This window comes from Capra hircus, chromosome 11 (assembly GCF_001704415.2).
Source record: "Capra hircus breed San Clemente chromosome 11, ASM170441v1, whole genome shotgun sequence".
In the NCBI taxonomy this organism is placed as follows: Eukaryota; Metazoa; Chordata; class Mammalia; order Artiodactyla; family Bovidae; genus Capra; species Capra hircus.
The window spans coordinates 40,291,389-40,579,746 of NC_030818.1; the positions used below are offsets into that span (position 1 = coordinate 40,291,389).

Consider the following 288,358-nt stretch of genomic DNA (forward strand, 5'->3'; position numbering starts at 1 on the left):
ACAGAAGACACTCCATCACTCAGGAAATTCCAAGGTTTTTTAGGAGCTCTGTGACAGGAACCATGAATAAAAACCAATTTTTTTATACAAGCCTGGGTAAATCATGTTTACTGACAGATACTTGCATGTTATATCTAAATAATACTATTTTTGTTACTATTCTGTAGCCAGATACTTTGAACTTTTTAATGAAAAAAATGAAATTTAAATCTTCCAGTGTGTTTTAATGTGGCAAAAACTTTGTTAAACATTCCAGTATTTAAAAAAATTCAAATTATGCAGGGTTTCAAATCATCCCTAGGAGAAAGTAGGTTTATGGAGAATAATAATATTTCAAAAAAAGTGAAATTTTAACTTTAGATGTATTCTATTTTTAAAAATAAATTATTTTAATTCCAAGTTTTACTTATTTATTTATTTGGCTATGCTGTCTTAGTTGCAGCTTTCATGAGCTTCAGTCTTTGCTGCGGCATGGGGAATGTTTAGTTGCAACATGTGGGATCTAATTCCCTGACCACAGATCAAACCCAGGTCCCCTGCATTAGGAGTGAAATCTTAGCCACTGGACCACCAGGGAAGTCCCTTTATTTCTGTTTTAGGTGAACAAAATTAAACAAAAAATAATCAAGAAGAAAAATAATTAGGGTCTCTGTTTTTTAAATGCCAACACATTTTAATGGTGAAATATGAAAATAGAAATAGAAAGAAGTAAAGTGAAGTAGCTCAGTCGTGCCCGACTCTTTGTGACCCCATGGACAGTAGCCTGCACCAAGTTCCTCCATCCATGGGATTTTCTAGGCAAGAGTACTGGAGTGGGTTGCCGATTCCTTCTCCAGGGAATCTTCCTGACCCAGGGATCAAACCCAGGTCTCCCGCATTGTAGACAGATGCTTTACCGTCTGAACCACCAGGGAAGTTCCAGAAATATAAAAAGATCTATAAATACTATAACCCTTTTACCATGAGAGTTGGACTGTGAAGAAGGCTGAGTGCCGAAGAATTGATGCTTTTGAACTGTGGTGTTGGAGAAGACTCTTGAGAGTCCCTTGGACTGCAAGGAGATTCAACCAGTCCATTCTAAAGGAGATCAGCCTTGGGTGTTCTTTGGAAGGAATGATGCTAAAGCTGAAACTCCAGTACTTTGGCCACCTCATGCGAAGAGCTGACTCACTGGAAAAGACTCTGATGCTGGGAGGGATTCGGGGCAGGAGGAGAAAGGGACGACAGAGGATGAGATGGCTGGATGGCATCACCAACTCGATGCACGAGTTTGGGTGAACTCCGGGAGTTGGTGATGGACAGGGAGGCCTGGCGTGCTGCGATTCATGGGATCGCAAAGAGTCAGACAAGACTGAGCGACTGAACTGAACTGAAACTGAACTGAAACTGTATAAGTGGACTTACAAAAGGCATTTTTGTAACTTCCAGCTACATTTATTTGTATCTGTTCTTTGCACATTTACTAAGGCCATCAAAAATGCATGAGAGAGCAGTGGCAGAATACTTGATCTAGATAATATATTTACATATTCTGATTGCTAATATCCTATGTGATGTTGAAAAAAATAAGTAAATTAAAATGTCTTCCAGTGCTAGCCTTGTAAAGAATTTAATTTCAATTATCTAAAAATTTTTTTGAATATGTAGTTCCCTTCCTATATTTTTAAATAAGTAATACTTGCTAAAGAGTTTTGTAAAAAGAGACAGATATAGTAACTTGTTCAATACAAACTGATTAAATTTTCCATGTTATTTTTATATTGAACTGCAATATGTTCTCAATTTACTCAAATTTTGCACATGTTATAGGTTAATCCTTTAATAATACTTTCAGAAGAAATATCACTTAGACAATAACGATATTGCAGTGTTTCTACTTTCTTACAGCAAGGATTTAATAGCAGCTATTCTTAGCTGAGATAATTCTTTGCTAATTAGTTCATATTATCAGTTTTTAAAAATTGATACATGTACTAAAAAGTCATGCACAAACTTGGGAACATACTATGTTGTAATTTGCTCTATCTGGTGCCCTTTTCTATCTTCCTAAAGAGATAAACCACTGAATCTATACAATGTACATTGGACAATAGCAGTGTAAATTATCACTACTATATGAGCAAGCATAATTTCAATTAATACAATGTCCTTTGTTATATTTAAATACCTATCTTAATTTGTATTATGAGGTTTTCTTTGATTATTAATTTTCGGTTCACTCCTTTTTCTTTTTCTAGAATTAAGTCTCTGGGCTCTTGAATTATACTGCCTAACTTTACCACTTACAAATCTTCAATCTTTGAACAAGTTATTTAACTGTTCTGTGCCTTGGTTTCCTCATCTGTAAAATGGAGAACATATTAGCATTCACCTAATAATGCCATTGTGTGGATAAAAAAAGCACATAATAAAAGGTTAACAAACACGAATTATTATTGATAGTCATCACCATATTCCTATAGAACTTCTAATTTATAGACTCTTTATTGTGTTTCAATTTTGAATAGGGTTTGCATTTAAATCCAATCTTTTAAAATTTCTTAATTGCTACATTTGCATGGATGCCATGTTTTCTAGACTCCTGTGGGGAACATGAACTAGAGAGTTTTGAAAATTTGCTCCTGTTTCTTGAAATAAATCTGTTTTGTTACCTCCAAAGGATATTTGCTTTATCTCCTCACAATGGTTTCCTTCCCCAGAATTACTAAATATTTCCATTGGCCTGATGATTTTTCTGTTGGTTCAACTTTACAGAGTGAGACTCTTGTTCAGTTGGGGAAGTTGATGTTAGGTAGGTTTCATTTCTGTTTTAGCTACAGTCAAAGGGGAAAAGAAAACATCTTCATTTTTTGAGGCTTTATTTTGCTGGATCTGAGAGTCCCAAGTGCCTTCAGGAGCTGTCTGGGAGAAGGACCCATATGACAAACATTTCTGCTGTGGAAAGAGGGTTTCTTTTCCACAGTTGTTGAATCCCAAATTATAGGTGAGCACCTGGCCCTGCCTTTTCCACCTAATGGTGCTAATCTCACTGGTGGTCTGTTGTGACACCAGCCACTCAGCCAGTTTTTCTATTGGTACCCTGTATTATTTGCCCTCCATTCACTCCCTACTGGAAAGGACTAAATCATCAGGTTCTGTTCAGAGATTGGATTTTGTCAGCGATGTTAGGCAATCTTGTTTTCTTATTTCCCACATACTTTTTTTATTGTAAGTGCCTTATCACAAACTAGTTTTTTATGACATTCCATCTACTCCCATCTGCAATAGATTTTGTAGGGACGGTCCTCTAACACGGGCCTCTAAATGGACTTCTTTCCTGTTATGCAGCATGTTCATGATTTTTTAAAAATTTCTCCCATTATTTATGTTTCTTTGATCAATTTCTTAGAACAATGTTAAAAATATGTGCTCACATTACTATCCTAAAATGCAAACCTCCTGTTTTCTTTTCTTTTTTTTAAAATGGGAGATCCTTACTTTTCCAAAGCACTGACATTAGTGTATTATGGACCAAAATTTGAAATACGTGATTGAATATGTAATACATCTCCTTGAAAAAGTAAGTTACCTTATTTCTTGTTAATTATAGTAAGGCCATTCTTTTGGATTTGTTGTTGAATTTCTGTTAAACAAATAAATAAGCAAGATTCCATGAATTTTTAAGCTGCTACCTGATAATTATATGAAAATATTCATTGAATATGTTGCAGTGTAATAGAGACAACAAATGGGTAGAAAATAATCTCTCTTGAATATTAGAAAACACTATATTAAGTCCAGTTCTCCAATGAGAGAAAAGTTTTACTTGGTTCATCCTACCTTGTTAATTCTAAAAGATCTTATTTTATAACTCATGTACGTGAGTGTTTTTCTCCTTTCTAAAATTCATGTTCATTTGCAGCAAATATTTGTTAAGGTCTTATGTTCCTAAAATTTGTGTTTCAAAAGCTATTTCTTCATTTATAAATGTAGCATGATATTGCAATGTTGAAGTATACTTTTTTTCAAATTATAACACTTCTGCAGAAATTCTGATATGCCCTGCAGGCTACTTAAGTATACATCTGACTTCTCCCTAATTCCTCTGAATAAAAATGCAGTCTAAAAGAAAAACATTGGTTTATATGAATAAAGTACATAAAAATCTTTGTTTTGCTTATTTATTTTTATAGTAGAGATATTGTCTGGCTAAAACCAAACTCTGATTTTTCCTTTTAAGTGAGTGAAGTAGCTCAGTCGTGTCTGACTGTTTGTGACCCCATGGACTGTAGCCTACCAGGCTCCTCCGTCATGGGATTTTCCAAGCAAGAATACTGGAGTGGATTGCCATTTCCTTCTCCAGGAGATCTTCCTGACCCAGGGATTGAACCCAGGTCTCCCGCATTGTAGGCAGACACTTTACTGTCTGAGCCACCAGGGAAGTCCTTTCCTTTTTAATGCTTCTCTATGTGGTCAAGGCAGAGCTGACCGCTTCCAGGTCTGAGGGTGCAAATAACAGGTTCTGTCCATTCTGCAGGTTTTATTCCATTCACTTAAAATGCCGCTCTAGTCCCAGGCATTCAGAGTTACCTACAGTACATCCTAATCTCATCCAAATGACCTCCACATAACTGTAATTATGGGTTATGTGCCCCCTTCTCTAGGAGTTTTCCTGAACCAAGTTTGGCTTATACTACCTACATACGCTCATCACTAATACAGTTCTTCTCACACAGTATTGAAAAATACCTCTTTAAATGCCTTTCCTACCTAATGAAAAGCTCAGCAGGCAAGAACTATTCCTTCCTCAAATTTCTATTTAAAGTACCAAGCATAATATCTGCTATCAGAAATATTTGTGAGTTAATTACTAAATGATGATACCATACTAAACGTTCAAATGATAAAAAGAAAATTTGAACACCCTATCACAGAGCTGGCAACCCTAAGAACATTAGTAACTACTCGTACTTTAAGTGTGGGGGTAATCTATGCTTTACGACTAACGAATAAATATCTCTTAGTTATTTTGTAAAAATTTTGCAGTCATCATGTAAATGACAGCATTATGTAATGTTGACAGGAGTTAAAATTTAGCCATGGCTCATATTCATTTCAGGTTTTCACGGCAAATGTGACGGAGAAATAAGACAATTATCCAGGAAATCAGGGTGTGTGGTGGGAATAGAAAGCCTTGACCTAAAGACAGTGAGTTTAGAATTTAATTCAGCTTTGATTTTCAATTATGACAGGAAAAAAGAGTAGCACTCCACTTATTTCAGGATCCTTCAGGCTTCCTAACCTCCTGGTTCTGGTACAGACTTTCTTTCTAAACAAATGCTTTTCATCAACATAACCTGTGGGATTCTGTTCATAAAGCTATACTTCTGAGGAGAACCATGGCATCTAACAACTACTCAGAAGTATACTAATTCTCTTAATGCTTAAAGAGTAAATAGATATTATTCCAAGAAAGAAGAAATTGAGTATTTATACAAAATTACAGTTACAGAGGGCTTTCCTGGTGGCTTATACAGTAAAGAATCTGCCTGCAGCGTGGGACACCTGGCTTCTATCCCTGGGTCGGGAAGATCCCTTGGAGAAGGGAATGACTATCCACTCCAGTATTCTTGCCTGGAGAATCCCGTGGTCAGAGGAGCCCAGTGGGCTACAGTCCAGTGGGTCGCATAGAGTCAGACACGGCTGAGCAACTAACACAGACATAGTTACAGAGAAATGACTAGAGAAACAGGAAAAACTTTGCACTTTCAACTTTTCAAACAATTTGAACTTTGAGAGGGAAAATATAAATCTACTTGCAAAACAAAGACACACAGGCAATTGGGGATGGATTAAAAAGAAGCGTTAAAAACAAACCAAAAAAAAAGCAGAAGGCAAGGGGACATACCAAGAGTAAACACATCAAAACATGCAGAATATCTATACGCAGAAAATATTAATCAGTACTTAGGGATATTGTTTGAAATAGTGAAATACTGAATGCAATCAAAAAAGATCAGATAAAGTAGGGATACTTCATATAATCAAATACAACTTAGCCACTAAAACTTAAAAATGAACTGTTTTCTCTATACTGACATGGAGTAATTGTCAAGGTACACTGTAAAGTGACAAAGCTAAGGTATAGATTATTGTGTAAAACAGAAAAAATTAATGTCCTATATAAATATAGGTATATATAATAGAATATAAAATATATTACATATATGCTTAGGTTTGAAGCAAAAGGCTCATAGAAAATAATTGTTGCTTCTGGTGAGTAGCATTTGGGGTAAGAAAGGAACTTGCTTTTCATTATGTAATTTGTCGTGTTATATAACTGAATATGTTTTAATGTGCATGAATTATCTTTTGTTTTTTTACATAATAAGATAAAATCTCTGAAGTAATTCTGATACTCAAACTTAAAAGCCACTGGTCTAGTATGATCATTTAGACCTTAATAAAGTCACTGTGTAGCAGAGGTTCTTAACATGGTTCTGTGCCATGGATCCCTTGCCAGACCAGGGAGCTCTTGGACTCATTTCTCTTAAAGTTTTGACTTTTTTAACTGGATAAAATAAAATAATAGACATAGGATCATAAAAGAAATAAAATTGTGAAATTAGTTATAAAATTTTTTAAATACCTAGATCTGACGTTGTGTCAGATTTTTGTAATAGTGATGAACATAAATGATACTTTGAGATATGCAAAACAGCTCTGTTATGATATGAAAATATCTTTGATTTCTTTTGGTGGAAAAATCATAAGTAATGCTAATGCTACATTGTTTGCTACATAGGTTAAATCTCTGTTAAAATTAGTGAAAATAAATATTATATATATATATTTTTCCCCCTCACTTTTATATTCACATTCACAGACTTTTCTGTCTTACAGGAATTTACTGAGTGTCTATGGACTCCAAATCAAGAATTTTTTCTTTATAAGAATTCTCTGGTAGTAAATTCTTTCAGATTCAAAAAAAAAGTACATGTCTTTGTCATAAGGGTTTCAGATGAGTAGCTAATGTGTTAACTATAGAATTTTTCTTAATTCCCACTTATAAATATGTTTGAATATGTTTGGGATATTAACTTTTTCTAGATACCACAGTCAACAAGTCAGTCAGAGATATTGTGACAATTTTGAGTTTATACTAATCTATGAAATGAAAAATACATCAATCAGTTACCCAGTGGATCGTTTCCATGCAGACATCTGTTATTATTGATTCTAGGTTTGTGTGGGGTTTTTTTTTTTTTTTTTTTTTTGGTAATTAAACTTCATCTTTTTTCTCTAGCCCACCCTAAAATCAGTGAATTACAGCTTTTTTCATTTTCTTTAGTTTTTACACAGGGTTCAGCTAGTAACAGCTCCCATACGTCTCCATACCAGGACAGGTGGCTACTAAAACCTACATCTTCATTTGGTTTTATATAGCAGTGCATTTTTTTTAGCCTGGAATATATGATTGAACAAATTTGCTCAAATTCCAGTGCGCTTGCCTTTTAAACAATCATTGCTTCTTCATTTTGTCTCAACCATCAATGCTGTTAATACTTTGAACCCTCCTTAAGCTGCAAAATGTCCACTTGAAAACCTTAATCAGTCAGAAAGTTGGTAAATTATACCTTCATGCTATCCATATTGAGTACCCATTACTCCTGGACATAGCACATTAACTGATTCATTAGCTATTTCAAACCATATGGACTTGGGTTTGGGCGGGTCATTTTGATAATATCCTGAGGTGAGTTTCCTAATTATTGCAATTATGTGATCTCAATCATGAGGCCAGGCTCACAAAATAGTGTCAGTGCCTTTAGAATGAGTGTCAACGCACCCAGACAATGACTGAGATGAGCAACATGCTCTTTGGTTGTTATAAGTCCCTTGATACCCAGAAAGTAATTACTTGAAAAGTTCTGAGAAAATGCCAGAAACAGCCTTGAGAATCAAGTAAGCATGGAATGTTGCAGTGCTTGACAGCCATGAATAGATGGGCCAGAGCTGAAAGTGGGAAAACTTGAATATTTAATATTGATGCTGTTTAGACATTATGTTTCTAATATAAACCTCAAATAGTATTTTAAGCAACAAGCAGATTTTTTTAAAAAGGGAATGAGAAAAGAGTAAATGTAAAACATATCAAGTCTGCGAGAAATTCTGTAAAGATATTACAGAAAAAAAAAGTGGGAGATTAGAAGTTCACATACTAGAGGTGATGGAGGGGAGCGAGAGTTGTTTTATTTTTTTAAATAACTAGGTTTTTTACTGTAAAGTATACACGAAAGTTATCATTTAAAGTGTACAGTTTGTGGCATTAAGTGCATTCTCATTGTTCTGCAACCATCACAACTATCTTCAAAATTTTTCATCCTTCAAAACTGAAATTCTACCCTAATGCAGTAAGTCTTCAGTCTCTCCTCCTCCTGGCCCCTGGTAATGACCAATCTGCTTTCTGTCTCTGAATGTCTACTCTGGGTACCTCATGTAAGTGTCATCATACAATATTTGTTCTTTTGTGACTGTCCCTATGTCACTTAGTATATCTTTAACATTCATCTGTGTTATAGCTCATGTCAGAATTTTTCCTCCTTTTGTAAGGATGAATAATATTTCTGAATGTATATATGTATTTGTATACATATCACATTGTTTATCCATTCATCTGTTGGTGGACACTTGAGCTACTTCCACCTTCTAGCTACTGAAAATGAAACAGAGGAAATTGCCAAAACTTAACACTCCCTTCTATTTTTCTGGCTTCTTTATCTAACAGCCAAATATAAACATCCAGTTCAGTTCAGTTCGGTTGCTCAGTCATGTCCGACTCTTTGTGACCCCATGAATCGCAGCACACCAGGCCTCCCTGTCCATCACCAACTCCCGGAGTTTACTCAAACTCATGTTTATCGAGTTGGTGATGCCATCCAGCCATCTCATCCTCTGTGGTCCCCTTCTTTTCCTGCCCCCAATCCCTCCCAGCATCAGGGTCTTTTCCAATGAGTCAACTCTTCGTATGAGATGGCATCATTCCTTCCGAAGAACACCCAGGGCTGATCTCCTTCAGAATGGACTGGTTGGATCTCCTTGCAGTCCAAAGGACTCTCAAGAGTCTTCTCAAACACCACAGTTCAAAAGCATCAATTCTTTGGTGCTCAGCTTTCTTCATAGTCCGACTCTCATATCCATACATGACCACTGGAAAAACCATAGCCTTGACTAGATGGACTTTTGTTGGCAAAGTAATGTCTCTGCTTTTGAATATGCTATCTAGGTTGGGCATAGCTTTCCTTCCAAGGAGTAAGAGTCTTTTAATTTCATGGCTGCAGTCATCATCTGCAGTGATTTTGGAGCCCCCAAAAATAAAGTCTGTCACTGTTTCCACTCTTTCCCATCTATTTGCTGTGAAGTGATGGGACCAGATGCCATGATCTTCGTTTTCTGAATGTTGAGCTTAAGCCAACTTTTTCATTCTCCTCTTTCACTTTCATCAAGAGGCTTTTTAGTTCCTCTTCACTTTCTGCCATAAGGGTGGTGTCATCTACATATCTGAAGTTATTGATATTTCTCCTGGCAATCATGATTCCAGCTTGTGCTTCTTCCAGCCCAGCATTTCTCATGATGTACTCTGCATATAAGTTACATAAGCAGGGTGACAATATACAGCCCTGACGTACTCCTTTTCCTGTTTGGAACCAGTCTGTTGTTCCATGTCCAGTTCTAACTGTTTCATCCTGATGTGCATATAGGTTTCTCAAGAGGCAGATCAGGTGGTCTGGTATTCCCATCTCTTTTAGAATTTTCCACAGTTTATTGTGATCCACACAGTCAAAGGCTTTGGCATAGTCAACAAAGCAGAAATAGATGTTTTTCTGGAACTCTCTTGCTTTTTCGATGATCCAGCAGATGTTGGCAATTTGATCTCTGGTTCCTCTGCCTTTTCTAAAACCAGCTTGAACATCTGGAACTTCACGGTTCACGTATTGCTGAAGCCTAGCTTGGAGAATTTTGAGCATTACTTTACTAGCATGTGAGATGAGTGCAATTGTGCGGTAGTTTGAGCATTCTTTGACATTGCCTTTCTTTGGGATTGGAATGAAAACTTGATCTTTTCCAGTCCTGTGATCACTGCTGAGTTTTCCAAATTTGCTGGCAATTGAATGCATCACTTTCACAGCATCATCTTTCAGGATTTGAAATAGCTCAACTGGAATTCTATCACCTCCCCTAGCTTTGTTCATAGTGATGCTTTCTAAGGCCTACTTCACTTCATATTCCAAGATAACCATTAGCAATCAAAAATTTCTGTTCCTATGGCTCTAAGATACATGTGAAAGGATTAGCACAATCAGAGCTGCTGAAGTGAGTCATCTGGAGACAACACCTAAGCACAAAATCAATATGGAAGCTTTGGAGGGGAGCAGTCATGCTTAGGCTGACGTAAACAACAGAACTGCTGAATTCAGAGTTTTTCTGGGAAAGGTGGGGTTTCCCTGGTGACTAAGTAGTAAAGAATCTTCCTGCAATGCAGTAGCCACAGGAGATGTGGGTTTGATCCCTGGGTCAGGAAGATCCTCTGGAGGAGGGCATGGCAACCTACTCCAGCATTCTTGCCTGGAGAACTTCATGGACAGAGGAGCTTGGCGAGCTACAGTCCATAGGGTTGCAAAGAGTCGGACACGACTGAAGCAACTTAGCATGCTTGCACGCACTGGGAAAAGGAAAGAAGTCTGTAATTCCACAGCTGAGTGATGAGCAGATAGCTACCTAGGGAGAAACATTTTAAATATTTAAAATCTAGAGATAGGGAGACACAAGAACAGATTCTGAGATAAATATACATTTAGGCTGGAAATGTGGTCAGTGTGAGTAGGTCTCAGCTTGACAAGCACTACTCACACTTGTGAATAGCTTGAGAGTTCTGGACAGATATTTCCAATTTAGAGGTTGAAATAATAGGCTTAGAAATCAGAATAAATCAGGAATAAGTAGTAGTTTGTGTGTGTTGTTTCATTCTGTTAGAAGTATTAAAGCACTTGATAGAGTGACATCATTTGTTACTGGGAATCTAAACTCAGTGGATATATGATGTTCAACCCATGGAGAAGACACGCTCATTGATTTTAACAATTCTAATTTATTTTTGGTCAGAAAGAGAATCATGGCTTTCTTGATGTTTTATTTTGGAAGTGTTTGTTCTAAAATTGAACCTGTCCAAATTTATTCCTAGATAGCCTATGCCCTGACCCATTGAAGCAAATCTGTTACCTAAGTAAGGGCTGAATACCTTAAAAGACATTTTATTTCAAGGTTTTGATACTCTCATAAAGACCTGACTCATAAAATACTAAGCTCTTAAAGTATAACATAATTTTTTATGTGACAGCAACTTTGTGGAAGCTACATGTATATATAAACTTCATTTTTTTCTTTTTTTGACTATTAAATGAATTAATATCTAGAAAGCAATTAGAACAGGGCCTGGAACATATTAATAGCTCAATATGTGGTAAACCATTACTGTTGCTCTCATTGTGGTTTCCTCCTTTCATTTGATTTTCTAAGAAGCGTTCAAAAACCATTTCTACAATGTATTAACACATATGTAAGAAATTTAGAAACATGGTAACGACGACCCTATATGCAAGACAGCAAAAGAGACAAAGATGTACAGAACAGACTTTTTGGACTCTGTAGGAGAAGGTGAGGGTGGGATAATTTGAGAGAATACATTGAAATACGTGTATTACTGTATGTGAAACAGATGACCAGTCCAAGTTCAATGCATGAAATAGGGCACTAAAAGCCGGTGCACTGGGACAACCCAGAGGGATAGGATGGGGAAGGAGATGAGACAGGTTCAGGACAGGGGAACACATGTACACCCATGGCTGATTCATGTCAATGTATGGCAAAAACCACCAAAATATTGTAAAGTAATTGGCCTCCAATTAAAATAAAACATTCATTAAAAATAAAATAAAATTATATGTATGGCTATTCTTCGGAAGTCGCTCAGTCGTCTCTGACTCTGCCACCCCATGGATAGTAGCCAACCAGGCTCCTCCGTCCATGGGATTCTCCAGGCAAGAACACTGGACTGGGTTGCCATTTCCTTCTCCAGGGGATCTTCCCGACCCAGGGACCGAACCCGGGTCTCCCACATTGTAGGTAGATGCTTTACCATCTGAGCCACCAGGGAAGTGAATTTATATGTATAAAATGTATAAAAAGGCCAATTCTAGAGAAAGCCCAAACTGAAGAATCACACAAAAAGAGAAAATCATAGGCCAATTTTTTTAATTAAAATATTTGCTATATCTTAATTATTTCCAAGTCTTTTATCTGCCTTTATGTTCATTGCTTAGGGCTTTTAGGTCAATTATGCTCATGCATTTATCTTCTTACCTGTCTCAGAGCTGAGGACAGCTGGGAACAGTGGCATGAACTTTTTTCAGGGACAGAATGAATCCCCTAGCTGGATTAAAGATGCTCTGATATCTTGGAAGCCTTTTTCCTAGTGTTTTTCAAGGTTGGTTCAGCTTACCAGAGAAGGGATGACAGTTGAGTGGCTTTTATGGAAAGGTAAGCTTCTGCTTAGAGACACTCAAAAACATTTTGCCTGACCTTTGCAGATCACTGGTTCCTCTATTAGCCTTTCCAAGTAGTGCCTCCTTTACCTAACATTTATTCCCATACTTCTAGGCACTTTTCATCTAATTTATAATGTGTAGTAAACATTCATCAGTTTGCAATGCTCTCTGTGATTTCAGCATAGATGAGTACCCTTCATGTATTACTGTTCTATAAAACTAGTGTAAATGAAATAAAACGCGACTCTTCTATGACTTCAACTACTGCAAGTCTTCCCTCGTTCAGCTTTCTCTGTTTCACTTCTATTATGTCATAGAGATGTACCTAGCACATTTTTCTTTCTGAGAGAATAACAGAAAATCTTTCCATTGCTGAGATTATTGAAATGTCAATGTGTTGCCAATGAGACCAAAAACAAGTGTGTGAAAGAGAAAAAGATAAAGAGGGAGGGGGACAGTTTAACATGAAATTTATATAATTAATTTCTGTAACATGAAAACATTTTATATATTTGGCTAAAGAACATTGATATGACTCCTGAAGACAACAGATCCACAGCACTCTTCCTATAAAATATGAAAGAGTGAAAAATAGGTTTTCAGGTAAAAAATAATTTACAGGTCATGAATTAAGCCTGTCAGTATGGAGTGTGCAGTGTTTTGGAGAGTAAATATACTTCCATTTAATTTGTAAACTATATTGACGTTAATGGAATGAAAGAACCATTTAATTTTTCTTATAAGCTAACAGCTAAAGAGAAATCTTTGTTAACTGCTGAAGACGTATGAATCTGCAAATGTTAGTGAGTTTTAGCTACCCTATGGCTATATACTTTTAAATTTCTATATTAAAAAAGTGATAATAAGTTAAACTATAGTACCATCTAACTTATTATTACTTTTTTATAAAGAAATTTAAAACCATGTAGCCGTAGGGTAGGTAAAGCTCACTAACATTTGCAGATTCATACCAATAACCCTGAAGAAGCTGAAGTTGAACGGTTCTATGAAGACCTACAAGACCTTTTAGAACTAACACCCAAAAAAGATGTCCTTTTCATTATAGGGGACTGGAATGCAAGAGTAGGAAGTCAAGAAACACCTGGAGTAACAGGCAAATTTGACCTTGGAGTACGGAGTGAAGCAGAGCAAAGGCTAATAGAGTTTTGCCAAGAAACACTGGTGATAACAAACACCCTCTTCCAATAACACAAGAGAAGACTCTACACATTGACATCACCAGATGGCCAACACCAAAATCAGATTGATTATATTCTTTGCAGCCAAAGATGGAGAAGCTCTATACGGTCAGCAAAAATAAGACTAGGAGCTGACTATGGCTCAGATCATGAACTCCTTATTGCCAAATTCAGACTCAAATTGAAGAAAGTGGGGGAAACCACTAGACCATTCAGGTATGATCTAAATCAAATCCCTTATGATTATACAGTGGAAGTGAGAAATAGATTTAAAGGACTAGATCTGATAGATAGAGTGCCTGATGAACTATGGACTAAGGTTCATGACATTGTATAAGAGACAAGGATCAAGACCATCCCTATGGAAAAGAAATACAAAAGAGCAAAATGGCTGTCTGGGGAGGCCTTACAAATAGCTGTGAAAAGAAGAGAAGCAAAAAGCAAAGGAGAAAAGGAAAGATATAAGCATCTGAATAGAGTTCCAAAGTACAGCAAGGAGAGATAAGAAAGCCTTCCTCAGGGATCAATGCAAAGAAATCGAGGAAAACAACAGAATGGGAAAGACTAGAGATCTCTTCAAGAAAATTAGAGATACCAAGGGAATATTTTATGCAAAGATGGGCTGGATAAAGGACAGAAATTGTATGGACCTAACAGAAGCAGAAGATATTAAGAGGTGGCTAGAATACACAGAAGAACTGTACAAAATAGAGCTTCACAACCAAGATAATCATGATGCTGTGATCACTCACCTAGAGCCAGACACCCTGGAATGTGAAGTCAAGTGGGCCTTAGAAAGTATCACTATGAACAAAGCTAGTGGAGGTGATGGCATTCGAGTTGAGCTATTTCAAATCCTGAAAGATGATGCTGTGAAAGTGCTGCACTCAATATGTCAGCAAATTTGGGAAACTCAGCAGTGGCCACAGGACTGGAAAATGTCAGTTTTCATTCCAATCCCAAAGAAAGGCAATGCCAAAGAATGCTCAAACTACTGCACAATTGCACTCATCTCACACGCTAGTAAAGTAATGCTCCAAATAATCCTAGCCAGGCTTCAGCAATACATGAACCGTGAACTTCCAGACGTTCAAGCTGGTTTTAGGAAAGGCAGAGGAACCAGAGATCAAACTGCCAACATCCGCTGGATCATGGAAAAAGCAAGAGAGTTCCAGAAAAAACATCCATTTCTGCTTTATTGACTATGCCAAAGCCTTTGACTGTGTGGATCACAATAAACTGTGGAAAATTCTTTAAGAGATGGGAATACCAGACCACCTGACCTGCCTCTTGGGAAACCTATATGCAGGTCAGGAAGCAACTGTTACAGCTAGACATGGAACAACAGACTGGTTCCAAATAAGAAAAGGAGTACGTCAAGACTGTATATTGTCACCCTGCTTATTTAACTTATATGCAGAGTACATCATGAGAAATGCTGGGCTGGAGGAAGCACAAACTGGAATCAAGATTGCCGGGAGAAATATCAATGACCTCAGATATGCAGATGACACCACCCTTATGGCAGAAAGTGAAGAGGAACTAAAAAGCCTCTTGATGAAAGTGAAAGAGGAGAGTGAAAAAGTTGGCTTAAAGTTCAACATTCAGAAAACTAAGATCATGGCATCCGGTCCCATCACTTCATGGCAAATAGATGGGAAACAATTGAAACAGCATCAGACTTTATTTTTTGGGGCTCCAAAATCACTGCAGATGGTGATTGCAGCCATGAAATTAAAAGACGCTTACTACTGAAAGGAAAGTTATGACCAACCTAGATAGTATATTGAAAAGCAGAGATATTACTTTCCCAACATGATACGTCTAGTCAAGGCTACGGTTTTTCCACTGGTCATGTATGGATGTGAGAGTTGGACTGTGAAGAAAGCTGAGCACTGAAGAATTGATGCTTTTGAACTGTGGTGTTGGAGAAGACTCTTGAGAGTCCCTAGGACTGCAAGATCCAACCAGTCCATCCTAAAGGAGATCAGCCCTGAGATTTCTTTGGAAGGAATGATACTGAAGCTGAAACTCCAATACTTTGGCCACCTCATGCAAAGAATTGACTCATTGGAAAAGACCCTGATGCTGGGAGGGATTGGGGGCAGGAGGAGAAGGGAATGACAGAGGATGAGATGGCTGGATGGCATCACCGACTTGATGGACATGAGTCTGAGTGAACTCCGGGAGTTGGTGATGGACAGGGAGGCCTGGAGTCCTGACATTCATGGGGTCGCAAAGAGTTGGACACAACGAGCAACTGAACTGAATTGACAGTACCATCTAATGCAAATTAAGGGTGTCCTTCCCTTTTAAATATTTTCCCTTAATAATTGTCTAGAGACTCCATCCCATTATGTTCCAGATCTAAGGACACCCAATTCAGGATGCCCAGTAAGCCAGCAGAATGAGAAAAATGTCAGTGGAGGCCAGTGAGAATTCAGGGTTATATGTGAAGACAAAACACCTCTCATATGAACTCTATGAACACAAAATCCCACAGTATTCAAATTACAACTAGGTCTTGCAACAGGAATGAGCAGTGATGAGACAATTTCTATAGCATGAGAGCGACAGCTATGATGGATAACATAGCATCTAAGATGACAGAATATACATCATAAGGAGTCTTTTAAACAACAAGAGACATGGTTTCCCCTACTTATTAATAACAAAATAATGATTTCTGTTTGGGTCACATGTTAGAGAGAGTGATGGAGGGAGTGTTGGAAAGAGTATAAAAGAGATTGCTGGATTTGGAAGCTAATGTGGAAATCGGAGCTGAGAGATAAAGAGAAGAGTCAATTATAGTTTGTCAACTGTATAAATAAAAATTACTTTTTGTACATCTGAATCAAGGTATATAAATAAATATTGATTCTAATACTGATAAAATTATTGATAAAGTATTCTCATAAGCTTTTCAGACTAAGAAAACAATACTGGCTCCATCTACAAAATATATAGAAGTATAAGTATCCAACATGGGATATGACAGAGGATAATAGGAATGGCTACATAAGTAAAGAGAAATAAAACGGTGAACAGATGTGCTTGTATTTCCATGAATGTGGCCAGTATTTTATTTTATTTTTTATTTTACCATTGAAACAACAAGTTTTTATAATAAGTGTTTGAGATAAGCTGTTTTCACAAATAGTCTGGATTTGTCTCCTGTAAATTTCATAAAATTTTCAAATCAGATTTCAACTGGACCTTTGTCATGCTTTCATTAAGTACAGCTGTATGGTTGTGAAATCGCATAGCATTTGGTGCTTTCGGGGGTGTGGAAAATGGGCATGTTGGCAGCACAGCATCACTGGAGATGGTTGATGCACAGGAAGTGCATGAAGGAAGTGAACCTAACACACGTGGGGAGTACACCAAGTGGCCAGCTGTGACTGGTGTCACCACTGATGCCACCAACAGCTCGTGGGGATAGAAGCTTCCCTTAAGTTAGAGAAGAAAAATAAACCACAGCCTATATCTTTTTCAAGAATTAGGCATTAAAACTCTTTATCATTTCCAAATGTCCAAATGGGCAAACAAATGATCTAGTGAATTTTGGTCAAAGATAATCAAAGCAAAGGGACAAAATTCTCCAGGTGAATAAAACTGTTAGTAGGAAAAATATGTTAAGCTTTTTATTAAAATTAGAAAAAATAATAATAATCTTGTTGATCTAGTGATACTTGGTTCAGTTTTCCAGTCTACTTTTATTTTTAAAAAACTGAAAAAGGCAAATTTTTTAAAACAGAAGTCTTAAGAATAATTTGATGTAGCTGAATAACAGAGTTCTAATAAAATGAGGTAAGGCTACAGTATATGTCTATCTAGTGGAGGAGTGAAATACCATGGCTGGGGCTAGATTCAAAGGAAGAATGGCCTGGTAAGAGAGACAGTGACTGCTGTTAAAAAGAGCTCAAACAATCTCATAATCTAGGTCTTTAATGTAATGGGAACTATCACACTGCTACCTCTGGGTTTACAGCTACTCTTAGAATTCATTACAGAGGAAATTTTTACCTTGGGATATCTACGAATCCCAATCAAGTGCTTCATACTCCAGCGTTCCTAGAGACAGCTATTAACATCATTTCCTGGTCTTGGCTATAGATCCTGTTTACTAACACTCTATAACAAAGATTCAGTTCAGTTCATTCGCTTAGTTGTGTCCGACTCTTTGTGACCCCATGGACCATACAGTCCATGGAATTCTCCAGGCCAGAATACTGGAGTGGGTAGCCTATCCCTTCTCCAAGGGGTCTTTCCGATCCAGGAATTGAACTGGGGTCTCCTGCATTGCAGGCAGATTATTTATCAACTGAGCTATCAGGGAAGCCCCCAGTTTAGTCAACCAATAACTCCAAAAAAGCTAGCTGAGAAGTCTATTCAGTATTTGTTGTTGTTGTCACTCAGTCATATCTGACTCCTTGTGACCCCATGGATTGCCGCATTCCAGGCTTCCTTGTTCTTCACCATCTCCTGGAATTTGCTCAAACTCATGTCCATTGAGTCAGTGATGCCATACAGCCATCCTGTCCTCTGTTATCCCCTTCTCTTCCTGCCCTCAATCTTTCCCAGCATCAAGGTCTTTTCTAATGAGTCTCATCAGGTGGCCAAAGTATTGGAGCTTCAGCTTCAGCATCAGTCCTTCCAATGAACACTCAGGACTGATCTCCTTTAGGATGGACTAGTTGGATCTCCTTGTAGTCCAAGGGACTCTCAAGAGTCTTCTCCAACACCACAGTTCAAAAGCATCAATTCTTCAGCACTCAGCTTTCCTTATAGTCCAAGTCATCCATACATGACTACTGGAAAAACCATAGCCTTGACTAGATGGACCTTTGTTCACAAAGTAATATCTCTGCTTTTTAATATGCTGTCTAGGTTGGTCATAGCTTCTCTTCCAAGGAGAAAATGTCTTAGTTTCATGGCTGCATCTGCAGTGATTTTGACGCCCAAAAAAGAAAGTCTGTCACGGTTTCCACTGTTTCCCCATCTAGTTACCATGAAGTGATGGGACCGGATGCCATGATCTTAGTTTTCTGAATGTTGAGTTTTAAGCCAGCTTTTTCACTCTCCTCTTTCACTTTCTTCAAGAGGCTCTTTAGTTCTCCTTCACCTTCTGCCATAAGGGTGGTGTCATCTGCATATCTGAGGTGATTGATATTTCTCCCGGCAATCTTGATTCCAGCTTGTGCTTCATCCAGTCTGGCATTTCTCATGATGTACTCTGCATATAAGTCATCTCCATATCTGAAGGAGTTCCTTTAAAAGTCTAAGAAGCTCTATGGAAGCTGATGGACTGCTTTCTATTTCTATTACAAAGCAGGTAGAGGGGAAAAAAATAAAATGGAAACCTCTGGGCATGAAGTGATCTATATAACTTCATCTCCAGTTTTTCTCCACCTTCCATATCCTTCACCTATATGGCCAGCATCTACCATTATTTTGTTTTTAGACTGGTTTCCTCACAGGCAGTTTGGACTTCAACTCTCAAAGTCTTGATTTCCCTTTTTAACGTTGTTCAGATGGGAGCTTTGTGCTTTGCATCAATTGAAATAGAAACGGATGTTACGAAAGAAACTTTTACTAACATTTAGGAAGAAAGTTAAGTAATTCTATACTAACCAAATGCAGACTTAACCAGGAGCTAGCAGTATGGCTGGTTTGAGAGATCTTCCCCTATATTCTTTTCTTAGCCACTGTCTTTTCTCATGACTTGATTGTTCAATTTGCTAAGCTTAGGCAGACACAGGCTGCTTTCCTTGTCATATTGAGGTCCTTAGGAGTTTTCACTTTTGATTTTGTGTCAGAATGGACACTTTGGCTCTGAGATGTGTTTAGCTCCTGGTCTACAGTTATCTTTGGCTATTGATTGTTACCTTTTACAGTCATCCAACTTTCCTTGAGTATCTGGAAGAAGAAGGCACATTCTTCTGGCTGCTAACAATGCTTTCTGATGTTCCAAGACAAACGTCTCACAAGACACTTAATCGTTGTATTTGTCCTTGTAGAATATTATTTGAGCTCTAGAGTCATCAGTCGGGTCTTCTAGTCCAAACACCTGAGTGATCAGACCTTCAGATGGTGCTAGCCCTCAGGCTGTGAGTCACCCCTAGCCTGCAAATCACCCAACAAGGGCATGCCATCCTCTCTAAGTCTCTGACACACAGAATATGTGAGCTTAGTAAGATAACACTTGTTTTATGCCACTAAGTTTGGATTGTTTATCACTCCAAATGGTAACTGAAACAGCTGAGGATATAAATTTTGAAGTCTACAACATATACATTGCATTTAAAGCTTTGGTACTAGATAGAATAAAAGATGATCAGTGTCTGAGCCCTGAATAAAGGCTGAGTTGAGACAGATTAAGCAAAGTACATTTAGAATGAATAGCCAGTAGACTAGAAGAAGCGCCAGGAAATTATTGATATTATGGAAGCCCAAGGAAGAGACCTGAGATGGGAAAGAATGCATTTTTTTGGTGAGGTGATGACACCAAAGGTATGATTGCCAATTTCCTACCTCCCTTCAGAGTAACTGACTTCAGTTGACTTGACTTCAGTAGGAGTGGAGGAAAAAATTGCTAAAGTTGAGAGGTCAAATAAAGAAATCTTTTAAATACATTTAAAATGATATTTAAACTACTTATTCGGAGTTCAAATCATCAATGGCTACTACCATTATATTCCAACTGTAATTTTTATAATTTACATGCAATTGAAATGATAACCAGGTGCTTTCCAGTCTTTCCAGATCCACCCTTTAAAATTTCTATGGATTTTTAGGGGCTTGCATTCTCATGGCTACTTCTGGTATGTTACTTCTTCATGTTTCATTTCTGATTTGAGTCACATTTGCTCAGATGTAGACATGAATTCTTCAATTTACACCCTCGCACAAACTGGGAAACAAATGGGAGGAAGGTAAAAGAGAAGTTGAAATCACAGCAACTCAAACAACTTTAAGTGAAACAGTAGACATTATCATTCTTGAACGATCTTTGGTTTCTCCTATAGCCAACGTCTCCATAACGATCTCTTATTTCATTCAATATCCAGCTTCATACCATCTCTCTGGTTTTCATGTTCTTTCTTTCTCCTATCTTACTCCTGTATATCTTCAAGAACTTCATATTTTTCTTAATTCTAGAGAGCAGTTTTCCCTTCAAGTTGTCCAGCCAATGAAATTTTCTTCCATTGGTGGTACAGTTATGAATAGATAGAAAAAAACCTTTGTTCTTACTTTTGACTTATTTTAGTATTTTTTTCCTCCATGTCCATAGACACTTTATTCAAGTCGATTTGCTAGTATATATTCTGACTTTTACTTATTTGATGATATCTCCATTTGCATCATCATGCATAAGAATATCTTGACTGGGTTTAGCAATCTTAAGTCAAAATCATTTTATTTTTAGCTCTGTGGTCGATTCTTTTTCTTCCTTTATTTAAAGTCTTAGAGAGTAATCTTTGAGGTTCATTTAATCGCTGGTAAGTAGATTTTTGTCCTGCCATATTGTGGATATTTTCCCTTATCTCTGAAGCTTGTTATCCTTTCTTTTGAATTCTAAAATATTTTTGTAAGTTTATCTTCTATATTACTAATATTGCCTTTTCAGATGTAACAACTTGGGTTACTTACAGCTTTGCTTTGTAATTTAGAATTATGTTATGTGTTTTTAATTTTTTTTTAATCTTTGATCCATGAGAATTTTTTTCTAGAATGCTTTGTGGTAGTTAGAATAATGACACACCACCGCTGCACACCCACTAAAGATGTCCATGTTCTGATCCCTGGAAACTGTGAATGTTACTTTACATGGCAAAAGAACTTGTAAACGTGATTATGTTAAGGATCTTGAGAAGGAAACATCATTCTGGATTATCTGGGTTGGTGCAATGTATTATCAAAGGTCCATATAAGAGAGATCAGGAAAATCAGAACCAGAGAGGAATACTGGAAGATGCTACACTGCTAGGCTCTAAAAGCAAAACATGGAACCACAGGCCAAAGAGTGTAGGCAGCCTATGGAAGCTAGAAAACTCAAGGAAACTGACCCTCCCCTACAGTGTCCAGAGGAACACAACCTACTCTCATCTTGATTTTAAGATTTCTAACCTCCAGCTCCATAAGAGGATAAATTTGTGTTACTTAAGTCATAACTTTGTGTTAATTTATTAAACAGTAATAAGAATTTAACACATACTACTTACTCCTTGGAAGAAAAGTTATGACCAACCTAGATAGCATATTCAAAAGCAGAGACATTACTTTGCCAACTAAGGTCTATCTAGTCAAGGCTATGGTTTTTCCAGTGGTCATGTATGGATGTAAGAGTTGGACTGTGAAGAAGGCTGAGCACCAAAGAATTGATGCTTTTGAACTGTGGTGTTGGAGAAGACTCTTGAGAGTCCCTTGGTCTGCAAGGAGATCAGCCCTGGGTGTTCTTTGGAAGGAATGAAGCTAAAGCTGAAACTCCAGTACTTTGGCCACCTCATGCAAAGAGTTGTCTCATTGGAAAAGACTCTGATGCTGGGAGGAATTGGGGGCAGGAGGAGAAGGGGACAACAGAGGATGAGATGGCTGGATGGCATCACTGACTCGATAGACACGACTTTGAGTGAACTCCAGGAGTTGGTGATGGACAGGGAGGCCTGGTGTGCTGTGATTCATTGGGTCGCAAAGAGTCAGACACGACTAAGTGACTGAACTGACTGACTGACTATTAGTTTCATAGTAAAAATGGCTTCTTTTACTTTGCACATGACTCAAGAAAATTTTAGAGTGGTTTTCTGTTTTTTGTAGGAATTTTATTATTTGAAATAGGTAGTTTTAATTTTTCAAAAAAAGAATATAGTGTAAATAAGAGCTTCTTTCCTTGAGTGTGGTAATTTTTCTATGTTTGGTCATCCACAGAGGACTGTCTATACTTTCTTAGTCTTAGGCTAAATCAAAATAGATATGGTTTTCTCACTAATATCTCCTGTATAGATCAAGTAATAAATGGAAAAAGTTACAATATAATAGTGTAACTCTGATATCTTCCCAAACCTCAAGGGTTTTGAAATAACTCCTCTGTCATAGGAATGAAGTAATTTAGGCTCCCATTCAATGCATGTGAAGATAGTGTAGTTGTTTCCCAAATAATTTCTGAGGTCTCAGTAAGTGCTTACAAATTTTAATAACTGTTTGCCATTCCCCACTATGAATTATTGAGACAATGATTACTCAGAGTAATCCTAAAATGTAGATAGCATCATGTCACTCCCTTGTTTAAATTCTTCAGTGGCTATTCATTTTACTTTGGAAAAAAAAAACAACTTTAAACTCACAGAACTCAACATTATCTGTCCTGCGCCTACCTCTCCAGGATCAGCTGTCTCTGTCATCTCTCACTGTCGTCCTTTTGGGGCCTTAAATACATCAAGTTTCTTCCTAGCTCAGGACTTTGCATAAATCCTTTCCTCCATGAAATGTGTTTTCTCCCCACCTGTCTGCCTCCTAACAACTCTTCATCCTTCAGGTCTCATTTTAAGTGTCAGTCTCTCAAAGGTTTCCCATGACCTTGCCTGCCAGTTAAAATTAGCTCCTCCTGTTATAGCTGCTAATAGAATCCTATAAATTCTCTCAGTGATTATTTAATGCCTGTCCCCTCTAAAAGGCTATAAGTTTTAAGAAGGCAAAGACTATGTCTTTTGTTACAGTCTACCTCCAGAGCCAAGTACAAGTAATATTTGAGTGACTGAATCTGAATTGCTGTTTCTGGCCTCTCCTTGGTGATTTCTGGCCATTGCATTTCATCCTCTGCTCTATTTTGTTAATCTTTCTTAGCCGCAGAGCATGAACATCACCTCTCATCTTTGTTTTTCAGTCCCCAAGTCAGTGCCAGGTTGCAGGTTTGTTTCTATTTTTAAATTTCATGTGTTCATTCAAACTATTTGCACTGGGCACTATTCTAAATGTTTTTCTTTCTTGGTGTAGGGAACAAGATGCAGTGTTGGCTGCTCATAGTTCTATAATTTGTTTTGCCCTTGATATGGTCCAAATATTTTGGTCCATATACATGAGGTTATGCTCCTAATGATACAATGCCTGGACTTCAAGTTTAACCCTAATATTTCTGAATTTCAGAGGATGGTGTTAGTAATTTATCACTGTTTTCTTTACTGTATTATGAATACATTGCTCTTTAAAAGAGGATATTTGACATTGGCACTCCATGACTTCCTTTAATACCATTCTATCTGTATTACTTTTAACAGAAATGTTTCAAAAAATATCTTACATATGGCCAGTATGCATCTTTACTTTTTATTGCTAATGTGGAATTTTTTCCTCTTTCCCATTTAAAACAAATATGGTATTGGGCATCACAATCAGAATTTGAAAGCTGGAAGATAAAAGTCTGCCCTTGTCATTATCTTGCCCAGAAGCTGGCAATGATTTCTTTACCAAACTCTGGTTTCCTTACCCTCTATCTTTTGGTTGTCTATTTATCAGTTTATTTTTGTTATGGGTAGGTACTGCATTCTAGGAAATTACTATGTATATTAAAAACTCAAGAGTATCCATATAGCGTGAAATATCCTGTAATAGATTGTCCCGATTGCTTCAGAGGAAAAATTCATGACTCTAGTAACATTTACATTTCATAGTTGATTGAGTACCTTGTGAAATGAATGAGCACTGTCAAGAATACTTCACTCTGTTGATTCACTCTAATATACTTGCATTTCAATGTTCATCACCCCTATCAAATCAATTCAGCATTACTAACTTCACTACTAGGGAATGGATTTTTGTAGCCTTCTTCTCCATAACCTGGTAGAAGAGAAAAGAGAAAGCTCCATGAGGTATGAAAGAGTGCTAGAATTCCTCCATTTTAGAAGTGAATTCAAGTGGCATCAGTTGAAACTCAATCACATATGTGTGAGGATATGAAACACTAAGGTGTGGATAACATTCAGACAGAAAATGAAATTACTATCCTCAAATAAAGTTGTTCTTTTGAACAGCATTATTGGAAAATAATCTTGGAAAGAAGAACTTCTAACGCTAGTTATGGCTGTAATCCATTAGAATTATTTCCTAAGAATGGCTTATAAATATCCTCTTAAATATACTTGAATAAGAAGAATTTTACTCTCGTGTGCTTGAAGTGGCTAAATAAAGCATGGGCCTTCCAGAACTGAGACCAACACAATAGATCATTAATTTTATCCAATTGTTTCCTGAAGTGACCCCAATTATCTGATTTTTTTTTCATCTAATATAGTTCATTCACAGAAAGTGGAATATAAGCAACATTGTATTTCATTGTCCTCTAAGAAAGGGAGTTTGATATAATATTATTTTGGACCCTCTATATAGAAAAAAAGAATATACATCCCTTTAAACTATAAAATATCTACATTCAACTGGGTACCTAATTATCTTCCCTGAGAACTTTTTTAAAAGAACAAATGTGGTGAGGCAATGAGTATATCATTTATTTCATTTTATAGAAATAACACTCATGTGTTTTTCTTTGTCACAGTAAGTAAAACATTTCAGAGATCTAAAATAAAATATTAATTAAATCCCAGCTTTCCTGTTCCACGTGCTAACAGAACCCAAAGTAATCAGTATCAGAATAATGTCTAACTTCCACAGTATTTTCTATGTTTATAAAAATAGAATATGTACACATAATATGAAAATATCCAAGACAATATAAAAGGAAATTAAATCTATTCTAAAATTACTGTAATCAAAATAACATGATACTGGCTGAGAAACAGACCCGTCACATACACACCACTCTATATGCTGTGGGGCTATCACACATGAGCAGTTAGCATCAGCCTTCTGCTCAAGTTTCCATTGATTCTCCATTGTAGTTCTGTCCAACAAAACTTTCTATGATCACAGAAATAGTCCATAACCTGTTCCATCCCATGAGGTAGCTACAAGCTACACGTGGCCATTGAGCATTTGAGACACGGCTTGTGAAACTAAGGTACTGAACTTTAAATTGTGCTGAGTTTCAATTAATTGAAATGTAAATGGTCATAAGTGTTTTATAACTAGTGTACTGGACAGCACAGATCTGTAATGTCAAACCCAGATTTCTTATCAAGCATTAAAGATCCTCCATCATTTTATCTCAGACAACCTTAGATCAAGACCTATAAGACCTTAGAATTAAAAACAGAAAGACAGTGGTGCTGCAAATATGGGAAAAGAAAGTCTAAAACTGTGGACTGCAGGACACCTCTACTTTGAATATATCATCAGCTTAATTCTTATTGAAAGCACAGCTTCCACTTAAAAATCATTCAGCAAGTTTCCCTTCCTCCTTTTCCAGTTCATGTTTTGCTTGTTGCAGGCATATTGGTGGGGAGAAAGAGGATGTAAAGGGTGAAAGCAGTTTTATGATTAATTAGCCTTTTATGGTTCTTCCCTTGTAGCTCAATCGGTAAAGAATATGCCTGCAGTGCAGGAGACCTGGGTTCGATCCCTGGGTCACGAAGATCCCTTGGAGAAGGAAATGGCAACCCACTCCAGTATCCTTGCCTGGAAAATCTTGTGGACAGAAGAGCCAGGTGGGCTACAGTCTATGGGGTCACAAGGAGTTGGGCATGACTGGGCGACTAACACTTGCTTACTTAACCTTTTATGATGCTTGTATTGGGGAATGGATACCATAGGACTAAGAAGCACACTTTTGACTAGCCAATATTAGGTTTTACTACATTTAGTTTGAGATATAATTCAATACATACTTCCTTCCAGTTGTTTAGCAACAGAGCTCTACTGATTAATATCTCTGGAAACTATTTTATGGAGTCATTGACATACTAGCAAAGTAATGCTCAAAATTCTCCAAGCCAGGCTTCAACAGTACATGAACTGTGAACTTCCAGATGTTCAGGCTGGATTTAGAAAAGACAGAGAAACCAGAGATCAAATTGCCAACATCCATTGAATCATAGAAAAAGCAAGAGAGTTTGAGAAAAACACCTATTTCTGCTTAATTGAACCAAAGCCTTTGACTGTGTGGATCACAACAAACTGGAAAATTCTGAAATAGATGGAAATACCTGACCTGCCTCCTGAGAAATCTGTATGCAGTTCAAGAAGCAACAGTTAGAACTAGACATGGAACAACACACTGATTCCAAATAGGGAAAGGAGTATTTCAAGGTTGTATATTGTCACCCTGCTTATTTAACTTATATGCAGAGTATATGCAAAATGCTGGGCTGGATGAAGCACAGGCTGGAATCAAGATTGCTGGGAGAAATATGAAGAACTTCAGATATGCAGATGACACCACCCTTATGGCAGAGTGAAGAACTAAAGAGCCTCTTGATGAAAGTGAAAGAGGAGAGTGAAAAAGTTGGCTTAAGCTCAGCATTCAGAAAACTAAGATCATGGCATCCAGTCCCATCACTTCATGGCAACTAGATGGGGAGACAACGGAAACACTGACAGACTTTATTTTCTTGGGCTCCAAAATCACTGCAGATGGTGACTGCAGCCATGAAACTAAAAGATGCTTTCTCCTCGGAAGAAAAGCTATGACCAATCTAGACAACATATTAAAAAACAGAGACATTACTTTGCCGACAAAGGCCCATCTAGTCAAAGCTATGGCTTTTCCAGTAGTCAAGTATGGATGGATGTAAGAGTTGGACTATAAAGAAAGCTGAGTGGTGAAGAGTTGATACTTTTGAACTGTGGTGTTGGAGAAGACTCCTAAGAGTCCCTTAGACTACAAAGAGATCAAACCAGTCCATCCTAACGGGAATCAGTCCTGAATATTCATTGGAAGGACTGATGCTGAAGCTGAAACTCAAATACTTTGGCCACCGATGTGAAGAAATGACTCATTAGAAAAGATCCTGATGCTGGGAAAGATTGAAGGCAGGAGGAGAAGGGGATGACAGAGGATGAGATGGTTCTATGGCATCACCGACTCAATGGACATGAGTTTGAGCAAGCTCTGAGAGTTGGTGATGGACAGGGAAGCCTGGCGTGCTGCAGTCCATAGGGTCACAAAGAGTCGGACACAACTGAGTGACTGAACTGAACTGAACTGAACTGACACACTGACAAATGACATAAAGACATTTTATTGTGTCCTTGTCTTTCATTTATATGGACAATCAAGATTATGTCTTTTGGACAAACAAGTTCGTACTTTGTTATGGTCTTGTACGTGAAGAATGTTAAGGGCATAGCATTTGGTCCAATTGTTTATCTGATAGCTTTGAGATTCCATTTATCTGAATACTATTACTTTCAAAATTTCTGTGTCAGTAACTGCTTAGTGCTCCAGGGATTGTGCATTTGTGAGTGCAAATGGCCTCCTGATTTTTATAAAACAGAACTAGCTTGTTTGGCAGGCAAAATGTTTCCAGTGAAGTGATCTCTTTTTCTCACATTAAATAACAAAGATTGGATTTTTGTGAATGTCTTGTCTATGCAACATCTTTAACACTTTAATTGATTTGAAATGATCTTGGCATTGTAAAGTATGCTAGCTAAATGCTGAGGGTTTTCTTTTTTCTTTGAACCAATGCGAGTATTTCTATAGCACCTGGTTCTTTGAAAAGCAGAACCCATGCCATACCTACAGGCTGGCATACCGCCAAGAAAGTCCTTTTGTTTGTGTGTGTTTGTGGTAAATCATTCATACTCTATGAGATCTATCAAAATAGTGTTGTTTGAAAACCTTGTTTTTCCCTACATTTTTTCTTCTGATGATTCATACTTCACTGCTTTCACGTCTAAATCCTCTTTTCTTTCTTGTTTCTCATCATGTTCATTCAGAAGATGTTCTTTCACTAGTTTCAAAATTTGTATTTCTATATTCTGTCAGTTTTCATCTTGAAGCATACACATAGCAATATGCTCTGAATTATAAAATTCTGCATTAAATACTAACACTTAAAAACATCCCACATATTCTCAACACAAGTTTACCTGCACTTCTGTTCTCATTTTTATTTAGTACAAGTTTATTAGCATTTTAATTTCATTAGCGCTTGAAACTTTATCTGTTAAGAAGATTTTGACTGCGAGAAACATAGAACAAATGCCAAGTGGCTTTAACAGTAAGGATACTTCTGTTGATACTTCATGCATGAATATGAAAAGTATGGTGGCCTCAAGGTTAGGTGAGTGAGTGTCAGGCGAGTGTACACTCCTCAGTTTTTGTCTCATCACAACAAAGATTTGGAGTGACGGACATTAAAGCCCCCTCGGAGTGTCACAGCTCTCAGGTCTTGAACCGACTGTGTTATAGCTCTTAGACAAATCAGTGTTACACTCAGTGTTACAGCTCTATTTAGAAGACAGCAGGAAAATCCATCTTTGAGGCATGAGGGCACATCAATCCAAAGATGCAAAGAGAAGAGCGCCCCAGTGAGAGAGAGAGAGACAGAGAGAGAGAGAGAAAGAGAGAGAGAGAGAAAAAAAGAGAAAGCCCTTTGGCTCCTCTTTTTATGTTTTTTTCTTCCCCCTGGGCCTGTCCTATGCAAATCGGGCTTAGCCAGGAGTGCCATTCTACCTGAAGTCCTCACTCCGGTCCTCGGACCTTTGACCTTCCTCTGTTCTATTTTTGCGGGTTTTTTCCTTTCTTGTCTTTTAGCCACTGCCATTTTGGACTGCTTTTCCCTATTCTAACTACCTAACATTCCCCCCTCAAGAGATGGGAGGCCCAATTCTTTGAGAATAGGGGCGTCAAGGTCTTTCTGGCTACTTCCTGCTGAATTGAGATGGCGAGGGGTATTGGGCCTCCCCCTCTTGCTAGTCTCAAGCCTCAGAGTCCTTATAGCGGTGTCCATCTAAGGGTGTGTGATATTTTTGCGGTTGGCTGTAGTTTTATATCTTTGTTGAACTGCACTGCATGTTGTAGACCTGGTCAGAGACAAAACAGGTTAGACAATTGATAATACATGGAGCAATTTAAAGCAGTATCAATATAGCATAACAAGGACTAGTAGGGGCATTAGCCAATTATAAATTCACATCACCAGGATGGCTCAAGTCCCTCCTTGTTCAGGGATCAGAAGATCTATCTCCTGTCTGTTTTGGAGTACAACCTCTGTCAAGCTGTGTTAGCTCTTTAGAGCTATCCTGAGAAATCTTATCCCCAGAAACTTAATGTTGGGGTGTTCATTAGAATGGCACTCATTTGTAATCCTGAATAGGTATCTGAGATCTCCCAGGGGCTCACAGGTGTATTGAGTGTCCTGTTCTGTTTTCTTCCATGGCTTGACTCGTGAGTAGTGAATCCAGGAGTCATGTCCTGGCACCTTGACTGCTGTGGGGGTAGAAAGTATTACAGGGTAGGGGCTCTTCCATGTGGGCTGGAGTTGAGCCTTTGGGGACCCATCTTTCCAGACTTTAATTAGGACTTGAGTCCCTGGAACAGATAGTGGTGACTCCTTAGAATCTTTTGGGTCCTGGTTCATACCCCACAAGCTTATATCCTGTTGGAATTGTCCAATGGCCATGGTATAACACCCCCAAGGCTATTCCCTCTCTTTCATGGACATAAATTTGGAATGCTTTTTCTGGGTCTGGCAAACTCAATACAGGTGCCTGAGTTAAGGCCTGTTTTAGTGTAGCCTCTGCCTTCTTTTGAGGAGTTCTCCACATCAGTGGGATTGAATCATCTCATCCCTTTAAGCTTTCATATAAGGGCTGGGCAATTAGACCATTGTTGGGTATCCAGATTCCACAATACCCAGTTAGCCCCAGGAAAACTCGCAATTGTTTTCGAGTCGTGGGGGAGGGCAACTGGAGGATTCCTTGTACCCGGTCAGAGGACAGCCTCCTAGACCGATGTGTAATCTGAACTCCCAGGTAAGTGACTTTTGTCTCAACCATCTGTGCCTTAGCACGGGAGACATTCTGCCAAAAAGTTTAGAACCTGAATTGCATGTTGTTGGGTATTTTCCCATCTGGAGAGCAGATTAGTAGGTCATCTACATATTGTAATATTTTCCCATTAGGTCCCAGGTTCAGATCTAGGAGATCCCAGCTAAGGGCCTGTTCAAACAAGTGGGGGCTATCTCTGAACCCCTGAGGTAATACTGTCAAAGTCATCTGTTGGTATTTTTCTCCTGGGGCCTCCCACTCAAAAGCAAAAAGATATTGGGATTCTTTAGCCAATGGTATGCAAAAAAAATGCATCTTTGAGATCCAAGACTGTAAACCACTTGGCACTGGGTGGGATTTCTCCCAAGATTACATAAGGACTGGGTAATGTAGGATGGAGGGAGACTACAGCTTCATTTATGATCCAGAGATCTTGAACCATTCACCAGGTTCCGTCCTTTTTCTTTACTGAAAGGACTGGGGTGTTACATGGTGAATTGGTGGGACTGATGGCATCTAGTCCCATCACTTCATGGGAAATAGATGGGGAAACAGTGGAAACAGTGTCAGACTTTATTTTGGGGGGCTCCAAAATCACTGCAGATGGTGGCTGCAAACATGAAATTAAAAGACACTTACTCCTTGGAAGAAAAGTTATGACCGACCTAGATAGCATATTCAAAAGCAGAGATATTACTTTACCAACTAAGGTCTGTCTAGTCAAGGCTATGGTTTTTCCAGTAGTCATGTATGGATGTGAGAGTTGGACTGTAAAGAAGGCTGAGCGCCGAAGAATTGATGAGTTTGAATTGTGGTGTTGGAGGAGACTCTTGAGAGTCCCTTGGACTGCAAGGAGATCCAACCAGTTCATTCTGAAGGAGATCAACCCTGGGATTTCTTTGGAGGGAAAAATGCTACAGCTGAAACTCCAGTACTTTGGCCACCTCATGCAAAAAGTTGACTCATTGGAAAAGACCCTGATGCTGGGAGGGATTGGGGGCAGGAGGAGAAGGGGACGACAGAAGATGAGATGGCTGGATGGCATCACTGACTCGATGGACATGAGTCTGAGTTGAACTCCAGGAGTTGGTGATGGACAGGGAGCCTGGTGTGCTGCGATTCATGGGGTTGCAAAGAGTCGGACACGACTGAGCGACTGAACTGGACTGAACTGATAGCCCACAAGCAAGGAATTTATTTATTAAAGGTTATAGTCCCTCCTGAGCCTCTCTTTTGAGGAGATATTGTTTCTGGTTAGGAAACCGAGTGAAATCTCGGAGGACAGTGATGACCGGTTCAACTTGGTGGGCTCGTCCAGGAATTCCCTGGTCCCACACCTGGGGGTTAACTTTGTCTTTCCATAGTTTTTGGTCCCTCTCTATTGAAGAAGGTGTAATGGGTTCTTCAGTAGTAACCAGGAGCTGTAGAGCTCTAGGGGCTGAAAAGCTTCCCATCATAAGGGTGGTCCCCAATTTAGTGAGTATATCTCTTTCCAATAAGGGAGTAGGACACTCAGGGACCACCAGAATCTGGTGGGAAAATACTTGTTCATCCCAGCAACAAAGAAGTGCTCAGGTGAATCTTTTAGTAGTTGTTTTTCCTGTAGCACCCAAAATGGTACAGATTTGGGAGGAGAAGTCTCCGGAGTAGGAGATCAAGACAGAGTAGGTAGCTCCTGTGTCAACCAAGAAATTCTCAGACCTACCTGCCACATCCAGTTGCTCCCTTGGCTCCATCCCCGTGATGGTTATCTGTGACAGGCAGGCTGGCTGGAGTGGGCTGCTTCAGTCCTCTTGAACCATCATGAGGGTAGGCTTGGCACTTGACCTTGAGGCTCTTGGGTCCCAAGGGCAGAGCGCCACCCAGTGTCCCAGTTGATGGCATTTATGGCAAGCCATTCTAGGAGACTTGTCACAGTTTGAACACTCTTTGGCCCAATGCCCCATTTGCCTACAGATTAGGCATTTGCCTCGTGCCTTGTCCTTCAAGGAATCAGGGTGTGCCATAGGGCTTCTCTGGAGGGTGGCCAGCATCTGGGCATGCCTTGTCTCTTTCCTTCTCTCCCTCTCCTGGGTCTTGGCCTTCTTCTCCTATTCTCTGTTATAAAAGGTATTGGTGGCAGTCTGGATCATCTCATCTAAAGAGGCAGCAGCGTCCTGCTGCTGTAGCTGTTGTAACTTAATTCTGATATCTGATGCACACTGGGACAGGAATTTGTCCTTTAAAATCACCTGTCCCTCATAAGAGTCTAAGTCCAGATTGGTAAACTTTTGGAGGGCCATTTTTAGCCTTTCCAGAAAGGCAATGGGGTTGTTGTTGGGCTCCTGAGTTATTCCTAAGACCCGGGCATAGCTGATTACTTTTTGTTGGGCTGCTTTTAGTCCTGCCTTCACACAGATTAGAAAATGATCTCTTTCCCAGATGTGCTCAGGGTCATTAGAATTCCAATTAGGATCAGAGAAGGGGACTGCAGTTTTCCCTACTAGGTATCTATCACTTGACATGTGAAGCCCCGTTGCATACCTTTGGGCTTCCTTTAAGACCCTAGTAATTTCAGGGTCAGATAAAGTTTGACTAAATATGACCATGATGTCCTTCCACGTCAAGTCAAAGGCCAAGGTAATATGTTGGAATGTATCTATATATTTGCCTGGGTCATCTCTATAGCTTCCCAGGTCTTGTTTGATCTGTCTTAGTTCTATTAGGGAGAAGGGCTTATGGACCCAGGTTGATCTGAATTCTCCTCCATTTTCAACTAAGGGACATACTCAAGCTGGCTTTTGTGGAGGGGGTGCTCCTGGATATGGGGGCATATTTGGATACAAGGAAGAAGCACCAGACAGTTCAGGAGCTATGGGAGGCTCCAGTCTTTTGGGGGGCATGGGAGGTGAGCCTTTTGGAGGGGGGGGTTCCTTCTCTTGGTTGCCTGTGCCTAACATCATCTGCCTAGTAGGCTCACTTTTAGGGCTACAACAATCCCATCCTTAAGACAGAGTTCCTTCATATCTCTTAGTCAGAAGAAAATTTGGACATAGGGGATCTCTGTCCATTTTCCTTGTTTCTTGCAGAATAATTCTAGCTGCAGGATGATATTGTAATTTAAACTCCCATCCTCAGGCCAGTGTTCTTCGTCCTCCAGTGGATATTGTGGCCATGCAGTGGCACAAAAGAATTTTAAGCGACTCCTCTTCAGAGTTAGAGGATCGAACAGCTTCCAGTTATCAAGGAGGTATCTCAGGGATGTCTGCCGGGAAGTGGATTGGTTATTTCCCATCTTAACCAGAGGTTTTCTGGAAACTGAGGCTGAACCGCGTGAGCTTTCTGCTGAGTTCATTTTTTGCTGTCTTGGTTTCCAGCATGATGGGCCTTCCCCTGCGCTGGCTTTTCTTCCTGTTCGCTTCTACTGTGGGAGTGTCACTGAGTTGGGCTCCTGCTGTGCTTGGCCTCTTCTGCGCAGAGGTTGTTTCAGCCAGGTTAAACCTGAGTCAGGGCACCAGAGATGTGAGGTGAGTGTATGCCTTCGGTTTTTGTCTAGCCACAACAAAGATTTGGAGTGATGGACACTAAAGACCCCTCAGTGTGTCACAGCTCTTGGGTCTTGGACAGACCATGTTATAGCTCTCAGGTCTCAAATGGACCGTGTTATAGCTCTTAGACAAATCAGTGTTACAGATCAGTGTTACAGCTCTATTTTATTTAGAAGATAGCAGGAAAATCCATCTGTGAGTCATGAGGGCATGTTGATCCAAAGATGCAAAGAGAAGAGCGCCCCAGAGAGAGAGAGGGAGAGAGAGAGAAAGCCCTTTGGCTCCTCTTTTTATGTTTTTTTTCTTTCCGCTGGGCCTGTCCTATGCAAATTGGGCTTAGCCAGGAGTGCCATTCCACCTGAAGTCCTCACTCCAGTCCTCGGAGCTTTCTTTGACCTTCCTCTGTTCTATTTTTGTGGGCTTTTTCCTTTCTTGTCTTTTAGCCACCACCATTTTGGACTCCTTTTCCCTATTCTAGCCACCTAACATGAGAAATAATGGTCTCAAGGATTCAGGTTCCTCCCATCTTTCTCTTCAGTCATTCTTTCCTTTTTAACAGTTTTGTTGAAGCATAACTTACAAACAATACAATTCTTGAATTTTAAGTGTACAATTAAAAGAATTTTGACAAATGTATAATCATGTAATCACTGCCACAATCAAGAATTCCAAAAAGTTCCACTAGCCCCTTTGTAATCAGGTAATACAAGTCACTGTGTAGATATAGGTTCATATTTCTCTTGGGTAAATATTTAGGAACATGAATACTGACTGGGTCATATGCTAATTATATGTTTAACATTATGAAAAACTGACAAACTGTTTTCCAAAGTAGCTGTGCTATTTTGGATCCCTACCAGGAGTTTAAGAGAGTTCCAGTTATTCCACATGCACACTAAAACTTGGTGTCTTAGTGCTTTCTGAAGAGCAAAAGTTTTCAATAATTATGAAGTTAATTTATGAATATCTTTATTTAGGTTTTCAGCTTTCCCCCTGCCCCCAGGTATATTCTCATTACACAAATTCAAAGATTACAAAGATTTACCTGTTCCAAGATAAAATCTTTTTCCCAGGTTTTCTTCCAAAAGTTTTATAGCTTTAACTCTTGTATTTAGATTTAGGTTTATGATCAATTTCAAGTTAATTTTTCTGTGGCATGTAAGTTAGGTGTTGAGTTTCTTTTCTTTGTTAACAAGGAGTTGTCTGGCCCAAGTGTCAATAGCACCAAGGTTGAAAAACACTGTTTTAGGTCATAATGAGGACTGGCTAACAATGACTGAATTAGAATGGCACTGAAATGTTTTCAGCAGAGGAGTGATCTAAGCTTTTCAAAAAAGACCATGTGGCTGTTTGTTGTGAAGAGACAGAAGGAGTGGAAGGGTGATAAATAGGATTGCTTTTAGGATGGTACTATCAGTCTCCAGCAAAGACATGTGGTTTCAACCAGAAAGACAGAAGTAGGGGCAGCAGTAAGTGATGGATTATGGGTATATTTTGAAAGTTGAGCTTGCAGGATTTACTAACTGTCATGGGCTAAGTGTTTGCGCCCTCCTAAAATTTGCATGTTGAAATGTAATTCCCAACGTGACGGTATTTGGGGATGGAGGCTGTTAGCACTATTTAGCAAGTACTCTCTTTACCCCCTGATATTTCCTCCTAGTAAATATCATGGCATCCGGCCCCATTACTGCATGGCAAATAGAAGGGGAAAAGGTGGAAGTAGTGACGGATTCCCTCTTCTTGGTCTCCAAAATACTGTGGACAGTGACTGCAGCCATGAAATCAGATGATTGCTTCTTGGCAGGAAAGCGATGACAAACAGACAGCGTGTTGTAAAGCAGAGACATTACTCTGCAGACAAAGGTCCATATAGTCAAGGCTGTGGTCCTCCCAGTGGTCACGTATGGTTGTGAGAGCTGGACACCATAAAGAGGATAGAATTCCAAAGAACTGATGCCTTTCAACTGTGATACTGGAGAAGACTCCTGAAAATCCCTTGGACGGCAAGGAGATCAAACTAGTCAGTCTTAAGGGAGATTAACCCTGAATATTCACTGGAAGGACTGACACTGAAGCTGAAGCTCCAGTATTTTGGTCATCTGATGCGAACAGACTTATTGGAAAAGTCCCTGATGCTAAGAAAGATTGAGGGCAGAAGGAGAAAAGGGCGACAGAGGAGGAGATGGATGGAAGGTATCATCAATGCAATGAACATGAACTTGGGCAAACTCCAGGAGATGGTGAGGGACAATGAGGCCTGGCATGCTGCAGTTCATGGGGTCGCAAAGAGTGGTACTGAGCTGGGCGACTGAACAACTCTTTGCCCTGATATTTCCTCTTAGTAATTTTCTATCCACTGACCCCAACCTGTTCCTTGGCCATAAATTCCCACTTTTGTTTTCTGTCCATAATTGGAATTGAGCATAGCTCTTTCTCCTATTTCAAGAGTTCTTTTTTCAAACTTTGAAACTTTTTATTTTGTATGGGGGTATAGCCAATTAGCAAAGTTGTGGTAGTTTCAGGTGAACACCGAAAGGACTCAGCAATATACACACACATGTATCCATGCTCAATGTTACAAAGCTCTGTGCCGGCCTGGGGGCGGGGAGGTAGAATGGTTACATTCTATTGCAAGAGTTTTGAATAAAGTCTTCCTTATCATTTTAAGAAATACCAGAATAATTTTTTTAATTTAACAAATTTTATTGACCTAAATAGGCTTATTTCCACTTCACAGACCAAAAAAATTAGAAAATGTTTTTATAGTTTTAAAGTAATTACGGTTGCCCCCGGGCAACCCCGGGACGGCGTCTCCGCCCTGGGTGAGTGATGCGGCACCAGGCGCAGAAAGTTAGCTTGGCCCCTACCGAGGGCCGCGCCGGCTCCGGGCCCGCCTCCCCGCGGGATTGGAGGCCCGCCGCCCCGCCCGGCCTCGCGAGGCCCAAGGGAGGCGCCGGGCACGCCGAGCGCCTGACAAGCCTTCCCTCGTCCCCGGGTCCTGGGAGTCGCGGCGAGACCCCACACTTCCGCGTCCCGCTTGCCCCGCCCGCGCGGCGCCCCAGGCCGGGAAGAAACTGCCGTCAGAGTGAGACGCCGGGCCCGGGCGGGTTCCCTGCTTCCGCGGTGGGTTCTGACTTTTTAAAACTCAGCGCGAAATCCTGGCTCCCCTTCCCCACGCGTTTGCGCAAAACGCGGGGCGGGGGAGTTAGGCGGGAAAGGGGATTGGGTTTCTCTTTCCCCCGGCCTAGAGGGGCTCGAGGTAGGAAGTGAAGAGTCCGGACGCCGGCGGGCTTCCGGTGGCTCGGGCCGGCCATGGGCGTGGCAAGGAGTGGGGAGTTGGGTGGGTGGGAAGGTAAAGGGGCTGTCTTGGACGGCCGAGGGGTCAGGCGGGCGGTGGGCCGCCCCTGGCCCCGCCGTCACGGTCTGTCTCCGAGGTCTCCCCAAGCCCAGTCCCGGCTCGGGTTCAGGCTTCTGGGTACCGGTTTGTCTCCGGAAACTCGTGTTAAGCACTTGTCATCCTAGCGGGGAGGGCCTTGAGACAGCAGGGACTAGCTTGTCTGGAACTTGCCTTGAGAGGAGGTTGGCGCTTCCTCCTGTGCTTTGAACCCTGGATCCGTGTCGCGGGTGTTCATTGTATAGACACCTTTCAGGCCTCAAGTTCTGGTGTCGCGGACTTGCCCCTAACGGTTTTTATCTTCTGTATACTGATGGAGAATGTTGTTAATGCTGAAAAGTTGTTATCTGAAGACTTAAGGTTTTAAATCAGCAAATAAGTGTTGGATACCAGTATTTAAAGTCAAGATACTGGTCAGTATATATAAAGTGAAAACGTCAGTCAATTGTGTGACTCTTTGCAACTCCATGGTCTGTAGCCCATGAGGCTACCCTGTCCGGGGGGCAAGAATATTGGAGTGGGTTTCCATTCCCTTCTCCGGGGGATCTGCCTGACCCTGGGATCCAACCCAGGTCTCCTGCATTGGAGGCAGATTCTTTATTGTCTGAGCCCCCAGAGAAGCCCTCAGTATAAAGTACTGGTCAGAACTTTTCCTTCTTTTGGGCACTGTTCATATGAATTCCCAGCTTCCTTTGTGTTCGAGTTAGGAGGACAAGTGAATATTGCTCTACCCGGGTGTTGCTGCTGAGTAAGATAGGGCATTGGGTTAATATAAGTGAAGCAGGGAAAGCCTACTGGAAGGAACAGAAACCTCGTTCAGAAGATGGATAGATTATACAGTGAAGACTACTTTCATTTCGAAGGCATTCACCAGGTTTAAAAAAAATTCTTTGAAACTACTTAGAGGATTGCGGTTACCTTCACACTTGGTTTCAGGCCTACATGCTCTGTGTTCTGTTTTCCCTAAGAAATTTTCTAGTCCTACTCAAAAATCTCTAGTAAGATTCACTAACCTATGTACAATTATAGTTAATTGGTTAAAGTTGTGTGGCTATTCTATGGCGTTTCTACACTGTTTTTGGTAGTGCTGCATAAATTTCTAAGGCAGGGCAGCTTTCACTTCGGTGATAATGGGGAAGGGACAGGGTAGAGAGAAGCAGAAAGAAGTTGAAACAGTAGTGTGGTAGCCTTAAAACTAACTGCACAGTGGCCTAGTGCTCTGCTTAGTTACGCATCCATGAAAATCCTGGGCTTATTTAACCAATATTTATTGATTTGTGTCAGTTGCTGGGTTTGATAATGACGTATGTTGCCATTGCCCATGTTATCTCAGCCAAGAGCTGTATTTTTTTTTTTCTAGTGACTGAAGAGCTTTTCCTCTTTGACATTTAGCATTCTCAATGAAAGGAGTATTTTCATATATATGAAATTTGTTTTCTCTTTGTAGGTGGAAATTAACTCATTTAAGGTATATTCTGAATGATTAATAGGTATTTTGACCCCCTAACTGAATTTTGGAAATGTTAAGTGAGGTTCAACATGCTTTGGTTTTTTTTAGTATCAGTGTCTCTTCGATTTCAGTATTGTAATGTTGGTGAATCTCCAGTTTGAATATAATATGTGGGCTTTTCCAATCCCAGTTGACTTCAGAATCCTAATTTCTGGGAAGGTGCATAGAAGACATTTTGAGAAACGTATTTAAGTGGAGTCTTTTTGTTTGTTTGTTTTTATATTTAATCACAGCCTCACTCCTTCTGTCAACAGAAGTGATGCCACCAAGAAGAAAAGAGAAATATAAGCTTCCTATTCCACTTCCGGAAGGCACAATCCTGGATGACATGGAAGGAAAACAATGGGTGCTGGGCAAGCTGATTGGCTCTGGAGGATTTGGTTTGATATATTTAGGTAAAGTATAAGTCACCAGATACTCTTACGTATGTGGCTGTGACTTCTTAATATTTTGAAAATTGGGATAAAATAGACTTCATAAATGTAAGTTATATGAAGATAGTGTTTAGTAGAATGTCTGTGCTAGGTTCAAGATATTACTGACCCTAGTCCCTTCTTGTCATGTCTTTCTAAATGACTCTTAGAAAGTCTTTTCAGAGCACAGTTACACAGTCTGCCAGACAGATGGTTAATGTTCTGTTTTGAGAGTGTGTTTTCTTGGATACATCGGTTTTTGACTCAAGAGAACACAACTCTATGATTATGAACATTTCCCATGTGAATCATAATCATTAATGTTGAAGTGTAGTATAAGGTTTTGGTCATTTCTTCACTACGTCTCACTAGAGAACTGGGCCTTAGTACTCCAAGGCCATCTATTGCGTGGAATGAATTAACTTCTCTCTTGTACATCTAGATTGGTACTAGTTATGTGCTATCTTTAGGATAATTAACAGACACTTAAATATAGTTTCTGTATTTTTTGGTGCAAGTAAGGAACCTAAGTTGAGTGTGTTTTTACACTACATTAAAAAAATTTTAAATCACATTGAATTAAAAGGATTGTTCAGGGCTACCTTTTATCTATAGTTTTAAGGATCAAGGGATATCCATTACAAGATGAGATTTAATTAATAAGATAAATATTAGTGATTAAAAAAATCCTCTCGAGAAATTCTAAATATATTGACTTATTACATCTATGTCTGGAGGCATTTAAGAAGTTGATAAAAAAGCCTTCATTGGAAGAATCTTGGGTTCCTTATTAAATATTTTAGAGTGCAGGGGAGGAAAGACATTCCCTTTGCTCTCCTAAGTTTAATAGCTGGGTTTATGAAATAAACTGATAGAAGGAAGATTAACAGGAGAAAAGGTATAGAAATATATTAATTTTTTGATGTTATGTGCACAGTAATATTCAGTTCAGTTCAGTCGCTCAGTTGTGTCCGACTCTGCGACCCGACTCTTTGTGAATCGTAGCACACCAGGCCTCCCTGTCCATCACCAACTCCCAGAGTTCACTCAGACTCACGTCCATTGAGTCAGTGATGCCCTCCAGGCATCTCATCCTCTGTCGTCCCCTTCTCCTCCTGCCCCCAATCCCTCCCAGCATCAGAGTCTTTTCCAATGAGTCAACTCTTCACATGAGGTGGCCAAAGTACTGGAGTTTCAGCTTTAGCATCATTCCTTCCAAAGAAATCCCAGGGCTGATCTCCTTCAGAATGGATCATGGAAAAAGCAAGAGAGTTCCAGAAAAACATCTATTTCTGCTTTATTGACTATGCCAAAGCCTTTGACTGTGTGGATCACATTAAACTGTGGAAAATTCTGAAAGAGATAGGAATACCAGACCACCTAACCTGCCTCTTGAGAAATCTGTATGCAGGTCAGGAAGCAACAGTTAGAACTGGACATGGAACAACAGACTGGTTTCAAATAGGAAAAGGAGTACGTCAAGGCTGTATATTGTCACCCTGTTTATTTAACTTATATGCAGAGTATATCATGAAAAATGCTGGACTGGAAGAAACACAAGCTGGAATCAAGATTGCCAGGAAAAATATCAATAACCTCAGATATACACAGTAATATTACAGGGGGAAAAATAGTTGAATAAATATCCTAAAGCATGATAAGATTTGAGAGCTTACATGCCATCTTAATAAGGAGCAGTACATGATTTTTAAGAGACATTACTAGGCGTGTAGAAGAGTAGATGGGGGCTGTGTTAATCTGTAACAAAGTTTGGGAGTGATGTCAATTTCTAATCTCTTCTGTGATGAGTCAGTCTTTCCTGGTTAATGAAGTAATTTAAAACAGTTGAGTTGTGTTTTTTGGTTTTGTGTTTTGGGGTGGGGGGGGGGGGAGGTGGGGGGGGGGCGGTGCAGGGTTCTCTCTTTAGCCAAATAAAAGGAGTTCAGAGAAAGCCTTTCCTTGCATTTGCTAGTTTTCAAGTGCCTTCAGTTCAAAATAATCCTTTTGCCAAACAGGCATATTTTAGGGTGACCTTTTTGAACTGTGGTGTTGGAGAAGACTCTTGAGAGTCCCTTGGACTGCAAGGAGATCCAACCAGTCCATTCTAAAGGAGATCAGTTCTGGGTGTTCTTTGGAAGGACTGTGTTAAAGCTGAAACTCTAATACTTTGGCCACCTCATGCAAAGAGTTGACTCATTGGAAAAGACTCTGGAAAAGACTCTGATGCTGGGAGGGATTGGGGGCAGGAGGAGAAGGGGACGATAGAGGATGAGATGGCTGGATGGCATCACTGACTCGATGGACGTGAGTTTGAGTGAACTCTGGGAGTTGGTGATGGAACAGGGAGGCCTGGTGTGCTGCAGTTCATGGGGTCACAAAGAGTCGGACACGACTGAGCGACTGAACTGAACTGATTATGCCACCCTTCTCATGCAAATGTGTTTCATGGATCTTGAATGATTAAGCTCCTCTTCTAATGAAGTTGAGTTTTTAGTATCGAATAAATGGGTGAAATACAGTGAATAAGTAACTTCCTATTAATCACCTGAGTGTCTAATCTAGTTGGGAAGATAAGACCAACGCAAAAGTATAGTGTGGGTTGGATAAAGAACAACTTCCCTATTTAAAGGGTTTGAACTTGCTTAAAAAATGTTAAGTACTAGATTTAGTGACACAAGAAGCACTTTTTAACAGAATTATAATGCAAGCCACATATGGAATGTAAAATTGTCTAGGAACCAGATTTAAAAAAAAGCAGCTGAAATTTATTTAAATAATATGTATTATTTAATGTGATATATCTAAAGTATAATTCCAACACATCATTAATATTAAAAAAGGGAAATATTTCACTTCTTTAGTTAAATGAGACTAGACCAGTATATGTCTAGTCCCATTTTAGGGACTCAATAACTACCTATAGGTAGTGGCTGCCATGTGGAATGTTGCAGATAAAGACCCTGAGAGGACTTAGAGTCTACAGAATATATTCTTTGAAGAATTAATTGTTGGTTGAAACTCTGAATTGATGAATTCTCTTATATAGATGAGTGTTAAGATCTCTGGTATATTGTCTTGACTCAAGGTCAGAGAAATGGAGTTGAGTAAGTTATTTCTGATGTGGCTGAACTATAGCCTTGGATTGCACAGCTTATCAGTTATTCTAATATTTGAATTATTTTGAGTAATTTCAAGGAACTACAGAAAAGTATTGATTATGCTAGTCTTATTTCTTTTCTCTTTTTAAATGTAAATATTATATGTGTTAATATGTATTTAAATTTAAGAGCATGTTTAACATGTGTGTATGCATACATATATGTGTACACATGTTACTTGTGTGGTTCCTGTTGTGAAAAAGGAATTTAGGCATGTGGAATTAGGAAGTTAGGCTTAGTCATGTGATTTATTTGCCCCTATTCAAATATAGAAAAAACCTTGCGTCTTTCAGTCTAAATACTGCACTATTTTTTCCTTAATTTTTCTCAATAATATTTAGTTTGCAATAATTTTCAAGATTTCATAGTTATGAAGTACCCACTACTATCTGAATTTTAGAACCTGGATCCTGGATATATGAGCAAATGCATGCGACTGGGGTAAGAGTTTAAAGAAATGTTTAGCTATTTTGAGGAAAAGTTGTGTGTTGCAAATGTTGTTACTGTTCTATCAAAAGTGGCACTCATAAATTATAATCTCAGCTCTTCAGTGAGATGCTGTCAGCAATAACTTTGTTAAAATTAGTTTTTACGTATTATTTTCAAGCTGAGATAATCCATATGAAATTATATCACGTTTTGCATTTTAGCATGGTTCTCATCATTTCCTGTATAGATGAAGTAGCCGGCCAGTTCAGGTTTCCCTAATACCTTTGTGTCCAGCTACGTTGTTAAACACTGTATTTTCCAGATACACTTTGAGCAGACGCTTCACCAGCATTTGTCACCTAAGGCTGAGAAGAGACTAACCGCCCTGACTGACTCATACGTGCACGTGCAGCTGTCCTGTAGTTTTTAGATCAATAACGAAAGCCTTTCAGTAGTCAGCAGGAAGTAAAGGGGAAGGGGCAGAAATGTTTTGTATTTACTCTAAACTTGGAGAAATAATGTTCCTGTAGCAGTAACAGAAGTAGTAATAAGAGGGAAAAGAAAGTCTGAACATAAAACAAAGTTCTGTCTTTGCATTTGAAAAGAGAGGAGGGGAAAAGGAAGAAAGGAAACTTTCAGGGAATGGGAAAGCTTGCAGTAACCTCAGGATCAAATAAGTGAAAAAAAAATTCTAAAACTTCAGGAGACAGAACTAAGAGTTTGAATTTTACTTTAGTGCTAGGTATAACACAGAACCAAGCAAATTGGGGAATTTCATAGATCACAGCTTAAGATTTTGACCTGAGTCTTTTGCGAACTGAGTGACTTTGATCTATTCAGGAATCTTTGTTTCTATCCTCTAGGATTGAGGTAATAATACTTGCAGTGATTAAGGTAATATTTTTAAAGAGCTTGGAACTTCATAAGCAGTTCACTGGAATTGATTTATTTATTTAGAACGTCCCATTCTCAGTGATAGCTGAACTCTAAATTCGTGTCTGGTGCTCGGATTAGCACGGTGACTCAGACATGTATGGGAGGGTTTTTCCATTTGTCCTCCCATGGACTGTGATGAGCTTAGCTACTAAATGTGGTAAAACTGAGAAACAGAGAATGTCAGTGGAACTCTATGACATTTTACTTGCCAAAGTGTATGTTTTTCCCATTTCAATTTACAGTAGTACTCATGATGACATAGTGAAAATTTCTCACCTAAGCTGTATCTTATGTTTCAGATATTAAAGGTATTATGTTTCAGAATTAGTCAAAAATCTAGAAAAACAGAACTATAGCTAATAAACTTTAGCCAAATTCCTATAAAGTCTTCTTATATGGCTTTCCCAGGTGGCTCAGTGGTAAAGAATCTGCCTACCAATGCAGGAGAGGTGGGTTTGACCCCTGGGTTGGGAAGATCCCCTGGAGGAGGAAGTAACAAATGATAGAATGATTTATCTGTAGAAGTTTTATTTTTTAGAATTTGAGCAGAGCCATGACCATTTAGCATCTTTGGAATATTAAGCACAGGCTATATGTTTACCAGTAAATTGCCTCAGAGATTGAGACTGAAGTCGGACCACTAAACCCACCCAGGCCAGCTTGCTTTTTTTCCCCATAATTATAGATGTCACCCTTAACTCCAGCCTGTAATCTTAAATATAACACTTAGTCATAAAAACTTGAGACAAATTAACTATAAAATCTACATATGCTTTATTGACAGTAACTCAAGAGCATTATATTTTATAAATAATGTTATTATAACTAAAGTTAATTCTTAAAGCAGTAAGATCAATCATTTATTCATGGATAAATGTTTAGATCAAGTGACTACCATACATTTCTTGGGTAATCCTCTCAGATTAGCTCAATTTTGTTCTTTAAAAACAGAAGAAATCTTTGTGGGGTGGGGCAGAGAGAAAATAGAGTAACTGAGAGTTGTAGATATTGTCAAAGTTTAACTCACTTATCGATGAAGAAATAGGCTTCTGTCTAAATGGAAAAAAATTTTTATGTGTGGTTTTTATTTATTTTATTTTATTTATTTTCTTGTTTGGTGGCTCAGTGGTAAAGAATCTGCCTTCCAGTGTGGGAGATGCTGGTTTGATCCCTGGGTCGGGAAGATTGCCTGGAGAGGGAAATGGCAGCCCAGTCCAGTATTCTTGCCTAGGAAATCCCATGGACAGAGGAGCCTAGTGGGCCACAGTCCATAGGGTCACAAAGAGTCAGACACGACTTAGTGACTAAACGATAACAATTTTCTAGTCAGCTAGAATGGATTGATTTTTAAGGTATGCAGAGTAATGAATGTTCTGAAGAGCCTAATGATATTGCTGGCAACAAAATAAAGTTACTAAAACATGCATTACTTCATAATATATTGCGTTAAACGTTATTTTGGCAGTGTTTTATAAAGAAGACTTTGAGATAAGCAGTTAATCTGACCTAACACAGTGCAACATTGTGGTCCCACCACAATGCTGCTGCTGCTAAGTCACTTCAGTCGTGTCTGACTCTGTGCTACCCCATAGACAGCAGCCCACCAGGCTCCCCCATCCCTGGGATTCTCCAGGCAAGAATACTGGAGTGGGTTGCCATTTCCTTCTCCAATGCATGAAAGTGAAAAGTGAAAATGAAGTTGCTTAGTCGTGTCCGACTCTTCAAGACTCCATGGACTGCAGCCTACCAGGCTCCTCTGTCCCTGAGATTTTCTAGGCAAGAGTACTGGAGTGGGGTGCCATTGCCTTCTCCGGATTATACCAACTATACCATTCTTAAACCTTTAGCTGGGAACTAATTTATCTTATATATGACAGCTTCTAGTACAAGTTATCCTTATTTCACATTTATTTCCTTCTTCTCACCTCCAGGGATCATCCACAAAATTTCCTAGTAACAATTTTGGTGGGAGGGGAAGGCAATGGCAACCCACTCCAGTATTCTTGCCTGGAGAATCCCAGGGATGGGGGAGCCTGGTAGGCTGCAACTGAAGCGACTTACCAGAAGCAACAGCAGTTGGTATAATCTCAACAGATGAAGAGATTGCTTGGGATTTTGTGAATTTAATAAATGTCTTGTACCTTTCATAAGAATTTAAATTTCCTAGAAGTTGTATTTTAATTTTGTATGTGCTGACCATTGGCTGTTAATTTTGAGTTTTAAAAGCACAGTGTTCATTTACTTACCAGCTAAGAAATCTGCTGCTGCTGCTGCTGCTAAGTCACTTCAGTTGTGTCTGACTTTGTGCGACCCCATGGACTGCAGCCACCAGGCTCCTCCGTTCATGGGATTTTCCAGGCAAGAGTACTGGAGTGGGGTGCCATTGCCTTCTCTGGCTAAGAAATCTAAATACCTGCAAAAGTTTGGATTCTTTGTATAAAAAGGAAGCATTCTCCTAAGGTTTACTTAGTCTTTGCTTGTCTTTTTCATTTTTGTAAGTGTCCGATCTTTTTAACATATTTTATATTATGGGCTTTCATTTTCAGCATTCTACTGTCAAATTCTTTTGCCTTAAGGGAAGATTTACAAACTGCTCTGTTCTTCAATAATTTATGCAGTATGTCTCTCCCACTGCACCTGTTACTATCTTACAATGGTTTCAGTGGTCAAGGTTTTTAAATTTGAAGCCTATTGCTATAGGGAAGTTTCTTCTTCATGAAATGAGTTCACCTCTATTGTCACACAATTAAAAAAAAAAAAAACTCAACTTTCAGGAGGTTCTGGCTTCCTTATGAAATATGAATGGAGTTTAGCTTCTGAAGTGTTTTAGGCTTTTTTCTTTAGGCATGTAAGAAGAGTAGGAAGTAGTCCTTTTTTAAGAAACAGGAATATCTATGTTTATAAAATAAATGAGAAGAAAATTAAGAAACTCTAAAGCTCTAAATAGGAGTATTCACTAGAAATTAGCTATTTGGATGATGAAAATTTGTTCACCCTCCTCACTTAATGATTCAAAAATGTTCACGGATCTTATACTGCTTACATACTTGGTTTTGCAATTCGTGCATCTTCAGAATGTTTGTCCCTTGTAACTCCATTACATGAACTGAGTACATTATGCAATTTTCTACATGAAAGCACATTTTAAGGCAATTATTTCAAGAAAATTTTTGAAGGTTTCCACTGTTTCTTTTAAAAGGGAAAAAGAAAGTTGTCCTGACTTCATTTAGTCAGGAAGACTTTCCTTTAACATCTCCAATCAAGTAATACTTGAGGGAAAAGATTCCATAGAAAGATATCCACTAAAGGCCAGAAACATCTACAGATGCAGTGTGATCCTAGGCAATGAGGCATGTGGCCCTTCATTGGCATTGTATGATAACAGGAGGATCTTCTGGCAGAAGAGCTGACTTTTGCTGCGTTCTGCATGCTGCCCCTCCAAGCCCATCTTTGATTGGCACCTATGCCCTATTGAAACTGGCATCACACCTTCTGAATGGGCACAGTGCCAGCCAAGCAGATGGGTATGGGCAAAAGCATGCCAGAAACCCAGTATGTGCATCAAGTTTAAGTATCAGGGGCCCAAACTCCCATCCAGGGATATAAAAACTGCAGTCTGTTGAGAGCTTTTTGTGCTTAAGGTTAAAGGACATGCCATTTCTACTCCAGCTTAGAGGTTGATTAATTTTGAAAGTCAAACAGGAGCTCCTGTGGCAGTGTCAAGCAAAATTCTATCTTTGGTGAATGAGAATTACTACTTCATGTAGGGAAGAGAAAAGTATTGTAATGAAGTTTCCGATGAGAGTTACTCTCCTGCAAGTGCCTCCAGCACTTAAGCAGCATGCATTCAGTGGAGATGAATATTTCTGTTCTCCAGCAGAGCCAGGTGCATTCAAAGCCAGATCTTCAACCTGCTGCAGTAAAGAACCCTAAATTTAGAAAGGGCAGGTAAAGTTTGGAAGAACTCCTTGGTGGCAGCTCTCACCATGAGCTGATGAGGCTTCACAAAAGTGTATAAAGGAGATGAAGGAAAAACTCCAAATTAAAAACCTTCCGATTACTTCAGTCTGAAACAGAAAGATCTTTAATAAAGGGAAAAGTTTAGTCCTTTCTCTAAATGCAGAAATTTTTTTGAATTTTATATCAATAAAAAGTTAGTTTACCAAAACGTTAGAAACGACTTAATGCATAAGTAACAAAGCTTCCTATTCTAACATTTATTTCATTGCATGTCTATCATGTATATAAACTTCACTTCTTGAATAATGGATTTTGCATAAAATTGAGTTCTAAATATCATATTCCTTATGATCGTCTCACACCAGCTACAGAACTGGGCAAAAAAAAAAAAAAAAAAGGGCATCATTCCTTGTGATCACTTTAATCGTATTCTCTAAATGCTCTTAAATTTACAAGAATGCCTGTAAGACCAGCTGTGGCCAAGAGAAGCTTTTTGTAATCGCCTTATAGCCATTGCTTTTTCTTTTCCACTGTATAAACTTTATCTATGGAGCAGATTCCATGAGACCATTGTGAATACTTCAACGTATTCAAAACATATAACTGCCACAAATTAAACTACTAAAACTAAAGCTGGTGCATTGTAACTGCCAAGTAAAGCTGGCACGTCCCTCCGTCAGACTGCGGGAGAGTATGCCATACAGTCCTCAGAAAACACAATTCATCCAGAAGCACTCTTGTCACTTGCTCTGATATTAAACCAGAGAAAGTGACATTAATTAAAGAAGTGACATGAGCCAACAAAAGCAATGAAATTCTAAGCTTTGGCTCATGTGCAGACCTTACTCCAACTTGCTCTGCTTAGGTATCATGGCCATTTAAGAGGAGTATGGCTACTTCCCTTCTCCTCCTCCTCTCATCTTTCCATTCGGAAACATCGCTTTCAGGGAACTAAAATTTCATGCCCAGGGTTGCCCTAGCCAGTTGGTACACTGCAGGGTTTCCTAAAATAGTCATGTGGTGGCATGTGATGCATTTACTGCAGTTGGTAACTGCATGAGATGAACAACTAGGGACAGAGGCGAGTTGGTCCTACAAAAAGGCGAACAGCAGCCGAATTTGAGCAGAGTCCATAGATTCAGTAGACTGAGAGCTAGGGGAGTCTGTTGCTAGGATCACTGGTGGGAACAAATGGTGGCTGGTAGGCCTTATGAAAATTCTAACATGCTAACGAGGCAAGCAGGGGAGTAGCCACAACTTGCCTTGCTTGCTCTTTGTTCCTTCCTGTAATGTGTTCTTTCCCAGTGCTTATCTTGTTTCCTATGATTACCATTTGTATACTGTTTACCCTCCACCAATACTAGAATATAAACTCCTTGTAGGCCTTCTCTCAGAGTGCTTCAACAAGGCCCAATATATAACAGCTTAAAAAATGATCGGTTAAATTAAAACTAGTCTGTTGGGAAAAAATAATTTTCCCAACAGTCATCTTATCTGAGATGAAATTTTGTGCTGTTGGTACTATAACATGTGGCATGTGTGTAAGGGTCTGCCGTTTTAGAGTTAGAGGCCTTATTTTATTTATCTTGAGGAGCTTGAGGGGATGTAAGTTTCTATTCATTCTCTTTCCAAGTATGTTTTTTAAATATAAGAAGCTATATACTTAATCCATAGATTATAGGTTTATTGAGGGAGTCTACTTTGCTAATGCACAGTGCAGAGAGAGTTAAAAAAAATGGACATTATATTAAGATTAAACAGTTTTGTGTTTAGAATGAAATAATTCTACAGAGTAGCATTTAATTGAAGTAAACTTAACAGCAAGTATAAACTTTTGTGGAGAAAATAGATGGGGTTTGATGTTAAATGGATTGACTTATAGGCATGTAAATATATTTTAAAAATCTACTTTTCAAAGAATATAAACACAACTTTAATGGAAAATAAATTGTTGGTATTTCTATTAATCCAAGTGAATGAAAGATTTGATTAAGAGTTTTGTACATAGTCAGAAGCTTTTGTTATAGTTTCTGGGCATGGGTGTTTTATATTTGAGATCAGGAATTTTCTGTGTAATTAGTCTTGAGATTCAATGTACATTTTTAATATCAGACAGACAATGGCTTCAAAGAGACAGCAGTGCTGCAAAGGAGCAAGAAAAGAAGGCCAAAGTTGACACACACAGAGGCAAAACAGTGTAGGAAAAATCAACACGTTTTGCAAAATCAATCATTGAAAATGTGTCAGTGTTCAGGAGACTGTCTTTAATTTGCAATCCAAGTGAAAAAGAGTATTTAAATATGAGAGGCAGTATTATTGAGCCCAGCATGCCTGCTACCACTTGTTTGACTAGCTCAGAATAGAACACTGAGAGGCAAGGGCTCAAAGTTAAATGAACATTTATACATTTTAAAATCAAATGAAAGATTCAGAGTATATTCATGAATTAATTTTTTTTTTCAGAACCCTAAATTTAATCAGCTGGAATTACTTTTAAAGTGCCATTCTATTTAACTTTTGGGAATGATGAATTTGCCTTTTAATAGGAGTGCTGTATTTTATCATGAAGATGAAACAAACTGTCTTTTGTTAATTATTCCCCAGAGACACTGGCCATTTTTCTCTCCTATGCTTAGTGTGGAGTAAAGGCAGCTTCCTGCAAATTTATATCAAGCAAGAGCAATCGGAAGCTACAACATGTGTGAAAGAGGCTCATGGAAGGCTTAGCATCCATTGTAGCTATTCTGAAGGCCACCTAATGAAATTCACAGAGGTGATGTTAACCAAAGCCTCACTGTGGAGCCGTGAGCACAAGACACAGAGCAATGAAAAGGAATGAAAGCAAGAATCCCTGGTAAAGACTAGCAGATGAGTCATATGTGTCTGGGGCATGCTGCCAGGCATAGTTTCTGAAACCTTTTTTAGGAAATCTTCATCCTCATCCACTACTAATAGAATCTTTTACTCAGTGTGTGCCAAGCTCTGTGTTAAATGCTTCATATGGATTATTTCATTTAGTTCTCCCAGCAGCTTGACAAGGCAGTTTTGAGGCCTAGGAATGTTAAGTAATTTGTCTAATTGTCTTCCATCTCCATTTGAACTCGGGTCTCTCTGCTCTCCTGGTTGGTGTCTTTTGTCAAAGAACACTCTGAATTTATTACTAGCCAGCGAAAGTAGTGACAAATGACATGCCTGTGACATGCTCATTTCTAAAATAACTGAAATATTTAATTGATAGTATTGGCAGCTAATTTAAGAAATATGTTAGCACTGATGCTGATAATAGTGTCATTTTCATTCAGATTGACAACTTGAGGTGTAGAGCATTCATGATATGTTTTTAATATTTTCACAAAATCTGTGAAAGTACATCTGATATTTATAGTAAATCTAATGTTAAGAACTGGAAAAAATACATATACTAAAAATGTACCTAGAACAAACTATTTTTGTGAAAAAAAAAAAGTGAGAATAATCAGTCAGTAGTGCATGCAAACTGATGGGAAAGATTAGATTTTTCTGCTTTAAAAAAATAAGTATGTCGAGTTTATGGGGATATTATGCATTTATTTTGAGGGTAATAAGCAACAAGGAGATCAAAAGAAGCCTCTTTAAATCCCTATGACAGACTTTAATAAGCATCATGTGAAAATAGATATTTTTACAAATATTGAATTGTTTTTGGCATGTCTTTTTTCCATTGGGTAAAATAATTTAAAGATATACTATTTAGAAAACTAAGTCTTTTAAGAAAATTAAAAAAAAAAACAAATACTTGGATAAGTGAAATGTTGATAAAGAATATGTTTCTTTATAGAATTTGTTCATATACCAAAATATTTATAAGTATAGTTTAAAAAAATTATTCAGTCAACATATTATTATACAATAATATTTACCATGTACCCATAGATGACTTTATGAAAAAACTATAACATTTCATGTATAGGCACATCTTTGTTTTTAATGGAGAAGTGATATTTATTAGATATTGTAATGCTAGTTTCATGCTTTGATACTTTTTTCTTGCCAGTATATACATAGCAATGAAAAGAATGAATGAAGTATAATATTACATTAGAGTGCATGTTATTGAGCACTTTTGGTGATAGTTATTAATTTCAGTTTCTGGAGGATGTGAAGAAAAATGCTCTTCATTACACTTCATCATGTTTCTATTAAAAGGTTATGTGTTACACTTCTGACATAGATTTCCAGTATCAAATGTGAGTACTGTATTACAGTTGAGGATGGAGTATTAGTTATATAAACCTTCTGTCTTACAAAGTGTTAGGATGGTAGAAGGAAAAGTAGTAAAACCCACTGAACAATCTCCACGCAATACACTTCCAGACAAATGAAAAGAAAGCCATAGACTAGCCAGGACATGGAAGCAACCTAGATGTCCATCAGCAGATGAATGGATAAGAAAGCTGTGGTACATATACACAATGGAGTATTACTCAGCCATTAAAAAGAATACATCTGAATCAGTTCTAATGAGGTGGATGAAACTGGAGCCTATTATACAGAGTGAAGTAAGCCAGAAAGAAAAAACCAATACAGTATACTAATGCATATATATGGAATTTAGAAAGATGGTAACGATAACCCTGTATGTGAGACAGCAAAAGAGACACAGATGTATAGAACAGTCCTTTGGACTCTGTGAGAGAGGGTGAGGGCGGGATGATATGGGAGAGGGGCATTGCAACATGTAAATTATCACATGTGAAATGAATCGCCAGTCCAGGTTCAACGCATAGTACAGGGTACTCGGGCCTGGTGCGCTGGGATGACCCAGAGGGATGGGAGGGAGTGGGGGTGGAGTTCAGGATGGGGAACACATGTACACCCATGGGGGATTCATGTCAATGTATGGCAAAAACCACCACAATATTATGTTACTTTTTACTTTACAATATTGTAAAGTAAAATAAATAAAACTGAAAAAAAATAAAAGGTTCAAGAAAAAAAAATGAAAGCAAAACAGAGTTGCATATCTAACAGACAGTTGTTGTGTGATGAAAAGGGGAAGAAGAAAAGCTGTAAGACTTCCATGAGACCAGAATTTTCATTCTAGTAGAAAACATTTGAGCAAGCACAGATGTTCTGAAATTAACTAGTTTAATATAAATTGAATGCATTATGGAATCTATGTTAAAAATAAGAGGTTTTTGGTTGGGGAATGACGTTTAAGTTCCTTCTGACCCTGAGAATCTGTGAGATCCTGAAAGATGGTGAGAGATACTAAAACGTGGATAAAGGCTTTAAGGAAAGAATTGACCCAGCTGAACAAAGAGTTAGTTCTGCTATCAATAAGCAAGCAAAATAAATCTAAGCCACAGAAAAATGATGTAAAGGGATCATAATGGTTCTATTATCTGTTTATTTAGTATGATTTTAGAGAATAAGAATATTATATGAAAATGTAAAGACTTGCAAAGTAGAGGCCATGTGGAATGATATAAGGAAGATTTCCCTTATTTGAAACCTAATTTCATCATGAATATTAGTAAGTGTTTCAAAAAGTGAGAGTGGGGCCAAAACTCTTACATAGTAGCTTTTTAAACGTAAAATATATGATTTCAGGAAGGGAGTTCAATAACTACTTCAGCCCTTAATTCATAGACTGACAGTATAAAGAGAGCTAAGAGAAATATGGCTATCATTCCAGTATACTATTTGGCCAAACTGAATTCCTCTTAAGAGAGAAGGAAACAATTGAGGATTTAGGAAATCTGAAATGATTTGATAACAGATTACCACAAAGATAAAGTAGACTTGAAAGTATGTAAGTGAATAAGACTTCCAAGAGATAAGTGAATTATAATATTGAGAAAAGATTGATGATACAAAGTAAAAGTTGAGTGAAAACTGGAGTTATGGACATAATTTTATAATACATTTTGCATTTCTAAAATAGAGTCAAGAACTGTGGTTAGGACTTACAGGATTAAGAGTTAAACAGAAAAGTTATGTATCAACTCGTCAGGCAAGTTCAAAATGTATTTAGTTAATACTAATGAAAACATCTGAATTAGAGTATATCAGTGTGGAGTGAAAATAAATGGATTGAAAGATAGTCTATTATAAGATAAAATAAAATGTGTAATATATACCACAACCAGTAAATAATTAGTGAAGGGGAGCAAAAAAGAATAACAATAATATAAATTTGCAGAGTGGTGTATTATAACTTGTTGTTTGTTGTTCAGTCGTGTCCGACTCTTTGCAGACTCCAGGGACTGCAGCATGCCAGGCTTCCCTGTCCTTTCCCATCTTCCAGAGGTTGCTTAAACTCAAGTCCATTGAGTTGGTGATGCTGTCCAACCATCTTGTCCTCATATCATAATTGTATTATAATCAGTTCAGTACAGTTCAGTTCAGTCGCTCAGTTGTGTCCAACTCTTTGTGACTCCATGGACTGCAGCACAATTGCCAGTTACCACACTGGACAAAAAACTGTCTGAAATCTATTAAAGAATGTCATTGACCAAAACCCCATAACTACTTGCCAAAAGAGAAATACCTGAAAACAATAAAATATTAAGATATTAAAAAATCAAGTTTTTTCATACATGTATAAGCAAAGAGTAAGATGAGCATTTTAAAAAATTATCTTATGTTCTACAGTAAAATACCATTACGAGAACTAGACAAGGACATTGTATAATGGCAAAAGGTTAATAAAACCAAGTGAAAATAAAACGATAGAATTTGATATGGCCAGATTGCTAGTGTTGTATCTTTTTTCCTTAGAGAAAAGAGAAAAAAAAAAAGAAAATCTAGCAGATATTCAAGAAGAACATGTTACAAATATAACTAAAGGTATCATAAACAAAGTCAGGAAATGACTAATCAGTCACCTGTTAGGTCTTCATACTGGTCTCTATGGAACCCAAATATACAGGGAAAAGGAGTAGGGGCTCTGGTCCCTCCACCCATGTTTCAACCTGAGAATTCTGCTTTGTTCTAATCTTTTTATCAGGCTGAAAAGAAATATTTCATTACTAAAAGAGTTTGAAGATAATTGATTATGCTATAATAATTAGTAAGCTCTGACGGTAAAGTGTCTGTCTACAATGCGGGAGACCTGAGTTTGATCCCTGGGTTGGGAAGATTCCATGGAGAAGGAAATGGCAACCCACTCCAGTACTCTTGCCTAGAAAATCCCATGGACAGAGGAGTCTGGTGTCCATGGGGTCGCAAAGAGTCAGACATGACTGAGCGACTTCACTTTCAAAGTTGAATAGTAAAGCTCCCAAAGAAAGGCAATGCCAAAGAATGCTCAACTACTGCACAATTGCACTCATCTCACACGCTAGTAAAGTAATGCTCAAAATTCTCCAAGCCAGGCTTCAGCAATAAGTGAACCGTGAACTTCCAGATGTTCAAGCTGGTTTTAGGAAAGGCAGAGGAACCAGAGATCAAATTGCCAACATCTGCTGAATCATCAAAAAAGCAAGAGAGTTCCAGAAAAACATCTATTTCTGCTTTATTGACTATGCCAAAGCCTTTGACTGTGTGGATCATAATAAACTGGAAAATTCTGAAAGAGATGGGAATACCAGACCACCTGACCTGCCTCTTAAGACACCTGTATGCAGCTCAGGAAGCAACAGTTAGAATTGGACATGGAAAAACAAACTGGTTCCATATAGGAAAAGGAGTATGTCAAGGCTGTATATTGTCATCCTGCTTATTTAACTTATATGCAGAGTACATTATGAGAAATGCTGGGGTGGAAGAAGCACAAGCTGGAATCAAGATTGCCGGTAGAAATATCGATAACCTCATATAGGCAGGTGACACGACCCTTATGGCAGAAAGCGAAGAAGAACTAGAGAGTTTCTTGATGAAAGTGAAAGAGGAGAGTGAAAAAGTTGGCTTAAGCTCAACATTCAGAAAACTAAGATCATGGTATCCAGTCCCATCACTTCATGGCAAATAGATGGGGAAACAGTGGCTGACTTAATTTTTCTGGGCTTGAAAATCACTGCAGATGGTGATTACAACCATGAAATTAAAAGACGCTTACTCCTTGGAAGGAAAATTATGACCAACCTAGATAGCATATTGAAAAGCAGAGACATTACTTTGTCAACAAAGGTCTTTCTAGTCAAGGTTATGGTTTTTCCAATGGTCATGTGTGGATGTTAGAGTTGGACTATAGAGAAAGCTGAGTGCCGAAGAATTGATGCTTTTGAACTGTGGTGTTGGAGAAGACTCTTGAAAGTCCCTTGGACTGCAAGGAGATCTAACCAGTCCATCCTAAAGGAGATCAGTCCTGGGTGTTCATTGGTAGGACTGATGCTGAAGCTGAAACCCCAATATTTTGGGCACCTGATGCAAAGAACTGACTCATTTGTAAAGACCCTGATGCTGGGAAAGATTGAGGGCAGGAGGAGAAGGGGACAATAGAGGATGAGATGGTTGGATGGCATCACCGACTCAATGGACATGGATTTGGGTGTACTCAGGGAGTTGGTGATGGACAGGGAGGCCTGGCATGCTGCAGTTCATGGAGTCGCAGAGTCGGATACAACTGAGCAAGGGAACTGAACTGAAATTTGAATATGCAATTAATAAGAATTTATATTTGGAAGGGATTTAACAGCAGTATCCAGAATAAGTTTTTTTCAACAATTGTATGAGAACTCATTTTGTGTGTGGTGATTTAGTAAATTTTAAAAAATCAGAAGTTTTATATGGTATAGTCTTGGACACAGTGGTGAAAATATGTACCAATATCATATTGCTAGCTTTGTTATTCTCGTATAACCTGCATTCTGTCTCCACAGTTTCTGTGTATTCAAATTGTGTTTATTTGAAGTTCACTTCCCCCTTGAAGTCTATTGTTTTCCTTTTTTACATTTTCTGCCAGAGTTGTATATTGTGTATTTGTTTTCAATAATATTTTTGCCTCTCTTTTGTCAGAGACAAAATTTTGGAGAGTTGACATTGAAGACATGTTGAGTCTCAATTCACAAATATAGTATCTTTCTCCACTTCTGTAGGTCTTTGATTCCTTTCATCACCGTTTTGGCTTCTAGCATATCAATCCTGTACATGGAATGTTAGGTATATATGTTTTTCTTTCTTTTGAAATGTTTAATGCTATTGAAAATGATACTGCTTTTGTAATTTTGTTTTCCAATTGTGCATTATTAGTGTATAAAAATACAATTGATTTTTCTTTTTGACCTCATCTTGGTAAACTTGCTTATTATTTCTAGAATGTTTTTTTTCAGATTCTTTGGAATTTTCTATATAGTTAATCATATGATCTAGAAGTAAGGACCACTTTATTTCTTCCTTTCCAGTCTGTGTACTTTTTGTTTCCTGATGTTTTGCACTAGCTAGCACTTCCAGCACTTTATTGAGTAGGAATGGTGAGAGTGGACATCCTTGACTGTTCCCAGTTTAAGGGAGAAAACATTCAGCCTCTCATCATTCATAATAATACTGCCTATATGTTGTTTCTAGATATTCTTTTTCAAGTTGAGGAAGCTGTCCTTTACTGTCCGAGAGTTTTTATCTTGAATGGATATCAGATTTTGTCAGACACTTTTCCTGCATCACTTGATGTGATCATTTGGGGTTTTTTACATTCTTAATATGGTAGGTGACATTAATTTCTTATTTATTTTATTTTTTATTTTGCATCAACATGAGAAGAGGCTATTGGTCTGAGTAGTTTTCTTTTTCTTTCTTTATGGTTTTTTTCCCCCTCTTCTATCTCTTTCTGGTTTTGGTTTTATGGGTAATGCTGGCTTCATAACATGAGTTGTGAATTATTCTCTCCATTTTTGCTTTTTGGAAAAGAGTATACAGAATTGATGTTACTTCTTTTCCATGTGTTATGTAGAATTTCACAGTGAAGCCATCTGGGGTTAGAGATACCTTTTTTCCTGAACAATGTTTGTTTGTTTTAAAGCTTGATTTCATCTGGTACTTGTTCGGTTATTTGTTTCATTTCAGGTAGCTTTCACTAGTTTGTGTTTTTAAGCAGTTGTTTCATTTCATCTAAGTTGTCAAATTTCTGTCTATAGAGTTGTTCATAATACTTGTTTATTATACTTTTAATACTAGTTTCTGTAGTGACATTCCGTTTTCATTCCTAGTATAAGATCACTTTTCTCTCTTTGTTTTCTCTTTTGTTAGTCTTGATATCTTTTTATTGGTCATTTCAAAGACACAGCTCTTGGTTTTGTGACTTTACTGTATTTTTGGTTTTCAGTTTCACTGATTTCTGTTTTTATCTCCTTTCTTCCATTTGCCTTGGGTTTGGTTTGTTCTTTCCTTGGTTCCGTCAGATGGAAACTTACTTATTTGAATCTTTCTTTTGTAGTAAAAGTATTCAGTGCTAAATTTGATTCTAAGTCCTTCTTTGGCAGAACCACACACATTTTGATATGTTGTAGTTGTCTTATATATTACATCTAGACTAATTTAAATTCCTCCGGACCATATTATAATTTTTGCTTCAACTATGAAATACATTTTAACTGAAGAAAGGAATAATCCATTGCATTTTCCCAATATTTACTATTTTTTCTCTTTTATTCCTGGTAGTCCACATTTCCTTGTATGATTTTCTTTTCTTTTTTGAATATCTTTGTTTAGCAATTCTTATATAGCAGATCTGCTGGCTATGGCTACTCTTAGTATTCCTCACTTGAGAATGTCTTTATTTAATTCCGGAAAGATATTTTTGCTGGATATTGGATTGACTGTTATTTTCAGCACTTCATATAGTTTGTGACTCTTCCCTCTGGTCTTCAGGGTTTGTGGTGAGAAATCTACAGTAATATGAGTCATTTTACCCTGTAACTAACTGTTTTACTCTAGCTCCTTTCAAGGTTTTTCTTTTAGTTTTCAGCAGTTTGTGTGTATGTGTCTGGGCATCGATTTATTTGGGTTTATTCCAGTGGAGAATTCACTGAACTGTAGGTTTAGGTATCTATAAAATTTGGGACATTTCAGCCATTATTTATCAAATATTTTTCTGCACCACACTCTTTACTTTTCTTCTTCAGGAACTGCAGTATCATGAAGATTTGTTAAATGTTCTGTTATTGCCTGAGATTTTCTTCAATTTTTTCATGTTCTATTTTGCTGTTTTTCAGGTTAGTATATTTTTATTGATCCATCATCAAGTTCAGTGACTCACATGTCATCTCCGTGATCATATTGAACCCAATCATGAGTTGAAAAATTTTTGTTTTGGTCATTGTATTTTTCAGTTCTAAAAGTGTTATTTAATTTTTTCTTTGTATATTCTATGTCTTTGCTGCACTAATCTGACTTTTCCATTTATTCCAAAAGTGTTTGCTGTTACTTTCTGGAACATTTTTATTATAGTTTCTTTGAAGTCTTTATCAGATAGGTCCCAGTTTTGTGTAATTTTGGCATTGATGTCTTGAATTAGTGTGGTGGTTTTGTTACAATTTATTAACTAAAGTCCATCATTTACATTAGTGTTCACTTATATAGTACAGTTTTATGGGTTTTGACAAATGCATGATGTCATGTATCGACCATTATAGTATCATGCAGAGTAGTTTCTCTGCCTGAAGTTTCTCCTGTGTTCTACTTATTTATCCCTCTGCCCTCTGTTTCAGAATGGCATATAGTTGAAATCATACATTATATAACTGTTTCAAACCAGCTTTTGTTTCCTTTGAATATATCCAGAAGTGGAATTGCTAGATCACATGATAGTTCTATTTTTAATTTTCTGAAGAACCTCCGCACTGTTTTCCATAGTGGTTATACAAGTTTATATTCCTTCAAAGGGTTTCGTTTTCTCTACATCCTTACCAGCGTTTGTTACTACTTGTCTTTTTGATAATAGCCATGCTAACAGGTATGAGGTAATATCTCATGGTTTAATTTGCATTTCCCTGGTAATCAGTTATGTTGAGCACTATTTCATGCACCTATTGCCATTTGAATGTTTTCTTTGGAAAAAATCTATTAAAAATAGCCTTTATCCATTTAAAAATTGGGTTATTTATCTTTTCTTGCTATTGAGTTGTATCATTTTTGTATGTTTTGATATTGGATATGTGATTTGCAAATCTTTTATTATTCCATAGGCTGTGTTCTAATTTTGTTGATGGTTTCCTTTGCTATGCAGAAGTTTTTAGTTTTTTAGTTAGTCCCACCTGTGTAAATATTTTTGCTTTTATTGCCTTTGTTTTTGGTGTTAGATCCAAAAGAGTCATTACCAAGACAAATATGAAGGAACCTACCCCCTATGTTTTCTTCTAGATCTTTTATGATTTTAGGTCTTACTCACAAGTCTTTAAATCCATTCTGAGTTGATTTTTGTATACAAGATAACATAGGGGTCCAGTTTAATTGTTTTGCATGTGGCTGTCTAGTGTTCCTAGCACCATTTACTGAAGAGCCTGTCCTTTCCCCACTGTGTATTCCTGACTTCATTGTCAATTAATTGACCATGAATTTATAGGTTTATTTCTGGGCTGTCTGTTCTATACCCTTGATTCATGTCTGCTTTTATACCAGTACCATCCTGTTTTGATTATTACAGCTTTGTAATCTGGTTTGAAATCAGGGGATGTGATGCTTCCAGCTTTGTTTTCCTTGCTGTGTGTACTTTGGCTATTCAGGATGTTTTGTGGTTCCATGTAGATTTTAAAACAATTTCTATGAAAAATACCACTAGAATTTTGGTAGAGATTACATTGAATCTGTATATTGTTTGACTAGTTTGCATATTTTAACACTATTAATTCTTTTGATCCATGAGCACATGATATCGTTCCATTCATTGTGTTTTCTTTCGTCAGTGTTTTAAAGTCCTCTGTGTACACAGTTTTCATATACTTGGTTAAATATATTCATAAGTAATGGATTCTTTTTGACTCTATTGTTTGTATGCTGGAGTCATAAGGATTTTATCCATAGGTGTCATCTACAAACAGATAATTTTACTTTCTTTCTTCCCAATTTGGATGTCTTTTATTTCTTTTTATTGCCTGACTTCACTGGCTAGGACTTTCAGTACTATGTTGAATAAAAGTTGCAAGAGTTCCTTGTCTTGTTCCTGATCTTAAGAGAAAAGCTTTCAGCTTTTTACTTGGGTATGATGTTGGATGTGGGTTTCTCATAATTAGCCTTTGTTAGGTTTGGGTATGATCTTTCATTACTCAGTTTTTGAGAATTTTTGATCGTGAAAGGATTTTGAATTTGTCAAGTGTTTTTTCTGCATCTATTAAAATGATCTTGAGGTTTCTATCCTTCATTTTGTTAATGTAGCTTATCATGTTAATTGATTTGCATATTGAACCATCCTTGGATCCCCAAAATAAATCCCAGTTGATCATGGTATATGATTCTTTAATGTACTGTTGTATTCAATTTGCTAATGATTTGTTGAGTATTTTTGCATGTATGTTCATTAGAGATACTGGTCTGTAATTTTCATGTAGTCTTTGTCTGAACTGATCTTTTCCATTGTCTTTCTAGTTCTGTTTCATTTATTTCCATTCTGGTCTTTATTTCCTTTTTCTACTAATGTTGAGCTTCCTTTTTCTAGTTCTTTGATATGTAAAGTTAGGGTTTTTCATTTTTCATAGTATGAAACTTTATTGTTACAAAATTCCTTCTTAGAACTGTAACCCACAAGTACCGATATGTTTTGTTTCCATTTTCATTTGTCTCAAGTTATTTCTTGATTTTTGAAAAGTTCTTCTTTGAGCCAGTGATTGTTCAAGAGTATATTGTTCCAGTTTCCATATATTTGTGAATTTGCTAGTTTTCTCTTGTAATTGATATCTAGTTTTGTATCATTGTGGTCCAAAAAGGCACTTGATAATACTTTATATGATTTCATTTTTCTTAATTTTGTTACAACTTGCTTCATCACCTAACATGATCTAGCCTGAAAATACCTTTCCTGTGTACTTAAGAAGAATGTATTCTGCTGCTGTTGTTGGACTCTTCTGTGTATGTCTATTAGATTTCTCTTATATAATGTTTAGTTTACATCCATTATTTCCCCATTGATTTCCTATCTGGGTGATCTATCCATTGTTGAAAGTACGGTATTAAAGCCCTATACTATTTTATTGCTATTCCCCCTTTTAGATCTGTTAATATTTGCTTTACATATTTAGGTTCACCTATCTTGGGTACATAGATATTTACAATTGTGATATCCTTTTGATGAAGTGATCCCTTTATCATTATATAATGATCTTACTTGTTTCTTGTTACAGTTTTTCGTTTAAAATACATTTTGTTTGACATAAGTGTAGTTTCCTTTGCTTTCTTTGGTTTCCATTTACATAGAACATCTTTTTCCACCCCTTCACTTTCAATCTTGTGTGTCTTTGAACCAGAAACAAATCTCTTGTAGATGTCATATAGTTGGGTCCTTTTTATTTTTTTATCCATTCAATCACCCTGTCTTTTGATTGGTGATGAAGCCTGCTTTCTTGGTAAAAGTATGGGCAGTTAAAAAATGTTTTATGTCAGGTTGAAAAGAAAATATATTCTTTTTTTTTTAATGTGGACTTTAGATAAAAACTGTTAATTGTATTGTTTCAATTTATTCTTGTTGGTTGCCTATACATTATGAAATTGTATTAAAATCTTCCATGATTTTTCCAGCTTTCTTTCAGCTAATTTCAGCTAATTTGTTTCTTATCTTTTTATTTTATTTCTCTGCATCACTAGGTTTTAGTTGTCTTATAAATAGTATACATTTGTTTATTTTTTGACAACCTTAAAGTTTCTTTCTTTAGCTGGTGAGCTTAATCTACTCAAATTTATTATTATTATTGACATTTTAAAAAAATCAAAGATGTTATTGATTATAATGTACATCATAATTTTATATATGTATATTAAGTCTCCACTGTGTGTGCTGCTAAGTAGCTTCAGTCATGTTCGATGCTTTGCAGCCCTATATACTGTGGCCCACCAGGCTCCTCTGTCCATGGAATTCTCCAGGCAAGAATACTGGAGAGAGTGGCCATGCCTGCCTCCAGGGAATCTTTCTGACCCAGGGATTGAACTCGTGTCTCTTATGTCTCCTGCATTGGCAAGCAGCTTTTTTACCATTAGCGCCACCTGGGAAACCCTAAGTCTCTATTAGATGCTTGAAAGTTCATAATTATCTTCCTCATGAATTGTTATTTTTGTTTATGTAAGATCTACTCTATGGATGAAAGTTTGAGTGACCTCTGGGAGTTGGTGATGGACAGGGAGGCCTGGCATGCTGCAATTCATGGGGTCGCAAAGAGTCGGATATGACTGAGTGACTGAACTGAACTGAAGATCTGCTTTATATGTAATGCCTGACACTGCCCATTAAACTATGACACAGTACCTTTAAAATAATCTTACGTATGGAACACTCAATTGTTGCAGTCTGTGTAAGTCTTTCGTTGCCCATTTCAGAATCTCAAATGAATTTAGTCAAAAGGGAGATTTATTAACTGTGAGTGAGAAGTACAGGACGTTTTTGGCTTTTAGGTATAAGTACTCCAGGGCTTATGCAGTGTCACTAAGGCTCTTTTCTCTCTCTCTGCCTTAACCCTACTTTTCTCAGTTCTGAATTTTATTTTCAGGCTTTATTTTCCATTTACCGGAGAAAAGCGATCACTGATATTTCTAAGATTTTGGTATCCTAAAAGTTTATCATCTGTCTTGTGTTACTTAGTTACATCAACTGCTAGGGAAGACTTTTCTACCTAGTTGAGCACTTTGCTCTTTCTGAACTAGTTATGGTGGCCAGTGGGCTTGTACATTGCAGATCGCCAGGCTTGGTCATGTGCCCAGCTCTGGAATGTAAGGGAGGATACACTATGATCACAGCCCTTCTAGGTCTACATAGATAGTTTGAGGTTGGGTTCCTCAAAGGAAAAATCAGAGAAAGTTTCCAATGGCTAGAAAAGAGATGCTAGGAAGGCAAATACCATGTATGTGTACAATGCATGCCTTTTCAGGTCATCAGACACCCCTTCAGAAATTTAAATGAAGATGTGAAACTACTTTTTTTTTTATTAAATTTTATTTATTTTTAAATGAAACAGATGAATATTTTTAATGATACAAGTTACAATTCACAGAGGATAGATAAAAGATTAATATAAATTAATATAAATAGAAATCTATATTTAAATTATTAATGACATCATTCAACATGCTCCTATTCTTATAGTTTCAGCACTTGATAAAATTTTCTCAGAGAAACATTAATATGTCTCACTATGATTATATTTTTAAGAATTTTCCCTTGTATTTATTCTGATTTTTGCTTTATTTATCTTTGTTTCTTTGTTGTTAGGTGACTACTTTCAATACTGTCACTGTCCATGCTTGATCATTCTTTTCAACTTCCAATAGATCTGTCAGCTGTAACCTACCAAACTGTATACCTTTCCCTCCATGATTAAGTCCTATCAGTTTCACCTTGTGGAATCTCTGGAATCTACTTACTTTTCTTTATCTGCCATTGATACTTGAATCTAATCTACAGTCCTCCCTTTTCTAATCTATCAAAATTAAATCCTTACTGATCTGTGTGTATCTACTCTGGTTCCCCTTCAGCCTGCTTTCCACACTATAGTGTATTGATCTGTTCAGGATGCAAATCTAATTATGTGTTTCCTGGGCTTCCCTGGTGGCTCAGAGGTGAAAGCATCTGCCTGCAATGTGGGAGACCCAGGTTCAATCCCTAAGTCAGGAAGATCCCCTGGAGAAGGAAATGGCAACCCACTCCAGTATTCTTGCCTGGAGAATCCCATGGATGAGGAGCCTGGTAGACTACAGTCCATGGGGTTGCAAAGAGTCGGACACGACTAAGCAACTTCACTTCACTTCTGTCCTAAACGATACCTTAAGCTTTTAAAACTTTTTATGGACAGAAATTCTTAGCTAGATTTTCATCTAGCCCTTTACTATCTCTCCAACTATGCTTGTTCAAGTGTTCCCTTTTATATAAGTTAAATTACACCATCTACCTCATTGTGCCATCTTCCTCTCCCTGTAACACTTATATAATTGGTTTTACACTTTTCTGTGAGTATTTGATGAATGTCTGATTTCTCCATTAGACTATGAAAGCAGATACTTTGTCTGTTTTCTGTCATTATTTAATTTCACTACCTAGAATGTGTTTTGGTTAACAGTAGAATTGTTTAATTAATTAACTGATTATTGTAATGAGACCTCCTTGATCACTAGGACAATTTATTTGTTCACTGTCCATCTCCATGAGCCTTCTGGTCAATTGATTTTGAATTTAGGCCCTCCAGTATAATCTGACTTGAAAGTTTATAGAGAATATTGTATAGCTATCAAATGACAAGTGTGGGGATGATTCAAGTGTTGTGTCAACACATGATTATGTTCATGTGAAATCATATGAAGAGAAGATTCAGATTATAAAGTGGTAAACGTATATGGATTGAAATCAGCAAAGAGTAAGACATTGGACTAGTTGGATATTTTTTCCCCCACTTTCAATGTAATAAGTTACATATCGAATCGAATTAAAACTCTCGGTTTCCTTTTGGGCTTTTATGTTTCTTATGTTTTGCTGTTCTGGCAACTTGCTTTCAGAATAGAAGCAGGAAGTCTCTACCAGCTTCTACCTCAGGAAGCAAAGACCATTCAGTTCAGTTCACTCGCTCAGTCGTCTCTGACTCTTTGCGACCCCATGAATGCAGCACGCCAGGCCTCCCTGTCCATCACCAACTCCCGGAGTTCACTCAAACTCAAGTCCGTTGAGTTGGTGATGCCATCCAGCCATCTCATCCTCTGTTGTCCCCTTCTCCTCCTGCCCCCAATCCCTCCCAGCATCAAGGTCTTTTCCAGTGAGTCAACTCTTCACATGAGGTGGCCAGAGTATTGAAGTTTCAACTTTAGCATCAGTCCCTCCAAAGAACACCCAGGACTGATCTCCTTTAGAATGGACTGGTTGGATCTCCTTGCAGTCCAAGGGACTCTCAAGAGTCTTCTCCAACACCACAATTCAGTAACATATCTAAAGAAAAAAAAAAAACAAAAACATCAATTCTTCGGCGCTCAGCTTTCTTCACAGTCTAACTCTCACATCCATACATGACTACGGGAAAAACCATAGCCTTAACTAGACGGACCTTTGTTGGCAAAGTAATGTCTCTGCTTTTGAATATGCTATCTAGGTTGGTCATAACTTTCATTCCAAGGAGTAAGCGTCTTTTAATTTCATAGTTGCAGTCAACTTGTTTTTACTTTATTCTCTTTCAAACTGGATTTACTTTAGAATTTTGCCAAGTAAAAGTTGTTTTGAAGTTTCTACTTAAGATGAATCAGTTTTCACTTTGAATTATCATAGATTTTAATTTAGCAAAATGGAGTGAATAGATTATACTGTATATCATTTTGGGGTTTAATGCTATATGTCTAGAAAATAGTTTCCCCTGCATTTGGATCTATGTGATCAATATAATCTACTGGTTTCCATGTTTGCATATTTGAATATGGTTTATGGTAAAGAGTGTAGGCTATGGTGTCAGATTTGAATTTCAGTCCCCAGTCTGCTACTTAGTGAGCAGATTATTCAACTTGTTAAACCTTAAGAAGGATCTTGTATAAAACAGAGGTGGTACCATAAGAGGTTCTTAGCACAGTGTCTGGGACGTAGTAAACAATCAGGAATTGGAAACAACCATTTTTTTTCCCCTCACTGTCTTTGTTTTGCAGCTTTCCCCACAAATAAACCAGATAAAGATGCAAGACATGTAATAAAAGTGGTAAGTATTGCTCTTAAATTGATGTTTCACATACATTTGACTTTTTTATTTTCTGCTTTATTTCATTTTTGTAAAAATGTTTTTCATCTTAGTCTTCATGATTTTATGATCAATACAACAAACATTATTGTATAATTTTACATTATAAAAATTTAAAGAGTAGGGAATTTTGTTCTTCTTCATTGACATTTATCATCCTTGTGTCTTATCTAGATATCTACCTTCTCCTCTTTTCCTCTCTGTTCTAGATGGTGAAGTCCATATGGCAGGAATGAGGTTTTATTTGTGATTGCATCCCCTGTGCCTAGTATAATTAATGAAATATAGGAGAAACTCAGTAAAGTATCATGTATGAATGAACCACCAAGGTAGTTTGCAGTGTATCCACCCTGTTTTGCATGTTAGTACACATGAGTGTCTGTGTATGTGTACAATTTTGTGTTTTTAGTAAGTTCTTTCCATAAGAAGACTGCTTTCATGTGTAAGACTGTATAGTGATAGCATTACAAAATGTTAAAAATTAGATTCTTTATTTAGTGAGAAAATCTTGAGATTTTTATGATTCAGGTACTATTATTTATTATATATGTATACTTGTATTTCCACATTTGAAGTACCAATTCCATCTTTAAAATTTTTTTTCTAATAAAATCAATTGTTCTTTTCTTTTATAGGAATATCAAGAAAATGGCCCATTATTTTCAGAACTTAAATTTTATCAAAGAGCAGCAAAAAAAGACTGTAGTAAGTAAAATAAGTAAAGTAAGCTACTTCCATATGTATGTTTGCTAAGGGGGAGTCAATATTTTTGTCTTTTTCTGGCCTTATGGAAAATTTTTTTCAATTGGAAATTTTTATTGTAAAATGATCAGTTAATTGTTATGTAAAAATGACAGAGGTATATAAATAGTGATATTATGTACATAATGGGTTATATATTTCAAATCGAAGTTATTTGTTACCTTACATAAAATGTTGGATTGTTGATCGAAGCCACCGAGAGTTCTTCAGGTGTAAAAGATAGGATGAAATTATTTCTTTTGCAAAAAACCATTTGGCAAGAAAGGATATAAAGAAAAGACATTAAAATGGGCAGTAGATTATAAATTAAAGGAATGACCATACAATAGATTAGGCCAAACCGTATGAAAATGATAATAAACATTAAGATGATTTAGAAAATAAGTTAAAAATGTTGAAAATTTGTATGTTGGGAAATTAATTGGAGCTGAATATCAGATGTAAGAACTACCAGTTAGAGGATTAGACTATGAAATAAATATGAGAAAGGCTAAGAAGAATAAAAGTGTTTTGTAAAAACAATATGATACAGATGGATTTGTAAAGCTTGAAGGAAATTGATATGAGTAATGCCTATATAATCAAGGTCATTTACATTATGTTTAGGAAAAAGAATGATGAGTCTCACCTCAATAATTAACTTTGTTTTCTTTAATAAAACCTTCTGAACATCAAGACTGTAGTCTTTACTAACTGCTTAAACTATGTCAGAGTGACAAATAGAATCCATTAAACTTCATTGTTTATCAGTAGAGCTGTCTTAAACATTAAGCATATTTGGTAGAAAAGTGAAAAATTAAATAAGCTGCCTGATTATTTAAGTGAATTTGTTGTGTTTTTTTTTTTTAACAAAATTTAATCAAAATAGTTTCTGTACAATATAGTCTCAGAGTAAGATGATTCTCCTGACCAATTTCTGTTTTCAAAAAACATCTTACTTTGGCTCTGCCAGGTCTTTGTTGCTACTTGGGCTTTTCTCTAATTGTAGGAGTGGGGGCTATCTCTATTTGCTGTGCACATTATGGTGGTTTCTCTTGTTGCTGAACATAAGCTCTGGGGTGCATGGGCTCAGTAGTTGTGAGGCAGGGGCTCAGTTGCTCTGCGATAATGTGCAATCTTCCTGGACCAGGGATTGAACCTGTGTCTGCTGCATTGGCAAGTGGATTCTTTCCCACTGAGTGACCAGTGAAGCCCCCCCCTTTTTTTTTTTTTTTTTTTTTGCTACTCTGGTTTTAGGTTTTTAGTAATAAGAAAGAAAAAGCTGTCTTTCTACTGCTCCTTTGGTAGTTGTCATATTTTTTTTTTAATTTAAAAATTTAACAAGCCTATAAGGGAATGAATTTTGTTAATGGATAGAAACATTTGGATAAATAGTGTGTCCTCAGCTGCTCAGTCGTGTCCGACTGAGAACCCCATGGACTAGCCCACCAAGCTCCTTTGTCCATGGAATTTTTCAGGCATGAATACTGTAGTGGGTTGCCATTTTCTGCTCCAGGGGATCTTCCTGACTCAGGGATCGAACCTGTGTCTCTTGTGTCTCCTGCATTGCAGACAGATTCTTTACTACTGTCCCACCTGAGAAGCCCCCATGCTACACTTGATCTTAGCTAATAGGGTGAGAAGCAATAAATGATATCAGTGAATTTTATGACTGACTATTTTTGTTTTTGTTGCATATTCTATTTATTTATTTATTTATTTTTGGAATATAGTTATTATACAATATTGTATTAGTTTCTTCTGTACTTTCTTTAGATTCTTTTTCCATATAGATTATTAGAGTATTGAGTATAGTGATTATGACTTTTTAAATGTTAGAAATCTGTATTATGTATTTAATATTGTCTGTTAATTATTGCAATAAATAAAATTTGAAACTATTAGCTAGATATATTTGATTTAAAAAAATATTTTTAGGAAGGTCTAATGTCTATTTGTTAGCTAAATAAGTTTAAGCATCAACACAAATGTAAGAAATACCTTTCTAAAAATATATATATTTTTTCCTGTTAAATTTGTCTTTACAGTCAAAAAATGGATAGAACTCAAAAAGCTTGATTATTTGGGAATTCCTCTGTTTTATGGATCTGGCATTACTGAATTCCAGGGAAAAAGGTAAAATGGAATTACTATCATCAGATATTGTCCTGTAACTATTTCTTATGTGGTCTGTTAGTTATTTGTAGCTATATAGCTAGTTACCTCAAATGTAGTGGCTTATAATGACAAACTAATATTATCTTAGTTTCTGTGGGTCAGTTATCTATGTAAAAATGGCTTTCCTAGATAGTTCTGGCTCAGGACTTCTCATGAGGATGTAGTCAGATGTCTTCTGGCTATAGTCATCTTGACTGAGGAAGCTCACTCATGTGGCTATTGGCAGGCCTAAGAAGATCTGATTCTAAATTCACTCATGATTGTTGGCAGGCCTCACTTCCTCACTATGTAGGTCTCTCTGTTGGCTGCTTGAGTGTCAAAAAGACATAGCAGCCAGCTTCCAGTAATTGAAAGAGAGGACAAAGAGCACACATCAAGAAGGTAGTAGAATCAAAATAAATTAAGTTCAAGACTAATTTAGAAAGACTCCTCTTTTCATGATCTAAGACCATGTAAGTGGCTCGGCACAGCTTGCTCTTCTACTCAGAAACTATCTGCAAAGTAAATACTGCAAAAGGCCAAGATTATTAATATACATTCATTCTCAGTTAGTTCAGATTGGATCATTCTTCACTGTTAGGTTGGGGGCATTTTTCTGTTGTTTCAAATTCATAAATGGACAGTTTCTGCATTGCCGTTTTAACATCTCCTTTTGACTTCTCCTTCTTATAGTTACAGATTTATGGTAATGGAAAGACTGGGAATAGATTTGCAGAAGATCTCAGACCAGAATGGTACTTTTAAAAAGTCAACTGTCTTGCAGCTAGGTATCCGAATGGTAAGAAAGAATGACTTATTTCCCATGCTCCATTTTCAGATTATTTACTTGTTACGACATACAAGTTGTTGCCCTTTGTGGAATTATCAGAGAATGAAGGATTATTGCCCTAGAAATGTCAGTTATTGAGAGTAGATGCTATTTTGGTGAAATTGATAACAGTGGGCTCTGTAAGTGACAGAATGTGCTGTGTTTGGCACTACAAACTCAATTAGGCTTTGGTTCTACTGATTTTTTTTTTTCCCCCTCACAGCTTTGTTTTACATACCAGGACAAGCTTGCATTGCTATAAGAATAACCTCTCTTTTGTCAGTTATTTTTATGAAAATCACACATGTGATAAGGGGGTGCTATAAAGTTTTTATTATGAGTTTGAGATGGTGGCAGTCATTAATGTGGCAGTGAATAATATCAGTATATACTTTGCCAAATAGGAAGCAATGAAATCTTACCAGCACCCATGCACACATTTTGTTTGTACCACATATTTGTCTTATTGGTGTTTGGTTTGCCTAAGCTTCATTTTATTTTTTCCATTTTAGATAGAATGTGACGACTACTGCCAGGTTGGGATGTGGCAAATAGAATTCATTAATTTTCCCACTCATCCTCTAGCCAGCCAGCAGATGTTTTTTGAGCACTAGGTGTAGGTAACATGCAAGTCTCAAGGGCTTCAGAGAGGAAGCATAGATGTTTTCTGTTGCTCTACAGAGGGAGAATGGCTTTCTCTGTGGTAATGGACATGGTGTTTTGTTCTGGGGGCCTCAAAATTTACTTAATAATTATTGCTTGAGTGAGGAGTTGCTGAGTGGGCGTCATGATTATTTCACTTCAGTTCTCCGATTTTGCTATGTTTCTTCTCTTTGGACAGAAGATTTGGGCATCAGACTGTTGGGAGTGTAGCATAGGTATTGCTGAATCTTGGCTTCTTTTCTATCACAGGTGCCCTTAAAACATTAAAACATTTGGTGTTCAAGAATCCTTTTATGCAACTTTTCCTCAGGATGCGTGACCAGAACATGTGATAATTTTAGAATAGATAAATGCAGTTGGGAAATACATCACTTTGTAATTGTTAACATGAAAAAAAAAAGTGTTATTTTCTATTCAAAATGTTCAGATTGATCATGAGTTCTAAATTGACATCAATATAACTGTATATATTTCTTTTCACAGTTGGATGTACTAGAATATATACATGAAAATGAATATGTTCACGGTGATATAAAAGCGGCAAATCTACTCTTGGGCTACAGAAATCCAGATCGGGTAAATACAGTATTAAGCTGTTGCCTTCAGTAAGGATCCTCAAAGTACCATACTGACACAGACATTCAGAAAACAAACTCCTAACTGGGAAGAGTTTGCAAATGAGGACTTAACATGATGAGTGTTATAATTTATCTTATCTTGCTTATCTAATTTAATGCATTAAATTAATAAGTAGGGCTTCCCTGGTGGCCCAAATGGTAAAGAATCTGCCTGCAGCGCAAAAGATTTCAGCTTCAATCCCTGGGTTGGGAAGATCCCCTGGAGAAGGAAATGGCAACCCACTCCAGTATTCTTGCCTGGAGAAGTCCATTGACAGAGGAGCCTGGCAGGCTAGTCAGTGGGGTTGCAGAGTCAGACACAACTGAACAACTTTCACTTTTTGAAATAATATGAGGAAACTGAGATTTGGTTCAGTTCAGTTCAGTCACTCAGTCGTCTCCAACTCTATGTGACCTGATGGACTGCAGCACGCCAGGCTTCCCTGTACATCACCAATTCCCAGAGCTTACTCAAGCTCATGTCCATCAAGTCGGTGATGCCATGCAACCATCTCATCCTCTGTCGTCCCCTTCTCCTGCCCTCAGTCCCTCCCAGTATCAGGATCTTTTCCAGTGAGTCAGTCTTTGCATCAGGTGGCCAAAGGATTGGAGTTTCAGCTTCAGCATCAGTCCTTCCAATGAATATTCAGGACTAATTTCCTTTAGGATTGACTGGTTTGATCTTTTTGCAGTCCAAGAGATTCTCAAGTGTCTTCTCCAACACCACAGTTCAAAAGTATCAGTTCTTCAGTGCTCAGCTTTCTTATAGTCCAGCTCTCACATCTGTACATGACTACTGGAAAAACCATATCTTTGACTAGATGGACCTTTGTTCACAAAGTAATGTCTTTGCTTTTTAATATGCCAACTAGGCTGATAGCTTTTCTTCCAAGGAGAAAGCGTCTTTTAGTTTCATGGCTGCAGTCACCATCGTCAGTGATTTTGGAGCCCAAGAAAATAAAGTTTGTCAGTGTTTCCATTGTTTCCCCATCTATTTGCTATGAAGTGATGGGACCAGATGCCATGATCTTAGTTTTCTGAATGTTGAGCTTTAAGCCAACTTTTTCACTCTCCTCTTTCACTTTCATCAAGAGGCTCTTTAGTTCTTCTTCACTTTCTGCCATAAGTGTGGTATCATCTGCATATCTGAGGTTATTGATATTTCTTCCAGCAATCTTGATTCGAGCTTGTGCTTCATCTACTTGGTGGGGGGTATTAAATAATTTGTTAATGGTCACATAGTAGCTGGGTAAGGATTTGAACTTCTGAGCAAGTATAAACAAAGAACTAACAAAATTAAATGAGAGAAGGGATGGGTTTATACAGAGAAAAATAAAAGCTGTCACCTTGGTTCCTCTTCCACTGTATAAACAATTAAGTTTTTAATAGAGCTACTTTCCCAATATAACTTTCTGTGAAGATGGAAATATCCTATATGTTACTGTTCAGTGTGGTAGCCATTAGCCACATGGGCTATTAAGCACTTGAAATGTGGCTAGTACAATGTCAGTGCTGATGAGGACGTGGGGCAGGAGGAACTCTAATTCACTGCTGGTGGGATGGCCACTGTGGAAGACAACTGGGCAGTGTCTTACAAAACTGAACATGTTATAACATATGATCTGGCAGTTGAATTCATTGGTATTTACACAAAGAAGTTGAAAACTTATATCCACACAAATACCTACATGAGATGTTTATAGCAGCTTTAGTCAAAGTTGCCAAAACTTGAAGCAACCAAGATGTCCTTTAATAGATAAATAAACTAGTTCATCTAGACAATTCAGTATTACTTAGCGTTAAAAAGAAATGAGCAGTTAAGGCATGAAAAGACATGAAGGAAGCTTACATGTGTATTACTAACTGAAAATCTCTGTAATTCAAATTATTTAACTTTTGGAAAAGGCAAATCTATGAAGACACCAAAAAGGTCAGTGATTGCCAAGAGTTAGAGGGAAGGGAGGGATGAACAGGTGGAGTACAGAGGACTTCAGGGAAGCAAAACAATCATGGATAGATGTCATTTTACATTTGTCAAAACTCATAGCATATTCCCACCAAAAGTGAACCCTACTGTAAATTGTAGACTTTTAGTGATAATGTTGCATCATTGTAGATTCTTCCATTGTAATGGATGTGATACTGTGGTGTGGGATGTTGATAGTGAGGAAGGCTGTATTTGGGAGGAGGGAAGAATGCTTTGTGAGAACTTACTGTAACTTGCTGCTCAGTTTTACCTACCTTGCTATAAATTTAGTAAAATTGAATTTGAAACTGCTCTAAAAATATTCTGAAATAGTGTAACTAGTGTGACTGAAGAACTGAATTTAAAATTTAACTTAATTCTAATTAGTGATATTTTTCATCTTACTTTGTTCCCCAGCTTTCAGTCAGTTCAGTTCAGTTCAGTCACTCAGTTGTGTCTGATTCTGCGACCCCATGAATTGCAGCGCGCCAGGCCTCCCTGTCCATCACCAACTCCCAGAGTTTATTCAAACTCATGTCCATCGAGTCGGTGATACCATCCTGCCATCTCATCCTCGGTCGTCCCCTTCTCCTCCTGTCTCCAATCCCTCCCAGCATCAGGGTCTTTTCCAGCATCAGTCCTTCCAGTGAACACCCAGGACTGATCTTCTTTAGAATGGACTCGTTGGATCTCCTTGCAGTCCAAGGGACTCTCAAGAGTCTTCTCCACAACCACAGTTCAGAAGTACCAATTCTTCGGCACTCAGCTTTCTTCACAGTCCAACTCTCACATCCATACATGACCACTGGAAAAACCATAGCCTTGACTAGATGGACCTTGTTGGCAAAGTAATGTCTCTGCTTTTTAATATGCTATCTAGGTTGATCATAACTTTCGTTCCAAGGAGTAAGTGTCTTTTAATTTCATGGTTGCAATCACCATCTGCAGCGATTTTGGAGCCCCCCCAAATAAAGTCTGAAACCGTTTCCACTGTTTCCCATCTATTTGCCGTGAAGTGATGAGACATGATGCCATGATCTTCGTTTTCTGAATGTTGAGCTTTAAGCCAACTTTTTCACTCTCCTCTTTTACTTTCATCAAGAGACTTTTTAGTTCCTCTTCACTTTCTGCCATAAGGGTGGTGTCGTCTGCATATCTGAGGTCATTGATATTTCTCCCGGCAATCTTAATTCCAGCTTGTGCTTCCTCCAACCCAGCATTTCTCATGATGTACTCTGCATATAAGTTAATAGGGTGACAATATACAGCCTTGATGTACTCCATTTCCTATTTGGAACCAGTCTGTTGTTCCATGTCCAGTTCTAACTGTTGCTTCCTGACCTGCATATTGGTTTCTCAAGAAGCAGGTCAGGTGGTCCGGTATTCCCCAGCTTTATTGAGGTTTAATTGACAAAAATTGCATATGTTTAAGTTGCACAACATGAATTTTTTAAGGTATGCAAAGTGATGATTTATTATATGTATGTACTGTGAAATGATTAATCAAATTAACACACTGATCACTTCACATAGTTGCTTTTTGTTTTGTTTTATGGTGAGAACACATAAGATGTACTCTTTTAGCAGATTTGAAGTAGTCACCATGTTGGGCATTAGATCCCCAGAACCTAACTCATCTTCTAACTAAAAGTTTATACTCTTTGACCAATATCTCTCCATTTCTTCCAGCTCCCTCCCCCACCAGCCCCTGGCACTACTGTTCTACACTCTGGTTCTATAAGTTACTTTTTGTATATTTCACATGTTAGTGAGATCATGCAGTATTGTCTTTCAGTGTGTCTTGCCTTGTTTCACTTAGCATTATGTCCTCTGGGTTCATCCATGTTGTTGCAAGTGGTGTATTTCTATCCTTTTTATGACTGATTGTGCATATATTTAGCACATTTTCTTTATCTATTTATCCATCAGTAGACACTAAGGTTATTTATATGTCTTGGCTACTTTTAATAATGCTGCAATAACAGGGGAATACAGGTATTTCTTCAAGACAATGATTTCATTTCCTTTGGCTATATATCCAGAAGTAGTTTGCTGGATCATATAGTAATTCGGTTTTTAATGTTTGGGTTTTTTTTTCTGAAGACGCTCCATACTGTTTTCTGTGCTTCCCAGGTGGCACTGTGGGTAAAGAATGCACCTGCTAGTGCAGGAGACTCAAGAGATGCAGGTTTGATCCTGGGTCAGGAAGATCTCTTGGAGTAGGAAATGGCAATCCACTCCGATATTCTTTCCTGGGAAATTCCATGGACAAAGGAGCCTGGTGGGCTGCAGCCCATGGGGTTGCAAGGATCAGAGATGACTGAGCACACACGCATGCACACACGTACTGTTTTCCGTAGTGACTGTACCAGTTTACATTCCCACCCACAGTTGTACAGGGGCTCCCTTTTCTCCAAACCCTCACTAACATTTGCTGTCTCTAATAGCCTTCTAACAGGTATGAGGTGATGTCTCATTATGGTTTTGATTTTTCGTTTCCCTGATAATTAATAATGTTGAGCATTTTTTCATACACTTATTGGCCATTTGTATGTCTTCTTTGGAAAAACTGTCTCTCTAGGTTCCCTTGTCTGTGTTTTAATTGAGTTATTTTGCCTTGCAAGTGAGTTTTATGGGTTCTTGTATATTTTGGATGTTAACCCTTAGCAGATATGTGGCTTGCAGGTATTCTCTCCCATCCCATCGGTTGCCTTTTCCTTTTGTTGATGATTTCCTTGGCTCTGAGGGATCAGTTTCATTTGATGTAGTCCTACTTGTATATTTTTGGTTTTGTTACCTATGCCTTTGGTTTCAGTTGCGAAAAATCATTGCTAAAACCAGTGCTCATGGATTGGAAGAATTAACATTGTTAAAATGTCTGTACTACCCAAAGCATGCACATGAGTTTGGGTGAACTCCGGGAGTTGGTGATGGACATGGAGGCCTGGCGTGCTGCAGTTCATGGGGTTGCAAAGAGTTTGACACAACTGAGCAACTGAACTGAACTGAACTGAACCCAAAGCAGTCTACAGATTCAGTGCAGTCCTTCCCAAAGGTCCAGTGATATTTTTCACAGAAATAAAAACCAAGTCCTCAAATGTATATGGAAGCAAAAAAGACCCTGAAAAGCCAAAGCACTCTGGAGAAAGAACAAATCTGGAGGCATTATACTTCATGATTCAAACTATATTGCTGTGCTCTAGTAATCAAAGCAGTATACTATTGGGATAAAAGCAGACCCAGTGCAATGGAACAGAACTGAGAGTAATGCATATATGATCAGTTAATCTTTGGCAAGGGTGCCAGGAATATTCAATGGGGCAACGAGAGTTTCATCAATAAATGGTGGTGGGAAAATGGGATATATACATGCAAAAGAGTAGACTTGGATTCTTATACCATATATAAGAATAAGCTCAAAATTGTTCAAAGACTTAAATGGAAGACCTGACACTGTACATCTAGAAGAAACCTAGGGAGGAAGCTTAATTTTAATTGATTTAAATTTATAAGCCACATGTCGCTAACAGCCAGTGCATCAGCAGAGATTTAAAAAGTTAAAAAATGGAGCATATTAAAAAAATAGCATTTAGCTGGGTGTTTAACTGAACTGTACGTGAAGAGAGAAATTTCTTAATAAAAATACCCCTAAAATCTTAGAAAATATGGAGAAATTTCAAATTTTAAGGTGTCTGTATATTTTAAAAAGTTGGAAAAGGAAAGGCAAATGAAAAGCTGAGAAGTATTTATGACAGATAAACTTTAGGATATATAGCAAGTTCTTGAAAAATTAATAAAATAAAAAACAACAAATAGTTTCTTAAAACAATGATTAAAAAGAATGAACAACATAGAAGAAATAGAACTGTTTGAGAAATAGATGAAAAAAAGTTCCCCATCACTAACAACTGAGAGATGTACAAATCAAAACAATGAGGCAACATTTCAAAAGAACTTAGCAAATAGGAAAAGTCTAAAATAATGATCTGATGACATTCAGGCTGATGAGGGTACAGGCACTTGTAGAATGCCAGTGGGAATGTAAATTAAACGAGAGTAGGAGTTGAAATCAAGTTAATGGAAGTGCAATTTGGAAATATATATTAAAAGCCTTTAAAAGTGTGCCTGCTTTTTTAAGGTTAGATTTATTGAAATATAATTTACAAACAATAAAATCATCTTCTTAAATGTATAGTGTGATGTGTATTTACACATGTAAATTGTATAACCAGCACCACAAGACATAGAGCATTTCTATCATCCTCAGTCAGTCCCCTTCTCTCACCGAGGCAATGATTTCTGCCTTTTTTTTTTTTTACATTTTTAGCGATGCCATATAAATGGACTTACAGGTTTTTACTCTTTGTGTCTGGTTTCCTTTACTTAGCATATTTCTGAGGTTGATCCATGCTGTAGTTCGTTAGTAGTTCATTACTCTTTAATGATAGGTAGTAGTCCACTGAAAACTATTGCAGTTTCTTTCCTGTTTACTTCTAGATAGATATTTGTATTGTTTCCAGTTTTTGACAATTATGAATGAGGGTGTAGAAACACTTACGTACAGGTTTTTGTATATATTTTAACTTCTGGGTAAATAACTAGGCATGGAATTCTCAGGTTATGTGAACGTGTATGTGTGCTAAATTGCTTCAGTGGTATCCAACTCTTTGTGACCCTATGGAACATAGCCCAGCAGGCTCTTCTGTTCATGGGATTCTCTAGGCAAGGATACTGGAGTGGATTGCCACGCCCTCCTCCAGGGGATCTTCCCAACCCAGGGATCAAACCTGTGCCTCTTGAGTCTCCTGCATTGGCAGTTGGGTTCTTTACCACCAGTGTCACCTGGGAAGCCCCATATGAATGTGTATGGATGACTTTAAAAGAAGTAGCCGCATTGTTTTCCAGAGTGATTATACCATAATATATTCCCAAAGGCAACGTAGATAATTCCAGCTGTTCTATTACATGCCACCATTTGGGCTTCATTAGTTGTAAAATTTTTTTTAAGCCATTATAGTAGACGTGTGGTTATATTGAAGTTTATTTAGGTTATAGTAGGTTATTTATTTATTTTTGGTGACGCTGGGTCTTTGCTGCCGCCTATCAGTTCAGTTCAGTTCAGTCGCTCAGTCAAGTCCGACTCTGCTACCCCATGAACCGCAGCACACCAGGCCTCCATGTCCATCACCAACTCCCAGAGTCCACCCAAACCCATGTCCATTGAGTCGGTGATGCTATCCAACCATCTCATCTTCTGTTGTCCCCTTCTCCTGCCCTCAATCTTTCCCAGCATCAGGGTCTTTTCATATGAGTCAGCTCTTTGCATCAGGTGGTCAAAATATTGGAGTTTCAGCTTCAACATCAGTCCTTCCAATGAATACCCAGGACTGATCTCCTTTAGGATGGACTAGTTGGATCTCCTTGCAGTCCAAGGGACTCTCAAGAGTCTTCTCCACAACCACAGTTCAAAAGCATCAATTCTTGAGCACTCGACTTTCTTCACAGTCCAACTTTCACATCCATATATGACCACTGGAGAAACCATAGCCTTGACCAGATGGACCTTTGTTGACCAAGTAATGTCTCTGCTTTTGAATATGCTATCTAGGTTGGTCATAACTTTCCTTTTAAGGAGTGAGCGTCTTTTAATTTTATGGCTGCAATCACCATCTGCAGTGATTTTGGAGCCCAGAGAAATAAAGGCAGCCACTGTTTCCACTGTTTCCCCATCTATTTCCCATGAAGTGATGGGACCAGATGCCATGATCTTAGTTTTCTGAATGGTGAGCTTTAAGCCAACTTTTTCACTCTCCTCTTTCACTTTCATCAAGAGGCCCTTTAGTTCTTCATTTTCTGCCATAAGTGTGTGGTAGATCTGCATATCTGAGGTTATTGATATTCATACTAATTTGGAGAAAGTGGGGAAAACCACTAGACCATTCAAGTATGACCTAAATCAAATCCCTTATGACTATACAGTGGAAGTGAGAAATAGATTTAAGTGACTAGATCTGATAGAGTGCCTGATGAACTATGGATGGAGGTTCATGATATTGTACAGGAGACAGGAATCATGACCATCCCCAAGAAAAAGAAATGCAAAAAAGCAAAATGGCTGTCTGAGGAAGCCTTACAAATAGCGGTGAAAAGAAGAGAAGCGAAAAGCAAAGAAGAAAAGGAAAGATATACCCATTTGAATGCAGAATTCCAAAGAATAGCAAAGAGAGAGAAGAAAGCCTTCCTCAGCGATCAATGAAAAGAAATAGAGGAAAACAACAGAATGGGAAAGACCCTAGATCTCTTCAAGAAAATTAGAGCTACCAAGGGAACATTTCATGCAAAGATGGGTTCAATAAAGGGCAGAAATGGTAGGGACCTAACAGAAGCAGAAGCTGCTGCCTATAGGCTACTCTTTAGTTGTGGTGTGTGGGTTTTTCACTGCAGTAGCTTCTCTTGTGGAGCACAGGTTCTAGGTTGCACAGGTTTCAGTAGTTGTGACATGGGGGCTCAGCTGCCCTCCAGCATGTGGAATCTTAGTTTCCAGACCATGGATCAAACACATATCATGCATAGGGAGGTGGATTCTCGACCACTGGACCATGAGAGAGGTCCTCTAGTAGCAGGTTTGTTTTTAAGTTGTTACTTTATTTATCCTGCCTACACTGGGAGTGTAAATCCAGCCATTTTATTCCCACTTTGCCATAAGTGGGCTTCTCTTGTGGCTTAGCTGGTAAAGAATCCACCTGCAATGTGGAAGACTTAGGTTCAATCCCTGGGTTGGAAAGATCCTCTGGAGAAGGGAAAGGCTACCCTCTCCAGTATCCATGCCTGGAAAATCCCATGGACTGAGGAGCCTGGTCGGCTACAGTCCATGGGGTCCCAAAGAGTCAGACATGACTGAGCAACTTCGCTTTCACTTTCTGATGCTGGGAAAGATTGAGGGCAGGAGAAGAAGGGGAATGACAGAGGATGAGATTGTTGGATGGCATCACCAACACAATGGACATGGGTTTGGGTGGACTCCAGGAGTTGGTGATAGACAGGGAGGCCTGGCATGCTGCAGTCCATGGGGTCACAAAGTGTTGGACACGACTGAGCGACTGAACTGAATTAAATCATTTTACCAAGATATGTTTTAGAGTAGATCTCTGTGTATTGGTTTTCCCAGTTACTTTATGGGCCCTTTTGATACATTAATTAAGCTTTTTGTTTCCAGAAACTTTTCTTGGTTTATAGTTTTAAATATTAGTTCTCTGTGTGTTTATGTTTTTAATTAAAACAATGGAGAAAGGAACTTAAGTAGTAAGCTATTGGGAAAAAAAATAAGTGAGAAAAAATTCAAAATTAGAGAGGGAAGATGTTGAATGATTTGACATGAAGAAAAGGCAAGAAAAGTTGACATTTATACAGCCTTTGTCAAAGCAAAAGGGTTATAAGGATTGAGGTAAAACTGGAAAGTAGAGTCAAAGAAATTTTGCATAAAAATAGCAGCCTTCTTAGTTAAGGTGAAATGGTAAGATTCTGACAAGGATAATAATCAAAAGTCATGTCCCAGATAGCTAGTTGGGGGCACAACTGATGTTCTGGGATGTTTTTATTTTGTTTGGTTTCTTGGGGAAAGTTTCCCAAAAATATTCACAGTGGGATTAAATAATGTTTTTCTTTAAAAATAGTCCCATTGAAAGTCTAAATGCCTATTGTAAATTATTTTGATTCTTCTCATTACTTTCCCTGCATTTTAATAGCATCTATTGACACTGTCAAGATTTTTGATAATTCATCTGACACTGTCCAGATTTAGAAGTTTTAAGATTCTCGAAGTGTACACCCTTACCCTTCTTTCATGATTTTCAGTGTTTTTATTGAAAAAAACAAAAAAAACACCAACTTTATCTATGGAAAACTCTCATTTTAAAAAAATCTAGGATTTTTAGGTGCTTCTTTACATCATCTCTGTTTTAATAAGATATTTTAAAATATTTTAGACAAGATATGAAAGAATCTTTGTTTTTCATTCTTTAGTGCTAATATTGGGCTTCCCTATTGTACTTTGTAGAAGAAATGGAAATCAACTGGTTTGATTTAAAAATTCTTTAAAATAGTATTACGAGAAATGATACTGAGTAGTGGTTTTGCCAATGAATCCAACCAGTCTGTGCTAAAGGAGATCAGTCCTGGGTGTTCATTGGAAGGACTGATGCTGAAGCTGAAACTGCAGTACTTTGGCCATCTCATGCAAAGAGTTGACTCATTGGAAAAGACCCTGATGCTGGGAGGGATTGGGGACAGGAGGAGAAGGGGACGACAGAGGATGAGATGGCTGGATGGCATCACCAACTCGATAGACATGGGTTTGGGCAAACTCCAGGAGTTGGTGATGGACAGGGAGGCCTGGCGTGCTACAATTCATGACGTCACAAAGAGTCGGACGTGACTGAGTGACTGAAGTGAACCAAACTGAACTAAACTATTCATTTGGCTGCATCTCCCAGCATCACTAGCAAAGGAAGTTGAAGCATTTTAGCTTAAATGATGGTTTGTGCCCATCTTTTTATTTCATTGGTGCTGATGTGCTCCTCCTGTGTGGAAGGCCATCAAAAGCACATTATTCTTTTCAGGCAAAGCTTACATCCCAGCTCTTACCTGAAGACTTTCTTAATGATTCTTCTGCACTGATCTCCATTTCTAATTTCCTTTATCTTCTAATGTGTATTTTAAATGAGCAAATGTTAAAGTAAAATCTCACTTGTCTTGTTTTGTCTTATATTCTGAACAAGAATAATGAGGAGGCTTGAGGTTTATGTTTAGGAAGGTATACTTCTCTTCCTTTTTTTGAATTCCTTACAGCACCTTGGTTAGTGTTCCTTTATTAATAACCCTTCAAGAAATACTTCATTGACTTCTTAGGACAGGAGGCTGATACCTCTGACTTAGTACCAGGACTAAGTGGTACTTGATTATTCAGCTCTTTGACCTCACCATGCCCCATGTGTTTCTGCCCCAGAGTTCCTACTAAATCGAAGGGGATGGCCCTCATTGGTACAGGGGAACAATTCTTCATGTCAACATCTGGAGTGATCAATATACCATAGGAAAGTTGCAATTTTTATAAACACTTGTTTGATTACTGAGATTTGTGTTGGACTGAAAGTCAGGAGACCAGGTTCTGGTCCCAGGTCTAACGCTTTGAATTGCAGCTTTCAGAAAATTATTTCACCTGTGTGGATTTTGGCTTTTTTCTCTGTAAAACGTGGAGCTCTGGCTAAGTGAACTCAAAAGTTTCTTCTTGCTGTAAAAGGCTGTAATTCTCTGAAAACGTGTTTTCCAAGTGCTTAATACTTAGTACCAAAGGTGATGTTTCTTAAATTGTTTTCAACGTGTTGCTTGCTGTTGTATAGCTAAAGAAGTTAAAAAGTTCAAATTTAGAAAAACAATTTAATGATATGAGAGCAGGAATTGTAGCACCCGACCTGTGTCTGCTGGCAAAATGCTTGCTTTCAGATTCTCTAGGATATCCATAGGATAGGGTCATAAGCTTCATTAAAGCTGCTTATTCACTGTTTGTTAGAGGGGATTCTAACATAATCCATTTATCAATCACGGTTACTTATAAGATGGAGTGTGAATTTGTGTTTATAAGAATTTTACATGGTATGTGAACCTATCTGGTTACCATTTAGAGAGAGCATTTCCTTTGTTGAACGTATATAGTCCTGGTAACATTCCTCTGTATTTTATTATCTCCAGAGTAGCATTATATGATCTTAGCTTGATGATACCATAATATTGCTAGATGGTACAGCTGGCAAGGCTACTTTAAAATATTTTGATGTTGCATGTATAGGGTTATGCTGCAGATTAAATAACATGGTAGTGTTTATAGTCGCTTAAAGCGTACAGTAACGTGCATGTTATTTTCTTTCTTCCTAGTGAGTTTCTGCTATATTTCTTCAGTTGAGCAATAAGACTTTGAAAATTGTTGCTATGATTTTAGGTATTTTAACTTTGAAATTTAATATTTTATGAGTTTTATATTAATAGAATTATTTTTTAAAATATACACTTTCATTGGCATTTTATCTCAGTGTAATTATTTATCATATGGATATATTGTTTTAAAGATTTAACAGGTTGCATGTATCTGCTATTCATAGATCATTTCTACAAACTTTCTGTTTTGGAATCCTTTCAGAATGATTTGTCAAGTAAAGTCAGCTCCAAATTTTATTTCCAGCTAACATTCTGTAATGTGTTAATACTACCAAGTTTTACTATATTCCAATTTATTACTTTAAAATTATTTAAGTAATCAAATGTATTTCTAGCTTTCTTATCTGATATTTAATAGTGTTCCTATGATTAAAATTTCTGTACATGTATGTATTATAATAAGATGTCTGATTTGAATCAGATTAGCTCCATATAAAAATTCTTATTTCAAAGTACTTTCCAAACGATAGGTATATGAATATAGACTACTGGAGTCATTATTGGAGGGTGATGATGGGTGGGAAATTATTGAAGAAAAACATCATAATATAATTTGAAAGCCATGGTATCCATATTTAAAATTAATCTTTTATAAAGCTTATTTCCCAGTACTGAGACTCTGAGAACCTGTTAAGGGCTGAATATGGTTTTATTTACTAGTTAATATGGGAAAGTGGCATTTCTGAATTCTGAGTTAACTCATTGAACTGTATAAACTGGCTGGATTAAGAGGTATGCCTGTATCTGCTGTGCTGTGCTCAGTTGTGTCTGACTCTTTGCGACCCCATGGATTGTATCTCCCCAGGCTCCTCTGTCCATGGAGATTCCCCAAGCAGGAATACTGGAATGGGTTGCCATGCCCTCCTCCAGGGGATCTTCACAACCCAGGGATTGAACCCAGGTCTCCCGCATTGCAGGTGGATTCTTTACTGCCTGAGCCACCATGGTTTAGGGGCTGTTAAACTGTGAACTGGAAATTTCCTGGTGTTCCGGTGGTTACGACTTGGCATTTTCACTGTAACAGCCCTAGTTCAATCACTGGTTGGGGAACTAAAATGCCATGTGCTGCACAGCCATGAAATTAAATGATTACTTCTTGGCTGGAATGCTGTGACAAACCTAGTGAGTGACAGTCGCTCAGTTGTGTACGACTCTTTGCAACCCCACAGACTATACAGTCCATGGAATTCTCCAGGCCAGAATACTGGAGTGGGTAGCCTTTCCCTTCTCCAGGGGATCTTCCCAACCCAGGGATTGAACCCAGGTCTCCCAGGAAGATTCTTTACCAGCTGAGTTACAAGGGCCCTAGACAGTGTGTTAAAAAGCAAAGATGTTACTTTGCCAACAAAGCTCCAACAAAGCTCCAGCAAAGCTCCATATAGTCAAGGCTATGGTCTTTCCAGTAGTTATGTGCAGTTGTGAGAGATGAACCGTATCGGCAGAGCACCGAATAATTGATGCTTTTGAACTGTGGTGTTGCTGAAGACTCTTGAGAGTCCCTTGGACAGCAAGGAGATCAAACCAGTTATTCTTAAAGGAAATCAACCCTGCATACCCATTGAAAGGACTGATGCTAAAGTTGAAACTCCAATACTTTGGAGTTTCACCTAATGGGAACAGCCATCTCATTGGAAAAGTCCTTGATGCTGGGAAAGATTGAAGGCAGAAGAGGGCGACAGAGGATGAGATGATTGGATGGCATCAAATGGTGCAGTGAACATGAATTTGGGAAAACTCTGGGAAATGGGACAGGGAGGCCTGGCTTGCTGCAGTCCATGGGGTCACAAAGAGTTGAACACGACTGAGCGACTAAACAACAATAGCAACATGCTTCATGACATCACAGAAACAGACAACAACTGTGGACCCCTCAAGGGGAAATACACATAAGAATGGCATGATTGCTGACAATTTCAACAGTGTCTTGGAAATGAATAGAATTTGTAGTTAATGTAGAGCAAGGAGATGCTTTTAAATGTTTAGGTAACTGTTTTATGTAAACACAACTTGCTTTGTAAAGTGAAACTTTTTATAATATAGTAATCACAGTCAAATTATACCAGCTATTATTTTGTATCTTCTGTTAAAGATACAAGCTTTGATAATGCTTTGTTGTTCAGTCACTGAGTCATGTCCAACTCTTTGTGACCCACGGACTACAGCACTTCAGGCTTCCCTGTTCTTCACTATCTCCTGGAGTTTGCTCAGACTCATGTCCCGTGAATGCCATCCAACCATCTCATCCTCTGTCACCCTTTTGTCCTCCTGCTCTCAGTCTTTCCCAGCATCAGAGTCTTTTCCAATGAGTTGGCTCTTTGCATCAGGTAGTCAGAGTATTGGAGCTTCAGCTTCAGCAGCAGTCCTTCCAATGAGTAGTCAGGATTGATTTTCTTTAGGAATGACTTGATCTCCTTGCTGTCCAAGGGATTCTCAAGAGTCTTCTCCAGCTCCTCAGTTCGAAAGCAGCAATTCTTCAGTGTTCAGCCTTCTTTATGATCCAACTCTCACATCCATACATGACTAATGGAAAAACCGTAGCTTTGACTAGACAGACCTTTGTTGGCAAAGTAATGTCTCTGCTTTTTAATACACTGTCTAGGTTTGTCATAGCTTTTCTTCCAAGGAGCAAGTGTCTTTTAATTCTGTGGCTGCAGTCACTGTCCATAGTGATTTTGGAAACCAAGAAAATAAAATCTGCCACTGTTCCCACTTGTTCACTGTCTATTTGCCGTGAAGTAATGGGATCAGATGCCATGATCTTCATTTTTTGACTGTTGAGTTTTTAGTCAACTGTTTCACTCTCCTCTTTCATGCTCATCAAGAAGGTCTTCAGTTCCCTTTCGCTTTCTGTCACTAGAGTGGTATCATCTGCATATCTGAGGTTGTTGATATTTCTCCCGGCAATCTTAATTCCAATATGTGATTCATCCAGGCCAGCACTTTGCATGATGTACTCTACATATGCGTTAAATAAGCAGGGAAACAATAGACAGCCTTGTCATACTCCTTTCTCAATTTTGAACCAGTCTGTTGTTCCATGTCTGGTTCTAACTGTTGCTTCTCGATCAGTATCCAAGTTTCTCAGGAGGCAGGTGAGGTGGTCTGGTATTCCCATCTCTTTCAGAATTTTCCATAGTTTGTTGTGATCCACAAAAGTCTTTAGTGTAGTCGATGAAGCAAAAGTAGATGTTTTTTGGGAATTCGCTTGCTTTTTCTATGATCCAGTGATATTGATGATTTCCTCTGCCTTTTCTAAATCTAGCTTGTACATCTGGAAGTTCTTGGTTCACATATTGCTGAAGCCTAGCTTGAAAGATTTTATTACCTTGTGAGCATGTGAAATGAGTGCAGTTGTACAGTAGTTTGAACATTCTTCAGGCTTCCCTGGTAGCTCAGCTGGTAAAGAATATGCCTGCAGTATTGCCAGTTCGATTCCTGGGTTGAGAGAGATGCTGGTGAAGGGATAGACTACCCCCTCAGTATTCTTTGGCTTCCCTAGTGGCTCAGATGGTAAGAATACACCTGCAATATGGGAGACCTGGGTTCGATCCTTGGGTTGAGAAGAACCCCTGGAGAAGGGAATAGCTACCCACTCCAGTTTACTGGCCTGGAGAATTCCATGGACAGAGAAGCCTGCAGGCTATAGTCATGGGGTTGCAGAGTTGGACACGACTGAGCGACTTTCACTTGAATATTTTCTGGCGTTGCCTTTCTTTGGGATTGGAATGAAAACTGACCTTTTCCAGTCTTGAGGCCACTGCTGAGTTTTCCAGATTTATTGGCATCTGAGTGCAGCACTTTAACAGCATCGTCTTTTTAGAATTTGGAATAGCTCAGCTAGAATTCCATTACCTCCACTCGCTTTGTTCTAGTAATGCTTAAGTAATGCCTGCTTGACTTGACACCCCATGATGCCTGGCTCTAGATAGTGCCCACACCATTGTAGTTATCTAGGTCATTTAGACCTTTTTTGTATAGTTCTTCTATATATTCTTGCTATCTCTTCTTAATCTCTTCTGCTTCTGTTAGGTCCTTGCCATTTCTGTCCTTTATTGTGCCCATCTTTCCATGAAATATCCCCTTTGTATCTCTAGTTGTTTTCTTCTGTTTCTTTGCACTGTTCACTTAGTAAGGGTTTCTTATCTCTCGGCTATTCTCTGGAACTCTGCATTTAGTTAGGTATATCCTTCCCTTTCTCCTTTATCTTTTGTTACTCTTCTTTTCTCAGCTACTTGTTAGGCCTCCTCAGACAGCCACTTTGCCTTCTTGCGTTTCTTTTTCTTTGGGGTGGTTTTGGTCACTGCTTCCTCTTCATTGTTATGAACCTGCATCCATAGTTCTTTAGGCACTTTGTCTACCAGATCTAATCCCTTGAATCTATTTGTCATTTCTACTGTGTAGTCATAAGGGATTTAATATAGCGTATACCTGAATGGCTTACGCTTTTCCCAATTTTTTTTTTCAATTTAAGCCTGAATTTTACCATAAGGAACTGATAATCTGAGCTCAGATCAGGTCTTGTTTTTGTTGACTGTATAGAGCTTCTTCATCTTTGGCTGCAAAGAATATAATCAGTCTGATTTCGGTGTTTGCCATCTGATGATGTCCGTATGTAGAGTTGTCTCTTGTGTTGTTGAAAGAGGGTGTTTGCTATGACCAGTGTATTCTCTTGGCAAAGAGAATGTTAGCCTTTGCCCTGCTTCATCTTGTGTCCAAGGCCAAACTTGCCTGTTAACTCCAGGTATTTCTTCAGTTCCTACTTCTGCATTCCAATCCCCTAGGATAAAAAGGACATCTTTGTGTGTGTGTTTGTGTGTGTGTGCGTGTTAATCCTAGAAAGTCTTGTAGCTCTTCATAGAACCATTCAGTTCAGTTCAGTCGCTCAGTCGTGTCTGACTCTTTGTGACCCCATGAATTGCAGCACACCAGGCCTCCCTGTCCATCACCATCTCCCGGAGTTCACTCAGACTCACATCCATCGAGTCCGTGATGCCATCCAGCCATCCATCCTCGGTCGTTCCCTTCTCCTCCTGCCCCCAATCCCCCCCAGCATCAGAGTCTTTTCCAATGAGTCAGCTCTTCGCATGAGGTGGCCAAAGTATTGGAGTTTCAGCTTTAGCATCATTCCTTCCAAAGAAATCCCAGGACTGATCTCCTTCAGAATGGACTGGTTGGATCTCCTTACAGTCCAGGGGACTCTCAAGAGTCTTCTCCAACACCACAGTTCAAAAGCATCAATTCTTTGGTGCTCAGCCTTCTTCATAGTCCAACTCTCACATCCATACATGACCACAGGAAAAACCATAGCCTTGACTAGACGGACCTTAGTCAGCAAAGTAATGTCTCTGCTTTTGAATATACTATCTAGGTTGGTCATAACTTTTCTTCCAAGAAGTAAGTGTCTTTTAATTTCATGGCTGCAGTCACCATCTGCAGTGATTTTGGAGCCCCCCAAAATAAAGTCTGACACTGTTTCCACTGTTTGCCCATCTATTTCCCATGAAGTGATGGGACCGGATGCCATGATCTTCATTTTCTAAATGTTGAGCTTGAAGCCAACTTTTTCACTCTCCTCTTTCACTTTCATCAAGAGGCTTTTTAGCTCCTCTTCACTTTCTGCCATAAGGGTGGTGTCATCTGCATATCTGAGGTTATTGATATTTCTCCCGGCAATCTTGATTCCAGCTTGTGTTTCTTCCAGTCCAGTGTTTCTCATGATGTTCTCTGCATAGAAGTTAAATAAGCAGGGTGACAATATGCAGCCTTGACGCACTCCTTTTCCTATTTGGAACCAGTCTGTTGTACCATGCCCAGTTCTGACTGTTGCTTCCTGACCTGCATACAGGTTTCTCAAGAGGCAGGTTAGGTGGTCTGGTATTCCCATCTCTTTAAGAATTTTCCACAGTTTCTTGTGATCCACACAGTCAAAGGCTTTGGCATAGTCAATAAAGCAGAAATAGCTGTTTTTCTGGAACTCTCTTGCTTTTTCCATGATCCAGCAGATGTTGGCAATTTGATCTCTGGTTCCTCTGCCTTTTCTAAAACCAGCTTGAACATCAGGAAGTTCACGGTTCACATATTGCTGAAGCCTGGCTTGGAGAATTTTGAGCATTACTTTGGTAGTGTGTGAGATGAGTGCAATTGTGCGGTAGTTTGAGCATTCTTTGGCATTGCCTTTCTTTGGGATTGGAATGAAAACGGACCTTTTCCAGTCCTGTGGCCACTGCTGAGTTTTCCAAATTTGCTGGCATATTGAGTGCAGCACTTTCACAGCATCATCTTTCAGGATTTGAAACAGCTCAACTGGAATTCCATCACCTCCACTAGCTTTGTTCGTAGTGATGCTTTCTAAGGCCCACTTGACTTCACATTCCAAGATGTCTGGCTCTAGATTAGTGATCACATCATCATGATTATCTGGGTCGTGAAGATCTTTTTTGTACAGTTCTTCTGTGTATTCTTGCCACCTCTTCTTAATATCTTCTGCTTCTGTTAGGTCCATACCATTTCTGTCCTTTATTGAGCCCATCTTTGCATGAAATGTTCCCTTGGTATCTCTAATTTTCTTGAAGAGATCTCTAGTCTTTCCCATTCTGTTGTTTTCATCAATTTCTTTGCATTGATCCCTGAAGAAGGCTTCCTTATCTTTCGTTGCTATTGTTTGGAACTCTGCATTCAGATGCTTATATCTTTCCTTTTCTCTTTTGCTTTTTGCTTCTCTTCTTTTCACAGCTATTTGTAAGGCCTCCCCAGACAGCCATTTTGCTTTTTTGCATTTCTTTTCCATGGGGATGGTCTTGATCCCTGTCTCCTGTACAGTGTCACGAACCTCATTCCACAGTTCATCAGGCACTCTATCTATCAGATCTAGACCCTTAAATCTGTTTCTCACTTCCACTGTATAATCATAAGGGATTTGATTTAGGTCATACCTGAATGGTCTAGCGGTTTTCCCTACTTTCTTCAATTTAAGTCTGAATTTGGCAATAAGGAGTTCATGATCTGAGCCACAGTCAGCTCCTGGTCTTGTTTTTCTTGACCGTATAGAGCTTCTCCAACTTTGGCTGCAAAGAATATACTCAATCTGATTTTGGTGTTGACCATCTGGTGATGTCCATGTGTAGAAGCATTCAGCTTCTTCAGTATTAGTGGTTGGGCATAAACTTGGATTACTGTGATGTTGAATGGTTTTTTTGGAAGCAAACCGAGATCATTCTGTTGTTTTTGAAACTCTACCCAAGTACTGTATTTCAGGCTCTTATTTTTTTTTTACTATGAAGGCTACTCCATTTCTTCTAAGGGATTCTTGCCCAATAGTAGTAAATATGATGGTCATCTATATCAAATTCACCCATTGCCTTCCACTTTAGTTCACTGATTCTTAAACTGTCAGTGTTCACTCTTGCTGCACCTGCTTAAGCATATCAAATTTCCCTTGATTCATGGACCTAACCTGAACCATATACCTAAAGCTGAAGAATTGATGCTTTTGAACTGTGGTGTTGGAGAAGACTCTTTGGAGTTCCTTGGACTGCAAGGAGATTAAACCAGTCAATCCTAAAGGAAATCAGTCCTGAATATTCATTGCAAGGACTGATGCTGAAGCTGAAGCTATAGTATTTTGGCCCCCTGATGCAAAGAACTAACTCATTGGAAAAGACCCTGATGCTGGGAAGGATTGAAGGCAAAAGGAGAAGGGGATGGCAGAGGATGAGGTAGTTGGATGGCATAACTGACTCTATGAACGTGAGTTTGAGCAAGCTCTGGGAGTTGGTGATGGACAGGGAAGCCTGCCTGGCATGCTGCAATCCATGGGGTCGCAAAGAGTCAGACACGACTGAGTGACTGAACTGCACTGATGGACCTGATATTCTAGGTTCCTGTGCAATATTGTTCTTTACAGCATCAAACTTTTCTTTTACTACCAGACGCATCCACAACTGAGCATCATTTCTGCTTTGGCCCAGCCTCCCTTTCTTTCTGGAGCTATTTTTCCACTCTTCCCCAGTGCATTTTGGACACCTGCTGACCTGGGGTCTCATCTTCTGGTGTCGTGTCTTTTTGCCTTTGCATACTGTTCATGGGATTCTTGAGGCAAGAATACTGGAGTGGTTTGCCATTCCCTTCTCCAGTAAATGTTTTGTCAGAACTCTCTACCATGACCTGTCCATTTTAGGTAGCTCTGCATGGCATGGCCCACGGCTTCATCGAGTTACACAAGGCTGTGGTCCACATGATCATTTTGGTTAGCTTTCTGTAATTGTGGTTTTCATTCTGTAGGCTGTGGGTTTATGCAAGCTTCCTGATGGGAGGGACTGGCTGTGGGGAAAAGTGGGTCTTGCTCTGGTGGGCAGACCCATGCTCAGTAAATCTTTAATACATTTGTCTGATGGGTGAGGCTGTGCTCCCTCCCTGTTAGTTGTTTGGCCTGAGGCAACCTAGTCCTGGAGTGTTTAAGCTCTGTGGTAGGGCTAATGGCAACCTCAGAGGACTTACACCAACACGTGCCTCCCAGGACTGCTGTTGCCAGTGCCCTTGTCCCTGCAGCAGACACTGCCAACCCACACCTCCACAGGAGACCCTCAAACACTCAGCGGCTGGGCTGGCTCAATCGCCTGTGGGATCACTGCTCCTTTCCCCTGGGTCCTGGTGCACACAAGATTTTGTGCCTTCCAGAAGTCTGTTTCCCCGTGTCCTGTGAAAGTTCTGAAATCAGATCCCACCAGCCCGATGATAATGTTTACCTGCTTACCAACATATTGCAAAGTCTTAAGCTTCTGTTTGATTTAGACAAAAAAGGAAGATTGTAAATTGGATGCACTTCAGATTATCCTCTTGGTTTATTTTGTTTAAGGATAAACACAAGCACTTTCATATCAATTGGAAATCAGAAAGAGAAGGTATTGTAGGTTATTTCATATAATTGAGAACTTGTGTCAGAAGAACAAATTGGAAATTGACTGTAATTGAAAAAATTTCATTTTGTAAATGTGGCAGTTTTAGTAAAGAGGCAATTGTTAACCTATGTATTATTGAGGGAATTTCCCCCCAAAGTCTGGAAACCATATTAAGTTATAGCTCAACCATCTTGGATCATATAGGCGTCCAGATATTGCTTGAAGAACCAGGTTGGAATAGGAGAGCAGGTTGGAATATAATAGGTTATAGGGTCAAAATGCTAGTATCATTAGGAAAATCCCTAAATATAACTCAGCGTTTTGTTATGATACTTGAATTTATGGCCCCATTTCAAGGAGTCATAGACTTGGGTATCATGGAGCAGTAGATGGAGTGAAGAGACAGTGGAAGAGCACAGCTTTCTGCTTTTTCTTCACATGATAACTTCATGGATGTGTCTTTAAGTCTCTTAATCACCGTGAATATTAAATATTAAATATTTATTAATATTTATTAATAAATAATAAATTTTATTTAAATAAATATAAATATTAAATATAAAAGATAAAGGATACAATTCCAGTTGTGAGATATAGGAGGAGAAGAGAAAAACCCAACATATAAAGTACATGTAAACAGTATGTAAGATCAAACTGTATTTTTGAAAAATATACCTTAATATTTATTCTAATAAATCCCATGTTTGAAAAGTAACCTGGCACCTTTTGAAAGTCATATTCTGTTGTCTGGGCTATTATTAATAGGACACAGTGTCATCTGCAGTGTTGTGTTAATGGCAAAAGGAAGATGGGGAAGTTGAGGAAAAACAAAAAAGTACCGTATAATAAAAGAATAAAAAGAGCAGATTTACATCAAAATGTAGTAGCATCTATGAGGCTGCATATAGGTTTCTGGTAGATATGAATGACTTCTGTGAACAGAAACATGCTGCTTATTCATTCCATGCTTCATTACCCTTTTGGCATGTAGTGGTTTCCATTAGTCAGTAAGTATTTAGTTTATTGTGAAGATTTTCACATTATGGTATCTTGTTGAGAGAATAGGAAAATATTATGTGCTATTGAAATAAGATAAATGCTGTCTTTTTTTTTATAAGAGCCTCTAAAGTTGCTGAATAAGTCTATATATTTTCCTCCAGTTTTGAAAGTGTTTTCTAAATTGCGATTAAAGAAAGTCATGAATAGTGACTATCTCCCTCCATAGTATAATTTCCATCAGTCTCTGATGAGAGTTTAAGACACATTTCTTGCTACAACAGGATATGCTACTTAAAAGACTTTAATTGTATAAAATAGTCTAAATTATGATAAGGTGATTAGATTTTACAACAGGAGAGATTTAAGTTCTTGAAAAGTGAGTCACATTTTGGGACTGTATCCACACCTCTTTAATGTGAATCTGCAAAGTGGAGGTTAAGTCGTAATATGATGAGTGTTCACATCTCAATGAGCAATGGCATTTGTCCACACTAACATCTTTTTTTCTGTTCCAGCTCCGTTATCTCTTGCACCTGCTTCTCCACCTCACACTTTGCTGTCTGTCATACAGGAGCTGAGAAATGCTTCTGTATGAGCTGTTCTGGCTGCCTGGCGAACAGGAAGGCAGCAGATTTGACTCTTGGTGGGAAGGAGGTCCTTTATGTTCTCCATCATCTGTGAATCTATCATTCAGATCTGCATAAACTGAGAGAAGCAGAAACTAGTGGAATCAGTGTGTTAGCCATCAGTCAACCAGTTTGCTTTGATAGAAAGATGAGTAAATCATTTTCTATCTGAATCTTCTCTTCTTCCTCCTTTTCTCTTTTTGCCAGGTCACTGAATCCCCACTCAACTAGCCACACTGTTTTTAGAGTTACTTTTGACTCTCAGTCCTCTTACTGTTCTCTTTGTCTTTCTTTGTTCACTAGTGCCCTACTCCAGCCTCTCATTGTCTCTTGCCTGGACTGTTACCATATTTTCCTAAATGGAGTCTCTGCTTTCATTTCCCCATTATGATGCTGGCAGCACTGATAATATTATTTCTTGCCAAAAAACTTTGGTGACTTCTTTCTGCCTGTAGAAATTGTGTCCCAGCTTCTTAGCATGGTTTTCAAAGCTTCCTATAAACCCATTATAACTGGTTTTGTTTTTTTTTTTTTTCCTGGCTTGTAATGTGTTTCTAATAACCTCTACACTCCTAGCAGATACTAATCCAGCCCTGGTTTTCCTTGTTTTATCTCCTCTTCCCTATCTCCGTTCGTGAAAATCTTAGATATTTTTCAAGGCCCAACTCAGTGTCACTTTGTTCTTTGAGTTCCCCAATTAGGAAATAACCTGTCTCCACCCCTACTCTAAAATATTGTTATTTTAAAATCTGTTAGGCTTTTTTCAGAGTAGATGTTACTTCTAGATGTGCTGGTGGTATCCCTCCTTCCTCTTTGTGAGTCATTGGAAAAAATCTCAGTCTTCTGGTTAGGCCGATTTAGATTCTGATCTCAACTTTGCCAGTTGCTGTAGGTTTATTTGTTTTGCACAGAGAACCCAAACTCACTCATCGTCTTGTCTCATCCTCAAGGCATCTTAAAATAGCTTGCTCTTAGGGTCATGAGGGTTAAATAATTTGACTTCTGTAAAGTGCGTATTGCCTTTGCATAGCAAGTATTCAATCATATGCATACATTTTGTTTTTCTTTCCTTTTAAAAATGTATGATTCTTCATATTTGATCATGCCTGGCACTCAGGTGGCTGTTGAAAGAGATTTACTTCTATTTGTCCAATTATTACTATCAAGTCAGATCAATAAAATTTCATTTAAGCTTCCTGTGCAGAAGACTTCAGAGTAGGTGCTGTTGTGTATATAAAAATGTATATATCATTATCATTGTCCTGTAGGAGTTTATAGCCTATACATGTGGAACCAAGGCATAAATAAAAGCTAAATAACTGTACATTTTTAAATAGTAAATCCATCTGAACACAAATGAAAACCCAATGAGTAGCCTTGTGTTTAAAAGGGTCTACTTATCAGAATAGGATTCAGGTATGAGTGGTGGATCTTGGAAGTGTGAGGTGTCAATCCAGGAGATATGGTAGGAAGTGGAGAAGAGCCCTTGGGGTGTTCCTGGAGGGGTGCAGAACTGAAGACAAAGGCCCTTCCGGTGTGATTCACTGCAAGGAAGAGTTATCACACACTGCTCTTTAATCATTCCTTTCTCTGGTCCACTTGGAAAAACAAAGTGTTATAAGATCCTGTAAGCATAAGAAAGCAAGGAGAGGGAAGGAAAGATTTAGTTAAATGTAGAACGTGAGAACCTGGCCTCAACTATGCAGTCCATGGAATTCTCCAGGCCAGAATACTAGAATGGGTAACCTTTCCCTTCTCCAAGGGATCATCCCAACACAGGGATCAAACCCAGGTCTCCCACAATGCAGGCAGATTCTTTACCATTTGAGCCAGCAGGGAAGCCCAAGAACACTGGAGTGGGTAGCCTATCCCTTTTCTAGGGGATCGTCCCGACCCAGGAATTGAACTGGGGTTTCCTGCATTGCAGGTGGATTCTTTACCAGCTGAGCTATCAGGGAAACCTGAGCCTAGCTCTATGGTTGTAAATTGGGCTAGGTAAAATAGGAAGTTGATTTTTGAGGCAGATCTATTTAGTATAGGAAAAGTTATGATTTTCATGGTCATCAAAAGCTAATTTTTTTTCATCTTATATTAGTTTAGTGCTTTTAATCAGGGCTGTAATTTACTATCTGTGTCAAATTCATTTTTCAGAGACACAGATGTGGAGACAGCATTAGGCGTACAAGCTCTTTATTGAGGGGAGAAAGTATAGTACCTGTATAAGAGAAAGGCACTAGCAGTAAAGAAGCCGCCTGCCAATGCAGGAGACATAAGAGACACATGTTCAATCCCTGGATCTGAAAGATCCCCTGGAGGAAGGCGTAGCAATCTTCTCCAGTATTCTTGCCTGGAGAATCAGATGGACAGAGGAGCCTGGTGGGCTGCAGTCCATAGAATCGCAAAGAGTCAGACACAACTGAAGCGACAGCACAGCACAATAGAAAGATGAGAGGAGAGGAAGCGGGTTTGGACAAGGAAAGCTTTCAGAGTGGGGTGTTGCAATGACACCTATGAAAGAGAAGGAAACAGGAAGATTGGGCACGGAGAGCTCAGACTGTGATACAGTTCCCACAAAATCTCAGCCAATTAGGGAGCACCAGAGCTAATGGGTCCCCTTTGAAGAGTCTCCAGTTGGGTAAAAATGGCCACAGAGCCTTCCCGCCATGATCATTATTTGGTAGGAGCTGCCAGGGGACAGTGTGGCTTTGGCTCACATGCTGTGCTGGTTCCTAGTGGCGCTGCCTCTGGAGGCTGTCAGATTATTGCACTCCTCAGGTGAAAGACCAGTTCTTTCTTAATGAGGTTGTGTCTCCATGGCCACTATACTACCTTTTTAATAATAAAATATCAAAATTGAAAGTCCTTGAAAGTATTAGTGCAGATTAGATGTTTTTTGAGGGAGAGGGGACAGCCAAAAAATTCACTAAAACAATAAAATATTTTGTAGAAGCTGAATTTAATGAGTTTTGGATGGCTTACATTATTTGGGTGTATCATATTATTTTTCATCTGTTAAATGTGTATAGTGATACATCTTCCCTACCTGTCTCACAAAATTGTAAGAGAACAAAACAAAACTGAATAACATACAAGGGAATCCCCATTAAGGCTATTAGCTGATTTTTCAGCAAAAACTCTGTAGGCCGGAAGGGAAAGGCAGGATGTATTAAAAGTGATGAAAGGGAAAAGCCAACAACCAGGATTACCTAGCAAGAGTCTCATAGGAATATAATTGCTTTACAATGCTGTATTATCTTCTGCTGTACAATGAAGTGAATCAGCTCTATGTGTAAATATATATCTCCTCCCTCTTGGACCTCCATCCCACCCTTTCTCTATCATACCCATCGAGGTCACCACCGAGTACCAAGCTGAGTGTCTTGTGTTTTTTAAATGTTCCACTAGCTATCTGTTTTACACATGTCAATCCTAATTTCTCAGTTCATCTCACTATCCCCTTCCCTGTCTGCCATGTGCTCACATGTCTGTTCTCTACATCTGTGTCTCTATTCCTACCCTGGAAATAGTTTCATCAGCACTGTTTTTGTAGGTTGCACATGTATGTGTTAATATAAGATACTTGTTTATCTCTTTCCGACTTACTTCACTCTGTATGACAAACTCTAGGTCCATTCATGTCTCTACATATGACCCTTTATTGTTTCTTTTGGTGGCTAATACTCCATGGTATATATGTACCACATCTTTATCCATTAATCTTTAGATGGATATTTAGATTGTTTCCATGTCCTGCTGCTGCTGCTGCTGCTAAGTAGCTTCAGTCATGTCCGACTCTGTGCGACCCCATAGACGGCAGCCCATCAGGCTCCCCCATCCCTGGGATTCTCCAGGCAGGAACGCTGGAGTGGGTTGCCATTTCCTTCTCCAATGCATGAAAGTGAAAAGTGAAAGTGAAGTCACTCAGTCGTGTCGGACTCTTAGCGACCCCATGGACTGCAGCCCACCAGGCTCCTAGCTATTGTAAATAGTGCTGCTCTGAACATTGGGGTACATGTGTCCTTTTGAATTATGGTTTTCTCAAGGTATATGCCCAGTAGTGGGATTGCTGGGTCATGTGGTAGTTCTACTTTTAGTTTTTTAAGGAACCTCCGTATTGTTATCTACAGTGACTGTATCCATCTACATTTCCACCAGCAGTGCAAGAGGGTTCCCTTTTCTCCACACCCTGTCCAGCATTGTATTGTTTGTAGATTTTTTGATGATGGCCATTCTGATCAGTGTGAGGTGATACCTCAATTGTAGTTTTGACTGGTATTTTTCTATTAATTGGGCTTTCCTTTTGTCTCAGCTGGTAAAGAATCCGCCTGCAATGCGGGTGACCTGGGTTCGATCCCTGCATTAGGAAGATACCCTTGAGAAGAGAAGAGCTACCCACTCCAGTATTCTGGCCTGGAGAATTCCATGGACTGTATCGATTTTGTACATTTTGTATAGAATTTATAAGTTCCATGGACTGTTTGTAGATTTTTTTGATGATGGCCATTCTGACCAGTTTGAGGTGATACCTGTTTGTAGTTTTGATTTGTATTTTTCTAATAATTAGTGATGTTGAGCATCTTTTCATGTGCCTCTGCCATCTGTATGTCTTCTTTGAAGAGATGCCTGTTTAGATCTTAGGCCCATTTTTCGCTTGGGTTGTTTGTTTTTTGTGTTGATCTCCATGTGCGTGCTGTATGCTGAGTTGCTTTAGTTGCTTTAGTTGTCCCCAGCTCTTTGCAACCCCATGGACTGTAGTCTACCAGGCTCCTCTGTCCATGGGATTCTCCAGGCAAGAATACTGGAGTGGGTTTCCATGCCCTCCTCCAAGGGATCTTCCCAACCCAGGGTTCAAGCCCACGTCTCTTAAAAGTCTCCTGCGTTGGCAGGTGGCTTCTTAACCACTCGTGCCACCTGGGAAGCTTTTCTGTATTGAGCTCCATGAGTTGTTAGTATATTTTTGAGATTAATCCTTTGTCCATTGCTTCATTTGCAAATATTTTCTCCCATTCTAAGGGTTGTGTTTTCCTCTTGTTTATGGTTTCCTTTGCTGTGCAAAATATTCTAAGTTTTGTTAGGTCCCATTTGTTTATTTTTGTTTTTTATTAGGAGGTGGTAGGTCAAAAAAGATCTTGCTGTAGTTTATGTCAATGTTTTTTCCTCGGTTTTCCTCTAAGAGTTATATAATGTCTGGTCTTACACTTAGGTCTTTAATGCATTTTCAGTTTATTTTTGTATATGGTGTTTGGTGATGTTCTACTTTCATTTTTTTTTTTTTTTTACATGTAACTGTCCAGTTTTCACAGAACCACTTACTGAAGAGGCTGTCTTTTCTCTATTGTACATTTTGCCTCCTTTGTCATAGATTAGGTGACCATAGGTGCCTGGGTTTATCTCTGGACTTTTTATCCTGTGCCATTAGTCTACATTTCTGTTTTTGTGCCAATACCATAGTGTCTTGGTTACTGTAGCTTTTTACTATAGTTCAGAATTGGGGAGCCTGATTCCTTTGCCTCTGTGTTTCTTTTTCAAGATTGCTTTGGCTATTTGGTGTCTTTTGTGTTTCCATAAAAACTGTAAAAATTTTTCTTCTAATTCTGTGAAGAATGCCTTTAGCAATTTAATAGAGATTGCATTGAATCTATAGATTGCTTAGAGTAGTACATTCATTTTGACAGTGTTGATTCTTCCAATCCAAGAACATGGTATGTTTGTCCATCTGTTTGTGTCATCTTAGATTTCTTTCATCAGTGTTTTATAGTTTTCTTGAGTATAGTTCTTTTGCTTCCTTAGGTACATTTATTCCTAAATATTTTATTCTTTTCGTTGCAGTGGTGAATGGAATTGTTTCCTTAATTTCTCTTTCTGATCTTCCATTATTATTGTAAGGAATGCAAGACATTTCTGTGCATTAATTTTGTATCCTGCAACTTTACTAAATTCATAGATTAGTTATAGTAGTTTTCTAGTGGCATCTTTAGGATTGTCTATGTACAGTATCATGTCATCTGCAAAGAGTAACAGTTTTATTTCTAATTTTCCAGTTTATATTCCTTTTATTTCTGTTTCTTCTCTGATTGCCATGACTAGGACTCCTAAAACGATGTTGAATATGAGTGGCAAGAGTGGACATCCTTGTCTTATTCCTGATCCTAGTGGAAATGCTTTCAGTTTTTCACCACTGAGAATAATGTTTACTGTGGGTTTGTCATATATGGCCTTTATTATGTTGAGGTAGATTCCCTCTGTGCCCACTTTCTGGAGAGTTTTTATCATAAATGTGTGTTGAATTTTGTCAAAAGTTTTTCCTGCATCTGTTGAGAAGATCATTCTTTTATTCTCTAATTTGTTAATATGGTGTTAACATTGAGTGCTTTGTGTATATTGAAGAATCCTTGCATTCCTGGGATAGATTTCACTTGATCATGGTGTATGATCCTTTTAATGTGCTCTTGGATTCTGTCTGCTAATATTTTGTTGAGGATTTTTGTATCTTATGTTCATCAGTGATACTGGTCTGTAATTTTCTTTTTTCGTGATATCTTTGTCTGGTTTTGGTGTCTGGCTAATGGTGGCCTCACAGAATGAATTTGAGAGTGTTCCTCCCTCTGTAATTTTTTGGAAGAGTTTGAGAAAGATTGGTGTTAGCTCTTAAAATGTTTGATAGAATTTACCTGTGAAGCCATCTGGTCCTGGACTGTTGTTTCTTAGAAGATTTTTAATTATAGTTTCAATTTCATTACTTGTAATTGATATCCTCACATTTTCTAATTCTTCCTGGTTTAGTCTTGAAAAGTTGTACCTTTCCATTAATTTGTCTCTTTCTTCCAGGTTGTCCATTTTATTGGCATATAGTTGCTTGTAGTAGTCTCTTATGATCCTTTGTATTTCTGCAGCGTCAGTTGTACTTTCTTTTTCATGTCTAATTTCATTGATTTGAGTCCTCTCCCTTTTTTTCTTGATAGTTTGGCTAAAAGTTTAACAATTTTGCTTATCTTCTCTAAGGACCGACTTTGAGTTTTATTGATCTTTGCTCTTGTTTTCTACATTTCTGTTTATTTCTGCTCTGATCATTATGATTTCTTCTACTGACTTTGGGTTTTATCTGTTCGTCTTTTTCTGGTTGCTTTAGGTGTAAGGCTAGATTGTTTATTTGAGATGTTTCTTGAAGTGAGATTGAATTGCTATAAAATTCCCTTTTATAACTGTTTTTGCTGCACCCCGTAGGTTTGAGTCATTGTGTTTCTGTTGTCATTTCTTTTCTATGTATTCTTTTTATTTCCTCTTTAATTTCTTCAGTGATCTATTAGTTATTTAATGGTGCATGTTTCTTTGCCATGTGTTTGTGATTTTTTTTTATAGATTTTGTTTTTTTTTTCCCTGTAATTGATTTCTAATCTCGTAGCATTATGGAAATGATACTTGATGAAATTTCAATTCTCTTAAACTTTCTAAGGCTTGATTTGTGACCCAGTATGTGATATATGCTGGAGAATGTTCTGTATGCACTGGAGAAAAAATGTGTATTCTGCTGCTTTTGGGTGGAATGTCCTATAAATATCAGTTAAATCTATTTGGTCTATTGTGTCATTTAAAGCTTGTGTTTTCTTTTTTGTTTTTTCTTTCTGGGTGATCTGTCCATGTATTTTCTGTCCACTAATATAAGTGGGTGTTAAAGTCCCCCACTATTAATGTGTTATTGTCAATTTTTCCTTTTATAGCTGTTAGCATTTGCCTTATGTATTAAGGTGCTCCTATGTTTGGTGCATAAATATTTATAATTGTTGTATATTCTTGGATTGATCCCTTGATCATTATGTGGTGTCCTTCCTTATCTCTAGTAGCAGTCTTTACTTTGTAAAGTCTTTTCTATCTGGTGCAAGTATTGCTACTCCAGCTTTCCTCTGATTTCCATTTGCATGGTATAGCTATTTCTCTCCCCTCACTTTCAGGTTGTATGTGTCCCCTAGATCTGAAGTGGGTCTCTTGTATATATACAGGACTTGTTTTTGTATCCATTGAGCCAGTCTATGTGTTTTGGTTGAACTATGTGTTTAGTTCATTTACATTTAAGATAATTATCAATATGTATGTTCCAGTAGCCATTTTCTTAATTGTTTTGGGTTTGTTTTTGAGGGTCTTTTTCTTCTCTGTGTTTCCCATCTAGAGAAGATCCTTTAGCATTTATTGTAAAGCTGGTTTGGTGGTGCTGAATTCTCTTAGCTTTTTTTTATCTGTAAAACTTTTGATATCTCTGTTGAACTGAATGAGATCCGTTCCATTTGCTATCAATATCTACATTCTCAGGATGTCTACTTTGCAAAGTGAAGTCTATTTAGTTCTCAAATAAAGATAAAAATGCATCATAAATAATGAAAGCAAGCAACCAGTTTTACATCTGATTCTGAAGTGCAGTTACTTTGGGCAGTTACTCCTGAAGCCATGTTGAGAAATGGCATCTGTGAGTGAGAGACAAAACTGAAATATCATGTTTTCATACAATCTAGCAAGCTATGTTCTTCAGCAAATGAAGGAAACTGTGTTGTTTATATTTTGAAGTTCAGAATATCTTTACTTGGGCTGTCCTGAAACGAACAACTTCAATTAAAATTTAGTTAATAGGTATCTTTTAAAATTCCAGTTGTATTCTGATGTTAATACTCTTGTCTTAAAGCTGAACATTGTCAAGTGTTGCCTTATTCCCTAAATTTTAAAGAAATACATGTGAAACAGCCCATTTTAAAAGTTGAAGCTGCTTTCTTTTCCAGTGGTTTAGAGGGGAGAGGATCATGGTAACATGTAGGTGGAAAGTATAATATTCTGACTGTGCGTGCGTGCTGTCTCTTCAGCTGTGTATGACTCTTAGCACCACTATGGACTGTAGCTTGCCTGGCAGCTCTGTCTGTAGGATATTCCAGGCAAGAAAACTGGAGTTGGTGCCATTCCCTTCTCCAGGGGATCTTCCCAACCCAGGGATTGAACCCAGGTCTTCTGCATTGCAGACTGACTCTTTACCGTCTGATATATGTTAGAATAAACATCTAATCATAACACTTCCCTATTCAATGTATGCTCTATCTGTAAAACTACTTCTCCTCTCCCTTCTTTCTCTCTCCAAAGGTAACCTTAGGAAAATTCACTTGAGTTGCCATCTGACTTTTCAACAATCTGTATTCTGTTTGGATACCCTGCTTAGATTCTGACTGACTTACAAAGATAACAGTGATGATATGGATTGGTCTGAAAGACCAGAAGTACAGCATTGATGTTCCATTCTTAAATATGGACAACGTGATGCTGGTTTTTTTGTTTTTTGTTTTTTAAATTTTGACAGTCATTATCTCTTATAGTCTGTTCACTGTTTTTATGCTTCCTGTTAATGGAGATTCCTGTAATATTAGCTTACTATTTTTAGATTGTTCTCATCTCCCCTCCCTGTTGAAATAGTTTTATGTTACAGGGAGGGGTTACTAAGAAAAAAGGCTGATCCTCATAAGCTGTATGAATATAGATAAAAAGACATATTGTGGTTTATGACATCTACATGCCCACCTGGAGGAAAGGGAATTTAAGAGCCGAATAAAAAGAATAAAAATCTAAGTCAACTCAGAAACAAGATATGCCTATGTTGAAGTAAGGATTTAAGTTAGAAAGTTCATTGTTATGGCCCCCAGTTGTATATATTTTATCCAAAGGCACCATTTGGTTTAATAAAATACAGATCTGAGGTTGTCTTAACCTATCAGTTTCTTAAGACTTAATTATAAAGGTTAAATTTTCAAAGGACAGAAACATTATTCATTTTTCTGTTCACGTCTTCCAGGTTTATCTTGCAGATTATGGACTTTCCTACAGATATTGTCCCAATGGGACCCACAAACAGTATCAGGAAAATCCTAAAAAAGGCCATAACGGGACAATAGAGTTTACCAGCTTGGATGCCCACAAGGGAGTAGGTAGGTTTCTTTTTTTTTATTTCAGAATAATTAGAACAAAGTCTTAAGGCTCCATGAAATGACCTTTTCACCTGGTCAGTTTGAAGAATGAGAACATTGGGGAGATTTTTATCAAAAGTAGTGAATTCCTGTATGTCAACAAATATTCTTCTAACTGAGAGAAGAGATGCACACTTTTGATAAGTGAAAAAAGAATAAAAGATGTCAAGTAAGCAAAATTTGATGCTCATTTAGAGCAGCCTAGAGTACTAGTTTGTTTATGTTAAACTTGAAAGTCAACAACTGAATTTTTATGCTTTAGAAACTTTCAGATTTGGTGCAGGTACATGTGTGAAGAATGATTCCTACTTTTCATTGTGCTCTTATCAGAGCTTTAGAAGATACCATCTCAACAATAAGGAAGTCTTTCCTGAAACTATGAAGTGTTAACTTGTGGAAATCTCTCCTAGTCACCTTTCATATATCTTACTTATTTAAACTCACTTTGATGGTATTGGAAACACATTTGCAGGTAAATTACATACATAGTCCTTTTATTGGATATTGATTGTACTGCCTTGCATTCCAAGGCAGACTTAATTCAACAATTCCCTAATTAGTTAAAGTCATAACCTATGTCTTGTATTCATTTACCATTAATTAAACCTTAGCTGTTTATTACACTGCAGTCCAAATCCAATAGCCGACCCAGAAAGCCATGGAAAAGGAAGTAGGAGTTCAATATTGAAAATATATGGTGTGGAGTCCCCACTGATGGTTGCTTTGTTCACAATCAATATGGTCAATGCAACTGTACTTTCTTAGTTGCTCTGTCAGCAAGACAAAAAGTCAATTCTAATGTTATGCTAGTAAAAAAAAATGGTGACTATTGAAAAACTTTGGCTTTCAAAATTATATTATTCATAAACTTTGTTTACAAAAGTATTTTAAAATATACTAAACCACATAAATAATTTTTAAACAGCTTCAAATGGACCTCATTTTTACTAAAAGACAGTTAGACATTTGTACTTGTTAATGGCTGTTGAACTGTTACCCTAAACTGATACTTTCTGACAAGTTTTTGTTGGTGCAAACAACTGTATATTATTGCCTTTTCTATTAAAAGGACCATTGACCATGTAATGTAGAGGGTCTCGATCGTTTTCGAGGGCAGTTAAAACCCACTCCAGTTTAAGGTGGGCCACTGAAAAGGTGAAACGAGTGTGTCAGTTGTGTACCTTCTTCCTTTCAGGAAGAATCATAGGGTAAATTTGGGGGGTTGGAAATTAGCTCATATAGCTCCTGATCAGAGTAAGAGAAATCACTGCATTTTTTTCAAAGATAGTTTGGTTAAAAAAGTAATGATTTCACTCAGAAATTTAATAATATTGTATTATTTTTCACCATTAACATTGTTAATGAATCAATGGCCTTTTAAAAAAGATATAAATGGGACATTGGCTTTAATTAAGGGCTTTCCTGGTGACTCAGATGGTAAAAAAATCCACCAGCAGTGCAGGAGACCTGGGTTCAATCCCTGGGTTGGGAAGATCCCCTAGAGAAGGGAGTAGCAACCCTCTCCAGTGTTCTTGTCTGGAAAACCCCATGGACAGAGGAGCCTGGTGGGCTATAGTCCATGGGGTCGCAGATTCAGACAAGACTGAGCGATTAAGCACAAGGAATGTAAAAGTCAGATGTTCACTGATAATGTTTTGTTTTGTTTTTTTTTTAATTTAAAGTTCTCAGTGAATTTTGTTCTTCACTATTGCAAGATATATTAGTATGAAAGAATATTTAGAAACCTGAAAGTACTTTTTGATAGTAGTATAACTGTAAATTCATCGTACAGACTCTTAAGCTTTGGTCCAGTTACAGTATTGATGATGTTAACTTATGACTGGGCCACTAAGTTCAACCAATAGCTCTAATACTGATGTGATTAGATTTTGACCATTATAAATACAACTGTGATTGTGGAATGGGAAAGTAGAGTTGATGGATGTTGGTCTGATCACTGTTTGGACTCTGGAAATTCTGAAAGTCCTCCTCAGTTATTCCATAGTGTAGGTAAATATTTTCATTATGCTACCTTCATGAAAGTTTTGAACAATATTTTATTCTGTAGTGTATTTAAACTTTTTGCTCACTAGATAATAATACATGTTGATGAGCTGGGTAGATTTCACCATGCTAGGTCTTTGGAGAGAAGAATGAACTGAGAATAGTAATAGAAAGATATTACTTCTTTGGGAAGGCTACTCAGGTTGGAACCTCTACTACGTATTTTTGGTATTTGCTGAAAAGTTATAAGCTGGAGTGAATATTCATTTTTACCACAGGTTTAAAAAGATTTCTATAAAAATTAGATTCCCTTAATGCATTAAAAATAGAGTATATAGTAAAGTTCTCACTATATCCGTATGTACATATAGATATACATATATATGCATATACCTTCACATATATGTATACACACATATATACTTCCACATAAAGATGCATAGATGTGCATGTACACACATTTGCTGAAATTTTAACATGCAGTTTAGTATGAAAACTGAAAGGTTTGGTATCCTCAAATATTTGAAAACTATTCATTCCTAATGTTTTAGATTTAATTGTCCAAAATAAAACATTTCACTTTAGGATTTTATTAGAAATGAAGTAATTATTTAGTCGTACCTAGAAACTAGTATAAACAAGGCCATAAATCCTGTAGGTAAATGCAGAAGGTCAGATTCATAAATATTAATGTGTTTACTTCAGTATACATTATGTAGTTTAATCTCAGAAAAATCTTTTCTATACCAGTGCAGCTATGAGATCAAATAAATACTGAGACAGATAATGCAAGGGAAAACATAAAGAGCAAAACAAGTTATCACTAGGAAATAGAATCTCTAGTTGTCAGAGCATTTGTTATGTTTTAGGTTTATCTTGGCTTGATTAGGCCCTGGGAAATATCCAGCCTTCAGTGTAAGACTGACTTATGGATTAGACACTAAACAGATATATTGCTAACTGGTCAGGCTGTCTGGTCTGTTACCTTTGTAGTGGTTATTCAGAAACTGAAGCTAACTCTCATGTTTCTGTGGATTATTAATAGTTGGGTTTTCATAATGAAAGAATTTGTATAAGGTGCCAGTCGTCAGTTTTACATAAGCATTTTTAGTTCGACTGTGTAAAAGGAGGGTACTTGTATTACTATAAGTAAGAATATGAACAGAGATATATAAAGGTGAATGAACAGCTGGGTAAATGGATAGATAACTGTTCTTGAGCTACTGTGCATGTATATATCTGTATTTTTTCAAATTGCAATTATTCTTCTAAACTCAATTCTCTTACATGACCTAGAAGTGTTTTGTGAGTGGCTGAAGTGCTTCATTTAGTGTAAAATTAGAGTAATACATGTTGGGCTTATCTCATCTATCATTAATCTTTTATTCATAAAAACCAACATGTATAAACATTGACATATTTTTGGGCTTGTTGCCTGATAATTAAAGAGAATTATATCTGTGTCAAATACACTATTTTAAAATTTGTTACATTCTTAGTAATGTTAAAACGCAATATTGGGATCAATGTGTGGTATGGATTTTTGTAGATTTTTCTGCTCACTGAGGCATGCAGTCAATACCTAATTTCTCTAGAGATATAGTGCATTTAACATATTGAGCTTTTTTAAATACTTCAGACCTGTGCATTGAGTGTATAATACCTGTTTTCATTCAACATCATTGATGACCATACAATGTGATATCTAAATTGCATTTTAAATGTCCATTTGTTTATATGATATATTCAGTATCAAGGAAAAAACTATCTTGCATGCTTTTAAATTTTTTTGCCAATTGCTACAGTTTATGAAATCCAAGTCTTGTGTTATTTCCTGCATGGCTGCATTTCACTCTAATATGGCACTCCAACTTACAAAATATATGTGAGACAAAATATATGTGAGATAAACTGCGAATGTGTTTTCATGCTACCAAACTTGGGGAAATGACATGGTTTACACAATATTTAACTTCCTAAACAATAATTCAAAAAAGGGAACCCATTTTTCAATTATAAGATATTAAGGTAAACCTTCAAGTTACTATTGAATCTACTAGTAGTCAGAAAAACATACTGTTGATTTTATTTTTAAGTAAATTTCACTGCTATAAATACTCCTTGGTTGATGTATAAATAAATTTTAATGAAGGCACTATTCCCTCTATGTGGCATAACCCAATTTTGACATTTAGACAAGACTTTCAAAGTCTTGGCATAGATCTTAAACTGTTTGGTTGGGTTAAGAATACACATTGGCCAAATGTAAGATACCTTTACTCTGTTGAATAACTTCTCCTGAGATCACACAGTAGTGTCTCATCAAAAACTAAGGCTTAAGATTTAAAAGGTACTGAAGAAATGAGATACCTGATTTTATTTATTTGAAATGTGACACATTGCATTCTACTTTCCTAATATCCTAATTGCAGTAAATTGGAGCCACCTTAAAGTTCCCTAGCTCTTTATATATCTGAATTGGGAAAACTACTAAATAACATAGGTTAAAAAATAAATAAAAAATAACATAGGTTACTAGTTAGCAAAACAAGAGTAACCTTTAAATTTGTTCTGCAGATAGTCACGATTCACTTCTCAGGTGAGCATCTTACTCAGATGTTTTCTGCTTTCCTATTGTCATTTCTGAATATATAAACTAGTATTTTGAGCAATTAAACCCTGTTTGCTTAAGGCAGAAGTTTTCAGGTTCATTTTATTATTTCCTACAAAAACTTGTTTTTCCTCCTACTTTATAATGTTACTCTATATAAGAAAAAAACTGTTGTCTATACAGAAAACATGTTAGGCAAATAATCAGATTCATTTGGGGGTTAACACTGATATTTTTCTTTTTCTCCCAATTCTTTGATTCCATTTGGTGAATCTCACCCAGATAATTTTACTGCAGTTTATCTTCATAGTAAGGACCAGTTCTCCAGTGTGATTTCTTTGTTTTTTTCTGTTCCAGCTTGGAAGAACCATTTAACACTTTATAAATTAATGTTTTAATTAGACAGTCTTTTTCATCAGAATAAAGTAGTTTTAAACAAATAGTTTCATGAAAGGTTGGTTGCATAAAAAATTTTGATAGTGCTGCAGCTTAGATCTCAGGATCTGCTGCTTATTTCTTCCTTGCTAGTACACCTGTCTTTGGTCAGTATATCTTTCGGTGTTTTAAGTTAAAATGCCTGCTTCAAATACTTCCCTAACTGTAGAAGCAGTATATATAAGGTTGTCTAAATGGTGCTAAAACTAACAAGGGAGGCAAAGTAATTGGCAGATTTGAGTGTTGGCTTTAGATTCTAAACGCTTTGGATTTCAGTGCAGAGCTCTGTGAATTTTTGCTCTGTGATACCGAGCAAGTTGTTTAACCTCTCTGAGGCTCTATTTTCTTATTTGTCAACAGGGTTAATGATACTTACCTCATGTTATTGTTAGGATGATTAAATAAGATAAAAACAGTTAGAGTGTCTGGCACAGTAGCAGCTTCATAAATCACATGGATTGTTTTTATTTTAATTATGTATTCTAGTGTCAGCTGTTTCTGGTATCTGCTTTCTAGGGAAATAGAATTCAAGTCCCACTCCACCTGTGCATTTTTTTGGGGGGATTTCTCTTGGCAATAATCTTTTAGAAATGTTGAACTGAGAACACCACCATATTAAAAAGCAAAGAAAAAATTGGATGCTGAATTATATTTAGAAAGTGACATGAGAATGTAGAAGAAAAATATTAACAACTAAATTTTCCTATATTTCTAAGCAGTAATACCATAAGTAAAAGTATGACTTTACATATAGGAAATATACATGAAAATATGCAGTTAATGATTATATTAACTATAAGTATACCTGATAAACTTTATGTATTATAATAAATTATACAGAAATACAAATTATACAGAAATAAAATAATCCATAACATATGTTTCAGCTTTCAAATTAAAAAATATTTTCATAGTTAGACATTGTCTTCTTCAGCTGTGATCAACTCTTGTTTTTTAATTTTCAGCATTTTGTTGTCAGATATACAGGATATAACAGAATAATACAGTAAATATCCAAATGTTTGATTCCTAGGTTTAACAGATATTATATTATCTATCTTTTGTTTAAATTACATCTACATTAAATTTAGATATATGGCCAATTTACTATGTTAATTACATACCCAGTCATAGATGCTAATATTGTCATCCAAAATATTTTAATTAATTTAACCAGTGTTAAAATTGCTCTTCTGTATGTAGTAGATGGAAAGAGAACATAGTCGTTGGTACAGTCTTAGAGTTTAGATTCTCAAATAAACACGTCACACTTTGCAGTTTGTTTCCCTGAGAGGAAGTTTCAGGGAGAGGTGTGTGCTTGGAAGCATTTTTAATCCTTTCATCTCACTGTTCAATGGTGGGAAAGAGTTACTGTAGAATTTTTTCTTTAACATTACGTGTATATCTGTAGAACTTAGTGGAAACAGTGGTAAAACATTTACCTAACCATAGTTATTAATGTATATATGTAGTAAAAGTAAATAAAAGTTTGAAAAATGTGATGCCATAGTTTAATTAGGTAAGACTGAACTATACTAGTGAAGTAAAGTTAATTCTCAAAGGGCTGTTTCAGATGAAGACCAGTTTATGAAAGATTGGCTTTAGGAATCTAAATGACTTGTCATTACTTACAGCTTCATATCAATTAATCCCTCAGTTGGAGGGTTGGGGGAAATGGCTGGAAATGTTCATTCGATTTTAATTCTGGTTGTTTTTCCTCAGAGGGTCTCTTGTGTGTAGCCTATATTGTCCAAACAGGTGCCAGAATATAATTTTTTGAAAATTAGAGAATGTGAATTTTTTTAAGTGGTAGTAATCAGAAATTGCCATAATGGAAAAGGGACTTGTGAACACATCTGTACAAATGGAACCATTCCATTATTAATGGGAGATTTATTACTGAAGAAATCACTGCAAAACAGCATGGTAGAGATTGTGTTTTTATTTTAATAGGGGAGCCAAGTCTTGCATTAGGACATTGTTGAAGCTGTGCAGAAAGGAAATGATACCCATGGGACTGTTGCATTCTACTCGATTGAAGGGCCTTTCATAATCCAGTACTCTAATAGCAGTTAAGATAGAGTATGTGTGAGAGCTAATCTTGTCTTCTGCTTTTATAATAACTTATGTATGGTGACCAAAAGTAGTTATGGTGTGCTAGCAACATTGTTCTTAGTAGACGACTTTTAAAATTAAAAACTGAGTGACTTTTCAGAGTATATTTAATGAAAGATAATAAAACAGGATACCTGTTTACAGCAGGTTTAGCAGCCATGAATTACACTTAGGAGATTTTATATCCCTACACAGGTGAACATTCAAGTCATGGTAGAAATCTAAGCCAACCTATTGTTTTATAATAATGTGGAATGGTTATAAAAATGAGTTTATTTTGTGGGACTTTGTTAATGTTTTGATCATTATTTCAGTAATATTTTTTACATTTTGATGTTTTACTAGATTTCATTGTCCTTCTTTTGAAATCAGCTACTTAAAAAAAACACATAAAATTATCATGAAATTAGTCTGTCATTTAGTAATTTTATATAAATGATATTTACAGTGACCTCAATGTATTCTTTTACTGTATTTTTTAATGAAAAGCCATCTTATATTAAATTCTGGAAGCCTCTATTTTGCTTTAAAATCTACTTCCCACCACCTCCGCCTTCACCCTTCATGCACTCTATTGCTTTACCTTTTTTTTTTTTTTTCAGGATGTTTGACCAGAGTTTTACCATAGCACTGCTTATATCTAAAATCATATTTGTAAAATTCTAGATCCGTGTACCCACAAAACAGAAGGCATTTTTTTCCTGTACTGTCATTTAATTGAAAAGTCTTAAGAAAGACTTTTAATACTGCACACTAGATGGCAGTTTTGTCATATTCTTCCACTTTCAAAGGCTACTAGTATGAGTGGAACAGGAAAGGCCATCAATGTTTAGTCTGCACTCGAAGGGTCTCTGCATGACCAATGCAGACCCCATGGACTTCCTGGAACATATGTTAGCAATTTAGCTGCAGACATTTATTTCTTTGTTTTACTGCTTGGCTCTTTGAGAAAGTGTTGGTGCCAGGTTATGGGTTGTCTGGATCATGTCAGAGGCCATGGAGATCAAGTTCATGTGACAGGCCAGACTAAGGAAGGATGAAGTTGGAGGAGGTGAGGAAACTGACCCTTACTTTCAACAGCAACAAGTCACTGCCTGTCTGTGGACTGGGGCCAAATGCCTGGGCGTTTAAGCTTTTCTCCAGCTGAACAAACAAAACACATCGCCCGTTTGGCTTTTTCATATTTCATCAGTGGTAGTTCATTCAGTGATTTCTCTATTTCTCAAAACTTGCTTATCCCTCATCTTTCTGTCTTAATGCTTATTCCTATAGCCCTGTCCAGACGAAGTGACCTTGAGATCCTCGGCTACTGCCTGCTGCGGTGGTTATGTGGGAGACTGCCCTGGGAAAGGAGCCTGCAGGACCCTGTAGCTGTCCAAGCTGCGAAAACAAAGTACATATTTTCAAGTATTCCATCATTTATAACACCAGGGCTGAAAGGACGCACTAAAGCAAGTTAATATCCCAGAAAAGACTGCCACTCAACTAACATGATAGCCAAAGCAAATTTCTTAAATTTGAAAAATCTGTTAAAAAAACCAAACAGCTTACAAACATACACTCCGTTAAGCTAACACCTATGAAATCACATGTATTGAGTTGTAATGCAAAATATAAAGTGAAATATTTGTTACTTCACAGGGTGTTTTCCAAAGCTTAGATTCTAGGTGGTGGTATTTTCAAGGAAGAGTATTTTCAAATTATCATTGTACAAGTACATGGAGTTAATGTGAGCTTGGTAGCTTGGTGTGATTGATATTAACTGTGCAAAGCAACTGTGTGAAGTGGGACAAACAAGACTTATTTTTTCAAGTGAGAAGAACATACTTCTTTTTAATCCTGTGTTTTGGGAGGAAGAGAGTTCTGTTTCTTAAGGAAGAAACAAACAAAATTTGTATATGAAATGTTTATCCAAGAGATCATTTTACAGCCACATAAACATTTATAATATTCCACATTCAGTTTTTATTACCTAAACTCTTATTAGCTTGAGAATTAGGTTAGACTAAGAGCAGAGTGGGTTACTCTTTTACTGTTTTTCTTAGGCCTTTTGATCAGGCCTAAGAAAAAGTCAATTGCTTATAACACAGCATAGTCAAGTTTTCATTATGTACCAAGATATTCTCAATAGTAGTTATGTACAGATAATACTATCACGATTGGAAAAAGCTGCTGTATTTTAAATAAGACAAGTCACAACAGAAGTTTACAGAAGGGGTAACTAATCTGTAGAAATCAGTCTTTCAAATTCAGTGTGACATCAGTTCTTAACAGAGAGGGAAGCTAACCCGCGGCCAGAGAGTAGTACAGATTACATTTGTAAATACTGACATATATTGTAAGATATATCTCTCCACTTCAGTCTTGATCATTCCAGTCCCTTACCCCAACTAACACGTTTGTATGTCAGCATTAGAACGATCTCATCAGTTATTTACTGCAGTGACTGATGTGTCCATCTAACTTCAGGTAACTAATGCTCTTCAATGTGAGTCAGGGTCAAAGCACAGTAATGGGCACATGTAAGCAGTCTTGGTTTCCAATTTCTCACCTCAGTTTATCTAATTTAAATAAAATGCTTTATTTTAAAAACTAGCATATTAATTCTAATGATAATATATATATGTTTTTCTTTTCACAAGACTTACAGATATTCATAGACTTACAGATATTTGTTTTGGTCTTTTATCAATATGCATGTATAGATGTGTTCATTGCAGATCTCTTTAATGAATATGCCTGCATGTATATATTTGAAGGTAATAGAGTATCATATAAATAATAAAACATAATACTAATAAACATAATCCCCCTTTATATTTTTAGGTCCCTTGCCTCTGTTAATATATTTATTTTGGCCTGATTAATAGCATAAACCTATTGACCAGTAAAGCTAGTATTATGAAGTTTATAATTAAGGCATATATATGTATATTAATAAGATATATATTCAATTATGATATAAATTGTTCAAACTTCTTATATAGTACATAATCATAATTTATTCAACTTGCTGAGAAGGCATAACACTGAATTTCCCAATAAGGGCAGGCTTGCATATTCAACCATATTACTGTATCTCCCTTCCATCCTTTATGTTCCTGCCATCAGGTAATATTAGATCAGTACATTTACTGTTGCAGTTGTGCCTATGCCTGAGTTTGTGAATCATTCATATCAGTAATTTTAATTGAGTGTTTATGTATTTGTGGCTGAAGCAACTTAAGAGATTTGTACTTGTTCAGTCTAAAACACTGAAAAGTCTTAGAATAATGGGTTTTGGGGGAGTTATTTCTTGTTAATCTGTTTAATCTTGTGTTTTGTTGCTCACTTCTGTGTTCAATTCTTTGTGACTCCGCAAAGATTGTAGGCCGCCAGGCTCCTCTGTCCATGGGGATTCTCCAGGCAAGAATACTGGAGTGGGTTGCCATGCCCTCCTCCAGGGGATCTTCCCAATCCAGAGACTGAACCCAGGTCTCGCACATTGCAGATGGATTCTTTACCGTCTGAGCCACCAGGGATAGCATAGCATAAAACAACTGCCCAGTGAAGAACAATATACGTAAAAAGGAAATAATTTACCCCTTCCCAGTTGTAAATACAGGAGGAAAAATATCTTGAAAATCCAGGTAAAAATTTTTCACGTATCTTTTTCTTGAGGTTTTTACAAAAAAACCCATGTATCCCTACTTCTACATTTGCATATACAGACCTTGTATTAAAGCATTTATACTGTATTTCTATGTTTAGTTTCTAGGTGATTGATATAAAATTGATCAGTGAGATTTAGGGATGTCCCCTGTCCACTTACCCTCTTATCCTGTACAGGTGGGTAGGAAAAAAAGTATGGAAAGTCATCCTATTAGTGACCCATCAACAAGTTTTGTTTTCTGATCAAAACAGCATGTCAGAGGATTGCAAACAAATTCACTGTGCCTTACTCTCTTTGTTTCAGTCTGTTGGATGAGCTCCCCGAGTCGGTACTTCAATGGGCTCCTTCCGGAAGCAGCTGCCGTGAGTCAAATGATAACTTCTATCTCCCCCTGTAGGATTTCCAGGTCACTGCATGTGTCACTCTTGTCACTTTTTCTGCACCCAGTCCCCTTCCCACAGTGGTGGGAAGAAACCCCCCCCCCCCGCCCCCCCACCCCCTGGGTTCCAAATAGATTGCTAGAGAAGAGAACTTTTAGATCCTCTTTTCATTAGGACACAAGAATGCTGCAAGAACTTGCTCAGGGAGTGTTCTCAGCTTTGCTGATGGCACTGCTTTCTTTCAGATGTATGTTTGGGAAATTGTGCACAAGTTCAATGGTCTACTATATCTGGTATTTCTAGAGTGGACTTTCTGGTTTTGTTTCTCTGAAGATAAAGTTGATCTAAGGAAAGACTGCTTTCAGTTAATCATTTAAAAAAGCAAACTATTAAACATTTGAATGCTGTTTAGACCTGGATTATAGTCTGACCCAGCAACCCGAAAAAGAATTTTTTTTGGTTTGGCAAGGCATATGACCTGGGGATTCAGAGTACATTTCATTAAACGGGTTTCTCTTTCATGTTAGTATAGACTGTTTTGGAATTCTTTAATTGGTAGTGCTGTCAGTAAAAATAGCAAGGCGATTCAGAATTATCCAAGTGCTGCATGGCACATTGTTTGGCCCCAGTTTAACAGCCGAGTTAGATTGCCTCACAGGACAGAGCCTGCTTCTGCTGTCCGGTTTGCTTTCTTTCTGAGACGATAAGCAGAGTGAATCTTGATCTCTATTTGTATCGGGCAATTTCAGTTAGCTTTTAGCTGACTTATGAAAGCAAATATGTACACTGACTGTCTAGAGAAGGTCAAATAGTATCAGTTTCCACATGAGAGTTTGAAAGTAGAGTTAAATCATTTTAAACTTATACTTACAGCCCTTCTTTGACCAGAAACCAGAATTTTAATTTCCATAGGAAACAAATAAACCAGTCGTGCTTTCCCACTTGCATTTCCCAAGTCCTGTAAGTCTGCCCCATATGAGTCTTGCTGCTTCTTCACTCTCTGTAGTCCCTTTCCTTCTGTTGGAGCAAGGCAAATGGGACAATAGTATTCTCATTGGTGGGGATGGGCTGCAAGATGAAAGCTTTTTGTTTATGTAACTTCACTGAGTAACTCAGTCAATATGCCAGTATTCATTTTTGGCTAATATTCTTATTTGCATTTTTACCAAATCGTGCAGCTTTCATTTTACTCAATAAGACAGCAAAATGAGAGATGAAATGTTAAAAAAACAATTTTTTTAAATTGTGTATCTGTCTTTTATTGTCCCTCCTGCCTAAAAAATAAACTGTTGAGTTTAGGATTAGAAAAGAAAGCCCAGGTGACCTGAATCATACACAATAAATGCTTATGGACCAGTGTGTGTTCTGGGACACTGCTGTTGCTAGAGATGAGATTTGAATGATGAGAAATGGGAGGAGGAGTGCCAGGCTCCTCTTTTTCAGTACAAACCATTTGTTTGAGTCTATAGTGTTATTTTATAAAATGCAGATTTCTATTTTTAAAGCATAAAATGTTGAAACGTTATGATTAACTGAAAGTCTCAAGTTGTTTGTGCTTAGGAGAGTGGGTATTACTAGCATGAGAATTAATCTGATTTACAAAAGATTTGCTACTAAGACATTTTATGATATAAAATATCTGAGAAGTTTGCAGCATGCATGTCCCACTCAGTGAAATAATAATAGTTTCAAAAGTTTCTGTCTCTTGAAATGATAGTAATGATACTTAATTTTCACTAGCTTAAAAAGCAGATGATTCAAGAATATCATAATTTCATACTACTCAAAGCATTTGTTTTATAGCTCTGGAAATATGCTAGTAAATTAAAAGGTGTACCTAATATAATAAATCTAGATCTTGAAACGCTAACATTTAAAACCAGTACTATATCACAAACGTCTGAGCATCAGGTTTATCATAATAAATTCATAACAGAGGTGGCTCTTCTCTTTTTCTTCCTCTCCTACCTCATGGTACCTCATTTTTTTAAAGCCCAGACCCACAAAGGCTTTCCAGCACAGCTGCAGTCAATTGGTAGAGCACCAGGAGTCTTCCATTGTCTTCTAACAGTGATTTGTGAAAACTATGCATATTCACATACTCAGCTCTCTTCTCTATTTGGGATATTCTGGTTAATAGAATTGTAGGGCTTCCCTGGTAGCTCAGCTGCTAAAGAATCCGCCTGCAATTCAGGAAACCCTGGTTCAGTTCCTGTGTCAGGAAGATTCCCTGGAGGAGGGCTTGGGAACCCACTCCAGTATTCTTTCCTGAAGAATCCCCATGGACAGAGGAGCCTGGCAGGCTATAGTCCATGGGGACTCAAAGAGTCACACATGACTGAGCGACTAAGCACAGCATACCAAACCAGGCTTACCAATTTTAAACAAAGAACAGCAGAATATTTACATTAATATTTATATTAAAACGGTAGTGAATATAATTTAATCTTTTTTTGTTTTATTCATCTCTTCAAGAATCGGATGCCCCTTAAAGGGCTTCTGGAAACATGAGATAAAACTTTGATGAAGCTGTAGCACTTGCTAGTTATAGATCCTGGTTAAGGAAATGGTAGGTAACAGAATTTTGACATCTTACACATTCAAGAGGAAAAAAGGAGGTTGCAGAATTGCATCAGTTTCCAAAAGGCCAAAAGAACCAAACTCTGTAGCCAAGAGTTTTCAGTTTAGCCATAGTAGCCTTATGCTCCTAGAAAATAGTTGTGGACAATATAGTGTAAAATGGTCACTCTCTGACATTCCTTGGGGGGAGAGATGACGACTATTCCTTTTCGAATTTTTCCCTGTAGGGAGTGATACCCAGTGTCTCTGCAGTTCCCTACTTGAAAGGAGGTAGACCTGGAGGGGAGCAAAATTTTCGGCAGTTACTTCTTCCAACTCACAAAGCTTTCCCACCATAGGATATAAACAACTTAGTGAGAAAGTAAGAGCTCCTTGTGTCTGGGTTAGTAATAAGTTTTTGAAGAGGAAAGCCTTGTAAAAACTAGTTTATGGAGTATAAACATTTTTGAACAAATGAAAACATGCCAGTTTTTAGATAGTGTATGATATTATCACTTACTTGTATCTCAGACTGAACCTCTACCTGAAGCAAAAATGCAAACTACATTTGTTTTACAGTGGCTGTATTTGTCATTTTGGTTACGGATTCTGTTCGTGCTTAATGTATTTAAAAGTTTGTAGTTTGCAGCTTTTTTTCTTGTGGGGAGATTACTACACCATTCTGGGGAAGAGAAGAAATAAAAGATGGCAACTTCTCCTCCTTGTGCTCTAAATCAGAAAGATTATGCTGTGATTGCACTGGTCTAGATTGGTATGGGAGACCTGATATCGTCAAATTCTAAAGTCAGTCATGGCTAAAACCATAGAATTCAAGGTCATTTCTAAATGTATGTACTGTTGTAATCTCAAAGTCAAAGCCTTAATTAAAATTTTCAGTGATTTTTTTTTTTTCCTTTAAGGAGGTGTATAGTAAGTATTCCTAACTGAATTTTTAAAACTTCAAAAAAACTTATTTTTAACTGAATTTTGAAAACTTTAGGGAAAAAGTATGAAGCATGGCTAGTCCATTATTCATGTAATTCTTAGTAGTTGCACCCCATAAATTCAAATCACTAACTATAATTTTTAAATGGCTTCCTTTGATGAGTGAATTACAAACTGTATCAACACAGATATGTAAATAAAAGCCCACCTGTTTCTCCATCTTGTCAAATTTGTAGGTCACTGTATGTCAGTCAAGTTTGGATATCATTTAAAAAGTACTTTACATTGAGTTGTTCATTCTTAGTTTCTTCATAGAGGATGTATGTGTACACATGCACATTCTTGTGTAAGAGAAAAACAGCTGAGATTTTGAGAATATAGTAGTCTTGACTTTTGCCTATTATGAATGACATATTAAAAAAACTTAATACTTCACAGGTGAAATAGCCCAGTATTTGGTATGTGCTCATAATTTAGCATATGATGAAAAGCCAGACTATCAAATGCTCAAGAAAATTCTGAACCCAAGTGGAATACCTTTAGGACCACTGGAGTTTTGTACTAAAGGAGAGAGCTTAAGTATGCATGCTCCAAACAATCAAAAGGTAAGTAACATTTCCTGGAATCCAGTGATGACCTTCTGTGAAGCTCATCTACCAAATGAAGTTGTTTTAGGTGTCAGAATGAGTCTGACAGTCCTGTTTCTTACTTATAATTTCTAATTCCTTTATCCCATAACTGAGCTCCAAGAAATTTTCTTGAAGGTCTCTTTGACTTGTCTTTTAGAGAAAAATAGAACCTGTGTGCCCCGTTGTGTATTATTAAACAAATAAATCAGTCACTAATATCGTAGAGATAGGACTAGAGTAAGATATTAAAGGCTAATCCAACTTTATTCATGAAAAAATCTTTTTTTTTTTTTTCTGTTTTCCTTCAGATTTTCTTTAGTCATCCCTCTGCTTTTGCTTACTCGTTTGGCCATAATTTGGTGGTAATAATACTATTCTTAGATTTTACCAGGTCATTTGTATGTGCTGATGTTTCAATCTGTAAAAAAAATTTTTTAAATAAGTTATTTTTTAAAGTTTTGCCTTCCACTTTATCTTCCAACTGACTCCCTCACAGCAGCACTAAAAATTAAAAAAAGAATTAGAACTGGAAAGAACACGAAAGAATTAAAACTTGAAACATATTTTAAGAGGATGAGGGAAACCTGAGACTGCTATCAACATTACTGGACAGGCAGCTAGATGTTCAGCCCTGCCGTGACACTGCTCATATGCAAAAAAATATGGGGAGGGCTTTGTTTCCTGATGTATGTACATTGGGATAGGGTCAGGATGCTATTCATTTTTAATATTTCTTCTGAACTTTGGATCATCATAAGTGTTCACAAGCCAAGAATGCAAGATGCAAGCTAATGTGACTGATAGGCTGCTCGATGAATGGTGAGTCGAGTATCAGTGCACAGATGGTTCTGATTTGCTGAATTTTGTAGCTGCTGCAACTGAAGACATAAAATATCCTTCTAGTCATAAATTAGCTCTTTGGAAGCAAAACCTTGGCACCAGAGCTTTACAACCTTCAATTAGTAGGGAAAGAAGTATTTGAATGACTGTGGTATTGACATCTGTAGGCCTGCATAGTAATCATTCCTAATAGAAGAGAATATCTGTTTGAGGAGGTTTTGCATGGCTAATTAACTACCAGTGAGAATATGTAATTTTTTCATGATCTCCTGATTGTCACCTTTCTCTCATGATACAATTACATTTTATTGTAGCAAGTGCCTCACAAACCAATTGTCAGCACTATTTACGTATTGCAGAAGGCAGAACAAAAGTTCATGTTTAATAAAAAGCCACTGGATTTTGATCTTGGTAATTACTGAGACTTATTTTAACAGTTTTATTGACTTTGGGGTTTTTATCACTCTTGCAACAAAACAAAGAGCCATTTCCTTGACATAGTATTTCCCTTGCAATAATGGTCACCACTTAATCTACACTAATTTAAGTAGATTTTTTCCTTTTTTGTAGTTTTTCAGTTTCATAAACTTAATTGAAATATAAAAGAAGCCATTTAAAAAACTGATAGCTATATCCTCTGATATAAAATTCTAATTATTATCCACCAGAATTTTCAGTTTCATCAAATTCAATGGTTTGCTGTGAAACCATTTTTTATATGCAGAGATAGAACATAAAACATTTTTTTCCAATGAGCCTCAATCAAAAATATTGTATTTCCCTTTTTATTAGAGCATTTTGATTATGAGTAAAAAGAAAACATTAAGAATAATATGGATTCTTAAGACTTTAGTTAATTTCTGTTGGATCAGCCCCAGTATATAGACACTGAGATGAATCAGGATATACTTCATAGCAGATCAATATTTATTGAACATTGACTTTATTTCTCTAGTATTTTGAGAACAGTGGAAACAGTGGCTGACTTTATTTTTCTGAGCTCCAAAATCACTGCAGATGGTGATTGCAGCTATGAAATTAAAAGACGCTTACTCCTTGGAAGGAAAGATAAGACCAGCCTAGACAGCATATTAAAAAGCAGAGACATTACTTTGTCCACAAAGGTCCATCTAGTCAAGGCTATGGTTTATCCAGTGGTCATGTATGGATGTGAGAGTTGGACTATAAAGAAAGCTGAGTGCTGAAGAATTGATGCTTTAGAACTGTGGTGTTGTAGAAGACTCTTGAGGGTCCCTTGGACTGCAAGGAGATCCAGCCAGTCCATCCTAAAGCAGATCAGTCCTGGGTGTTCATTGGAGGCACTGATGTTGAAGCTGAAAGTCCAGTACTTTGGGCACCTGATGCAAAGAGCTGACTCATTTGAAAAGACCCTGATGCTGGGAGGGATTGAGGGCAGGAGGAGAAGGAGATGACAGAGGATGAGATAGTTGGATGGTATCACTGACTCGATCGATATGTGTTTGGGTGGACTCCAGGAGTTGATGATAGACAGGGAGGACTGGCGTGCTGTGGTTTATGGGGTCACAAAGAATCAGACATGACTGAGCAATTGAACTGAACTGAACTGAATATATTTAATAATTATATATATAGATTCACCATATGTGACCACACCTGAAGTATCTTTTTATTTTTAAATTAAGTTTACAGATTTTGAAATGCTGCAAAACCTAGACTTGAAGATGATCAAAAACACAGTATGATAATATAAAATGTCTTGAACTCAATTCTCCTGAATGATCAAGTACAGGATAGTTTCCACAGTTCATTGCTTCCATAACAAAAATCATTTTTAAGTCCAGAATGAATATCAATCACATGGCCCAAAATTTCTCTCTTTTTAGACAGAATTCCCTTATTAGCAACTAATAACATTTCTTGTTTTCTATACATGGACCTAATTGTTTAACAGAATAAATAATGAACTCCAGACTTGTGCTTTTTGGACAAAGATTCTTGAAAAAAAGAAGTCAGTAGATCAAGAAACATATATAATTAGATAAACAAAATGTTTCTAATTCAGTCTTCAAATGAAAGTTATGAATATTTAATTTTTAAGTGTTATTTCCCTCAGCTTGCTTTGTGCCTTTTTTTTATTTTCTAAATATTTATTTTTGGCGGTGTCAGATCTTATTTGTGCCACAAGGAATCTTTGTGGGCTCTTCAGTAGGGCTGCGGGGTGTCTCTCAAGTTGTGTTGTGTGGGCTCCAGAGTGTGTGGACTCTGCAGCACGCAGGCTTTCTAGTTGAGGTACACAGGCTCAGTAGTTGCAGCATGTGGGCTTAGTTCCCCTGAAGACATGTGGGATGTTAGTTTCCTAACCAAGGCTCAGACCCACATTCCCTGCATTGGAAGGGGGAACTCTTAACCACTGGACGATCAGGGAGGTCCCAGATGTACCTTTAAATTTAGTAGTTATAACAAAAATGTTTTGGCTAGGTATTGGAAAATAGCATATCACCATAAGAATCTTAGAAACTTATAGCATCTTTTGGGGGAAAAAAAAAAGGAGGGAATGATTTTTCCAATACTAGGCATCATAAACTGTGCCCTGTAAACTGAGGTGCCTTCTTGAAATCCTCAAATACTATTAATGGAAATAACTAGAAGTAAACTTTTGTTTACTTAGGTCAGGAGGGGCGGCCCTGAGGAGATACCCCTCGTCCAAGGTAAGGAGCAGCAGCTGCACTTTGCTGGAGCAGCCGTGAAGAGATACCCAACATCCAAGGTAAGAGAAACGCAAGTAAGACAGTAAGTGTTGCGAGAAGGCATCAGAGGGCAGACACACTAAAACCATAATCACAGAAAACTAGCCAATCTGATCACACAGACCACAGCCTTGTCTAACTCAATGAAACTAAGCCACGCCCTGTGGGGCCACCCAAGACAGACGGGTCATGGTGGAGAGGTCTGACAGAATGTGGTTCACTGGAGAAGGGAATGGCAAACCACTTCAGTATTCTTGCCTTGAGAACCACATGAACAGTATGAAAAGGTAAAATGACAGGATACTGAAAGAAGAACTCCCCAGGTCGGTAAATGCCCAATATGCTGCCGGAGATCAGTGGAGAAATGACTCCAGAAAGAATGAAGGGATGGAGCCAAAGCAAAAACAATATCCATTTGTAGATGTGACTGGTGATAAAAGCAAGGTCTGATGCTATAAAGAGCAATATTGCATAGGAACCTGGAATGTTAGGTCCATGAATCAAGGCAAATTGGAAGTGGTCAAACAGATGTCAAGAGTGAACATCAACATTTTAGGAATCAGAGAACTAAAATGGACTGGAATGGGTGAATTTAACTTAGATGACCATTATATCTACTACTGTGGGCAGGAATCCGTTAGAAGAAATGGAGTAGCCATCGTGGTCAACAAAAGAGTCTGAAATGCAGGACTTGGATGCAATCTCAAAAATGACAGAATGATCTCTGTTTCTTTCCAAGGCAAACCATTCAATATCACGGTAATCCAAGCCTATGCCCCAGCCAGTAATGCTGAAGAAGCTGAAGTTGAACAGTTCTATGAAGACCTATAAGACCTTTTAGAACTAACACCCCCAAAAGATGTCCTTTTCATTATAGGGGACTGGAATGCAAAAGTAGGAAGTCAAGAAACACCTGGAGTAACAGGTAAATTTCGCCTTGGAGTACAGAATGAAGCAGGGCAAAGGCTAATAGACTTTTGCCAAGAGAATGCACTGCTCATAGAAAACACCCTCTTCCAACAACAGAAGAGAAGATTCTACATATGGGCATCACCAAATGGTCAATACCGAAATCAGATTGATTATATTCTTTGCAGCCAAAGATGGAGAAGCTCTACACAGTCAGCAAAAACAAGACCGGGAGCTGACTATGGTTCAGATCATAAACTCCTTATTGCCAAATTTAGACTTAAATTGAAAAAAGTAGGGAAAACCACTAGACCATTCAGGTATAACCTAAATCAAATCCCTTATGATTATACAGTGGAAGTGAGAAATAGATTTCAGGGACTAGAGCTGATAGACAGAGTGCCTGAAGAACTATGGATGGAGGTTCATGACACTGTACAGGGATTAAGACCATCCCAAAGAAAAAGAAATGCAAAAAAAGCAAAATGGTTGTCTGAGGAGGCCTTACAAATAGCTGTGAAAAGAGAGAAGCAAAAAGCAAAGGAGAAGGAAAGATATAAGCATCTGAATGCAGAGTTCCAAAGAATAGATAAGAGACAAGAAAGCCTTCCTCAGCAATGAATGCAAAGAAATAGAGGAAACAACAGAATGGGAAAGACTAGAGATCTCTTCAAGAAAATTAGAGATACCAAGGGAACATTTCATGCAAAGATGGGCTGGATAAATGACAGAAATAGTATGGACCTAACAGAAGCAGAAGATATGAAGAAGAGGTGGCAAGAAGACACAGAAGAACTATACAAAAAAGATCTTCACGACCAAGATAATCATGATGGTGTGATCACTCACCTACAGCGAGACATCCTGGAATGTGAAGTCAAGTGGGCCTTAGAAAGCATCACTATGAACAAAGCTAGGGGAGGTGATGGAATTCCAGTGGAGCTATTTAAACTCCTGAAAGATGATGCTGTGAAAGTGCTGCACTCAATATGCCAGCAAATTTGGAAAACTCAGCAGTGGCCACAGGCCTGGAAAAGGTCAGTTTTCATCCCAGTCCCAAACAAACGCAATGCCAAAGAATGCTCAAACTACCGCACAGTTGCACTCATCTCACATGCTAGTAAAGTAATACTCAAAATTCTCCAAGCCAGGCTTCAGCAATATGTGAACCGTAAACTTCCAGATGTTTAAGCTGGTTTTAGAAAAGGCAGAGGAACCAGAGATCAAATTGCCAACATCTGCTGGATCATGGAAAAAGCAAGAGAGTTCCAGAAAAACAGCTATTTCTGCTTTCTTGACTACTCCAGAGCCTTTGACTGTGTGGATCACAATAAACTATGGAAAGTTCTGAAAGAGATGGGAATACCAGACCACCTGACCTGTCTCTTGAGAAACCTGTATGCAGGTCAGGAAGCAACAGTTAGAACTGGGCATGGAACAACAGACTGGTTCCAAATAGGAAAAGGAGTACGTCAAGGCTGTGTATTGTCATCCTGCTTATTTAACTTATACGCAGAGTACATCATGAGAAATGCTGGGCTGGAAGAAGCACAAGCTGGAATCAAGATTTTTAGGAGAAATATCAATAACCTCATATATGCAGATGACACCACCCTTATGGCAGAAAGTGAAGAGGAACTAAAGAGCCTCTTGATGAAAGTGAAAGAGGAGAGTGAAAAAGTTGGCTTAAAGCTCAACATTCAGAAAACGAAGATCATGGCATCTGGTCCCATCACTTAATGGCAAAAAGATGTGGAAACAGTGTGAGACTTTATTTTTTTGGGCTCCAAAATCACTGCAGATGGTGACTGTAGCCATGAAATTAAAAGACGCTTACTCCTTGGAAGAAAAGTTATGACTATCCTAGACAGCATATTGAAAAGCAGAGACATTACTTTGCCATCAAAGGTCCATCTAGTCATTTCAGTTCAGTTCAGTCGCTCAGTCATGTCCGACTCTTTGCGACCCCATGAATCGCAGCATGCCAGGCCTCCCTGTCCATCACCATCTCCCAGAGTTCACTCAGACTCACATCCATCGAGTCCATGATACCATCCAGCCATCTCATCCTCGGTCGTCTGCTTCTTCTCCTGCCCCCAAACCCTCCCAGCATCAGAGGCTTTTCCAATGAGTCAGCTCTTCGCATGAGGTGGCCAAAGTACTGGAGTTTCAGCTTTAGCATCATTCCTTCCAAAGAAATCCCAGGGTTGATCTCCTTCAGAATGGACTGGTTGGGTCTCCTTGCAGTCCAAGGGACTCTCAAGCGTCTTCTCCAACACCACAGTTCAAAAGCATCAATTCTTCGGTGCTCAGCCTTCTTCACAGTCCAACTCTCACACCCATAGATGACTACTGGAAAAACCATAGACTTGACTAGACAGACCTTAGTCGGCAAAGTAATGTCTGCTTTTGAATATGTTATCTAGGTTGGTCATAACTTTTCTTCCAAGGAGTAAGTAACTTTTCTTCCATCTAGTCAAGGCTATGGTTTTTCCACTGGTCGTGTATGGATGTAAGAGTAGGACTGTGAAGAAAGCTGAGCACTGAAGAATCGATGCTTTTGAACTGTGGTGTTGGAGAAGACTCTTGAGAGTCCCTTGGACTTCAAGGAGATTCAACCAGTCCATTCTAAGGGAGATCAGTCGTAGGTATTCATTGGAAGGACTGATGCTAAAGCTGAATCTCCAGTACTTTGGCCACCTCATGTGAAGAGTTGACTCATTGGAAAAGACTCTGATGCTGGGAGGGATTGGGGGCAGGAGGAGAAGGGGACGGCAGAGAATGAGATGGCTGGATGCCATCACCGAATCGATGGGCATGAATTTGGATAGACTCTGGGAGTTGGTGATAGACAGGGAGGCCTGGCGTGCTGTAATTCATGGGGTCGGAAAGAGTCAAACATGACTGAGCGACTGAACTGAACTGAAACTTTTCTTAAGGTGTTGGAGATACTGATATTTTGTCCTGAAAAGCAGGTCTTTGGCAGTATTTGCCTCAATCAAGGTGACAGTAGGCTAGCTGAAATTACTCTCTGGTAGTTGTGAAGAGACTAGAGTTGAATGAGAAGAATCTATCATCAGGGCCACCTCTTTATTTATGCCATCCATTGGGTTGTCATGTCCAGAATTCATTCAAGGAAATCATATTCTGTAAAAATGCTTATGGAGGCAGGGAATAGCTATAGGTCATAGTTTAAAATATTCAAGCTTTCCTATGTTTCAGGCAAGAAAAAGTTTGTTCCTTATTTCACCCTAAATCTGAGGTTTTGCATAGCAAATGTAGGGGTGAATAAATTATTATGGGTAGTAGTAATCTTTGTATTGACCTTAAAAATCTATAGATTTCTTTCTTGAGCTTTTTGTCCCAAAATAATTGTTAAACTTATCTTCATATTTATTTTCTGTGTGAGAAAAGGTAGCATATAAATTCTTAATTATAAGCATATTTTTGCTTATTGAATTTTAGAAGTATAAAGGTATTCCTTATTTTGTAAAACAATGTGAAGTGTCAATGGAAAATTAAATAAAAATTAGCTTATTTGAATAGCCACTTTCTGGAAAGTGACACACATTTGGATAGTGTCCTTCTATTTGATTATGAGATATCCAAAGTGTTTTCTATAATTAGTTTTATATCTTTGAGAAAAAGTTTTACTCTGTTCACAAGTAAGGATTAAACTTCATGATCCCACTTTGCTCTTACAATTTTAAGTTTCCCTAGAAATAGAAATTTTCCATAAACTGGATATTGTTTTATCAGCTAGAAGTGCTCACGGCAACACAGCTTGACCATCCAGCCAACTGACAGCAGATCCAGGAAGGCACTGTCTCTTCCAAGAGGCCTCACAGAGGACTGAATATTTTAGAACAAATTTTGTTTGTGCATCAGAGGCTTCTGGGTCCAAAACTGTCACATCTAAAGTGCCTAGCATACAAGAGGCACCAAAATCATCAATTAATATCTCAACTAATCCTTTATGTCACAGAACGCATTTCATGATGATTGGCAAGTCACCAGTTTATTAGGATAGAACTGTGTAGAGCAGCCTTGGGAAACCCTTTGTTTCACACTCGTGGTATGATGGGCATTTATTACCAAGACAACTTCAATGGAAAACTGGCTCATGAGGTGGTTACACATGAATTTTCCTAGGAGTTGGAGAGAGTTGAGTGATAGAAATAAAGAACCCCTGAGTGATCAGACAGCAATTCCAATTTTCAGGTTACTGAGAAGCAGTGGCTTTGCAACCCTTTGAGAACCTGGGATCCGAGAGGAGGGCTGAATAAAGAATGGTGTTGTGACAGCTTAAACCTAGCCACAAAACACCAGCATATTTTAAAGGGAAAGAGTGAACACATTTGGCAATAGAAGCTAAAAATTGAGACTACAAATTAAGGCTCTGCTTGCCCAGCCAATGTAATTCATTCTCTAGTTTGGCACTGGCTACTCCATTATTTCCCCTTGTACTGTTCCTATCTTCTGCCCCCTATTTAACCCATGAAAAAAAGGTGATGGCACTTTCAGCTGCTGTAAACATGAAGCTGCTGAACAAATACTTCACATAAGGATCATCACTGTGGCTTTCAATCTTCCAACAGTATTGTGGGAGCTGCCCTTCTATTTCCGTGTCTCCTTCAAGGTTATTGAGAGTCAGTCATCCCCCCAGATAACAGCATGGTGTGAAAAAGAAACCTTAGAGACAGCAAGCTTGTTATAGAATTTAACCTCTGATACTTTTACACAGAATTAGATGACATGGACTGTTATTCATCTGTTCAAAGGTTAAATTACCTGTATAAAAAAGTAAGCAATATCATAAGCTCCTTTTATATGTTCACATTAATTAGGCTCACTTCAGTGATAGGAAACTAAGATTCTAATTAATAAGAATTTAAACTGAAAAGATGTGCTGGATCCACTCCCAGCAAAGGTTAATAATGAATTCATGTGCAGTTTTTAAATGTGACAGTTTTCTATAAAAAATGCCGTTTTCAATAAGCAAGTTATCTGTAGAGATAATTTCTAAAGAGTGCACAACAGTGACACTAATTTTAATTGGTCTTGTCCTATTGATGAGAATAGGCCTGGATCTTGCCAACTACTCTATTTTTCTGTAACTTCCATTTGTTGGTTTACTCTTTATTTCTTCCTCTTTTCAAAGATTGGCAAGTATAGGCTTTTCAAGAATCTGGACATGAATGCAGTTTTCTTTTACAAATGTCAAAAGTTTTCACTGTGTATGTCATTACTTCCTGTGTGTCAACAGGTTGATTCACGAAAGGCTGCAGCAAAACAAGTCTATCAGGTGCAGGATCCGTTAGTAGGAAAAAAAGGCCACAGTGAGAGAAGCGCTGAGCCCCGTACACCAAGGAGAAAAGTGCAAGAGGAGGAGAAGCTGATTGGATTGTTTAACAGTGAAACAGTGCGGGTAAGAGGTGTTTTCTTGTTGTCTTCCTTAAGGTTACATTAGAATATGCCCTTTGGGAATAAAGACTTTTATTTTTTCCTGAGGACCAAGGTTGCACAGTTGCGCTAAAAAAGAAAGGACAGAAAATATCCTATCCGGCAGATAAAACCAAAGCAGCCAACACCAGTTATCACAGAAACAGAATGACAGTGAGCACCTTTGCCTGCAGATCTGATTCTTTCTTCAGCCTGAGAATGTAATGAAATGCACTTGAATTTGTTATGCTGTCTGTGACCCCAAGGGACTCACCGTATTCCACACTTTTACGTAGACTCCTCCAATGTCCAGCTCATCAACAGGTGTGAGAGTGTCCCTGTCACCGTGCTTGTATATACTATTCTTTATTATTTTTGGCTGCACTGGGTGGTCCTTGCTGAATGCAAGCTTTTTCTAGTGCAGTGAGTAGGGACTGCTCTCTAGTCCTGCTGAGCTGTGGGCTTCTCATTGTGGTGGCTTCTCTCATTGTGGTTCACAGGCTCTAGGGCACACGGGCTGTTTCCTCACGGCATGTGGAATCTTACTGGACCAGAGATTGAACCCCTGCATTGGCAGGCAGATTCTTAACCACTGGACCGCCAGAGAAGTCCAGTTGTATTTTTAAATGACATATTTTTTATATCATCCAATCATTTCTTTGGCTAGTGACTCACCTCTAGCAGATGACTCATTCAAGCAACAGCAAATCTTTCCTAATTTAACCTTTTTTGACAAGAGGCATACAAGGTATTTATATCTGCAGTCAAAACATTTTTTCCCAGAATACCCAACATTTTGTTATTTAAATAACATCATTTTCCCCAAATGACTTGAGGTAGTTTATAATATGAAACAAAATAATTCAATGCCCCCTCCTTCTATTTCTCCCCCACCCAAAGAAAGAAAAACAAATTGGTTAATCAGCCAACTGGGATATTAATTGCTAAAGTGAGCACTGAATTTGCCTCTGGACTTCTTGGCAGCCAAGGCAAAAATTAGAAGCATACTAGGTAGGCATTTCTCATGTAACCAGCAAGCATACAAGTTTATCGAGAGAGAGAGAGAGAGAGATGCTTTTTTAGTACTAATAGGAGTCTTTTGCATTTATTGTTATTAAAACAATGGTAGCATCATTTGTTTTCTGTTTTCTTTTTAAATTGATAATCTACTTCAAATGAACAGAAGTTCCCATTTGTAAAATTTTATAGTTTTATAGTTCCCATTTATAAAATTAAAGACAAATATTACTCAGTGACAAAATTTAGAGGTTCTTGAATGCTCTTTTTCAACCCTTAATGGGCACTGGTATCACTTGAGTATGTAGTAGAGAGGGATATAAAAATACTGATGCCCACATTCCAAGAAAAGAAATGGATTTGTTTTAATTGGGATGGTAATGCGATAGGTGTGTATAGATTTTATCACTCCTGAAAGTTCTTTGTTCCTTTTCTCAGTCAGTCCCCTTCCCTCAGGGACAACTTATATTCTGATTTTCGTCACTAAATTTAGTTTTGTTTAAATCTGGGTCTCCTGCATTGCAGGCAGATTGTTTGCCACCTGAGCAACCAGGGAAGCCCCTCACATACATGTAGTCGTATGGTATGCCCTCTTTTCTAGCTTCTTTCACTCAGCATGGTTTCTTGAAATTTCTCCATATTATTGCACCCACCAGTAATTTGTTCTTTTTCATGTTGAGTAATATTCCATTGTATAGTTACATCATAATTTGTATATACATTCTCCTGTTAGTGGGCACCTGGGCTTCCCCTGACCCTTCTTGTTGTTCAGTTGCTAAGTAGTGTCAGACTCTGACTCCATGGACTGCAGCACCCGAGGCTCCTCTGTCCTTCACTATCTCCCGGAGTTTGATCAAATTCATGTAACTGAATCGGTGATGCTATCTAACCATCTCATCCTCTGTGGCCCCCTTCTCCTCCTGCCCTCTTCCTGATCTTTCCCAGTATCAGGGACTTTTCCAATGAGTCAGTTCTTCGCATCAGGTGGCCAAAGTACTGGAGTTTCAGCTTCAGCATCAGTCCTTCCAGTGAACATTCAGGATTGATTTCTTTTAGGACTGACTGCTTTGATCTCCTTGCTGTCTAAGGGATTCTCAAGAGTCTTCTCCAGCACCATAGTTCAAAAGCATCAATTCTTTGGCACTCAGCCTTCTTTATGGTCCAACTCTCACATCCATACATGACTACTGAGAAAACCATAACTTAACTATGTTAGCAAAGTGATGTCTCTGCTTTTTAATATACTGTCTGAGTTTATCATAGTTTTCCTTGCAAGGAGCAAGCATCTTAATTTCATGGCCGCAGTCACTGACTGCAGTTATGACACAAGTCCTTCTATGGATATATTCTCTGTTTGTCCTGAGAAGTGGAATTGCTGGGTAACAGGAGAGATGTATGTTCAACATTATAAAAAGCTAACAGATACTTGCCATTTTATACTCCCACCAATAATGTATGCAAATTCCAGCCATTCCACATCCTCCTCCACACTATTTGGTGTTTGTAAGTCTTTCTAGCCATTATAGCATTGTGTGTATTAGTATCTCCTAGTGATTCCAGTTATCATTTACCTGATAACTAATCATCGTGAGCACCTTTTCCTGTGCTGACTAGCCACTCATATATCTTCTTGTGTGAAGTGCCCTTTCAAGTGTTTTTATCTTTTATTTGGATAATTGTTTTTAAGATGTAGGAATTCTCTACATATTCCACGTCCCCTGTTCAATATCTATATTGCAGAAATGTTCTCCTTGTGTGCATCCTGCCTATTTATTTAGGCTTTTATGAACAGAAACTTTTTGTTTTTATTTGAAATTCAGTCTATCAATTTGCCTGCTTGAAGATCACAAAGTTATTTTGATATCTTTTAGAAGGTCTATAGTTTTAGCTTTCATATTTGGGTCTATGAGCCATCTCAAATCAATTGGGTATAGTGTGAGTGACATAGAGGTTGACGTTCATTTTTTCAATGTTGTAAGCCAGTTATCCCCACACCATTTCTTTAATATTTATTTATTTGGCTGCACTGGGTCTTAGCTGTGGCATGTGGGATCATTTCCTGACCAGGGAGCAAACCCAGGCCTCCTGCTTTGGAAGCACAGGATCTTAGCCAGTGGGCCCACCAGGGAAGTCCTAGAGTAAATACTTAAAAAGATTTTTCTAATTTAATTTCTTTGGAGCCCTTTTCAGAAGTCAGCTGACTATATAAACATGGTTCTATTTCTAGACTCTCTTTTCGATCAGTTTATTTGTTTATCCTTAGTTCTGAAATCAGGTAGTCCTTCAGCCCCTTTCTTTTCTTCAAAGATGCCATGGCCATTTTAGATCATGGTCCCCTCCATTAAAAATTAAAGAATCATCTTGTCAATTTCCACTAAACAGCAGAGTCAGATTTTAATTGGGACTACACTGAATCTAAAGATCAGTCTAAAGGGAACTGAAATCCCAACAACATTGAATTCTCCAATGCAAGAACTTGACACATCTCTCCGTTTGTTTCTTTAAACAATATTTTTTAGTGTAGATAGCCTACACTGCTTCCGTTAAAATGATGTCTCAGTATTTCGGTTTTTAATCCTATTCTAAATGTCATTTTTCAAAAACTTCATATTCCAGTTATTTGTTGCTGGTATATAGAAATGAAATTGTAATGCCCTTGTGTCTTGAGATCTTCCTGCGATTCACTTCATTAGTTCTAGTAGTTCTTTTGTATCCTTAGGATTTTTTACATAATCAGCCATGTTTTCTGAAACTTTTCTTCCTAATGTACATGTCTTTCATTTCTTTCATGTCTTATTGCACCTGCTGGGACCTCTAATACTATATTGACTATTCAGTGTAGTGATGAGTGGGCATCCGTTTCATATTCCTCATTTTAGGGGGAAAGCATTCATTCTTTCACTGTTAAGTATGATGTTAGCTGTAGATTTTTCCTAAAGGCCCTTTATTATCAGGCTCAGGAAATTTCATTGTGTTTATAGTTTACTGAAGAATAAATTTTAGTCAGGAATGGGTATTGTTTTTTGGGATGTGTTCAGATCATATAATTTTTCATCTTTACTAGTATAATAAACTCCACTTAGTTACGATGTGTTGTCATACTGAATTCAATTTGCTGTTTTTCCATTATAGATTTTTATATTTCTGTTGATGAGAGATAGTGGTAATTTTTTGTTTCAGTATCCTTGTGTGATTTTGTTTTCCAGTCACTGTGCAAGTTACATTAGAGGGAAGTATCTATTTTCAGAAAATGTTTCAATAAGATTTGTCTTTCATGAATGAGAGTTTAGCAAGAACTCTATCTAAGTCTATAGTTTTGTTGTAAAATTTTAAATTATGAATTTACTCTCTGTCACATGATTATTAGATTTTCTTTTTCTTCTTATGTCAGTTTTGGTAACTGATCTGTCAAGGAATTTGTCCATTTCATTTAACTTGTCAAATCTGTCAGCACTGTGTAGTTCATAATATTCTTTTATACTTTTAACATCTTCAGTATCCTGGTAATGATAACTGAATTCATGTTGCTTTATAGTGACATGGTCCCCCCAGTCCCAAACCCTGGAAAGCACTGGTCTGTTTTGCATCACTGTAATGTTGTCATTTTGAGTATGTCAGTATAAACCAAATTATACACTTATGTAACTTCAGATTGGTTTTGTTTCTTTCCCTATAATGTCTGTGAGATCCATCCAAATTTTGCATCTATTGATAGCTCATTGTTTTTTTTATTGCTAGGTGGTATTCTGAGGTATGGATATAGTGTTGAAGAACAAGTGAGTTTCTTCCAGTTTTTTTGCCTTTTGCCATTTATGTCTAGTAGTTCTCAGTTAATTACTAAAAGCAATATTTTCTAGTAAGGAGGATGTGAGATGCTGCCTATTTGCTATCCCTTGCTTAATGCAAAGCAGTGGTGGTCAGTAGGGCTGTGTACCAATAAAACTTAACTCATAAACAGGCATTCAGTGAGCCACTTATCCAGTCCTACCATAGACTGTCTTTCCCAATCAGAGCTCTCAGGAAGACAGCTGAGGGTAAAATCCTTCTATGAGTGCTTTCCCATTTGACATCATCCGTTGTTGCTTAAGGAGAGACAAGGTATATAGGTCACACAGGAGAGGACTGTCTTGAAATTTCACTAGTCAACTTCTATTTTTACCTAGATGAGGACTAACTAGATCATTCATTTCTACATGTAAGTTAAGTTGTATGTAAATACAGTTTAAGTTAGCTTACCTGTGGCTCTTATCCTTTAGAAATATTATTTGATGGTATATTTCTTTGTGAAAGAAATGCTTTATTGGCCTACTGGAGTAACTATTAAATTAACTCATTTTGCCTTTTTAGTGAATCAAACTGACAAAACTTTAGGAAACTTTCATTCGTGTGACTTTCTTAGTTCTCAGGCAGCAGTTTGTAGTTATCTCAGTAATTTCTTAATGGAAAAGCTAAGAGCCTTCAAGACATCTCTTTGGGCATGGTAAAACTAACTTGTATAGACTGATTCCTTTTTGCATAGGAGGTTAGAGTGAGCATCTTTTCTCAGGTCAATTTCTGAACAAATAGATTTTTACCAGCTGTCTTCTTGAGGTCTGTTATGGGAAGATACTGGTGCTTGGGCAGGAAGCTACAGTGGACAGGCCACTGGCTGATACCATGCTATGTGGGTGCACAGTCCACAGGTACCATCATGCCCCATTGCTTCTAACATCTTTAATTATTACTGACCAAAAAAGCCTTCTAATGATGACTGTTCAGATTAAGCCTGTTTTTTTTCTTGCCAAAAAAATCATTATTTTCATATGCTATCCTATCTTTAGATTATAAATTATTTAAGAAATAGCCTACTTCTTTGTTTAAAAGATCCAGTCAAATTAACCAGATTGATTGTTTGATGCTTTGTAAATACTTAAAATCCAGAACCTAAAAATAACTTCTCAGGAAAAATAATAAAGCACATAAAAACTTGATCTTATGTAACACATTTTATTTAGCATTCTTAAAGAGTACACTAAAATACTTGGATAACTCAAACCTAACACATAATAAATATGTATTTTCTCATAGGAAAGCACAAGAAGAAGACAAAAATATTGTGAGTCTCAAGAATTTCAAAATGACGTAAAAAGTTCTCCACACGAATCCAGCTGTATACAATTCCCAAATTCATTTTATGAACCCCATCAAGATTTTACCAATCCAGATATGTTCAACAAGTCAAGCTCTCCATCTTGGTACACAAACACTTCTACAAATGGTATGGAGGTCACAGAATTAGACAGTTCTACAGGATTCTGGTTTACAGTGTCCCAGTTTACATTTAGCGAAGAGATAAAAGTAGATATATATTATTATGCCTTCACCATTATTTTTCTTTTGATATTAGTATGTCTTGCTTTATATTTTCTCTGAAGTTATCAAATAAAATCCTTTTCATAATTTAAGTTTCTAGCTCTTCACAGGAATGCTGCATTCTTATTTCAGGCTTTTCTCCCAGACATTTTCAAGGTAATTGGCTTATAGAAAGAGAGGAATGCTTTATATTAGAAATGGTGTAATGAATAGGTAAGAATAAATAAGATAAAATACTTAAGATTCAGATCATCTAGGAAAACTAGAAAAGGGGTTAACCTATTTTTGATCTAAAGAGAGATTTATAAATTAAAATATTAATAGAGGCAAATTTATCTTAGCAGTTTTTTTAAAACAAATTGACAAATGTTTCTAAAAGTTTTATATATACTGATATACTATCAAATTGTATACTATATGTACTATATATATAAATCTTCTATACTATATAAATAAATCTTCTAAAACACATTACTGGAAGCTAGGTACAGTTTTATGAAATGTGACAAATAAACTGCTTACCTTACTACAATACGGACATTCACCAAACATGATGTTAAAACTCTGTCTACTAGTCAGTAGTCCTCTCAACCACTGAAAATTGTGAACAGAGAAGAAAAGAGGAGGAATGTCAACATGATTACAGGTACTCCAAATATCATTCCATTCTTTTTGAGTACATTATATTTTTATGTCAGAAGATTTGCCTTCTTAATTTTCTTTTGCAAGAGTAAAGAGAAACATTTTCTGAGCCAATACCAAACTACTAAAATGCTGAAAAACAAGGGGAAACCAGGATGGATTTTAAGGTCTATACCACTGATTTATAATCAAATTACAGGCCCCTTTAAGGATCTGATAAAATGCATGCACCTTCTCTACCCTAGCACAGCTTGTACCCCAAAATAGTGTGTTCAAATCCATGGAGTTCACAGACCTAACCTAAATCCATGAATCACAAATTAAGAACTCCTGCTATAAAAGATACCATAGGCTCTTAAAATTTAGGTATTAATTCTGATCTTAATCACCAGTAGTGGGGTTAATTCTCAACCCATTAATTACAAGCAGGAGGCAACCCATTTTTAAAAATTAAATGAATTTTCATTATTACAAAAGAAAGCATATGTTCCCTTAAGAGTATCTCTATAATTAGACCTCATATTTTATGATTTTATATAAGGTGAATTGACATCCCTACCTAAATTCTCCGCTGTTAAACTGCAGATAGCATCAGCCACTAAACTAATCACAAAAATCATGAGGTGATTTTAAGGAAGTCTTTGAACAGTGAAAGCACTATACAATGACAGGTTGTTTTTGTAGACAGATGCACACATAGTTAATTATATGTCTGCTGTGCCCTAAGATAAATGCTAGAGAGCAAGTGACTGCAGACAGGAATGAAAGCAGACTTAACATATAATAAATAGTAAGGAAAGTGTCACTGACTAGGTGTTGTGAGATATTCGGATCACAAAATGCACTCTTGATATCAAAATTAGGATTATTACATTTATTCTATAGCCTGAAAAGTAACAGGTACTCTGTAGTACTAGCTCCATTTCACTTTATTGCCACCATTAGTCCTACTTGGTTGAGTCTACTTTGTGGTTACATGAAGTATTTACACAAAGATTCCAATGTTCCATCAGAATCTTTAATTTGCTATACATCAGTGAAAAATCCATGAATATAGTCTAGATACATGTCCCCCCTTCTTGGATACTTTAGAACATTTCTAAGTTCATCAGTAATCATGAAAAAATGAAACAGGGCATTTGGAATGAATGGTAAAGGAGCTAATGGCAAAAAAGGTGATCACTGTTGGCTAAACAGATTTTATTTTAGATTTCACATGTGTATTTCCTACGCTGTTAAGTCTTGCTGATATTTTTATTTTTACCTCATATAAGCATATATAATGGAAAGATTGGCCACACTGTGAATTATCACACACTTGATCAGGAATGGCACCATCAAGTTGATAGGCATAACAAATCCCACAATCCATAGAAAAATCCTTCAAAAGAAAAGAAATATTTGGGGATGGGTGGGAGGAAAAAAGAATACACAAGGTGAAGTAAAGAATGAATATGGTGTTAGATAATGTTAAATTTTTATAACATTTTTATAAAGGTAATTATATTGCTATGTTATAGAAAATACAGTCACATCACTGTTTAACACCTTAGAAAAGCTATTTGCAAGAGAAGGCTTCCTTTTTCATCCAGTAAATAATATACAGATATACTAAAAAACAGGTTCTGCTTCTGGCTCACTAGATGTTTGGGCTTAAGTAATTTTTCTAGTTTGTACATCAATATAATGCCATGATAGAATGCAAAAACAGGAATTGACATCAGTTTGTGATTATACTAAACTTCAAAAGTCTGTAACTAAAGGAAAAAGACAAAAACATCCCACCAATTTAGTAGTCCACGTTCGTCATAAATCAGTTCTATTATTTTTGCAGTGTAGTAGTATCTATTCAGTTTTAAAAAACTATACTGCTATCTTTCACAAAGACTTCTTTCAAACTAATTAGAACTTTATTTCAGTAAGCCATAAGTAGACAGTATAGAAAATCTAAACATCTCATTAGCTATGCTGGAACTTTCCCCCTATTTTTAATAATAAAGATGTCATTAATCACTTCACTGCTTGAAGACCATGAAAAAAGTACACTTGTAACACCAATCAAAGGTTAATAAGTTCTTTGATGCAACTGTTGCTTGCAGTTCAGAAGTCTGTTGTAATATTCTTCCAGTTCCTTCCCTCTCAGCCTCATTTTTCTCTGGTGCCTAAAAGAACATTTAAGTTTCATTATGCAATACCATTTGGAATATCAAAGCACTGATAAAACTTACAGATTTTTCCAGGATAGCACGAGCTGGAAAGTCAATTTCTAAAACATCTTTCAAATTTTGTAACAGACTGTTTTCTGGATCCCTGAAAGTATGAAAAAAAATTGTTATTAAATTTGTTTAATCATAGAAAAAAGTAAATTGTATTGCAAAGATACCTACCACAAATGTATGTTTCTGCTCAGCCTAATTCCCAGAGGTTTTACCACTTCAGATATTTTTTTAAAAAGAAAAAAAAAAAGTCAATTTAGGGCTTGCTGCTTTCATTTTTAAAGTCACATTTGGCACAGAATTTGTCTCTTTATTGAGCTATATAACTGATAACACTGTGTTATATATTTAGGTATACAGCATAATGATTTGGTATCTGTATTTTGCAAAATGATGATCACAAGTTTAATTAACATCTACCATCATACAGTTACAAAATTTGAAATATACATAGTATTTGTTAATTACAGGATTTTGTTTCCTAACTATCTGATTAGAAAATCTAAATCACATATATATATAAAGAAACACAGAAGTAGAGTTCACGATGAGACATTTTCATTTAAGATACTTACCATTGGTATATTAATACATTAGAATATTTAATTACAGTAGTGGACAAGGATTTTATGATTCTGTTAAAAACATTCAAACCTGAGATCTCATACCATGGTCAGCTCCAAGAAAACAGCACTCAGGAAGCATAGTGGGATGCCTGGGGTCTACCTCTATATTTATTGAAATGTTATTCCCTAGAATAAAAGAATATTAAAGCGTTTAGAAGTAGAATGGTTCATAAAAAAATATAAAGGAGTAATTTGGGTACTTAGTTCATTGTATATCCAAGGAAAGATTGTTTTATATGGTTTTTTACAAAAGTAAATACATTACTAATTCATAATTTAAAAGAAGTGAAGTAATTTTAAAACTTTGATCATGACTAAAGATTTGGGATCCTAAGTTTCAAAACACAGTGCCAATTCATAAGCTGTGTGTGTGCACCCAGTCGCTCAGTTCTGTCTGACTTTTTGCGACCCTCCCTGGAAGACCCTGCCGGGTTCCTCTGTCCATGGGATTTTCCAGGCAAGAACAGTGGGGTGGTTGCCATTTCCTCCTCCAGGGGATCTTTCCAACCCAGGGATTGAACCCACATCTCCTGCATTGGCAGGTGGATTCTTTACCACTGAGCCACCTGAATTCTGGTCAGAATTCCATTAAAGTTTGAATTACAATTTTCTATGGAGTGATAAAGATCTCTAATATAAAAAATTACAAGTTACAAACTGAAAAATACTCTAAATGACTTCTATAACTTTCTTGAAAAGAAGAACATAAAAGACTAAAAATACAATAAATGGTAAAAATAAATGTTTAAGATTTGAATTTTATACAAACATTGTTTCTCCATGTGAAGATTTCCTGTGTAGGGTAACAAAGGGTTCAATTAATATTAAATGTTTGGAAACTGTTCATTTAATATCAAAAACAACTAACAGTTCATGAAATCTAAGAAGTAAGCAATTCCTACTTGATACTACATTCTTTGATAAATTTTGACTATACTATAGTACAAATTTCAGAAATTTTATTGCTTTTATCGAAGGTACATATAGTGTAATTGTTTTGGAGAAGGCAACCGCACCCCACTCTAGCACTCTTGCCTGGAAAATCCCATGAACAGAGGAGCCTGGTGGGCCACAGTCCATGGGGTCGCTAAGAGTCGGACACGACTGAGCAACTTCACTTTCACTTTTCACTTTCACGGATTGGAGGAGATGGCAACCCACTCCAATGTTCTTGCCTGGAGAATCCCAGGGACGGGGGAGCCTCGTGGGCTGCCATCTATGGGGTCGCACAGAGTCGGACACAACTGAAGCGACTTAGCAGCAGCAGCAGCATAGTGTAATTGTTTAAGGTTAATTTGGGTTTCATTTTTATGGTAAAAATGTCTTGATAAATTCTATACACTGTAGCATAATCCTTTGGCTAAGGGTGGCAACAATATAAATACAATTATTACAGATCTGGCAAAAAGAAATCAAGTAAAATAAAAAATGAGTACAGTAATTCAGTAAGAAAAACAAAATTACAAAGGTAACTTATAATCTCACTGTTTGATGCATGTTTTACCACGAACACAAATTTCACATTAGCCTTTAGCAATATCTGCTAATGGCTGCAGAAACTTTCACCTAACAACAATGGTCATACTATCAAATCTTTTGATTAATTTGCTGAAAACTTGGTCCTAGAAAGGCAAACCAACGTCTGAAGAGAAAAAAAAAAAGGAGCTAAAACATAAATATATAAAGAAAGTGAATAAAACCAAGGTTGTTTATGCTGAATCATGAGAAATAAAGTAAAAAGTGTATTTAACCATAACCTGGAGAAATAATTATATAATGGGGCCATTAATACTATACTTTTTTGGAGACAATATTTTCATTTTAATATATACTTGTTCACAAATATACTGTAACTTGGTTAACTATTCTAAATTAAATACTGCTAAGACTTTTTCAGACTCAGTAAGTAACAGTACTATTTGTAGAACTGCTGCACTTCTCTCACTTCTCGTAGTAATGTGTCCCTTTCCCCAGCTAGATAATCTGTTATGCCTAGGTAGAAACTATGCAAACTGCTCAGTAATTTGGATATGATTCACATCAAAATATCCTTCATAAAACTATAGTTTATTTAGTGTGATCTCAAATATAGTTTTAAAACTTCTAAAAGCCTGAAAGGTTGAACTTTAAAACTGATTTCATGTATTGCTTGCTCATAATGATAATATATAAAACAGTAATTTCATAGTAAATAGAATATGGTAACATTGCCAGGATGATATTTATGGTTATTCCTTCTCTTATTAATTAAAAAAGCCTGGTAGGCTACAGTCCATGGGGTCGTGAAGAGTCGGACACGACTGAGCGACCTCACTTTCACTTTTCATTTTCATGCACTGGAGAAGGAAATGGCAACCCACTCCAGTGTTCTTGCCTGAAGAATCCCAGGGACGGCAGAGCCTAGTGCACTGTCGTCTATGGGGTCGCACAGAGTCAGACACAACTGAAGCGACTTAGCAGCAGCAGCAGCAGTATAATACTTAATATATATTCAATTATTATTTTGTAAAGCTTTCTTTTTACTCTTCAATGGCATGCATGGCCCACTTCAGGTTCTTTTATCCTCCTCTATATTCCTGTTAGAAAGTATTCCCAGACTTGTTCATACTAATCTTGTCTAGTTTCACAAATGAAGACTTCATTATTTCTAACAGCTTTTTCCCAAGTAATGGAAGTTTAAAAAAAAAATCTACTCCACAATTTCCATGCTAATTAAAAGCTAATTAAGCACTATCTGAATGCTACATCCATGGATTAGATCCATCACCTTTTATAATGAAACACCTCAGTAGTTGTCCTTTCTATTTAAAATATTTACATTTAAATATGTACTAATAAATCATAGTTCATCCCTCATACAAAAAAGTCTCATCTAAAATCCAATGTCATCTTAGATTCCTTTTCCAAAGTAATACAAAATACACTCAAACATCTTTAAAAAAAGAAGAAAAACTTCCTTAATCCTCTTTTACCCTACCTAATACAATTCTGCGTGCTGTAGCACTCCGTGTAGGTTTTTCTGGCTCAAGTACCCAAGTCTTCTCATCAATTTCATCCATAACATCCCAGAATGTCTTCAGTGATTCCAATGCTGCCAAAAACTGACTATAAATGCTTATTAAGGAGCTCTGTGAAAAGACAGGTGAAAGCTGAATAAGTTGTATGACTATCAATAGCAGATAATCTTCCACTTACAACTCAGTTTACAAGTTTTAAGCTGTTTCATTTCAGCTAAAACTAGGCTCTGGTAAACAATAGTTAACTCTCGCTGCTTTGTATCTCTTCACCACTATTAGTATTAACAGATTCCTTCTTTGACTGTCACTGAAAGTCACTTACCAAGTAAACTTTTTTTAAACCATGTTTATTTTTATTATGAATAATTTTGTTCTATATGTATGGAAAAGTAATTATTAATACAAAGTATATTTAAACTATTAATGTATATAATATATATTCAGCAGGCTACACAATTTTTAATATGAAAAATTTTACCCAGTTATCAAGCACTGTATTTACAGTGCTATTTGTAATCTGATTACATTACTTTTATACACTATTAATAAGTAACTTTGCAGACTTAATTAGACATAGATTATGAAAAGGCTTTCCTCATTTTTAAAGAATACAAACAGAAATTACAAGATTTCTTTTGATGTTAAATTTTAGCCAGTCTCTGAATTCAGTATTTCAGGCATTAATCCATCATGGGAATTAAATACATTTTCACTACATGATAAGAATTAAAGCTGTCAGACTTTAAAAATCAATTCATAATTACCTGATTCAAAGTTAAGAGTTTCTCATAAAATAATGTATGATTAAAAAGATACAACTGTTTACTAAATATTTTATATAAAAAGCAATCAAAACTAAAACCATTAAAAAAGAATTAGGGATTTTATTGTTTCAAATAAGAAAAAATGAAGTCACCAAAAATACTGCCAATGTACTCATCCAAAATAACTGATACAAGCCAATAATTTAAGAATATGATACACCCTGAGTAAGATGAAAAGAAATAACTCACTTCTTTAAAAATGTATTTTATACTTATATACTTAAGAAAAATCCATTTCATCTCACTTCAGCAGGGTTTTACATGTAGATGCATTTCATAGCTCAGATTCACAAAGGTAGTTTCAACTCTTCTAACCTTCTATACACAGAAAAAAAGAGTAAGAACTAGAACTTAATGTCCAAAAATAACCTTTTAAGAATTTGAGAGTAGGATGTCTGTTCTCTTCTAGTATACCATACTTATCTACAAGTTTAGATGCCAGAATCCAGAAATCAGAAAACCAGACTCCCAAGTGGTTGTTTTTTTTTTTTAAACTATGAGATGTCCTTTATTTCCTCTTTCACTGAATACACCATCATTCTTTATATACCCAACTAAGAAACCAGTTTTGACCCTTGTAGATTTCCGGTCTTATAACCTAATAAGTTCAAAAGCTAACATGAGACCTAAGTCCATATTTAACATTTCTTGGTAATTATCTTAGTATTACATACTATCAAAATAATCCATTATTCTTATTTCCATATCTAGATTTGCCATCCTTGACTTCATCTGCCTTTCTGCAGGGTACCCTATTTAAAATAAATCCCTGAACGTATCAGTCTCTCTCTTAAAACCATGTAAGTCAACATTCTAACTGGATTTTTTTCCCCTCTAGTTATATTTCCCTAAAACCCACCATTTACATTGCAGTTGATTTTTGTATTCTACAAACCTGACACTATGATTTCCTGGTTTACAATACACAGTTTAAGTGCAGTTCTTCTCAAAGTGATGTTTTTGTCCTTGTGATACTACCATGGAATAAAGGAACACAAATTCTAAGAACTGTTCAAGAAATATTTGTTTAAATTGAACTAAACTATTTGACATTAAAATATAACCACTGATGACTTTCATCATTCTACTTATTAGGATTACCATTATTTACAGGTAGCTTGCAAATTATATTTTACGTTATCAGTGATTAAAACCACAGTTCTTTATCATGACTTACAGTTAATATTGTTCAATATGCATACAAAGATATGTTTATATATAATAAAATGAAATATTTTCTGTGGGTATATTTACTACTCCAAGCTTCAATAACCACATTCTCTATGATCATTCACAAACTTGTTTAGCACAGATAGAGAATCCAAAACTACTTAGCCATTTCTATATTGATGATATCTATATGGCTGTCTAACTCGCACATCATACTGAGATGGTCATCATCTTCCCAAAGAAGAATTCCCTTCCTGTTTTATTTTTGTTTTTTCTTAGTGAAGCGACTACTACTTGTCCTACTGCCTAAGGCAGGAATTTAAGCATAGTTTTAAGCAGATAACCTTCTAACTGAATTTTCTTCCTTTAGACATAGCCCTCCTACTGTAATGGACTTTTGTACTCTGTAAATCTAATACTGTAATTTCTTTGCTTACAATAAAAGTCATTAATCATTAGATGCAAATACAGTAAACCATTTGCTAGACAGTATGTGGGGATTTTTAATAGTTTACTGAGGTATACTTATCATACAAAGAGCTACACATACTCAGTGTGTGCAAGTTGATGATTTTGGGCATATGCATATATCCATAATAACATCACCACAATCAAGGTAATAGATACAGCCAACACTTTCCAAAGTTTCCTTATGTCCTTTTGGGGTTTTCTTAACAAAGAACATGAGATCTACCCTCAACAAGTTGTAAAATGCAACTACTTACATTGTAAACTATCTTGTACACATGGTCCCTGACCTAGAGAAATTCACAACTTATCAAATCAGAAAGATCTGCACCTCATTAGACAAAGGATTAATTAACGCCCTTAATATAAAAGGTTACTTACTGAAAATCAACTTTCAAAATGTATACATACATATTAAAGAAAAGGGGATAACGTTTCCCAGAGAAAAATTTCACATAATCATTTAAAAAATACTTCACCTCGTAAGTTTAGACATTATTTCTAAGTGCAAAGTTTCAGGTATGATGAAGTAAAGTGCAAAGTTTCAGAGATGAGCAAAGCCTCAGATTTAAGAGGATGGTACAAAAAACAAGGTATACTGGATTGGGGGTTGGGAGTGGGTTTGTTTTCCCAACGTAGTTTTTCTTTCAATAACTAGGTAGCTCAATTCCATGGTATGGCTTCTTTCTTACACCCCTCCCGTTACTAGTCACTGCTTTATTACAGAACGCCACTGAAGATGTGAGAATTCTTAAAGTCCTATGGGACCATGGTATATGCTCTTAATCCATTCTAGAATAATGGCTTTGTAATGATTCAACACCAGTGATTTTGATTCAAAGCTTCATTTGTCGCTAAGTAGTATGGTTTTTAAAACAACCCATTTAATGACAATTTTTATTGTCTTTGAACTTGTCCAGACTTCCCACAATAATATATATTATTTGTATAATCACAAAAGAGCACAGATAGAAATAAAAGGTCTGTCTGCTGTCCTTTCATTTCATGATGTGTATAGTGAAAAATATACTAAATTTAATGAAACTAATATTTCAACCATGCATCAGGACTATGTTAGGATCTCCAATACAAAGATAAAAGAACCCAGTTCACAAAGATATCACCACTCTAATGGTAGGGTAACAAAGTATCTGATCAAGATATACTCAGCCTCTTGAAGCCTTAATATTACATCTATAAATGTGAGTGTGCCATAGAATCAAAAGCATAGATAACTTCTAAGGTGACTTTCAGACCTAAAGTCAAGAATTCAAATATAACTTTGAAAATTCATAAAGTAGATGATTCTGTCCACTCAAAAGTACAAATATTTTCTTTCAATATGCCAGTTACTGTAAATACTCCCATTTTTTTCCAAATTATGTTTATAAACATTTTCTCATTCACATCATAAATAATTTATGATTCACTATAGAACAAACATTTCCTCTTTAATTAAAAGAACTATTATACCAGGATGAAAATATTTGGATTACATTTTCTATCCTCACATATTTAAGGAAGAGAAGTAAAAAATGCATTATACAATTGCTATTATTTTCTAAAATATAGGGACAAGATTTCAGTCTTCTAAAACTTTTGAGTTTTGAAATAATTTATAAAATCATAAATTTCTAGCAGAAATATAAAAGTAATAAATATCATGAACATCCAAAAATCACAGGTGGAACATTGCAACTGATTAGTTTCATTAATTAAAGGAAAATGTCAATCATTTTTGCACATACACATGATTAAAAGAAATGGAAAAAGCTGTAGGCAGAAGACAAAAGAAATTAGCAAAATAAACAATTAATTAAAACAAACAGAAACGGCTTTGTGTCCCAAAAGCAATACATTGTTACAGAGAAGAAAAGTACCCTGGTAACCAAGATTACGATGTAGAAGCTTCTCACGTAAGCCGTGCTATGGTGGGGAGAGGATGTGATGCTAAACAACCTCTTGTTCTTAAAGCATTTTTCAAATTAAAATAGAAGTCCTGAGAAAGTTAAAAAATATCAAACAAGATGAGAAGAGCACATTCTATATTCTCTACCTACTCCAAAGATTTGTAGCACACCATTTCAATGGCATACCAACCATATTATTTTATCCATGTATTTTTCATTCTGTCTTTATGTGGGGTAGGGCAGTGACAGCAAAAAAGGACACAGACTAACCACCAGACATTGGAAAACTACATCTGTAACATTCCATGCACTGGGAACTCAAGAGCTAGATTTAACAGGGAAGAGAGTCTGAAATGGAGACCAATCTTGTGTGAAAAGCAACGGAAGAAAAAAGACAGCTTGACATGATTTGAAAAGAGCAGGCATAAAGATATTAAGAGATCAATTTCACACTGGGTTCACCTAAGGCATTTAACGAAATCCTCTGCACTGAAATCAGGATACCTGGACCATTGTGTATACAGGCATCTCAATGAGAAGAAATGTATGTGAGATCCCTGTGTTGATGCACTAAACATTTCTGAATAAATGCAATTCTGAACAGTTTATTGGGTATGACAGATTTGGCATTTAAACCTTTAGATCATGAACCATTCTGGGCAAATGTCACCAAATTATGGCCTTACCAAAAAAATTAAAAGGCATATTTTATCTCCTGACTAGTTATTTATATTACTGAAACGGTCAATTTTGGAAATGCTTGCCAATTTTTATCGCAGGGAAGTGTGATTAATCAAGTGCCCCAACAATTAAGCAGAGGAAGGTAAAGTTGGTTATTCTTGTTTTATGTTTAGTAAATAAATAAACCATCAGAAAACTAGATTACATCGGAAATCCTAAAGGATATCATCTTTTCTCATGACATACAGCCAACAAATAAGGAAGGAGATGAAAACGTTATATTCAGTGAAAGGAATTGGTGCTCTGGTTTCCACTGGCACCACTCACTAATGAGTGATTTATATGCTAAAGTCTAAACTCTTCAAAAGATGCTAGTCCTGATTACTGAAAGGTTAATGATCTCTTTTTTATGTTTGACAAAGAAACTGGCCAACAAGTATAAGCTAAGAAGTTAGTGGCTGTGACCCATTATTATATAGAAGGTGTATAAAATTTTTCAAATAGTGGTGACAAGTCAAAGGAAGCTGATAACAACTGTAAAGAAAAAGTTCTGTAGGGGTAAGGACATCATTTGAAAGATTAGTATACTCTTTGAATTAAAATAAATAGAGTTTTTAAAAGAATTGTCAAGTTATGTTGTTTAGAAGGTCACATAGAGCTGCAAAGGTTTTGTTCAATTTTGAAGAACAAATCAAACACGCAAAAGGCAAACATCAGGATTTTTGCAGGAAGGTAAATTTGTGGGCCGTAAGTTTAACTGGTATATTTGGACCACTGTCCTACATCATCTTTATTTGTAGCTATAACATTAAGTGATACACGCAATGGTAATTTTAACTTGGAAATCTCCCCCAAAAAGCAAAGCCTGAGGCAAGGGCTGGCAGTACAGATAGGTTATTCGAAGTAATCTTAGGGACTGAGGGAGTAGGGACTGGAAAGAGTACAAGAGAAGACAGAAAACTAAAGTAAGGAAGTACTTTCAAGATGGTCACTGTGGTCAGCGGTGGCTCTGTGAGAAGTTATGGAGAAAGTTCCTCAGAACTGCCACCCAAGAAACAATTCAGGAGCATTTATTCACTGGCTTCCATTCCTGACTGGTCGTGTTGCTCTAAGTGGGGTTACAAATTCTCTCACATTGCAGATCTGCATACATACATACACCTCGTGGCTCACACAAGCATCACTGGTCCCAGCATTAGAAGAGCTCTGGGCAAACAGCATTGGTAGAGCTGAGGTGAGGTGCTTTGTCAAGATACACAATCATGAAATGAACTGAACCAATGAGGCTGAGTAAAAAGTGGATGCAAAGGAAGTGAAGTAGGGAGCAAGGATTATCTAAGTCTTAGCCATGTGCCAAAAAGGGAAGTGACATTCTCCAAGAGTTAAATATGCCTATTTTGAATAAACTTATCCTCTTAAAATTGATTTATATAAAGCTTTAATAGTAATAAAAGGGATTATTTGAAATAACATGTATGTGTGTGTGTGTGTAAATTCTGCCTATTTAGGGCTCTTGCCTTATTACTGAGCTTTCAGAGCTCTTTGTATATTCTGAGCATATGTGCATTGTCTATATATCTTGCAGATATTTTCTCCTAGTCTATAGCTTGTCTTTTTGCTCTCAACAGTATTTTTCAAGAAGGGAAAAAAAAAAAAAAAACAACTGTACATCTCCTATATGATCTAGCCATTCTAACTCTAGGTATTTTCTGAAAGGAAAGCATATATTCATATAATGAGATTCATATAATGTTCATAGTACCTTATTCATAACAGCCATATCTTGGAAATAACCCACAGGTCCATCACAGGTAAACAAACACTATGTGATTACATTCATACAAAGAAGTACCACTCAGGATAAAAAGAATGAATTATTAGTACATACTATGACACTGATAAATCTCTAATTATGCTGATGAAAGAAACCTAACAGAAAAGTACATAGAGTTATATAAAACTCTGGAGAGGAGAGCAGTAGTTGCCTGGGGATCAGGAGGAGGGACAAAAGGGACAAAAGGGAGAGATTTAAAAGGGGAAGGGGAAACTTGGTTGCTGTGGAAATGTTTATTATCTTGATTGTGGAGTTGACTTCACCCATGTAAACATTTCTCAATGATCACCCGATCATACACTTTAAATACATTCAGCTTACTGTATATCAATTATACCTCAAAAAAACTATATAAATGGAGAAGGAAATGGCAATCCATGCCAGTATTCTTGCCAGGAAAATCTCATGAATGGAGGAGCCTGATGGACCCAGTCCATACGGTCTCAAAGAGTTGGACATTACTATGTTACTCAGCATGCACACACCAGGCTGTTCTGATTTTTGGACAGTAATGGCTCTATATAGCAATCCCCTCTTTGCAACAGATTTGTAGTGTATTTCTCAACATTTAGGAGCTAAACACTTTACAAAATAGCCAAATTTCTAACACCAAGGACAAAGGCAGAAGAGTCACTGTTCATTAACCCACCATTTAGAGAATAAAGTTTTATCACTTGTATATGTATATATTGAACAAGGAAGGAGAAAGGATATATATGGGAACCAAGATGTTAGCTATTCCCCCATAACTGTTATTAAATTATGTTAAACTAGGAAAGCACTTAAGCAGAAAAGTGTGAACACTGCCAATCTCAAAATGTAATGCTTATTATCTTTAAAAGCATTTTGTTACTTTTATAATACCTGAAGTGATATAATAATGTCAGTCACTTAACCAGATCTTAGAGTATAATATCTTCATCTTAAGTACTATTATTTCCAGTATTTTAATAATTTTCTCACAGTCCCGGAATGTGATCTTTTGTGCTCTGATGACACTTAAATTAATAGCATAATTTTCTGGTACTTGCAACAGTTGCTTTCCATTCTGATTTTTTTATACTTTCCTATAATACATGCAGATAAATCCTCTAATAATCATTTTTATCTTTATCTCTGAGGGATTCAAAAAGCTTCAACAGAATAAGGAAATATCAAGAGATTAAACTTTTAGAGAAATTTAATTTTAATATTAATTGCAATATTCCCAATAAGATATCTTTAAAGAGATGATAAATCTCTTAAATATCAGTTCATTTGCTCTTATTTGCAAGCTTCATTGATGTTCTCAACTCTTTCTGTAGGTATAACTAAATCTATTTAATCAAATACTGTTCTCTGGCATACAATCCATAAGGCATACATCAACTCTTCTTATAGTTTACTTTTACTATAACTGACTGCTGATGATTTAAAATATTTGCTACTATTCTTAAGACATGTGGAGAGTATATATGCCCAAAATCAAATGAAACATACTCACTCCATGTGTAGCCATTACAGAAGGTAGCAACTCTGCTTATAAAAAAGATAAGGGAGACAGGGAAAGAGAAGCAAATAAATTCTGTCAGGTGTATGTTGAAAATGTATGGGCACTTCCAATGTGGTCCAAAGCTATCTTATATTGTAGACCATCAAAAAAAAAAAAGTAAAGCTAATTAAATGAGGATTCTGGGTAGATTACAAAGTAGAAAGCAAAGTAGGAATCCATCTTCCCACCTAGACAACAAATGCACTGAAAGAAACTATTCTGGAACTCTTAAGTCCATTGAAGGCTTGCAACTCTGGTCAATATCAGCTCAGCTTCGGAGGGGCTACCCATCACCCTGCTCCCTGACAGGCAGCTCTGTACACACTACATGAGCACCTTGCACACAGTTTATATGAGTCAGGGTAAGAGAACACAATGTGTCCTTCAAATACCACATGTCTAAGATCTGATGACTGACTGCCGCTTCTCATCTCAGAGGAAAAGACAAAGCAGCAGTTGGATATTGCTGTTGCACTTCCTTCAGCTGTTCTTCCTTCACTTCCTCCAGTCTCCTGCAAAAGTGACTTGCAGAACTAGGAGCCACTGCCCCTTCCTTCCTCTTCATTTTTCTCTTTCCTCTTCTGAGTGTCAGGTATTAAAGACCGTAACATTCAAAAGCAACTCAACTGGGATGAGTGAAATAGGTGAGGAAAATTAAGACCTATAAATTTCCAGTTACAAAATAAATGAGTCATGGGGGTGAAATGTACAATGTGGGGAATATAGTCAATATTATTGTAGTATCTTTGTATGTTGACAGATGGCAAACTAGATTTACAATGGTTTTGCTTTTGAAATGTGTAGAAATACTGAATCACTGTATATTGTGCACTAGAAATTAACAAAGTGTTGTAGGTCAATTATACTTCAAACAACAAACTCAGAAAAAGAGATCATATTTGTGGTCGCTGGACTGGAAGAAACACAAGCTGGAATCAAGATTGCCGGGAGAAATATCAATAACCTTAGATATGCAGATGACACCACCCTTATGGCAGAAAGTGAAGAGGAACTAAAAAGCCTCTTGATGAAAGTAAAAGAGGAGAGTGAAAAAGTTGGCTTAAAGCTCAACATTCAGAAAACTAAGATCATGGCATCCGGTCCCATCACTCCATGGGAAATAGATGGAGAAAGAGTGGAAACAGTGTCAGACTTTATTTTGGGGGGCTCCAAAATCACTGCAGATGGTGACTGCAGCCATGAAATTAAAAGACTCTTACTCCTTGGAAGAAAAGTTATGACCAACCTAGATAACATATTCAAAAGCAGAGACATTACTTTGCTGATTAAGGTCCGTCTAGTCAAGGCTATGGTTTTTCCTGTGGTCATGTATGGATGTGAGAGTTGGACTGTGAAGAAGGCTGAGCGCCGAAGAATTGATGCTTTTGAACTGTGGTGTTGGAGAAGACTCTTGAGAGTCCCTTGGACTACAAGGAGATCCAACCAATCCATTCTGAAGGAGATCAGCCCTGGGATTTCTATGGAAGGAATGATGCTAAAGCTGAAACTCCAGTACTTTGGCCACCTCATGCGAAGAGTTGACTCACTGGAAAAGACTGTGATGCTGGGAGGGATTGGGGGCAGGAGGAGAAGGGGACGACAGAGGATGAGATGGCTGGATGGCATCACGGACTCGATGGACTTGAGTCTCAGTGAACTCTGGGAGTTGGTGATGGACAGGGAGGCCTGGCGTGCTGCGATTCATGGGGGTCGCAAAGTCAGACACGACTGAGTAACTGAACTGAACTGAGTAGGGGGTGGGCGGGGTGGAGGGTAGAAGAATCAGATGAAGGTGGTCAAAAGGTACAAACTTCCAATTTCAGTTATAGTAAATACCAGAGATGTAATATACATGTTTGATATAATTAACACTTGTATATGAAACTTGTTAAAAGTAAATCCTAAAAGTTCTCATCACAAGAAAAAATAATTTTTGCCTCTTTTTTAATCTGTATGAGATGGACAGGAACTAAACTTATTCTGCTATTCATTTCATGATGCATATATGTCAAATCAATATGCTATACAGCTCACACTTACCCTGTGCAATATGTCAACTGTATTGCAACACAACTGAAAGAAAGAAAAGGCAACTCTCATTACAGGAAAATTTAGGAAGTCACTCTGCATGCCCAGGGAAAGGTACAGGCTTGAAAAAGACCAAAGAGACCCTAAGTTTATACCTCAGTCTGATCCTGGACAAGAAGATGGCCTACAACAATCAAGAACACACACGCATACACACACACACACAAATTGAAAACAGGAGAGAATTTGATCTTTCCTCCCTGGGGATAGGGGACAATCCAATTTCTATAGTTACCACATTATATGATTTAAATTTCCAGTTTTCAAGAACAACAAAACCACAGGGCATCAAAAACAAAGTGTAGCCCTGACTCAAAGGAAAAACATAAATTAACAGAAAAAACAAACAGCTCCCAAAAATAGACCTGAGAGTATCTCTACTAGACAAAGAAATTTGAAACAACTGATACATACACTTTAAAGTAAATTGTAGAGAAAGTCAAGATAACAATGTATAGAAAATACAGAAAAAGAAAACCTTGAAAAAACATGAAAATAATAACTAAAAATGAAAAATTCACTAAGAGAATTCAAAGATGAGTTTGAACAGGCAAAAAAAAATCTGTGAACATAAAGACAGGACAACAGAAGTTACTATGTCTGAGAAGTAGGAAGAGAAAAGATCAAAGAAAAGTGCACAGAGTTTGAGAAACTACAACACCATCAAGTAACCAATATATGGATTGTGGGATCCCAGAAGAAGAGAAAATGGCAGAAAGAATATTTGAAGAAATAATGGCTAAAAAAGCCCCAAATTTGGTGAAATACATAAATATACACATCAGAGAAGCTCAATGAACTCCAAGAGATCCACAAAAGACACATTAAAATCAAGCTTTCAAAAGACAGAGAGCCTTCAAAGAGATTGAGATGTGACTCATCACATACAAGGGAGTCTCAAAAACTATCAGCAGATTTCTCATCAGAAATTTGATGACCAGAAAACAGTGGGTGATATATTCAAAGTGCCAAAAAAATTTTTAAGTCACAAAAAATCCTAAAGCTGGCAAAATTATCCATCAATGTAGTGAGAAATGAAGCCATTCCCAGATACACAAAAGGAGTCTGCTACCATTTAGACCTGTCCTTTGCTGCTAAGTCGCTTCAGTCATGTCTGACTCTGTGCGACCCCATAGACGGCAGCCCATGAGGCACCCCTGTCCCTGGGATTCTCCAGGCAAGAATACTGGAGTGGGTTGCCATTTCCTTCTCCAATGCATGAAAGTGAAAAGTGAAAGTGAAGTCGCTCAGCCATGTCCAACTCTTACCGACCCCATGGACTGAGGCCCACCAGGCTCCTCCATCCATGGGATTTTCCAGGCAAGAGTGCTGGAGTGGGGTGCCATTGTCCTTTAAGGAATGTTATAAAAAAAAGTCTTATAAGTTGAAATCAAAGGACACTAGACAGTAACATGAAGCCCTATGAAGATTTAAAGATCTCAGTAAAGGTAAATACATGAGGCAAATAATAAAAGCTAGTATTATTATCATCACTTCATGGGAAATAGATGAGGAAACAGTGGAAACAGTGTCAGACTTTATTTTGGGGGGCTCCAAAATCACTGCAGATGGTGACTGCAGCCATGAAATTAAAAGACGCTTACTCCTTGGAAGAAAAGTTATGACCAACCTAGATAACATATTCAAAAGCAGAGACATTACTTTGTCGACTAAGGTCCGTCTAGTCAAGGCTATGGTTTTTCCTGTGGTCATGTATGGATGTGAGAGTTGGACTGTGAAGAAGGCTGAGCGCCGAAGAATTGATGCTTTTGAACTGTGGTGTTGGAGAAGACTCTTGAGGGTCCCTTGGACTGCAAGGAGATCCAACCAATCCATTCTGAAGGAGATCAGCCCTGGGATTTCTGTGGAAGGACTGATGCTAAAGCTGAAACTCCAGTACTTTGGCCACCTCATGCGAAGAGTTGACTCACTGAAGTTAAGCTGGTATATAAATTACGCTGGATTATAACTTCAATATGTTAAATGTAATCCTAACAGTAACCATAGAGGAAATAACTATAGAATATCCAGGACAATATATGACAGGAGGAATTTAAATGTTTAACCTCCAAAAAAATCAATTGAACTCTAAAGCAAAATGACAGATTAAGTGCCTCCTTATCAGTATTAAACTATAAATGTAAATGGATTGAACCCTCTAATCAAAAGACATATTGGCAGGGTGGGTATACAACTACATGCTATCAATAATATTCTCACTTTAGATCCACAGACACAAATCAGCTGAAACTGAAAGAATGAAAAAAGATATTCCATGTAAACAATCACCAAAAGAGAACAGGAGTGGCTATACTAATATGAGACAAAACAGACTTAAAATCAAAATAGATTATAAGAAACAAAGAAGAACATTATGTATTAATAAAAGGTTTTATTCAGCACAAATTTATAAGAATTACAAACTTTCATGCAGCTCATAACAGCCATCAAAACATGAAACAAAAATTAATAGAACTGAAGAGAAATAGTTGTACAATAATAATTGGGTGACACCCATACCCTGCTCTCAATAACAGAACAACCAAAAAGATAACGAAAGAGAGTACTTGAGCAACACAACAAACCAACAAGATCTAACAGACATATATTGAATACTCCACACAGTAACAAAAGTACATATTTCCCAAATGCACATGGAATATTTTCCAGAACATGTTTCAGGCTATAAAATACATATGAATACCTCTGAAAAGACAGACACCATATAAAGTATCTTTTCCAACCACAACTGAATGTAGTTATAAATCAGTAATAGAAAACTGGAAAACCCACAAATTTATGGAAATTGAACAACATACTCTTAATAAAGATCAAATAAGAGATCAAAGTGTAATCAGAAAATTGATTGTTGTTGTTTAAACCTATGGGCTGTAGCCCACCAGGCTTCTCTGTCTGTGGAATTGCCCAGGCAAGAATACTGGAGTGGGTTGCTATTTCCTTCTGGAGGAGGTTTTCCCAACCCAGGGATCGAACCCACGTCTCCTGAATTGGCTGGCAGATTCTTTACCACTGAGCCACCTAGGGAAGCCCAATTAGAAAAAACGAGACAAAAAAATGAAAACACAGCATTTAAAACTTACAGAATGTAGCAAAAGTAGTAAAGAGGATATTTATAGTTATAAATACATACATTAAAAAACAAGACCATCAACAACCTAATTTTACAACTAAAGAACTAAACTAAAATCAAAGCTAGCAGAAAGAAAGGATTAGAGAGGAGATAAGTAAAATAAAACCTAAAAAGACAACAGAGAAAAACAATGAAACCAAAGGTTGATTCTTTTTAAAGTTCAAAAAGTGGACAAAATTTTAGATAAATAGACTAAGAAAAAAAGATAATTCAAATTATTAGAATCAAATATCAGTAGGGATATTACTACCATTCTACAAAAACAGGAATTATAACAAAAATTTCATGAAATTTTATAGAAAAATTATATACCAACAAATTGCATAGCCTTGATGAATAAATCCCTAGAAACATAAAACGGAAGACTAAACCACAAACAAATAGAGAATCTGAATAGAATAATGAGGAGTGAGGAGACTGAATCAGTATTCAAAAGATCTCAGCAGAGAAGTTCTGGACTTGATAGTGTCATCGATGAATTACACCAAACATTTTAAACAACAAAATATCATCAACTTCAGATATGTAGATGATACCACTCTAATGGCAGAAAGCAAGGAGGAACTAAAGAGCCTCTTGATGAGGGTGAAAAGAGGAGAGTGAAAAAGCTTGCTTAAAACTCAACATTCAAAAAACTAAGACCATGGCATCCAGTCCTATCACTTCATGGCAGATAGAAGGGGGAAAAGTGGACACAATAACATTTCATTTTCTTGGGCTCCAAAATCACTATGGACAGTGACTGCAGAAGACGTTTGCTCTTTGGAAGGAAACGTATGACAGAGTTAGACAGCATATTAAAAAGCAAAGACATCACTCTTCTGACAAAGGTCCATATAGTCAAAGCTATGGTTTTTCTAGTAGTCATGTACTTATGTGAGACTTGGACCATAAGGCTGAGTGCCAGAGACTGATGCTTTCAAAATGTGGTGCTAGAGAAGACTCTTGAGACTCCCGTGGACAGTAAGGAGATCTAACCAGTCAATCCCAAAGGAAATCAACCCTGAATATTCATTGGAAGGACTGATGCTGAAGCTCTAATACTTTCGACCACCTGATGCAAAGAACTGACTCACTCGAAAAGACCCTGGTCCTTGGAAAGATTGAGAATGGGGGGAAGAAGAGGGTGACAGAAGATGAGATGGTTAGGTGGCATCACCGACTCAATGGACATAATTTGAGCAAACTCTGGAAGATAGTGAAAGACAGGGAAGCCTTGAGTGCTGCAGTCCCTGGGGTCGCAAAGAGTTGGACATGACTCACTGACTGAACAACTGCCACAACCACCAATACTTCTCAGACTTCTCCAAAAAAATTGATAAGGGTAAAATACTTCCTAACTAATTTTTAGGTAAGTATAAGGAGGCTATGGACATGAGTTTAAGTGAACTCCGGGAGATGGTAATGGACAGGGAGGCCTGGCGTGCTGTGATTCTTGGGGTCACAAAGAGTCGGACACGACTGAAAGAGGTTCAGTCAGTCAAATCAGTCGCTCAGTCGTGTCCGACTCTTTGCGACCCCATGAATCACAGCACGCCAGGCCTCCTGTTCATCACCAACTCCCAGAGTTTACTCAAACTCATGTCCATCGAGTCGATGATGGCATCCAGCCATCTCATCCTCTGTCGTCCCCTTCTCCTCCTGCCCCCAATCCCTCCCAGCATCAGGGTCTTTTCCAATGAGTCAACTCTTTGCATGGGGTGGCCAAAGTATTGGAGTTTCAGCTTTCGCATCAGTCCTTCAATGACCAGGACTGACCTCCTTTAGAATGGACTGGTTGGATCTCATCACAGTCCAAGAGACTCTCAAGAGTCTTCTCCAACACCACAGTTCTAAAGCATCAATTCTTCGGCACTTAGCTTTCTTCACAGTCCTACTCTCACATCCATACATGACCACTGGAAAAACCATAGCCTTGACTAGATGGACCTTGTTGGCAAAGTAATGTCTCTGCTTTTGAATATGCTATCTAGGTTGGTCATAACTTTCCTTCCAAGGAGTGAGCATCTTTTAATTTCATGGCTGCAATCACCATCTGCACTGATTTTGGAGCCCAAAAAAATAAAGTCTGACACTGTTTCCATTGTTTCCCCATCTATTTGCCATGAAGTGATGGGACCAGATGCCATGATCTTCGTTTTCTGAATGTTGAGCTTTAAGCCAACTTTTTCACTCTCCACTTTCACTTTCACCAAGAGGCTTTTTAGTTCCTCTTCACTTTCTGCCATAAGGGTGGTGTCATCTGCATATCTGAGGTTATTGATATTTCTCCTGGCAATCTTGATTCCAGCTTGTGCTTCTTCCAGCCCAGCATTTCTCATGAAGTACTCTGCATATAAGTTAAATAAGCAGGGTGACAATATACAGCCTTGACATACTCCTTTTCCTATTTGGAACCAGTCTGTTGTTCCATGTCCAGTTCTAACTGTTGCTTCCTGACCTGCATACAGGTTTAAGAGGCAGGTCAGGTGGTCTGTTATTCCAGTCTCTTTGAGAATTTTCCATAGTTTCTTGTGATCCACACAGTCAAAGGCTTTGGCATAGTCAATAAAACAGAAATAGATGTTTTTCTGGAACTCTCTTGCTTTTTACAGGATCCAGCAGATGTTGGCAATTTGATCTCTGTTTCTTCTGCCTTTTCTAAAACCAGCTTGAACATCTGGAAGTTCACAGTTCACATATTGCTGAAGCCTGGCTTGGAGAATTTTGAGCATTAATTTACTAGCGTGTGAGATGAGTGCAATTGTGCAGTAGTTTGAGCATTCTTTGGCATTGCCTTTCTTTGGGATTGGAATGAAAACTGACCTTTTCCAGTCCTGTGGCCACTGCTGAGTTTTCCAAATTTGCTGGCATATTGAGTGAGGCTATCTTTACTGTGATACTAAAGCCCCAAGAAAACTAAAAACCATGATCCCTTTTGAATACTGATAAAAGAAAAATCCTCAACAAAATACCAAATTTAGCAGCATATTAAAAATATTACACACAGAGATCAGGTGGGATTTACTCCTGGAATACAAAAATGGCTCAAAATATGTAAATCAATAAAATGTAAAACACTATACTAATGGAATGAAAAAAAAACCCATTTAATCATCTGAACTGACCCAGAGAAAAACATTTGACAATATTTAACACCTTCTCATGATAAAAACTCAACAAAGATCAAAGAAAGTTACTGCAACAAAATAAAAGCCATATAATAAAAAGGAACAGCAAACATCATACTCAATGCTCAAAGACTGAAAGCTTTTCCTCTAAGATCAGGAACAAAGCAAGGATACCTACTTTCAACACTTCTATTCAACACAGTACTGGAAGTTCTAGCTAGATCAATTAGACAAGAAAAAGAAATTAAAGCATCCAAATAAGAAAGGAAGAAGTAAAATTATCCCTGCTTGCAGATGATATAAACTTACAGGCAAAAAATCCTAAATCCCACCCCCCAAATTATTACAATGAAGAAGTTAATTCAGCAAAGGGCCAGGATACCTCTTTGACCACTAGTTACATTTCCAAACAGCAACAATAAACAACCCAAAAAAGAAATTAAGAAAACAATTCCATTTACAATATCATCAAAAAGCAAAACAAAAGAAAAAAAGCCTTAGTAATTAACCACGAAGGTTAAGGACACAAAATGAAAACACAAATGGTTATATCACTCCTGATAAAAATTAACAGAAGACATCAATAAAAGGAATCTCAACTCGCATTCATTAACTGGAAGACAATGCAATCCTTATCAAAATCCCAATGACATTTTTTGGGGGCACAAACAGAAAACCCCATCTTAAAACTCACAGAATCTTAAGAGACCCTGTATAGCCATACAATCTTGAAAAAGAATAACAAACATGGAGGAAAAAAGTGGAAAGGACAAAGTGGAAATCACATTTTCTGATTTCAAAACTTCCTATAAAGCTACAGGAATCAAAACAATGTGGTACTAGCATACAGACAGATAAAATACAAATGGAACAGAATAGATAGCCTAGAAACATACACTCATATACATGATCAAATCATTTCTGACAAAGTGTCAAGACCGTTCAATGAGAAAAGAACAATCTTTTCAACTAATGGAGCTAGAAAAACTGGATATCAATACGGAAAATAATTAAGTTGGCCCCTTATCTAGCACCATATACAAAAAGTAACTTAAAATGGATCAGAGACATAGATATAAGAGCTGTTTAAGTATAAAACTCTCCGAAAAAACACAGGGCAGAAGCTCTATGACACTGGATCGGGCAATGATTTCTTCAGTATAGCACCAAGGGCACTGGCAACAACAGGAAAAGTTAGACTTGATGAAAATTTAAAAATTTTGTGCATCAGAAGACAGCAGCAACAGAGTAAAAAGGCAACGCACAGAATGGGAGAAACATTTGCAAATCATGTATGTGATAAAGGATAAATATCTATAATATATAGAGAACTCTTAAAACTCAACAACAAAACAACTTATTTTAAACTGGGCAAAGGACTAAGACATGTATCCAAAGAAGATACAGAAATGGCCAATAAGTACATGAAAAGACACTCAATATCTCTTAGGGAAATGCAAGTCAAAATTGTAATAAGATCACTTCACTCACACTCATTAAAAGAAAATAAGTGTTTAGGAGGATATGGAGAAACTGAAACTCTTGTACACTGTTGTAGGAATGTAAAATGGTACAGGAGCTCTGGAAAGCAGTATAGCAGTTTCTCAAAAAATTAAAGATAAAATTACCAATTAATTATTGGTAATTTAATTACCAGTTAAAAGTGGGAACTCATAGAGCTATATATGCACATCCATGTTCACCTGCAGCATTATTCCCATGAGCTAAACTGTGAAAGCAATTTAAGTCCATCAATGGAGGAAGGGATAAATAAAATGTGGTATTATACATGTAATGGCATATTTTTGATCTTAAAAAGGAAGCAAATTCTGACATATGCTACAACTTGTATGAAACTTGAGTATATTATGCTCAGTGAAATAAGCCAGTCAAAAAGGACAAATGCTGCATGATTCCACTTATGTAAGGTACTTAGCATAGTCAAACTATAGAGTTAGAAACTAGAATGGTGGCTGCTAGACACTGGTGAAGAGAAGGGGAGTTACTGTTTAATGGGTATAGTGTTTCAGTTTTACAAGATCTGAAAAGAGTTCTGGAGATGAATGGTAGTAAAGGTAACCAAAAACTTGATGAATGTATTTAATACCACTGAACTGCACCTGTAAAAATGGTTAAGATAGTAAATTTTGTCTATCTTATCACAATTTTAAAAAATAATAAAGATGCTAAGAATGCCAGGATAGGACTACGATACCATGGCAGCCTGAGCCTGACTGATGAACAAGCCCCTGTGGCTGTTTATCCATTTATATCCCTCAGATTGTTAACTCTGAGAAAAACCACGTCTTGTACAATGCTACTTAAGACCCTTAGTATTTGGTTCAAATACATTTCTAATATTCCATGTTAACTGTTTTTAACTTCCTTTACTTGGTATTAAAATAAAGTTCTACATAATAAAAAAAATTAAGCCAATCAGAAAAAAGCAAACTAGTCTAGCTTTTTGTTCTAGGTAGGACATACCACAAAAGGGTTCTACTCTACCCTCATCAAAAAGTTGACTATATCTAATTGTTATTATTCACACTAAAAACAACAAAATAAGGAAATAAATGTTCACAAAGATCTTTGCTTTCAGAGAAGGTCAAGACTAATAAAATGTGTGTGTTGCTGGCTATCAATGTTACCTTCACAACCATACTGTTCCATTGCCTCTGCTATCTACCAACTCCAAAATTCTGGTTTGCTTCATTATATCCATCTGCTAAGTTAGTTTGGCTTCTCATATTCAACTTTTTTTTTTTTAGCACAAAAAGAGGAAGAAAGTAAGTATATATAGCTGAGAGTATTAATCAGTGATTCTAGCAGATCATACTTGAATTAGCATCTTTTATATTTGAATTATCATTTCTGTCTTCTGTCTACTGGAACTTTATTTTCAATACGGGTATCTGTTCTTCCAAACAGATGGCTTAAAACACACACACACATATATATACCAATATTCAAATATTTTAAAATAGCCCTTGGGTTAAAAAAAAAAGTACAAATAGACATTGTATATTAATTTTCTAGAGTCCCTGACATTGACAAAACATGAGGTAGAGAATGTTAATAAATTGTGTTTGTGTTGAAATAAAATTGCTTTACTGACAAGCTAAGACAATCCTTTTTATCCAAAAGCATTTTAAAATATAAATCACAATATTAAGAAGCCATTTGGAGACTGATACTTATATATTTTCTTTTACCTAGGACACTTGCTATATAAGAATATTTTATTGGTTTCCTCCAAACTATAGTCCAAGTATTCGTAATACATTAACCGGCACACTGTAAGACCAAACAGTATTTCTCAATATTTCTGTTGAGAAATATTGTTACAATATATATATGTTACTTGTTATATGTTATGTTAGTTTGTTACTTATGTTACAATGTATATATAGTCATCTACCATAACCAGAGAGCCTGGTGAGACTGATGGTTGTTTTGTATTAATCATCTCTATTTTATTTTTCAGCACCAGAATACTTCCTGACTATTGCATATAAATGGAAATATTGTGTTTAGAGTATATGTAGTTCAACATACAAAGAGAGAGATACCACTTACTTGTCATATATGGATGTGGGTGTGTTTATATATACAATTATACAACATAATATAAACGTATATTGAAAGAGGGTTAACTGTTACTAATCTAGACTGCTGTTTCTTGCCCAGCAGTGTTGGTCCACTCTTGCCATAAGGGAGCATTTTCTGTTTGCTCAGTAACTTGTAGGCAGAAGGCTAAATAAAAGAGTCTTCTCAACAAATCTGACCAATCAATCAAAAAGACCTAAAATACTGACATCTGGGGTAATCTATTCTGAGATCTATTCAGGTGACTCTACAACGAGGTTCACAATTGACAAGCCCCCAGTCATGTACTCAGAGCCTTCAAATAGTTTATAATAGCTGACTTTTAATCATGAGCAAATAACCAAAGATGATAAGAAAAAGCAACTCAAGGAAACAGAAACTATTCAGGTGGGAAAAAAAGATATATATTATTAGTATCTCTAGGGACAAAAGAAGATATATCAATGAAGTAAACTCTTAGAAATTAACATGACAGTATTAAAAAAAAAAAAAAAACTCAAAAGGAAGGTTACCAGAAAACGCTGATGAAATTTACCAGAAAGTAAAGCTAATACAAAACCCCATCTAGATAATTAAGAGTAGATTTAGACAACTGATGGAAAATTGTGGATTGAATGAGTTTTAAATACACAGAAAACTAAGAAAATGAAATAGACAACTGTTAACTCTAGGTGGTAGCAAAAACTGGGGCAACAAAGGAAAAATAATATTGAATACTAATTAACTACATGGTTTATCTCTGCATAGTATACGTATATGCTCACCATAATAATGTAAACAGAATATTGATAATCAAAATTACAAGATAACTATCTGAAAAGAAAAAGAACACAGGAAGTATTCATATGTGTTTGGAGTGGGGGAAAGGCAGAAGAAATAGCAAATTCCTCATTATCTACAGTGGGAAGTTAACAGATAATGGCCAAACCAAACCAACAAACAAAAGGTAGTATAATTACAAGAGCATGTAATAATGCATATTACATTATAACACCAAAAGATCAGCTAACAATTAAAAGTGGTTGGCCCTGGAGAGGGAGAAAAAGGTGGGAAGGACGCTAGGTCATGCTGTTTTGTCTGAAAAGAAAACAAACAACAGCAACAACAAAAAAAACCCTTGTAAATCTAACTCTTTAAACTACGTTCATATACAACTTTTATTAGAGTATACACTTTTTAAAAAATCAATAGCTTGCCCATATTACAAACTAGAAAACGTGATTTTAAAAAAAGACCAAATCGCAATAGCAACAAAAACTATATTATAATTAGGAATAAACTCAACAAAAATGTACAAGATGTGGATTAAGAAACTATAGCTACTTAACTGGGGGACCTAAATAAACGTAGAGATAATCAGTTCCTAGACTGTGAATATATTAGTTCTTAATTGGATGGATAAATGTAAACCCAATTATAACTAAAAACTAAATTATCCTAAAGATTATCTGGAATAATAAATGCACAGCATTATAAATAATATTTCAAAAAAAAAATATTTTGTTAAGTGATAAGCACAGGTTCAGATTAACCAGTGACATCCCGACTCCATAAATGAAGGCATTAAAGGTGATTTCACATTTTTTAAATTTTGCTGGCTTTTATTTTTGCTGTTTTAAAGAGTCAATGTAGGGGTACTTTAAAAATACATGTTATTTAAAAAAAAGAAAGAGAAGCAGTTAGTAAGTTACTGAGTTCAATAGGATACCATGTCACACAGGTCAATCACATCACATAGTCTCAATAATGAACTAAGTTTCTTTGTTATGATTTCTTTGATGTCTTTTTATCCATACCACTGTAGCCACAATAAGATGGCCAAGAAACCAAAAGTATATTTAATTAACCAATTAAAGACTGAACAAAAATCCAGTTCTATGAGTTCTCCAACAAGGACAGTAGAGAAAAAATGGAAAGAAAGATAATCCAGTAGATCAAAAAAGCAGAATATCCTTAGGGTCCATACAGTATGATACTGAGCATTTTCTCCATCTACCATTCTATTTGTTTTAAACCAAATTTATTTTATTAAGATCTCTTAGAAAAAGTTCATTATTTCCATATACATACGAACTAAGGCAAAGAGCAGCCTTGTGATTTGTTTGCGATTATACAATTAAGTCAATGGCTGAACTGTAAACAGAACCAAGGATACCCAACTGCTAGTCTGTTGCTCTAACTAATGGATCATGCTCACTGCTATGTAATAGGACTGTTTTCCTTTAATTACAATTTCTTCATTCACCATCAGATTATCAGCCACAGGCTTTATCATTAGTTTTGCTCTTCTTATATTCATGGCATTGCTCCCAAGAATATCAGATTTACATGATTAAAAAATATAATGACCACTGTTTACTGTGTCATATCCAATCTCTGAAAATTCTAGTCAACATGACGAGGCTAGTTAACTGAAGCCTACACTTAATGGCATATTTACAGGTAAGGGTACAACTTTAGCATCTATTTTGGGTTGATCAGTGACCTGCAGAAAGGTAATTTTATTTTTACAGAATCACTACTGTCAATGCATGTAAAATCTTACATTAGAGCATCCTATGGTCTCATCAGTCTACATTATTCATATATATGATCTAGATATACAAGTCCAAAGGGCAGCAAATTAGATACATTTTAGAGTGTTTGTGATGTTGGGAAGTAGAATAAGATAAAAATCATGACATGCTCTTACATTCCTATGCTGAAATCTATAAAAGAAAACTGGGTAAACAAAGTAAATATGTGAAAAGAGGTGTGCAGTCACTTGTCTTTGAGAAGCACTTTGTGTTTCTTTGGCACATAGCGCGGCAGCAGTAGAAGCAGCAGCCTTGCCCTTGGTGCTCATTTCTTACCACTCTAAATGCCTCCTCGGAGCCAGAATACACTGGCTGTTGCTGATCATGCTGTGAGACACCTGCACTGGCTACTAGGCTTGTCATGACGCACAAAACCCTACCATCTTCAGCTTGACATTGTGCAAGTTATAATTATTCATCCAAATGAATATGTCAGAGCAGCAGCAGCAGACCTCTCATCAGAGCAAAAGAAAAATACATCAAAACATTATCAACCCAGCAGGAAGACAGGGACCATAAGGAAAATTACCCATTTTTAATATGGATGCCACAAAGTCATGCCTATTATTTTACAGAAAGAAAGGAAAATAAAGATCTTCTAAGTTTAAAGTCCAGAAACACTGAATCCAAATAGGAAATGTACAAAAAGGAGACGGAATTTTTTAAAATCAATTATCTGGCACTTGTTTACAATCTTTTAAATGTAAGTTTGCTGTAAGACTACAATACTACAATTCTTTAAGAACCACAACTGTTTAAAAATCGTTTTAAAAAAGGAAAAAGACAGTAATTCTCACAAGCAGAACTGTTTCCAATAGGTTAATGAAAAAAAATCACACACAGCAAAGAAGTTTGATGTTGCTTCACACTTTCAAAACATAAACTAATATTGCCAACACTTTTATCATGCTAAAACACTCAAGAGTTCATCTGGAAATAGCAGCAAAATCCTTAACAATGAACAGCTAAACTCTAACAATAGACAATTTTAGTAGTACATGGAAAAGAAAAATAAAATCACCTCAGACCTCCACAAATGAAGATACATCCAAATTCTATAAGCATATAAAAAAAAGGCAAGTGTAAATATAATTCCTATCTCATATTTAAATATGAAAAAAGTGTAACTTTTACAATAAACTTTTAATGAATATCTTTTAAAACAAGATACAAAAAATTTTCTCATTCAAGACACATAAAGCAGAAATCACAATGAAGAGACTGATAAATGTGACCACACTGAATATTAAACTTCTGCTTGACAAAATATATCAAAGTTAAAAAGCATGCCACAGGGATAAGACACTTATATCCCATATAACCAATACATAATTAGTATCCAAAGTATGTAAGAAATGCTTATAATAAAAAACAAAAATATAAGTAGGCAAAGATTATAAACACAACAATAAAGAGTATCAGTTCTTGATAGCAATTAAGATCAGAGTAAAATCAGAATGACATAGAAAGGGTGTGGGAAAGTAGAAATTACTACGCATTGCGGGGTAGGAGTATAAAGCTACACAACCAATTTGGGAAAATAACTTGGCAATGTTTAGTAATCTCAAAGAGTATACTCCTTACAATCCAGCATTTTCACTTCAAAGCATAAACCATTTTAAAAGTCTCACATATATAAAAGGAAACATAGAAAGATGTTTATAGCAGCACTGTTTAGTAAGAAATTGTGCAAGAAATTGTGACCAACCATATCATTAGGACACTGAATAAACTAACTGGTGGATTCATATAATGAAATGATATAAAGCATTTAAAATGTACTATACAGGCACAGATCATGGGTAAATCTCAGAAACAATGTCGTTTAAAAAAGACTGAAAATACTGTAGAATATGGCATAAACAAATGTAGCAAGAGAGTATGCATGGGTAGCATACACATCAATTCCAGAAAAAGATTTTCCTCTAGAAAGAGACAGAAGGAAACAAAGGAAAGGAGAGAAGAAAAAGTAAAATTTTAAGCCCCAGAACATTTTATTCCTAAAAGAGACAAAAATATATCTGAAACAAATGTGATAAATATTAAACATGTCAAATTTGAGTAGTGGTTAAAATGATGTCTAAATTTTTATCTGTACTATACTAAGAATGTTAATATGTTCTTTTAATTAAAAAAAGAAAAGATGCAATTCCAGTTACTACTAATTCTATATTCTTAGAACTAATACAAAAATAGAAAACCTGACATACGACACAATTAAATCTAAATCTGGATTTGAATTAATATTATAAACACTTATTCCATGCTTATTTGTGCAAGGTACTTAGCTGGTGTTAAGTAGGGACACAAAATTTAGAAGATATTGCTCTTAAGATTTTGTAATGTTAGAGTCACAAACTAATTTTGTTAAATGGCAGGATAAGGTAACTGCTAACAGTCCTTTTGTGGAGATGTGAACTTCTTCGCAGATTAAAGTCTGGGGAAAACTTGCATGATTAAACATGTTAAAAAAAAAACTAGGAAATTAATCAAAAACATATTCTTCAACCTTGGGATTTTGATAAATATTAAATTATAATCTAGAGATAACATATGGAAAGAGTAATACAATCTAGGTACAATGTTATCTCATAATCTCACATAATACATAAAATTTATAGAGGCAAACTGAAACTATTCAATTTATGTACAATTCCAATTCTTTAAAAAAAAACACACAGTATATCTTATGTATTTATAACACATATCACAATACCAAAAGCAAATCATAGTGTTTTTCATCACCTATATTTTGCTGTGTTTTCTTGATTTCCATTGGAAGGAGGGAGATTGTTTTGTTTTTAAAGAAGAAAATGACAAAAATATATTTTAAATGTAGATGGTATAATTTAATATTTGAAACCTCATACAACAATGTAAATGCTGTTAGGCTTTTTTTTTTTTTTAAACTAACAAGACAATTACTTTACTCTATATGTTAGAATTTAAATGTAAGCATAAATTTTCACTTGAACCTACCAAAATTTCATAACAAAAATAAGGGTAGCCTCTACTCAGAGAGTATTTGTTAAATGTCAGTAGGAATTTTTTTCACTTTGCCTAAGAATAGAAAGATTCTCTTCATATTGGTATCGATTTACTTGGTGAGACATTAGATTACCTGTCATTAGATTTCTCTTTGAACCTAACCACCATCCTGCCAGATCTTTAAAAGTCACACATGTCAATGTTGATGACAGAACTATTGATAATCATACCACATTTTATCTACATAATGGTACAATTTACAGTGCACTCCTAAATACATCAACTTGTTAGATATCACCAATGTATTGAGAAATTAAACTGACAGGAGCAGGAGAAATAATCAAAATAAGAATATTCCAAAGCATATGCAAAAAGAATATAGTATAAGTTCAAGGGCGAACTAAGGACAAATACTTTAAAACAATAAAAACTGAATAGAAATGGCAGGATTTATATTTTCAGTCATAACTCATTCTCCTCTGAAAAAGATTCTCTGATATTATATCTGAAAAATTTCACCCAATTTTTAACCTACTGCTCACTGCTTTATAACAGAGCTCCTTAGGATTTAAAATTAAAGGACAATTTCTGTCAACAGAGCTTTTTCATGTTTATTTAAAATGAAGCATAAAGGTCTAAAGGCTGAATGGGGTGTCTGTGTGGGTGTGTTTGGAGGATGAGGAAGGAGGCGGGGAGACAGTCAGAGGGCAGGGAGAATGGACATCAACTGCTAGGAAATATGAAAGCAACACTCTCAAAATCCTGTTTATAAATAAATGTTTAAACAAAACTGAAAAGACCACTTTATAATGGCCACTTAAAATGCTTTTTAGCTACTTAAATTTAAAAATTTACCTGTGGTGTCCAGGAAACAGAAAATGGAACTGGAAAATCCACAACACAATCTGGTGATTCTGCAGGGTACTACAAAAAAGCATAAAATTAGGGTCATTTTTGTTTCACTGTGACAATTTCACATAAATATTTTAGGAAAACTGAATATATTAGGAAAAGTATTTCTATAAATGCAAAGGTATTATATATATTTTGGTTCTAGTATTATAAAGGTGTGAAGAGCTGATAAACAGTCAATAAGCTCAAGAGGTACAAAGTGTAGTGATTTGGGGATGCCAAACCAATCAGTAGTAATGAATTAAGTCAGTTTCTGGGCAGCTGCTAATGTGATTTGAGGGGCAAACCACACTGAATCTCAGTTTCTTTATCTGTAAAATGACAAATCAAAATGGTTGATATTTCATTTCTTTTCAGTCTAAAATTTAACCTCAAACAGCCTCAGTCACTACTTAAAGAGGCAATACTTGTTAAAAGAATCAAGAAATACACAAAATGAACACATATAGTTATCAATTATTTTCCACAACAAAGCATTTAATTTTAGCGATAAACAATGAACAAATAATAAACAATGAAATAAATGCCTTCTGGTTTATTAAGGAAAAACAAATATTAGTTTTAAGAAAAAATTTTTTCATGGTTGATAAACAGAAAATTAACCCCTCAATAGTTTTATATAAGAGGTGACAGCCAAAGGACTAACCACAATTCTAAGTTAACAAAGACAAAAGATAGCTTCCTTAAAATCAATTTTGTTATTAGAGAATTCTATTACATGATTTCTCTAAGATTCAGTTTGGATTCTTAAAAGTCACATGTAATTTTTTAAATGCTCACTTCTTTTCTTTAAAAAGCTAAATTTACTAAAAAGAAAACCCATTTTAGGAAAACTCCTTTCTCTCATTTGACAAAATAACCTAAGTTTTAGACTTTCACTGTTTTCAACCTTCTATTTTTAACTACTTCTCTGTATAGCAAAAGGACACAAAAAAGTATCACAACAGTATCTGTTATAAACATCAGCCCATTTGAAATCAATGCTTCAAAAAGAATTAACATTTAACTATAACAGGCTGGCTAAAAGTAAACCTGTCATTGTACACTCTGCCTAATGGAATCTGGCTATGCAGAACTGATATCACAAAGGTAAATACAAGGAAACCATATAAACATATAACTATGCTCTAACTTCCGGGGGAAGAAAGGAAGATGCTGAGATTATAGAAGAAGCCCTACTTCGGACAATTCAAACTATTAGATGATGTTCTTCCGATTATAACTGCTGCAATCACTAGAAAAACAATTTGCATGCAATTTTTACAAGTCATGTGATTATCTCAAAGTAAATGCAGGCAGAGATCTTCGCTTTCTTTGGTTTATGGTTCCGCTAATTAACTCCTGACCTTGGACAAGTCATTTAACTTCTCTGCCTGTTTCATATGTAAAAATAATAGAACACAACCAAAAGTATTGTAAAATCTCTTTTCCCTCTAAAATGCGAATTTTCTGGAAAAAAAAATACAAACTTAAAACCTCCTTGGGTCAAAAATGGAATATTTAGTTTACCTTGAGTTGCTGCTATTTGTCTATTTGGCTGACAATGAACAATATCAACTCTCTAAGCAATCATCAATCAAGGTTAAGAACTTAAAGTGAAAGTGAAGTCGCTCAGTCATGTCCGACTCTTTGCGATCTCATGGACTGTAGTCTACCAGGCTTCTCTGTCTAAGGGATTTTCCAGGCAAGCGTACTGGAGTGGGCTGCCATTTCCTTCTCCAGGGGATCTTCCTGACCCAGGGATTGAACCCAAGTCTCCTGCATTGCAGGCAGACGCTTTACCTTCTGAGCTACCAGGGAAGCCTAAGAATTTAATGTTTACTGTATACAGAATAGATAAACCCAGTAAAGTGCCTGTAACTTTGGAAATCATTAAGTATATATGGCACATTATGTTAAAAGAGAATTATGATCCTACATTCAAACAGGGCTCAGGGTACTAAATGGCACATGTGTACTGATAAAGAAAGCCACAAGGAATTAAACAAAAGAGAGATCCCCAAGGAGTTAAACAAAAGCAGGTTAAAATAAATATGATTCCACATATCTGAGGTAACATCCAGATATATATTTAGGTACATTTATGCAAACATACAAATATGTATACAATAAATTAGACTGATCTATAAATGGTTGGCTTTACTGAGTCGATATATAAATATTATATTCACATTCAAGATCAATTCTGTTTATATAATAAATATTATATAACTGTATCAAACCTAAAAGGCACAAATTTATATAATTCTGGATGATTTAACATGACTCATGCAGTATCATCCCTAGATACTCATTTTTGGAGTTGTCTGTATTGTTGTTATCAGTTGCTCAGTCATGTCTGACTCTTTGCAACCCCATGGACTACAGAACACCAGGATTCCCTCTCCTTCACTGTCTCTCAAAGCTTACTCAAACTCATGGTCCATTGAGTAATACTAACTATAATGTATACAACAAAGTATTTTTCAAGCCACTAGAGATTGTCAAAGTTTTACTTTACAGATCTAGTTGACAATAATAACTAAAGCTCCACATAAAGAAACTGAAAAATAGGTATGGTACTTAATACAGTTTTTCAAGTCTCACTTGAAACAATTCAATCAAATTAATAACTATAAGAGAATATGATTATATAATATTGAGTATATACTTTCATAACAAACAATATATATTAGACTCTATAGCATACGTTCCTAAGGAAAAATTTAACCCAACTCAATTCATGACTGGACTCCCTGACAGAATAATACATAAAATTGCAGCAGATTATAAAAATAGTCATCAGAGTGCCCAGTCTCAGAAACATCTATGATTTTTTTTTCAAGCAGTTCTGATTTTGACCAAAGCTAAGGAAGCTCTGGGCTACCTCTTTCTTAAAGAAAAGACTATGGATTAGGATGAACTGTAAATACTGCATTAAAAATACACTTATAAAAATACCAAAATTCAACTGATTTCCTTATGGCCTTTCTTTTTGATTATATGTTCACTTTTCATAGAGCAAGTCTGGACAGAATTCATATTATTTTCTTTGTGGGTTTCTGGAAACAGTGAGGCAGAGGGCCAGAACTGGTAGAGTTGTATTCAAGAATAAAAAAAAACACATTACTAGATATCAAAAAGTATCAGATAAAAGAAACAGAGGTTTGTGTATTTAAAAAAATAATCATGTTGCAAGGTTTGTCAAAAAAATAAGCCTGGCCCTATAAAATTCAGTTTGGATTAAGATTTTGCATTGTATTAAGGATCCTTTAACATGTTAAGTTTTAGCTTTCACTGTTTTTAACTGACAATCCCAAATATTCTTAAGAAAGAAATTACCACACCTGAAAGACAACTTTGGTCTCTATGAAAATTGAACTAAATGGACAATTTAAGACTAATAAGTCCTACCAATATAAGATTCATTTAGTTTCTGCCTTTTTTTTTTTTAATGCAGATTATTTTTCTTCCTAATTTCTTAAAAACTCAAAGCTTTCTCTTTTTTCTTGCCAGGGCATACATAATAGTGCTTTATAACTATTGGTGCTGCAAAAATTCACACCTGAAAATACTCTCCAGAGGAATATTAAAAGGGCCACCTTTATCTACTTTGAAAAATTTTAAGAAAAAGCAGAAAGGATGGACCATTCTAGTGGCTACACATCCTCCCTCTGAATACTGTCAAAAATATCATTAATTAAAATTAATAATAAAATCTTATAGATGTAGTTACAGGCAATGTAGATTTAAATCATTCTCTCTCAGTTAGTAGAAAAGATGGCAAGAAATGAGGCTATCAAAAAAAATAGAATCAGGATAGGATGTATTTTAAATTCTTCATTTTGGTCTTCATAGCAGCAATTTTTATCAATGTACAAAATACTAGAATATTAAAAAAAAAGTAAAAACAAATAAAACTCTGAAGAAACTGACAGAACCTTGCCATTGGCAGTATGTGACCTTTGGAAGGATAAAGGCAGATTTCTCCTTGATTTAAAAAAAAATTTTTTTTAATTAAAAAGGAAAATAAGTGTTTTCATTTTCATTTAATAAAAATATTCATGTAACTTATTTTACAATTAATATTTATATCCCACTAATATTTTCTCAAAACTTACCACATATGTATCTTAGAACTGTAAACATTCGGTGAGTAAGAAAAGAATGAGTCGTTTCTTAATCTGTCTGATATAGAGGCACTATAGGATATCAACTTTTCTGTGTCACCCCAGCACAGCTTTATATATTAATTCTCATGAAAAGCTTAAATGCCAGACACATTTTTAAAAAGGACAAACACAATTGATCTTTTCATCACTATAATCTTCTGAAAGAGAGTTGATTGATGACTTGTAAGAACAAAAAAAAGTTAGATGACCTGGTTTTCTCAAATTCTAATGTTTCTCCAGTGATTACTAAGTATATGGTTAATATCCTGAACTTGCTTGTTCTACTTATTTCTCAAAATTCACAATGTATAATTAAAAAATGACAAAATAGCTATGCATTATGCCAATAAAATTAGTAGTTATAGATCACTAGCCTGTAAGGGCTCTATAAATAGAGGTATATAACCTCTGCAAAATTTTTAAAACCAGAAGTAAAAAAATTTCAGCCAAGAAAATAAAAAGTATCCATATATATGGGTCTGTGTTTGGGGTGTGGTGGGAAGTCAGAAATAAGAACAAAGGTAATTCATAAAAAAATAAAAGTTGAAGACAAAGACCTCTTCAGTAGAACTTGGAATAGCAGAAACTTCCAATTCTTTTCTACACAGGATGTTACAAACATAACATAACATAACATAACATAACGTTGAAGCTGCCAAGCCTTATTTGATCAAATCTGAACTAAAATAGTGACATGAAAATATATCTAGGCTTTGGGAAACTTAATGAATAAATCAGAGGCATTCCAAAATAATTTATTTAGGGGTCATATATATATATAGTTTAGAAGCAACTAGCACTTGTTTACACTGAAAACATTTTCAGAATTCACTTCACAAGGTATTTCCTGGTCAGAGTAACAGTCTAACGAAGCACATACCTTCGCCTTCAACTTGACAGTGATTAGATGCTCTCTACCAGAAACATCTGCTTTTAACTTGATGGTACTAAAGCAAGGATCCACATACACAAGCCTGGTGAGTAGAAGGAAATAAAAAAAGATCACAATGGGGAGGGTGAGGCTAGGGGGAGGAAGAGGTTGGGGGATGGTAGGAATTGAAAATATTTGCTATATTCCTATTAATCCATTACAAAAATTAATCAGAAGAATTTCTGCATGCCATCCCATTATGGTGCTATAGATTTACTGCCGTTAATACAGCAGCCCAGTGCCTAATGCAGTCATAGATCTCCGGATTATTTACAGCGTGTGTCAAGGCTCATGCTGTGGTCAGTGAGCGCTATGTTTCGGTTTTCCATCACTGGAACCTTTGGCACACACAGCATGTTCCTGTCAGACTCTACTTATGTACACATTAAACTTCCTGTCAAACTCTTTGATCCATTTCTCTAGTTTTATACAGTATGAGACTTTTATGCTTCCTTTATTTGTTTTTCTCCTCGATGAACTTCTCCTTTATTATCAATAATGTTACTGTACAAACACCTGGCTAATATCAGTTCATATACTCAAATTGATCCTCTCAGGAAAGTGCTGTACAAGCACAGGTACCGCCTGGTCTCCCAACAATAAATTTCCTTGTTGTGCAATATATAGCTTCTGACATTTAACCTGAGCATGTATTCAAGATGACTAATATTTTAAACATATAGCACAAGCACAATTGTTTTGGCTTTAAGTTGCTCTAAATGCATGAATTTTCTCAAATGGAAACCGATACCCTTTGAAATATGTCATTCTGTAAAAATACAGTCCCTTGAGTAGCATTAGCTACTGCCAAAAAGGATCAAATTTAGCAGTATATTTACTGGTGAACTGGGCATGTGGATATTTTTTTTGACATTTTTACAATACCATTCTCTTGTAAAGATAAAAAGTAGCCTAAGAGTATTGTACTACTTATCATCCAGACTGATGGCAAAACCTATTAGAGTTCAACACTAACATTAGCCTCCTAACCCAAGAATCATTTTTTTTTTTTTAAACACTCTGTGCTGTTAAGTCACTGGCCAGATATAATAGTAAAATAGGTCAATTTCAAGAAATTCTGGGCAATAAAACTGTGCAATACTATCTGTAATGAAAAGATCTCAAACTGAAAATACAAATTTTGAATAACAGAATAAAAAGTAGAACAGAACAATCCTTACTGACAGAAAAAAAATTTATCATAATCTATGAAAACTCTAGGTCATAGAAAACAAATGAAGCTAAAATTATTCTAGAAATGTCTACTTACATAAAAGTATCAATGAATTTATATAGATAATCATTATTTTCTTTCAGCTTTATCTATAAACATCACAAATTCCCCTCCCTTCCAAAATGTAGAACATAGGACTTTATCGCATGTTTTATCAATATGACTGTCAGGGTTAGATACACGGGCATCTGAGTCTTTGAAGACATCAATGCTCCAGATTCAAGATGTTGAGAAGAATGTATGTATTTACATCTTCTCTACTCATATACAAAAAATGGAATTTCAAAGAGACATACATAAACTCACAGTTACAAAAAGCACCAACCAAAGCAAATTTTCAACAAACTTTATAAAAATATAAAGTGGTCAGAAGTGCACTGACTGACAAAACAGATCAGAAGACAGGAAAATAAGACTCTAGAAGGGAGCTGGCTGGCCAGAACAGAAAGTCTACAGAATAGAGGGTATTGCTTATATGTGGGGGAAAATTAAGGAAATTTTTTAAAAATATAAAAAACCAAAATGGGAAGAGGAAATTTTAAACTAAATTATAAACAATAAAGCTATGTTAAAAATGGTAATTGCTCTACCATTAGCTTTTCAGTGAAAAATATTTATGTAGTCATAAAAAATTAAACTGCTTACTAATTACAATTTTTAGAATTCAGCAATAGACAAAGCTAGCAGACTTAATTATAGTTACGGAAATGAATGTAAATATATTTGATCATTGCAATTTAAAAGAGAGACGACAAAAACTGAGAAGTAGAAAGGGGAACATATGAGGAGGGAAGATTAGAAACATTAAATTTTGTAATTGCTAATTTGAGAGTAAGAGATACCATCTTTAAGCAGACATGTAAGAAGTTTAAGAAATAGTAAAGCTAATAGAAGAGTAAAAGAATAGTGGTGAAGGGAGAGAGAAGGTAGTATATGAACTAAGTTAATTTTTGTTACAGTAATTAATCAGTATGTAATTCTGATAAATCAAGTAAGGCATATTTTTTTAAAATATAGAAGTTACTTATAAACATGAACATTTCAGAGTATCTCAAAGAATAAGACCAGGGATGGGAAGTGGTGTGGAAAAAGCCTATTGCTTTTCATTATAAACCCTAAATTGTTTAGAAGCATGATAAATATATACACACAGAGAAAGCAAGAAGGAACATGGAGATAGAAGGAAAAACTAAATCACCAACTAGTACCTTTCCTACTCCTCACTGCTGCTCGGCATCAACAGTTCAAAATTATAGAATGTCTATTAAGTAAGACGGAAATAAACTAAAGTTCTAGTCTTTCGTTTGCAATCACAGGAACAAAAGATTATCTTGCCACAAAGTTTAAGATGTAGAAATAATACATTAGAGAAAAACAGGTTCATGCTCAAAGTATTGCCCTGAATCAAAAGGATTATAAGGTTAATTCCATTGAACTGTAAAGCATAATTCAAATTTTAAAAAATAATAATTTCAGGTTAATCTCAGCAAGGTCACTTAAAATGAAACACTTTACCCACATTGATTCTACTTTGAGGAAAATGGAGAAAACTAAATGTGATCATCATATTAAATACATGTGACCTAGATTGGCAAGTGTCCTCTAGTATTTATTCTCAGCTGCTTTCGTTTGGTAACAGGATCCCTGCCTCCACTCCCAGCTAAACCAAGTTTTGGCTGGGTACACTCCATCCAGCTAATAACCTTTCCAGCTGCCCTTGGGTATAAGCATATCATTAAATTTTGGCCAATGTACTACAAGCAGAAGTGATATGCACACCTTTCAGATCATTTGTAACCAAAAAGTGGCTGTACCTCCCACCACCCCTCCCATTCTCTCTTCCGATAGTGTAGAAATTAGGCAAATATAACCCATCAAAGTCCATGCAGACTTTGACTTTCTGAAGACATCAGCACTCCAGATTCAAGATGCTGAGAAGAGTGTATGTATTTACATCTTCTCTCTACTAACATACAAAAAATGGAATTTTTAAAGAACAACCTCTTAACACAGCTCTGACCAACAAAACTTTCTGTGATGATGGTATCTGCACTGTCCAAAGACTGGCCATTAAACACCTGTAGCTATGGAGGACTTAAAACATAGCTAATATAAATAGCAATATTAGCCAACTCATTAGAAAAGACCCTGATGATGGGAAAGATTGAAGGAAGAACGAGAAGAGGGTGTCAGAGGATGAGATGAACTTGGGCAAACTGTGGGAGATGGTGAGGAAGAGAGAGGCCTGGCTGCAGTCCCTGGGATTGCAGAGTCGGACACAACTTGTTTTGTGTGAAACTCTGAGGATTTGGAGTTCTTTGTGAACAGCAACTCAGCCTGTGCCTTAACTAGCATAATATATATCTCTATCCATTCACAAAAGAAAAGAATATCTTAATGTTTGGCCTACATCTGTTAAAGGGGAAAAAGCAGTAATAAGCTCTTACAAATAAAATTAAAATAAGTTTTTCTTTAAAAAAGTTATTTTAAATGTTCTATTTTACTGTTAAATTGGTTAGCTCGATTTAAACAATATGAACTAATTTCTACTTATTTAAATAATACATTTGGGGAACTTTATTGGAAAACTCATTTTTTTGAGAAGCTATAAAATCATATTTAAAATTTATATTTAGAAGGAGTCTAGGTATCTACTACTTTGCTAGACATATTCTAAAACTGACTAAGAAAAAATAAAAACAAAAATATAAAACCTAAAGAAATAAAACACTATACTTTTTGCACTTGAATTTCCATTTATCATTTGCTGCATTTCTTTATAAGTTACCGCTTACAATAAGTAAATGGTACTAAACTTAAAGAGTTAAGTTTTTTAAACATTTGAAAGGGATACTAAAACTTTAGAAAGGTTTTTGTTGTTCTGTTTAATAGGTGAATGTTCTCGATACAGAAAAACAAAAAGAATGTGCTTTATATCTCTTGAAATACTTGGTATTTATTTTGACCAAAAGCTTAAGTTTTATAGTTTCTTTAAATATCTAGATCCATTTTATGTAGTAATAACACCAAAAGGAAGACTGAAGACTTGCATGTTTTAATAAAGCATCACAGTTTGTTTCCATTCTTAAGTATTAACTTTTTCAAAAATCACTTCCCTAATTGACATTTTAACTTCCTATAGTTTCTGTGTGTGTGTGCTCACTCAGTTGTGTTCAACTCTTTGAGACCCTCAGACTGTAGCATGCCAGGCTTCTCTGTCTATGGAATTTTCCAGACAAGGATACTGGAGTGGGTTTCCATTTCCTTCTCCAGGGAATCTTCCCAACCCAGGGATCAAACCAACATCTCTTCTGTCTCCTGCATTGGCAGGCAGATTCTTTCCCACTGCACCACCTGGGAAGCCCTACACCTCTATCCTGCCTTCTGCTAAATAATCTTTCCAAGTTATCTTATTAATATATCAACCATTTACTCAAAAATATTCAGTTAGTCCCCATTGCCTGGCATATAAAGAATCCTTAGTTTAATAGCTAAGACCTTTCAGTCTGACCCTGATATTAATCCTTTTACACAACCAATCAATCCACTCTGAAGTTCAAAAATGAATTGCACATTTCCATCACCTCTACCTTTTCTCCTCCTTTCCCACCCTTTTAAGGCTTTCTATATTCCTTCCAAACTTTCTCAATGTTCACCTCCTCTAAGAACCTTCCTAAATTATCTGTAGTGCAAAAACACTTCACCTTTCTCAAAACTATCATACAACTACTTTTCATGGAAGTTTTGCCTTCCAATCAAGTAACTTTTTAAAATAAGGAATAAATATTTACCTATGGTCAGTTTTCATTCCCATCCCAAAGAAAGGCAATGCCAAAGAATGCTCAAACTACCGCACAATTGCACTCATCTCACACGCTAGTAAAGTAATGCTCAAAATGTCTCCAAGCCAGGCTTCAACAATACGTGAACCGTGAACTTCCAGATGTTCAAGCTGGTTTTAGGAAAGGCAGAGGAACCAGAGATCAAATTGCCAACATATGCTAGATCATCGAAAAAGCAAGAGAGTTCCAGAAAAACATCTATTTCTGCTTTATTGACTATGCCAAAGCCTTTGACTGTGTGGTTCACAATAAACTGTGGAAAATTCTGAAAGAGATGGGAATACCAGACCACCTGACCTGCCTCTTGAGAAACCTATATACAGGTCAGGAAGCAACAATTAGAACTGGACATGGAACAACAGATTGGTTCCAAATAGGAGAAGAAGTATGTCAAGGCTGTATATTGTCACCCTGCTTCAGTTCAGTTCATTTCAGTTCATTTCAGTCGCTCAGTCGTGTCCGACGCTTTGCGACCCCATGAATCGCAGCACGCCAGGCCTCCCTGTCCATCACCAACTCCCGGAGTTTACTCAGACTCACGTCCATCGAGTCCGTGATGCCATCCAGCCATCTCATCTTCTGTCGTCCTCTTCTCCTCCTGCCCCCAATCCCTCCCAGCATCAGAGTCTTCTCCAGTGAGTTAACTCTTCGCATGAGGTGGACAAAGTACTAGAGTTTCAGCTTTAGCATCATTCCGTCCAAAGAAATCCCAGGGCTGATCTCCTTCAGAATGGACCCTGCTTATTTAACTTCTATGCAGAGTACATCATGAGAATCACTGGGCTGGAAGAAGCACAAGCTGGGATCAAGATTGCCAGGAGAAATATCAATAACCTCAGATATGCAGATAACACCACCCTTATGGCAGAAAGTGAAGAGGAACTAAAAAGCCTCTTGATGAAAGTGAAAGAGGAAAGTGAAAAAGTTGACATAAAGCTCAACATTCAGAAAACTAAGATCATGGCATATGGTCCCATCACTTCATGGGAAATAGATGGGGAAACAGTGGAAACAGTGTCAGACTTTATTTTTGGGGGCTCCAAAATCACTGCAGATGGTGACTGCAGCCATGAAATTAAAAGATGCTTACTCCCTGGAAGAAAAGTTATGACCAACCTAGATAGTATATTCAAAAGCAGAGACATTACTTTGCCAACAAAGGTCCGTCTAATCAAGGATATGATTTTTCCAGTGCTCATGTATGGATGTGAGAGTTGGACTGTGAAGAAAGCTGAGCGCCAAAGAATTGATGCTTTTGAGCTGTAGTGTTGGAGAAGACTCTTGAGAGTCCCTTGGACTGCAAGGAGATACAACCAGTCCATTCTGAAGGAGATCAGCCCTGGGATTTCTTTGGAAGGACTGATGCTAAAGCTGAAACTCCAGTACTTTGGCCACCTCATGTAAAGAGTTGACTCATTGGAAAAGACTCTGATGCTGGGAGGGATTGGGGGCAGGAGGAGAAGCGGACAACAGAGGATGAGATGGCTGGATGGCATCACCGACTCGATGGACCAGAGTCTGAGTGAACTCCGAGAGTTGGTGATGGACAGGGAGGCCTGGTGTTCTGCGATTCACAGGGTCGCAAAGAGTCGGACACAACTGAACGACTAAACCGAACTGAACTGAACCTATGGATGTGTCAATGTTCTATGTATCAAATAACATAAACAAGTTGCTGTCAGACTAGTTCATATTTACTGATACATATGTAAGTCTTATACTATTAAAGCGAATTCTGTTTAGATACACTAAACATATTACCAATTTAGAAAGAATTTTTCAGTATCAAATAATTTGCATTCAGTGATTTGGATATACGTATGAGGTAAAAGCACTCTATAAAGGTAATTCAGAAAGAAAGTCATACTTTTAACATCTATGTTCTTATGCGTTATGCAACAAAATTATTGTGATAATTAAACATGACACTAACTATATGCTGTAAAACTCATGTAGTTGGACCTTTTTGGTGAACTATAATCTCAAGAAATTTGAACTTACTTTAGAGAAGGAATTATTTGAGTCACATAACTTACATTTCTTTTCAACCCTTATTACTAAATATCATTGATTTCATTTAAAAAATGAAAACTTTGTGGTTCTGAGAGGTTGTTACCTGCCCAAGATCACACAGCTGATAAGCCAGAATTAAAGCCGTGTCTAATTATTTTAATTATTTAGTGTTAACAAGTATCTCCATTTCTTTCAATATGTTATAAAATTCTTTTAAATGCACTGAAAATTACAGAAAATATCACCATCAGTGAATTAAGTCTGCTGCAAAAACAGTGGACTTAACTAAAAACATAATTCAATATATGTTGACAATATTTCAGCTGTAAATTTACTAAAATTTAACTCTTTACCAAAACAAATTTGAAAGACCAAATAGTTTAATTTTACTCAGTCTAAATGATAAATAATATTGTCCAGAAGGGACAAAAACATCAGATCATACCTCCTGTCTGAATCATTTAATATTTTCTATGGTCATGTGATTACTAAAACAAACACTGTTGTTGCTCAGTTGCTAACTCATGTCCACCTCTTTACGACCACATGGAATGTAGCACATCAGATTTCCCTGTCCTTCACTATCTCCTGTGGCTTGGTCAAACTCATATCTGTGGTGTTGATGATGCCATCCAACCATCTCATCCTCTGTCACCCCCTTCTCCTCCTGCCTTCCATCATTCCCAGCATCAGGGTCTTTTTCAACGATTAGGCTTCTCACATCAGTGGGCCAAAGCACTGGAGCTTCAGCTTTAGCATCAAGTCATTCCAATGAATATTCAGGGTTGAATTCCTTTAAGATTGACTGGTTTGATCACCCTGCTGTCCAAGGGACTCTCAAGAGTCTTCTCCAGCACCACAATTCAAAAGCATCAATTCTTCAGCACACAGACTTCTTTATGGCCCAACTCTCACATCTGTACATTCCTAGAAAAACCATGAAAGTGAAAGTCACTCAGTCATGTCCAACTCTTTGTGACTCCATGGACTAAATGGTCCATGTAATTCTTAAGACCAGAATACTGGAGTGGGTAGCCTTTCCCTTCTCCAGGGGATCTTCCCAACCCAAGATTGAACCCAAGTCTCTGGCATTGCAGGCGGATTCTTCACCAGCTGAGCCACAAAGGAAGCCCAAGAATACTGGAGTGGGTAGCCTATCCTTTTCCAGAGGATCTTCCCCACCCACGAATCGAACTGGGGTTTCCTGCATTGCAGGTGGCTTCTTTACCAACTGAGCTATCAGGGAAGCTATCAGAAAAACCATAGCTAAACATAACGTAGCCTATAACAAAATGACTGTATTTCTTTCAAACTGGGACACATTTGCCTTTTCATACCAATCATAGGGTTCTCAAGGCAAGAATACTGAAGTAGATTGCCATACCCTTCTCCAGTGGGCCATGTTTTGTTAGCACTCTCCACCATGATTCGTCCATCTTGGACGGCCCTACACGGCATGGCTCATAGTTTCATTGAGTTAGACAAGGCTGTGGTCCCTGTGATCATACTGCTTAGTTTTCTGTGATTATGGTTTTCAGTCTGTCTGCCCTTTGATGGAGAAGGATAAGCAGCTTATGGGAGAGACTGACTGAGGGGGAAACTGGTTCTTGTTCTGATGGGTGGGGCCATGCTCAGTAAATCTTTAATCCAATTTCCTGTCCATGGGCAGGGCTGTATTCCCTCCCTGTTATTTGACCTGAGGCCAAACTATGGTGGAAGTAATGAAGATAATGGTGACCTCTTTCAGAAAGTCCCATGCACACACTGCTACACTCACTGACCCCCACCCTACAGCAGGCCACAGCCAACCCATACCTCCACCAGAGACTCCTGGACACACACGAGCAAGTCTGGGTCAGTCTTCTGGGGTCACTGCTACTTTCTCCTGGTGGGCTCAAGGTTCCGTTTGTGCCCTCCAAGAGTCTGTTTCCCCAGTCCCGTGAGGTTATGTCCGGTGCCATGAAGAGCAATACTGCATAGGAATCTGGAATGTTAGGTCCATGAATCAAGGCAAACTGGATGTGGTCAAACAGAAGATGACAAGAGTGAACGTCAACATCTTAGGAATCAAGAGAACTAAAATGGACTGGAACAGGTGAATTTAACTCACATGACCATTATATCTTCTACTGTGGGCAAGAATCCCTTAGAAGAAATGGAGTAGCCATCATAGTCAACCAGAGTCTGAAATGCAGTTCTTGGATGCAATCTCAAAAGAGTCAGAATGATCTCTGTTCATTTCCAAGGCAAACCATTCAATATCATAGTAATCTAAGTCTATGCCCCAACCAGTAATGCTGAAAAAGCTGAAGTTGAGCAGTTCTATGCAGACCTACAAGACCTGCTAGAATTAACACCCTAAAAAAGATGTTCCTTTCATTATAGGGGACTGGAATGCAAAAGTAGGAAGTCAAGAAACACCTGGAGTAACAGGCAAATTTGGCCTTGGAGTACAGTATGAATCAGGGCAAAGTCTAATAGAGTTTTGCCAAGAGAATACACTGGTGATAGCAAACACCCTCTTCCAAAAACACAAGAGAAGTCTCTACACATGGACATCACCAGATGGTCAATACCAAAAACAGACTGATTATATCTTTTTGCAGCCAAAGATGAAGAAGCCCTATACAGTCAGCAAAAACAAGACCAGAAGCTGACTGTGGCTCAGATCATGAACTGCTCATTGCCAAATTCAGACTTAAACTGAGGAAAGTAGGGAAAACCACTAGACAATTCAGGTATGACCTAAATCAAATCCCTTATGATTATACAGTGGAAGTAAGAAATAGATTCAAGAGATTAGATCTGATAGATAGAGTACCTGAAAAACTATGGATGGAGGTTTGTGACACTGTACAGGAGGCAGAGATCAAGACCATCCCTAAGAAAAGGAAATGCAAAAAGTCAAAATGGTTGTCTGAGGAGGCCTTAAAAATAGCTGTGAAAAGAAGAGAAGTGAAAGGCAAAGGAGATAAGGAAAGACATACCCATTTGAATGCAGAGTTCAAAAGAATAGCAAGGAGAGGTAAGAAAGTCTTCCTCAATGAAAAATGCAAAGAAATAGAGGGAAACAATAGAATGGGAAAGACTAGAGATCTCTTCAAGAAAATTAGAGATACCAAGGGAACATATCATGCAAAGATGGGCTTGATGAAGGACAGAAATGGTATGGACCTAACAGAAGCAGAAGATATTAAGAAGAGGTGGCAAGAATATACAGAAGAACTGTACAAAAAAGATCTTCATGACCCAGATAACCACAATGGTGGAATCACTCACCTAGAGCCAGGCATCCTGGAATGTAAAGTCAAGTGAGCCATAGGAAGCACCACTATGAACAAAGCTAGTGGAGGTGATGGAATTCCAGTGGAGCTATTTCAAATCCCGAAAGATGATACTATGAAAGGGCTGCACTCTATATGCCAGCAAATTTGGAAAACTCAGCAGTGGCCACAGGACTGGAAAAGGTCAGTTTTCATTCCAATCCCAAAGAAAGGCAATGCCAAAGAATGCTCAAACTACCACACAATTGCACTCATCTCACACGTTACCAAAATAATGCTCAAAATTCTCCAAGCCAGGCTTCAATAGTACGTGAAATGTGAACTTCCAGATGTTCAAGGTGGTTTTAGAAAAGGCAGATGAACCAGAGATAAAATTGCCAACATCCGTTGGATCACTGAAAAAGCAAAGTGTTCCAGAAAAACATCTATTTCTGCTTTATTGACTATGCCAAAGCCTTTGACTGTGTGGTTCACAATAAACTGTGGAAAATTCTAAAAGAGATGGGAATACCAGACCACCTAACCTGCCTCTTGAGAAAACTGTATGCATATCAAGAAGCAATAGTTAGAAGTGGACACGAAACAACAGACTGGTTCCAAATAGGGAAAGGAGTATGTCAAGGCTGTATATTGTCACCCTGCTTACTTAACTTATACACAGAGTACATTATGAGAAATGCTGGACTAGATGAAGCACAACCTGGAATCAAAGATTGCCAGGAGAAATATCAATAACCTCAGATAAGCAGATAACACCACCCTTATGGCAGAAAGTGAAGAAGAACTAAAGAGCCTCTTGATGAAAGTGAAAGAGGAGAGTGAAAAAGTTGGCTTAAAACTCAACATTTAGAAAACCAAGATCATGGCATCTGATCCCTTCACCTCATGGCAAATAGATGGGGAAACCATGGGAACAGTGACAGACTTTATTTTTTTGGACTCCAAAATCACTGCAGATGGTGATTGCAGCCATGAAATTAAAAGATTCTTGCTCCTTGTAAGAAAAGTTATGTCCAACCTAGACAGCATATTAAAATGCAGAGACATTACCTTGCAACATAGGTCCATCTAGTCAAGGCCATGGTTCTTCCAGTGGTCATGTATGGATGTGACAGTTGCACTATAAAGAAAGCTGAGTGCTGAAGAATTGATACTTTTGAACTGTGGTGTTGGAGAAGACTCTTGAGAGTCCCTTGGACTTCAAGGAGCTCCAACCAGTCCATCGTAAAGGAAATCAGTCCTAAATATTCAGTGGAAGGACTGATGCTGAAGCTGAAACTGCAATACTTTGGCCACCTGATGTGAAGAACTGACTCACTGGAAAAGACCCTGATACTGGGAATGATTGAAGGCGGGAGAGGAAGAGGATGACAGAGGATGAGACGGTTGGATGACATTATCAACTCAACGGACATGAGACTGAGTAAACTCCGGGAGTTCTTGACGTACAGGGAGGCCTGACATGCTGCAGTCCACGGGGTTGTAGAGTCAGACACGACTGAACAACTGAACTGAACTGTACTGGGACACATTTGAGACTAAAATCAGCTAAGATAAAAGGAATTAGTTGGGACTATCCTAGGTAAAGTGAGATATAGATCAACCATTCTATTATGTTGGTGCAAACTTTATTGTAGTTTTGGACAGTGAATTTTAAATAATTTTAACTAGGCTCAGATACATTTTTATTCATCAAAATAGAGAATCATTACAATCAACACATTTTTGTCAAGGAGAAATAACTTTGTTTATTCCTGTAGTGCCAAAGTCCATGCCTCAGGATTCGATCAACTCTTGGAAAGCATTTTCTGCCTCCTGCTGGTTGTAGAAGCATTTTCCCTGCAAAAAGTTGCTTGAAGAAATGGTTGGTTGGCAAGAGGTCCGATGAATAGAAAGGATGAGGCAAAACCTCGTAACCCAATTAATTCAACTTCTGAAGCACTGATTGTGTAACTTGCTGAAAAACTGGGCCCTGTTAATCAATACCAGCTGAAAGCATCGAAGTTTTCAATAGTTATCGATTTGCTGAGCATACTTCTCAGATACAGTGGTTTCACTAGGATTCATAAACTTGTACTGAATCAGACTCTCAGCAGACCACCAAACAACCATCAAACACTGACCGTGACCTTTTCTGGGTGGAAGTTTGGCCTTGGGAAGTGCTTTGGAGCTTCTTCTCAGTCCAACTGTGGAGCTGGTCATCACTGGTTGTCATATAAAATCCACTGTTTGTCACGTCATAATCTGATGGAGAAATGGTTCATTGTTGACTCGTAGAATAAGAGAAGACCACACTTCAAAATGACAATTTTTTTTTAATCTGCGGTCAGCTCATGATGTATCCACTGATCGAGTTTTCTCAGCTTTCCAATTTTCTTCAAATGCCTAATAACTGTAGAATGGCTGATGTTGAGTTCTTCAGCAACTTCTCACGTAGTTGTAAGAGGATCAGCTTCAATGATGCTCTCAACTGGTTGCTGTCAACTTCCAATGGCCTGCCACTACACTCATCTTCAAGGCTCTTATCTCCTTTGCAAACCTTTTTGAACCTCCACTGCACTATATGTTCAGTTAGCATTTTCTGGGCCAAATGCATTTTTGATGTTGTGAGTTGTTTCCCCTGCTTTATGACCCATTTTGAACTCAAATAAAAAAATTTCTCGAATTTGCTTTTTGTCTAACATCATTTCCATGGTCTAAAATAAACAGCAAGTAATGTCATTAGCAAAAAAAAAAAAAGTAAAGTGAGAAATGTGAATTAAAATTATGTATAACATAACCACATTAAATGTATTTTAATATCAAATGTCAAACTTCAACAGTGCAAAACCGCAATTATCTTTGCACCAACATAATGAAAAGCAAACAATGCTTTCAACTTCAGGACCTCCTTAATACCAAGCAGAAAATCCTGTTAAACCCTACGGATTCTGCTTAATTCTTGCTGTTTTAATGAGCTATTCTGTAACACAACACAAGCAAAAGTTAACAGAAAGCTATCAAGACACTTTTTTGCATCACTCACTTTTTTGAGCCAGTTATAAAACCCAAAATTATCCACAACTTCATCTTACCCTAGGACAACTAGTGTTTTTAGTGTGTTCTTACAAAAGTTGAAGCAAGTATAGAAATTATAGCAATAGCAATCAAACTTAAGATCAGCTACTAATTCTCACTGTGTTTCTATTAAAAAGGTACACAAATATAGGGAGTAAAGGAAAGATTTCAATCATATTTTAAATATTTCCTTTTTTCTAACTTTTTTTTTTCCACAAAACCTGATCCTAGAGTTGGTTAGATATGTCAAGTATATAATTTAAAAACACAACTAAGTTTTCCTTACCTTAAAAAAAATCCTTCTTTTTATGTATGATTGGATTTTACTATTCCACTAACAAATCTAAAGATTATTATTTAGAGTGTAAGTAAAATATAGATTGTATTGACATGGTCGAGGAATCATGAGTTTGAAAATCCATTTACATCCTTTTGTCATGCAAATCATTATGTATGTTATTTTTTAAAATATTTTAAATTAAGAACTTGGCTGCTCAGGCAGGGCCTCAAAAGGTAACAAATCTAGCATGAAGACAGTGGTTCAGGTCTCATTTTTAACTCCATGGGTCCTGAAATCCAGTAGTATCAGTGTCTCAAGTGTACTAGGCCTGATTTAAGAATTAAGTCACAAAAATAAAATTGAAAGATGTTCTTGCTTTGCCAGACTGTGGTGGATAAATACTGACAAAACCTTACTATATGGCTTCTCACAATCCATGTAGACAACTTCTCTTCTGCTAACACATTATTGTAAAGACTATGAAACAAATGATTAGGTAACAGCAGGTATATTCTAATTCAATCATGCATCCTAATTACTATAATTAAACTATGATTTTTCATAAATCTAAGCAACAGATTTGAAAACTATCATTTTTTCACATGGCAAATTTTTTCCATAAGGAGAGTCACACTTTGAGGCTGAAACTAATAAAATCTATGTCCAATTACTTGAGGGAGCTTTACTAAAGGCTCCATACCACAGCCATCTCCAGAGCACAACTCCAAGAAGCATCGTCAAGCCAAATACCAGAGCACTGTTAGCAGCCAGCCTTGGCCATGTACACGCATCTTATAAGCGAAGTTGGGGATAAAAATATACATCTTGAAACTTTTTCGGAGAATTAAATAGGAACTGTAAAGTAGCTAGCAGGAACTTATAATTGGAATTTCCTATATATAATAACCTTAGTCTAAGGGGAAGACAAACATTAATACTGTGATGAATGCTACAGTAGAGTATTCATATCCTTACCTTGGCTTTCATCTATTATCTGAGTTAGAGACCTGTTTCTTTTTTTCTCCCATATCAGAAGAATGTGTATAAAGCAAAGCAAAAGTCAGTACTTTCTATGTACCTATAAAAACACTTATTCCATAAAATATTTTATATACTTGCACTACTTCTAACTTTGTTGCTAACAGATCTCAAAAAATCCTTTAGGTATATTCCATAGTATCTACCTGAGTTAGAATTAAGTACTACTGGAATCATCTACTTAAATTCTGATTCTTCTACTAGATGTAAGTTCCATGAGGAATCTTAAGTCTTGATTGTGTATCTTCACTGCCTTATATTAAAGGCATTTGATAAATAATCGGTGGAAAAAAATAAATTATTCAAAAATCTGATATTTGCATACTCAATGCTTCAACTAATCCTCATTATTGGAGTTCTCCCAATAATGTCACATCTACTTAGAAATTGCCTCAAACTATCAAAATAACAGAAATAAAACAAGAACATTGCTACTTCCCTTTCCAAGGCCTTCCTACATCCCTATCTTCTAAACACTAAAATCTTAATATTTAAGCATCAGAAAATAAGTCAGAGTAATTTTTCTCTTCTACCACTTCAAATCCAAAGAACAATCACATCTATGACATCAATGGCTCAGATGTTAAAAGAATCTGTGATTTTGGAGCCCCCAAAAATAAAGTCTGACACTGTTTCCACTGTTTCCCCATCTATTTCCCATGAAGTGATGGGACCGGATGCCATGATCTTCGTTTTCTGAATGTTGAGCTTTAAGCCAACTTTTTCACTCTCCTCTTTCACTTTCATCAAGAGGCTTTTTAGTTCCTCTTCACTTTCTGCCATAAGGGTGGTGTGGAGTACCTTAGACCAAAACTTCCAATGAGAATAACTAAAGCAGCCTGATGACAAGGAAAAGAAAAAGAAAGTTTCAAGGTGTCAAAAAATTGCTAAGGCAACCAGGACTTGACAGACCAAGGTCCTGAAGAAGGGGGAAGAAAGGAGAAGTAAGACAGACAATGCTTCAACCATTCTTCCCTCAGGGTAACTAGCAATTCCCCCAGGGGAAGAAAAGGAGGATTGAGGAAATGGGGCAAGCAGAGAGTTATCAGTAAAATCACTGCAGATGGTGACTGCAGCCATGAAATTAAAAGACGCTTACTCCTTGGAAGAAAAGTTATGACCAACCTAGAGAGTATATTCAAAAGCAGAGACATTACTTTGCCGACTAAGGCCCGTCTAGTCAAGGCTATGGTTTTTGGACTGCGAAGAAGGCTGAGCACCGAAGAATTGATGCTTTTGAACTGTGGTGTTGGAGAAGACTCTTGAGAGTCCCTTGGACTGCAAGGAGATCCACCCAGTCCATTCTGAAGGAGATCAACCCTGGGATTTCTTTAGAAGGAATGATGCTAAAGCTGAAACTCCAGTACTTTGGCCACCTCATGGGAAGAGTTGACTCATTGGAAAAGACTCTGATGCTGGGAGAGATTGGGGGCAGGAGGAGAAGGGGACGACCGAGGATGAGATGGCATCACGGACTCGATGGAAGTGAGTCTGAGTGAACTCTGGGAGTTGGTAATGGACAGGGAGGCCGGGCGTGCTGCGATTCACGGGGTCGCAAAGAGTCGGACACAACTGAGCGACTGAACTGAACTGAACTGAGCCAAACAAACAAACAGAAACAAAAGAACAAAAACCAACTCAGCAGCATTTCTGGCAATCTCATGAGAATAGAGGAATAAAAATAAGAGACTTAAAGGTCCAGAATCTGGTGAAAAGGTAGGGTCAGAGACTGGATCCTAATATTCTGGCAATTTTTCATCAAAACTTTTCATAAACTGCAAGGTATAAGAGGATAAAAACCCAAGCAGAAAGCCAATGAAAAACAAAGTGTAATATTTAGAAATCTCATAATACTGAAGAGAAATTAATTAGAATTTAGAACCCAGCAGTGGGGAAAGGTCCCAGTGAACATATCTATGCTCTCAGTGGGAATCCCTGGAGGGCTAACTATAAAAGCAAAGTAAACAAGATGCATATGAAGCACTGCTCAAAATGGAGCCCAGACTCTAACGGAGAGATCAACTAGCCTTACAAAGACGAAGATTAGAGTTTAGGATCTACCAAGGGAGAAATCCAAATGAACACACTCGACTCTTGCTTGAAAGCTCTGGAGGGTTATAGCCTGGGGGTGGAGAGGGGACAAGGAGAACCCTGCAAAAACTACAACCCATCTTGAATCAATGCAGTCTCTATGGCAACTTGCCCCTACTTTATTTTCCTAGCAAAAAAAAAAGTAAACCCTTTGTAGAAGAAAATATCATCCGGAGCCTCCAAGTTTTTTAATACACAATTTGCAACACTCAACAAAAGTTTATCAGGCATAGCAATGAAGCCTGAATGGCCAAGGGCAAAACACTGAAGAACAGCCAGCAGGATAGTAAAAAAGAAAAAAAGGGGCATTAGCTAGAATGCATAGAAATTAAGACAGCTTCCTCGTATCTCCCCTTTTTGCCTTTTTTTTTTTTTTTTTTTTTTAAGAAAAAGCAATCATGTTATTGCTTCCCTGGTGGCTCAGATGATAAGAAATGTGCCTGCAATGCCGGAGGTCTGGGTTCGATCCCTGGGTTGGGAAGATCCCTGGAGAAGGAAACAGCAACCCACTCCAGTGTTCTTGCCTGGAGAATCCCATGAACAGAGAAAGCTGGCAGTCTACAGTTTATGGGGTCACAAAGAGTCGGACATGACTGAGCGACTAACACTTTCACTTTTCAATCATGTTACTAAGCAGAAACAAGGAGACAACATCTTATATTTTTTGTTGTTGTTATACAGTATTCAACTTTGTACTGAATCAATTGTGACAATAAAGAAAAACCTTTACTTTTAGCTCTCAAAAAAAGTCTAGGCCTTGGTATTTCCCTAACAGAGTTAAAAAATAACATCCACATGAAGAACCTGCACACAGCTGTTTACAGCAGCTTTACTCATTCCTGCCCAAACTTGGAAGCAACCAAGATGTCCTTCCACTTGTGAATGGATAAACTGTGGTTCACCCAGACAATGAAATATTATTCAGTGCTAAAAACAAATGAGCTATGAAAAGATTGAGAAGAAACTGAAATACACAGTACCAGTGAAATAAGTCAACATGAAAAGACTTCATAATGTATGATTCCAACCACATGATACTTTGGAAAAGGCAAACTTTTGGAGAGAGTGAACAGGGCAGTAGTTGCCAGGGGTCAGAGCAGAAGAAGGGATGAGTAGGTAGAACATAAGGTATTTCAGAGGCAGTGCAATTACTCTGTACTGTATTATAGTAGCAGATACATGTTTTTATACATTTGTCTAAAACGAGAGAAATTATATGACTAAGAGTGTATGCTAAAGTAAACTGTGGTTTAGGGGTGATAACAATATGTCAGTGTGGGTTCATCCACTGTAACCAATGTACCACTCTGACAGGGGATGCTGATAATGGGGGAATCTAAGGGTTTATTTGGGGGAAGAAAGTATATGGAAAATCTCTGCACCCTCCTAATTTTGTGATGACTAAAACTACTCTTAAAAAAACAAAGTCTATTAACAAAAATTAATATAAGTACCAGGAATGCCAAGACCCAGGACTATATTGACAGAAAATCCACAAAAATAAATAAATTAAAAACAGACTCAAGGGGATCTAGATTATGGGAGCAGGTAGAAGAAACTTTAAACTATGAAAATACAGAGAAAAAATAAGAGAATTTCAATAGAGTGTTAAAATCTAGTAGTTATACTACAAAGTAGACATTAAGGCAAGAAATATTACTAGATACATAAAGAAACATTTAATGATGAGGGAAAATCACAAGGAAGATGCAGCAATTATAAATCTATATGCACTCTAAAATTAAAAACAGAACTTCAATATGATTCAGCAATTCCATTTCTGAGTATATGTCTGAAACAAATCATAATGTCAAAGAGATACCTGCACATCTATCAATGTAGCATTATTTACAACAGCCAACATGGAAACAACCCAAGTGCCCACTGACAGATAAATGGATAAATAAAATGTGGTCTGTGTGTGTATATATATACACACACCATGGAATATTTTTCAACCATAAAAAAGGACATCCAGCATTTGCAACAATGTGGATGACCTCTTATGGGCATTATGCTAAATGAAATAAGACAAACAGAAGAAAACATGATGTCACTCATATGTGGCATCTAAAAAGTATCCTAAAATACTAAATTCATAGATACAGAGAAAAGACTGGGGGTTGCCAGAGATAGCTGTGGAAGGTGAGTGCAATGACTGAAAAGAGGTTATCAGGTACAAACTTCCAGTTAGAAAATAATTAATCGGAACATAACTGCTTATATACATTACAGCTTATATAGTGACTATAGCTTATAATATTGAACAGATGACCCTTGAACAACATAGGGGTTAGATGCACCAACCTTCAGCACAGTTGAAAATCCACCTATAACTTTACAATAGGCCCTCCAATGCTGCAGTTCCACGTCCATGCATTAAACCAATGGCAGATCAGATAGTACTGCAGTAACATTCACTGAAAAAAAATCTGCATATAACAACCCGTGATGTTCAAGGGTCAACTGTATTGTATACTTCAAAGCTGCTAAAAGTAAATCTTCCAAGTTCTCATCGTAAGAAAAAAAAAATATGTATGTATGCTTACAGATGTTATCTAGACTTCTTGTGGCAATCATTTCATAATACACAGTCATAGTGGATGTTGTACATGTGTATGAGCTCACTCATTCTGTTGTGTCTGCCTTTTACAACCCTGTGGACTGTAGCCCACCAGTTTCCTCTGTCCATTCAATTTTCCAGGCAAAAGTACTGGAGGAGGTTGCCACCTCCTACTACAAAACATCTTCCTGACCCAGAGACTGAACTCATGTCTCGCTGCACTGGTAGGCAGATTCTTTACCACTGAACCACCTGGTAAGTCCATTATGTTGTACACCTGAAACTAGTATATAGTCAAGCATACCTCAATAAAAAAATGTTAAAAACAATTCTTTAGTCAGGAGGAAAATTATTCCAGACATGATAAAAATGCAGTAAGGAAGGAATAAAGAACACTGGGAAAATAACTGTGTGTGTATGTATAAACACTGACTTTAAAAACAATATAATGTTTGTCAAATTTAGATATAGAATTAAAATGCATTATAACAATAACAACAGGGGGAGAAACTGCAATAGAGTTTTAGATCCTCACAATATAAGAAAACTGGTAAAGATTACAATATACATTTTGCTATGTGTCTATTGTAATCTCTAAGGTAACCTCTAAAAGAATAAAAAAAGTAAGTACCTAACAAGTTAATAGAAAAATATAATAAAAATTGTGATTAATTCAAATAAAGGCAGATGAAAAGAAAAACACAAAATATATGAGACAAACAGAAAACATGCAACAAGATAGTAGATATAAACCTAAGTAAATCAGGTGATGTCAGTCAATGGCAGTCCGAAGTTCCTAAAATTCTCCTCCCATACAACAGCAACAAGAAATTGACCCAAAATTTTCAGCAAAAAAGCAAATATACAAGGTGAATGAGTGGCAGTCGCTCAGTCATGTCTGACTCTTGGTGACCCCATGGACTGTAGCCCACCAGGCTCCTCTGTCCATGGAATTCTCCAGGCCAGAATACTGGAAGGGGTAGCCTTTCCCTTCTCCAGGGCATCTTTCCAATGCAGGGATCGAACCCAGGTCTCCAGCATTGCAGGCAGATTCTTTACAGAGCCACAAGGGAAGCCCATATGAGGTGAAGGGATATGCTAATTAATGCAACTGTGGTAATCTTCTCACAATGTACAGGTACATCAAATCACCACACAGTGCACTTTAAATGTGTTAAAATTTTGTCAATTATATCTCACTACAACTAAAAGAAAACAAAGTAACATTGATAACTTCTTAGCTAACTGTGTACATAAAAAGGTTATTTTTTCCAAATTATATTTAGTATTTTACCTTGTAAGTCAATTTTTTACGCTGACACACCTTTAATTCATAGTCACAAAAAGGATCAGATACTCTAACTACAATGAAACGCTTTGACTAAAAACATAAACTGCTAAAGCTGCGAATATATCAAATTGAAATGTGTTAAAAAAAATAGGCATATCTTAAAACAGATTTTAAAATAGACTTACTTATCCCAACCAAGAGCTCTTATTTCTCCAATAAGGCTTGAGTAGAACTTGGGAGGAGGAGGTAGTACATACGGTTCTTTTTTATTCTTTAAAGCAACTTCCTGTTTAAAAGAAAAAACGTGAATCAGCTGTGGAATGCTACACAATGAATTATTAGTACCTGACTACAAAGCACAACTCTTGCACCTCATTAACATGTCCATTATTTTTATAGAAAATCCAGCTGATTTCCCTCCTCATTAAAACAAAAAAAAGACAAAAAAAGGGGCAAAGGACTGCACCAAAGGTCATGTAAAAATGTCAATTATTATACCATACAAACTTAATATTGAAATGTCTAATATTCTCCTAGACTATCATGTCTAGCACAGATGAAAAAGGATCACCAAAGAACAAAGCAAAATCCTCATCCTCAAGGCTTTACTATTTTTCTACCCCTGTGGATATAATGTTTGATAGAAAGAAACATGTACCTTTAAAGAAAAGCCTGAACTCTATGTACATGGCCTAGACCGATATATTTGTACACCATTATGAATCACATTCTTACAAACAAAAATCCTTCTTTATCACAATAAATAGTTAACCTGTTTATTTCCTTTACTGAATTCCATGCTGTATTACTCCCAGACCAGTGAAGCATTTTACCATCTATCTGGTTAGATCACAGCTTCTTTACCCCACTAAACCTACCTATGACATCTTTAAGATGATTTATGTTCCCCTGAACAAAACTAAAATTTACATTTTTTACAAGCAATACAAGCATCACTAGAGTTGCTGAGGCTGAAAATTACCAATTACTTCAAAGGTGTTACCCTGGACAGTATCTTACTTGGAAAGTAAAAAATAAATGTACATATGAATTACACAGAGGTTCATATGGTTTGGATTATTAAAAGGTATTATAAAAAGCGGGCTTCCCAGATGGTTCAGTGATAAAGAATCCACCTGCCAATGCAGGAGACACAGGAGACCCAGAGTTCAATCCCTGGGTCTGGAAGATCCCCTGGAGAAGGAAATGACAGCCCACTCCAGTATTCTTGCCTGAGAAATCCCAAGTACAGACAAGCCTGGCTGGCTCCAGTCCATGGGGTTGCAAACAATTAGACATGACTAAGCACATTATAAAAATTAAAGAAATAAAAATTTTAAAAAACAGATATAATAACAAAACAACATAAGAACAAGTCTAAAATTATAAAGATTTCTGGTAACCCTAATAAAATCTATACATTTTTATTCACTTAAATATGTTTATTAACATGGATAGAAGGCTACTAAATTAACACTAGAAAAGACTAGATTTTTACAAAACAGCATTTCAAAAATCAGGACTGCTAACTGAAACTACTTAAATACAGTTCTGAATCTGCTTTAGGATAAAAACAAACAAACCAAACCCTGAAAACTGGTTAGTAAGGCCTAGAATGTCAATTTGAATTAGAAAGGAAGCTCCTAGAAGACAAAAAGTATACTGCCTTTTCATAAACTACTTAGTGCTATATATAAACAACCTGATGGTCCACAAAAATTATTAGTATTAAGATTCTCCTGTTACAAATACTACTAACAGTAACAGTGCCTGTATTTACAAACATGTAAGAGTTACACAGTATTTCTTTGGAAATTTTTTTCAATTCAAAAATATTAATTACTGTTATTCATATATACTGAAGATAAAAACAAATGGATAATAATGTACTTGGATAAAAGAGTACTTTAATCCTAGATTTATGACATGTGCTAACTCTGCCTTCTACTTTGGGTCAGACAAGTTATTCCTATTCTAGAACCATAACAGAGAAAAGGGCAAAGACAGAGAATTGTGGAGAATGAAGCAAAGGTACTTAGAAGAAAGAACATAGGCTTTACAAACCATGAGTTTAGATCCTAACTTTAAACAATTCCAAGTTTTGAGGCCTTAGGCACTCAGTGACTCAGCTCTAAAAAAGGAATAAAATAATCTACCTGTTGAGTTCCTTTAAAATATAATTGTTCATTTAATAAATATGTACCAAACTCCTACTATATGCCTAGTTAACACTAGGAAACTCCAAGAGAAATTTAACAAAATGTCCTGAAAAAAGTTCAACAGCTACTGATTTCATTTGGGCAACAATCTTAATATTTTCACCAGGGATTATATTAGGTTAACCCTATTACTAATAATACAACCCAATAAATAAACTAATAATTCTTACATCTTTAGGTAGACTCCCACAAATGTGTAATAGTATTACCAACCGTGTCCACAATTTTAGAGAGTTAAAGTACAGGATCTTATTTAGGAAAATAAAAACAAATGTACTATACAGACTACTGTGAATTAGAGATCAACCACACTATTTTAAACTAATGAATATTTCTTCAAAATTAAATGACCATTAGAGCTTAAATTAGTTAGCTTCATAGTAAAACCTAATGGGCCACATAGTTTTACTCTGGTTCTCTTAGTCCTATTTGTATGGCTTATCGAAATTATGATAAGAAGTCAAAAGAAACTTTTTCAACTTTTGTCCACTGTCAAGGAGATGTAAACCAAAATGTTTCACTACTTCAACTTACCTTTTTAAGGTTATCATGTTGTAGCCTTTGACAAAATTTACAATGAATTTTGATAAACCTTATTAACTACAGTTTACAAATTTATAAGTCAAAATTTAAACTTTAGAAAGTGACTTTTTAAATACTTTCATTTCATCCCAAACTTTTCATCAAAGCCTTTGTCATGAATATTAGAGAAAAGAATTCAAAACAAATCTAGCAAGTAAATTAAGTTCTCAATATGTGGCAGCTGCTGCTAACAATAAAAAGAAAACAGAACCACAAAGAAATAACAAAATGCTTTCAGTTGTTAGTAGAAATACAGTGGCATTGTAATTTTATAAAACAAATATAAGAAATATTTTATAGATGTGAGAAATGCATAAGTAAAACATAAAATTATAACTATGTTAATACTCAAAATGGAAAAGAAAAACTAAAACTAGAATTACCACATGATCCAACAATCCTACTCCCGGGAATTTAACCAGACTAAATTAACTCAAAAAGACAGAAGCACCCTATTTTCATAGCAGCACTGTTCACAACAGCCAAAACATAGAAACAAACTAAATGTCCATCAACAGATGAATGGATACAGACGATGTGATACATGAATAAAATGGAGTACCACTCAACTATTAAAAAATAATAATGCCATTCACAGCAACACGGCTGCAAATAGAGATTACCACATTAAGTGAAATCTAAGAAAGAGAAAGACAAATACTGTATGATATCATTTGCATGCGGAATCTAAAATCTGGTCAAAATGAACCAATCTACAAAACAGGAACAGACTCATAGACACAGAGAACAGATTTGTCCTTGCCAAGGAGTAGGAGAGGAGGGAGAGAGATGGCCTGGGAGTTTGGGTTTGGTAGATACAAATGATTACATTTAGAACAGATAAAGAAGGTCCCACTACACAGCACAGGGAACTATATACAATATCCTGTGATTAACCATAATGGAACAGAATATTAAAAAGAATGTATATACGTGTATAACTGAATCACTCTGCTATACATCAGAAACTGGCACGACACTGTAAATCAACAGAACTTCAATAAAAAAGAAATACTAGAAATGAAAACTCAGATTTAAGAGAAAAGAGATACAAGCATAAAAGTCAAAGAAGTAAAACCCCTATGCCAGATGCAAATTGAAAATATTGAAATGAAAACAAGTAATAGCAAAGGTCTGAACAGTCAAAGCTATGATTTCTCCAGTAATCATATACGGATGTGAGAGATGGACCATAAAGAAGGGAGTGCTGAGTGCTGAAGAACTGATGCTTTCAAATTGTGGTGCTGGAGAAGACTTCTGAGAATCCGTTAAACAGCAAGGAGATCAAACCAGTCAATCCTAAAGGAAATCAACCCTGACTATTCACTGGAAGGACTGATGCTGAAGCTCCGATATTTTCACCAGGTGATGCAAAGAACAGACTCATTGGAAAAGATTCTGATGCTGGGAAAGATTAAGGGCAGGGGGAGAAGAAGGTGACAGAGAGTAAGATGCTTGGATGGCATCACCGACTCCATGGATCTGAGTTTGAGCAAACTCTGGCAGAGAGTGAAGGACAGGGAAGCCTGGGGTGCTGCAGTCCATGGGGTCAAAAACAGTCAGACATGACTTAGTGCCTGAACAACAAATAGCAATGAACATGCCAGTTTCAAGACTGTGGCATCCAAATACCATTTCCTACAAAGAAACCATATCTCTTTGGTAAAACAGGATAAGTGAATGGAACTAGAGCAACTGGTGCCACAAAGCGAAGCTTAGATTGTGTTAAAAGAACTCAGGAGCCAACATGAAAGGACTTATATTGACCAAAACTGGTAAAATTTAAGCATTAAAAACAATAATAATCGCAATGGACTAAAGTTAATAAAATATTTTAAAATACATGCTTTCATATTAATAAAAAAATCATTAGTTCCCTTTGAATTCCTAGGTACCAACTCATTATTCTTAAAATTGATTTTTTAAAAAAAGGAAAAAGATCAAGCACTTATCCTTATTCCAATATGGGAAAGATCTCAAATTTACCAAATAAATGATGAGGGGAACTTCTTTTCTGTGAAATTTTCAGCTAATAAATGTAGATGATGGATTTTTTAAAATCACCATTTGCAACCCCTAACAAAACAGTGGATGTAGTTAATGACCATCACTGGAAGCTAAAATCAGTTGGTGATAGGCTGATCAGAAACTTTATATTGGATGGATCTAAACCTATTGACTAATCTTAACTCTATTAAATGAGGAACTACCAGACACCATGTACCTCCTATGCAGAGTAAGAAGTACAGAGCATAAAGTATTATTATCAGGAGAAATGAATGCAACTTCATTCAGACTGCTAATTTAACTGCTAGATTACAAAAAAAAAAGTATAATATGTTAAAAGATAGCATGAATATCTAATGAACCAAATTCAGAATGTAGGAAACCTTTTAAAATGCTCCAGTCCCCTTCTCCTAAAAGAGTAGGTAGGTAAAGAAATATCTTAGGCAAAACTTTGAAGTTTGCTCATGGGTCCATGGGTATTTACTGTAGTCTTCCTTCTTTTGCTAATCAAGTATCTTATGTATCCATGCATGCTAAGTCGTTTCAATCATGTCCAGCTCTTTGCGAGCCCATGGACTGTAGCCTGCCAGGTTCCTCTGTCCATGGGAATTCTCCAGGCAAGAATACTGGAGTGGGTTGCCATGCCCTCCTCCAGGGGATTTTCCCAACCCATGTCTGTTATGTCTCCTGCATTGGCAGATGGGTTCTTTCCCACTAGCGCCACCTAGGAAGCCAATTTATGCACAGTTAACTGACAATAAACAGAAAATTCTGAAAGAGATGGGAATACCAGACCACCTAACCTGCCTCTTGAGAAAGCTGTATGCAGGTCAGGAAGCAACAGTTAGAACTGGACATGGAACAACAGACTGGTTCCAAATAGGAAAAGGAGTACGTCACGGCTGTACATTGTCACTCTGCTTATTTAACTTCTATGCAGAGTACATCATGAGAAACGCTGGACTGGAAGAAACACAAGCTGGAATCAAGATTGCCGAGAGAAATATCAATCACCTCAGATATGCAGATGACACCACCCTTATGGCAGAAAGTGAGGAGGAGCTAAAAAGCCTCTTGATGAAAGTGAAAGAGGAGAGTGAAAAAGTTGGCTTAAAGCTCAACATTCAGAAAACGAAGATCATGGCATCTGGTCCCATCACTTCATGGGAAATAGATGGGGAAACAGGGGAAACAGTGTCAGACTTTACTTTTGGGGGCTCCAAAATCACTGCAGATGGTGATTGCAGCCATGAAATTAAAAGATGCTTACTCCTTGGAAGAAAAGTTATGACCAACCTAGATAGTATATTCAAAAGCAGAGACATTACTTTGCCGACTAAAGTCCGTCTAGTCAAGGCTATGGTTTTTACAGTGGTCATGTATGGATGTGAGAGTTGGACTGTGAAGAAGGCTGAGCACCGAAGAATTGATGCTTTTGAACTGTGGTGTTGGAGAAGACTCTTGAGAGTCCCTTGGACTGCAAGAAGATCCAACCAGTCCATTCTGAAGGAGATCAACCCTGGGATTTCTTTGGAAGGAATGATGCTAACGCTGAAGCTCCAGTACTTTGGCCACCACATGCGAAGTGTTGACTCATTGGAAAAGACTGTGATGCTGGGAGGGATTGGGGGCAGGAGGAAAAGGGGACGACCGAGGATGAGATGGCTGGATGGCATCACCGACTCGATGGATGTGAGTCTGAGTGAACTCTGGGAGATGGTGATGGACAGGGAGGCCTGGCATGCTTCGATTCATGGGGTCGCAAAGAGTCAGACACAACTGAGCGACTGAACTGAACTGAACTGAACTGAATAGTCAATTGTATACAACTATATATATATGTGAAGAGTTGACTCATTGGAAAAGACTTTGATGCTGGGAGGGACTGGGGGCAGGAGGAGAAGGGGACGACCGAGGATGAGATGGCTGGATGGCATCACCGACTCGATGGACCTGAGTCTGAGTGAACTCCGGGAGTTGGTGATGGACAGGGAGGCCTGGTGTGCTGCGATTCATGGGGTCGCAAAGAGTTGGACACAACTGAGCGACTGAACTGAACTGAATTGACATATATATGTAATGAAGCTTAACAAGTTTTTCAGAAATCTGTAATTGTATATGAATGGTGGCTCAGAGGTTAAAGTGTCTGCCTGCAATGCAGGAGACCTGGGTTCAATCCCTGGGTTGGGAAGATCCCCTGGAGAAGGAAATGGCAACCCACTCCAGTATTCTTGCCTGGAGAATCCCTTGGACAGAGGAGCCTGGTGGGCTACAGACCACGGGGTCGCAAAGAGTTGGACACGACTGAGCAACTTCACTTTCACTTTCACTTTCATCGTATCTTTAAGTGATTTTTTAATCTCTGTTGATGTTACATTCTCTAACAGACCAGAAGTACACTTTATTTCTTCACAACCTGTCCAAGTCTAGTGTCAAGTGTACCCATCAAATTGGTTCTTACACACAGTTCTATTCCTCTTGCAGTTCCAGAAAAGTACCATCCACATTTATGCATGAGTAAAATAAAACATTAAATGACTGAGAGTTGAGAAGTTTTAAATTCTAATGTTAGTTTTTAAAGGAATTACAAAAACACACCAGATTTACAGAGTATGACGACAGTGTTAGAAAACAAATTCTTACCAAAAGCATCTTCAACTCCATCATAAAACTCACTAGATCAGGAGACTGCTGCATTCTCTAGACCAAAACATATTTTTAATTAATTTCATGTGTACAATGAATATTCCATGCACTGGAAATGGAAATTTTTTAAAAGTCCATATAAATATAAAAAAAAATTACCTATCTTAAAAGTATAAGAATTGAATTATTGGTCATCAACACTATTATTTCTACCAATTTCATTCTGAAAGAGTAATTAAAGCCCTCAAATCTAATTTGGTGAGATATGCTGAATTACGTAAGCATGACACTTAAAGTCTCACACATTACTCTATTTCTTCAGCATAGACTACTGTCAAGTTTAGCAAATCTAGCAAACCGCAGCACTATTAAAAAAAATATAGTATGACTGGAATGTCAAGAGGGGTATAAAATATAAAAATCAGGCAAATCTATACAATTAAATCTAGTTAGAATAATGAATTAACTAATCAATAATACTGTCTATTTTAATTTTTTCTTTGACCTTAAAGACTGCCTATAATTGTTAATTTTGTCCTTTTACAACTAACCTGTATTAATTCAAAAGAAGTCAATCTTTCAATAAGGTAAAACAGTTACAATAATACGACAAAAAGTAAATAACTTCTGAAGTACAGTGTTAAAGTGTCAGGGCTCCATTTCCTAGAAATCTTTGATTCTTAAAAGAAAATTATTATAAAATAAAAGCAAAAAGATTCTCATTAAAATTGCTTTATTAAATAAATCTACATCATTTCTCTGCTTCAAATCAAAATAATGTTATTTTTGCTACTTTTTATAATGCACTGCACTACCACCGCACAGTTCTGAAGCTGATATGTAAATTTCAGTTTTTAGAGGAGAAAAATAATAATCTAAAGTATTCAGCAATACACAAGGCATATATGATTCATACCTTAATGTAGCTTGGTAGGGCACATGTTTGCAGAACAAATCTTTGACTTTCCCTCTTCTATATATTTCCCCTGTAGTTGACTAGTGATAAGTAATAAATTATACCAAAAGTGTGCAAACTACAGCTCAGAGGCTAAATCCAGCCCAATAGCTGTTTTTATAGAGTTGTAATGAAATGCAGCCACGCCTATTCATTTACCACTTGTCAAAGCTGCTCTGTGCTACAAGGGCAGAGCTATGTAGTCATAACTGAGATCTTAGGGTCCCCAAAACCTGTAAAATTTACTACCTGGCCCTTCACAGAAAAGACTGCTGACCACATCTCCAGCCCTGACTCGTATTTAATGAAGTTAAAAATGATACCAGGAAAGAACAGTAACGTTCACCTGGACTTTGGAATAAAACAAAGACTAAAACTAATACTGGGTTCTATAGTATTGGAGGGCAAGGGGGAAGATACATAACTGGGACTTTTTCTAGGAGCTCTCTTGGTGAATTGGTGGAGAAAAACTTATGAATCTTAAGTCTTCATTAAGAGTTTTTCTTCAAGCTATTTAGCTATCTCAGATTCATTTCTTAAACTTTAGCATACAATATAGTCTCAGTGAAAGAGGAGGGGATGGTGGAGAGAACACAAAGAGAAATCATGTAAACATTCTCTTAAAAATATGCGGTAATTATATTGCCAGCAGTGACAGTCTACTTTCTACAAATCAAACAATTTCCTGTATTTCTTTGTGGTTCAGTACTGCTTTAAGTGAGAGTAACTGTCATTGTCATTTACCATAGATAATAACCTGCTTTAAGATAGAGAAAACAGAAGATCAGGAAAAACACACAAATTAATAAACCATTAAAAGAAAGGCAGCTCTATTTACATCTACTTTTATACAAGAGGTATTTCATTATTTTCAATTGCTTCAGTAACTGATTTGCTTGTTTCTCTAATCATTAAAAGAATTTTCAGGAAGAGGAACCTAAACATTACGAATAACTGAATTTGGGTAGGGATGTGGATAAAGTGGGTGAAGTGTGTCTAAAGTATAACTTATAAATTTTAAAAAAATTAAAGTAACTAAATAAATCCTGCCTTTATTTCATCTATGCTGCCTTTACATCTACTCTTACTACATATGCAGGCCTGATCCTAAGTGATTTCCACCCCACTTTTCTGTTGCTAATCTTGAACTACAATCACATTTTTGTCACAGATGTCCTACAACTCCTAAAAGGGTCCTGGGATACTTTTGGTACCACCACTATTCAGGAAGAGTGAATGCATTTGAAGGCCCTGAAGTTCCAAACATGGAAATGAAGTTTCAACACAAATGCTACCGGGAAATGTGCTGAGGATTTTAGACGGAAAATATTTTACATAAAATATGGTTCCATCAAATGCTTGATAAAGAAAAAACCTACAGAATTCAACAACTAAACCAGTGTGTTATAACACTTTGCAAAATAGGTTTTAAAAAGAGCATATTTAGTAAATTCCTAACCTCGCTTGGCAAAATGGTTGTCTGGCAAGGCCTTAAAAATAGCTGAGAAAAGAAATGAAAGGCAAAGGAGAAAAGGAAAGATATACCCATTTGAATGCAGAGTTCCAAAGAATAGCAAGGAGAGATCAGAAAGCCTTCCTCAGTAATCAATGCGAAGAAATAGAGGAAAACAATAGAATGGGAAAAACTTGAGATCTCTTCAGGAAAATTAGAGATACCAAGGGAACATTTCATGCAAAGATGGGCACAATAAAGGACTGAAATGCTATAGACCTAACAGAAGCAGAAGATATGAAGAAGAGGTGGCAAGAATACACAGAAGAACTATACAAAAAAGATCCTCATGACCAAGATAACCACGATGATGGGATCACTCACCTAGAGCCACACTTCTGGAATGTGAAGTCAAGCAGGCCTTAGGAAGCATCACTACAAACAAAGCTAGTGGAGGTGATGGAATTCCAGGTGAGCTATTTCAAACCCTACAAGATGATGCTGTGAAAGTGCTGCACTCATTATGTCAGCAAATTTGGAAAACTCAGCAGTGGCCACAGGACTGGAAAAGGTCAGTTTTCATTCCAATCCCAAAGAAAGGCAATGCCAAAGAATGTTCAAACTACCTCACAATTGTCCTCATCTCACACACTAGCAAAGTAAAGCTCAAAATTTGCCAAGCCAGGTTTTAACAGTACATGAACTGTGAAATTCCAGATATTTAGCTGGATTTAGAAAAGGCAGGGGAACCAGAGATCAAATTGCCAACATCCACTGGATCATCGAAAAAGCAAGAGGGTTCCTGAAGGACATCTGCTTTTGCTTTATTGACTATGCCAAAGCCTTTGACTGTGTGTATTACTTTCATCAAGAGGGTCATTAGTTCTTTATTTTCTGCAATAAGGGTGGTGTCATCGGCATATCTGAAAATCTTGATTCCAGCTTGTGCTTCATTCAGTCCAGCGTCTCTCATGATGTACTTTACATAGAAGTTAAATAAGCAGGGTGACAGTATATAGCCTTGACGTACTCCTTTCCTGATTTGGAACCAGTCTGTTGTTCCATGTCCAGTTCTAACTGTTGCTTGTTAACCTGCATACAGATTTCTCAAGAGGCAGGTAAGGTGGTCTTGTATTCCCATCTCTTTCAGAATTTTCCATAGTTGCGATCCACACAAAAGGTTGTGATCCAGTCAAAAGGTTTGGCATAGTCAATAAAGTAGTAGATGTTTTTCTGGAACTCTTTTTCTTTTTCTGGAACTCTTTCTTTTTCTATGATCCAACACATGTTGGCAACATTATCTTGTTCCTCTGCCTTTTCTAAAACCAGCTTGAACATCTGGATGTTCATGGTTCATGTACTGTTAAAACCTGGCTTGGCAAATTTTGAGCTTTACTTTGCTAGCGTGTGAGATGAGGACAATTGTGAGGTAGTTTGAACATTCTTTGGCATTGCCTTTCTTTGGGATTGGAATGAAAACTGACCTTTTCCAGTCCTGTGGCCACTGCTGAGTTTTCCAAATTTGCTGACATAATGAGTGCAGCACTTTCACAGCATCATCTTGTAGGGTTTGAAATAGCTCACCTGGAATTCCATCACCTCCACTAGCTTTGTTTGTAGTGATGCTTCCTAAGGCCTGCTTGACTTCACATTCCAGAAGTGTGGCTCTAGGTGAGTGATCCCATCATCGTGGTTATCTTGGTCATGAGGATCTTTTTTGTATAGTTCTTCTGTGTATTCTTGCCACCTCTTCTTCATATCTTCTGCTTCTGTTAGGTCTATAGCATTTCAGTCCTTTATTGTGCCCATCTTTGCATGAAATGTTCCCTTGGTATCTCTAATTTTCTTGAAGAGATCTCAGGTCTTCCCCATTCTATTGTTTTCCTCTATTTCTTTGCACTGATCACTGAGGAAGGCTTTCTGATCTCCCCTTGCTATTCTTTGGAACTCTGCATTCAAATGGGTATATATTTCCTTTTCTCCTTTGCCTTTCGCTTCTCTTCTTTTCACAGCTATTTGTAAGGCCTCCTCAGACAACCATTTTGCCTTTTTGCAATTCTTTTTCTTGGGGATGGTCTTGATCTCTGCCTCCTGTACAATGTCACGAACCTTCACCATAGTTTTTCAGGCACTCTGTCTTTCAGATCTAATCCCTTGAATCTATTTCTCATTTCCACTGTATAACTTTTGGGGATCTGATTTAGGTCATACCTGAATGGTTTAGAGGTTTTCCCTTCTTTCTTCAATTTAAGTCTGAATTTGGCAACAAGGAATTCATCATCTGAGCCATAGCTTCCAGTCTTGTTTTTGCTGACTGTATAGGGCTTCTCCATCTTTGGCTGCAAAGTATATAATCAGTCTGTTTTTGGTATTTACCATCTGCTGATGTCCATGTGTAGAGTCTTCTGTTGTGTTTGTGGAAGAGAGTGTTTGCTATGACTAGTGTGTTCTCTTGGCAAAACTCTATTAGCCTTTGCCCTGATTCATTCTGTACTCCAAGGCCAAATTTGCCTGTTACTCCAGGTATCTCTTGACTTCCTACTTTTGCATTTCAGTCCCCTGTAATGAAAAGGACATCCTTTTTGGCTGTTAGTTCTAGAAGGTCTTGTTTGTTTTCATGGAACTATTCAACTTTAGCTTCTTTAGCATTACTGGTCGGGGCATAGACTTGGATTACTGCCATATTGAATGGTTTGCCTTGGAAATGAACAGATTTAATTCTGTCATTTTTGAGATTGCATACAAATACTGCATTTCAGACTCTTGTTGACTATGATGGCTACTCCATTTCTTCTATGGAATTCTTGCCCACAGTAGTAGATATAATGATCTGAGTTAAATTCACCCATTCCAGTCTATTTTAGCTTGCTGATTCCTAAAATTTCGACGTTCACTCTTGCCATCTCCTATTTGACCACTTCCAATTTGCCTTGATTCATGGACCTAACATTCCAGGTTCCTATTGATATTGCTCTTTACAGTATAAGACTTTACTTCTGTCACCAGTCACATCCACAACTGAGTGGTATTTTTGCTTTGACTCCGTCTCTTCATTCTTCCTGGAGTTACTACTCCACTGACATCTAAAAGCATATTGGGCACCTACCGACCTAGGGAGTTCATCATTCAGTGTCCTATCTTTTTGCCTTTTCATACTGATCATTGGGGTCTCAAGGCAAGAATACTGAAGTGGTTTGCCATTCCCTTCTCCAGTGGACCACATTTTTTCAGAACTCTTCACCATGACCCATCCATCTTGGGTGGCCCTACACAGCAGGGCTCATAGTTTCATTGAGTTAGATAAGGCTCTGGTCCATGTGATCAGATTAACTAACTACCCCCACTTAAAACAAATCTTTTAAAAAAAGGACTTACCTGTTGTACTATGTGATGATATCCATTAAGTACTGCTTTCAGCTGCCAACTACATAGTAATCTAAAATTTTAATGGAACACAATGGTTTGTTCATTGTTTAGAATTAAAAGGAAAAGACATTTGTATGCTAACTCTAATATGTACATACATAGAAAAGAATGACATAAACATAATTCTGACAAGTTAATAAAATTTTTACCGCTAGTACTGTTGAAAATCATGTCTTCAAACTGTTGGTACTAACTTTATTTCAAAATATAAATGACTGCAATCAGCAAATGACATGCAAACAAACAGTACATTTTTTTAAAATTTTAACATATCCAAAGCAATGTTTTCTTGATCTTTTCCAAGGTAGGTTAAATAAAACCAACAGTTTTGATCATAATTTACAGAATTTGTATTTGAGAAACCAAATGCATTATAATAATCTGTGTTTGTGCTGGCTTAGTCATGTCTGCCTGTTTGAGACTTCGTGGACTGTAGTCCCATAGGCTCCTGTGTCCATTATAATAATCTAATCTTCCTTAAATTCCAGATTAAGGACATACATACTTTTAACTGTGTAAGTAGTGATAAATTAATGTTCATCTATCTACTGGCTCACTCTCAGCTGCATTCTTAACACTGTTAGGTAACTCTTCTAGAAATGCTTTCACTTACCTAGAAGTAGAAAGTCTGAGTTTTCCCAACCATGGTCTTTTCAAACCATCATGACTCTCCTTTTCTGCTCTGCTAACCCACATCCTCTCTGCTATCTCCTGTCACAAGGGCAGAATAGCTCATTCGACTGCCCATGGGGAACCCCATCTTCAAATGTACTTTCCACCTCCTGCCACCAACTCAGTCACATCAATTCACTAATTACTCCTTTACTGTGGTATCCTTACTTTCCGCTAGCGTTTTTTCCTCTGTAACTTGTTTAAGCAAATCTTATTTTTAAGAAAATATGTAATTATAACTCTTCCTTGACTGCACACCCTTCTCTAGCCACTCCTGTTCTTCAAAGTAGTTTATACTGTTTACATTTCCTTTCTACCCACTCCAAAAACCCCAATACAAGCTGACTTCAACCACTACATGAAACCTGCGATCGAACCTGACCCCTTTGCAACACTAAACACTGTTAACCACTCTGACTTTTAAGCTGCTCTTTTTTTGGTTTCAGAAACAACTGTCCAGGTTTTCCTGTTAAATCTTCTCAATCCATTGTCTTCTTTCAAGGTCTTCTTTATTTACCACACCTTTAAATATTGTTATGCCCTCCAGATTATGTCACTAACTTTCTCTTCTCACTCTATCCATGCAGGAAAACCTATCCACATTCATGGCCCCAAATCCCATGCCTACTGTGACTTCTACACACATCTCCACTCCAAGCTTCATGCTTAAGTTTCCCACCAAAACACTGCTGCTGCTGCTGCTGCTAAGTCGCTTTAGTTGTGTCCAACTCTGTGCAACCCCATAGACGGCAGCCCACCAGGCTCCTCCGTCCCTGCAATTCTCCAGGCAAGAATACTGGAGTAGGTTGCCATTTCCTTCTCCAACCAAAATACTACTACCTACTAAAATCTCCTGTTCGTACTTCACATCTGATATGCCTGAAAACAATTCCCCTTCAACTTCTTCCATCTGTGACCTCTTCTCTAGCTTAGTGATCTGAGTTAGGAATTTGCAAAGAATCCTCCACTCCTGTCTCCCTCTTATCTCCCACTTCTGATCAGTCACAAAATCCTGTCAGTTCTACTCGTAACTGTCTCTGGATTCTTCTTCCTTTCCTACCCTCAGAAGAATTTTGGAGCAGAAATTAGATTTTAGGTGCTACCTAAATTTCTATTCTCATCTCTTGACATTCCTTGAAGGGCTGTCAATACCTATAGCCCATGTTGACACCTAATTTCTATCAGGGCAGAACTGATGTTGTGGGGCTTCCCACGCCTGAACATACACATAATTAACATCAGTCAAAAAGTTGGAAACAAAGTTTTCTAATTATTTCTATTCTCCAAATATTTTCACTTGTTGTTTACTGCTTTAAATAAAAAGTAAACTAGACTGTGTTGCTGTTGAAGAGCACTTCAACATCACAGAAAATCATTTAAAAAGCACACTGATTTGTAAAACTCAGAAATGCTTCTGGCTAACTAATTAATAAGCAGAACTCTAACAAACAGAATCAGCTTATACAGATGTGACTGCCCACCCCACCAAGATGCCTGTAGAGTATACAACAAAACACCACATCACCTGGCGTTCCTCAGCTGTAAATCTTTGGGCAGCAACAGTCTAAGGTGGAAATCTCTTCCCTGTGGAAAATATTAAAAAGGTTCACTCAGATTAAGAGAAGTCAATCAGAATCACATAAAAAAGGCAACATTTTCCTGTATTTTCTAAAAGGTATCAACTTTATTCAAATTCTTGTTAAAATAAAAGCAACAAAATCGTGCATTTAAGGGAAAATAACTCAAAAATATGTCAGAAACTTTTGTGATTATTGGGTAATCAAAACACTGAGACAGGATTTTGTTTTTAAAGAAAAAGTCATTCACGTAAATATGAAATACTAACAAATTGTTATGCAGACATAAAGGAGAAAATTAAATGTTATTTCTTAGGAAATAAATTCAAGAAAAAAGAAATTCCCTCAAACTGATTTGAAAATAGAAGAAAAAATCATGATATACCCCATATTTGTAGTTTTCCAAATTTTAATAAAGTGAAAATATTTAAATAATCTTACTATACAGACATCAGAGAAATATTTTCATAAATCAGACTATATTTAGTTCTCCCACACTTAAAGACTCCCACACTTTATTTTTTTTCAATAAAATCCTTGAAACACTGTTACTTATTTTAATTTAAATATTCATCAACTATAATCTGAAAAAACTAAATTTTACTTAAAAGTCCTTCTAAGGAAAGAAGGACAGTTCTCTGAGAAATATACTGTTTTACTTTCTTGAGAAAGTGAATGGGAAAGCAGCTTAAACTTTGTACCTTAAATAGCATAATACACATGAAATCTAAGCAAAGGTAAGCAGAAAAAGACAAACAGAAATATAATCTTATACTCCAACAGTATAAAATGAAAAAGAGTAATAAAATTCTTGAAAAACAATTACCACGAGAATTTTATCAGAATCTCCCTCAAAGCAGTTTCAAAAATAGAGGAACACAATTAAATGTACCCCATAACCTTTACTTTCATGGTAATATTGCAGTTCTGACTTTCATTACATTTAAATGTCCTTTAAAAAATGAAACAAAATGTACTACTGACCTTTTCAAAAGGTCAAGTAACAATAATGCACTATTTCATTAAACCACTAAAAAGTATTATGTAGTAACCTTAACCTAACTTTATAGACACCCCACACAAAGATGTAAGAACAATCTGGAACTCAAAATTTACATGAAAAATAGTAAAACTACTCTACTCAACTGTGTTACGTAAAATAATAAAATTCCAAAGTCTCTTATTTGCAAAATCCAACCATTTTAAAAGTCAAATGCCATGTCACATGTCATAATACTGATTCAAGAAAATGTCTAAAATTATCTTTTTTTAGTTAAATCATAGGAAAAAAAAATGTTAACTGCTCTCATGAAGAATTTCCAAATTTACAGCAAACAAAAGTATCAACAGTTGCCTAAATCTGAATCTGTCTACATACCATTCCCAAAAAATATGTACATCAAAATTAAGAGCAAATAGAACCACAAAAATCCCGTCTTAGGCAGAGGCAGAAGAAAGAGAATGGTATAAACTTCAAAACTGCCTGTAAGAAGAAAAATACAAACCACTTGCCAGTGCCTTCCATCCTGAGGCTCCTACATCAAGTCCTTTGAGAGAGCTAGGGGATTCAGGAAATTAAAAAAAAAAAAAAGACAGAAAACAGAAGAGGGGATTAGATTATGTGTGAAAAATAAAGAATTAGCAACATAAAAGTCAAGGACCTCATCTTGGATAAGAACTGTAAAAGTAGAAGATAGTAAAAGGGCTATCCTTTGGAAACGATGTTAGGAGGAAAAAGTAGCAACTATGGGAAACTGAGGGTCTTACATAACATTAAAAATGCTGGATTTTTCCTCCAACACTACCAAAAAAAAATCATCCATTAAGTAAACTGCATTTTACAAACAGAAGAGAGTACTTTTTTAAATTAGAGTATAATTGCTTCCCTGGTGGCTCAGAGGGTAAAGCATCTGCCTGTGATGCATAAGACCCAGGTTCCATCCCTGGGTCAGGAAGATCCCCTGGAGAAGGAAATAGCAACCCACTCCAGTATTCTTGCCTGGAAAATCGCATGGACAGAGGAGCTTGATGGGCTACAGTCCATGGGGTCGCAAAGAGTTGAACACGACTGAGCAAGTACACTTACACTTACTTACTTATAGTTGCTTTACACTGCTGTATCAGTTTCTGCTGTACAGCAAAATGAATCAGCCATAAATATACATATATTCCTTCTATTTTGCATTTCCTTGCTATGTAGATCCAAAGAGGGTATTCTTGAGGAATTTAACAAATTACTGCAGCCAACGGTTGACAAACACAAAGATAATGTGTCCATCAATGCTAAGCTCAGTTCAGTTCAGTAGCTCAGTCATATCCAACTCTTTGCTACCCCATCACCAATTCCCGGAGCTTGCTCAAACTCATGTCCATTGACTCAGTGATGCCATCCAACCATTTCATCCTCTGTCATCCCCTTCTCCTTCTGCCTTCAATCTTTCCCAGCATCAGGATCTTTTCCAATGAGTCAGTTCTTTGCATCAGGTGGCCAAAGTATTGACATTTCAGCTTCAGCATCAGTCCTTCCAATGAAAATTCAGGAATGATTTCCTCTAGGATGGGCTGGTTCGATCTCCTTGCAGTCCAAGGGACTCTCAAGATCTTCTCCAACACCATAGTTCAAAAGCATCAATTCTTCGGCACTGACTCAAAGTTTATAGTCCAACTCTCACATCCATACATGACTACTAGAAAAACCATAGCTTTGACTAGATGGACCTTTGTCAGCAAGTAATGCCTCTACTTTTTAATATGCTGTCTAGGTTGGTCATAACTTTTCTTCTAAGGAGCAAGCATCTTTTCATTTCATGGCTGCAATCACCATCTGCAGTGATTTTGGAGCCCCCCAAAATATAGTCTGCCACTGTTTCCACTCTTTCCCATCTATTTGCCATGAAGTGATGGGACCAGATGCCATGATCTTAGTTTTCTGAATGCTCAGTTTGAAGCCAACTTTTTCATTCTCCTCTTTCACTTTCATTAAGAGGTTCTTTAGTTCTTCTTTGCTTTCTGCCATAAGGGTGGCATATCTGCATATCTGAAGTTATTGATATTTCTCCCAGCAATCTGTAATTCCAGGTTGTGCCTCATCCAGTCCAGCATTTCACATGATGTACTCTGCATATAAGTTAAATAAGCAGGGTGACAATAAACAGCCTTGATGTAATCCTTTTCCTATTTGGAACCAGTCTGTTGTTCCATGTCCAGTTCTAACTGTTGCTTCTTGACCTGCATACTACTATGACCTGCTAACCTACTATGAGACAAAAACAAAATGTGGAGAGAGAGGTGGGAGGGGGATTTGGGATGGAGGGGACATTATATATACCTATGGCTGATTCACACTAATGTATGGCAAAAACCATCACAATACTGTAAAGTAACTGTCCTCCAATTTTTTTTATATAAATAAAAAAAAATAAGAACGGAGACATTTCAGGTGATGACAGTCCCTCAACATAAACAAAAAACACAAGGCATAAACAAATTACAATACTGAATTAAACATTATTTGGTGAGTATTTGCACCCAGATTCAGAAATTTTGAAACCTCATAACAGAAACTGAGGGGAAAAAAAGACAAAATAATATCAAAATGGAAGAATAAATTAAGAGCTATTCAAAAGAGAATAGAATAAAATAAAAAATTCATAAAAAGACAAAAAGGTAAGAAAATGACCAAATGAGAAAAAAATTAAAGACCACTTGAGAAAAGCAACTGAAGTGGAACACAAGCCAAAAAAAAAAACCAAAGCCCAATAAGAAAAAGATCAAATAACATATCGGAAATAGAATAATAAATAAAACAAGACTTTAAAAAGCCACAGTGGAACAAACTTTTAATAATCTGAGTGAAAATGCTCACTTAATAATATATAATTCAGTATTCCTTTAAGAAACTGAAAGGGAACGTCCTTTAGTTTATATAATGGAACAACAGGGAAGGATTTATCTTCCCATTTTAACTAAAAGACTGGACAAAATACTTGAAACAATGATTTTTAGACATCAAACAACAGGCAGCACAGGACAATGACCCCTGAAAGAAGGGAAACAAAGGAGAAAAGTCTCTGTAATTGCCCAGCCTGGAGAATTTTCAGGCTGCAGGGCAAGGATGAAGAACCAAATAGAGCTTAACATATTCCATTATTTGAGAAGACAGGCATGAGTAAGGGGAGGCCAAGGCATGTAGAATTTACAAGGTATAGTACAAAAGAGGAGAGAAATACATGGAGAAAAATTACACAGAGAATAATTCTACAGAACTTCAGAGAATTCCTAAAAAGGGTTCTTCCGCTGAGTACTGATTACCACAGGATGTGAGACTACCTAAAGATGGGGAGATAAGAGAATATCTCAAGGCACTCACACAAGGCTAAAAGAAATCATGTTCTAACCAACCAGAGTGGAAAACCTTGTACTATAAGAGCTATTAAACAGTACTCTTCAGAGTGTTGTCTCAATGGTATAACCAAATCTCTAGGCTCAAGTCTGTTCTGTTTCAGCTCAACAAAGCTTAAAAGTAAACCTTGGAAAGATTTGCTGTTTCCAAGTAATTTAATGGTTGTCATTCAGTCACTCAGTTGTGTCCAACTCCTTGCAACCCCATGAACTACAATATTCCAGGCTTCCCTGTCTTTCACCATCTTCCACAATTTGCTCAAACTCATGTCCATTGAGTCGGTGATGCCATCCAACTATCTCTACTTGTTGCCCCTGTCTCCTCCTGCTCTCAGTCTTTTCCAGCCTCAAGTTCTTTTACAATGAGTTGGTTCTTTGAAATCAAGAATATTTAAGAGAACAAAAAATTTCATACAGCCAGTGGAATGCACAATGTACGTCAACCAATCAAAATACCAGGTATGCAAAGAAGTAAGAAACTAAGATTAAAAAGAGAAAAATCAAGAGAAACAAATATAAAATGGCAGATGATAGAGCTTCCCCTCCTACACTTAAGCAGTTATGTTCAGGAAGGTAGAGAAAAGCATCAGTATGCTAAACAGACACAAAAAAACACAAAGACCCTAGTTGAAGAGATGAAAAATACAATGTTTGAGATGAAAAATATGTTACAATACAGTTATTAACAGCAGATTAAACACTGAAAAAAATATATTTGTGTACCTGAAAACACAGAAGTAGAACATCCAAAGAAAGCAGAGAAACTGACTGGAAAATGGAAAAAAAAAATCAATGAATTATGGAACAACTTAAAGTGACTTAATACACATGTATTTGGAGTCCCCAACATAGGAAGCAGGAAGGAGCAAAAAACTTTTTGAAGAAATAATGGCTGAAGTTTTTCCAAATTAAATGAAAATACAGATCCAAAAAGCACAATAAACCCTATGAAGGAAAAACATGAAGGCAACTACCTCAAGGAACATCACAATCAAATTGACAGACACCAGTGAGAAAAACATTAACAGTCAAAGAAAAACAATATACTTACAGAGGATCAAAGATAAAGATAAAAAGTAGAGATTTCTCATACATAATAAAACAAGACAATGAAACAAAGCTGCTAAAGCACTAAAACAAGAAGTCAACCTAGAACTTTATACCCAGTGAAAGTATCTTTCAAAAGGTCAAATAAACAATTTTTGAGACATAAAACAGCTGAAGAATTCAGCACTAGCAGATATGCACTACAAGAAATGTTAAAGGACCAAGTTTAGGGAGAAAGTAAATGAGTCCACAGGTAACAAAGACACGGACATGACTGAGTGACTGAACAAAAATAATCACAAAATAAAACAAGATGGAAATCTGGATATACAACAAAGAGTATCAGAAACAGTAAATGTATAGATAAATATAAAAGACCTTTTTCTTATTTTTTAAAATCTCTTTAAAGCATAATTAATTGTGCCAAAGCTGGAATGACTTGAACAACAAATAACGTAGTGCTAGCATATAGTTCAAAATATAAAATATCTGTATGTCCAAACTGATATAAATGACTGAATTAAGAAATGGAGAAATTAATCTCCCATACAGAAGAATTCCAGATAAATTACAACTGACTCTTGAACAACATGAGTTTGAATTGTTCAGGTCCACTTATACATAGATTTTTTTTTTTTTTTACAATAACTACATACTGTAGTGCTATACAATCTGCACTTGGCTGATTTCACAGATGGATTTTCACGCCCACAAGGTTTAGCACACTTAAGCTTTGCGTTATTCAAGGGTTAACTGTATATAGATACTCCACTTCAAAAGGGAGGCAGAATAATTCCCCACTTCTTAATAAGGGCTGCTCATAGTGACTTCCTGCCAAAGAATACAGTATAGAAAGGGGTGGGAAAAAAAGCGACATCCCAGTAGGGAAACCTACAAACACAACTTCAGCCAAGTGATCAAAGTCAACATCAACAGTCATAAATCATGTTGATAATATGTACCCTTAATATGATGTGATGAAATGGTATCTAAACTTTGTGATGTTTCTCTCAAAAACCCATAAAGCCTAATCACAAGAAAAAAGGCAAATCCTAGTAGAGCAGTGTCCTACAATAAACTTGACTAGAATTCCTCAATTAAAAGGGTCATTTCATAATCATAAAGGAGTCAGAGTCATCAAAAACAAGGAAGGTCTAAAAAATTATCACAGCTCAGAGAAGCCTTCATGGCAAATAAATGGGGAAACAATGGAAACAGTGAGAGATTTTATTTTGGGGGGCTCCAAAAGCACTGCACTTGGTAACTGCAGCCATGAAATTAAAAGACACTTGCTCCTTGGAAGAAAAGCTATGACAAACCTAGACAGCATATTAAAAAGCAGAGACATTACCTTGCCGACAAAGGTCCATCTAGTCAAAGCTCTGGTTTTTCCAGTAGTCATGTGTGAATGTGAGAGCTGGACTATAAAGAAAGCTGCGCACTGAAGAATTGATGCTTTTGAACTGTGGTGTTGGAGAAGACTCTTGAGAGTCTCTTAGACTGCAAGGAGATCCAACCAGTCCATTCTAAAAGAAAACAGTTCTAAATATTCATTGGAAGGACAACACAAAAGAAGACTCTACACGTGGACATCACCAGATAGCCAATACGGAAATCAGACTGATTAGATTCTTTGTAGCCAAAGATGCAGAAGCTCTACACAGTCACCAAAAACAAGACCGGGAGCTGACTGTGGCTCAGATCATGAACTGCTTATTGCCAAATTCAGACTTAAATTGAAGAAAGTAGGGAAAACAACTAGAACATCAGGTATGACCTAAATCAAATCCCTAACAGGAAGTGAGAAATACATTTAAGGGACTAGATCTGATAGACAGAGTGCCTGATGAACTATGGACAGAGGTTCCTGACACTGTACAGGAGACAGGGATCAAGACCATCCCCAAGGAAAAGAAATGCAAAAAAGCAAAATGGCTGTCTGAGGAGGCCTTACAAATACCTGTGAAAAGAAGAGAAGCAAAAAGCAAAGGAGAAAAGGAAAGATATACCCATTTGAATGCAGAGTTCCAAAGAATAGCAAAGAGAGATAAGAAAGCCTTCCTCAGCAATCAATGCAAAGAAATAGAGGAAAACAATAGAATGGGAAAGACTACAGATCTCTTCAAGAAAATTAGAGATACCAAGGGAATATTTCATGCAAAAATGGGCTCAATAAAGGACAGAAATGGTATGGACCTAACAGAAGCAGAAGATACCAAGAGGAGGTGGCAAGAATACACAGAAAGAACTATACAAAAAAGATTCTCATGACCCAGATAATCACGATAGTGTGATCATTCACCTAGAGCCAGACATCCCGGAATGTGAAGTCAAGTGGGCCTTAGGAAGCATCTCTACAAACAAAGCTAGTGGAGGTGATGGAATTCCAGTTGAGCTATTTCAAATCCTAAAAGATGACTCTGTGAAAGGGCTGCAGTCAATATGCCAACAAATTTGGAAAACTCAGCAGTGGCCACAGGACTGGAAAAGGTCAGTTTTTATTCTAACCCCAAAGAGCAATGCCAAAGAATGCTCAAACTACCACACAATTGCACTCATTTCACACGCTAGTAAAGCAATGCTCTAAATTCTCCAAGCCAGGCGTCAGCAATACGTGAACTATGAAGTTCCAGATGTTCAAGCTGGTTTCAGAGAAGGCACAAGAACCAGAGATCAAATTGCCAACATCTGCTGGATCATGGAAAAAGCACGAGAGTTCCAGAAAAATATCTTTTTCTGCTTTACTGACTATGCCAAAGGCTTTGACTGTGTGGATCACAAGAAACTGTGGAAAATTCTGAAAGAGATGAGAATACCAGACCACCTGACCTGCCTCTTGAGAAATCCAAATGCAGGTCAAGAAGCAATAGCTAGAAATGAACATGGAACAACAGACTGGTTCCAAACAGGAAAAGGAGTAAGTCAAGGCTATATATTGTCACTCTGTTTATTTATATGCAGAGTACATCATGAGAAATGCTGGGCTGGAGGAAGCACAAACTGGAATCAAGATTGCCGGAAGAAATATCAATAACCTCAGATATGCAGATGACACCACCCTTATGGCAGAAAGTGAAGAAGAACTAAAGAGCCTCTTGATGCAAGTAAAGAGGAGAGTGAAAAAGTTGGCTGAAAGCTCAACATCCAGAAAAGTAAGATTAGCGCATCCAGTGCCATCACCTCATGGCAAATAGATGGGGAAACAGTGGAAACACTGTCAGACTTTATTTTGGGGGGCTCCAAAATCACTGCAGATGGTCATTGCAGCCATGAAATTAAAAGATGCTTACTTCTTGGAAGCAAAGTTACGACCAACCTAGACAGCGTATTAAAAAGCAGAGACATCACTTTGTCAACAAAGGTCCGTCTAGCCAAGGTTATGGTTTTTCCAGTAGTCATGTATGGATTTCAGAGTTGCACTATAAAGAAAACTGAGGGCCAAAGAATTGATGCTTTTGAATTGTGGTGTTGGAGAAGACTCTTGAGAGTCCCTTGGACTGCAAGGAGATCCAACCAGTCCATCCTAAAGGAGATCAGTTCTGGGTATTCATTGGAAGGACTGATGTTGAAACTTAAACTCGTTTGGCCACCTTATGTGAAGAGTTGAGTTATTTGAAAAGACCCTGATGCTGGGAAAGATTGAGGGCAGAAGAAGGGGATGACAGAGGATGAGATGGTTGGATGGCATCACCAACTCAATGGTTATGAGTTTGGGTAAACTCCGGGGGTTGTTGATGGACAGGGAGGCCTGGCGTGCTGCGCTTCATGGGTTGCAAAGAGTCAGACAAGACTGAGCGACTAAACAAACTGAATGTAGTTGGAAATTTCAATACCCCCTTTCATTAACTGAGCAACTACAGAAACTCAGTGAGGATATACAAAACTTGAATAGCGTTATGAACCAATCTGACCTGACATTTATAGAACACTCTACCCAACAGCAGCATAATATACATTCTTTCCAAGTATACACAGAACATTTACCAAAATAAACCATATTCTACACTATAAAGTGAGATCCAATAAATTTAACAGAATTCTTATTATATAAATAATATTGTTTATCTACACTATAAAAGAAAAATGTCTCATTATCAAAGACCTAATCTTCCACCTAAACAAATTAGGAAATTTAAGATCAGGAATCAATGAAACAGAAACAGAAAATACCAGAGAATAATAAAAAATCAAAGTTGATTCTCTGTAGAGATCAGTAAGACTTACAGGTCCCTATCCAAATCCATCAGGAAAAAGAAGAGAGACACACACAAAATACCAATATCAGGAATGGACATGAGATTGTATTCATAATTTCTTTGCCAATTCTACCTTAAAGCATTGGTGCCTCATCTCCTTTTAATATGAATCAGATTTGAGAACTTGCTTCTAACAAACAGAATAAAACAGAAGCAAATGTATAACTTTAGAGGCTGGGAGAGGAAAAGCACGGTGCAGCTTTCTGCTTAACTTCTCTGTTTTATCAGTCACTCAGAGGGAAGACAGCTGCCCTGTTGCGATGACAGTCAAACAACACTATGAGAGGTCCACATGGTGAGGAACTGAGGCCTCTATCAATAGCAGTAAAAAATCGAGTCCTCTTATATATAGCTAGTCAAGGCTACGGTTTTTCCAGTGGTCATGTATGGATGTGAGAGTTGGACTGTGAAGAAAGCTGAGCGCCAAAGAATTGACGCGTTTGAACTGTGATGTTGGAGAAGACTCTTGAGAGTCCCTTGGACTGCAAGGAGATCCAACCAGTCCATTCCAAAGGAGATCAGTCCTCGGTGTTCTTTGGAAGGACTGATGCTAAAGCTGAAACTCCAATATTTTGGCCACCTGATGCGAAGAGTTGACTCATTGGAAAAGACTCTGATGCTGGGAGGGATTGGGGGCAGGAGAAGGGGACAACAGAGGATGAGATGGCTGGATGGCATCACTGACTCAGTGGAAATGAGTCTGGGTGAACTCCGGGAGTTCTTGATGGACAGGGAGGTCTGGCGTGCTGCAATTCATGGAGTCGCAAAGAGTCAGACGCGACTGAACTGAACTGAATCTATAGCTGTGTGAATAAGCAATCTTGGCAGCAAAATTTTCTTGCTCTAGTCAAGTCTGTAGATAACAGACATCCTGGCCAAAATCTTCACTGCTATCTCAGGAGAAACACTGATCCAAGATCATCCAGCTGCTGTTGCTGCTGCTGCTAAGTCACTTCAGTCGTGTCCAACTCTGCACGACCCCATAGACGGCAGACCACCAGGCTCCCCCGTCCCTGGGATTCTCCAGGCAAGAACACTGGAGTGGGTTGCCATTGCCTTCTCCAATGCATGAAAGTGAAAAGCGAAAGTGAAGTAGCTCAGTCGTGTCTGACTCATCGTGACCCCATGGACTGCAGCCCACCAAGCTCCTCTGTCCATGGGATTTTCCAGGCAAGAGTACTGGAGTGGGGTGCCATCGCCTCTTCTGTCATCCAGCTGAGTCACATCCAAATTCCTGATCCACAGAAAAGGTGAGATAATTCAATGTCTGTTGTTTTAAGGCACTAAGGTGTGGAACAGTCATATACAGCAAAAGGCAACCAAAATAGGGAGCATCATTACAGATCCCAAAGCCATTAAAAGGATAATAAGAGAATATCATAAACTTTTAAACCAATAAATTCAAAAATCTAGATGAAAATTCTCAAAGGAAACAAACTACCAAAGCTTACTTAAGGGAAGATAAAGAATCTGATAACAGGGAAAATACCTTTTACTCACACACAGATCACCCACAAATAAATAAAATTTTATTTTTAAAAACATCACTGTTTATTCACAGTGCAATAAAACCAGAAATAGCAAATTAAAATGAAAAAAGACATTCCATGAGAAAAATTTTAGATCTTCTATTAAATAACTCCCGAGTGCAGGGAAACTACAAATTAAAATTAAGTTCTAAAAAATAAAACATACATGTCAGCATCTACAGGATACCTTTAAAACGGTAATGAGGGAAAATTGCTGATTGTTAAAAACACATCAAGAAAAATATTGTCTCACTGGCCAAATTTGGGATAATTTAAACATCAAATAGGAAAGAAAGGATTATAATCCATTAGGTAAATTACTTTTAAAATCCATAAGCCTGATATAAATAAATGGCAAAGGGAAAGTCACTCTATCACAGAATGACAATTAATAAATACAGAACAAAGAAAATCATCATTGGGAAACATCAATTAACTGACTGGAACAAGAGTCAATGGCTGCTACAATGGAGGTGGTGGGGAGGAAAAAGAGTTTGATGTCTCAAAGTAGCTTCCTCTAAGTCCTTAATAATTATAAGAGGAAAATCTGGCAGATGCCACCTTAAACCTGTGATCAGAGATAACATGATCAATAATGAGACCTGCTGACATCCCATGCCCTAAAAAGGACATGATATTCTTTCCGTGGCATATGTGTCAGAACTGCATAACCTGAACTTAAGGATGAGGAAGGAGTCAAATCTAAATTGAGGGACATTCTACCTAATGACCAGCCTGTACCCCAAAAATGTCAAGTTTATGAAAAACAGAGGAAGACCAAGGAACTACTCCAGATTAAAGAGCCAGGACAACCAATGTAATGTGACATTTTACATCAGATGGTTAGGGGCTGGAAGGGGTATAAAAAACGTAACTGGCAACATTTTAAAAAAAAAATCTGAATTTGGACTTCAGATTAGATAATGGTATTATATGATGATTAAATTTCCTCATTTTGATAATGGTACTGAGGCTATGTTATGGGTGTGTCCTTGTTGTCATGAAATACACACTTAAGTATTCAGGAATAAAGGAGCACTGTGTCTGCAACTTAATCTCAAACTGTTCAGGGAAATAATGTGTGTACACACCCAGCCACATAGACATCAGAATAAATCAAATGAGACAAATAGAAAATAGTGAATCTCCTCAAATGTATACACAAATTTTTCCTACATCCTTGCTATGTTTCTGTAAATTTGAAATTATATACAAGACAAACATTTTTAGAAAAACCGAGCTCCACCAAAACAAATGTTAAATAAGATCTTCAGGTTAGGATTTCAACAGCTGCTTAAGCCAAGTAAAATGAAAATTGTAGCTATAAGCAAGGATTCTATGAAATTTCATCTTATCTGACTACTGATGGCTACATGTTTTCTAAGAAGCTTCAGCAGATACAAGCAATATCTCTTCAACTTTTCTAAATGTTGTGAAAGTTTTCAACTCGGTAACTCAAGACCAATACTTCCAACTGGGGGAGGAAAAGGTGGATTAACTTTATCTCAGAAGTAACAATGAAATTTAACCTTTCGTGATGAAATCTACTTTCTGTGATGGTCACAATGAATTTGAAAACAAATGAAGTTCAAGTGTGTGGTCTATAATCTTTTCTTAATCCGTGTTATTTAGGATTAGTTCTACACCTAATATTTTTAGGAATAGGTAAAATTTTCATTTAGCATGTGAATTTAAATAATTCACTCAATATTCTTGATTGTGTTTTGAGGAAACTTCAAACCATGTGGTAATTGCTAAAACATGGCCCCTATCCTCAAAAAGTATGTGCGCTAGTTGGGGAGAGGGCGAATTTGTCCAGAAAGCAAAGTCTATACTCAGAATTCTAACCTAAGGTAGCTTGGTAGAGGAGGAAACCCTACGAGTGGCATTAGATATACTGAGTTTAAAGGAGTCTATTGCGATCAAGGACAAGTAACTTAATCCCCTTCAATTCCCCATGCCGTGATTTACTCAACAATAAAATGAGATTTTTTTTTTTTCTGCTTCAAAAGACTGAGGATTAGGCGAGATATTGTAGTTGGAAAGCGCTTTGTAACTTCAAAGCCCTACACGTGTTTACTATGTGTAATAAACTCCACAAGAGAGGCCACCTGGAATCGGCAAAGATAATTCGGTTGTCATGAGTTCCTACAAAATACCGCAACTGGATGTGCTCTGGTACTCTGGATTTGGCAGAGAGCCAAAATGAGATTCTCCTCAAAAATGGTCTTTCTTCGGGAAATACCAATATAATAGCGACCACAGACAACCCTCTGAATGGCCTCCAACCTTCCCGGGGCTGGGCGAATGTTAAGTATCGCGGCAAGCAAAAACTGACCAATTTTTTCAAAACTTGAAACGTGCGACCGACGCTAACGTAGGAGCCAGGCAGAGAGGGGCGGGGACGAGGGGGCGTGGCCCGCAGCCGGTTTCCCCCCCGCCCCCGCCGCCCCACTCTCCCCGCGCGCGCGGACCTCCTGGCGTCTCCCGTAGGCGGTTACCCCGGCCCAGGCGTGCAAACGGCGGCGAGGAACGGGTTTCCAGCAACAGCCCACAATTCTCAAACTTCTACTCTCCGAGGAGCCCTCGCGGGCCACCCTTCTCAAAAACCGCAAGTCCGATTCCCCCAATCCTTCGGGTCACAGACTTCCACGGCCCAGGCTGCACCGCCAAAGGAAAGCTCTCCGAGCGAAAGAGCATCAGCCGGGCGAATACCTGAGCCGAAATGAAGCCTTCATACACGGTTTTCGCCCGGTTCTGGGGCAGAAAGAGCGGAAACTGGCGCAGCAGGGTCGCTTCCGTCTCCGCCATAGCGCGCGGCCCGCGGCACCGTTGGGGTATTGGCGGCCGCTGGTCCCGCACATGCGCAGTCTTGCCTGCGCCTGGGGCGCCGAGACGTACACCCGCGCGTTTGGCGGGAAGTCTCGAGCTTTCCCTGGGCGAAAATGAAGGTCCGGTGGTAGTCGGGATGCCTGGGCTCAGCAGGAGGCAGCATTGGCCCCAACGCTAGGCAGGAGGGAAGATTATTTTCTGAACCTGACCCAACCTGATCATACTAGCTATGATTGTCCGGAGAACCGTGTTGGATGTTTATATTAATCCAGACTCAAGTCAACACCAGGTTTCTGGTGCGTTGCACTTGTGAATATCTAAGGCAAAACAGGAGGGGAAATTGCTAATAGACTTGAGGAGCCGAATTTAATATTTCTTTAACAACCCTTCTATGTGCCGTGCTAAGTCACTTAAGTCGTGTCACTTAAGTAGGACCAACACAAAGATTATGTGACCCTATGGACTGTGGCCAGCCAGACTTTTCTGTACGTGGGATTCTCCAGGCAAGGATACTGGTATACATATTTCTAATTCAGGAATGGTAATTATCCATTCCTTTTTTTTTTTTTTTTTTTTTTTTACTAAGGGGTGATTAAGGAACTTAATATTTACTGCACATTTGATTTCAATCAATATTCAATGCAGTATTCAATATTGCAATCAATTCAATCAATATTCAGTCAATTCAGTATTCAATATTGTATTTTTGAACCCTTGTATTTGCTAAATGTCATTGTAATAGGCTACAGGTTATGCAAAAATGAGTAAGATTCACACACAAACGTTTTGATTGCCCTCAAAATCGGATGAGACTTTTTCAAGATACTTAGTTTGACAAAAACTATAAGTTTTCTGGATGCTTAGAGAAAAACAAGAATGTTAGCAATGTAAATATAAATTACTCTAAAGCAGTGGCTTTCCAAAGATCCTGGATCCATTAGCATCATGTGGGAAATTTTACATCACCTTTACAGAAAGGCAAATTCTCACCCGTCTGTCTCAGACCTAGGGAATCCCAAACTCTGAGAGAGACGCCCAATCATCTGTGTTCCAAGCCCTGGAGGTACTATGTTGCACAGGCTAAAGTTAGAGAATCTCCCCAGAGGCATGGCATGCCTCCACTCAAGTTATGCAGTTCGTTTATGAAAGATGACAGGCTACAAGTTTTGTGAGGGGCATAAAGTGAAGGTCGTTAAAACAGTAGGATAATTAGCACGTATAGACAATGGCTTCAAGGACTTATAACTTATTAGTTAAAACGCTTGCTGTTACCAAGGATTTCCCTGGTGGTCCAGTGGCTGAGACTCTTCCCTCCCAATGCAGGGTTAGGGTTAGGTTCGATCCGGATTTCTGGTCAGGGAACTAGATCCCACATGCTTCAGCTAAGACCCAGAGCAGCCAAATAAGTAAATAAATATATTTTTTTAATTTGCTGTTTCCAGTATTTCAAACTTCTCTACCACCCCCACAACGCTGTTCCCCATGGAAGGCTTTTTCAACTGCTACCTCTTTTTGGAAACCTTTTATTGATGAAAATTATTGCTTTCCCTAATCACTTGGTATATTTCTTGGTATATTGTTGGTGTTCATTAACTATTTACTAAAATGTTAATTAATATCCAGTAGTCCTATAGGCTGGAGAAGGCAATGGCACTCTGCTCCAGTACACTTGCCTGGAAAATCCCATGGACAGAGGAGCCTGGTAGGCTGCAGTCCATGGGATCACTAGGAGTCAGACATGATTGAGAGACTTCACTTTCACTCATTGGAGGAGGAAATGGTGACCCACTCCAGGGTTCTTGCCTGGAGAATCCCAGGGATGGGGAAGCCTGGTGAGTGATCACACCATCGTGATTATCTGAGTCGTAAAGATCTTTTTTGTACAGTTCTTCTGTGTATTCTGCCATCTCTTCTTAATATCTTCTGCTTCTGTTAGGTCAATACCATTTCTGTCCTTTATCGAGCCCATCTTTCCGTGAAATGTTCCCTTGGTATCTCTAATTTTCTTGACGAGATCTCTAGGCTTTCCCATTCTGTTGTTTTCCTCTATTTCTTTGCATTGATTTTATTTATTAATTTATTATTATATATCTGTTGATACCTAAATATCTTTGGTTTCCTGTTATCATGTATTCACAAAGGACTTTCTGGGCTTATAAACTTCTGGAAACTTCCTAAATATCAGTTGAGTCTTCCATGAACAGAAATTACTTGTCCAGACAAGCCATCTTTATTACACTCACTCCTACCATCGATATAGTGAACTGTGCAGTTAATAGCCACACTGTTGTTTCCTTGCCTCTGAATCCTCATAACCAACCACAGATATAGAAATTTTCACAAAATTTATTGTTAGATATCATCTTAGTCCCTAAGGAAAAGATACCCAATTTCAACTACCCATTCATGGTAGTCAAATTTGTAATTGAGCATTCTATGTTGATAACGTCTGTGTGAGGAATCCAACCATCAGAGAACAAGGAGAGGTAGCATATAAGGTTTTTTGACTCAGTAAGTCAGTCATTCTCTTCAGGTGTTCAAGATTAAGTGCTGGCTCTCACTATCATCAATTTGTATGTGCTATGCTAGGACCATTGTTTACATATAACGTAGTCTAAAACAGCCACCCTCAAATTCACAGGGAATACTCAGTATGTTTAAAATTCAGAAAGACGGTGAATTATCACTTTAACAAACTTCACACAGACGCACACCAAAGTTCACCCTCTTTAAGATGTCCTAGGCGTGACTTCTTTTACATCATACTTAGTTGGTAAGTCGTACCCAACTCTTTGCAACCCCAAGGACTGTAGCCCTCCAGGCTACTTTGTCCATGGAGTTTTCCAGGCAAGAATAATGGAGTGGGTTGTGACTTCTTATATATTCTGAGTTAGTAATTAAATGCTATTTCTTGGGGAAGAACTACATGTCCTAACATAGGAAAATCTGAAAACATTCTCATGATTGAAAAATGCAAGTTCCAGCATAACATGTTTACTACTATACCATTTATGTTTAAATAAACTCACAGTGTATTTTTAGCAATGGTTACTTCTGGGGCAAGAGATAGGAGACAAGGAATGGGGGTGATGGCCTGGGCAGACTTTCACCTCATCTGTAATATTAAAAACTTTTAAAATTTTAAGTTAAAATTTTGTCTTGAAGTTTTAAGCACAAGATATTAGGAAGAATACAAAGAACTGTACAAAAAAGATCTTCATGATGTAGATAATCATGAAGGTGTGATCATTCCCACTCAACCTAGAGCCAGACATCCTGGAATGTGAAGTCAAGTGGGCCTTAGGAAGCATCAGTATGAACAAAGCTAGTGGAGGAATGGAATTCCAGTTGAACTATTTCAAATCCTAAAAGATGATGCTGTGAAAGTGCTGCACTCAATATGTCAGCAAATTTGGAAAACTCAGCAGTGGCCACAGGACTGGAAAAGGTCCGTTTTCATTCCAGTCCCAAAGAAAGGCAATGCCAAAGAATGCTCAAACTACCGCACAATTGCACTCATCTCACACGCTAATAAAGTAATGCTCAAAATTCTCCAAGCCGGGTTTCAGCAGTACGTGAACCGTGAACTTCCAGATGTTCAAGCTGGATTTAGAAAAGGCAGAGGAACCATAGATCAAATTGCCAACGTCAACTGGATCATGGAAAAAGCAAGAGAGTTCCAGAAAAACATCTTTATTGACTATGCCAAAGCCTTTGACTGTGTGGATCACAAGAAACTGTGGAAAATTCTTCAAGAGATGGGAATACCAGACCACCTGACCTGCCTCTTGAGAAACCTGTATATAGGTCAGGAAGCAACAGTGAGAACTGGACATGGAACAACAGACTGGTTCCAAATAGGAAAGGGAGTACATCAAGGCTGTATATTGTCACCCTGCTTATTTAACTTCTATGCAGAGTACATCATGAGAAATGCTGGACTGGAAGAAGCACAAGCTGGAATCAAGATTTTTGGGAGAAATATCAATAACCTCAGATATGCAGATGACACCACCCTTATGGCAGAAAGTGAAGAAGAACTAAAAAGCCTCTTGATGAAAGTGAAAGAGGGGAGTGAAAAAGTTAGCTGAAAGCTCAACATTCAGAAAACTGAGATCATGGCATCCGGTCCTATCACTTCATGGCAAACAGATGGGGGAACAGTGGCTGACTTTATTTTTCTGGCCTCCAAAATCACTACAATTGGTGATTGCAGCCATGAAATTAAAAGATGCTTGCTCCTTGGAAGGAAAGTTATGACCAACCTAGGTAGCATATTAAAAAGCAGAGACATTACTTTGCTAACAAAGGTCCATCTAGTCAAGGCTATGGTTTTTCCGGTAGTCATGTATGTATGTGAGAGTTGGACTGTAAAGAAAGCTGAGCACCAAATAATTGATGCTTTTGAACTGTGGTGTTGGAGAAGAGTCTTGAGAGTCCCTTGGACTGCAAGGAGATCCAACCAGTCCATCCTAAAGGAGACCAGTCCTGGGTGTTCATTGGAGGGACTGATGCTGAAGCGGAAACTCTAATACTTTGGCCACCTGATGTGGAGAGCTGATTCATTTGAAAAGACCCCAATGCTGGGAAAGATTGAGGGCAGGAGGAGAAGGGGATGACAGAGGATGAGATGATTGGATGGCATCACTGACACAGTGGACATGGGTTTGGGTGTACTCAGGGAGTTGGTGATGGACAGGGAGGCCTGGCATACTGCAGTTCATGGAGTTGCAAAAAGCTGGACATGACCGAGCAACTGAACTGAACTTTAAGTACTTGTACCATTCTAATTAGGGTCTATAACTATTTTATTGCCCAGATTTTCAGCTTTGTCCCATGTGTTTCTTCTCCCAGTTCCTATGAATATAGAAGTGGACTGCCAACCATTGACATTAGTGAGAATAATATGGGAGAGTTTGTTTGAGAGTATTGAAGAAAGATGGTAAGAATGTTGGGAAATGCCAACATTAAGGAAGAATGGTGTAGAGCAGCCAGGTGGAAGAGCCCTCTAGGTTGGTGGCAAAGATGATGGAGTAGAAAGACCCTGAGCTGACATCCTCCCATGGGCACACAAAAATGACAAGTATTTACGGAGCAATTTCCTATGAGAACAACCTGAAAACAACAGAAAAGCGTTTCCACAGCTAAACATATAAAGAAGGAACCACAGTGAGACAGGTAGAGGGATATACTCGTGTTAATACACACATACCCTGGTAGATAGATATCACTCATAAATGGGAAGATAATCACAACTGCGGAGTTCTCTATAAGGAACAAGAGGTCCAAGTCCCACATTGAGCTCCCCAGCCCAGGAGTCCTGACCTGAGAACATGACACCCCAAAACATCTGCCATTGAAAGCCAGGAGGGCGTGCATAGGGAAGTGCCAGAGGACTGTAGGGAAATAGAGACTCTGCTCTTAAAGGGTGAACACAAAATCTCACAGGCTCCAAGTTCCTACACAAAGGCAGTAATTTGAAAGGATCCTACCAGACACATTTGCTAATCTTGGAGAAGCTTTCAGAGAGGCAAGAGGCAACTGGGATTTGCCCTGGGGACAGTGATGCTGGTGAGAGCATTTTGGGGGAGTATATTCCACCACATGGATGCTGATGCTGGCAAGCACCATTTTGGAGTCCTTCCTCTAGCCTGTTAGTGCCAGAAGCTTATGCATCCACCAGTGAGTCACTGTCAGTCCTCAGAGCCCTTGGTTCAAGATGTCAGCTGTGCAAAGACCCAGCCCTGCCCACCAGCAAGGAAGCAGCTACCACATAAGGCAGTGCACTGGCAGCCAGATAGGCTTAAGGTTGGCACTGCTTACCATTGTGCCCATAGTAGTTGGCCCCACCATAAGAGAAGAGGGCCACACAGCCCGCGTAAAGGGGGCACCTCTGGAGCATAGGGGACACCTTTAGTAAACAGAACGGAGTGAGCTTTTGGGCCCCATAAAACCTCTCCAACATGAGTCCATTTCTCTAAGATCAGGAGAAATGAACACAGAAAATCAGGTAAAATGAGGAGAGACAGGAATGTGTTTAAAACAAAGAAACAATACTTCAGAAGAACTAAATGAAGATAAGCAATACACCCAATAAGAAGTCCAAGGGAATGATTATAAATATGCTTAATGGATGAACATTGATCTTTATAATCATAAATCAAGAATGCATGAACTCAGTGAAAAGATTAGCAAAAAGTTAAAAAATATAAAGAAGAACTAAACAGCAAAGGAACACAATAACAAATAAATAATACACTAGAAGGACTAGACAGTAGATTAGATGATACAAAGGAATGGATTTGACAATCGCTGAACTAGAAAATAGGGTAGTGGAAATTGCCCCAGCTGAACAGAAAAAAGGAAAAAGAATTTTTTTTAATGAGAATAGTTTAAGAGACCTCTGGGATTGTGGTAATCTACAGATTCAATGCAATCTCTATCAAATATACCAATGGCATTTCTCATAAAACTAAAACAAATAATTCTAAAATTTGTATGGAAACATAAAAGACCCTGAGTAGCCAAAACAATGTTGAGGAAGAATAACAAATCTGGAGGTATAATGCGCCCTGATTTTTAAATATACTACAAGGCTACAGTAATCAAAACAGTATAGTGCCAGCACGAAAACAGACACATAGATCAATGGAACTGAATAGAGAGCCTGAAATAAATTCATATACATATGGTCAGTTAATCGGAGGCAAGAAAATGCGATGGAGAAAAGATAGCCCTCTTCAAAAATAGTGTTGGAAAAACTAGACAGCTTCATGAGAAAGCATCAAACTGTGCTACTGTCTCACACCATGTACAGAAATAAATTCAAAATGGATTAAAGTCTTACATGTGAGAGCTAAGGCTATAAAACTCCTAGAAGGAAATGTAGACAGTAAATTCTTTGACATTGGTCTTAGAAACATTTGTTTTATATGTCTCTTCAGGCAAGGGAAACAAAACCAAAAATAAACAAATGGGACTACATCAAACTAAAAAGCTTTTACACAGTGAGGGGAAACTATCAACAACCTTATTAGGCCACTTAGTGAATGGAAGGAGATATTTGCAAACAATACATCCAATAAGGGTTTAACATCCAAAATACAAAAAGAATATATACAACTCAACATCAGAACAACAAAAACACAACCCAATTAGAAAATGGACAGAGGCCTGAACTGACATTTTCCTAAAGAAAATAAAGAAATGTCCAACAGATCATGAAAAAGTACTCAATGAAAAACCAAAGGCAAGCAAGAGGAAAGTGCACACAAAGAGAAGATCCACAAAGTCCTCACTTTTATTCTGGAAAACTGAAGCTGAGAAATAAAAGGGGGTTAGAGGTGATGGCCTTCCCAGGTGGTGCTAGTAGTAAAGAATACTTCTGCCAATGCCGGAAACATAGACTCGGATTCAATCCCTGGGTTGGGAAGATCCCAACTCCAGTATTACCACTCCAGTATTCTTGCCTTGAGAATCCTCTTGGATAGAGGAGCCTGGCAAGATATACTCCGAAGGGTCGCACAGAGTGAGACACAACTGAAGTGACTTAGCAGGCACACACTTGAGGGAACACTTGTGATCTTTTCATTGTTGTTTTTCAGTCGCTCAGTTGTGTCTGACTGTTTATGATCCATTTTTCAGTTATGGTTTTTGAGAAAAGAAGAGAAAGGCAAAGGAGAAAAGGAAACATATATCCATCTGAATGCAGAGTTCCAAAGAACAGCAAGGAGAGATAAGAAAGCCTTCCTAAGGGATCAGTTCAAAGAAATAGAGGGAAAAAATAGAATGGAAAAGACTAGAGATATTTTCAAGAAAATTAGAGATACCAATGGAGTATTTCATGCAAAGATGGACACAATAAAGGACAGAAACGGTATGAAACTAACAGAAGCAGAATATAATTAAGAAGAGGTGGCAAGAATACACAAAAAACCTATACAAAAAATATCTTCATAACCCAGAAAACCATGATGGTGTGATCACTCACCTAGAGCCAGACATACTAGAATGCAAAGTCAAGTGAGCCTTAGGAAGCATCACTATGAACAAAGCTAGTGGAAGTCATGGAATTCCAGTTGAGCTATTTCAAATCCCAAAAGATGATGCTGTGAAAGTGCTATATTCAATATGCCAGCAAATTTGGAAAACACAGCAAAGGCCACAGGTTTGGAAAAGGTCAGTTTTCATTCCAATCCCACAGAAAGGCAATGCCAAAGAATGTTCAAACTACCACACAATTGCACTCATCTCGCACGCTAGCAAAGTAATACTCAAAATTCACCAAGCTAAGCTTCAAGACTACATGCACTGAGAACTTCCAGATGTTCAAGCTGGATTTAGATAGGGCAGAAGAACCAGAGATTAAATTGCCAACATCCACTGGATCATGGTAAAAAGCAAGAGAATCCCAGAAAAACATCTACTGCTTCATTGACTACACCAAAGCTTTTGTCTGTGTGGATCACAACAAACTGGAAAATTCTTCAAGACATGGGAATACCAGACCACCTTACCTGCCTCCTGAGAAGCCTGTATGCAGGTCAAGAAGCAACAGTTAGAACTGGTCATGGACCAACAGTCTGGTTCCAAATTAGGAAAGGAATATGTCTAGGCTGTATGTTCTCACCCTGCTTATTTATCATGAGAAATGCTGGACTGGATGAAGCACAGTTAGAATCAAGATTACCTGAAGATATATAAATAACCTCAGATATGCAGATGACACCACCCTTATGGTAGAAAGAGCCTCTTCATGAAAGTGAAAGAGGAGACTGAAAAATTTGGCTTAAAACTCAACATTAAAAAAACAAAGATCATGGTTTACCGTCCCATGACTTCATGGCAAATATATGGGGAAACAATGGAAACAGTGACAGACTTTATTTTCTTAGGCTCCAAAATCACTGCAGATGGTGAGTCCAGACTTGAAATTTAAAAATGCTTGCTCCTTGGAAGAAAAGCAATGACCAACATATTAAACATATTAATTAGCATATTAGACAGCATATTAAAAAGCAGAGACGTTATTTTGCTGACAAAGGTCTGTCTATTGAAAGCTATGGTTTTTCCAGTAATCATGTATGGATGTGAGTTGGACCATAAAGAAAGCTGAGCAGTGAAGAACTGATGCTTTTGAACTGTGGTGTTGGGGAAGACACTTGAGAGTACCTTGGACTCCAAGGAGATCTAGCCAGCCAATCCTAAACAAAATCAGTCTTGAATATTGATTGGAAGGACTGATGCTGAAGCTGAAACTCCAATACTTGGGCCATCTGATGCAAAGAACTGACTCATTGGAAAAGACCATGATGCTGGGAAAGATTGAAGGCAGGAGGAGAAGGAGATGACAGAGGATGAGAAGGTTGGATGACATCACCAACTCAATGGACATGAGTTTAAGCAAGCTCCAGGAGTTGATGATGGACAGGGAGACCTGGTGTGCTGCAGTCCATGAGGTCGCAAAGACTTGGACATGACTGAGTAACTGAACTGAACTGAATCATATTAAATTATTTTAATACACAGGTGTGCAGATTTATCCTCAACTAGTGTTTCTCAATGTTTGGTCCTTGGACCTGCATCACCTGGGAAGGTCTCATTCCAGACCTATTGAATCTCTTAAATCTGGGAGACAAGCCCAACAGTGATTAACAAATTTATTTTTTCACATGCAATTCTGATGCAAGCTAAAGTTTGAAACTATTACCCTGGACTTAGTGAATCTACATTTTACATATGAATCTATTGTGCAGCTGACATGTCCAAGGTAGGGGCAGTGGCCGAGAGGAGCTACCTCATGTCTGAGGTCAGCGGCAGCAGCCAAGAGGAGCTACCCTATGCCCAAGGTAAGGAACAGTGGCTGCACTTTGCTGGAGCAACCGTGAAGAGATACCCCATGTCCAAGGTAAGGGAAACCCAAGTAAGATGGTAGGCACTGAGAGAGGGCATCAGAGGGCAGACAGACTGAAACCAAAATCAGACAACGGGCCAATCTGATCACATGGACTACAGCCTTGTCTAACTCAGTGAAACTAAGCCATGCCATGTGGGACCACCCAAGATAGGTCATGGTGGAGAGATCTAACAGAATGTGGTCCACTGGAGAAGGGAATAGCAAACCACTTCAATCTTCTTGCCTTGAGAACCCCATGAACAGTATGAAAAGGCAAAAAGATAGGACACTGAAAGAAGAACTCCCCAGGTTGGTAGGTGCGCAAAATATTACAGGAGATCAGTGGAGAAATAAATCCAGAAAGAATGAAGGGATGGAGCCAAAGCAAAAACAATATCCATTTGTAGATGTGACTGGTGATAGAAGCAAGGTTCGATGCTGTAAAGAGCAATATGGCATAGGAACTTGGAATGTTAGGTCCATGAATCAAGGCAAATTGGAAGTGGTCAGACAGGAGATGACAAGAGTGAGTATCAACATTCTAGGAATCAGCGAAATAAGATGGACTGGAATGGGTGAATTTAACTCAGATGACCATTATATCTACTACTGTGAGCAAGAATCCCTTAGAAGAAATGGAGTGGCCATCATAGTCAACAAAAGAGTCTGAAACGCAGTACTTGGATGCAATCTCCAAAATGACAGAATGATCTCTTGTCGTTTCCAAGGCAAACCATTCAGTATCACAGTAATCCAAGTCTATGCCCCGACCAATAACGCTAAAGAAGCTGAAGTTGAATGGTTCTATGAAGACCTACAAGACCTTCTAGAGATAACACCCCCAAAAGATGTCCTTTTCATTATAGGGGACTGCAATGCAAAAGTAGGAAGTCAAGAAACACCAGGCATAACAGTCAAACTTGGCCTTGGAGTACAGAATGAAGCAGGGCAAAGGCTAATAGAGTTCTGCCAAGAGAACACACTGGTCATAGCAAACATCCTCTTCTAACAACACAAGAAAAGACACTACACATGGACATCACCAGATGGTCAACACCAAAATCAGATTGATTATATTCTTTGCAGCCAAAGATGGAGAAGCTCTATACAGTCTGCAAAAACAAGACTGGGAGCTGACTGTGGCTCAGTTCATGAACTGTTTATTGCCAAATTCAGACTTAAATTGAAAGTGTGGAAAACCACTAGACTATTCAGGTATGACCTAAATCAAATCCCTTATGACTATACAATGGAAGTGAGAAATAGATTTAAGGGACTAGATCTGAAGTGCTTGATAAACTATGGACAGAGGTTCGTGACATTGAACAGGAGACAGGAATCAAGACCATCCCCAAGGAAAAGAAATGCAAAAAGCAAAATGGCTGTCTGAGGAGGGCTTACAAATACCTGCTAAAAGCAAAGAGAAAAGGAAAGATATAAGCATCTGAATGCAGAGTTCCAAAGAATAGCAAGGCGAGATAAGAAAGCTTCCCTCAATGATCAATGCAAAGAAATAGAGGAAAACAATAGAATGGGAAAGAATCTCTTCAAGAAAATTAAAGATACCAAGGGAACATTTCATGCAAAGATGGGCTCAATAAAGGACAGAAATGGTATGGACCTAACAGAAGCAGAAGATATTAAGAAGAGGTGGCAAGAATATATAGAAGAACTGTACAAAAAAGATCTTCACAAGCAAGATAATCATGATGGTGTGATCACTCACTCACCTAGAGCCAGATATCCTGGAATGTGAAGGTAAGTGGGCCTTAGGAAGCATCACTACTAACAAAGCTAGTGGAGGTGATGGAATTCCAGTTGAGCTCTTTCAAATCCTAAAAGATGATGCTGTGAAAGTGCTGCACTCAATATGCCAGTAAAATTTGGAAAACAGCAGTGGCCACAGGCCTGGAAAAGGTCAGTTTTCATTCCAGTCCCAAAGAGCAATGCCAAAGAATGCTCAAACTATGGCACGGTTGTGCTCATCTCACACACTAGTAAAGTGATGCTTAAAATTCTCCAAGCCAGGCTTCAGCAATATGTGAACCGTGAACTTCCAGATGTTCAAGCTAGATTTAGAAAAGACAGAGAAACCAGAGATCAAATTGCCAACTTCCACTGGATCATCAAAAGAGCAAGAGAATTCCAGAAAAACATCTATTCCTGCTTTATTGACTATGCCAAAGCCTTTGACTGTGTGGATCACAAGAAACTGTGGAAAATTCTGAAAGAGATGGGAATACCAGACCACCTGACCTGCCTCTTGAGAAACCTATATGCATGTCAGGAAGCACCAGTTAGAACTGGACATGGAACAACAGACTGGTTCCATATAGGAAAAGGAGTATGTCAAGGCTGTACATTGTCACTCTGCTTATTTAACTTATGTGCTGAGTACATCATGAGAAATGCTGGGCTGGAAGAAGCATTATTGGAATCTAGATTGCCAGAAGAAATATCAGTAACCTCAGATATGTAGATGACACCATCCTTATGGCAGAAATTGAAGATGAACTAAAGAGCCTCTTGATGTAAGTGAAAGAGGGGAGTGAAAAAGTTGGCTTAAAGCTCAACATTCAGAAAATGAAGATCATGGCATCTGGTCCCATCACTTCGTGGGAAATAGATGGGGAAACAGTGGCAGACTTTATTTTTCTGGGCTCCAAAATCATTGCAGATGGTGATTGCAGCCATGAAATTAAAAGACACTTTCTCCTTGGAAGGAGAGCTATCACCGACCTAGACAGCATATTAAAAAGCAGAGACATTACTTCATCAACAAACGTCTGTCTAGTCAAGGCTATGGTTTTTCCAGTGGTCATGTATGGATGTGAGATTTGGACTATAAAGAAAGCCGAGTGCAGAAGAATTGATGCTTTTGAACTGTGGTGTTGGAGAAGACTCTTGAGAGTCCCTTGGACTGCAAGGAGATCCAACCAGTCCATCCTAAAGGAAATCAGTCCTGGCTATTCATTGGAGGGACTGATACTGAAGCTGAAACTCCAATACCCTGGCTACCTGATGCAAAGTCCCTACTCATTTGAAAAGATGCTGATGCTGGGAAAGATTGACAGCAGGAGGAGAAGGGGATGACAGAGGATGAGATGGTTGGATGGCATTACCAACTGAATGGACATGGGTTTGGGTGGACTCTGGGATTTGGTTTTGGACAGGGAGGTCTGACGTGCTGCAGTTCATGGGGTTGCAGAGTCGGACATGACTGAGTGACTGAACTGAACTATTGTGCAGCCAGTTGAAGTCACTGCACTAATCAAATAATTGTTCAGACACATGTTTTACAGTTCCACATTCACAATTAGCTGGCTACATAGTTAAGGCTTAGAGGATATTAGCTAAAGAAGAAAACATAGTTTATTAGTGTCAATCCAATATTTAAATGATCCTCATAATACAGAGATAATTTTAATTATTATAAGGGAAATATATAGAAACTTATATATTTACAAGTTGATTTTTCAAAAGAATACTAAAATTATATTTTATTTACTAACTGAATATCAGTTAAGAAGAATATCAGTTAAGTTCTGCAATACAGAACTTCATATTTTATAAATTTATGTGTGAACTATACAGTAATGAAATATGCTACACGTAGAATAAGAAAACTATGAAAGTATATTATATAGTGTGGTTCATGCTATTCCTTTAAAGACTTCTTTGTTGATAGAATAGCATTTACTAAAATAGTAATTTAGTTTCTGTTTAATGTTGCTTGCTTTATTAGCAGACAAATAGAGCAAATAAAGTAACCTGAATTATCTGTAATGTGAAAATAGCTAATTTTACAAAATTCTGAGAAATAACAAAACTAAATTAAAATCATCCTAAAATTCAGAAGTGATTTTACACATAAGTCATTTCAAAATAAAATCATTTCAACTGTCTTAATAAAAAAAATAGTAATACTTCATTCTTCAAAATCTTACTATTCAAAATCATCAATGTTAGCAGATCTATGGGGAAGCCTAGAATGATACATTTCTGATAGTAGGTATAATTTGCAAACTGTTTCTAAAAAGAAACTTACTTATATGTAGGAAGAACCATAAAATTATCTTCTTTTGAGTAAGTACCATTTATGGGAGTATATCCTAAGAAAATAACTTTTAAAAGTTTATAGAAAAAAACATGTTTATAGATCTAGGAGATGACCTAATGTCCAGTAAGTTGGAAATGCTTAAGTTATGTGAAACAATAGAATGTCTAAAAGTCATTAAAATTGCATAGATATGTGTGTATGTGTATACAATTGTTTGTTGTTGTTTAGTCACTAAGTCATGTCAGTCTCTTTTGTGACCCCGTGGTCTGTAGCTCCCAGGATCCTCTGTGGAATTTCCATGACAAGAATACTGGAGTGGGTTGCCATTTCCTTTTCCAGGGGATCTTCCTGACCAAGAGATCAAGCCCATGTTTCCTGCATTGACAAGCGGATTCTTTACCACCCAGCCACCAGGTAAACCCGTGTAGAAAATACTGGAATATAAAAAGTGTATATGAAATCCCAGTATATCAAAGAGCAAATCAGTGTCAAGAAAATAAGAAGGAACTTGCATAATTAGTTGATATTTTAAAAATAAAAGATTCTTCATTTTTCTTTGTGAAGTCAGTTACTTAACAATACCATAAATTTTTTAAAAGAAGGTATTAGCAAATATTTTTATAAATGTAAATGTTGTCAGGTATAAAGTTATCTATCAAGCTGGAGGAAATATAGTATAATGAAGAGAGTCAAGAAACTTCAAAACTTCGCTTTTGTATAAATCACGTAATGATCTCTAAAGTCCTTTGCAATTCTGAAAGTGGATTTGAAAGAAATGAATGGGTTCAAAAATAAAACCTACACACACAGTCAAATATGGATTATCTGAATAATAAACCTGAAAAAAACTTTTAAAATCTTATTCATATTGTGAATTATCTGCCTAGTTAAGAATATGTTTCTGAAATCTAAAGTAGAATACTGGAATTGGATGATTTTACTATTTTGTCAACAATTAGGAAGATAATTTTGCTATTTTCAGGTGGACAATAAATGCTTTCAGGAAATGATGAAAAGTTATGAACCAATTATTGCAGCAGGGGGTGAAGTTCATGTTCTGTCTAGACTGAGCTGCAACAAAGAGTTACAGTAAAACATCTTTACATAATGATTATTTTATTTGATGAATTAAGAATTCACCAAATCCTTAAGATGATCATGTTCAAATTATGCACATAAACCTTATTAGGGAAGATGTAGATAATTTCCCTATTTGCAGGTGCTTATCGTTCAGAAATGATTATATAGCATCATTCCAAAATTCAGAGTAATTATATATATATTTATAGTAACTGTATATCTATATATATCATTATTTCAAAATGACAAAAACATTTTAAGTAACTTCAAAATCCTCTCAAGTATATAAAATTGTTTCTTGTAAAACAGTTAAAATCTTCAAATGGTCCATCTGAAGAAGATTCATTTTAATGTGATTTTTCTTTATAGCCTAAAAAAAGTACAAAAGAAAGGACATTGTGAAAGTGAAAAGGCACAAAGGAAAAGGTGTCACATGTTGAGGTTGGTGAAGTCAAAGTTTTCAGGCTAGGACTTCATATGAAAATCTGACTGACAAAAGATGAAATCATACAACTTTGTAGAACTCTTTAGATTATTATTCACTAAACTTATAGATTAATATAAGTATACTTACAGCTTTGTACTGGTACATTTCTTATAAATTTTAATAGTGTAGAAGTATTTTCTGTATTTAAAATTTGTTCAGTATTTTGAAAAGTGTCTTCTGTTACCTTACTGTGCATGATTTGGTGGAAGTCACAACTGAAATTATTCTCTCTTCCTCAGCTGTCCTGATACTCTGAAAAATAGATGTAAACTCAGAAGAATATAAAAATTGAAAGCAAAGAAATTCATCCAACAACTGTAAAGCCCCACAGATAACCCTTGTGCCAGAATAGTCTTAAATATCTTTAGTTAGTTAAATTTCAACTAACCTCATTTCAGTCAAATACAACTTTATATGCTGTGTAGAATATATTGAGCTAAAGCCCATAATCCTTCAGCCATCTAAATGAAGCTCTGCCCATGTCAAATGTGACTATGGATGAAAAATGGATAAAAATGAATCTGTGTACAGGCAGAAGCCACAGAAATCACTGGACTTGATGAGCAGAATCAAAACCCAATCAAAACCCAGAACATTTTCCTTCTGCCAGAGTAGGGGCTCCTTACAGTACCTAACTTGCAAGATTTCCTAAACTCTATGAACACAGTTATCTTCTATTCTCTTCTATTCCCTTTGCCAAATGAGTAAACTGAATATATTTACCCCATCCCTGCTTCACCACTGTATTGTGTATGTGTGTGTATGTATGTGTGTTTTGAAGGGGCAAGGGGTGGTGGCAGTGACTGAGAAATCTAAATCCAGATTCTAATAGAGAAGCTATATACCGCTGAGAGATCCTGGAATTTGAGATGAATGCAGTGACAGATGAAACTTTGGGTGTCCCCTTGGGGGAGGTGATGAATATGCCTTTTGCTTGAGAAGAGAAAGGATATTTGGTGATCAGAAGAGCAAACTATATTGGAGACCACTGAGGACTCACCAAACCCATTTCCTCTTTCTCCTGGGCCTGTAACTAAACATTTCCAGTCCCTTTTGCTATTTGACGTGGCCAAGTGACTGAGCTGTAGTCAGTGGAACCTTCTGTGCATGATTCAACATTCTATTTTCCTGTCCACTGGCTTGAATCAAAGGATTCTGAAGCCCTCAGGAATGATGGAGGCATGAGGTAGAAAGAAGCTGTGTCTGAAATGTCTTCCAATTGACTTCATATGGAAGAGAACTAAACCATGTTATAGTTAAGGTACTGAAATTGTGGGGTTCATTTGTTACACTAGCATGTAGCACACATTATTCTAATACAGTGGAAAGCAAATCGCTATGGTATTTAGATTTCATTTCATCATTTAAAAGAGTACAGTAAGAGCTATATTGTAAAAAGTCCAACATTTATAACATGCCAAAATTATCTTAGGATCTATTTAAACTTATAATGAAAAATTTTAGATGTCAGAAATATGTACAATTAAAAATTTTAATCTGGGTAATGTTTGAGTTGAAAATATGAAGACCACTTCTCTGAAACTCCACTATTATTCTTCACTGAACTTCTGTGATAAGGCCCAGGTGATATTATGTAGAGTAAGAATCTACACTTAAACACATTCAACAAATCTGAAATACCTATCCTGGAATAAACAACCATAAACCATTTTATCTATTTATCAAATTTTTTTTTGCTAAACTTCTATTTGAAAACATTTTACCAGCTTCTTCTTACTGAGGAATAATAAAATTGAATATCTTTGAGAATAGCTAGCACTACAGATTAGTAACAAATTCATCCTAAATTTCAGTAACAATTTATTGTACATAAATGTGTTCTTACATTTTTTTTTACTTCTAAAGGCAATAATTCTGGACGTTTAAAAATATCAGAAGGAAAAAAAGTTATAAAAAAGTGAAAAGTTTTTCAAGAATAAGCTCTTAAGCTTTGAGGAAAAAATAAATTTTAAACCAACTTTTAAAATCTTTCAAATAGCAGTTGTAATGTATGATTCCAATGGACAAAAATGTTAGCATGTTTTCACTCTTCAAGAAATCTGGTAAAAGACTTGTGTCAAAAATAACAATTTTTCTCATGATGTAGTTGGACAGTTTTGCATGTGTCTTGATATATTTGGTTCTTTATCAAAACATTTTGAAATCAGCATTGTTTTGCTGTTCTAATGGTTATAAAGATTATTTTGTATACAATGTTTTAATATCAACATTAACTTAATGGCAGTAAACTATATCTTTGATGTAATCAATAATTTCTCTGTCCCCAAACCTTCCTAATGAACTTACTCCATAAAAAGAAATATTTGTTTTTACCAACTAAAATGATGTAATATTTAGACATTTTGAATTCTTATCTTCTTAATAATCCTGATTACCAAAACTATTTCTATTAGAAACTGTCAGTTATGGACAGAGCTGATTTTTCTTTATCATTGAGGCAAAAAGAAAAGTGTGTGTGTTTTCTCAGTTTAAATAGCCAAGGCACAAATAACACAACTGGCCTAATTTATCCAAACTGGAAATCTTTTGGTAGATTGTATTCATTGCCTAGGCTTCCCTGGTAGCTCAGCTGGTAAAGAGTCTGCCTGCAATGCAGGAGACTGCAGTTCAGTTCCTGGGTCAGGAAGATCTGCTGGAGAAGGGATAGGCTACCCACTCTGGTATTCTTGGGGTTCCCTGGTGACAGATGGTAAAGAATCTGCCTGCAATGTGGGAAACCTGGGTTTGATCCCTGGATTAGGAAGATCCCCTGGAAGAGGGCATGGCAACCCACTCCAGTATTCTTGCCTGGAGAATCCCCATGGACAGAGGAGCTTGGCGGGCTACAGTCCATGGAGTCACAAAGAGTCAGATACAACTGAACAACTAAGAACAGTGCAGCACAGCACTCACTGACTACGAACTCCCTACTTTGTCATTGTGGATGATGTGTCGTGCTGGTCAAAATTTCCTGTAGGACCAGCAGATGTTCCTCAGCCAACTGAGAAGGTTGAACAGCTCTTAGCTGTCGGCCCTTTCTGCAAATTGCCCCCTGCTGAAAAGTGAGCTGACTGTCCCAAGGTCGTAACTTGTTCCCAGGTTGCTAATGCATGGGTACAGAAGGCTTCTCTCTTTTTCACAGTGAGGGACACTCTGAAGGGCTAGCTCAGCTTCAGAGCTCCTCCTGTCATCAGCTGAGGACTCTTTGTGCCTGAATTACATTCCCACTTCTCCCTCCAGCTGAGGGAGGTGACTCAAGTGATAAAGAATCCACTGGCAATGCAGGAGACAGGAGATGCGGGTTCAGTCTCTGGTTCTGGAAAAGCCTCTTCAGGAGAAAATGGCAACCCACTCCAATATTATTGCCTGGTGAAACCCATGGGCAGAGGAGCCTGGCGGAGTATTGTCCCTGGGGTCGCAAAGAGTTGGACATGACTGAGCACGCAAGCCTGTTTCGCTCCACCCAGTCCTTCTTCCTTCCATTCCCTGTAAGTACTGATCCCCCAACAACTCTCTAATAAACTTCCTTCTAAGAAATTTTCCCCTCATCATCTGCTTCATGGGGAACCCAACCTGTGGCCATCATCAATTAATATCTGAATAATTATGTATGCAGGATTGCTGCTACTATTGTAAAGAACTAATAATTCAATAAAGGAGAGTACTTTCATTTGCATTGTTTTCAAAACCCATTCATATCTACTCTCTCAATGGGGCTTCCCGGTAATTCTGTGAGGTAGCTGGGACAAGGATTACTATCCACGTATTATAGCTTTATAAACTGAGACTTGGAGAGAAATGACTTCTTGATTCCAGACAGCAGTTATAATTCATGTTTTCTTCTAGTTTGCTTTATTGCATATATTACCACTTCTCTAAAAGATTCTTATTCATAATTGCTATAAAACTGCTTCTCAGAATTTGTTATATTTCCCAACTTGGCTTCCTGGCAGTGTGAAATTCAACACCATCAACATATTCAGATTTTCCCAAGCTATTATCCCTAAAATCCCATTGCCCATGCATACATTATTTTACCTTCTTTTGTCCTTTCAAAATACGTGTCTCAAGCATCTGCTATAAATGATATATAACATTTATTAAGAACCCACTATATGCCAGGCACTGAAGTAAATGCTTTTTATGTGTTATCTCAGTGGACCCCTGTGAAAACTTTACAATGTTCATTCTATCATTTCCATTATGCAGCTGAGGAAACTGATGCTTTGGGAGCTGAAATAATTTTCTCAAGCCTACAAAACTGAGGTTGTCCTAATACCAAAAGTATACTCTTCACACTCAAACTACGCCTTTCTGATAAATGAAGAAGATAAATGAATGAGACATGGCTCCTCCTCTCAAGGATTTACTATCTAGTATGGAAAGATGCTATAATACTGATTATAATTTATAACGAGATATGGAATGCTGTGTGCTGTGCTTAGCTGCTCAGTCGTGACCAAATCTACAAGCCTATGGACTGTAGCCAGCAAGGCTCCTCTGTCCATGGGGATTCTCCAGGCAAGAATACTAGGGTGGGTTGCCATACCTTCCACCAGGGGATCTTCCAAACCCAGGGATCAAACCCAGGTCTCTCCTGACATATCAGTAAACAAATGATGTCTCAGTCATCAGCAATTGCAGCCACCACAGATGGTGAGCTGGGAGCCCTGAGGAAATTAAGGATGTGAAAACAGGAAATCAGCCCCAGATAGCTGAGGTGCCTATCAAAAGAAGGATTTCAGTGAGCCCATACATCAGTTCAGTTCAGTTCAGTCGCTCAGTCGTGTCCGACTCTTTGCAATCCCATGAATCGCAGCACGCCAGACCTCCCTGTCCATCACCAACTTCCAGAGTTAACCCAAACTCGTGTCCATCGAGTCAGTGATGCCATCCAGCCATCTCATCCTCTGTCGTCCCCTTCTCCTGCCCCCAATCCCTCCCAGCATCAAAGTCTTTCCCAGTGAGTCAACTCTTCGCATGAGGTAGCCAAAGTATTGGAGTTTCAGCTTTAGCATCAGTCCTTCCAATGAACACCCAGGACTGATCTCCTTTAGGATGGACTGGTTGGATCTCCTTGCATTCCAAGAAACTCTCAAGAGTCTTCTCCAACACCACAGTTCAAAAGCATCAATTTTTCAGCACTCAGCTTTCTTCACAGTCCAACTTTCACATACATACATGACCGCTGGAAAAACCATAGCCTTGACTAGACAGACCTTTGTTGGCAAAGTAATGTCTCTGCTTTTGAATATGCTATCTAGGTTGGTCATAACTTTCCTTCTAAGGAGTAAACATCTTTTAATTTCATGGTTGCAATCACTATCTGCACTGATTTTGGAGCCCCCAAAAATAAAGTCTGACACTGTTTCCGCTGTTTCCCCATCTATTTCCCATGAAGTGATTTCCCATGAAGCAGGGCAAAGGCTAATAGAGTTTTGCCAAGAGAATACACTGGTCATAGCAAACACCCTCTTCCAACAACACAAGAGAAGACTACACATGGACATCACCAGATGGTCAACACTGAAATCGGACTGATTATATTCTTCACAGCCAAATTCCTTATGATTATACAGTGGAAGTGAGAGCTATTTTTAAGGGACTAGATCTGATAGAGTGCCTGATGAACTATGGATGGAGGTTCGTGACATTGTACAGGAGACAGGGATCAAGACCATCCCTGTGGAAAGGAAATACAAAAAGCAAAATGGCTGTCTGGGGAGGCCTTACAAATAGCTGTGAAAAGAAGAGAAGTGAAAAGCAAAAGGCAAAAAGGAAAGATACAAGCATCTGAATGCAGAGTTCCAAAGAATAGCAAGGCGAGATAAGAAAGCCTTCCTTCCTCAACCATCTATGCAAAGAAATAGAGGAAAACAACAGAACTGGAAAGACTAGGAATCTCTTCAAGAAAATTAGAGACACCAAGGGAATATTTCATGCAAAGATGGGCTTGATAAAGGACAGAAATGGTATGGACCTAACAGAAGCAGAAGATATTAAGAAGAGGTGGCAAGAATACACAGAAGAACTGTACAAAAAGGATCTTCACAAGCAGGATAATCATGATGATGTGATCACTCACCTAGAGCCAGACATCCTGGAATGTGAAGTCAAGTGGGCCTTAGAAAGCATCACTACGAACAAAGCTAGTGGAGGTGATGGAATTCCAGTGGAGCTATTGCAAATCCTAAAAGATGATGCTGTGAAAGTGCTGCACTCCATATGCCAGCAAATTTGGAAAACTCAGCAGTGGCCACAGGACTGGAAAAGGTCAGTTTTCATTCCATTTCCAAAGAAAGGCAATGCCAAAGAATGCTCAAACTACTGCACAGTTGCACTCATCTCACATGCTAGTAAAGTAATGCTCAAAATTCTCCAAGCCAGGCTTCAGCAATACATGAACCATGAACTTCCAGATGTTCAAGCTGGTTTTAGAAAAGGTAGAGAAACCAGAGATCAAATTGCCAACATCCGCTGGATCATCAAAAAAGCACGAGAGTTCCAGAGAAAACATCTATTTCTGCTTTATTGACTATGCCAAAGCCTTTGACTGTGTGGATCACAAGAAACTGTGGAAAATTCTTCAAGAGATGGGAATACCAGACCACCTGACCTGCCTTTTGAGAAACCTATATGCACGTCAGGAAGCAAAAGTTAGAACTGGACATGGAACAACAGACTGGTTCCAAATAGGAAAAGGAGTACATCAAGGCTGTATATTGTCACCCTGCTTATTTAACTTATATGCAGAGTACATCATGAGAAATGCTGGGCTGGAAGAAGCACAAGCTGGAATTAAGATAGCCGGGAGAAATATCAATAACCTCAGATATGTAGATGACACCACTCTTATGGCAGAAAGTGAAGAGGAACTAAAAAGCCTCTTGATAAAAGTGAAAGAGGAGAGTGAAAAAGTTGGCTTAAAGCTCAACATTCGGAAAACGAAGAGCCCATACATAGTAAAGTGCTAAATTCCTTAACTTGAGATACCTGGTTTTCTTTACTAAACAATAATTTTTGATGTTCAGACTACCTGCCCTTTGTTGCAAAACTTCTATGTAACCTGGCCTCTTGCTTCCTCAGAGCCGTTCTCTCAGGGTTACTTGAAGTCCTAAAAGTTTCCACTGAATAAAACATTACTTTCAACTTTAGGTTGTGATGAATATTTTTAAATTCCATAAACAGCTTTGTTGAGATATAATTCATGCATAACTCACCAATTTAAATTGTGCAATTCCATATCCAGTGGCTGTGTGTGTGTTTGTCGCTCAGTCGTATCTGACTCTTAACAACCCTATGGACTGTAGCCCACCAGGATCTTCTGTCCATGGGGAGTCTCCAGGTAATAATACTGGAGTTGGTTGCCATGCCCTCCTCCAGGGGATCTTCCCCACCCAGTAATTGAACCCAGGTATCCCACATTTCAGGTGGATTCTTTACTGTCTGAGCCACCAGGGAAGCCACTCCCAAACCCAGTGCTAGGCAACCACAAATTCACTTTCTGCCACTATCTATTTACCTGTTCTGGATATTTCATATGGATGGAATTGTACAGTATGTGGTTCTTTGTACCTAGCTCCTTTCATTTAACCCAATTTTCAAAATTTATCCACAATGTAGCATCTATCAGTACTTCAGTTGTGGCTGAGTATTACTCTATTGTATGGATAGGCCTCATTTTGTTTATTTACCCAGTGATTAGTTGATGGGCACCTAGGTTGTCTCCATTTTTTGACTATTAAACATAGTGCTACCATGAACATTCATGTATCACATTATACACAGATAAATGTTCTCATTTCTTTCAGGTGTATAGATAAGTGGAATTGCTGAGTCATATGGTAATTCTAGAGGTTCTTAGCACTTGGAAAAATCACCAGCCTCTTTTCTAAAATACACCATTTTACATTCTCACCAGCAGTATATAAGAGTTCCAATTTCCTCACATTCTCTCCAGCACATGTTATTATATTCCTATTTCACCATAGTCCTCCTGGTGGATGTGAAGTGGTATCTCATTGTGGTTTATTTGCATTTTCCCTATGGCTAATGATATTGAGCATCTTTTCATGTGCTTAATTCACCATTTGTATATCATTTTTCCCCCATTTTCTGGTTCCCAGCATGGGACTACCACACCACAAACAAGCTGGGGTGAAGGTGATCGGAAGCTCCTATATTCTGGGCCATGCTGAGCCTAGGGTATTACCTCCACCCTATGAGTGGGGGCTGTGTGGAAGAAGGGATTTTGTGACTTCTTGGCTACACTTGCCAAAATTTAGCCTCTGCAACTCAGAGCCAGAGGAAATAAGTGGTGGCCTACCTCTCTGTGAGATATTATATCCCTCGACTGTGAGCTGAGGGGAAAAGGAGCACTGTCTTCCTGATAATGAAGAGGAAAATTTAAAATTGTAAATAACCTGCTCCTTCTACCTCTGTAACCCAGCTTGCTCCTTGCAAAGTCTGGATCACATAGGTCTCAGAAAGTGGGGACTCACATTACTGGGAATTGGAGTTTATCTCACTCACCCTCTTCCTGCTCTTTGCAATTGCCCAGCTCCTGCAAACCCACAAACCACTTAATCATGCCTATCCGTGTATAAAACTCTCACCCTTCTGTTCGGGGCTCAGAACCTGGAGTGTTAACTCCTCTGGGCCCACTGGTGAAATAAACCTGAGTTCTCCAACTCACCGAGTATGGTGCTTGGTTTCTTGAGTACCTGTTTCTGCAACAGTAATACCATCCAAATTGGAGATACCATCATATTGAGCTAAGGACGCTGGGACAGAGAGAGAAAGCAAATGATGGCTCAAGTTGATATTTTTGAATAACTATTTCTTCCTGTAATGTATTCCCTTAGGACAATTTCCAGAGGCATTAAATGCTTTTTTAATGCCTTATTTATTAGAATTTTCAGACTCTCCCTGCTTAGTGTACATATCACTGAATTTGCTATATTATTCCCTGGAACAAACACTTCTGAAATCTCTGTGGCTAAATACAAAAAAAAAGCTTATTCCCTGCTCATGCTACATTCCAATACAGGTTGAAATGCTTATCACAGCAGGGGCCCAGGCTGATGAAGACTATTTCAGCATGTGCTTGCATAGTCACTGCAGCAGAGGGAAAGTAAAGACAGATACCAGAACTTAAAGTCTCCTGCAAGGAGTGAACCACGTCATTTCATATTTCATTGGCCAAAGCAAATAACATGGACACCTCTTTCTTCAAGGGAGCAGAAAATTATATGCTCACTACGTGTGTGGAAGCAGAACCAGGATTTTTTCAACAGCTCTATTGATTATCACACACTGAATATCCTTCTGATTATTCTTTTTAGATTATGTAAACCTGTAGAACCTTGGAAAATTTGAGGGAAGGATAGAGTGAGAAATGCTTTTCCCCCCCTAATATGGCATTTAAGGTCTACTTGGCACTTAATCGCTCAGTCGTGTCTGACTCTTTATGACCCCATGGACTATGTAGCTCACCAGGCTCTTCTGTCCATGGGGATTCTCCAGGCAAGAATACTGGAGTGGGTTGCCATGCCCTCCTCCAGGGGATCTTCCCAACCCAGGGATCGAACCCAGGGCTCCCACACAGCAGGTAGATTCTTTACTGTCTGATCTACCAGAGAATTACCTACTTTAGGTAATTCACTGGAAATTTAAAAAGTGATTATATTTGTGCTCAGTTTGTGGAGCAGTGCATTAAGATCACATTTTGAGACACACACACAGTTCAGTGGTGGCAGAATAATAGTGGTCAATTCCACCTCACTGGTGTCAGTAAAGGCTTAATAAGTGAATTACTTTTAGATCAGTCCAAAACTATGAATGTTAGGGCTTCCAGAATCCACCTGCCAGTGCAGGAGATGCAAGGGATGAGGGTTCAATACCTGGGTTGGGAAGATCCCCTGGAGGAGGAAATGGCAACCCACTCCAGTATTCTTACCTGGGAAATTCATGGATGAAGAGTCTGGTGGGCTACAGCCCATGGGATAGCAAAAGTTTGACATGATCGAGCAACCGAGCATGCACTCGTGCACATGATCTGTGAGTTATGTGTCCACCAAGTGAAATAAATTATCCTGCGAAGAAGCTGAATAAAAGTTACAGAAACAAACAGCTTAGGATATCTGAGAAACTGCCATGAGATGCTTACAGACAAGGGATGGGGATTGGCAAGAGGTGAGGCTGAGCAGGTAGGAAAGAAACACATGAGTAGGCATTGGGGATTGATCCTAAAAAAGAGCAGAGCTATTAAAAGCTTTTAGTCTGGAAATGAATCTAAGAAACTTCACTTTTGGAAACGTTTATCAGAGAGCTCTGTGGAACATGAATTAGAAGACGCAGAACTAGAGGCAGTAAGACCATGTAGGAGATGATTACCACAGTACAGGGAAGGTGCTGAGAAAAAAGTTATGAGAACTCATGTTTAATGAGGTAGATTCTGCCTCTTGGAAATCTTTTAGCTCTTTCTCTTCATCCAGTTATAATATCTGGGGTAGTTCTTCGCTCACTCCTGGACTCTCTTCGCCATATACTCTCTCCCTTTAGTGATTCCCATCTAGTCTATGAAGGTTAATGTCTTTCCATACACTGATGACTTCTAAACTTATCTTTCTCACTACAGACTTCAGACTTGCCTAACTAACGACCACATAATATATCCACTTTAGATGTCTAATTGTCATCTCAAATTGTTGGGTCAAAAATGGACCTCCAGCGGCTTCCCTGGTGGTCCAGTGGTTAAGGTCTCAACTCTATAATGGTGGAATCAAGTCATCACCACCTGATACCTCTTTACTAAAAGTCATATGTCCATACATTATGTGTTGACGGAGGTACTGCAATATGAAGTACAGCACCAAAAGTGTTGGATACAAATCTAACCAAGATTTTGTATATAACTTCCAGTTTGCTGGTTTAAAAAAAAAAAAAAAGAGAAGTTGAATGAGATCAGAAGGAAAAGATCAGGCAAGTTCAGAAGGCCAAGTATGAGTGAAAGTGTTAGTCTCTTAGTCATGCCCAACTCTTTGCAACCTCGTGGACAGTAGCCTGACAGGCTCCTCTGTCCATGGACTTCTCCAGGCAAGAATACTAGAGCGGGTAGCCATTCCCTTCTCCAGGGGATCTTCCTGACTCGAGGATCGAAATCACGTCTCCTGCATTGCAGGCAGGTTCTTTACTTTCTGAGCCACCAGGGAAGTCTCAAAAGCCAACTAAACCAGTTTCTTCAAAGTTATGGGGGGAAAAAAGGCAAGAGGAGAAATGATGGTTCAATTTTAAAAAGAGACTTAGAAACAACACTTAAGAGCAATTTGAAACTTTGTTTGAATGGTAATTTGAATAAACCAGTTGTACATGCATATGCAATGGTCCTGGAAAAAAGAGATTTCTGAATTGGTGAAGTCTTGAAGTGCGTGCATGTTAAGTCACTTCAGTCGTGTCTGACTCTTTGCAACCCCATGGACTATAGTCCACAGGTTGCTCTGTCCATGGGATTCTTTAGGCAAGGATACTGAAGTGGCTTGCCATGCCCTCCTCCAAGGGATCTCCCTAACCCAGGGATCAAACCATGTCTCTTGACTCCTGCACTGGCAGGCAGGTACTTTACCACTAGCGCCACTTGGGAGGCCTAAGGTCTTGATAATGGTACAAATATCTAAGAATAGGCATAATAAAGAGAAAATTGGTATATTTAGTATGTAACATGTGAAGATGTAAGTTCTTGTGGAACTTTTATATAGAGATGCCCATAGACCAATTGTTTTCAACCAAGAGCAATTTTTGACCCACAGGTGACATTTGGCAATACCTGGAAACATTTTTGGTTGTCTCCTGGGAAGGTGTATAGCACTACTGAAATCTAGTAGGTAGAGGCTAATGAATGACCATACACAAGACAGTCACCCACAATAAAGAATGATTCAGCTCAAAATGCCAATATTGCTGAGGTTAAGAAACCCCATGAGAGGCAATCAAATGTCTACACAAGGAATGTGGAGCCCAAGGTTGCTTTGTTTACTTTGGCCTGGCGTATGGTAAACTCTAATATTTGATGTGTGCTAAGTTGCTTTAGTCATGTCTGACTCTTTGTGACACTTTGCACATTAGCCCATCAGGCTACTCTGTCCATAAGTATTCTGGCAAGAATACTGGAGTGGGTTGCCATGCCCTCCTCCAGGGGATCTTCCCAACCAAGGGACTGAACCCACGTCTCTTAGGTCTCCTGCATTGGCAGGTAGGTTCTTTACCGCTAGTGCCACCTGGGAAGCCCCTAGTATTTGATAACCCCCTTTATATTGTGTAAATCTCCAGATTCTTCAACAATTAGGGGAAAGAGACAAAGAGAAATACTGTGTCAAGTGGGCTGAAGCTTAGATGATTGGTCTTAGATTTTATAAATGTACATCATTAGCATATAGGTGCTATTAGGAACATTGGGAGTGAATGAGAACTTCTACAGCAGTGGTCCTTGAATCTCACTGTGGCCCAAAACCACTGGGGCAATTTTGAGATGACAGAGACGCTTGGTCTAAGCCCAGAGATTCTGAGTTCAATCTCAGGTGGTAGGGTGAGGGTGATAAGCCTCATCTCTTTAAAACCTCTTCATATCATTTTCTTTTAATGTGTAGCCACTATAGAAAATCTGTTTTTGTTTTTTTTTTTTTTTTTTCTGAACACAAGGTTATTCATTAGACATACTGTATTCAGTGTAGTAGCTCAAGCAGTTAGCTGTAGTTTTTTCTGGGTTTGCTAAAGCAAATTGGTCTCTATTGGTAAAATAAAAGGCTGGAAAGTCCTTGGCACAACAGAGGAAATAATTTAAAGATTTGGGGAGACAAGAAAGTAGATTAAATGGATCATGTCTCTCACCCTGAAGACTCCTCTCCCTTGTCAACAAAAATACAGCAAAAAAGGAAATACCTGAAGTATTTAAAAATGCTTTATTGACTCTCTCTCTCTCTCTCTCTTTTTTCTTCCCCTGGGTTGGGAATGTTTGTGGAAGGAGCTATAATAAAAATGGTATTCCTGATCTCACAGGGGATGTGAGAAGCCAGCTGAGGCCTAGCCCAGGTGATGACTGTTAACAGTCTGAAGCAAAGTGGGTATTGTTTAAATAGCCAGATGCTACACTCAGGGATCAGGGAATGGCTTCGGTAGCAGAAATCTCTGACTGTGGTTAATTAATCATGGGGTCCCCAGGAATGAAATAGACAGACAGCCAATTAAGGTGTGTCTTGATTTATTTAACCAAAGCTATTCTAAATTCATTATTTAAGCTATTCCAAGCGTGAGCGGCTTCGACGGCACACGAGTGCTGCCGAGAGGAGTTACCCCACGACCGAGGTCAGGGGCAGAAGCCGGGAGGACCCCATGCCCGAGGGGCAGCGGCCAAGAGGACCTACCCCACGTCCGAGGTCAGGAGCGGCGGCCAGGAGGAGCTATCCACTGCCCGAGGCCAGGGGTGGCAGCCAGGCGGCACTACCCCGCACCTGAGCTCAGGGGAACTGGCCAGGAGGAGCTACCCCATGTCCAAGAAGCAGTGGCTGCGCCGGCGCAGGAGGGCCTAGAGGAGCTACTCCACGTTAAGGTCAGGAGGGGTGGCGGTGAGGAGATACCCCTCATCCAAGGTAAGGAGCAGTGGCTGCGCTTTGCTGGTGCAGCCATGAAGAGATACCCCACGTCCAAGGTAAGAGAAACCCAAGTAAGATGGTAGGTGTTGCAAGAGGGCATCAGAGGGCAGACACACTAAAACCATAATCACAGAGAACTATAGTCAATCAAATCACACTAGGAACACAGCCTTGTCTACCTCAATGAAACTAAACCATGCCCTGTGGGGCCACCCAAGACAGGCAGGTCATGGTGGAGAGTTCTGAGAATGTGGTTCACTGGGGAAGGGAGTGGCAAACCACTTCAGTATTCTTGCCTTGAGAACCCCCTGAACAGCATGAAAAGGCAAAATGATAGGATACTGAAAGATGAACTCTCCAGGTCAGTAGGTGCCCAATATGCTACTGGAGATCAGTAGAGAAATAACTCCAGAAATAATGAAGGGATGGAGCCAAAGCAAAAACAATACCCATTTGTGGATGTGACTGGTGATAGAAGCAAGATCCGATGCTGTAAAGAGCAATATTGCATAGGAACCTGGAATGTCAGGTCCATGAATCAAGGCAATTTGGAAGTGGTCAAACAGGAGATGGCAAGAGTGAACGTCAACATTCTAGAAATCAGTGAACTAAAATGGACTGGAATGGGTGAATTTAACTCAGATGACCATTATATCTACTACTGTGGGCAGGAATCCCTTAGAAGAAGTGGAGTAGCCATCATGGTCAACAAAAGAGTCTGAAATGCCGTACTTGGATGCAATCTCAAAAACGACCGAATGATCTCTGTTCATTTCCAAGGCAAACCATTAAATATCACGGTAATCCAAGTCTATGCCCCAACCAGTAATGCTGAAGAAGCTGAAGTTGAATGGTTCTATGAAGACCTACAAGACCTTTTAGAACTAACACCCCAAAAGATGTCTTTTTCATTATAGGGGACTGGAATGCAAAAGTAGGAAGTCAAGAAACACCTGGAGTAACACGCAAATTTGGCCTTGGAGTATGGAATGATGCAGGGCAAAGGCTAATAGAGTTTTGCCAAGAGAATGCATTTGTCATAGCAAACACCCTCTTCCAACAACGCAAGAGAAGACTCTACACATGGACATCACCAGATGGTCACACCGACATCAGATAGATTATATTCTTTGCAGCCAAAGATGGAGAAGCTATATACAGTCAGCAAAAACAAGCTCGCGAGCTGACTGTGGCTCAGGTCAGTCCAGTTCAGTTTATTTCAGTTGCTCAGTCGTGTCCAACTCTTTGCAACCCCATGAATCACAGCACGCCAGGCCTCCCTGTCCATCACCAACTCCCGGAGTTCACTCAGACTCATGTCCATCGAGTCGGTGATGCCATCCAGCCATCTCATCCTCTGTCATCCCCTTCTCCTCCTGCCCCCAATCCCTCCCAGCATCAAAGTCTTTTCCAATGAGTCAACTCTTCGCATGAGGTGGCCAAAGTACTGGAGTTTCAGCTTTACCATCATTCCTTCCAAAGAAATCCCAGGGCTGATCTCCTTCAGAATGGACTGGTTGTATCTCCTTGCAGTCCAAGGGACCTCAAGAGTCTTCTCCAACACCACAGTTCAAAAGCATCAATTCTTCGGCACTCAGCTTTCTTCACAGTCCAACTCTCACATCCATGCATGACCATTGGAAAAACCATAGCCTTGACTAGATGGGCCTTTGTTGACAAAGTAATGTCTCTGTTTCCTCTAGATTGGTCATAACTTTTCTTCCAAGGAGTAAGCATCTTTTAATTTCATGGCTGCAGTCACCATCTGCAGTGATTTTGGAGCCCCCCAAAATAAAGTCTGCCACTGTTTCCACTGTTTCCTCATTTATTTCCCATGAAGTTATGGGACCAGATGCCATGATCTTCATTTTATGAATGTTGAACTTTAAGCCAACTTTTTCACTCTCCTCTTTCACTTTCATCAAGAGGCTTTTTAGTTCCTCTTCACTTTCTGCCATAAGGGTGGTGTCGTCTGCATCTCTGAGGTTATTGATATTTCTCCCAGCAATCTTGATTCCAGCTTGTATTTCTTCCAGACCAGCGTTTCTCATGATGTTTTCTGCACATAAGTTAAATAAGCAGGGTGACAATGTACAGCCTTGACATACTCCTTTTCCTATTTGGAACCAGTCTGTTGTTCCATGCCCAGTTCTAACTGTTGCTTCTTGACCTGCATACAGATTTCTCAAGAGGCAGGTCAGGTGGTCTGGTATTCCCATCTCTTTCAGAATTTTCCACAGTTTCTTGTGATCCACACAGTCAAAGGCTTTGGCATAGTCAATAAAGCAGAAATCGATGTTTTTCTGGGACTCTCTTGCTTTTTCCATGATCCAGAGGATGCTGGCAATTTGATCTCTGGTTCCTTTGCTTTTTCTAAAACCAGCTTGAACATCAGGAAGTTCACGGTTCATGTATTGCTGAAGCCTGGCTTGGAGAATTTTGAGCATTACTTTACTAGCGTGTGAAATAAGTGCAATTGTGCAGTAGTTTGAGCATTCTTTGGCATTGCCTTCCTTTGGGATTGGAACAAAAGCTGACCTTTTCAGGCCTGTGGCCACTGCTGAGTTTTCCAAATTTGCTGGCATATTGAGTGCAGCACTTTCACAGCATCATCTTTCAGGATTTGAAATAGCTCAACTGGAATTCCATCACCTCCACTAGCTTTGTTCATAGTGATGCTTTCTAAGGCCCACTTGACTTCACATTCCAGGATGTCTGGCTCTAGGTGAGTGATCACACCATCATAATTATCTTGGTCGTGAAGATCTTTTTTGTATAGTTCTTCTGTGTATTCTTGCCACCTCTTCTTAATATCTTCTGCTTCTGTTAGGTCCATACCATTTCTGTCCTTTATTGAGCCCATCTTTGCATGAAATGTTCCCTTGGTGTCTCTAATTTTCTTGACGAGATCTCTAGGCTTTCCCATTCTGTTGTTTTCCTCTATTTCTTTGCATTGATCACTGAAGAAGTCTTTCTTATCTCTTCTTGCTATTCTTTGGAACTCTGCATTCAGATGCTTATATCTTTCCTTTTCTCCTTTGCTTTTTGCTTCTCTTCTTTTCACAGCTATTTGTAAGGCCTCCCCAGATAGCCATTTTGCTTTTTTGCATTTCTTTTCCATGGGAATGGTCTCAATCCCTGTCTCCTGTACAATGTCATGAACCTCAGTCCATCGTTCATCAGGCACTCTATCTATCAGATGTAGTCCCTTAAATCTATTTCTCACTTCCACTGTATATTGAAGCACCGTAATTGCATCTTAATTTTAACCCACCATTAATCTACATCTCAATTTTGTGCCATTTGAAGACTCAGTTCAGTCAGTCATGTCCAAGTCTTTGAGACCTCATAGACTGCAGCACACCAGGCTTCCCTGTCCATCACCAACTCCTGGAGCTTACTTAAAGTCATGTCCATCGAGATAGTGATGCCATTGAACCATCTTATCCTCTGTTGTCCCCTTCTCCTCCTGCCTTCCATCTTTCCCAGCATCAGGGTCTTTTCCAATGAGTCAGTTCTTCATATCAGGTGGCCAAAGTATTGGAGTTTCAGCTTCAGCATCAGTCTTTCCAATGAATATTCAGGACTGATTTCCTTTAGGGTGGACTGGTTGGATCTCCCTGCAGTTGAAGAGACTCTCAAGAGTCTTCTCCAACACTGCAGTTCAAAAGCATTAGTTCTTCAGCACTTAGCTTTCTTTATGGTCCAACTCTCACATCCATAAATGACTGCTGGAAGAGCTACAACTCTGACTAGATTCACCTTTGTTGGCAAAGTAATGTCTCTGCTTTTTAATGTGCTGTCTAGTTTGGTCATAGCTTTTCTTCCAATGAGCAAGCATCTTTTAATTTCATGGCTGCAGTCACCATTTGCATTGATTTTGGAGGCCAAAAAAATAAAGTCTGTCACTGTATCCATTGTTTTCCCATCTATTTCCCATGAAGTGATGGGACCAGAATCCATGATCTTAGTTTTGTGACTGTTGAGTTTGAAGCCAACTTTTTCACTCTCCTCTTTCACTTTCATCAAGAGGCTCTTTAGTTCTTCTTCAGCTTCTGCTGTAAGGGTGGTGTCATCGGCATATCTGAGGTTATTAATATTTCTCCCAGCTATCTTGATTCCAGCTTGTGCTTCATCCAGCCCAGCATTTCTCATGATGTACTCTGCGTATAAGTTAAATAAGCAGGGTGACAATACACAGCCTTGAATACTCCTTTCCCTATTTGGAACCAGTCTGTTGTTCCATGTCTAGTTCTAACTGTTGCCTCTTGACCTGCATGCAGATTTCTCAGGAGGCAGGTCAAGTGGTCTGGTATTCCCATCTCTTTCACAATTTTCCACAGTTTCCTGTGATCCACACAAAGTCTTTGGCATTGTCAATAAAGCAGAAGTAGATGTTTTTCTGGAACTCTCTTGCTTTTTCCATGATCCAGCGGATCTTGGCAATTTGATCTCTAATTCCTCTGCCTTTTCTAAATACAGCTTGAACATCTGAAAGTTTATGGTTCACGTACTGTTGAAGCCTGGTGTAGAGAATTTTGAGCATTACTTTGCTAACATGTGATTTGAAGACTGCATTATAGTAATGTGTACTTGTTGATGTTTCTCTGAAAGACTTTTCATTTATTTCATGTGCACTTGTTTTGTTTCCCTATTCAAACTAGAAAACTGCAAGTACTCTCTCTTTTCTTTTGTACTCTGACATGATGGATTTACCAGTGAAAATTGATTTTTAAACAGTTTTAAAATAATTCAGGATATTTAATTTGGTTTTACTCACATAGATAGGTTCTGAATTGTTAAATCCAAGATTTCACTAATAAGTTTAAACTTTATAAATTTTTGGCAGTGAAAAATAAAAGTTTGAATTTTAAATTTATATTTCTGTTTTATGAAACATAAACTAAATCATTCTGCAAAGGTATTTTTTCCAGGAGGCAAAAACAGTGAACTTTAAAACTCAGCAGTACTGGAACCAATAGAATACACATTTAGAATGCTTTACTTTAGCTTGAGATTCAGCTGAGGACCATGAAAATATACAATTAAGATTATGCCACCGAAGGAATAACAGTAATCATTTTTTACAGAAACTTTATCCATAATTGAAAATTATAGAGAAAAATGCTGCAACTGTCACTAAAGAGGAGAATGTAAATTAATCTAAGGTGCTAATAAAATAGTCTTATACCATAAATTATTGTATTCTTTAAGTGTCAACAATGTTAGTGAATTTACTACTAATTTTTTTTAATAAGGTCCTCTTACAAACTGAACCCTTGAGTTCAAATAGATTTCATTTTGACAAATGCTGGTTTATAATGTCACAGAAAATATTTCTCCTAGAAAAATCACTTTGTTTACTCCATTCATAAAAGATTTTGGCAGTGTTTGATAAACTCTATTATTTTAAACAACCCTCAAAATAACTTGCTATTTGCTTTAGTCTTATATGTCTTATGGGATGCATCAAAGATTCTGAGCCTTACATTTTAAAAGACTTTTTCAGCAACAACACATGTATCTGAAAATAATCAACATTCAAGAAACTGTCCATTTTAACCTGTTCAAAGTAGATCATTTAAGTCTGATGTAGAATAATAGTTTAAGCTTTTTAAACTTAATACAGTTTAAATGTCCACTTGTAAATTGTAGATGGATTATTCATTTGTGATGGGTTATGTAGAGGGAACTCTCCATTAAATGGAAAACTAGATGAGACAGACAATTCTTCTGATCTCTTTGTTACTGGAATCTGTAAATGAGAGGCAAAACACCAGGACAGGAATCATGATACCAGTTTAAGCTATGGTCTTCCAGAGGTGCATATATGTGTGTATTGCATGTATAATATATATATTTATATGTGGCAATGTATTGATTTTATGATATAATTTGGTGCTTATTATGAAATTTTTGTAACAGATTCTAAAAATGAGATTAACAAGTCACTATAACCATAGTGCATGGATGCTAAGTCACTTCAGTCATGTCCAACTCTGCAATCCCATGGGCTGTAGCATGCCAGGCTCTTCTGTCCATGGAATTCTCCAGGCCAGAATACAAGAATGGCTTGCCAAGCACTTCTCCAGGGGATCTTCCTGACCCAGGGATTGAACCTGTGTCTCTTGTGTCTAGTGTTGGCATGCAGGTTCTGTACCACTTCCTGGGGCACTTCCGGGGAAGCCCTAACCACAAATTAAAGTTTAGAAATGTTCATTATTTGACTTCTATTAAAATTGACTTTTATATAAAATTTTAGCTATTTAAAGTTATTTTAAGACTTATATTTTAAGTCTGGAAATTCAGGATAAATTGCTTCAGGTTGCTACTTTAGGTTGTTAGTATAGGCCCTATTTGTTTTTCATTTAACCTTTAAGAAAATATCCCAAAGAGCATTACTTTTTTTAATTTTTATTTTTACTTTATTTTGCTTTACAATACTGTATTGGTTTTGCCATACATTGACATGAATCAGCCACGGGTGTACATGATTTTCCAATCCTGAACCCCCCTCCCACCTCCCACCCTATATCATCTCTCTGGATCATCCCCGTGCACCAGCCCCAAGCATCCTGTATCCTGTATCAGACATAGACTGGCGATTAGTTTCTTGCCTGATAGTATACATGTTTCAATGCCATTCTCCCAAATCATCCCACCCTCTCCCTCTCCCACAGAGTCTAAAAGTCCACTCTATACATCTGTGTCTCTTTTGCTATCTCGCATAGAGGGTCATCATTACCATCTTTATAAATTCCATATATATGTGTTAGTATACTGTATTGGTGTTTTTCTTTCTGGCTTACTTCACTCTGTATAATAGACTCCAGTTTCATCCACCTCATTAGAACTGATTCAAATGAATTCTTTTTAATGGCTGAGTAATATTCCATTGTGCATATGTACCACAGCTTTCTTATCCATTCATCTGCTGATGGACATCTAGGTTGTTTCCATGTCCTGGCTATTATAAACAGTGCTGCGATGAACATTGGGGTACACGTGTCTCTTTCAATTCTGGTTTCCTTGGTGTGTATGCCCAGCAGTGGGATTGCTGGGTCATAAAGCAGTTCTATTTACAATATTTTAAGAAATCTCCACACTGTTCTCCATAGTGGCTGTACTAGTTTGCATTCCCACCAACAGTGTAAGAGGGTTCCCTTTTCTCCACACCCTCTCCAGCATTTATTGCTTGTAGACTTTTGGATCGCTGCCATTCTGACTGGTGTGAGATGGTACCTCATTGTGGTTTTGATTTGCATTTCTCTGATAATGAGTGATGTTGAGCATCTTTTCATGTGTTTGTTAGCCATCCGTATGTCTTCTTTGGAGAAATGTCTATTTAGTTCTTTGGCCCATTTTTTGATTGGGTCATTTATTTTTCTCCAAAGAGCATTTCTAATCTCACCTGCTAACAACAGACACTCTTTAACTGCTGTGTCTTATTTTGTAAGAACAATCTATATCTACACTGAAGGTCAATTTCTGTTGCCACATATAAAGATCAATTAGGCATGAAATCTAGTGAAATTATTTCTTGAAACACAATCTGATTGTAGCAGCTTTCAGGGAACAAGACTGTATCACATCATAAATGTTACCATGTTAATAACTTTAATTCTCTATATAAAAATTATATTCATTCTAATTATATATCATGAAATTACATTATTCAATTCAATTCAGTTCAGTCGCTCAGTCGTGTCCAACTCTTTGCAACCCCGTGAATCACAGCACGCCAGGCCTCCCTGTCCATCACCAACTCCCGGAGTTCACTCAGACTCATGTCCATAGAGTCAGTGATGCCGTCCAGCCATCTCATCCTCTGTTGTCCCCTTCTCCTCCTGCCCCCAATCCCTCCCAGCATCAGAGTCTTTTCCAATGAGTCAACTCTTCCCATGAGGTGGCCAAAGTACTGGAGTTTCAGCTTCAGCATCATTCCTTCCAAAGAAATCCCAGGGTTGATCTCCTTCAGAATGGATTGGTTGGATCTCCTTGCAGTCCAAGGGACTCTTAAGAGTCTTCTTCAACACCACAGTTCAAAAGCATCAATTCTTTGGCGCTCAGCCTTCTTCACAGTTAAACTCTCACATCCATATATGACCACAGGAAAAACCATAGCCTTGACTAGACGGACCTTAGTCGGCAAAGTAATGTCTCTGCTTTTGAAGATACTATCTAGGTTGGTCATACTTTTCTTCCAAAGAGTAAGCATCTTTTAATTTCATGGCTGTAGTCACCATCTGCAGTGATTTTGGAGCCCAAAAATATAAAGTCTGACACTGTTTCCACTGTTTCCCCATCTATTTCCCATGAAGTGATGGGACCAGATGCCATGATCTTCGTTTTCTGAATGTTGAACTTTAAGCCAACTTTTTCACTCTCCTCTTTCACTTTCATTAAGAGGCTTTTTAGTTCCTCTTCACTTTCTGCCATAAGGGTGGTATCATCTGCGTATCTGAGGTGATTGATATTTCTCCCGCAATCTTGATTCCAACTTGTGCTTCATCCAGTCCAGCATTTCTCATGATATACTCTGCATATAAGTTAAACAATCAGGGTGACAATGTACAGCCTTGACGTACTCCTTTTCCTATTCGGAACCAGTCTGTTGTTCCATGTCCAGTTCTAACTGTTGCTTCCTGACCTGCATACAGATTTCTCAAGAGGCAGGTCAGGTGGTCTGGTATTCCCATCTCTTTCAGAATTTTCCACAGTTTCTTGTGATCCACACAGTCAAAGGCTTTGGCATAGTCAATAAAGCAGAAATCGATGTTTTTCTGCAACTCTCTTGCTTTTTCCATGATCCAGTGGATGCTGGCAATTTGATCTCTGGTTCCTCTGCCTTTTCTAAAACCAGCTTGAACATCAGGAAGTCTAGGAACATGTATATTTCATTCTATGTTGTTTTTCAGTTGTTGAGTTGTGTCCGACCCTTAGACACCCCGTGAACTACAGCACACCAGGTTTCCCTGTCCATCACTGTCTCCCAGAATTTGCTCAAACTCATGTCCATTGTGTTGGTGATACCATCTAATCATCTACTCCTCTGTCATCCCCTTCTCCTCCTCCCTTCAATCTTTCCCAGCATCAGGGTCTTTTCCAATGAGTCAGTTCTTTGCATCAGGTGGCCACAGTATTGGAGTTTCAGCTTCAGCAGCAGTTCTTCCAATGAACATTCAGGCTTGATTTCCTTTAGGAATGACTGGTTTGCAATCAGTCATCCAAGGGACGACTCGAGTCGTCCAACTGTGATCCAAGGGACTCTCGAGTCTTATCCAACACCACAGTTTGAAACCATCAGTTCTTTGGCATTCAGCCTTCATTATGGTCTGACTGTCACATCCATACATGACTACTAGAAAAATCATATCTTTGACTATATATACCTTTGTCAACAAAGTAATGTCTCTGTTTTTCAGTACTCTGTCTAGGTTTGTCATGGGTTTTCTTCCAGGAGCAAGTATCTCTTAATTTCATGGCTGCAATGACTGTCTGCAGTGATTTTGGAGCCCCCCCAAAATAAAGTCTGTCACTGTTTCCATTGTTTTCCCATCTATTTGCCGTGAAGTGATGGGGCTAGATGCCCTAATCTTCATTTCTTAAATGTTGAGTCTTAAGCCAGCTTCTCCACTCTCCTCTTTCACTTTCATCAAGAGGCTCTTTAATTCCTCTTCTCTTTCTGCCATTAAAGTGGTATCATCTGCATATCTGGTAAGGTGAAGTCACTCAGTCGTGTCCGACTCTGCTACCCCATGGACTTCTCCGTCCATGGGATTCTCCAGGCAAGAACACTGGAGTGGGTTGCCATTTCCTTCTCCAGGGGATCTTCCTGACCCAGGGATTGAACCTGGGTCTCCCGCATTGGAGGCAGATGCTTTAACCTCTGAGCCACCATCTGAGGTTATTGATATTTCTCCTGGCAATCTTGAATCCAGCTTGTACTTCATCCAGGCCAGGCATTTTGCATGATGTATTCTGCATATAAATTAAATAAGCAGAGTGACAGTATACAGCCTTGGTGTACTCCTTTCCCAATTTGGACACAGTCTATTGTTCCATGTCCAGTTCTAACTGTTGCTTCTTGATTTGCATACAGGTTTCTCAGGAGGCAGGTAAAGTGGTCTGGTATTCCCATCTCTTTAACAATTTTCCACAGTTTATTGTGATCTACACAGTCAAAGGTTTTAGCATAGTCAAGCAGAAATCGATGTTTTTCTGGTATTCTCTTGCTTTTTCTGTGATCCAACAGCTGTTGGCAATTTGACCTTTGGTTCCTCTGCCTTTTTAAAATCTACCTTGTACATATGGAAGTTCTCAGTTAACATACTGTTGAAGCCTAGCTTGAAGGAATTTGAGCATTACTTTACTAGCATGTGAAATGAGTGCAATTGTGCAGTGGTTTGAACATTCTTTAGCATAGCCCTTCTTTGAAATTGGAATGAAAACTGACATTTTTCCACCCAAGACAGATGGATCATGTTGGAGAGTTCTGACAAAACATGGTCTACTGGAGAAGGGAATGGCAAACCCTTTCAGCATTCTTGCCTTAAAACCCCATGAACAGTATGAAAATGAGAAAATTTATGACACCGAAAGATAAACTCCCTAGATCAGTAGGTGTCCAATATGCTAATGGAGAAGAATGGAGAAAAAGCTCCAGAAGAAATGAAGAAGCTGAGCCAAAGTGGAAACAACACCCAGTTATGGATGTTTCTGGTGGTGAAAATAAAGTCTGATGTGGTAAAGAACAGTGTTACATAGGAACCTGGACTGTTAGGTCCAAGAATTGAGGTAAATTGGAAGTGGTCAGACAGGAGATGGCAAGAGTGAATATCGATATTTTAGGAATCAGTGAACTAAAGTGGAAGGGAATGGGTGAATTTAATTGAGATGACCATTATATCTACTACTGTGGACAAGAATTCCTTAGAAAAAATGGAGTAGCCCTCATAGTCAACGAAAGAGTCAAAAATACAGTACTTGGGTACAATCTCAAAACACCAGAATGATCTCAGTTCATTTCCAAGGCAATACCAGTCAATGTCACAGTAATCCAAGTCTATGCCCCAACCACTAATGCTGAAGAATTATTCCTGGAGACATATAATAGTGTATTATAGTGAAACTAGTTATCTAACTAGTCTCCCAACTGAGCCCTGCTTCTACCCTTGGCCCTCTATTACCAACACAGAAGCCTTTAAGATCCTTTTAAAATGGAAATCACATCAAGTCACTATAAGAATCAAATCCCTCCAATAGCTCCCCATTTTGATCAAGCAAAAGCCAAAGTCCTCATCATTGGTTTACAAAGCTCCATCAGATTTCTTCTAACACCTCCTTTTTCTCTCTGATCCCTACTTCTACTGTTATTCTGGCTCACTGCTTGAGTCACATTGATGTTGCTTTTTCTTGAACAACTGGCATCCTCCTATCTCAAAAGGCATCCTTCTTGTTCTGTTATATCTGTTGCCTGCAATGTTTATTTCCCACATGGCTTCTTCCTCTCTCCCCATCTTCAATTCTTTTCCCAAATATCTTTTCTGTAAAATCTCTTGGTCAACTCTATTTAAAATTGTGGCCTACCTCCAGTACATCCTGTATTGCTTAGCCTGACTTGAATTTTTCCTTAGACTTATTATCTTCTAACAACTATAAATTTAACTTGTTTATTTTGCTTATTGTCTGTCTCCCCCCTCAAGAGTGTGTATAGACATCAAGAAATAGGATATTTTTTTCTGTTTTATTTTCTGTCATATCCTCAGCACTCAGACTAGTCCCCTGAACATAATAGAAAGTCAAATAACTGTCTGTCGAGTGAGCTGTTACATACACAAATTTTACCGTAATTTTATCAGTTGCAGTGCAACTGCTGAGCCTGAGCACTCTGGAGCTTCTGTACCACTAGAGAGTCCATCTTCTGCAACTACTGAGGCTGCGCACCACAGCTAGAGAGTCTGTGCGCCACAAGGAAAGATCTCACATGGCAAAACTAAGACCTGACACAGCCACATAAATAAATTTTTTTTAAAAGATAAATCTCCAGATGCAGACAAAAATGAATTTAAGAGATCTAAGTTAGTTTAGTGGATCGTGTAGGTCTAATGGTTATTAACTGAACCCAGGTCATTACCCCTGGGGAATAATGCTGGATGAAGGTGACCATGACTGAGGACTTCATCCCTTCATTTCTTGAAGGTTAAGGACATTTCCTAGTCTTACCTTTACTGAGTCATGGGTGGTGATTTGGAGCAAGAGGCATTTATCAGTCAGATATAATTAATCATGAAGTATCCTTAGTGGATATTGGCAATAGGGCCTACTGTACTAACTTGCTAAAGTACTAACTATCCATATTACCTGATAAAGTTATTTAATACATCAGAGTCTGCTATTGCATGGACTTACAAACAGGTCCTGGCCACATGCACTTCTACTTATACCAGAATCCAGTGATGCTCATAGTTTAGGTAGAGTTCACAGGGAGCAGTGGGGGAAGGTGAATAACATCAGGCCACACCAGTCAAATTGACCTTAGTGATTAGTGGGTTTCAGTTCAGTTCAGTTCACTCGCTCAGTCGTGTCTGACTTTTTGTGACCCCACGGACTGCAGCATGCCAGACCTCCTTGTCCATCACAAATTCCTGAGGTTTACTTCAGTTCATGTCCATTGAGTCGGTGATGCCACCCAACTATCTCATCCTCTGCCATCCCCTTCTCTTCACACCTTCAATCTTTCCCAGCATCAGGGTTTTTGCAAATGAGTCAGTTCTTCGCATCCAGTGGCCAAAGTACTGGAGTTTCAGCTCCAGCATCAGTCCTTCCAATGAATATTGAGGACTGATTTCCTTTAGGATGGACTGGTTGGATCTCCTTGCAGTCCAAGAGACTCTCAAGAGTCTTCTCCAACACCACAGTTCAAAAGCATCAATTCTTCGGCACTCAGCTTTCTTTATTGTCCAACTCTCACATCCATACATGACTACTGGAAAAACCATAGGTTTGACTAGGCAGACCTTTGTTGGCAAAGTAATGTCTCTGCATTTTAATATGCTGTCTAGGTTGGTCATAACTTTTCTTCCAAGGAATAAGTGTCTTTTAATTTCATGGCTCCAGTCACCAAAAAAATAAAATCTGTCACTGTTTCCACTGTTTCCCCATCTATTTGCCATGAAGTGATGGGACCAGATACCATGATCTTTGTTTTCTGAATGTTGAGCTTTAAGCCAACTTTTTCACTCTCCTCTTTCACTTTTATCAAGAGGCTCTTTAGTTCTTCACTTTCTGCCATAAGGGTGGTGTCATCTGCTTATCTGAGGTTATTGATATTTCTCACAGCAATCTTGATTCCAGTTTGTGCTTCATCCTGCCCAGCATTTCTCATGATGTACTCTGCATAGAAGTTAAATAAGCAGAATGACAATATACAGCCTTGATGTACTCCTTTCCCTATTTGGAACCAGTCTATTGTTCCATGTCCAGTTCTAATTAGTGGTTTGACAGAGGTCAAAACAATCTCATCCTGTCATATTCTTTTGCTTTCCTAGTACCTGCGTGCTCATTCCTTCCTTCCATACTTTGTTTATTTTTTCTGAAATATTTGAGAACCCAGTTGTAGAAGGCACAGTTGGAGCTAAAGTAGTGAACAAGAGCCAACACAGCCCTTGCCTGGATGGAGCATAGATCTAGTTGGAGTTGTAGATATAACATAATACTATTATGATATCTATTTCCCAGGAGAAGTAGAAGTTGATAAGAAAGTATGTTACCTGGATTTTACCTAGTTTTACATATAAGCTATAGAGTCTCACAGCAAGTGACCAGAGATGTGAAGGATGGATAGGAATTCACTAGGCAAAAGAGAGGAGGACCATATGTACAAATGTGGCAGTCTGAGGTAGGACGATACATGCATCTTTCAAGAAACTGGAGTATGGGGACTTCCCTGGTGGTCCAGTGGTTAAATATTCACCTTGCAATGCATGAGACATGGGTTTGATCCTTGGTCAAGGAACCATGATCCCACATACCAGGGAGCAAAGAAGTCTGTGTGCCGCAAATGGCGCACCACAACTAGAGAGTCTGTGCACTGCGACTAAGTTCCCCCGTAACACACAAAGACACCGCATGCCGCAACTAAGACCCAGTGCAGCCAAATTAAAATAAAAAGGAAACTAGAGGATAAAGAATAGGAATGTAGAGAGGAGTAAAATGACTCTCATGTGTGAAGCAGAAGATGGTTCTTAGAATGCCTTGCAGTCAGTGCAAGGAATTTTCTATTTTATCACAAACATAATTTTGTGGGATTTTAAGCAGGAATCTGACATGATTAGATATCATTAGAACCTGTTTTTTAGGGGGAAAAATTATCCTGGGTATGATTTATAATATTTCTTGGCATATAAAATCTTAGTGGCTGTAGTGCTGTTGATGATAGAGGAGTGAGGGCAGAGACCATTTAAGAGTCTAGTTAGACAACTGCTTTGCTAACTGCTCGCCAGGCCATTGACTGTCTCTAATAATAATCTGAAGTGAGATTTCCTAGGGCTATCTTTTAAATCACGTTTTTTCATATATTAGTACAGTTAGGGAATGATCAGTTGAGAGGCTATTGAAATAATCTGGGTAAGCCTGATGATGCTTAGACTGGAGTCGTAGTGATGAAGATGTGAAGAATGGAAGGATTCTAAAAGAGAATCAATAAGGCTTGCTGATTAATTGGCTATGAGGTGCTGCTGCTGCTAAGTCACTTCAGTCGTGTCCGACTCTGTGTGACCTCATAGACAGCAGCCCACCAGGCTCCCCCATCCCTGGGATTCTCCAGGCAAGAACACTGGAGTGGGTTGCCATTTCCTTCTCCAATGCATGAAAGTGAAAAATGAAAGTGAAGTCGCTCAGGCGTGTCTGACTCTTCGCGACCCCATGGACTGCAGCCTACCAGGCTCCTCCGTCCGTGGGATTTTCCAGGCAAGAGTACTGGAGTGGGGTGCCATCGCCTTCTCCAGGCTATGAGGTGAGATGGGCTTAATTGGAAGCACAGATGAGTTTTTACTAGGCTCATGGACTAGTTAGTGATTAGTGACTAAGAACTGATTAGTGATAAGAATTGCAAGTTTAGTACTGAATGTACTGAGATTGAGATACCTGTGAGACACCCAAGTGATAGGTAAAATGGACTCAAAGTTTGGAGGAAATCTGGGCTAGAGATACAGATGGGAGTATTTGTCCATTGATGGTAATTGAAGCTATTGGAATGGACAGAATGGGAGTCCAGACAAGTCTCAGTATATTGAGTAAGAAAAGAAGAAGGTTGCCTTGAGGAACTCAAACATTTCAAGGTTGAGTTAAAGGGAAATGGCCATCAAAAGGCAGTGAAAATAAGTTATCAGAGAGGAGGGATGAAAACCAAGTAGCATCAGCCTACATGTTTATGGAGAAGATGAATGCAGGAGAGTTCTGAGGAAATAGTGCTGAATTCCTTCCTTATCAGCAGAACCCAGTGACCCCTGGCAGTGCATCAGCTGGGTACATTCATCCTGGGCTGTAGAAAGCAGAAATACACTATTCCAGCCCCCAAATACATATGCTCATTGCCCTCATGCTTAGTCTTGAACATGAATGGCTCCTGCTGGTCTCTTTATCTAGGAGGCTGGCGCTGATAATGACAATTGACTATTCATTGACATCCCATCCTCCCCACCCTGCTGGCATTCTAGCCTGCTTATCATGAAGGGACCCTGGTCATGGGAAATGACATTCTAAGTTAGGTCCTGTATTGACAAGGCATGAAAGTCAATCCCTTCCTTTCCTATCTTAGACATTATATGTTCACCTCTCATGGGTAGGGGTTGAACGAGTACAGAGGGGCAAAGAAGGATCAGTCATAGATCTAGAGTGCTTAGAGGAGAGTACCTCAAAGAGGACTTCTCAACTTTAGTGTGTCCATAAATTAACCTGGGGTTCCTGCTAAGATGATGATTCAGTACATCTGCTCTACTGTCCAAGATCTGTGTTTTCAACAAGTTCCCAGGATATGGGAATGCTGCTGCCCATACTTTATTAGTAGTTAAGCTTATATAGACAGGCTGCTGCTGCTAAATCTCTTCAGTCGTGTTCAACTCTGTGCAGCCCCATAAACGGCAGCCCACCAGGCTCCCCCGTCCCTGGGATTCTCCAGGCAAGAGTACTGGAGTGGGTTGCCATTTCCTTCTCCAATGCATGAAAGTGAAAAGTGAAAGTGAAGTCGCTTAGTCGTGCCCTACTCTTAGTTACCCCATGGACTGCAGCCTACCAGGCTCCTCCGTCCATAGGATTTTCTAGGCAAGAGTACTAGAGTGGGGTGCCATTGCCTTCTCCGTATAGGCAGGCTAGCAAGCCAGAAAATAAAATAGCCATAGTAATAATAAAAATAAACCACTCTAAACAGTAGAGCAGAGCTTGATCAAGAAATGGATGTGATGCTATGCAAAGCCCTGATCTGACCTCTAGGTTTAGGAACAAGTCCTCCAACAAGGTGTATGGCTAGTGGTGCCTGATTGTTGTTTAATCACTAAGTCATGTCCATCTCTTTTGCCAGCCCATGGATTATAGCCTGCCAGGCTCCTCTGTTCATGGGTGCCTCATTAATGTGCTGATAAAGTACATAAAGTACATAAAACTGATAAGTAAAGTGTTCCACAGTTGCTGACTTCATGCTCCTTAGGTACTTTTTCATTTCCTGGGTCCCCAAACACTGGTTCCAGGAGAGTTTGAAGCATAATATATTTGTAAACACAGATACAAAGGAAAATTTCCATAGATTGGTAATGTCTTTAGCTGTGATTTTACTTGGCAATATAAAAGATATTCCTGGTGGCAAAGGCAATGAAGAAATCTTTCCATTAAAAAAATTGGAATCCACTTAAGTTTTGAAAGTATAATTTTATAAGGTATATATTATGCCACAAGTAATTATTCCTTTGTATGTGAGGCAGCCTCAAAGAGCTCTATTTGGATCAGCAGTTAAATTCTAACATAAAATAATATAACCTCTACACCTATACAACTTTGCCTCTGTAAAGTAGGTTCAAAGTAAAAGAAAAAGCTGAAAGATATGGCATAAGGAGAGACAGAGAAAAAAGAACTGAAGAATTATATAATATAAAGAGAAGCAGATAAGGAAAATTAAAAGGAGGATTCTTACAGGGGAAAAACAATTTTATTTTATTGTAAAGACCTAAATGAATAAAAGAAGACTTTGAATGTGAAGATGATTAAAAAAACAAAATCATTAGCTAAAGATATTTACACGTTTAGACTCTTTCATTTTGATTGTAATTTTAATTAGCTGGACACTGGGGGGGAAGAAAATGAAAGCCTACATCATCTACTCACTCTTTAAATTGCATTCCACCTTAATTTTCTGCTCTTCAGTTCTTAATTTTCTCTATTTTTGTTCTAAGTAATCCGGTTATCAAGCTAAAGTGATTTTCCCTCAGCTAGGTTTAGCATTCAGTATTTGCATCTGTGAACCAAAAGTTCACCCCATTGCTTTAGTTTTTATTATTTCAATAGCAAAAACTCTCTGCAGGTAACTTTTTTCTGGTTCTTTGTCTATACAGCAGGCTGCTTTGTATACCTATGACAGTTAGATGACTAATAACAAAGACTTCTATTTTTAAAACAATTATGCTCTATTTACACAGTTTACTCATAAAATTTAGAAGGCAGCAAGGCTTTAAAAATCTGTAGTTTCACTGTTCATTAAAACCATTTTTTTGTGTATGTGCAAGCAAGTTGCATGTTTCCATTTTTCTGACAAAATACGAGCCAAAAAAAAAAAAAATCAGTGTATTAGTTACTCACATCTAGGATTTATGTCTATGTGAATAAAATTTTCATAAATAACATTGATATAAAACAAAGCATATCTGTTTAGAATAACCTACTTTAGAAAGGGTTTATCGTCAAGATATTATCTGGCTCTTTAGTAGGCTATTTATTTTGCATTTGTTAAAGAAAACAAAATTAGCATAGCTAACCATGTATTATGTGTCTCTCAGTTTGCCCTGTCTTCCAAAAGAAATTCACTTAAATAATGTGAAGTAACAACGTTGGAGTGCCTTGAGGTCTGAGAATGAAAGGAGCTATTTAAGTGGTGACAATTATTATTATTATTCTGCCATGGATAAAGAGTAACAATTGGCTTTTAAAACCATTGTGGATAATTTCATTTTGCTCTCCCATACCTCAGAGCACAGAGTGCTCAGCACATGTTATACACTCAACCTACGATAACACATATACAGTGATGGGGAATAGAAAAGCAATTATCTTAGTAATTAAACAGCCCAAATAAACACTCATCGTAATCATTAGCAAATGTTATCAAGGCATGCTACAGAATTCTCTTACCTGCAAGTCTTTTAAAATAGGCTGTGCTTGCTCAGTCACACCAGTCATGTCCACCTCTTTGACAACCTATGGATTGTAACCTGCCAGGCTCCTCTGTCCATGGGATTTTCCAGGCAAGAATACTGGAGTGGGTTGCCATGCCCATCTCCAGGGGATCTTCTCCATCCAGGGATCAAGCCTGCATCTCTTGCATTGCAGGTGAATTCTTTACCACTTGAACCACTGGGAAAGCCCTTTTAAAATAGGCTACTTGGGTCTTTCAGGCATGGCTTATGAGTACCACTGAACAGAAGTCGATGACATTGATTAATTGTTCTGTCTATGATAAACCTCTTTGAAATGCATCACACCTGAAAGACCTTCTTTAATGCACTACTGGAAAGATGTACCAATTTGTTACAGTTTAGATTCACGGCAGCCACACTGGGATTTTGTTCTAGTATTTCTTGTCTTGCCCATTTTGTCTGAGACTTGTTGCAAGGCATCTTCAGACTCTTGCATGAAAATCAACTAGAGTGCTTTCTAACTATACAGATTCCTCAAGGTCTGTTCTTCTTTGGGACCAAGTAAATCCAATTTGTGAATCTACTGACACTTGCTAAGATGAGGAAGGGCTGTTTGAGGAGAGAGTGGCATGGTATTCTCCAATAAGGGGATATTTCTGTCACCAGCTACTCCCTGCCAGATGGGTTGGATATATACCTTCCAGCTCTATACTACCCCTCACCACTCCTATCCTAACACTTAACAACACTATGTTGTAATTGCTTGTTTAATTGGGAAGCCCCTTCTTGACTCTCAAGTCTGAAAATATGGCCTTGTGTTTCTTGTTTACTCTTAAGGCATCAGAATATAGTATAGTTCCTAGGACATGGCAAGTATTCAAAACATACTTGTTAAAGAAATGAATGAATTAATGAGTAAATTACTTAGAAAACAGCTTGAGTCAAATAAGTACCTTTTTTAAAAAGAAAATAATTTATCTTTTTAGCACAATGAAACAGAGAAGAAATAATAATGTTGCTAACAATGATTAAATTCTTGCTAATGTTGGTCACTCAGTCGTGTCCGACTCTGTGAGACCCCATGAACTCTAGCCCACCAGGCTCCTCCCTCTGTGGGATTCTCCAGGCAAGAATACTGGAGTGGATTGCCATTCCCATAGAAATAGTTCTAAATGCTTTAATGGTAGTGTTTAATTCATACAGCCTTGTAAGTGAAATACTACTAGTACATACATGCTCACTTATGGCTAATTCTTTGTAACCCCATGGACTGTAGCCTGCCAGGCTTCTCAGTCCATGGGATTCTCCAGGCAAGAATACTGAAGTGGGTTGCCATTTCCTTCTCCAGGGGATCTTCCCAACCCAGGGATCAAACCTGTGTCTCCTGCATCTCCTGCATTGCAGGTGGATTCTTAACCACTGAATCACCTGGGGAGCCCAAAATAATACTAATGCTGGGGCTACTGCTGCTAAGTCGCTTCAGTTGTGTCTGACTCTGTGCGACCCCATAGACGGCAGCCCACCAGGCTCCCTCATCCCTGGGATTCTCCAGGCAAGAACACTGGAGTGCGTTGCCATTTCCTTCTCCAATGCATGAAAGTGAAAAGTGAAAGTGAAGTCGCTCAGTTGTGTCTGACTCCTAGCGACCCCATGGACTGCAGCCTACCAGGATAATACTACTATATTTCAAAATAAAGGGAGGTCTAGCAACTTGTCCAAAGTCACAGATCTAGAAAGACAGATCCAGGACTGAAGTCAAGGCAACTGGATTCCAGAACCCATGCTATAAATTATTACTCTGAATAGTGCAGGCAATGACAATGGGACAGTGTTAGGAGGAGGCAGGGGAAGTGCTAAGAACAGGATTTGAAGGGAGCTCCTCTGAGTAGCTTGCTCCCTCTTTTTCTCTGAAATTTAAGAGGGGAGAGAGAGGAAGGAAAGGACAAGGGTAGGGTGAGAGGTGGGAAACACCTAGTTCTTCATCAGCAGGTTTGTGAACCATTCATTTCATTCGTGTTTGATTCTGTTCCAGACAAACAACGAGTGAAAAAGTCTCAAATCATCATTTAATCCATAACTTTTTAAAATCATTTTTTGAGTATTAAACATATGAGTTATTCTTTATTAGAAAAAGAAATTTCTTTTGAAAGTAACTTGAATTTTTTTTCTGTCAAAGTAACCAACAATTTCTTTGCATATATGTATGTTTCTCTCTATATATACTTATATATGTAAATGTTTTCTTAGTAAACCTTTAATCTCACCAATACCACTGTCATGGCATTTATGAATATCCTAAAACTATCCAATGATGTGGTAAAATAGCTAATTCATTTTTACTGATGATCATGAAAGCTTAGAAGAATTTAAGTTGATTAAGCCTCTAAACAAAAATTGCAAAACTTGTATAAGGTAAAAAGAAATAAATTTGATTTATTAGGCAACAGGGTTCAGGTACAGGGTGCAGAAACAAAGGCATAGGAAATGTCATTACTTTGAAAAGAAATAAAAGAACAACAAGTTTAGAAAATTAACTATCAAATTACATTTTTTAAAGAGGGGCAGTTAAAATGTTGATGAACAGATATAAGATGATGACTCAGGGGCACTAAAAGTACGAAATGTGTGGGTTCTACTAGATAATACAATAAGTACTGGGAGTTTCGCTTTATAACCCATTGTGATTAAACAGCATATTGCTGAAAATGCAGATACGATACTACCATAGTAAAAACAGCCTTTTTAAAGATGTTTCTAATTAAATCATGAAAAATCAAAAAGAAAATGTTGAGAGAAGCCATTTTGAAGATTTTTATTAATGAAACATTCATGGAGAAGAATTTATTAGACTTGAACTAGCAAATGCTAATGCCAGTGCATAAAATGATACATAAGCATTTTTTCCCCTAAAACATTCTTTCAGGGTAAAAAAAAAAACTTTTTGTAATCCAAACATCTTTAGTTTTAGTTAATTTAATTTCTATTAATGAGAGATTTTGATGTTTGAGTTAATAATGCTTTAATTAATCTATATCTGTCTATCTAATGGTTTTTCTCAGGTGATTTGGAGGATATTGACTTTACTTGGAAATGTATATCAGAATATCAAGTGTAGATTTATTCCTAGTTTTAAAGGAATCTCCATACTGTTCTCAAGAAAGACTGTATCAGTTTACATTCCCATCAACGGTGTAGTAGTGTTCCCTTTTCTCCATGTCCTCTTCAGCATTTACTGTTTGCAGAGTTTTTGATGATGGCCATTCTGACTGATGTGAGATGATACCCAACTGTAGTTTGATGTGATGTCTCCAATAATTAGTGATGTTGAGCATCTTTTTCATGTATTGGCCATCTGAATGTCTTCTTCGGAGAAATGTCTGTTGATGAACCTATTTACAAGGAACAAATGGATACAGGTGTAGAAAATGGACTTGAGGTCACGGTATGGGGGAAGAGAGTGGGATGAATGGAGAAAGCAGCATCAGGATATATACACTATCATGTGTAAAATAGATAGCTGGTGAGAAGCACTGTATAACAGAGGGAGCCCAGTCTGGTATGTGATGGGCTCACACCACTCTGTGATGACCTAGAAGGGTGGGATGGAGGGACAGGAGGGAGGCTCATGAGGGAAGGGATATATGTATATATACAATTAATTCATTTCATTGTACACCAGAAACTAACACGATTTTGTAAAGCAACTATACCCCAATAACACAAACAAAAAAAACCCCAAATCCCCACAATCTGCAGTTGTCTCTCCTCTACTTAAACCCTTTCATGGCTCTTCATTACCTTATGTCCAAACTTTTTAGTCTTATAAGGCTCTCCTTGACCTGGTACTCCCCTATCTACTTCCCTGATCTCATCTCTAACCACTCCCAACTTAATGGTTTAAGCATTAGGAACTCTAAGCCGATTATAGTGTCTCATGAACTTTATATTATTTTATGTTCTGCATACATGCTCATGCTTTTTCTGTGGCCCAAAGTGCTATTCTTTCTTTTTTAAAAACTCTGTTTAGCTCTTATTCATCTTTCAAAATCTATTCCAGACATTATTCCTTCCAGCAACAACTTTTATTAACCAGCAGTTGTGAGAAGAAGAAAATCCAAAATGATTCACTTCTCGGGATAGACTGCAAAGATAGTTTGGGGTGAGATTTTAAACATCCTCAGTGAGCGAGGTTTTACTCAGAAATATTTTATGCATCTAAATACCATTGTGATAATCTATTTGGCCCCTTCATTGTTTCTGTATTTTATTTAAATGTCCTTATATCTTGCATTTAGATGGAAACAAAACAAAATAACTAGGTCAAAGTTAGTTTTCCTGTCTCTTTCTATAAACATATTACCAAATTATTTTCAAAGAGTTTTACAATTATATAACACCACAAGCAGAGATTTACTACATTCCCTCCAAGCATTGAGTACTTTTATGTTAAAACTTTCTTTGACATTTGTTAATTTAATAATGAAACAAAGCTGGGCATTTTTGTGTCAGTCTGGGTAATTTGCATACTTGTGGTACTGGTCATTTTCCCATATATTTACTAGTTGTTTAATAGTTCTTTATTCAGCCATCCTATTTTTATTTCCATGAGTTTTTCTTGTTCTCTGCTTGACCCTCTTTCATTTATTTATTTATCTATTTTAATATTAATTTCTTAGTTGGGGCATGTGGGCTTAGTTGCTCTGCAGCATGTGGGATCTTAGTTCCCTGACGGGGATCAAACTCATGTCCCTTGATTAGCAAGGCAGATTCTTAACCACTGGACCACCAGGGAAGTCCCTTGACTCTATTTTAATAGCATCCCAATCATGCTTTATGGATACAGTGTTACACGAAATATTCAGGGGATATTATCAAAGATTATTTTTCTTAATCTCTTTTCTTTAGTCTGAATTTGGTCCTTTATTTGATGGTCATTTCCATTCATACTTCATGATCATTCTCTTTCACATCACTGGCTTCCCTCAATGCCAAGTGATCCTTTACCTATTTGTATTTAAGAATGTGACAAAAAACATAATGTTTATGTGCTTTGTGTATGGGAGAAAAGTGTATCCACTGATAATCACGCTTTGCTTTAGGGTGAGTAGGCTGAGAGCCAGCCATTGAGCCGGGAGGCCCTAAAGCAAGGAAAGAACATGTTGCTATTGGGTAGCTCATCACTATTATTTCTTTGATAGCTCAGATGGTAAAGAATCTGCCTGCAATGCAGGAGACCTTGGTTTGATCCTTGAGTCAAGAAGATCCCCTGAAGAAGGGAATGGCAACCCATTCTAGTATTCTTGCCTGGAGAATTCCATAGACAGAGGAGCCTGGATGGCTACAGTCCATGGGGTCTCAAAGAATAGGACATGACTAGGCAACACACACACACACACACACACACACACACACAGCTTCATCCCACCCTTGGATTTTCCCCCAGAGAAGTGGTTTTTTTTTTGGAAAAGGCAACTCTGTTCTTGTTTTGCTTTTAAAACTTGAGCAATAAATGCTTGACTTCTGGGGATGCTACACCTGTGTGCGTGTGTTCAGGTATACGCAGGAGGGAATGAGACCGGGTGGAGAGAGAGAGCAGTGACTGAATTTTGTGTTCATGCTACCGACCAGCCCTTTCTTTGCAGCTCCAAATCTCATTCCTTTTTGTTTGAGTCTAACCGTGGGGCTTTGCATCAGTCAGGCCCTGTTTTCTCTTCATTTTATCACCAGTCAACATTCCTCTACCCATGTTTCATTTTGCAAAAATGGGCTGAAATTTCTCACCCACAATCTCTTTATTGTTGTGATATTTATCAGGGTTTTCACTTTTGGATATTGCTGTCAAAATAATTTGCTTTTATTCCGAACTTGAGATCTTTCTATTTTTAATTCATTTATATAAAAACTTCATAAATTTAAGGAGTTAACACATTAAGGGGCTTCTCTGATAGCTCAGTCAGTAAAGAATCCACCCACAATGCAGGAGACCTGGGTTCTATCCCTAGGCCTGGAAGATCCCCTGGAGAAGGAAATGGCAACGCACTCCAGTATCCTTGCCCAGGAAATCCAATGAATAGAGGAGCCTGGAGGGATACATGGGGTCACAAAAGTCAGACATGACTTAGTGACTAAACCACCACCAACACATTAAAATTCTCATATGATACAAATATTTCCTTACCATCTTTTTACTTTGGTTTATTTTGATGTAAAAAAAAGTTATGTTTGTATTTAGTCATCTCCCAGTCTCTCCTGTTTTATTTTATTGCATCTCTCTTTGGAAAATTCTACTCATTTAAAATATTTATTGTAATTATTTATATGTTCCCTGATATTTTTCGTGTTTTGCTTTCAATAACATTTTACTCCTCTAAATGTAGCTTGGTATATGACAACTTTTCAAACTTTTTGTATCCTTTTTTGGTGGAAAATTCTTTCTTCAAGCAAAATCTTACATGGAAATTTAATTGATAAAATGAGAAAATGGAATGATTTAGGTCAATTGGTATTGCAGAGTTGAGGGGAGTCAATTCACTCAGATCCATCTCTCTTGCTTTCATTTTGGTCCTATATTTGAGAGTGTCCTTAGTTTTTGAGAAGTAAATTAAAAAGCACTGGCATGTTGTATAAAGAGAAATTAAAAGCTGACAACTATCTAAAAACTGTCATTGGTAAAATTACTTGTCTCCACTGGCTTATAAAACCTTTATGGAATATTAGCTTATTATACATAGTGTACTCTGTTTGGAAGCTCCCTTTCTGTTCCATTAACCTATCTATTTTTACACCAGAACTTTACTGTTTTAACTAGTATAGAAATATTTTCATTTGTAATAAGGCTGATATACATTCATTACATTTTTTCCCCAGAATTAAAAAAATACTGTTGCCAATGTATTATTTTAGAGGATCCTGAGAAAAGTTATATTGCCTTTGGGGGATATGATTTTCCACACACTGAAATTCCAAGTTATTAACTTTTACTTTGATTCTCTAAGATCTTGTTTATTTTAGTCAAATTGTCCTGTCCTAGGCTGATAGCACTATGTTAACATATCTTCAAATGATTATATTTCTGGTCATCTCTTTTTGGTTTGGTGACAATGTTTTTCTTTAGGTATCGTATCATCCTGGCTCTGTTATTTGGCACTCAATTTCAGTCTCCATGTGATGACTGGCTCAGGTACGTCCAAATTCATGTGTGGGGCCAGTCCATAGGATGCTCAGAAAATGTGAAATCAGCAGAAGACTGGGAAGATCTTTTGATGAGGAAGGAATGATACAGCCAACAGCCCTGGTAGATGCTGAGGCTGTTAGAACAGAAAGGCGGCTAGGGATGAAGTGGGAGGTCAGGGTGGGCAAGGAGTGTATACGAAAGAATGCATAGCCTGGGATGCGAGCTGGTATGTTTCATGAGAGAAAATATGAAGTTAGGAGGTTTGAGCAGCTTCAGAAGAATGCAGTAGAACCAAGAAGATATTAGCAAGAGACCGGAGAGGAGAAACACTGTGCTTGCTCTGCTGAGAAACCTGTGGGAAAAGGAAGGCCTGACTGTACTTTCATTTGAGTTTGTTTCATTTTCTTTCTTTAAAAAAAAAATTATATTTTGGAATGGATGGAGAGGACTTTTTAAAAAAATTGAAGTATAATTTCTTTACAATGTTGTATTAGTTTCTGTTGTACCACAAAGTGAATCAGCTATGTATCTACATATTGAGCTTCCCTCCCACCACCCCTCCACCTTCCCCACCCCCTACAACTCACCCCTCTAGGTAGTCACAGAGCACCAAGCTGAGTTCCCTGTGCTAATCAGCAGCTTCCCACTGGCTATCTGTTTTATGCACAGTAGTGTATATATATCGATCCTATTCTCCCAACTTGTCCCATAAGGAAAAATGGGAAAAAAGGAATAGTCTCATAGTTAAGTTTGCCTTGTAAATTCAACTTTGTTTGAAATTAACACTGTCACTTTCAAGTTGCTTGAATTTGTTTTATCTCAATTCCTTTTGCTTTATGCTTGGCCTCTCTGTATTATTTTGTTTAAGCCATGTCCTTTGGAACCAGACAATTACTGGACAGAAAAAAATATTCAACTTGGGAATCTTCCCTTTTTAGTTAAATGAAACCATATATCTATGGTTTTGGTGGAGACAACTAGCTGTTCACTGAAGATAGGTGCCTCTCTCCTATAATGTAGACTTGTTGCCTGAAAGTCTGCTCAGCCCAAGGCTAAATCTTTGTGTGTCATAAATGTGAGCAGGGGGGGCATGTCTTCTCTATCCTCACTCTTTACCCATATTGTAGCTGGAGGTCAGTACTGAGAGTGATATTTGAAACTGAAGATGGCAGAACCCTGCCAGCTAATTCCCTGTAAGACTAGATGCAGCAACCCTTACATCCTTTATTGCTAATGAAAGAAAATGAAAGTCGCTTAGTCGTGTCTGACTCTTTTTGACCCAATGGATTATACAGTCCATGGAATTCTCCAGGCCAGAATACTGGAGTGGGTAGCTTTTCCCTTCTGCAGGGGATTTTCCCAACCCAGGGATTGAACCCAGGTCTCCCGCATTGCAGGCAGATTCTTCACCAGCTGAGCCACCAGAGAAGCCCTTTATTGCTAATACGTACACTGGATTCCTTTGTGAGCAAAAACCAGACGTCTAGTATGTAAAAACACTGAAATCTTAGAAATTATTCCAGTGGCAAATGTTATCCAAACTTACATGATTGTTTACTTTTTCCTCTTTTTATGGTTTTTACTGTTTATTATTCAGTTAAAAGCTCCTTTGTGGTATGTGCAGCGTTATTCTATATTCTGTCGTATATGTCAATGATTTGTGAAGTAAACACCTTGTTTTAAAATATACTAATTGCCTTAAGGCTAAACCCATATTTATCTTATTAGCAAAATTAAAATAATGACTGATGACTTTTTGTTTTAGGGAGATAAGGAATTTTGTGTTTTTGCAATCTATTCTAAAGCTTTTTCTTTTTACTAGTCCTGGCTAATTTAATCTGAATCCACACTTACCATCATTAAAAAATGTTTCATTTATCTGATTTTTAAATTCTATTTTTAACCATGGTGACAATATAAACCCTTTCCTGATTACTTTTCTTTTCTCCACTTATTGCTATAATTTTCATTGATTTTGGTTCTTATTTCTCATCCCTTTCTGACACAATTTACTGTTGACTCATTTTTTTAAGTGAGAACATCTCTTGGGGCTTTCCAGGTGGTGCTAGTGGTAAAGAACCCGTCTGCAAATGTGGGAGATGTAAGAGATGCAGGTTCGATCCCTGGGTCAGGAAAGATCCCCTGGAGGAGGGCATAGCAACTCACTCCAGTACTTTTGCCTGGAAAATCCCATGGACAGAGGAGTACAGTGCATGGGGTCACAAAGGGTCGGACATGACTGAAGTGACTTAACACACATGCATGGACATCTCTTAGTAGCTTTTCAGAAATTATACCTTGCTGATAAATTTTCTATGGCTTTTGGTATCTGAGAATGTCTTCTGGTTACCATTGCATATGAAAAGCAATTTAATTGATTTTAAAGTTATTGGAACATTGACATTTCTCTAAAAGTTCTATAGGAACTTCTGAATTTTCTCCTGATATTTTTTGCAGATGCCAGTCTAATTTTCATTATTTCGGACACAAATGTGTCTGTGTGCATGTGTACACTGATCACTTACCAAGTTCTTTGGTCAGTCAAGAAGTTTAAGGTTTTACCAGCCTATGTCTAGGTATTAATCTCTGTTCCTAATTTTTTTCCTGCTACATATTTAGCTTTGATGATCTCTAGCCTCTTGTCAGATCTTTGTTGTTGTTGTATCTTTTCTTACTGTTTGGGATTCATTGACTCAGTTCTTTATAACTCTTTAGATTCTAATTCACATAGTCACTTAGGTATCTGGGAACATTTCTCAAGTTTAGCATCTGTGTCATTGATTTGGTTCTTTGTAGTCTTAAACCTTGAGGAGGGCATGGCAACCCACTGCAATATTCTTGCATGGAGAATCTCCATGGACAGAGGAGCCTGCAGGGCTGCAGTCCATGGGATCACAAGGAGTCAGACACAGCTGAGGAACTAAGCACAGTGCAGCACAGTCTCAAACCTTATCTTTTTTTCTGTTTTTTAGTAAAGCTAATTCCATTTTATTTAATGTGATTTTCATCTTATTATGTGCTTCCCAAATGGCGCAGTGGTAAAGAACTGCCTGCTAATGCAGGAGATGCTATAGACATGAGTTCGATCCCTGGAGTAGGAAATGGCAGATAATCTTCGAAAGTTAGCTTGGGGTGCCCTGGACAACCAGGGAAGTGTTAAAATTTAGGCTCCCCACTTGGCCTTTGCTGGAGGGGATAAGGATTTTTTTTCCTGTGACATTTGCTATTGTAGAGCAGTCATTTTCTAAACATTTCTGTCCTGGCTAGGCTATCTTTCTATTCCTTTGGCCAAACAGATCATGCTTTAGGTGTGGGTGTAGCTCTGCGTTCATTGGCATTTTCAGGCATTTCTCCACCCAGTCTGGAATATACGAGGCATAAAGAAAGTCCAAAGAACTCATCACCATGTTGTTCCTCTGATCCCCAGCTCCCTACCTAGACTATTTGTCTCTGCCTTTCAGAGTCTTACTATATTTGTTTTATATAAATGTCCAGCATTTTTAACTGTACGTAGTGGGAGAAATAGGGAAAAGGGCATTCAGTCTGTATTTCAGGAAGCAGGAGTCTTTTGCTGAAAAGTTAAAGATAAGTAAGGAATAATGGGATGCAATGAATTGCATGCACTTTTCCCCATTCTCTAGCCAAATCATCATAATTTATATTTTCAAAGAAGAGCCTTGAGATCCTGAATTAACCAGACACACAACATGCAGTCTTAAAACAGTTGATATTTTAATTCTACAGTTAATTTCAGAATCATTTTTACTGCTTTCTCTACATTACAGCATTTGACTCATTTGTCTTTCAAAGGACTAGTAAACCTTAATTTGCTTTCACAGCTTTGAATGGATTTTTATTCTTACCATTGCCTTTCAACTCATGTAATTTGAAAATAAAATGCAAACTGTAAAACTCAATCAGTTTGGTCACATTCTTTAATATCAGTTTTTATATAATTAGCCCCCAAACTGTGTTCAATTACTAACAATTAATCTTATGCACTTTGAGGGACAGCACTAATTTCACACTTAGTAGCATTTTAAAAGAAGGTGGTACAAATACTGTGGGAAAAAAGTCCCTCCCTAAGGAGTCATGCTTTATTATCACCAACTAAAGAATAAAAGTTCTTTTTCATTGTAATCCACTGTATAGTCCCATGTTTCTTTAAATCTAGGCTAGTAGAATTGTATAACAAACACACAAACAGAATTACACACTCTTTAATTACAGGTTTCAGTGAGACTACCAGCCTCTTCAAAAAAGATCCTAAATTTTCCATGCTCTTTTGACAACCTTTTTGAGTTGGTATTCTTATCAGTGCTTTATAATTAATTGGTTCTGTGACTGTGGGATGTCAAACAATGGAACCATTAACAGGACAAAGAATGAGAACATCAGCTGATGGTAAAAAATCATGGAAAATTCCTTATTACATAGGAAATGTCCATAGAAATCAAGAAATTCTAAATCACAATGTATTTCATTAGTGCCTAATACAAGTTATATTGATATAGAATTCTTTTATATATTACTGGCCTTTTAAAAATTATGCTGATTTTAATTTGACAGAGTATATCTTATTAGTGACTTGTATGTTCATAAGTATTTACCCCTAATACTTGGTATCTAAAGATGATATCAAGTCTGAATCATACTAAAATAATTTTTAGAATACCATTTTGATTTCTTCTGATAATTCACAGTCAACTACTATGAATAAAACAAGTTTTGAATTATCTCCTAGTGTCAGAAAAACAAAGAAAACATGTTGCATTGTATGCACAGTATTTAGCAAAAGTGCACAGTTATCATTTACTTCGGTCTTTCATGATTTTGACCTTTTAGGTGCTTCTTCTTAATAATTGGGTGATGAGGAGTTGTAGCCAATTTTAATGTTTGTAATTCATACTCAGATATGCAAATTAATGAGACATTATAAATTTTTTAAATTATAGGGACAATTTATAGTGCAAAGTGGCATAGCTCAAGGGGCTGAGCAATGGCCTGGGAACTCAGAGCTGTGCATTTTAATTTCGATTAACTCTCAGTGTGACCATAGGCATAGTACCTTAATCTCCCTGTATCTTGGATTAATCATCTATAATAAGTGTGTAACAATTTCCTTCCTGTAGTTGAGGTGAGGAATAACTATAAAACTGAATGGTTTAAAATAAAAGATATATATATATGTGTGTATATATATATATATATATATATATATATATATACAAATAAAAGACCAATATGAGGCTAAAGATTTTATGGGTTTAAAGAGATGGGAATACCAGACTACCAGATCACCTTACCTGTGTTCTAAAAAATCTGCAAGCAGGTCAAGAAGCAACAGTTAGAACTGAACATGGAACAACAGACTGGTTCCAAATAGGGAAAGGAGTATCAAGGCTATATTTTGTCACCCTGCTTATTTAACTTATATGCAGAGTACATCATGTGAAATGCTGGGCTGGATGAAGCACAAGCTGGAATCAAGATTGCTGGGAGAAATAACAAAACCTCAGATATGCAGATGACACCACACTTATGGCAGAAAGAAAAAAAGAAATAATGAGCCTCTTGATGAAAGTGAAAAGGGAGAGTGAAAAAGTTGGCTTCAAACTCAGCATTCACAAAACTAAGATCATGGCATCTGGTCCCATCACTTCATGGCAAATAGATGGGGAAACAATGGAAACAGTAAGAGACTTTATTTTCTTGGCTCCAAAATCACTGCAGATGGTGACTGCAGCCATGAAATTAAAAGACACGTACTCCTTGGGAAGAAAGGTATGACCAACCTAGACAGCTTATTAAAAAGCAGAGACATCACTTTGCCAACAAAGGTCTGTCTAGTCAAAGCTATGGTTTTTCCAGTAATCATGTACAGATGTGAGAGTTGGACTGTTAAGAAAGCTGAGCACCAAAGAATTGATGCTTTTGAAATGTGGTGTTGGAGAAGACTCTTGAGAGTCTCTTGGACTGCAAGGAGATCCAACCAGTCCATCCTAAAGGAAATCAGTCCTAAATGTTCATTGGAAGGACTAATGCTGAAACTGAAACTCCAATCCTTTGGCCACCTAATGAGAAGAACTGACTGCTCATTGGAAAAGACCCTGATGATGAGAAATATTGATGGTGGGAGGAGAAGGGGATGACCGAGGATGAGATGGTTGGATGGCATCTCTGAGTCGATGGACATGAGTTTGAGTAAGCTCCAGGAGTTGGTGGTGGACAAGGAAGCTTGGTGTGCTGCAGTCCATGGGGTCGCAAAGAGTCAGACACGACTGAGCTACTGAAGTGAACTGAAGCATTGTTTTGTGTCGTGCACACCTAGCTAAAACAAATGGCCCATTGTCATGAGAAGAATCTCATATCCCAATCTAGAAACTTTATTAAAGTGTATGTAACATAGAAATAAAAATTTCATAATAGCTTTCAGACACTCACATGAACATTCATTACTAACTCAGCTTTATTCTTTGTTTCCTGTTTCCCAGAATGCTATCTAAATTTTCCAAATATATAATAATGCATTTTAAAATGGTTTATTAGATGTACTTTTTGAAGAAAGCCTTTTCCCCTCTCTTCCTCGCAATGCCTAGGTTTTCATTAGCTACTTAAACTTTACACCAGGAAAACAAAAATTATACAAAAGAATTCAACTTAAAAGTAGGACATTACAAAAATCACACTCAGATTCATGGCAATTTGTAGCAAAGAGGAAATCTCTATTTTTAAACTTATCTCATTGCCCTGCCTGTTAAATAATATACTATATCTTGAGAGCCACATAATATGTATGCACAACTGGTGAGTTGATGTTGGAAGCTGAGTCTCTTTAATTTCCATAGATTGAAATATCCATCCTTTTAGCTTAATAAATAGCTCTGCAACATTGGATTTCAGCAGGGAGGGCATTCTCCAGTTGTGGAGCCATGCAGTTTGGAGTCCTTGTGTCTTCTAAAGCCTCTGTTGCATTGTGAAGCCAATATTTAGAAAGCTCTAGCAAACTAACACCTGTTAAACATAAATCACATACAGAAATCTACAACTGGACAAGCTCAGGAAGATATAATAGATCATATCCATGGAGAACCTCACAATGAATTAGGAAAACCTTAAACTTAATACTATAGCCTGACAGGTAGTCAACTAACTGACTTATGAAGAACTGTAATGTGGGAATTAGACCGAATGCCAGATGGCTTCTAGAAGTCAAATTAAAAAAAAAGAAGAAGAAACTGCAGTCAATGATAAGCACAGGTAGGGAGCCTGAGGAAGAAAATGCAGTGACTATGTTTTAACACACAAAGATGAACTCTTATTTTCCACTATATTCTCTTTCTTTTGTTTCTCCCAGCCAGCTCAATGGAAAGTAGTAATGTTTGACTAGTTACAAGCCTAATACCAGATGCCAGTTTGAACAGGTGCAGAAACAAAGAATAGAACACTTCCATTTGGAACATCATCAGTTTTCCTCTTTATGGAGTCCCTGATATGCTTTGTGGGAACTCACCTACTAGGTTTCTTATTGTTATTCCCCTGCTTGGGAGAAATTCTATTTGATGAATATATAGCATGTTCCCTTAGTCAATGGAAAGGCTTAAATAGAAGGATGGCTGTTAATTTATCTGGGACCTGGTGTAATTCCAAAAGGTCACCATGGTGAGAGGATACAGCACTGGAATTTTGAAAGCACCCTAAGTGGAAATTTTCCTTTTCCCTGTTACCCTCACCACTTGATTATAAAGTGCTATGACATACTTCTACCAGTGAAAGATGATGGTGATTGGCACCACCTATTATCAATGTTAAATGTGTGGTCAGTCAGTACTAGGGACTCAAACAAACAGGAGGCTGGTTCTATACAGCTGGTTGGTAAATTGGATGCAGGCAGACAGAGGAACACAATATCCCTCCTCTGTAGGTGGTCTCTGTTTCATTAGGTTTCCAATTGATGTTGCTGCACGGTAATCCAAAAATGTGTGATGGGAACATCACTCTCATTTTTCATTAACACTCTTTCACAAATGCATTGGAGGCAGGTAACAAAACAGAGATCTTTGCCAGGCTTACTTTTATCCTTTTGGAAACTATTGCATATCCAACATCTCTGCTGGGTGCTTAGTTTCTACTCTTTTAGAGCCACGGTTTGATATAATGAACTTCCTTAAGGAAGTGGTGGAAGTAGTAGAAGAGCTGCTAATCTTTGAAAGACAAATTTGGGAATTGGGGATTAGCAGATGCAAACTATTATGAGAGAACGGATAAACAACAAGGTCCTACTCGATAGCACAGAGAACTATATTCAATATCCTGTGACAAACCATAATAGAAAAGAAAATGAAAAAGAATCTATATGTCTCACTGAGTCACTTTGCTGTACAGCAGAAATTAACACAACACTGTAAATCAATTATACTTCAATACAATTAAGAAAATAAAAGACAAGTCGTTTAGGAACGTCAGCTTACATATAATAATGAATAGTAAATGCTTACTAAAGTTAGATGGACAAAGGAAAAAATAGATGATGCCTACTGTCTCAGGAAGTCTACCAGAAATGTGTAAACCATGAAATGTTTTTGAGCTATGTTAGCAATCATCTCAACAGAATTCCTTATTTTCATTTCATAAATGAGGAAATGGAAGCTTACTGTACACTGGTTCTGGCTCTCCCATCACAGTGCAGTTACTGACAACAACTAAGACTAAAACGCAGGACCTTTAACTTGTGCCCTATTCAACATGCCATGTTCGATGCCTACCCTGTGGGTGCAGTAACTACTAAGAACTGTTTAATTCATATTGCCTGCTTCCATAAGACTACATCATAAAGTCTATTCATAAGTTATATCAAGACATGATCTAAAATCGTCTTCAGTTTGTAGCTTTTGAAGAAGTCATTCAGGATTATGTGTGAGTAGAAGTGCTAATTTCCAGGTGTAAAACATAAGGTGTCACACATATCCTATAGATTTCC

General features: G+C 37.5%; 2 protein-coding genes across 6 annotated transcripts; one reads left to right on the forward strand and one right to left on the reverse strand.

The window, feature by feature from the left end:
* Nucleotides 37,082-136,239, forward strand: VRK2 (vaccinia related kinase 2). 4 transcript variants are annotated; one of them, XM_018055275.1, is made up of 15 exons: nucleotides 37,082-37,317; nucleotides 39,353-39,493; nucleotides 66,724-66,773; nucleotides 67,448-67,517; nucleotides 69,602-69,689; nucleotides 70,404-70,509; nucleotides 71,686-71,778; nucleotides 104,118-104,250; nucleotides 112,727-112,847; nucleotides 115,410-115,468; nucleotides 119,429-119,595; nucleotides 123,110-123,208; nucleotides 129,364-129,525; nucleotides 134,295-134,332; nucleotides 135,624-136,239. In XM_018055275.1, exons 2-14 carry the CDS (start codon nucleotides 39,358-39,360, stop codon nucleotides 134,304-134,306), a joined length of 1,296 nt encoding a protein of 431 aa, XP_017910764.1. In that variant the 5' UTR covers nucleotides 37,082-37,317; nucleotides 39,353-39,357; the 3' UTR covers nucleotides 134,307-134,332; nucleotides 135,624-136,239. The 4 variants fall into 4 exon arrangements, with proteins under 4 accessions (XP_017910764.1, XP_017910762.1, XP_017910761.1 ...); XM_018055273.1 differs by lacking the exon at nucleotides 134,295-134,332 and having other exon boundaries at nucleotides 37,088-37,317; nucleotides 39,332-39,493; nucleotides 135,624-136,000; XM_018055272.1 differs by lacking the exon at nucleotides 134,295-134,332 and having other exon boundaries at nucleotides 37,088-37,317; nucleotides 135,624-136,000.
* Nucleotides 135,523-225,086, reverse strand: FANCL (Fanconi anemia complementation group L). 2 transcript variants are annotated; one of them, XM_013967673.2, is made up of 15 exons: nucleotides 224,519-224,614; nucleotides 212,076-212,128; nucleotides 210,519-210,577; nucleotides 208,271-208,331; nucleotides 202,485-202,541; nucleotides 195,219-195,319; nucleotides 174,290-174,383; nucleotides 169,202-169,270; nucleotides 142,370-142,520; nucleotides 139,435-139,518; nucleotides 138,938-138,983; nucleotides 138,779-138,860; nucleotides 137,815-137,931; nucleotides 136,431-136,502; nucleotides 135,523-136,072 (listed from the first exon to the last, which is right to left on the reverse strand). In XM_013967673.2, the coding sequence occupies exons 5-15, from the start codon at nucleotides 202,536-202,538 to the stop codon at nucleotides 136,037-136,039; spliced, it is 906 nt and encodes a 301-aa protein (XP_013823127.2). In that variant the 5' UTR covers nucleotides 202,539-202,541; nucleotides 208,271-208,331; nucleotides 210,519-210,577; nucleotides 212,076-212,128; nucleotides 224,519-224,614; the 3' UTR covers nucleotides 135,523-136,036. The 2 variants fall into 2 exon arrangements, with proteins under 2 accessions (XP_013823127.2, XP_005686685.2); XM_005686628.2 differs by lacking the exon at nucleotides 212,076-212,128 and having other exon boundaries at nucleotides 224,519-225,086.

Coding starts and splice junctions, on each gene's coding strand:
- VRK2 (XM_018055273.1), top strand. CDS start 39,358: ATGCCACCAAGAAGAAAAGAGAAATATAAGCTTCCTATTCCACTTCCG. Junction 67,518..69,601: donor AGCAGCAAAAAAAGACTGTA/GTAAGTAAAATA, acceptor TTGTCTTTACAG/TCAAAAAATGGATAGAACTC. Junction 104,251..112,726: donor GGATGCCCACAAGGGAGTAG/GTAGGTTTCTTT, acceptor TTATTCCTATAG/CCCTGTCCAGACGAAGTGAC.
- FANCL (XM_005686628.2), bottom strand. CDS start 224,614: ATGGCGGAGACGGAAGCGACCCTGCTGCGCCAGTTTCCGCTCTTTCTG. Junction 139,519..142,369: donor AGCACGCAGAATTGTATTAG/GTAGGGTAAAAG, acceptor CTTTTATTCTAG/GGAATAACATTTCAATAAAT. Junction 138,861..138,937: donor AGCAGAAACATACATTTGTG/GTAGGTATCTTT, acceptor TCATACTTTCAG/GGATCCAGAAAACAGTCTGT.